We start from the raw sequence: 279197 nt of genomic DNA, 5'->3' as shown, positions 1-279197 counted from the left end.
GCTTCAAAAGGGGATCTGATAGGGTCATGGAGGTTGAGTCGATCAGTGGCTACCAGCCATCATACCTGAGGGCGATCCCAGAGTCAGGAAGCAACATCAGAGGAAGGCCTTGGACTCTGTGCTCTGTTGTGGCCTGTCTGGACGAACGGATTGGCCACCATGTGGAGCAGAATGCTGGAATTGATGGGCCCTCCCTGGTCTGACCCAGCAGGGCTGAGGTTCTTAGGAAGGTCTCGGCCTCTCTGCCTTATGGTTGGTCCTTCAGAGGAACTGGTTGGACCTTGGGTGAAACGGGAGGCTGGGCTAGATAGATCCTCCCTGATCTGATCCAACAGGGCTCTTTTGACGTTCTCAGGAAGGGCTCAGCCTTCCTGCCCTGTTGTTGGCTCTTCAGAAGAATAGGTTGGCCGTTGTGTGAGATGGGAGGCTGGACTAGATGGACCACTGGTCTGGTCCTGCAGGGCTCTTCTGAGGTTCTTATGCAGGCCTCGGCCTCTCTGCCTTGTGGTTGGCTCTCCAGAAGAACTGGTTGGCCCTTGGGTGAGATGGGAGGCTGGACTGGAGGGACCCTCCCTGGTCAAACCAGCAGGGCTCTTCTGAAGTCATGATTATATCTGACAGAGTTCATATTGAGATCCGTGTTCTGAGGCTTCAGGGCTGGGGTCTCTAACCTTCTTGATCCTGCGGGCACATTTGGGATTCTGACGCCGCACGGCGGGCCCATCGCAAAACATCCGCTGCAGGAGGCAGAGCCCACCAGAGACGATTGCCAGGGTCTAGCCCCAGCGACATGCTGCAGATCTGTGTGTTGTGCCGGCAGCTGCTGCCAAAGCAGCATTTAAAAAGATCTGCACAGCCAGTCAAATCTCCAACAGTGAATACGAAATCTTGCTGGGCAGAAGCCCCGCCTGGCCCCAACACTTGGCCGGCTGAGTGGGGGTGCTGGTGCCCGTGGACACCGTGTTGGCGACCCTTGATTTAAGGTGCGACTTGATTTTGGGGGGTTTCATTTTTATGTGACAGATTAACAGAGACAGATCCACAAAGCTTCCCCTATTACACACCCTGCCTTTTAGTGATGCTCAGCAGGAAATTCATCAACAACATCATGTACTGCAAAGACGCAAGGCGCCTACCTACCCCTGTGCCCCCTTTTGCCACCTGTGTCCCCCAACCGCAAGCTTACCTGCCTGAAGGGAGGGGCCACCTGCCACAGGGGTCAGCTCTTTAATCAGGGGTCTTCCTCTCCTGTAAATTACTCTTTCCAGTCTTCCCCAGCAGGACTCCTTACTGAGCTGGATGGATGGGATTTGTAGTTTTCTCAGCCTTCTTCAGGAGCCTGAGAAAACTACACTTCCCATCAAGCTTAGCAACACAGTAAATTTTGAGCCAACGGCAAACCTATGCTCCATGCGAACGCATGGAGTGCTCAGTAGCCCCGTCCTTTTCCAAGCACACTATTTATAAAGGCTGGGCAGAAACCCACCTTGGGGGCAGTTTGACTTTCAGTAGGAATTTACTTCTTATGAGGAATCGAGGGAAGCCAAGGGGGTAACTCACAGGGGTGGCCAAACTGGCCGTCCAGATGTCTGTGGACTACAGTTCCCATGAGGCTGTACTTTATATGCTGGCAGGAGCTCATGGGAATTCGTAGTCCATGGAAATTTGGCGAGCCACAGTTTGGCCACCCCTGCTAAGGAAAGTAGATTATTTAGAATCATAGAGTTGGAAGGGTCCTCTTGAGTCATCTAGTCCAACCCCCTGCATTAAGCAGGGCCCTTTTACAACCCTGTCGCTCATCCACTGTAACCTGCCTCCCCCTTGAACCTTCACAGAATTTATTCATTTCATTTATGCCCTAAAACTGGCTGGTAACCTTCTTCTCTCCACCTTGCCCTCACAACAACCCTCTGAGGTAGGTTGTGCTGAAAGTTTCTGACTGGCCCAAGCTCACACAGCGAGTTTCCAGGGCACAGGTGGGAATCCGAAATTGAGTCTTCTTGATCCTAATCTGACACTATTCTGCTTTTAGGATTCTGGATAAACGACCAGAAAAAACTTCTCAGATAGATCTTCTACTAAACCACCCCCTTGAGCTGGCCACCTCCAGGTGATGGCTGAATATCTGGGCACAGAGCAGGGATCACTGCGGGAGTGCGGGGGGAGGTAGCTGTGGATTTCCTGCAGGGGGTGGGACTAGATGATCCTTGGGGGCCCTCCCAGCTCTACGGTTTCTTTGTGTGTTTTTGTCTCCTGGGAGTAAAACTTGTTTCTAAACAGCAGAGATCAGGCTTCTCTGGAGGTAATAGAAGCTGAATGTTTTGGAAGCTTGTCTGCACGGCACAGTACCCTGCTGAGCTCTGCACTCCCCAAATCCCCCCTCCCCAAATTCCACCCCCAGGCATCTCCAGGTATTTCCTAATCCCGGGCCGGCAACCCCTAAATGTCCTCTCTTCTTTTCATTCCTGCCTGTTTTGTTTCCGAGATGAACGCTCCATACAGGCCCCATGACGCGTTCTGTGGTCCGTACAGCTCTGAGCTCCCAGAGAGTAAAGAAATCTGGGGCTGTAGCGGAGGGGTCCTGCAGTGAGTAAATTGCTTGACAAGCCGGTCAGCTCCTCCCCCTTCGCAGCCCACCTCCCCCCCCCCCCTAGGGCTCTCCCAGCCAGCGCCCTGCCTGCCCTTTGGCTCTTCCGTCTTTTTCTCTGAAAAGGAAGTGGTCCTTCTGCCCAGCCCTCTGGCCGGATAAGACCCGTCCGTGGTCAGGCTCTGCTTCTGGAGACGCCGGCTTTCTTGTGTCGAGCAACAGAATGTGGACCTGGGGAGGCGCTGGGCCATTTAAATATTGCATGCTCAATTATTTTCACTAATTGCAAAAGGTGGCAGCCGGCGTGTTCGGAGCAGGCCTCTGGAAAACACGGACGAGAGGGAGGAGGAGAGCACAATCGCTTGCCCTCCCCCCCCCCCATTCCGCCCCCATGGCGTGTGCAGCTCTGGCCACCGCGTCTCAAAAAAGGGCATCCAGACGGTCAAGGGCTTGGACTGTGTTTCTTTATTCTGCAAGGAAAGGCTGGAGAGTCTGGGCCTTCTCAGTTTAAGAAGGAGATGACTTGCTTGTGGGGTGGGGAGCGTGGACAGAGAGAGGCCCCCTTCCGGTAACACTTGACAGACAGTCGCTTCAGGCCTGACGCTGTTGGGGGTCGTTCGGGTCTGTTGGGTTTTCAAGGCAAGAGAAGAAGCAAAGGGGGGGGTTAGAATCCTAGAGTTGGAAGGGGCCTCCTGGGTCATCTAGTCCATCCCCTGCACTAGGCAGGACACTCCCAACCCTCTCGCTCATCCACTGTCACCTGCCACCCCCTTGAGCCTTTGCAGAATCAGCCTCTCCATCTGATGGCTCTCCAGCCTCTGTTTAAAAATCTCCAAAGAGGGAGAACCCACCACCTCCCGAGGAAGCCTGTTCCACTGAGAAACCGCTCTGAGAAAAGGAAATCAGAGTATGTGAAATCCCATGTGCAACTCCCATCAAAAACACTGTAATCTTACAAAGCCATTCCTGTATTGTATAGAATCATAGAATCCTAGAATTGGAAGGGACCTCCTGGGTCATCTAGTCCAACCCCCTGCACCATGCAGGACACTCACAACACTCTCACTCATCCACTGTCACCTGCCAACCCTACTTGAAGATGGTTATCAGATCCCCTCTCAGTCGTCTACTCTCTAGGCTAAACAGACCAAGCTGCCCCAACCTTTCTTCCTATGTCTTGGTCTCCAGGCCCCTCACCTTCTTCGTTGCTCTCCTCTGGACACGTTTCAGTTTGTCTCCATCCCTCTTCAACTGGGATGCCCAAAACTGAACACAGGACTGAACACAGGCCTAAGGAGGTGGTGAGCTCCCCCTCACTGGCAGTCTTCAAGCAAAGGTTGGATGCACACTTTTCTTGGATGCTTTAGGATGCTTAGGGCTGATCCTGCGTTGAGCAGGGGGTTGGACTAGATGGCCTGCATGGCCCCTTCCAACTCTATGTTTCTATGATTCTATGACTCCAAGGGAGGCTGAACCAGAGCATTTTCTGACTCCGTGTAGCAACTTGGACTTCCTTGGTGCTCTCTCACCCAAGGGCCAACCAGGGCTGCCCTGGTTGTTGATTTATTGTATTGATTTGATGAGATCAGGCTAGCCTGGGCCATCCAGGTCAGGACAGGCAAGCAGAGGTGGTTTCCCCTCGCCTGACTCTTCAGAGCGACCCTGGACATCCCTGGTGGTCTCCCATTCAAATAGTCACCAATCTTGCTTAGCTCCAGCCAGGGCAGGGTCAAACAGAGTTGGTTTTCTGTTGTTTGTCTCTGGGTAGCAACCTCGGATTCCTTTGGTGGTCTCCCAGCATGGTGTTGTGTTAAAGAGCGGCAGAACCAGATCTGATGCCCCCCCTCCTCCACATGCAGCCAGCTGGGGGACCTTGGGCTTGTCACAGCCCTGATAGTGCTGTTCTCCCAGAGCAGTCCTGGCAGAGATCTCTGAGCCCCACCCCCCTCACAAGGTGTCTGTTGTGGGGAGAAGAAGGGGAAGGAGATTGGAAGCAGGGTACAGCAACCATCCAAGTTCCAACCCGGGCAAGCCCTGCTTAGCTTCCAGCCGCTGATGAGATTGGGCAAGGGCAAGCCAGCTTTACTCACCACTCATGAGATTATGTTCTTTGTGGCTCGTGGGTGCCGATGCGGCCCCAAGCAGAGGTGGAGGATAGAGTCACGGGGCGGGCGTCCCATCTGTGGTTCCTGGCCTTGGCGAATGAGGAGAACGTCTGTCTTCTGAGACGGCAGCCCTTGGAACGATGCAAGACCGAACTGCTCAGGGGGGCTTTTGCAAACAGGCAAGAGACTTGCGCTTGACTACATGATCCACAGAGTCAGCTGAGAAAAAGCCACCTCGTCCAGTTCGTAGGATTTGGCATCTTTCAATGGGCCATGTTTTGTCTCAGTTCCGTTTTGTCAGTTTCTGTTTGGTTCTACAACTCACAGCCTGTGGTGTTGCTCCTTGAACGCTGGCAGGGGCTCATGGGAATTGTAGTCCATGGACATCTGGAGGGCTGCAGATTGAGTACCCCTGCTCTAGATGAAGTGCTGATTCTGGGCAGGTGGTGAGTGGGTGGGCAGAAGGGTCTGTGTCGGTGCTTGGCCCTTGTGGCCCTTCCTTGCAGGCCCAGGGAAATGCTGATCAGCCCTTTGGGGTCGGGAGGTGATGTTCCTCCAGGCCAGACTGGTCAGGGATCCTGAGGGGTTTATTTTTGGGGGGGGGGATCATCTGGGCATGCAGTTGGGGTCACTGTGGGTGGGCGGGTCATTGTGAATTTCCTCCATTCTGCAGGGATTAGAGAATCCTGGAGGTCCCTCCCGACTCTATGATTCTAGGACCTAAATAGAAAATAGTAATAATAATAGATTGGACCCCAGTGGCAGGAGGCAGCACCAAGGGAAGGCCTTGGCCTCTGTCCCCTGTTTGCTTGTCCCCTTGAGCAAATGGCAATAATTATTATTTTATTTTTCTAGCCCGTCCTTCCTGGTTAGCTTAGGGTGGGAAACCGCTGGCATGGACAGGCCATGAAGTTACGTTGCTAACAGTCGATAACAATTTAACTTTCCAAATCAAATTATTAATTAAATTATATTAAGTTACGTTACTGACTTATTAGGCCACCTCTGTGAGGGTCTTGTGAAAGGGGAGAGCTCCAGTTCTGCTGGATGGTTAGTTTGAGGAGGGTGTCTTTTGAGAAAGGAGGGCAGCGCTCCCTCAGGGCTGTTCCCACTGGCTGCAGAGGAGAGGACACGCAGTAATGGGTTTAAACTTCAAGTACAACGATAGAGGCTAGAGATCAGGAAAAAAATGTTCACAGTCAGGGTAGTTCAGCAGTGGAATAGGCTGCCTAAGGAGGTGGTGAGCTCCCCCTCACTGGCAGTCTTCAAGCAAAGGCTGGATACACACTTTTCTTGGATGCTTTAGGATGCTCTGGGCTGATCCTGCGTTGAGCAGGGGGTTGGACTAGATGGCCTCTATGGCCCCTTCCAACTCTATGATTCTGTGATTCTATGATTCTTTCCTGGCCTGGCGGAACCACTCCGTCTTGCAGGCCCTCCGGAACTGCAGGGAGAGCGCTCCACTGGGCTGGGGCCAGGACCGAAAAGGCCCTGCCTGTGGGTGAGGCCAGCCTTCATCTCTTTGGGGCTGGGGATCGTGAGCAAGTGTTGGTTGCTGGATCTTGGTGCTCTTTGGGGGGCGTAGCAGAAGAGGCAGTCCCGGAGGTGCACGGGTCCCCGACTGCTAGGAAGTGATGTTTGCAATAGATGGGCTGCTGATCGGATCCAGCAGGGCTGTCCTTACGTTCCGACGGCCTCCCCTCAGGGCCTGGATCCAAAGGAGGACCACAGCAGCATGGCACAACGTGCCTGTGGCACTGTGTACAGATACATCACAGCTTACGGGACGCGTCCCATTTCCTCTCGGGGCTATGAACGCCGATATGGTGCGGGGCAACCCAGGAACGTCCTCGGTCTTGGAATTTGGCCTGGGGGCCCTTGGGAACCCGGCAAGACTCCTCCGTGAGGGGCGGCCTCTGCAGGGCCAGGATGAGCCTGGATGGAGAGGCGGGAGATGGGCTGGATGGGCTTGGTGCTTTGGAGCCTTTGGGTGTAGCAGCTGCAGATCAAAACACAGAGATGAGCCGATCCTTTCGGAGTCCAGGATCTCTCCTTCCAGGACTCGTGGATCCAAATCTCTCCCAAGAGCTGCTTAAAAAAAAAATAGAAGTCATCTGGAGATGGATTCTGCTGACTGGAGTATGACCTAAAACCAGACACGCACCCTCCCCCCTCCCCCCGCCCCACCACCCCGGTGGCTTCCTTTGTCTCGCCTCCTTCCTCCTTGCAGAGCATTTCTGCTCTGCCTTTGTTGCCAAGATGCCCAGAACGGCAGCAGTGCCACCCTGCATCCATGCGCAGCTGCTTCTTCCCAGCGAGGCCGGCAACCAACCCCCCCCCCTCCACCTTCCCCTTGTGCAGAAAAGAGCCCCGCTCCCTTTCTCCGCTGCCTCCCTGCACACAGGCGCACAGAGCATCTGCTGGGACCAGAGGTGTGCGCATGGCATGGTCGCCTCGCGGGGGAAACCTCTCTGGCTTTTCCCTTCACCTGCCTGCGACACTCTCCCCCCCCCGCCCCCCCCCTGCCGCCTCCCGGCTCCTGCAAAAAGCTTTTGAGCCGGTGGCCGTGGCAAAGGTCAGCGTGGGCTGGGAAGCACAGCCTTGTCTCTTAGCAACCGGATCCTGCCAGGGAGCCTCTTGCGGGACACAGAGAGCATCGGCCACAGCCGCTGCCGTACCAGGAGGGGGTGCGCGGAGGGATCAGGCCAGCGCCTCCCCTGCGCCCCCCTCCCCGCCTCCCGAGCACTTAAAGAAGCTCAGGCGTTTCTAATGCCGGCCCAGTCGTCTGCCGCGTCCTAATCAAAGCTGCCGTTTAATTGCCTCCCTCTTGCCCGGCCGCGGCAAGGTAAACAGGCCGGCGGCGATTGGCTGGCAGCGAGGGGGGCCTGGGGCCAGCCACCTGGAGAGGCACTGGCTTGCATTATGGATGCTGCTGGCCCCGGAGGCAAGAGGGCTTTGGCCTGCCTCCCTTCCCCGCAGGGTCAGCCTCCTCCTTCCCCCTCCTCTCTTCTGGCCCCAGGAGTGGATCGGGCCGGGCAGCAAAACCCGTTTGTTTATTTCTCTCGCCCTTGCGGTCCCTGCGGGGCTGGGCTTGGACGCTGGCCAGGGTGTTGCTAGCGGCGTGGATAGGCTCCAGGGAACCCGCCAGGCCACCCGTGGCCCTCCGCAGCGGCACCCCCTGCCCCTCTCCCCAATTTTCCCGGGAGTTGGGGGGTCGGCCCCTCTTTGCCTCGCAGCCCTTCCAGGGACAGGGTTAGGACCAGCGCTTTGTTTTGGTCAAAACGATAGAATTGCTGGGACTGATCTGTAGGGGCGTTTGGATGTCCACAGGTGTGCCCCCCTCAAGATATGGGAGAGTCCTCCCACCCCCGTAGTGGGGCTTGAAAGGGCCATCAGCTCGCAGCTGACCAAGGGGCTTAGTTTTTGCCTCGGCGTAGAGCCCCTGAGCCCCCTTGGAGCTCTCCCATGCAGGGACCAACCAGGGCCAGTTCTGCTCAGCTTCCAAGATCCGATGAGATCCGGCTAGCCTGGCCCATCCTGGCCAAGACAAGAGCTCCACAGAGGTGGCGTTGCCATTCGCCTACCTCCGTTTAGAGAGCTGGTGCTTCCTCAGGGGTCTCCCCCCACCCAAGCACTAACTGGGCCGACCCTGCTTAGCCCCTGGGCTGTGCAGAGGTTGGGCTAGTTGCTCCCCCCCTCCCCCCAGTCGAATGAACCCTGCGGTGCCAAGCCCTGTTTTGGAGGTGAGGCCCTTGCCTTCTGCAAAGGAGGCTCTGGCTACGTTCTAATTTTTCACCTCCCTTGCTGCAGTCTTCTAATTAACATCCCAGCAATTTGTTCCCCTACAGGGGGGGGGGGCTGCTGTTTGTCCCTGCCAGATCCCCTCCCCCCTGGGGGTGTGGAAGACGGTGGATCCATTTCCTCCTCTCTTGTTCAGCAGGCCTTTGCCCAAACCGGTCCCTGCCAGACGTCTCAGGTGGGCAAAATCCAAACTTAGCGACAGGACCAAAACAGGGAGGGCGGCCCGGCACCCAAGCAGAAGTGTGAGGTCCATCTTTAGCCCAATTCCAGCTGGCTCCAGATGGTAAAAGACGAGGCCGGCAAAAAGGGTTTTTTGTTAGAGCTGTTTCAAGATGCATGGTAGGCAGAAGTTCAACTGGAGCAGTTTTGCTGCATGTAGAGCAGGCTTTCTCAACTTAGGGTTTCTTGACGGCTCTGAGGGGTTTGGAGACCAAGATGGTTCTGAGTGGGGGGTGGGAGGGGCTTAATTGATGTTTCATATATTTTTTAGATTTGCAAAACATCTGTTGGGTGACGTCCTTGTCAGAAACCCCCCCCCCCCGTTAAATGATAACCGCCTGCTATTCATATTTCCCATCTAAGAAACAAATAACCAAGTTTCATTGTGTTGCAACGCTGGCTTTATTATAAATAACGTTATCTCTCAAGAATGTTGTCGCCAAGGAAGATTCACTTGGGTAGCCTTGTTGTTCTCAAGTAGCACAACAAAAATTGAGTACAGTGGCACCTTTAAGGCCAACCAAGATTTATTTGAGGTGTGAGCTTTTCTGTGCAGGCACCCTTCCTCAGACAATGGAGCAGGGGTCATGAGAGTACAGAGATAAGGAGAAAGTAAATTAGTAGCAAATCAGTAAGCAGCATCACAACATCCAAAATATGCAGAATGATGATTTCTTGCTAGAAAAGCAAATCAGTCCTTTGGGTTCCATTGTCATTCACAAAAACAAAGGGGGAATAAGAATGTTAAGGTCAGTGATTAATGACAAACTCTTTCCCAGTTGTGAGAAGAAGTAATTAACATAGACTAGTTGCTAGCCCCATCCATCTCCGCCCAAGCCTGGAGGAATTCCTACAAGTGACAAGCCACGCTGAGTCTGTTCTCCTGTCCCAAGATCAGAGAATCATAGAATCATAGAGTTGGAAGAGACCTCTTGGGTCATCTAGTCCAACCCCCCGCATTATGCAGGACACTCACAACTTCCTCGCTCACCCACTGTCACCTGCCACCCCCTTGAGCCTTCACAGAATCAGCCTCTCCATGTGTTTGATTCTAAATTACAGTAGATTTACATTAGAGAGTTTGAGTCTGAATTACATTACATACTTATTTACATCCCATTACAGTCTCATTGTTCCAAATAAAATAAAAAGAAGAGGAGATTGTAAGGAATGTAGATATACGAGTTGAATGAGGTTAGCATATGTAGTGAGCTAAGAAACCAATATCTGTGTTGAGTCCTGGGGGTCCCATTATTTTGAGTGTTGTGATAACTTGCATCTCTACAGTCTCCCTTTCCAGTCAGTTGTTGAAGTTCCTTTGCAATAAAACAGCTACTTGGAAGGCCCTCTTTGAATGACCTGGAATGTGGAAACCTATAGGTTTCTCAGTCCTGTGATTTTTGATGACTTGTGTCCATTAATTCTTTGGCGGAGGGTTTGACCTGTTTGCCCTATGTAGAGAACAGAGGGGCATAGTTGGCATTTAATGGCATATACAGTGTTAGAAGATCAGCAAGTGGATAAGCCTTTGATGGTGTAGGTGATGTTGCTAGGTACAGTTATTGTGTTACTGGAATGTACGTGGCAGCAAAATTGGCATCTGGGTTTGTTGCAAGCTCTGGTACTAGTGTCTGTGTTCAAATTAGATGTTGCATTGTTGTGGGTGAGGAGTTGTTTGAGATTGGGGGTTTTTCTGGGCGCAAGAAAAGGATTGGCACCCAGTACTTGGGAAAGAGAACTGTCATGATACAGTAGAGGTTGTAAGTCACTGATGATGCGCTGTACTGTCCTGAGTTGAGAACTGTATGTAACCGCTAGTGGTGTTCTGTTATTGTCTCTTTGGGGCCTGTCTTTCTCTGGGTACCCTTCTGGCTTTGTTGATCTGTTTCTTGACCTCATTGGGTGGGTACTTAAGTTCCAAGGAGGCTTGTAATGGGCACTTGCATGGAGTTTAAAGTTTGGTGTAAGAACAGGATCGTGTCCTTTTCTGCACGCAAACATATTTTGTCTTTAAAATATATGGTTAAAAAATTTAAAAATATGGTTAAAAAATTAACCAGCTTCATAGCCAATTTCTAAGAATGGGCCTTTAAAGGGCCCCTCCCCTGGCCCCCAGGCAGGAAGCTTACGGTGGCTTTGGGCTGCAGCTCACAGCTGGATCAAGTGGGGCAGGGGGGGGGGCTGGCCAGCTCGTTTGCAGGGCTGGGACAGAGCTGCTTAGCAGGCAGTCAGCAGGCCGGGAGGCCCTCGTTAGCAAGCCCTGCTTAGCAGGCCAAGAGGTCCTCGTTATCAGGCCTTATGTTCTGCTGGCTCCAGGCACTGAGGTGTGTCTAAGAACAAAGAGGCTAGAGTCCAGGGATGGAGGGCGGGAACTGCAGGGGCAGGGCCAATCAGGGTGCAGACAGCTTTGTACCCTGATTGGCCCTATTCCAACTTGGACAGCTGGACATGTCCCACCCCCCCAGGCTGTTTCACAAATATATAGAGGAACCATGGATGGATGGATGGATAAGGATAGATAAATTGCACTCTTTTCCTTGTTTATACTTAAGCAATGTTTTAAAGCAGCTGCAAAACAGTAATATCATTGCCTTTCCGTCTCCTCTGTTGGAGTGTCCCTCCAGTTAAATATTTTGCCTTTCCCAAACTTTTTACCCTGGAGAAATCCTTGAAAGATCCTTCAGGCTTCGAGAAACCCCAGAATTGGACCTTAAGAACAAGGGACTGACCTGGTAGACTTATCTAGCAATAGCTGCAGTCTGGCTCGAATCATCCCCCCCCCCCTCCATCCAAAAAAAAAAAAAGAATCACCAAAAGTTGGGTTAATCTTCTCTTAGCCAAGTGGTTTTGTGTTAAGGTTCTGCTAATAATCAGAGCCGTGACCCAATTAAAGACTTTTTAAAATCAATTAGCTCTTGGGCTTTCCAGCGATTAACTGAATTTAAATTTTGGAGAAGGTCACGGCGGCATGGAAGCACCTTTGATTTTGGAGATTCACGCTGAATTTTTGCTGATGAACAAGACTCCTCTTTAGGGATAGATTGGATTACCCCTGGTTTTCTGGCCCCACAAGCACCTGAGTCCATCTGCACTCAAAACATTTTTGGGAGGGGCAGGGAACCCCCAGAACTGCCAGTCAAGGTTTAACTCCTGCTGCAGGGGTCGCTCTGTCCTGCGGGAAATTATGCTTCCAGAGAATGTTGGTGGATGGATGGATTGAGTCATGTAGACTCAAGGGGGACCGTCTAGCACAGGGGTAGTCAAACTGCGGCCCTCCAGATGTCCATGGACTACAATTCCCAGGAGCCCCTGCCAGCGAAAGCTGGCAGGGGCTCATGAGAATTGTAGTCCATGGACATCTGGAGGGCCGCAATTTGACTACTCCTGAGTCAGTTGGCAGGATGGAGAATCAATCCACTAAGCAATGCATTAACAGTAAGCTTGTAGAACCCACTGGAAACGGAACCTGAGCAAAGCATTAAGCCTCTACTGCTGTACCGCCCCAAACAAGACTCACAATCCACTGATCAACACTTGCTCAGGGTCCCCAGCCAGAAAGAAGTAAAGCTGCCCTCGGCCAGGGCCCAGCCTGGTGGAATGCTTTCCCTGGGGAGTCCAGGGCCCTCCGAGGCCTTCAGCAGAATTGTTAAATATTTATCGGGTGCTATGACCATATAAGAGCCTCTTGTGGCGCAGAGTGGTAAGGCAGCAGACATGCAGTATGAAGCTCTGCCCATGAGGCTGGGAGTTCAGTCCCAGCAGCCGGCTCAAGGTTGACTCAGCCTTTCATCCTTCCGAGGTCGGTAAAATGAGTCCCCAGCTTGCTGGGGGGTAAATGGTAATGACTGGGGAAGGCACTGGCAAACCACCCCGTATTGAGTCTGCCATGAAAACGCTAGAGGGCGTCACCCCAAGGGTCAGACATGACTCAGTGCTTGCACAGGGGATACCTTTACCTTTACCTTTATGACCGTGTATGGTCATACTGATCTGCCCTCCCTTCCCAAAACGGCCCATGAGGGGCCTGGAGGAGGTGGGGAGGGGAGGGGTCACCACCACTGGGTCAGCCTGAGCTGTGTAGGCAGTGAATTTCTAGTAGTCACCACTGGAACAATCCCTAATGTAAGTGTGGCCAAACTGGCTCTCCAGATGCCAAGCATGGCAGGGGCTCTTGGGAATTGTAGTCCATGGACATCTGGAGAGACATAGTTTGGCCGCCCCCTCGTTGAAATCCCTCTCCACTAGTGGACATGACAGTGGAATGGGATCCAGAAATGTTTTGGCCTCCCAATCCAATGTATTCTCCCCCTCCTCCACACACCATGGCCTGACTTTACTGAAACCAAGGCTTGAAGGCTTGGCAGTATTGCTGCCTAGCAACCGCCCACAGTCATTGAGAGTTCATTGGGCATTCTTTTCTTAAAGCTTCCCGAGTTGTTCTTTGGGAAGTTTTAAGCCCCAACTCTGTGTGTGTGCTTTGAGATTCCCAATTTTTCTGCCGCTCTAGGATTTCCTCTGATTTGCCGTGAAATCCCCCTCCAGTCTGTCTCTGGCTTCATTTTGTGGGTCTTCCATCAATCATACCTTCTGTGGCACGGTTCAGAAATAGATATATGGATTACTCTGCCGTGCCAACAGTGTGTGAGGAGCTTTGTAGCGTAAGAGAAAACTGTATCCCCCAGCCCCAATCCTCAAAGGAGCTTACAACCTAAAGTCTGACGGGGAGGGGGGAGGGCAGAACGAGGAATGAGGGATGAATGGGAGCAACTGCAGCAGCTTTGACTGTGGAGAGGATCAAACTGGGCTTGACTTGAACCGGAATGAAGAGGAGGCCGTTTCCCCTGGCCCTTGAGGTGCAGGCACAAGCCTAGAGAGGGCTTGCCCTGTAGCTTCGGGCCTCAAATCTGTTGATATCTGCAAAGCAGGCTGTCCTGGAGGCCGAGTGAAAGAAAAAGCCTTGAAATGGGGCCCCATAAGAACCAGCGGTCACTGGGGCTCAGCCCTGGAGCTGCTGCAGGATAAAGGCAGGCCATCTCTGAGCATATACAGAGTGCTTCTATGAACTTAGGCAGATGGTGAGTGGGTGGGCGGAAGGGAAGGTGTTGGTGTTTGGCTCTTGTGGCCCTTTCTGGCATGTCCAGGGAAATGCTTATTGCCACTTTGGGATTAGAAGGCAAATATTTTTGGGGGGGGAGGGGTTATCATCTGGGCATGGAATTGGGGCACTGTAGGTGGGCAGGTAGTTGTGAATTTCCTGCATTCTGCAAGGGTAGACTAGATGACCTTGGAGACCCCTTCCAACTCCATGATTCTAGGATCCCCCCCCCCGAGGGGCTACCCACGGATCTCCTTCAGTAGAAGATCTATGATTGCTTTTTCAGAACATGCCCCAACTGGTTTGCTCTGTTGTCTCCCCTGGGGGCTGCTGGGCTTTCAACAGTGGTGCAGAAAGCTGAAATCCAACAGGAGCAGCTCTCTCTGTGCCATAAGATGGTAGCAGGAGGTCTCCTAAGATTCCAACTACTCTCAGACGATGAAGATCAGTTCTTTTGGGGGGAATGGCCCCTTTGGAAGGCCAACTCTACAGCACTCTACCCCACTGAAGAAGCCCCTCCCCAAGCCCCACTCTCGTCAGCTCCACCCCCAAACGCCCCAGATATTTCCTAAGCCAGAGCTGGCTGCCCTGCTATGCCGAGGAGAAGGCTCACCTGTTTTCCTCCGGCCTGCCGGGCAGCTATTAAAGGCACAGAGGCAGTGCCAGGAAGAAAGAGAGACCCCGGAAGGGTAGCCTTTATGGCCATGAGGCTAATCAAGAATCAGGGCTTTGAGGTGGCAGATCTCTCCTGGCTCCTGGGTTTAAGAACAGCGGCCTGCCTCCTGTTGGGTGCTGCCTCGATTAATCAGTTAATACCTTGAGCTCCATCCTGCTTCCTCAGGTCAGCGTCTTTCTCTCACTGCTCCGTGGAAATGTCTTGCACGGCATCTGAGTGATTGGGAATTTTGGGGGGAGGGGGGGAGATATGCATGGTAGGAAACAGTGTCAAGCCACAGCTGACCCGCGGAAACCCCAAAGGGTTTTGGAAACATGAGACATTCAGACATGGTTCTCCCTTGCCTGCCTCTGCATAGTAACCCTGGGCGACCTTGGTGGTCTCCCATCCAACTGCTAAGCAGGGCTGACTTGGCTTGGCTTCTGAGATCTTGCAGCATAAGGCCAGGCTGGGCTTTCTGGGGCAGCTCAGGGGACAGAGACAGACAACGGCACCAGGCCAACGACCTAAAAGTGGGAAGTAAATGCAAAACCAGTATAACTGTTCCACAGCCAAATGCTTTTAAAACTGAGGTGAGAAGCGCTGGGCCCCTTTGCCTTTTAGACACATCTTTAGAGCTGTCTTGGGAAGCTTTCCCAATGACCCTGTATCCTTATTGATCAGTGATTTGCAGATATGGAATCATAGACTCCTAGAGGGGGAAGGGGCCATGCAGGCCATCTAGTCCACCCCCTGCTCAGTGCAGGATCAGCCTCAAGCATCCAGGAGAAGGATCTGTCCAGCCGCTGCTTGAAGACGGCCAGTGAGGGGGAGCTCCCCACCTCCTTAGGCAGCCCATTCCCCTGCTGAACTAGACTCCTAGAATACTAGAGTGGGAAGGGGCCATGCAGGCCATCCAGTCCCACCCCCAGCTCAGTGCAGGGTCAGCCTCAAGCATCCAGGAGAAGGATCTGTCCAGCCGCTGCTTGAAGACGGCCAGTGAGGGGGAGCTCCCCACCTCCTTAGGCAGCCCATTCCCCTGCTGAACTGGACTCCTAGAATCCTAGAGTGGGAAGGGGCCACCCAGGCCATCTAGTCCCACCCCCTGCTCAGTACAGGATCAGCCTCAAGCATCCAGGAGAAGGATCTGTCCAGCCGCTGCTTGAAGACGGCCAGTGAGGGGGAGCTCCCCACCTCCTTAGGCAGCCCCTCCCACTGCAGAACTAGACTCCTAGAATCCTAGAGTGGGAAGGGGCCATGCAGGCCATCTAGTCCACCCCCTGCTCAGTGCAGGATCAGCCTCAAGCATCCAGGAGAAGGGTCTGTCCAGCTGCTGCTTGAAGACGGCCAGTGAGGGGGAGCTCCCCACCTCCTTAGGCAGCCCCTTCCACTGCTGAACTAGACTCCTAGAATCCTAGAGTGGGAAGGGGCCATGAGGACATCTAGTCCCACCCCCTGCTCAATGCAGGATCAGCCTCAAGCATCCAGGAGAAGGACCTGTCCAGCCACTGCTTGAAGATGGCAAGTGAGGGGGAGCTCCCCACCTCCTTAGGCAGCCCCTTCCACTGCTGAACTAGACTCCTAAAAGCCTAGAGAGGGAAGGGGCCATGCAGGCCATCTAGTCCAACCCCTGCTCAGTGCAGGATCAGCCTCCAGCATCCAGGAGAAGGATCTGTCCAGCCGCTGCTTGAAGACCACCAGTGAGGGGGAGCTCCCCACCTCCTTAGGCAGCCCATTCCCCTGCTGAACTAGACTCCTAAAAGCCTAGAGAGGGAAGGGGCCATGCAGGCCATCTAGTCCCACCCCCTGCTCAATGCAGGATCAGCCTCAAGCATCCAGGAGAAGGATCTGTCCAGCCGCTGCTTGAAGACGGCCAGTGAGGGGGAGCTCCCCACCTCCTGAGGCAGCCCATCCCACTGCTGAACTAGACTCCTAGAATCCTAGAGTTGGAAGGGGCCATACAGGCCATCTAGTCCAACCCCCTGTTCAACGCAGGATCTGTCCAGCCGCTGTTTGAAGACGGCCAGTGAGGGGGAGCTCCCCACCTCCTTAGGCAGCCCCTTCTACGGCTGAACTGGACTCCTAGAATCCTAGAGTGGGAAGGGCCTTATACTCTTAGAGAGAAGTATAAGGAGATGGGTCAGGCAGGGCCCAGTAGCGGAGGCCGTCTTCTGCAAGCAACTGGTCCCAGCATCTCCAGCTAAGAAGGCTTGGGTAGGAGAGGTGATAGGAAAGACCTTTCACTCCCAAGACCCTGGATAGCAGCTGCCAGTCTGAGCAGGCACTACTGACCTGGAAGGAGCCAGGGTCTAAATTTCAAGAAGGCAGCTCCATAAGTTCATTTATTAAAATGGAAATGGTTGGGGCAGGGCAGGGCTAGAGCGTCTGCTTGGCAGGCAAAAGGTCCCAGGTTCAATCTTTCGGTCCGATTAAAAGGAGCAGCCAGGAGATGCGAAAGATCTCAGCTTGAGACCCTGGAGATACCAACCTTGATGGGCCACAGGGCTGACTCTGCATAAGGCAGCTTCAAATCTCTGATTGGCCTGTGGCTCAGGGGCAGGGCATTTGCTCGGCATGCAGAAGGTCCCAGGTTCAATCCCCGGCACCTCCAGTTTAAAAGGACCAGACTGCAGGTGATGCAGAAGACCCTTTCCTGAGCCCTGGCAGAGCCTCTGCTTGGTGTGCAGAAAGACGGTCGCCCAGGTTCCATCCCCAGCATCTTCAGGCAGAAGGACCAGTGGGGGGTGATGGGAAATACCTTTCTCTGCTTGAGCGCCTGCCAGTCCAGGTAGACATGACCGACCTTGACGGGGTGGCGGTCTGACTCGATGTAAGACAGCTTCGTAAGCCAGAGACAGGCGGAGAATTCCAGAGGAGGGGCCAAGCTAAGCCCTGCCGAAAGCAAAGCAAGCGGGAGTCCAGGGGCACCTTCCTGGCTGACAGCAGACGCTTCCGTGAGTCAGCGCTCCCTTCTCCAGAGGCTGCAATGGATGCTGCCGTCCCGGCTTCCGAAAACAGGCGCTTTGACTCACAGAAGTTTACGTTGCTGGAAAGCCCTCGGTTGTTCTCCGGGGAGCCTCTGGACTCCTTTTTCCATCTCGTGCTGAGAAGCTCAGGGGAGCGTGTGGGAGGGCACGGGGGTGGGTGGGTGGGAGGGGATGGGTGCAGACCGAGCTTGCATCTCAAGGCTCCTTCTCAGCCGGGGCTGGAAACAAAACCACGGGGAAACGGACGGAGCTTTCCAAACAGGAGCCTTCCCGGTTCGGAGCAGGGTGGCGGCGCAGCGGCTTCGTAATGGCTGCAAACAGTTCTCTGCTGCATGCAATTCAAAATGGCATCAGCCACGCGCTCTCCTGCTCTCCCGTGGCAAGCTGCCGTGCTTGGCGGCTGCAAGGGAAAAGCGAGAGGGAGGTCCCAGGGTGCTCGTTCGGTCTGGCCTCCCACGAGAGGCGCGGAGGAGGCCGCCAGCCCACTGGGGTTCCCGCAGATCCCTTGGCTGACACCTGCTCCCATCTCAAACCTTAGCAGGGGAGGAGTGAATTTCCAGCAGCCTCAGAGGGGGTTCCATGTTGTGGCTAATTGAGGCACAGTAGAAGAGTCACCTCTCGCTCCAGACCCTCGGGCCTGGTCTCGTCCTTTTCACCTGGAGGAAGGCCAAATGGAAAATATGCATCCCCCTCCCCCTTTTCTTATAAGGGCCACCAAGGTGGGCAGCAATTCAGAACAGAAAGCCACATTTTAAAACCATTATATTCCATGCACCGTCCCCCTCCCCAAAGACACTGTATCTTTAAAACATTTAATGTGTCAGGTTTTGCATTGTTTCATGTGTTTGTAAGCTGCTTGGGCACTCTTCTGTGTAGTAAAAAGCAGGGTACAACTCCCCCCCCCCCATCACTCTTCTTCTTTTATCCTCATGCTGTATATCCCACACGGGGGAGGTAGTCTTTCAAGGTCTGCAAAACTCTCCCCCAGGGGAGGCGTCCCAAACAGTTTAGGTGACCCACCTCCGTGGGGCAGCTTGTGATCTTTCTGGATTACAAGTGACCTCCAGGGGGCAGAGAGAAAAAGCCCACTTAGGAGGGTGGACTGTATGCATGTGGGGCTACCAGCTCTGGGTTGGGAGATTTTTGGGATGGCAAATGCAGGGGAGGTTGCCTGGTCCCGATCCATGTAGGGCTTTCAAGGTCAAGATGAACCCTAGAATTGGGCTTAGGAGTAACCAGTCTCATCACTGCAACATTGGTTTCCCGTGCGTAATGAGGCGCCTTGGAGCACGGCAGAAAAGAATATGCAAGTTTTTGTCGTTTTATTCTCCAGGCGTCTGGGGGTGGGGTGCTGGGGTGAACCTTGGGTCCGCGTGGGCTTAAAAACCGGCTAATTAGCGGTGCCAAAACAAAAACCGGCTTGGGTTGCGTCAGTCTTGTAGGGCCTCAAAACGCTACTGATGAGACCGGTCACCAGATTGCATCGAAGCAGAGATTTGGCTCGTGTGTTGCTACGCTCGGATTGTGTCGTCGGCAGCTCTGGATGTATTTGCCTCCATAGAGAGCCAATAACGGAGGGAGGGCCTGGGAGGAAGTGCAGATCAGCTTCTTTCCCACCCCGCTTGGGTCACTGATTAACCTGGGCTTCGGAGGTCTGTTTATTTTACTTCGCTCCACCCCACCCCCCATGGGCCCAAAGGGGTTCACATCATTCCTCCATTTCCCTCTCACAACAACCCTGCAAGGTAGGGTAGGCAGAAAGTATGTGGCTGGACCAGGGTCACCCCGTGAGCTTCCGTGGCAGAGTCGGGATTTGAACAGGGATCTCCCCGGTCCTGGTCTGATCCTCTCACCGTTCCACTGCACAGCTCTCCCTAGATTACGGTTGCCAGCTCTGGGTTGGGATGTAGCTGGAGATTTTGGGGGTGGGACCTCAATGCCTTCAAAGCAGCCTTCTTTCACCAGGGGAACCTGGCCTTCAACATCTGGCGATCACTTGTAATACTGGGAGATCTCCAGGTAGCACCTGGAGGTTGGCAACCCAAGGGATGAAGGCGTACCCGTGAATGCTGGAATCTTTTTTGCCCGTTTGTGAAAGGCCAACACTGCCAGGGTGAGAGTCCCCTTTGCCTCTGGCCCCTGCAGGTTAGAGCAGAAAGAAAGCGGAAGGCCCCACCCCCTTCCCTCCTGGCCCGGAAGCAGGTTTGGGAGTTGACATCTGGTATCAGCCTGCAGCCTGGGCCTCCGGCAGAGGGGCCATCAGGAATCCCGCAGAGCGTGTTGTGCCTGAACACAGCCCTGCTCCCATCGGCCCTTTGCGGGCCGCTCTCCCCACACCTTTGGGTCGGCTAATGGGGTGTGGAGAGCGGCCTGCCCTGGCCACTGTCTGTGCCCTCAACGCAGGCTGGGCTCTCTTGGTGTTGAGCCCTCCTGGGTTTCCAAAGGCACGGCCAGCACGAGCCTCCATGGGGAAAGGTATGAATAGAAGAGATGGAAGGGACCTCCTGGGTCATCTAGTCCAACCCCCTGCAGTATGCAGGACACTCTCAGCCCTCTTGCTCCTCCACTGTCACCTGCCACCCCCTTGAACCCTCACAGAATCAGCCTCTCTGTCAGATGGCTCTCCAGACTCTGCTTAAAAATCTCCAAAGATGGAGAACCCACCACCTCCCGAGGAGGCCTGTTCCACTGAGGAACCGCTCTAACTGTCAGGAACTTCTTCCGGAGGTTTAGACGGAATTTCTTTTCAACGAATGTGTGCTCATGTGATAAGTGAGAGCCGCCGTGGTATAACGGTTAGAGCAGGGGTAGTCAAACTGCGGCCCCCCAGATGTCCATGGACTACAATTCCCAGGAGCCCCCTGCCAGCGCATGCTCATGGGAATTGTAGTCCACGGACATGTGGAGGGCTGCAGTTTGATTGCCCCTGGGTGAGAGGGTCACATGGCTTTCTGGGAGAACCTGGCTTCGAATCTCCACTTGTGCCACGGAGGTTTGCCCGGTGACCTTGGGCCAGTCATGCTCTCTCGGCCTGGCCTACCTCATGGGGCTGTGGTGAGGGTAAGGACGGAGGAGAGGGGAATGATGTCAGCCGCTTTGGGTCCCTGCTGGGGAGAAAGGTGTGGCAGAAACGAAGTCAACAGCTAAACATTAATTGGCGTGCCGTGGGAGGGATGGGCGGGGGACTCTCCAGCCAGCCGGGAGTGGTGAATTGGAGGCTGCCAAGAGATGCTCGGAGCCTGGGGGGGGGGGGGGTTGTGTGTGCATGCGTGTGCGCGCTCCTCCTTGCGCCTCCAGAGGGTGGTAATCTGTCCAGGGTCAGGGGAGAGGTTACTAGCCGAGCCGCCAACCCATCAGAGGGCAGCTGCCTGCCCTGTTCGTGGGGAAAACAAGGTCTCCTTTTTTCGGCCTCCGAAGTGCAGAATCCAAACAAAGGGAGCCCCCCCCCCCCCCGAGGAGACTTCTGCAGGCCCTAATCCTGTTACGCAGAGCATGTGTGAACGGGTCCCAGAGGGATATGGCCACAGAGGAACTTTGGCTTTTAGGCAGGAGGAGGTGTCCAGGGGGAGGGGGGGGGGGACAAAGACCCGGCTCCGAGGCTGAGCCCCTTCCCAGGGAGTCCGGGCCTTTCCCACTTAGAGAAGAGACTAGAGCAGGGGAGATGATAAAAGAGGTTTCTGAAATGATGCCTGGGGGGAGAGAGCGGACAGAGGCCTTTCTCTCCCTCTCCCAGTGGAGCTGATGGGCAGTAGGCCCAGGGTGGATAAAAGGAAATACCTCTTTACACAGAGAGGGATTAAAAGGTGGGATTTGCTGCCTAGATTTGTGTGTGTGTGTGTGTGTGTGTGTGTGTGTGTGTGTGTGTGATTGTGTGTGGCATGGGGGAGGAGGGGAAGGAGTTGCATTTTTTCAGTGGCGAGGGGAAAGCAGTCTGCAGATGCTCAGAGGCACTCCTGTTTCAAATACTCCATAACTGACAGTTGGCCACTAAAATGGATGAGAAGAGATGCTTGGAAGAAATTGGTAGGGTGGGGTGGGGGGGTGTATGTGGGGTGGGGGTGGGGGCTTCACCATTTACCCGGCACGCAAGGACACAGGGAGCTCAGGCAGGGAGAAAAAGCAGGGAGCTGTTTGAGTCACTGAGGGGCAGGAAAGGCTCTCTGCACGTCCTCAGAGGTGGGCTTTGCACTTTCATCGGGGAGACCTGGCAGAGAAAAGGGCCCCAGAAAAGTGAAGGCTGCAGTTACCAACTCCAGAATGGAGATTTTTTTGGTGATTTGGGGTGGAGACCGGAGAGGACAGGGTTTCGGGAGGGGTGGGGCCCTGAGCAGGGCATCAAGACTGGGAATGAAGATTCCCTGTCCTCCCAGGGAACTAATCTTTGCAGTATGGAGATCCCGTTGGACTCCAGGCCCCATCTGGAGGTTGGCAAGCTTGTGCACGGAGCTTGGGCTTCCTTTGCATGCCTCCCTGCACACGGGATTGCTGCAGCCCCTGCTGAGTTTGCTTTCCTGGCTCAGGTGCCGGCCCGCCCCGCTGGGCTCCGGGACGCCTCCCCGGGGGGCTGCGCTGGGGGCAGCCGCACCTGCAGGGCCATTCAGGGGGCGGCACGGCGAGGGCAGGTGGCAGGCGCGGCAGGGCGTAATTGGAGCTGCCAGCTGGCCCCTGCTCTGCCGGGGAGGGGGCCGGCTCACCCACACCCCCCTTGGTTCCCATGGCGACCCTCATTTTGGGCTGGGGGGGATTGGCTGGGCAGGGTGCCTGCTTGCCTGCCAGGGTTCCTGGACCCTGCCCAGTAGAGGGAATGGGGGGACACTGAGCTTGCCAACCTCCAGGTGTGGCCTGGAAACAGGGACGGGGTCTGGCCAAGAGATCCCTGTGGTACAGCCGTGGCACCCCTCAGCAGACTCCGTACGTGCTGTTTAGGGACTCAGTTTTCTCCCTGGGTAGATTCCACAACTATTTATTGGTATAGATTCAAATGGGTAGCCGTGTTGGTCTGAAGGAGCACAATAAAATCAGAGTCCAGGGGCACCTTTAAGACCCACAAAGATTTGTTCAGGGCATGAGCTTTCGAGTGCAAGCACTCTTCCTCAGACTAAGAACGGACCATCCTGACAGTAGGAATATATAAGCAAAAGGTAACAAGATTAACTTTTGCTTATGTATTCCTACTTTTATGATGGTCCATTCTTAGTCTGACAAAGAGTGCTTGCACTTGAAAGCTCACGCCCTGAATACATCTTGGTTGGTCTTAAGGGCGCCACTGGAACAGCTTAGAGCAGGGGTAGTCAAACTGCGGCCCTCCAGATGTCCATGGACTACAATTCCCAGGAGCCCCTGCCAGCAAATGCTGGCAGGGGCTCCTGGGAATTGTAGTCCATGGACATCTGGAGGGCCGCAGTTTGACTACCCCTGGCTTAGAGACAAACAACATGTGTGACAGGGTCAGAGTTTCCGTGAGTCGCTCTGAAGAAGTGAGTGGTGGCTCACGAAAGCTCCTCTCCTGTCGCAGACTGGTGTGCTTTTCAACCGTGGCATTGATCATAGCTAGGATTTTGCGGTTCGGTGCTGTTTGGCGCGGTTCGGCCACCAAGGCCAGCCTGAAGCGGTGCATAGGAGGCCGGTGCCATGGCGCGGAGAGGAGGGGTGGTGGTGGTGCACCAGTGTGGCCGCCGGCTGGTGCACTGCCACCAGCCCTCCTCTCCGTGCTCAACCTCTAGGGTTCCCAACCTCCAGGAGGGTCCTGGCAGCCTCCCAGAATTACAGCCAATCTCTGACCATAGAGATCCGCTCCCCTGCTTGGAAGGGTGGGCTCCATAGCATTATACCCCGCGGAAGTCCCTTCCCGGGTTCTGAATCTTGGTCCATCAAGGTCAGCATTGCCTGCTGTGGCTGGCAGCTGCTCTCCAGGGTCTCAGGAGTCTTTCCCATCACCCACTGCCTGGTCGTCTTCAACTGGGGACTGAACCTGGCACCTTCTGCAGGCCAAGCAGAGGCCCATCTACCGAGCCACGGCCCTGCCCCCTCCGTGTTCATCTGGATTCGGGAGGAGGGGGGGGTCTGCCTAAGGGGAGATGCACCCCTCCCAGCTCACCCTCCCACCATGCTGCTGGTTTGCAAATCACAAGCTGCTGCTCGTGGCCAAGGTCAGGCGGAGCAGCTGCACTCCCCGGTCCCCCCAGTCCAAAAGGGAGGTCGGTGGGGTCAGGGTTGTGCCCTTGGCGATGCTTCCTGCCCCCTGCCTTGGATTTGCAGCTCCCGTTACTTTTTTAAGGAGCCTGTTTCCGTCAGACAGAAGTGCCTGTGCTGTTCCCCCGGGTTGCTTAGCACCAAGGAAACGGAGCTGCCTCGCAGCTTTCTGGGCTGCTCAGTTCTCCAGGGGAGCCGGGTTAGTCTGCGGTGGCAAAGAGAGCGTGGAGGCTGCTCTGGCAATCTCTCAGGTGCTGCAGGACTCCAGGCCAGGTTTTCTGGGTTGGGAATACCTGGAGATTTGGGGGGAGGGGGCCTGAGGAGGGCAGCGTTTGGGGAGGGGAGGGACTTCAGTTTGGTTATAAAGCATGCAGCAGGGATGGCCAAACTGGGCCTCTCCAGATGCCCGTGGACTACAATTCCCACGAGCCCCTGTGATCCGGCAGAGCCTGATGGGAACTGTAGTCCATGGACATCTGGCGAACCCCAGTTTGGCCACCCCTTCCGCAGAGTCCATCTCCTCCAGGGGAACTGGTCCCAATCGTCGGGAGATCATCGGTAACCCGAGGAGATCTCCAGCCACTGCAGGGAGGTTGGCATGCCTGCTTGGCATGCTTAGATGGGGAGGGGGCAGGTTGTCATTATTGTCACGCATAACAGCAACTTCCGTGGGCTGAGCTTCTGTTCGGCCTGCAGAAGGTCCCCAGTTCAATCCCCAGCGTCTCCTATTAAAAGGGCCAGGGAGGAGGAGGGGGGGATGTGCAAGACGTCCACTGAGACCGTTCAGAGCTGCTGCCTGCCAGAGTAGACGATACTGACCCTGAGGAACTCCTAGGAATCCGTTGATAGTATTTGTGTTCGGAGGAGAAATAATTGGCCTGTGTCATTTCTCTGTCTCCTGCACCTGGCATGACAATGATTAGAGTGCCTGGCCCAGCCCAGCAGATGGACGTTTATGTCAGATCGAGCCCCTGTAATAAATGAGTCCCCCTCTTCCGTTCTGGGCCGTGAGAGGCATGTATGTACCCATAGGTACCCCAGCAACAGGGCACCTGTGGTTAGTTTAATTTGTTTCCTTTGCTTCATAGAATCACAGAGTTGGAAGGGGCCTCCAGGGTCATCTAGTCCAACCCCCTGCAGAATGCAGGACACTCACAAATACCTGCCCACCCACAGTGACCCCAATTCCATGCCCAGATGATGCCCCCTCCCCACCAAAAATACAGAACCCCTGACCAGTCTGGCCTGGAAGAAATTCCCAATGTGGCAAACGACCGCGCAGGAAAGGTCAACAAGTGACAACCCAGTCCCTTCCGCCCACTCACCAGCTACCTAAATTCACAAAATCCCAACACATTTTCATGCTGTAAGTTCACACAATCAGCATTTCTGTCAGATGGCTCTCCAGCCTCTGTTTAAAAATCTCCAAAGATGGAGAACCCACCACCTCCCGAGGAAGCCTGTTCCACTGAGGAACCGCTCTGACTGTCAGGAACTTCTTCCGGATGTTCAACCGAAAATTCTTTTGAATTGTTGATACTTTCTCCCCATGGGGTACCCAGTGCGACTCCTGTCCTTGCCCTTTCCTCCATTTCGTCTTCTCTACAGCCCTGTGCGGTGGCTCCGTCTGGGAATCTGTGACTGGCCCCAGGTCACCCAGCAAGCTTCTGTGTCGTTTAGTGCTAACTTGGCCACTTAAATATTCGTCTCACCGGTAGATTAACCAAGGCAAGCTTCAGTGGCTTAATCGCCAGGTGCAATTTTGAATTTCCGGGAGGAGTTTTTTTTTAAGTTAGCAAGGCGGTGGACTGGGTTTTTCGCCTTTGTTTGGGCTGTGGGGTGTGGCTTGTAGTGGGGGCTGAAATATGAACAGTCCCTGTGGGTGGGAGATGCTCTTGTGGGGAATTGGGGGGGGGGCTATGTCTGGGCATGAAATAGGGGACAATGTAGGTGGGCAGGTACTTGTGAGGGGGTTGGACTAGGTGACCCCAGAGGTCCCTTCCAACTCTATGATTCTGTCATTCAAAAAGCAAGGTTGGGGCAACATGACATGGAAATATTTTTGAACGGAGGGAAGAGGCAGTCAAAAGGGCAAGGGCGTACTGCATGATGCAGGGGGTTGGACTAGATGACCCATGAGGTCCCTTCCAACTCTATGATTCTAAGATTCTATGGCAGGAAATGCCTTCCAGGAAATCTCTCCAAGCTGCAAATGAGGTTTCTGTGCATGTTACAAGTGCCACATCTGGGTTGATTGTGCTTCTTTGCTGATCCCTCCCCCTTTGACTTTGGTTTTTGCCATTTGGGAGGAACTGTGGCTCAGTGGTAGAAAGCCCCAGGTTCAATCCCCAACATCATCTCCTGTTAAAAGGACCAGGCAGCAGGTGACACAAAAGACCTTGGCCTGAGATCCTGGAGAACTGCTCCCAGGCAGAATAGACAATACAGACTTTGCTGGACTAAGGCAGCTCCATGTATTCCATCCTCTCCAAATGGGATGCCCTCTGTTTAGGGGAATGGGCGTGGCTCAGTGGCAGAGGATCTGCTTGGCGTGCAGAAGGTCCCGGGTTCAATCCCTGGTGGAACGCACTGCCAGGAAAGATCGGGGCCTCTGGGGTCTTAACCAGGCCCATGATTGGGGCCCAGATGGGCCACCAAGAATTACTGGCCTCACCACTGGAAACTGAGGAAAGAGCCATCCTTCAAGGAGCCACCCCCCCCCCCCAAATTTAGAACATACAATTTTAGACTAGTTGGGGGCAAATTGAATTGTAAAAGGTTTTACGGTGATATTGTGTGATTTTATATTTTTATTTTGTTCTCCTGTGTCGTTACCTGCCCTGAGCGCCTAGGAAGGGCAGCCTATAAGAATATTTTATTTATTAGCGTATGCCGTTCTTAACCACTCTGGCTCTCTCCGATGAGTACCTCCTCCTGAGACACTAGAGAGCTGCTGCCAACCTGAGTTGTAGGATCAACGATCTGGCAGTATCCTCACTGGCACGTCTTGGAGGGCCCGTATCCAGCCAGTGTTACGCCATCTGCACTGGTTACCAGTCTGTTTCTGGATCAAGTTCCAGATCAAGGACATTCACCTGGCCTCAACCAGGGCCAGGGCTTTTTCGGTCCTGGCCCCAACCTGGTGGAAGGAGCTCCCGGAGGAGCTACAGGCCCTGTCGTATTTGTCAGCTTTCTGCAGGGCCAGCAAGATGGAGCTCTTCCGCCAGGCGTTTGGTTGAGGCCAGGCTGAGGTCCTGGAACTACTGTCAGGGGATCCCCTAAAGCCAGTGAGATCAGGACCCTCGCTCCTAGGAAAGAGCTCCAGACTGCGAGCTGGATTGAGGTGGGGGAGTAAGAAAAGGGGAGTTAACTCCAACAAATAGCCATCTTTTAATATGTTATGGATTTTAACTGTCGTACGTTTTTATTATTTTATTGTAAACCGCCGTGAGTCTTTGAGAGTGGTGGTATATAAATTAAATAATGAATAAATAGTATCAGTCCCGCACTCTTGGTCGTAACACCAGCGGCAACCGTCGGCCTTATAGACATCTCCCCAAACAGCAACCGGGCCAGGATGCTGACCCCCCTTTCCCTTCCCTCCTACCCCATTGCCTTCTCCCCCGCCCTGGTCTTCCTGCCCCCCCCTCCCCGGATCGCTGGACTAACCCGCCTTGCCTGTGTCCTTGCAGGGGGCCGATGGCCTGTCAGAGCCCGAAGGGGTCACCCTCAAGCGGGTGGCCGTGGTGGAAGATTTCTTCGACATCATCTACTCCATGCACGTGGAGAGCTCTGCGGAACCTGGGAAGGCGCCCAAGCACGCTGGGCAGAAGAAGACCTACCGCGCGGTAAGGCTGCGCCTTAATCCCACCCGGAGGCTGGAGGAACAAAACCATCCCTGCATGGTGGGACGGGCATGAGGGGAAGGTCGGGGGGCCACAGCAGACGGGCTCTGGGGAGGGAGAAGTGTCAGGATTTAGAAGCAGTGATATGTGCCAAGGCCAACACAAGCGGAAATGCTTCCTTTGCAAGGAGGACCTCCTCTAGACGATGAAACAGAACAGAGCTTGAGTCCGGTGGCTCCTTTTAAGACCCACCGAGTTTTATTTGAGGGATAAGCTTGGCGTGCAGGCTCTCTTCTTCAGAATTAAGCCCGGAATTAAACGGGGCTGGTCTTAAAGGTGCCACTAGACATGGCTCTGCTGCTTCAGACCCAGCAGGCACCCACCTGAATCTACCTTTCGACCATGCACCTGTCACCCATGAACAGTGCTTGTGGTTCAGACTGCATTTTGGAGCCTTCAGGTGATAACTTGCCACCATGGATTGTACCTGGGTGGCAGGCCAGTGTCACAATTATCCCCATTTTGGAGGGGGAGGGGGGGAACCAACTGAGGCCCCAAAGGTCAGTGACAAGGTGTGTATTCCACTGGTACAATTTGAACTGGAAAGGGGATAGAACTTCTGCTTGACCTGCAGAAGACCCCAGGTTCAATCCCCAGCATCTCCAGTTAAAAGGGCCAGGAGGTAAGGGATGGGAAAGACCCCCTGTCTGCCTGAGACCCTGGAGAGCTACAAGGAGAAGAATAAGAGTTGGTGTTTATACCCTGCATTTCACTGCCCGAAGGAGTCCCAAAGCGGTTTCCAATTGCCTTCCCTTTCCTCTCCCCATAAGAAGAAGAAGAAGAGTTGGTTCTTATATGCCGCTTTTCCCTACCCGAAGGAGGCTCAAAGCGGCTCACAGTCGCCTTCCCATTCCTCTCCCCACAACAGACACCCTGTGAGGTGGGTGGGGCTGAGAGAGCCCTGATATCACTGCCCTGTCAGAACAGTTTTATCAGTGCCGTGGCGAGCCCAAGGTCACCCAGCTGGTTGCATGTGGGGGAGCGCAGAATCGAACCCGGCTCGCCAGATTAGAAGTCCGCACTCCTCACCACTACACCAAACTGGCTAAAAAGCATCCTGTGAGGGAAGTGGGGCTGAGAGAGCTCTGGCAGAACGATTCTGTGAGAACAGAACTATCAGGGCTATGACTAGCTCAAGGCCATGCCTGGTTGCATGTGGAGGAGCAGGAAATCAAACCCGGCTCACCAGATTAGAAGTTGCTGCTCTTAACCACTGCGCCATCTGGGTAGTAGAGGAGGGGGGAGGATCTGTGGCTCAGGGGCAGGGCCGCTGCCTGGAATGCAGAAGGTCCTGGGTTCAATCCCCAGCGTCTCCAGGGAAAAGGACCAGGCAGGAGGTAAAATGAAGACTGTGGCCCTGGAGAGCCGCTGCTAGTCTTGGATGGGTCAAGACATCTCCGGGCGTTCCTGTGGCTTGTGCGTGCTCTGTCACTAAACTCCCTTTGGTGGCATGGGGTTTGTGTCAGCCATCGGCATGGAGGCAGGGCAGCACGTGGGTGGGGGTCATGCCGACTGCCATGCTCTGAAATAGGGATCATCTGACTTCAGGGAGACAAAGGTGGAGTATCATTTGTGATGCAGAAATATGAGTTTGGGGCTTGGGTGCAGGACCTGAGATTTCAGGTACGTAAGAAAGGAAGGAAGAAGCAGCTTTGCTCTCGCCCTCAAACGCGTGAAGAGCGGATGGAAAGTACCCAGAGCAATGTCATCTCAGGAGCCCAAAGCAGCCTTTAAGCGGCTGGGCCCCCCTGCCCCGTCCTCCTCACAAGCAGGGCACGTTCTGCACAATAAGCAAATGAGGACAAATTGGCATTAATTATGCAAGTTGCAGATTTCTGTTGTTCCCGCTGCAGAACTCGTGTGGCTTCCCAGCGGCCTCTTGGTCTGGCAAAACGGGTCACTGCAACCGAGCTGCAAGCAAAATAATAATTATATTTTTATTGATTGATTATTGCATTTTTATACCACCGCTCCCAGAAAGTGGCTCATGGGAGTTCACAAAACAAGAAAACCGCCCTGAGCCCCCGGGGAGGGCGGTATATAAATATAATAAATAAATAAATAAAAGTACAGCAATATCAGTTTAAAAGATCCCATTAAAACGACTCCAACGCATACAAGTACAAAATGACGGTATACTAACCATCCTAAAAAGATCTTACCCCATACTTGGGCCATCGGCCTCAATATAGATCAGGGGTAGTCAAACTGCGGCCCTCCAGATGTCCATGGACTACAATTCCCAGGAGCCCCCTGCCAGCAAATGCTGACAGGGGCTCATGGGAATCGTAGTCCATGGACATCTGGAGGACCACAGGTTGACTACCCCTGGTCTAGAGATCACCCATACTAGCGACCAATCTCCAGGTGCCACCTAGAAGTTGGCAACCCAACCCAGAGGTCACAGTTTGGCTGCTAGAAGTGCAGACCAAGGGAAGGCCTCAGGTAGGTTGCTGCTGCCAGTTGGGTTCACCCCTGACCTCCTGGTTGACTGTGTTGCCCCATGGAAACAGCCGTCTAGGGCAGACCCAAGAAAGGAGGTAGCCAAGCATCTCCCATGCACTGGCCTCCTCTCCCTCCTCATGATTCCCCAAGCAGCGACTGGCAGGACTTGTTTGGAGAGACAGCCCTGGCAGCATCTAGGGTTGCCAATCTCCAGGCGTAAGCTGGAGGTCTTCCGGAAGTCCCTTTTGTTCTCCGGATGAGCAAGATCAATTCCCCTGTAGGAAATGGGTACCTAGGAGGGTGGACCCCATGCCGTCCCACTCTAGCGAAGATACCCTCCCCACACCCAAATCTCCAGGAGCACTCCCAATTTTTATTTATTCATCTACTGTGCAACTTGTGCGTAGTGTACCTGGGAAATCCTACAATTGTAGGATTTTCCGGCCTCCGAGCAGTAAGCATTTGGAGGTAGCTTGCCACTGCCTTCCTCGACGTCACGACCCTCATGTTCCTTGGAGGTCTCCCATCCAAGGCTGACCCTGATTACCTTCCGGGATCTGACAAGATTGGGCTTCCTTGGCTTATCCAGGCTAGGGTGGTCTGCGGTAATCACAACAGACCCTCAAAGAAAATGGCTGCTTCAGAAGGTAGACTGTGTAGCATTGTACTCTCTGAAGCCCCTCCCCTCAAAACGCCCCAAATTTCCCATGGCTCCACCCCCCCGAGCCCAGAGTTGGCATCCCTGGATTCTGGAGTTTGTGGCCTCAAGGACTGTGGATCTGCCTGGCAGGGGACAAATTGCAGGCAGCAGGTGTGTGGGCCAGGTAGTTCTCCAGGTATTTCCCACTTGCATCTTTACAGTGTCCCAAAATTCACAGCTACGTAGGCAGGGTGGGCAAATCTGGGTTCAGAAATACCTGGAGCTGGAGAAGGCGGGCTTTACGGAAGTGGGGGCCCTCAGGAGGGTATAATGCCTTCGTTTACTTATTTGCTTATTTACTTATTTGCTTATTTTCATATGTCTTCGCCTCCCTTCTCCGAGGGCTCTGGGTGGCAAGGGAGTGGCGGGCTATAAATCTAATAATAATAATAATAATAATAATAATAATAATAATAATAATAATAATAATATTGTATCACAAAACAATAATAAGAATATTTTAACTAATCAGGTTTACTTTTAAAAAGAGTCAGAGCCCGTCATCTTCCCTCTGACAAGGAGGAATGGAGTGTTGGGGGGGGGGGAGGAGGAGGCTTGTTGTTAACTGTGTATTGTACAACTTGTGCATTGTGTAGCTGAGCATGGTGTGGCCGGGAGGCTGGGTCATTGGCAAAATGGCAGGCACTCCAGCTTCCAAAAGCAGCCCTTTTCTCTAGGGCAGAAATGTTTCAGATGATCAATCAGTAGCAAATCAGTAGCTGTGTGGCCTGGAGCCCTATGAAGATAGGTTGAGGGACTTGGGAATGTTCAGCCTGGAGAAAAGGAGGTTGAGAGGGGACATGATAGCCCTCTTTAAGTATTTGAAAGGTTGTCACTTGGAGGAGGGCAGGATGCTGTTTCTGCTGGCTGCAGAGGAGAGGACACGCAGTAATGGGTTTAAACCTCAAGTACAACGATATAGGCCAGATATCAGGAAAAAGTTTTTCTCAGTCAGAGTAGTTCAGCAGTGGAATAGGCTGCCTAAGGAGGTGGTGAGCTCCCCCTCACTGGCAGTCTTCAAGCAAAGGTTGGATACACACTTTTCTTGGATGCTTTAGGATGCTTAGGGCTAATCCTGTGTTGAGCAGGGGGTTGGACTAGATGGCCTGTGTGGCCCTTCCAACTCTATGATTCTATGATTCTATGGCCTGTCTGCCCCTTCCAACTCTATGATTCTATGATTCTATGAGATCAGATGCAATTCTGGGGTCTCCAATCCCCACCTGGAGGTTGGCAACCAGACTTACCTGCTCCAAGCCCTGGAGTCACAAGCTGCTATTGAAACGGACATGTTCCTGATGATAACAAGTCCTCTCTGGCCCCCCTGTATCTCCCCTGCCTCTCTTCAGCTGTCATTTCAGTGACATTCGAGGGGCCGGAGACAGATCACCCCCAAGGGCTGGCCGGCAGGAGGAGAAGTGCGTTGCCTCAGCCACAGTGCTGGCCTCATTCCATGCTGCAAACACAGCGGGAGTCACAGTGTGAAAATCTCAGGGCCTAGAATGGCTTCTCTGGCTCTGTCTCTTCCTGTGACTCCAAGAAGCTGGATGAAGAGGAAGGAGAAGAATCTTAGAGTGGGAAGGGGCCATAGAGGCCATCTAGTCCCACCCCCTGCTCAGTGCAGGATCAGCCACAAGCAGCCAGGAGAAGGATCTGTCCAGCCGCTGCTTGAAGACGGCCAGTGAGGGGGAGCTCCCCACCTCCTTAGGCAGCCCCTTCCACGGCTGAACTAGACTCCTAGAATCCTAGAGTGGGAAGGGGCCATGCAGGCCATCTAGTCAAACCCCCTGCTCAGTGCAGGATCAGCCTCCAGCATCCAGGAGAAGGATCTGTCCAGCCGCTGCTTGAAGATGGCCAGTTAGGGGAACTCCCCACCTTCTTAGGCAGCCCATCCCACTCTGACTGAAAAATCTTTTCCTGATATTTAGCTGATATCATTCTATGCTTAATTTAAATCCATTGCTGTGGGTTCAGCCCTCAAAAGAAGAAGTTTTTTATATCCTGCTTTTGACTACCTGAAGGTGTTCCAAAGCAGCATACAAACACTTTTTCCTTCATCTCCCCACAACAGACATCCTGTGAGGTGGGTGTGGCTGAGAGAGCTCTAATAGAACTGCTCTGCAAGAACAATTATTAGTAGAATTATGATTGGCCCGTGGTCTCCTAGCTTGCTGCATGTGTGGAATTGAGGAATAAAACCCACTTCTCCAAATTAAAGACCACCATGCTGGCTTATCCAGTCCAACATACCGTGTCACGCAGTGGCCAAAATCCAGGTGCCAGCAGGTTGTACACGAGTGAGGCCAGATCTCCAGAAGCCCTCCCAGTGTTGCCCCCCAAGTACCAGGAACATGGAGCATCCTCTATCCCTTGTGGCCAGTAGCCACTCCGGGTCATCTGCCTCGTATAAGAGCACAAGAAGAGGAGCTGTTTTTTAGAGGACCTGTTTTTAATACCCTGTTTTTCACTGCCTGAAGTAGTCCCTAATCAGTCTGCAAACCCCCTTCCCTTCCTCTCACCACAACAGACACCCTGTGAGTTAGGTGGGGCTGAGAGAGCACTGAGAGAACTGCTCTGTGAGAACAGCTCTAAGAGAACTGTGACTGGCCCAAGGTTGCCCAGCTGGCAAGAATGGGGAATCTAATCCAGCTCTCCGGGCTAGAGGCCGCCGCTTTTAGCCACTGCACCGGGCTGGCTCTCTCCCGTGCTGGCTGGCGGGGGGGGGGGGGGGGGGAAGCTGGGCTCCTTCCTTGGCCTGGTCAGCGTTCTGCTTTTGTGCTCTTTCCTGTATCTGCTTGCAAAACCGCAGCGGTTCTCCCCGTCAGCAACCTGGCTGCTGCTGCTGCTGGAGCTCCAGCGGGGCAGGGGGGGGGGTGCTGCCTGTGTGCAGCTGCAGCCCTGGCCTGGCAGGGGGTGGGGGGAGGGCGGCATCTCTGCCCCGGAGCCCCTGGGCTGCATTGCTGGCCGGCCGGCCCGTCCCTTCCCCAGCTGGGCTCTGTTTGCCGCTGGCATCCTTCCCAGGGAGCTGCGGAGAGCTCCCTGGTCCCTCCCTGCAGCAGCGGAAGCAGGTTGGGCCGTGTCAGGATGGCTGCTCTGCCCGGCCCTCCACGCGGGGTGGGGGGAGCCATTGTGTGTGCCGCTGCTGCCTCTCCGTCTGGGGGGTGGGGGGGGGGGTTGCATGTCGCCGGGTCGCTTTTGGAAAGCGGAAGGGAAGGCAATTGTACGCTGCTTTGAGACTCCTTCGGGCAGTGGGAAGCTGGGTGCTAAAAATCAACGCCTCTTCTTCTTAGACTTAAGGTTGCCAGCTCTGGGTTGGAAAATACCTGGAGATTTGTGGGGAGGGGCCATAGGCTCTACCCCCCCCCCTGCCCCCTAGGTAGCAGTTTTCTCCAGGAGAACTGATCTCGGGTGCCCGGAGATTCATGGGGAAAGCAGATTCCCAGGTTCCAGCTGGAGGATGGCAACCTACTTATTCCCCAAATAATGTGTTGGTCCCTGAGGGGGTATCAGAGGAGAATCCAGCCGTTCTCCTGCAGATCCAACATGGCTTCCCTCCGAAACGGTGGCCGAATCGGTCATCCCAAGTAATGCAGCCTGCTGCAGGGAGGTGGAATCCCTACGATGATTCACTGCACAGGGAAGACTAGGTGGTGGCAGAGAGGAGGGCCTTGGGCTCTTGTCTTTCTCTCTGCGAGGCCCCCTTTTGTGTGGCCTGGAGAGTTCTCGCCCAACTTCAGCCTCTTGGGAACCGGGCCCAATTGGGTCAGAGAGCCTGTCCTCCTCTTTCCCCTCAAGGCCATCCGATAGGCAACGGGGAGTGGAGGAGAATTCACCACCTGCTCTGCAGAGCCATCAATAACGATTTTGCTGAGCTTTTGCAAAGAAGTATCTTGGCAGGGTGAGGGAGGAGTAGGGTTGGTTTGGGGGTATAATGCCCCAAAGTCCCCCTTCCAAAGCAGCCCTTTCCTCCAGGGGAACTGAGCTCTGTAGTCTGGAGATGAGCTGGAATTCCAGGGGATCCCCAGGCCCCACCTGGAGGCTGGCATCCCTCCGTCCCCCTCCCAAGCAGCCCTTTCCTCCAGGGGAACTGAGCTCTGTAGTCTGGAGATGAGCTCTATTTCCAGGGGCTCCCCAAATCCTACCTGGGGGCTGGAATTGACGGCATAGCATACCTGGAGTATGCCTGCTTCAGATCTGCTGCAGAGACCAAGGGGGACCCCCCCACACACACACACAGTGGGAGCACCTGGCAGGTGGGAGGAGAGGAGTGCACACCGACTGGACTCCAGCAGTTTCCAGCTGTGTGCCTGTGGGAAAGATAGGAAGGGGGTTGGGACCCCTTGAGGAAACGCCACTGATTCCAGCGCAGGCAGATCTGGGTCAGGTGGACCGGCGGCCGGCTCTGCATGAGGCAGTTTCAGGTGAGAAGACGGCTGCCCTGATTTCTCGCCGAAGAGGGGCTGGAGCAAAAAGTTTCCCCGGAGGCACTGCGCTCAATCCAGAAGCTCAGACAGGGAGGGTGGGGCTTTGGAATGGTCACTGTGCTGGACTTTGGCCCAGAAAGACCAGCCGTGAAGCTCAGTGTGGGACCAGCTGTTCATTCCTCATCCAGACAACCTCACCGTTCCACTAGCAAATATTGCAGCCAAGTCGATGGCCTTCAGCAAGGGTAGTCAAAGTTCGGCCCTCCAGATGTCCATGGACTACAATTCCCATGAGCCCCTGCCAGCGTTCGCTGGCAGGGGCTCATGGGAATTGTAGTCCATGGGCATCTGGAGGGCCGCACTTTGACTACCCCTGGCCTCCAGTATAGTTGTGCAAAGAGACACTCAGCTCTAGAACGCCGCTCTCCCCTCAGAGACTTGTCGTAAGGTTGAAGATCTGCCATTTCAGGGATCAACTCCCTTTTTATTGTATGTATGTATGCATATTTATATTTATTACTTATGCATTAGGTTTCTAATCTGCCCTGTCTCCGATGACTCGGGGCAGATTACAACATATTTAAAATTACAAAAAAAAAAAGCATAAAATACGAAAGTACAACCTAAAACCAAACATCAAGTGAAATTTCAAATAAGTTGCATTCTGATATTGCCCCTAAAAAGTCCCAGTCTGGAGGGCAGGATGTGATATCTCCAAAGAGCCAATTGGCAGATGCAAATACAGGCGAGGAGGTCTAGGACAGTGGTTCTCAACCTGGGGGTCGGGACCCCTTTGGGGGTCGAACGACCCTTTCACAGGGATCGCGGCAGGGAGAGCAACTTGGCTGGGTGGGGGGACGGGGCTATCACCATTGTTGCTGCTCCTCCTGAAGGCGCCCGCCCATTTATATACAATTCATAACCCATTTATATACAATCATGAACAATGGATCTTCATGCCATTGGTCAGTTTCGGTTTAATTTCTTTGAAAGAACCCTGGCCTAATTTTATGGTTGGGGGTCACCACAACATGAGGAACTGTATTAAAGGGTCGCGGCATTCGGAAGGTGGAGAACTACTGATCTAGGAGATCTGATGTTTGCTCTTGTTAGACCTGAAATCATAGGCCTGGTGGATTTTATTTTCCATTTTCCCCATCCCAGTTGTTGATACAGGGACAACTCCAGCACAATGGTGGAGTAGGGCTGCATTTGACAGCATAGAGCAGGAGTGGCCAAATTGTGGCTCTCCAGATGTTTATGGACCGTAAAGAGCTGTTCTTCAGACTCTGTTCCAGTGAGAGACTCACCCCACTGGTGTGTGTTTGTGTGTTTGTGTGTGTGTGTTTGTGTGTGTGTATTTATATTTATATTTATATTTATATTTATATTTATATTTATATTTATATTTATATTTATATTTATATTTATATTTATATTTATATTTATATTTATATTTATATTTATATTTATATTTATATTTATATTTATATACCTCCCTCCCCCGAGACTCCTGAAGACAGGAGATGAAAACTGAGTTGAACTTACTTGTAACTGTTGTTCATCAATGTATTCTGTGCAGGTACACATTCTCTCCCTCCTGGCCCGTGATGAGATCTCACAGGGCCTGTTTTGCCACAAATGGGCTCGTGGTGGCTTAGTGCAAACTGAGGAAAGGGATATGCCTGCCATGGAAGCACATGATGCATTAAGCGGAAATCCTGCACATGTGCTGGCGTGGAATGCTCCCTCTGCAGAGTTTTTAATCTAGGTAGAAAATTATGCAGCCAGCCTGTGCAAGGGCAGTGCCAACGTGTGTCTGCACAGAATACGTTGATGAACAAAAATTACAGGAAAGTGCAACTATTTTATGAGCTTAAAGGACTGGACTCAACCTGGTGGAATGAGCACAAAGAAGAACCGTGGGCCCTACAGGAACTGCCCCAGTTCTGGAGGGCCTGCAAAACAGAGCAGTTCTACCAGCTATTTGGTTGAGGCCAACAAGTCAACCGGAGACCATCAACAGGGCCCTCCTGGCCCAGCCTGGACTGAGAAGGGAGCAGAGGTGTTAATTCGGCAGTCCTGGCAGCCACAGTGTTCTGCCTCGTTTTATTGGTTTTAACTGCTACTGAATTGTTTTATGACTGTTTATTGTTTATGCTATAAACCACCCTGAGACAGCTGGGCTGAGTTGGTGCGGCATAGAAATGGAATAATAGACAAATAAATTAATTAATATTCTGGTTCCCCCACCAGATGGGTCCTGGGGGGTGGGGGGAGTCTGTTCTTGGAGCTTAATTCTCGGATGTGGCATGGGCCTGATTCAGACCATGACAGTTCTGGGGGGCGGGGGGATCAGCCGTCCATGTTTAGCCAGTTGGGCTTAGTGGTTTAGAGTGGTCACCTCGAATCACAGGTTTAATTCTCCGCTCCTCCACACGCAGCCAGTTGGGTGACCTTGGGCTAGTCACAGTCCTGTTAGTTCTCCCAGAGCAGTTCTCTCGGAGCTCTCTCAGCCCCACCTCCCTCCCAGGGTATCTGTTGTGGAGAAAGGAAACGAAGACGATTGGAAGCCGCTTTGACTCTTTCGGGTAGAGAAAAGCGGCATATAAGAACCAATTCTTCTAGTTGCCTTCCTCCAGGTGGGGATGACTTTCTCATAGAATCACAAATCTGCAGACTACAAAGATCAATTCCCCTTTTCAAAATGGCAGCTTTGGGGAGTGGCCTCTAGGCATCCCTTCCCTATTGAACATTCCTCCCCTTCCAAACCCTGTTCTTTCCAGCTTCCACCCCCCAAATCTCCAGGAATTTCCCAGCTTGAAATTAGCAACCTTGTGACCCCCCCCCCTTTGTTGTCTATGTAGAAATTTCCCCAGAGGAGCAAACGGTGTCCCCTGAGGGCCTTGCAGCTGGAAAAATGGTATCAGGGTGGGGATTTCACCTCCGATCCAAATCGGGCCCACCCGAACCGTAGAATGACCTTCCGAGGACAGAACGTAACTCCCAGGGAACATCTGCCAACAGAACTGTGGCACAGGTGGGCTATTGTTATGTGCTCCAGCCTGGGTCACCCCCCCCCCCATGCCGCCTGGAGGGTGTTTTAGGGCTCTCACAAATGTGGCCTTTTGCTCATGGGCCAAAACCACTTCTGGGTTCTCCCCTATCCTGCCTCCCCCCCCAGGCATTTGCAGGTTCTTCCATTCTGTCTAGGTTTGGTCCCAGAACTTGGACCAAGGAGATCAGGTTGGGCCAGTCACTCTCGGTTTAGCCTGCCTCACAGGACTGTTGTGTAGCAAACAGGCCTTTATAAGCTGCTTTGACTTGGACAGGCCGAGGGAGAAACAGGGCACCCCCCATGAGAGATACAGTCCTGAGAGCTCGTGGGGAGGAGGACACAATTCTCTGGAAGGGAATCCAGGCTTCAGGACCCATCCATGCACTGAGCAGGGATGCCACCTCTGGGCTGGGATATTCCTGGATATTTGGGAAAGGAGCCTGAGCAAGGGGGAATTTGGGGAGGGGCATCTCCTCCCTCTCAAGGTACCAATTTCTCCCTGGCTAACGTAGTTCTTCTTGTGGCGCAGAGTGGTAAGGCAGCTGTCTGACAGCTTTGCCCATGAGGCTGGGAGTTCAATCCCAGCAGCCGGCTCAAGGTTGACTCAGCCTTCCATCCTTCCGAGGTCGGTAAAATGAGTACCCAGCTTGCTGCTGGGGGGTAAACGGTAATGACTGGGGAAGGCCCTGGCAAACCACCCCGTATTGAGTCTGCCATGAAAACGCTGGAGGGCGTCACCCCAAGGGTCAGACATGACTCGGTGCTTGCACAGGGGATACCTTTACCTTTACCTTTAACGTAGTTCCAGGAGGACTCCAGGCCCTGCCTGGAGGATGGCAACCCTAAGCCCTGGCTCTGCCGTTCTTCTCTCAGGCAAGGGTCTAATCACAGCTAGGACAGCCCACAAGAGACTCAGGAACCGAATAAAACTGATTCTAGTCGCCGCTTCTTTTGTGTCCGGTGCCTAGAGAAACCCGCCAGCGACCGTTCTGGTGACACGAGGAGGCCAGGAAGGGTTCCCAGGTGCCCCCTGGCCACCGGCAGACGATGGGGGAGAGGGCTGCCAGCACCCGGTTGGGGAACTCCTGCAGATTAAGAGATGGCGCTCGGGTGGGGGGGGGGCAAGGCCACAGAGCCCCCCCCCCCCTTTGAAGCAGCCATTTTTCTTCAGGGGAGCTGACCTCTAGTCGGGAGATGAGCTGTAATCCAAGGGGATTCCCCGCTTTCACCTGGAGGCTGGCATTCCTCAAAAAGAGGGCACAAACCCCAGACCGCACCTGGGTCTGGGACCAAGAGGGATTCAGGTTCCAGACGGCTTCTGTGGCACGTGAGGCACAGCCGCCTGGGACGGCCCCAAGCTGCCAAGTGGGGAGTGGCGTGATGAGGCCGGCCGGCCCTGGATGCCGCCTTCAGCTCCTTCTCTGGCCCGCCAAGCTGCCTCTCCGGCCCCTCCTAGGAGGCATCTCTTGTGGCAAGAAGGCCGCTGGGGCAGCCCGGAGCGGCGTGTGGAGCTCCAGCAGGCCTTGAGCCTTTTGTGTGTGTGTCGGGGGGGGGGGGGCGGGGGGGGCGGGCAGAGGCAGTTCCCGGGGAACCATCTTGGCATCTTCCAGGGCGTGGAGCGTTTTCGGCCCTCCGTGCCGTTCTCCCATGTGCACTCGGCTGGCTGGCAAAAAACTGGATTCTGCTGCCCCTTAGTGGAGAAACGCTTCTTCTTGGAAAATTCAGGCTCTGTGCGTTTTGCTTGCAGAAGCTCTCTGCAAAATCTACTCTGGCCCTGCTGCTAGCCGGCCTGATCAAACCAGGGTTTTGTTCCCTACACGGCACAGAGTGTTGGTCTGGAGGGGCCACTGGTCTGATAGAATCATAGAATCATAGAGTTGGAAGGGGCCACACAGGCCATCTAGTCCAACCCCCTGCTCAACGCAGGATCAGCCCTAAGCATCCTAAAGCATCCAAGAAAAGTGTGTATCCAACCTTGGCTTGAAGACTGCCAGTGAGGGGGAGCTCACCACCTCCTTGGGCAGCCCCTTCCCCTGCTGAACTAGAATCCTAGAGTGGGAAGGGGTCATACAGGCCATCTAGTCCAACCCCCTGCTCAACGCAGGATCAGCCCAGAGCATCCTAAAGCATCCAAGAAAAGTGTGTATCCAACCTTTGCTTGAAGACTGCCAGTGAGGGGGAGCTCACCACCTCCTTAGGCAGCCTATTCCACTGCTGAACGACTCTGACTGAGAAAAACTTTTTCCTGATATCTAGCCTATATCGTTGTACTTGTAGTTTAAACCCATTACTGCGTGTCCTCTCCTCTGCAGCCAGCAGAAACAGCATCCTGCCCTCCTCCAAGTGACAACCTTTCAAATACTTAAAGAGGGCTATCATGTCCCCTCTCAGCCTCCTTTTCTCCAGGCTGAACATTCCCAAGTCCCTCAACCTATCTTCATAGGGCTTGGTCCCTATGAGGATAGGACAAGGCTTTTCTTATGTTCTTATACGGAGCAGAAGTCCATGTATGGCTACGAGCCACAAGGCATAGGTGGAACTGGTGCAGGGAGGCTGTCTTCGTGGGGCTTGGGAGGGCTACAGTGGGGGGGGGGCTTCTGGAGTTCTGGCCCTGCTCATGGAATTCCTGTGGCCCCCTGAGCTTTGGCCCCTGAGTGACACAGTGTTGGACTGGATGGGCCAGTGGTCAGATGGCTTCCCTTATGTTCTTTTGTCTGGGGCAGGGGTGCTCTGTCTTCTTGGGGCTTGGGAGGGCTCCTGGAGTTCTGGCCCTGCTGGTGGACCTCCTGGTGGCCCTTGGGCTTTGGCCCCTGCGTGACACAAGAGTGCTGGACTGGATGGGCTGTTGGCCTGATCCAACATGGCTTCTCTCTGGAGCAGGGGTGCTCTGTCTTCTCGGTCCTAGGGGGGCTTCAGCAAATTTCTTCTCTCCCCCCTTTTTATTGACCCTCGACATTCCCTCTCGTCTGGGGCCTTTTGAGTCCTCAACAGAATGGGGGGGGGTCATTTCTCTTTCCCGGTGCATTTACAAGGTCATGCTTTGGTGCATGGGAGGGAGGGCAGCCCCATCAGCGCTCAGGAGCGAAACAGGATCAATGCTTGGTTTGGAGACCACCCGGGCGGGCAAGTTCGGGGCACACCGACTCTGCTTCTCACATCTCAAAAGTCCTGTTCTAGGAATGCCTAAGTTGTCACTTCACAGAGACATGCGAACATGTTTTCCTGCATATATTGCTGGCACCTACCTTGGCTGTAGCAGGGCCTGATTCTATTTCATGCTTCATCCCCACAGGAGCCAGCCCAGGGCCAGATCCATGCTTTCAGGGGCCTAGTCAGACAGTGCCCTTCTGCTCCCCCAGACCCCCTCTTGACTGCCTCCCCCCCCCCGCGTGACTCCTCCCCCTTCTCACCAGCCCTCCTGTCTTTTGTTCCTCCCCCAGATTGCGGAAACCTACGCCTTCCTCCCAAGAGAAGCCGTGACCAGGTTCCTGATGAGTTGCACGGAGTGCCAGAAAAGGATGCATTTTAACTCCAACGGCCTGGAGCCCAAAGGTGAGCGTTTAGCCAGCAGGTGGCAGGCGTTTGTGTGCCCACGCAGTGCCATCATGATGCTCCGGGCATATTCTCACCATGATTTCTGGAACTGAGGGCAGAGAGGCCGAGGCCTTCAAAAGATCCTCAGAAGAGCCCTGCTGGATCACACCAGGGGTCATAGAATCATAGCGTTGGGAGGGACCTCCAGGGTCATTTTGGGTGTAATGGCCGAGGCCTTCCTAAGGACATCAGGAGAGCGCTGCTGAGTCAGACCAGGGAGGGTCCCTCCAGTCCAGCATCCTGTCCTACACAGAGGCCAGCCAGTTCCTCTGCAGGGCCAGCCACAGGGCAGAGAGTCCGAGGCCTTCATAAGAACACCAGAAGCGCCCTGCTGGATCAGGCCAGGGAGGGTCCCTCTAGTCCAGCACCCTGTCTTTGGAGGTCCAGTTCCAGGGCATAGAGGCCAAGGCCTTTACCTGATGTTGCTTCCTGAAACTGGGATTCAAAGGTTTACTGTTTCTGAATGTGACTTTCCTCTTGGTCCCCATGTCTAGTGGTCACAGACAGACATGAATCTGTGTAATGCCTCTCTGAAGCTGTTTATTCCTGTACCCATCGCTACATCCTCTGGCAGCAAATTCCACCTTTCAGTTCCATTCTGTTTAAAGGGGCATTTCCTTTTGTGCGTAATGAAAGCTGAATGCACCCATAAGTTGCCTTCTGCTGAATCAGGCCCTTGGTCCATCAGGATTGTCTACCCAAACCGGCAGCCTGGCTGAGGGCTTTCCCATCCCTGCTGCCAGATCCTTTAACTGAACTTTGGTCCTTCTGCATTCCGAACAGGAAGCCACACCCTCCGGCAACACCTGAGAGACCAACATGATTATCAAGGGGAAAGCTTCTTTGGTTCTTGAAATCCTAGACCCTGAAATTTTGTATTGGTATCTAAGGTGCTATTGGATTCAAATCTAAAAGCCTCATATGCCGCTTTTATATGAGGCTGTGAGAACCTTGAGATTACTGAAGAAAAGTTGGTTCTTATATGCCGTTTTTCTCTCCCCGAAAGAGTCTCAAAGCGGCTTCCAGTCACATTACCTTTCCTCTCCCCACAACAGACATCCTGTGAGGGAGGTGAGGCTGAGAGAGCCCTGATATTACTGAAGAAGAAGAAGAAGAGTTGGTTCTTATATGCCGTTTTTCTCTACCCAAAGGAGTCTCTAAGCGGCTTCCAGTCGCCTTCCCTTTCCTCTCCCCACAACAGACACCCTGTGGGGTGGGTGAGGCTGAGAGAGCCCTGAGATTACTGAAGAAGAAGAAGAAGAGTTGGTTCTTAGACGCCCCTTTTCTCTCCCCGAAGGAGGCTCAAAGGGGATCAGTCATAAGATTTGGAATGGACCTCCAGGGTCATCTAGTCCAACCCCCTTCAGAATGCAAGAAATTCACAACGACCTGCCCACGCACCATGACCCTAAGTCCATGCTTCTCCTCCAAACCAGAAAAGTCTGGGATTTTTAAATTGAGGAAAGAAATCTCCAAGCGAGGTCATGTCCTTAGGAAGGCCTCGGCCTCTCTGCCCTGTTATTGACCATCCAGACTGGGGTAGTCAAACTGCGGCCCTCCAGATGTCCATGGACTACAATTCCCATGAGCAAATGCTGGCAGGGGCTCATGGGAATTGTAGTCCATGGGCATCTGAAGGGCCACTGTTTGGCTACCCCTGATGCAGGGGAACTAATGGGTATTCTTACACACCATTCTGCTGGTCAAAGCTGGACTACCCTACACTGGCTTGGAACCCACTTTGCCGAGATTTTAAAGACAGGTGAAGGTTCCTGATCTCCATTCTGTTTTGTTTTTGTTTTTTTAACATTTTTATTGAAAGTTTTACACAACCACAAAAAAGAGACAAAACCTATAAAACATTACCACCAACACCACTTAACCCCCGATAACAAATAATAATAAAGACACCTCCCCCAAAAACCAAAAACATACAATAACAACAACAAAAAAGTATTTAGAAAAGACCTCCGACCATCTACAAATGAGGCTCTTTAGTTTTCAAATGCCACATGCACAAAAAATATTATTGGAAATCAAAATTTCACAATTAAATCATTCATTAACCATTCATAATTATAATATATATCCTTAGTTAAGAATAATATGATGAAATACATATTTACAACTAATATTTACTTTAGAATACACTTCATACTTGTCTTAACTAATTTATTCAACATAACCAATAATACTCTCATTTACCTTATTACTTTTTAAAGATAATTTACAAATGGCTCCCAGTTTGTTATAAAACTATCTCCATTCTGTTTTGCTTGACGCCAAAGATGGACTGTTTGGAGCGTAAATGTTTCATGTTCGAATCCTGTTCCTTCCTATGCCACCTGGGAAATTGTGATACTGCAAAACTGCTCCTCAGCTTTCAGGTAACATTTCTCCCCCTCATTTACCTCCAGAAAGTGACCCTCCTTCTTCTTTGGTCTCTGGAATCATAGACTACAACATGCCTCTCACCTCTACCTACCTGAAACAGATGAAACTCCGAGTCCTGAACTCCCAGGAACAGGTAAGCCTTCGTCCCACAACTTGTGCGTGCAGCATGTACAGCTACAGGGAAAGAATTCATTGCATGGGGGGGGGGCTATCCGTGTTCACAAATCCACGCACAGTTCTTTGCGTTGTACACCCCTCTTCTCAGATGCATTGGACCCATTCGAAATTTCTGCGTAAAATTGTGTTGTTCGGCACCATTTGCTGTGAAGTAGCTACATTGGAAGGTGTGCGGAATAATTTTCGTGTTTACTGTGGAAGAATGAAGAAATCCATTCCGGATAGGGCGTTCCCAAGGGTATAGTGCTGGCTGTTGGATAAAAACCTGCATCTTGTCACCAGAAATGTACAAGAAAATGGTACAGACAAAACTACACAGTCTGTTTTCTCAGGAGTCGGGTCTGGGCGATGTGCCCCAATGGGGAGTTCTCAGAAGGGAGGGAAGGAAGCGGAGAGTCTCCTGCGGACCCCCGTCTTGGAACTGGTGTGAGGGGCTCTTCATAACAGATTAGGAAGCAGGGGTGGTCAAACGGTGGCCCTCCAGATGCCCATGGACTACAATTCCCATGAGCCCCTGCCAGCTGGCAGGGGCTCATGGGAATTGTAGTCCATGGACATCTGGAGGGCCACCGTTTGACCACCCCTGAGCTAGAGGGAGCCAGTGTGGCAGTGAAGTCTGATGTTGCTGAGGACACAGATTGTGAAGTGCTCCCGAAGAATCTTTCTAGTTTGGGGGAGTGACGTCCACTCAACAGCAACGAGATCTCGAGGTCATGGCGGACAACCCAATGAAAAATTCGATGTGCCGGCCGTGTGGTGAAAATGGATTTGCCCTCGTGTTGTACGGTTGGAAGGAGGTTGCAAATGAATTGCTCAGAATGATAATGCTTCTCCAGGAATCCGCGGCCATCGCTGGGATCCTGCAGGTGCTTTTGGTCTCCACCTCTCAAAAAGGATATCGTAGGATTAGAAAAGGGACAGGGGGAGAAAGGCAACCAAAGCGGTAGGAGAGACAGGTTGGGCAGCCAAGTTGACCTGAAGTAGCAGAACAAAATTTCGAGTCCAGCGGCACCTTTAAGACCAACAAAAGTTTTATTCAAGGAATCTCCTTTCGTAGGCAGGCAAAGTTCTTCAGGTGCGAAAGCACTTTGGTGGGCAGGGGCTACAGCGTTCGGGTCTTTTTCAAGGCAACTGAGAAGTGGAGGTGGTTTGCCATGACTCAGTGGTAGAACATCTGGTGGGCAGGCAAAAGGGCCCGGGTCCAATCCCTGGAAGCATCTCCGTTTAAAAGGACCAGGCAGGAGGGGACGTGAACAGACCTCTGGGCAGAGACTTTGCAGAGCAGCTGCCAGTCTGAGTAGGCAATGCTGACTTTGAGGGACCCAAGTTCTAATTCAGCAGAAGGAAGCTTCATGCGTGTGTGTCCATCTGTACCTTCCTTGAAGTCTTCCTGGCAGATCAGGTGGGTGACATGATAGAGGTCAGTAGGGATTAAGAGCGGCAGCCTCTAATCTGGAGAACTGGGTTTGATGATCCCCTCTTCCTTCCCATGCAGGGAGCTGGTTGACCTTGGGCCAGTCGCAGTTCTCACAGAGCTCTCTCAGCCCCACCCAGCTCACAAGGCAGAAAAAAGCAGGACAGAAAATTCTTTCCTTCTTAAAAGGTAGAGGAAAGGCATGGATGAAGCAGTCAGAGAGAGGGGAGGTCTTTTGCACTGAATCCCTGCTGGTGGACTACTCAAAATTGTTTTGCATTGGCCACTGCTAGAAGCCTCTGGGGACCAGCATAGCTTTTCTGCTTTTCGGGATTTTCCTCTTGGGCAGTTATTCCCCTGGGTGGATCCTTGCAAGTTGCTCCATTTCATGAGCCAGGGAATATTGTTCCTTTCTTGGTCTGTTTCCGTGATGTCTATGGCTTTGCAATGAGCTTTCCCAAATGTGGTTCGACACAGAAAGACTGCTGGCAAAGCACATTCAGAGGCTACATGGATGTTGGCACCATTTCCCTTACTTTAGTTCCACCTCCCCCCCCCCCAAAGGCTCTTTTAAAATAAATCAATAATTGGCACATCGCCAGAGCATTATAACATTAGAATGATCTATTGCCACAATCTACTTTCCCCCAGCTTTCCTTTGAAACAAAAAGTAAGTCTCTCGATCTTTTCATCATGGAGTTATAAGGGGAAAGGTGCAGGCATTTCCCCTTATTAATACTCAGTGATTTTTAAAAACATGGAAGGGGGAACTCACCAATCGTGGGATGAGATGATTATAACACTATAATGCTATAGTCCTCTGTTCATTATTGATTATTTTTAAAGAGCCCCCCCCCTCTCCCAATGGCCTATAGTGTTCGGGGGAAATGGCAGCCTATAGAGACTGTTCTTACATTCTTATGTAGACCTCGGCCTCTATACCCTGATATTGGCTGTCCAAAGGACCTGGCTGTCCTTTCTGTGAGACGGGAGGCTGGACTAGGTGGACCCTCTTTGGTCTGATCCAGCAGGCCTCTTGTGATGTTCTTAGGAAGGCCTCGGCCTCTCTGCCCTGTTGCTGGCCCTCCAGAGGAACTGATTGTCCCCCGTGTGAGTCAGGATGCTGGAGTGGATAGACCTTCTCGTGGGTCTGATCCAGCAGGGCTCTCCTGATGGTCTTAGGAAGGCCTCGGCCTCTCTGCCCTGTTGCTGGCCCTGCAGAGGAACTGGTTGGGTCCTATATGAGACGGGAGGCTGGACTAGATGGACTACAGGAAGGCTCTTCTTACGTGCTTTTGCTCACCCACCAGCTTCTGGGCCTGTAGCACTGCTGGCTGGGTCCAAGGCGAGCCCTTGCTGCCAGGTGTGCACCTATAAGATGGACCCACCCTCCTTCCGTGCTGCCTCTGCAGACAGGTGAATCCCTGTGGCCAGTCCACACCTTCCCCATTGAGCTGGAAATCCACTAGAGCCGTCCTCTTCTTTGGGGTTTCGGGAAGACTCTGGCGGTTGTCCGTACCGCTGAGGAAAACTTTCACCTTTTTTCTTTCTTTCCGAGCACTAAATAAACCCCGCCAGGCTGAGAGAGGATCATTATGCTTACGGTGCAGGGCAAGGGTCAGCAGGGTAATCTGTTAAAATGGACTAATCCCTCTCAATCGCTTTGGCCTCAGATTCACCCAAATGTTTGTAATTTGGGGTTTTTAAATCTCCAGTTGGCCACCCGGCCCCAGCAGAGACTGAATTTCAGGCCTTGAGGGCTGTTTTTTATTCTGGAGAGATTGGGAAGCTCAAGAGCAGGCAGGGGTAGTCAAACTGCAGCCCTCCTGCATTCGCTGGCAGGGGCTCCTGGGAATTGTAGTCCATGGACATCTGGAGGGCCGCAGTTTGACTACCCTTGCTCAAGACGCTGTACATCTGTTGCGGCAACAGATTCTGGAGCTCGGACCCCCTTTTTGGCATTCAGGAGAAAGGCTGTGGGTCAGTGGTAGACCCTCTGCTTGGCATGCAGAAAGCCGCAGGTTTAGTCCCCGGCATCTCCAGGTAAAAGGGACCAGGCAGGAGGTGATGGGAAAGACCGCTGGCCTGACACCTGGAGGGCTGCTACTTCTCTGAGTAGACAGTACTGAATTTGAAGGACCATTGTTGTGGCTCATGATAAGGACCTTTCGTGTGTCCATAGAAGTGGGGGACAAGATGTCATCATCCCGCTGTATACGGCACTGGTCAGACCACACCTGGAGTACTGTGTGCAGTTCTGGAAGCCTCACTTCAAGAAGGACGTCGATAAAATTGAAAGGGTACAGAGGAGAACGACGAGGATGATCTGGGGCCAAGGGACCAAGCCCTATGAAGATAGGTTGAGGGACTTGGGAATGTTCAGCCTGGAGAAAAGGAGGTTGAGAGGGGACATGATAGCCCTATTTAAGGATTTGAAAGGTTGTCACTTGGAGGAGGGTGTGCAAACGTAATGAATGGGGGCTATTCAAAGGGCTGGTTTTGGTACATCTCACAGACCCTGTTTAGCTGCACAGAACATGCTACTGCTAGCAGAGCGCCCACGTCCAGCCCACACCCCTGACACGGACGTAATATTAAACGTAATATTGGGGCACTTCAATAAAGAATGGTTAACATTTTAGATTGTTTTATAGCTCCCCTTTTGAGTCCCCTAATTTTGCAGGAGAACGTTAGCAAAGCGTTTTGATCAGTTCTGTGCATACGTCTGTCGTTGGCCTCCCCTGCCAGGAGGGCGTTCTAGAGAATTCCACCTTGGGTGCCAGGAAGTGGATGGTCCATCTGGCCTTCATGTTTTCCTTCCAGGCCTGTCCAGATATTTACCTCCTCCCCCTCCCAGGCGCAAGGACAGCAAGAGACTGGCCTGTATTCCTCCCCTGGGACCCTGGCATGTCTGGGCCCCCCCCCCCCCCCAAGTAGCCACCGGGCCTTTCTTACATTGCAGCCGCAGGAGGCAGCTGAGCTACGCCTGCGTGTGCCGTTCCTTCTTTCTCTCGCTTCCCTTTTCTCTTGGTCAACTTCTTGCACAACTGTAGCAACAGGGAACGCATGGCTGGGGGGGGGGGCGGGATGTGAACACGCCGGTCTATATATAGCCAGCCACACTGACGGTCGATGTTTTGCGGCAAACTTCCTGAAGATGCCAGAGGAAGAGCAACGGTGGGGGCTCCTTGCCCTCATTGGAGGGACGGTGGGGCTGCTCTCCTCTGTGGGTCGACCTCTGAAGGTCTGTGGGAGGGTGGGGGGGGGAGAGGGTTGCTGGGGATGGGCCAGAACTGCCCCACTCAACTGACGCCTTGCAGGCCAGGCTACCCATAACGTTGATGTCCTTCCCCCTCTGGTGTCTCTGCTGCTCCATGCAGGGGACAGACCAAAGGCCAGCGTCCCAATGACCTTCGCCACAGTTTCTCCGCCATCCATGATGGATACTTTGGCCCTGAATGGTCCCTTTGTTTCCTGCTTTTCGTGTATTCTGGAAATTTTGCATTGCTTCATGCCAAGTTGTTCCTCAAACTTCTTTCTGTTTGTAATTGTCCGTTTGCATCTCTAACCCTGATCCCCACCCCCTGATTTTCTCCGTTTGGGCAAGACTTTCACTGTTTAAAGGAGCACAACAAAACGAAGCCAGAGTCCAGCAGGGGCACCTTTAAGACCAGCAAAGATTTATTCAAGACGTGAGCTTTCGAGTGCAAGCACTCTGACCATCATGAACTGACCATCATGACAGTGGGAATATATAAGCTAATCCTGTTAAATTAGTAGACTGTGTCACAATTTAACAGGATTCACTTTTGCTTATATATTCGCATTGTCATGATGGTCAGAGTGCTTGCACTCGAAAACTCACACCAAGAATAAATCTTTGTTGGTCTTAAAGGTGCCCCTGGACTCTGATTTTGTTTTGTTGTGCTGCTTCAGACCAACACGGCGACCCACTTGAATCATTGTTTAAACGAAACCTCCTTCCTTCTGAACATCTAGAGCGGCCTTATATCATAAAGCGGCTGCTGGAATATGATCTGCTCATGTTGACAGAGGCTCCTCGGGGGTTCAGGCACCAAATGGCCTTCTCCCAGGAGCAGCTACCCTTTCTAATTGGCAGTGCCAAGGACTGAACCCGGGGCCTTCTACCTGTAAGGCAGGTGCATTTCTACAGACCATGGAGGTCCCCCTCCCTTGATTCACTGTTCAGCCATGCTGGCATCCTTGTTTGAACCTTTTAAAATCACACTTCCTCTTAGCCAAAAGGCCAAGAAGCTTTTAAAATCTATGATATGCATTCTCGGATCAAGCTGGGTAGCTGTGTTAGTAGTCTATCTGTTGTTGTTGTTAGGTGCGAAGTTGTGCCCGACCCATCGTGACCCCATGGACAATGATCCTCCAGGCCTTCCTGTCCTCTACCATTCCCCGGAGTCCATTTAAGTTTGCACCTACTGCTTCAGGGACTCCGTCCAGCCACCTCATTCTCTGTTGTCCCCTTCTTCTTTTGCCCTCGATCGCTCCCAGCATCAGGCTCTTCTCCAGGGAGTCCTTCCTTCTCATGAGCTGGCCAGACAGACTTCTCATGAGTCTATCTGTAGCAAGAGAAAAGAGCTCCTTGCAGACTAACAAAATCTGGGGGCAGGGCAAGAGCTTTTGAGACTCCCTGTTCAGTTCTTTGAAGAAAGAGCAAGATGAGCAGCCATTTCAGTCTGTCTGTACAGCCCTAGAAAAGAGCCAGAGTCCAGGAGCCCCTTCAAGACCAAGCGAAATCTGGAGCAGGGGAGGCGCTTTTGAGAAGTCACTGAAGAAGGGAGTGTCTGCAAAGTGAGCCGTGACTCACGAAAACGCCTCCCCTGCCACAACTTTAGCCTTCAGGGTGCTCCAGGACTCCGGCTCTTTTCCGCTGTTTGAGCTCTTGTTGTCGCAAAAGATCCTTCTGATAGGATTCGACAGGGAAGGACCTCACGGAGGGGCCTTACCCTGAGTCAGTCTCTCAAGAGCAGACTGCTCTCCTCTCGCTGACTCCTGCTCTCCAGGGCAGGGGTAATCAAACTGCGGCCCTCCAGATGTCCATGGACTACAATTCCCATGAGCCCCTGCCAGCGTTTGCTGGCAGGGGCTCATGGGAATTGTAGTCCATGGACATCTGGAGGGCCGCAGTTTGCCCACCCCTGCTCTCCAGGGCCTCAAAGCAGCCCTGCAACGGCTGGGGATTGGACCTGGGACCTTCTGCATGTCAGGCAGATTCTCTCCTGCTGAGCCACACACCCCCCCCTTTTGCCTGCCTCCTGGGAATTAGAAACCACATCTCTGCTTCAGCATTGTGAGCGGTACCCTACAAATTGATGCCTACTCCAGAACCATGGGTGTTTGGGCTGGAGTTTGTAGTGGTTACGAACGGTGGCTTCTGATCTGATTCCTTCACCTTCTCCACGTGCAGCCAGCTGGGTGACCTTTGGCTAGTCACAGTCCTGGTAGAGCTATTCTCACAGAGCAGTGCTCTCCGAGCTCTCTCAGCCCCCCCTTGCTTCAACAGGCTCTCTGCTGTGGGGAGAGGAAGGGAAAGCGATTGGAAGCTCCTCGGAGACCCCTTTGGGCAGTGAAAAGCCGGGTATAAAAAACAACTCTTCTTCTTTCTCAACACAGGGTGTTCCCAGGAACCCGTTGTTCATGTCTGACCCCTCCAGGGGGTGAGGACAAATGGTTCTGGGGTCCCCTGCTTCAGGACCCCAAAGAGGGCAGTTCCCAGTTGCATGCTGCTTTGTACAGCCGGTCAGAGAACTGAAAGCCCTCAGACCTTAGAGGTGCCAGGAAAGTTGACTTTCTCTTGGAAATTGGAGCTGGAAAGCCAGAGGTGTTGATGCACAGGGGTGTCCCCCCAGTATTGCCCTAAAGGGCTTGGTGATCTGCTGGGCAGCATTGTCTGTTAGGCAGAACTGGCTCCTGTGCCAGCGCTCCCCAAACATTTGTGCCGTGGGTGGCTCCCCCCCCCCTTCCATGCACCCAACTCCCCCGGGAGGTGCTGCTCTTGTTTCAGAGCAGCCTTGGCCTCTCCTGGCTTGCTAATCCAGCCTTTTTCAACCTTTTGACCATGGCGGTACCACTGAAATTGAGGGCAAAAGAAGAAGGGGATGACAGAGAACGAGGTGGCTGGATGGAGTCACTGAAGCAGTCGGTGCAAACTTAAATGGACTCCGGGGAATGGTAGAGGGCAGGAAGGCCTGGGGGATCATTGTCCATGGGGTCGCGATGGGTCGGACATGACTTTGCAACTAACAACAACACCACCACAAATATTTTTTCAGGCTTCAAGGAACCAGGAAGTGATATCAGCCAGCTATGCCTTCCTGCCATGTCCCTGCCCCCAGAAATTAGAGGAGCCGTGGGTGGGAAGGGTTTAGATGGCTGGAGCCCCTCCCCTTCCCACCCCCTCCAAGTCCATCACTGCCCACTTTGGGAGGGGGGCGGTCAACCTGCCCAAATAAGGGTAGATTGTTTTTTATTGAAGAAAATTCTTCCCTCTTCATTCGGGGCCAGAAATGGCAGGCACACGGTGGGAGGGCTGCCCCCAGCCGCCGTTTTGAAACCCCAGGCCTGCCTCCCCCCCCCCCCCCCCGGCCTGGCTGTTCCCACACGCTGAAGAACTGAACTGTCCAGCCCGAAGTTGCATGGACCTTAAGCAGCGAAGACACCTTTCTTCTGAGAGGTCCCGACACCTCTGCCCTCCATCGTAGAGCAATGATAAAAATATGTAGTGGAAATCCACCTTTTTTTCTATATGGGATCAAAGGCTGGGATCATGGGACTGGAACACCCCACCTCTCCCCCAGGATAGCTGCAAGTCTTTCCCAGTGAGGTTTGAGCCTACTAGTGATTTGGCAGAGGTGGAAACGTGGGCAGGTCACAACTGGCTTATGGCGATCCAAAGGACAGGGGTGGCCAAGCTGTGTCCCCCCGGGGGCTCATGGTAATTGTAGTCCAGGAGCATCCGGCCTTACGCTCTGCGAGGGAAAATGTATTGGTCGTTCCCGGCCCCAGGGAAGTGTGCCTAGCCTCAACCAGGGCCAGGGCCTTCTCGGTCCTGGCCCCTACCTGGTGGAAGGAGCTCCCAGAAGAGCAGGAACTTTCAGCCTCCCGCGGGGCCTGTAAAACGGATCTCTTCCGCCAGGTCTACGGTTGAGGCTGGGGTCGGCGAGGTAGATCTATGCCCCCCCCTCCGGGTGTGAGTAGTACCTTGCTTTGACTTCTTTCTCCATCCCTCTAGTAGTGGGGGCTGGGAGTGGGTTTTTCTGCCATGTTGGGCTTTTTACGTCTTTTAATGGGGGTTTTATTGGGGATTTTATAAGACTCTAATCCGCCACGATCTGGTTTCAGAAGTGGTGGGGAATAAATTGAAATAATAATGATGATGATGATGATGATGATGATGATGATGATGATGATGATGATGATGATGATGATATGGAGGGTTACGGTTTAGCCACTCTTGCCATAGGATTCTCAGGGCAAGAGGCATTTGGAGGGGGGTGTCCATTGCCTGCCTCTGCGTGGCAGCCCTGCCGGTGGTCTCCCATCCTTGGTGGTCTCCCAACCAGGGCGGACCCCGCATAGCTGACGAGGTTGGATTACCCGGAGCCACTCAGATCAGCCTTTGAGTAACGCAAGAATTTTGGGCAAAAACTTCCAAGAGCCAAAACGCCTTGGCATCTGACAAATGGCGTGCTGATGTTCAAAAGGTCACACCCTGGAAATCCAGTTGGTCTATCGGGCAGGACTTGAATCTAGTCTAGCTCCTGCGGGGGAACTCTGCTCCCTGGGGATGCTGTCATTTCTGCAGCCCATGCCCTGCAACTGGGTTTGGCTCAGGATTCAGGGCTTTCCGCTTGCCTGACATTTCCCCTCTGCTTCCCTCATTCCACGCTTCTCCCCGGTGCTCGCAGGGAATTCAAAGAGGTTCCAGGGGGCTCTCCAGGCCCCCCCCCCCACTCCTAGACTTGTAGCTCCATCAAGAGGCTTCAGGACAGCCAATGAATGGGCAGCAATCTGAGATTTTGCTGGAGAGGCAGCGCAGTGTAGTGCTTAAGAGCATTCAGCTAGGATCTGGGAGACCCGAGTTCAAATCTCCCATCTGCCCTGGATGCTTGCCGGGCGACCTCGGACTGGTGACAACCGCTTGGCCTGGCCTTCCTCACAGGGCTGTTGTGAGGATAAAGTGGAGGAGGGAGGGGAGTGAAGTCAAAGTCTTGAATCCTCCTCCTCCATATCTGAAATCCTTTAGTTGACAGTAACTTTGGGTAACTGCAGGGAATGTAAACAGGAAGAAGAAGAAGAAGAAGAAGAGACCAGTCTCCCCCTCCCGAATATTTCCCAGAAAGGGAGGAGGGAAAGCGTGTTCCTTCCCATCCCGGTCCCCCTTCGGTCTCGCTGGCCCCAGCGCGGTGAGATTTGGGGGCCTTCTGGTGCTGGGGCGGCGCTTCCCTTTGGGGACCCGGGGGGCTGGGGGGGGGGCGGGGGAGCCTTGCGCCGGGCCTCGGGCATGCCGCGCACAGGGGCCGGGCAAGGGGCCCCGAGCCTCAGGCGCGCAGTCCGCTCTCCTCCCCGCGGCTCCCGACCTGCCCGCCCGACCGCCTGCCTCTCCGGGGCGCGGGGAGCTCCGTCCTCCTCCTCCGCCTCCTCCTCCTCCTGCGCCGCCGTGCGCGCGGCCGACGACGGGGGTCCCCTGCCCCCCCGCGCCCCCCCGCCGCGCGCCCTCCTCCCCCCTCTCCCGCCCCCTCCCTCCCTCCCTCCCTCCCTCTTCATCCTCCCCCGCCCCCGCCCGGCTCCGCTCGGGGAGTGACGCGCTGCGCAGCGCCGGCCCTCCGCGCTCGGCCGCCGCCGCCTCCTCCTCCGCCTCCCTCCGTCCGTCCCTCGCTCGCTCGCTCGCTCGCCTGCCTCTCCGGCGCCGCCAGCGGCGGGGCGCTCCTCCTCGGGCCGCGGCCGGCTGTCAGCCGCTGCCGCCCCCGCTGCCGCTGCCGCTGCGCCGCTTCCCCGGCCGGGGCCAGCCAGGCAGCCAGGCAGGCAGGCAGGTAGGCGAGGCGCCCGGGGGGAGGGAGGGAGGCAGGGAGGGAGGGGGGGGGGCGCTGGGCCCGGGCGGGGGGCGTGGATCCGGGGGGCGGGGGGGGGGCCCGGCGCGGCCTTTTGTCTGCGGGGGGGGGGTCTCGGCGGGGGGGGGGCGGGAGTTGGCCAACGGGCCGCCCGGAATGCGCCTGGCAACGGTCGCTCCCTGCTCGCTCCTCCGGCGGGGGGGGGGGGTCGCTTGACAGGTGGCCCCGGCGGGGGGAGGGAGGGAGGGAGGGAGGGCGGGGGGGGCGCGGAAGTTGCGCGGACTTTCTTTCTTGCGGGGCGTGCAGACGTGCCTTGAGACGCGCGCCGCCAGTGGCGGGCCCCGCTGCGCTGCCCCATCCCCATCCCCATCCCCATCCCGGCCCCGGCCGCTCCGCGGGGGTCGGGCCGGGGGGGCTCTGCGGCCGGGGATCGGGCCCTCTCTCCCCCCCCCGGTCCGGCCGACCGCCCGCCCCCCCCTGCCTCCCCCCCCGCCTCCCCCCCCCGGGGAGCGTCTTCTCATTAGCGGCTCTAATGAGCGCGGCGGCGGCGGCGGCGGAGCGAGGCGGAGGTTAGCGCGTCCTTCTCTCGCCCCCTCCCCGGAAGACGCGCACAAAAGCGGCGGAGAAGCAAGTGGGGAGGGGGCGCCGCCACGAGCAGCCGGCCCTCCCCTCCCCTCCCCTCCCCTCCTCTCCTCCTCCCCCACCTGGAGAGGCAGAGGTGGGGGTTCCCTTCCTCCCTCCCTCCCCCTCCCCCCGGCTCCCTCCCCCCCCTCCCCTCCTCCTCCTGCTGCTGCTCCCTTTGGGTGGGCGTGGAAGGCTCCGGGCTGGAAATAGATTTCTCCCCGAGGTAAAGCCGGGCTTTATGGGTCAATCCCTGCTTCAGGCGCTCTCCCTGCGGGCACGCCAGCTCGGCTAACGTGGCCCTGACCGGACGGGGAGGGGGCAGGGGGGGAGGGGGCTGGGAGGGATCCTGCACTCCCTCCCCAAGACAAGAGCTGGCATCTGGGTGGGCCTCCTGAAACACCAGACTTGACCTTGCCTTGGGGGGGGGGGGGCTCCACTGTCTTGTCCCTGGCCGGGCTGTTTACTTCTGCTTTTCTTTGGGGGGGGGGCTCAAACAATGGAGCCACAGCGTCACTGGCTGGGAGGCCCCGAGCACGGTCACTTCCCTGAATGGTGGACGGAGGCCGGGTGTGGCCGAGGGGACCGGGACGGGAAGGGCCGGGCCTCGGTTGGCAGAGTCTCCGCTGGGTCCCTGGTTCAATGCCCAGCAGCTCCAGGCAAAAGGACCTGGCAGGAGGGAACGGGAAATGCTTCCGCTTGAGACTGGGGAGCAGCTGCCAGTCCGAGTAGGTGATCCGGACTTTGATGGCACTTTCGTCTGCCTCAGATCCAATCCCTGGCATCTCCAGTTAAAATTCGCCAGGTACGAGGCTGACAAAACGGAGAGGGGCAGAGGAGAGGGACAGGAATAATCTGGGGCCTGGGGACCAAACCACATGAGGAAAGGCTGAGGGACTTGGGAACGTTCAGCCTGGAAAAGAGGAGGCTGAGAGAGGACAGGATAGCTCCCTTGAAGGATCGGAAAGGTCCCTCAGAGGAGGGCAGGGAAAGGTTCTTGTGGGCAGCAGAGGAGAGGACCCGCAGTCATGGCTTTAAACTACACAAAGAACAATTTTGGCTACATGTCAGGACAGAATTTTTCAGCAGTGGGATGGCCTGCCTAAGGAGGTGGTGAGCTCCCCCTCACTGGCCATCTTCAAGCAGCGGCTGGACAGATCCTTCTCCCGGATGCTTGAGGCTGATCCTGCACTGAGCAGGGGGTGCGACTAGATGACCTCAATGGCCCCTTCCCACTCTAAGATTCTAGGAGTCTAGTTCAGCAGTGGAAGAGGCTGCCTGAGGAGGTGGGGAGCTCCCCCTCACTGGCCGTCTTCAAGCAGCGGCTGGACAGATCCTTCTCCTGGATGCTTGAGGCTGATCCTGCACTGAGCAGGGGGTGGGACTAGATGGCCTGCATGGCCCCTTCCCACTCTAGGATTCTAGGAGTCTAGTTCAGCAGTGGAAGGGGCTGCCTGAGGAGGTGGGGAGCTCCCCCTCACTGGCCATCTTCAGGCACCAGCTGGAAAGATACTTCTCCTGGGTGCTTGAGGCTGATCCTGCACTGAGCAGGGGGTGGGACTAGATGGCCTCTGTGGACCCTTCCCACTCTAGGATTCTAGGAGTCTAGTTCAGCAGTGGAAGGGGCTGCCTGAGGAGGTGGGGAGCTCCCCCTCACTGGCCGTCTTCAAGCAGCGGCTGGACAGATCCTTCTCCTGGATGCTTGAGGCTGATCCGGCACTGAGCAGGGGGTGGGACTAGATGGCCTGCATGGCCCCTTCCCACTCTAGGATTCTGTGATGGTGAATCCCTTCCTTAGCCTGAGACCATGGAGAGCGACTGTCAGCCTGAGTAGACAATGCTGACTTTGGAGGACCAAAGCTATAAGGCAGTTTCCTTGCAGGGAGCATTTTGACTGGCTAGGAGTGCAAGCAGGGAGCTCCCTGACTAGCTGCTTCCCCCCTGACATCCCAGGTTAGGGAGAACTCTGCAGGCAAATCCCATCCTATTGACGCCAGACCCTTCCTTGATTCCTGGTTCCTTCTGCCCATCATGCAGCTGGTGTGCTGGCCTTGTTCAGATGGGCCCCCTTGTAGCTTTGCTTTGGAGCCCTTAGAATCATAGAATCACAGAATCCTAGAGTTGGAAGGGACCACACAGGCCATCTAGTCCAACCCCCTGCTCAACGCAGGATCAGCCCTAAGCATCCTAAAGCATCCAAGAAAAGTGAGTATCCAACCTTTGCTTGAAGACTTCCAGTGAGGGGGAGCTCACCACCTCCTTAGGCAGCCTATTCCACTGCTGAACTACTCTGACTGTGAAAAATTTCCCCCCTGATATCTTGCCTATATCGTTGTACTTGAAGTTTAAACCCATTACTGCGTGTCCTCTCCTCTGCAGCCAGCAGAAACAGCATCCTGCCCTCCTTCACGCCAACCCTGCTACGCACCCATTTTCCCCGTGGGTAAGGGAGGCCAGGGGGGAGTGAGCAACCGGAGGCCGTTGGGCCTGTCCGTGTCAAGGGTGTGGGCTGGACGTGGGCTCTCTGCCAGCAGTAGCATGTTCTGTGCAGCTAAACAGGGTCTGTGAGATGTACCAAAACCAGCCCTTTGAATAGCTCCCATTCACTAGGTTTGCACACCTAAGGAGAGCTTTTCATGGAAGTGCCCCCTGGAAACGCACCAGATGAGAACCGGCATGGGGCAGTGGTTAAAGGGCAGTGGAGTCTAATCTGGGGAACCCGGTTTGGTTCCCCAGTCTTCCTTCACACGCAGCCAGCTGGGTGGCCTTGGGCTAGTCACAGCTCTCGTAGAGCAGTTCTCGCAGAGCAGTTCCCTCGGAGCTCTCTCAACCTCACTGAGTGTCTCTTGTGGGCAGAGGAAAGGAAAGATGTGCGTAAGCATTTTGCGTAAATCGCGTAAAGCATTACCTTGGGGTAATGAAACGCAGGGTATAAAACAGTTCCCACTCTACTTCTTCAGAGTCTGCAGAACTTTGGGGCACAATATCCCTGTTTCATGCACAGGACATGTTAGAGCTGCCTTTTGTTGCCTACGCCAGGGCTAGTCAACCTGTGGTCCTCCAGATGTCCATGGACTACAATCCCCATGAGCCCCTGCCAGCTAACGCTGGCAGGGGCTCATGGGGATTGTAGTCCATGGACATCTGGAGGACCACAGGTTGACTACCCCTGCCCTACGCATTAAAAACTTTAACCCACCGGGAGCCCAAGAGGTGCGGAAGGCTGTGACCGGAAGAACACCTGCACGAAGCTTCCTCTTCCTTACTCAGATCCATCCTCTGACCGGCAGCTGCTCTCCGGGGTCTCCTCCGGGGTCTCCTGCCTCCTCCTTTAAACTAGAGATGCCTTCTGCACGCCAAGCAGACGGGCAGTGCCCTGAGTCCCGGCCCTTCCGGGAACACGTCCTCCCCCGTCGGTTCCAACGGACTTTGGAACCGCCTGCCCGTTTCTTGGAAGCCCTGCCAACTGCAGGAAAGGTGCTCTTCAAGCCCTCCCTGCCAGCCGCTTGCAAGGGCTTGGCGTGGCCGGGTTTCCCCTCCCGCCACGTCCTCTTCAAACGGGCCCGAAGGCGGAAATTGGGAAAGCCTTTGTTGGTGGCCCGTGCTGCGCTCCTTGCCTTCAGCGGGGACACATGGAAGACGTTCCCCGTCGTTCAACGGCAGCCCTCCCTTTTGGAGCCTGGAAGCGGAGAAGGGAAGAATTTTGGGTGATGGAGACTCTGGCAGGCCATCAGCGGCTTTCACGTGCTGTGCCAAGTGCAGCCGTTCAGGAGTTTGTGTGTATCGTGTGTTTGTGTGTGTGTCTTAGTGGAGGCCACTAAGCCGGTTGGAGAATTCAGAAGCCTTTGGGCTCTCGGGGCTGCCCCCTTTACAAACATCACCCTCCCACCCCAAGGAAGGTTTTATCTAGAAATCAGTTGAGTAGCTACAAACAGGGTCTCCTTCCCTCGTGACCCATAAGTTATCCGGAGATACCTCCCCCCTCCCCGGAAGCTCCGTTCCTGCGTGTATCCAATGCTCTGTGCTCCAGAAGGCTTGCACCCTGGAGAGCCTCTGAGGGGGTGTGGGACTGGGACCTAGATGGAGGGGTGTCAGCCAAGGGGCAGCGCTGACTTTTCAGCAACGAAAGGACATGTTGATTTCTGGCTCCTTTGGACAAGGGCTTCTGTATCCCCTTGCCGGTGGGATTTCGATGGTACCGTTGAACAAAAGAGACGGTTTCTCAATGACGGCAGGGCTTATTAGATATTGTCCTCATCAGCTTTACGCGCATGGTGTGAACGTGCAGGCAGGTCCTCCACCCCGCCCCACAGGCATGGAAATTCTTTGAGGGCCGACCGCGGGGATTGGATTGCATTTGCAACTAATGGCATGGATGGATCCGGGGCGCTCCCATTTTCCGTTTCTTCCCTTTGCCCGCCCTGCTGGGCACCTGGCAGGCCTCTCCCCTGCGATACCCAAGAGGGGCTTTGCCGGGCAGAGCCTGTCGGGATGGCCTTCGGTTGTCGGCCCTGAATACATCTTGGTTGGTCTTAAGCAGGGGTAGTCAAACTGCGGCCCTCCAGATGTCCATGGACTGCAATTCCCATGAGCCCCTGCCAGCGAACGCTGGCAGGGGGCTCCTGGGAATTGCAGTCCATGGACATCTGGAGGGGCCGCAGTTTGACTACCCCCGGTTTAACCGTTAGAGTGCTTACTGTGTCAGGTGAGGATTTGGGAAGACCCGAGTTCGAATCCCTCCTTGTGCCGTGGCGGTTGTGGATCAGTCTTGTGCTCTGAGTGCTGTTGTCATCGCGGGTCTGGTGCGAAGATGAAGGGAAAGAAAGGAGAACTGCGTGGGCCGCTTCGGGTCCTGATGGGCAGGGCACGAGGGGAGTAAATGAATACGTAGAATCATCATCATCGTCATCATCATCAAAATCAAAACTAACACTCATGTGTCGGGTATACACAAAGTCTGTGCCGAAGCAACGCAGGGGTCTTCCACTGTGCCTTCTCCACTGGTTTCAGAATGCCAGTTTCCGGCTACACAAGCTTTTTCACAAGCCCCCAGTTCTGTTTGTGAGGCTTACAACCCCCCCCCCCCCCCGCCTGAAATGGATTTCAATCTGAGGCGTTCCTCCGTGGCCTGTCTCTGTGTTGCAATCCAAACCCTCCCTACGGCCGTCCCTGTTTCGCTGCTGAGCCTGCCCTGTCCAGGTGAGGGTGGGCAAGGAGGGGTGGTCAGCTATGACCCGCCTCTGCAGAGGGATCCTGGACTTCTTTGGAGCCCCCCCCCACCCTTTATCCAAGTGTTCTCTGAAGCTGGCCTTGCTTAGCCTGGGAGATGTGGCCTGTGCAGGTCAGGGTCAGGCTCCTGGCTACAGAGAGGCATTGGTGGCTTGAATTTGGCACTTTTAAGTGCTGCCTATGGCCATGGGCTTGTGTAAACAGAGGCTGGAGAGCCATCCGACGGAGAGGCTGATTCTGTGAAGGCTCAAGGGGGTGGCAGGTGACAGTGGGTGAGCGAGAGGGTTGTGAGTGTCCTGCACAGTGCGGGGGGGTTGGACTAGATGACCCCCGAGGACCCTTCCAACTCTATGATTCTATGATTCTATACCATACAGAGGATGGAGCAGAGTTGTTCTCTCTTGCCCTGGAGGGACAGACCAGAACCAGTAGGGTGAAATTAATTCAAAAGAAATTCCGTCTAAACATCCGGAGGAAGTTCCTGACAGTTAGAGTGGTTTTTCAATGGAACAGGCTTCCTCGGGAGGTGATTTTTAGACAGAGGCTGGAGAGCCATCTGACGGAGAGGCTGATTCTGTGAAGGCTCAAGGGGGTGGCAGGTGACAGGGGATGAGCGATTGGGATGTGAGTGTCCTGCGTAGTGCAGGGGGTTGGACTAGATGACCCAGGAGGCCCCTTCCAAATCTAGGATTCTATGATTCTAAATTCCATCTAAACCTCCGGAAGAAGTTCCTGACAGTGAGAGTGGTTCCTCAGTGGAACAGGCTTCCTCGGGAGGTGATTTTTAGACAGAGGCTGAAGAGCCATCTGACGGAGAGGCTGATTCTGTGAAGGCTCAAGGGGGTGGCAGGTGACAGTGGAGGAACGAGAGGGCTGTGGGTGTCCTGCATCGTGCAGGGGGCTAGACTAGATGGCCCAGGAGGTCCCTTCCAACTCTAGGATTCTTACTGTTCTATCTCATCCTTGAGTGACAGAGACCTCAATGGTGTTGGGCAGGAAAGACCTGGCCTTTATGAGTGCATCTGCCTGCCAAGAGGGTCAAGAGCCAGCTTAGCCGCACGGTCTCCCCCCTGTGAGTGGAAAAGAAGTCCTGGGCTGGCCGTCTTCAAGCAAAGGTTGGATACACACTTTTCTTGGATGCTTTAGGGTGCTCTGGGCTGATCCTGCGTTGAGCAGGGGGTTGGACCAAATGGCCTTTGTGGCCCCTTCCAACTCTAGGATTCTGTGATTCTATTCCCAAGAATGGCGAGCGGCACCACATAGAAGAGGGAGGAGAGCTCTGTGCCCCTTTCCCCCTTCTGGATGGACTTCCAGGGTTGGGAAGGAGGATCCCTTCTCCCGGATTCCCTCCCTCTTTCATGACCATCCCCAGTAAGTTCAGAAGGTACAAGGAGGGAAGTGAAAGGAGGGCGTGGCATCCCTCAAGTCTTTGGGGGTTGGCAGCTACCACTGGTTACGTTGCCTGGGTATGCGCTGCTGCCAGACGGGTCACAGAGTTTGGTTCATACCTTCTGGGGGTGACGGGGGAGAGGTGTCATAGTATCATAGAGTTGGAAAGGACCTCAAGGGTCATCTAGTCCAACCCCCAGCAGAATGCAGGAAACTCACAGCTTTGAGTCTCCTTTGTATCAGGCCACACCTGGAGTCTCATGTGCAGTTCTAGAGGCCTCACTTCAAAGGGGATGTGGGTGGAAAATAGAAGAAGAAAGCCCTTTGAGGAAGGAAGACCGGGTTCAGCCTGGAGAAGAGGAGGCTGAGAGGGGACAGGATGCCTCCATTGAAGTATCTGAAAGGTGGTCCTTGGAGGAGGGCAGGGAGCAGTTCCTGTGGGCAGCAGAGGAGAGGACCCACACTTTAAACTACTTAAAAGGTACTGGCTAGATACTAGGGAAATAATTTCAAAGTCAGAGGAGTTCAGTGGTGGAAGGGGCTGCCTGAGGAGGTGGGGAGCTCCCCTCACTGGGGGTCTTCAAGCAGTGGCTGGACAGATCCTTCTCCTGGATGCTTGAGGCTGATCCTGCCCTGAGCAGGGGGTGGGACTAGATGGCCTGCATGGCCCCTTCCCACTCTAGGATTCTAGGAGTCTAGTTCAGCAGTGGAAGGGGCTGCCTGAGGAGGTGGGGAGCTCCCCTCACTGGGGGTCTTCAAGCAGCGGCTGGACAGACCCTTCTCCTGGATGCTTGAGGCTGATCCTGCACTGAGCAGGGGGTGGGACTAGATGGCCTGCATGGCCCCTTCCCACTCTAGGATTCTAGGAGTCTTGTTCAGCAGGGGAAGGGGCTGCCTCAGGAGGTGGGGAGCTCCCCCTCACTGGCCGTCTTCAAGCAGCGGCTGGACAGATCCTTCTCCTGGATGCTTGAGGCTGATCCTGCCCTGAGCAGGGGGTGGGACTAGATGGCCTGCATGGCCCCTTCCCACTCTAGGATTCTAGGAGTCTTGTTCAGCAGGGGAAGGGGCTGCCTCAGGAGGTGGGGAGCTCCCCCTCACTGGCCGTCTTCAAGCAGCGGCTGGACAGATCCTTCTCCTGGATGCTTGAGGCTGATCCTGCCCTGAGCAGGGGGTGGGACTAGATGGCCTGCATGGCCCCTTCCCACTCTAGGATTCTAGGAGTCTTGTTCAGCAGGGGAAGGGGCTGCCTCAGGAGGTGGGGAGCTCCCCCTCACTGGCCGTCTTCAAGCAGCGGCTGGACAGACCCTTCTCCTGGATGCTTGAGGCTGATCCTGCACTGAGCAGGGGGTGGGACTAGATGGCCTGCATGGCCCCTTCCCACTCTAGGATTCTAGGAGTCTTGTTCAGCAGGGGAAGGGGCTGCCTCAGGAGGTGGGGAGCTCCCCCTCACTGGCCGTCTTCAAGCAGCGGCTGGACAGATCCTTCTCCTGGATGCTTGAGGCTGATCCTGCCCTGAGCAGGGGGTGGGACTAGATGGCCTGCATGGCCCCTTCCCACTCTAGGATTCTAGGAGTCTTGTTCAGCAGGGGAAGGGGCTGCCTCAGGAGGTGGGGAGCTCCCCCTCACTGGCCGTCTTCAAGCAGCGGCTGGACAGACCCTTCTCCTGGATGCTTGAGGCTGATCCTGCACTGAGCAGGGGGTGGGACTAGATGGCCTGCATGGCCCCTTCCCACTCTAGGATTCTAGGAGTCTAGTTCAGCAGTGGAAGGGGCTGCCTGAGGAGGTGGGGAGCTCCCCCTCACTGTCCGTCTCCAAGCAGCGGCTGGACAGATCCTTCTCCTGGATGCTGGAGGCTGACCCTGCACTGAGCAGGGGGTGGGACTGGATGCCTGCATGGCCCCTTCCCACTCTAAGATTCTAGGAATCCTTTGACCCTGCTGGACCCTGCTCTAAAAAAATAGGCCCCTCTCCTCACGTTTGATCACTAAATCACACGTGCCTCAGTATTGAATGGGTATTTTGCTGGGAGGGAGCAGAGCGAATCTTGCGATGGGGGGAAGGCCCGGGAGGCTCTGGTGCTGACCGTAAACGGAGATGTCTGCAGGGTGGCAAATGCCTTAAAAGCCAAGGCTGGGGGCCCGAGAGCTCGTCCTGCAGGCCCCGGAGGGTGCTGTATTCGCTGGTCTCCAGCCACATCTCCTGTTTCCCCAGCTGGGAAGTAGGAAATTGCTCTTGCGATTGAGATGTGGGGAAGGTCCTTGAGATCTAGCTTCGCCGTCCGTGCGTGTGTGCGCTGTTCAGTGCCAGAAAGCCGAAATCCCACCAGGCCCGACTGGGCCCCTGGGCGTACCTAAAGTAGCTGTCTGGATCCAGGCCAGGAGCTTTCCCTAATGGAGGTGTGCCGGCACAGACTCCGCCAGAGCGCAGCCTTTGAGAGGGACGGGGGGAGCCACCTGCTTGACAGGTAGAGCCCCGCAAAAGGAACGAGAGCGGCTGGAATGACTTCCCCCGGCCTTTTCGGAAACTCTTCAGGTGGTGGCCGGGTTCCCCCTGCCCAGGAGCCTTCCCTGACTCGGCCTCTTGACTGAGGAGGATGAGGGGAGTTCTCGTTGGCAATCAAAGGAGGCTGCCGTCCGAAATGAGGGAGGCAGGTTGTTGCCGGGCAGAACCCAGAGGGGAGCGACGGGTAGAGTGTCGGTAACTTTGGAGCCAGGAGTCAGCTGGGCTCCGGAGAAACTGACCCTGCCTGGGAAAGAGCCGGGTTACTGATAGCCTCCCCTCCCCGGGCAAGGTGACAGCGAGGGCTACCTGACCTGGCAGGGAAAGCCACAGGAGGTGGGGGCTATTTGGGAGGGGGGGAGGCCTGTCTTCCGGAGAAAGGTGCTCAGAAAAGCAGGCGGGCGGGTCCTGGCTGCCAGGTAATGTCGGGCTGGCCGTTTCCTTGCCAAGAGTGCCCGTTTTCGAAGAATTTTGCTTTCTGCTCCTGGGGGGAACCAGAGGGCATGTTTATAAAGAGGTGTTGGCAGAACGGGGAGCCAGCCTTCTCCTGGGTGCAGGGGGGGTTGGGTGAGGCACCCGGAAGTGCTGGAGCAGGTGCAGGGGAAAGGGGGCTCTGCAGAGGCCGGAGTGCACTTGGGTGTTGCCTGCCAAACGTACCTGGGCAGGTGTTTGGTGGCTCTTTTGGAAAGGGAGCTGGGTAAATATTCGGCGTCCCTTCTAGCTCCCCGGCCCTGCCTGCAGTGGAACTTTATTGCAGGGTGAAAAGATCTCTCCTGAGAGCTGGGGAGGAGGGGGGAGAGGGAGTGCCAGGAGGGGGGGGGAGAGGGAGGGAGGAGGAAGGTTTTGGCTGCCAGCAATTGTGCCTTCCCTCCGTGTCATCTCTGGCACAGTGCGGTAGCCGCGGAGGCCCTCCGGGAAGCAGACCGGCGGACGGTGGTAATGGATTCCTGTTCTCTTTTTCCAAAGAAACTTTCATTTGCCGCTTGTTTACAGGAAAGGAGACATTAGCAGACTCCCAAGAACCAGGGGAAGGAGGACGGCTGGGCTCTCGGGCTGGAAGGAAGCGGAGGGGGCAGATCCCTTGGTCCCGCCGTGGGGGCTGGGGGAGGCTGGTGGGCGAGGCGGCTGGCGGTGCATTACGGAGGAGCACAGAACACCCAACTCCTCGGTCATGTGTAATTCTGGGCACCCACCAGCTCAGACAGAAGACAGAGAGATTAAAAAAATCCGAAGCACGCACGCACGCAGGCAGGCACAGCCGCCGTAGCAATGTGGTGGGGAAATAGATTTTGTCTTTGGGGGGGGGGCCGGCAAAGGCAGCATATTTGGAATTGCTGTTTTGCATTGAAGTGGTTGTGTGGGAGACACACGGGCAGCTTTCAGCTATTAAAAAGGATCTCAGGGTGGGAGTGGGGAGGCAGATGTTTGCTTATCTCCCGAGGATAAGATAAGGCGCAAAAGGTTTTAAACAGGCTTCAGAGCAGCGGTGGGCAGGCGTGCGCCTGTGTTTCTGGTTACCTAGGGTGAAAAGGCGTGTTCTCCAGGCGACCGGGCAGGGACAGCAGGAAGAAGGCCGGTCTCCTTGGGTGTCTTTCGAGCCCCGAGAGAGAGGCTGAGCCCTCTGGGGAATTTCTCTGCAGGGGTTTCTGAAGCTTCCTGGATGCGTTCAGCTGGGGCCCTTCCAGTCTAGTCCCAGTTCAGGAGCTGAGCCAGACATCACCCTTCTGCAGAAGGTTGTGATGGATGCCTGCCTGGTGTAGCCCCCCGTGGCAGGAAGGAGCGTGGCCGGGCTTTGTGGCAGACTCAGGAAGGACTTCCTAGGATATTCTCTCCGCCGTCGGATCTTGCTTTCTGTGCCCGGACTGCCCATGGTGGCACTGCAGCGGAGGTGGCGGAGGGGGTGTCATCGGGAAAGCAGCAAGGGAGCTCTCGGAGGTCAGGCCTGGAGGCTCCCCTCGACCATGGCACCTTCCGGGGGCATTGCGTGTCCTTGTTGCTTGAGCACCTGCCTCTGGGCTGGTGGCGAGGGGCTGTAACCCAGTGGCAGAGCCTCTGCTTGGCCTGCCGAAGGTCTCCGGTTGGATCCCAGGCAGCATCTCCAGTCAGAAGGACCAGGCAGGAGGAAGTGGGAAAGACGTCCATCGGAGGCCCTGGAGAGCGGCTGCCGGTCTGAGCAGGCAATTCTGGCCCTGATGGACCAAAAGATCTGATTCCATTTCAGGCAGCTGTAAGGATCCTTGTGGTTTTTGAATTAAAGCCAAAGGGAGTCAATTTAGCCAAGGGTTGGATAGGAGCAGTTGTTCTGTCGTCGGTCCCCGTCCCCCCCCCCCCCATTGCATTTGGGGTTTTTACTTCCATACTCATCTTAGACAATGGGTGGCCAAACTGCGGGACTCCAGATGTCCGTGGACTACAATCCCCATGAGCCCCTGGCAGTATGTGCTGGCAGGGTGGGAATTGTAGTCCACGGACATCTGGAGTCCCGCAGTTTGGCCACCCCTGCCTGAGATGGATTCAGAAAACCTGGAGTGAACTAGCATGCTCAGGAAGGCGGGAAGGCATTTCCACGCCCAGGGGGCTTTTGCGGATGAGAACCAGGTTGGGGGGGACTCGGTTGTCGGGGGATGCTCAGGATCCTTGGCTGGAGCCTCTGATAGCCTTGTTTATTCTTGAGGCCATCCCTACACCCTCTGGCAGGGAATGCCACATTTTTATCTCTCTCTGCATAAAGCAATATTTCCTTCTGTCGATCCTGAACCTATTGCCCGTCACAGAGGTGTCTTCCCTGGGGCATTTTGTTGCTCTCCTACTGCACAACCGGACTTGAATTTTCAGCTCCGTTGTATTTCCGGGTGATCTCTGCTGGGAAGGACTTTGCTCTCGACCACGTTCTCTGCACGAAGCATTCCATGTTTGGATTTCTGCCTCCTTCTGAGGAGATCGCAGTCCCCTCCCCTGTGTTTAGATTTTCAGAGTAGAGTCTGGGAGATTCTCACTCTGCCACAGGTGCTTGCTGGGTAGCCTTCCTCACAGGGTCGTTGGGTGGAAGAAGAATTGCTGGTCCAGGGCAGATCCTTTCCCCAGCAGGTCCTGAGTCCCTCGTGCTGCTGAGGGGGCAAGGGCCACCTGGCCTCTTCTGTACTTCTTGCCGTCTTCTTCGTTTCTCTCCACGGGGGGTTAGTCGGCTCCCTCGTTCCCCCCAAAGCCTCCTCCCTGGGTGGGGCGGGAGATGAGAGGCCTCAGTTTTGCTGCTGTTTCAGTGGCTCTTCCCCTTCCAGTTGGATGGGACCATTGGTGGGGGGGGGATAAGCTGTGGGAGGCGTGGGGGGCTTGCCCTACAGACATTGGGGAAGACAGGCCTGCCTCTCAGGCGGAACCTTTGAAGGGGAGGTGGGGCTGGGTCCAAATTCTGTGCTCAGCTGGAAGTTGTCATGTGAGAAGGAGGCATTCTGCAGCTTGTATTTATTTATTTATTTATATGTCTGTTTGTTTGCTTGTTTTCGAATTTGTATACCGCCGCTCTAAATTTGAATCACTGCAGTTCACGGTAAAACAATAAAAACCAGGACAACCCCTAAAATCCCCTTAAACAACAGAAAATTAAAGGTTAAAAACATTTTAAGGATGGCGATACAAAGAGTTCTGTCTCCCGCCCCCTGTCCAAGTTACAGTCAGAAGCTCTCTCTCATCGGGAGCGGGGGTCCTGGGTTAAACAAAGCTAAGGGATCCCCCGTTGGTAACTCCGGGACCCAGCCCTGGCCTCAGCCATACGCCTGGCGGAAGAGCTCCGTCTTGCAGGCCCTGCGGAAAGCTGACGATTCCGACAGGGCCTGTAGCTCTGCCCGGAGCTCCTTCCACCAGGTTGGGGCCAAGACTGAAAAAGCCCTAGAATCAGGTCGAGGCCAGGCAAATGTCCACCAGCACATTCATACCCGCAGAGCACAGGGCCCTGTGTGTGTGGGGGGGGGGCAGGGGCGCATAGGCAGATAAGTGGCCCCACAGATAAGTAGGGCTTTGGGGAGCATCTACCCGGCACGGGCGTTCCCCCACGGCATGAGCAGCACTTCTAGGTTCGAGTTCAGAAGCCCGGTCTTCCAGGCAGAGGTTTTTGAGAGCCAGAGTTGCCTTGGTCACACATCTGAGGCAGGGAGCTTCGGGTCTCAGATAACAACAATAACAAATAATATTTTGATTTATAGGCTCCCCCTCCCAGCGAGCAACCTCGGGGCAGCTTATAGTAAGATTTTATTAACAAAAAAATCCTTTGAAAGCATTACAGTTATGACATTTGGGGTCACCGTGGGTGGACAGGTAGCTGTGAGCTTCCTGCATTGTGCCGGTGGGGGGGTTGGACTAGATGACCCATGAGGTCCCTTCCCACTCCATGGCCCTATGAGCTGCTGTTATTCCCTTGCTGTAGCTCCCTTGGCATTTCATCATTTTTTTCTAGGCCTATAGTGGGGGAAGACTAGTCCCCCAGGACTGGCCAAACTGTGGTTCTTGAGATGTCCACGGACTACAATGCCGCTGGCAGGGGCTCATGGGAATTGTTGTTCGTGGACATCTCGAGAGCCAATTCGGCAGCTCCTGGCCTGGGACTTGGCTCCAGATCCCACTTTTCCATGAAGGCTCACGAGGTGACTTTGGGGGAGCCACCCTCTTTCTGGCTTGCTCAGGAGGGTAAACAGTGGCAGCAATTCAGATTTAACAGAGCGTGGCACGGAGGGCGATGCCCAGATGTGCCGTTGGGACGTTCCTCGTCTCTTGGGACCGGGGCTGGGGGCGGGGGGAGGCGGAGTCCAGAGGGAGATCCGGGTGGGGCGTCTTGGTGGGTCTGAGCAGAACAAAGTCTGAGTCCAGGCGTTCTGTTAAGACCAGCCGAGCTTCCTTCCGGGAGCCAGAAGTGTGTGCGCACACACAAGCCTCTATCCAAAAGAAAACTTTGTGGTGGAGGTGGATCGCTCTAGAGTCGGCCCTGCAAAGCAGCCCTGTCCCCCGGGGGAGTTGACCTCTGCCCTTCGGAGTTCAGGTAGCCTTCCAGATCTTCTGGTCCCTCCTGGAGGTTGGGAACGCCAGCTGTACACCCAGGATGGGATTCATGGGCCAAAGGCTCTCAGGAGGCGGGTCGGTGGCATTGGGTGCCTTCCGCTTCCATGGAAGCACGTAAATGGGCCCATTTGCATATCTCCCCCTTTGGGCCTGGTAGTCACGAGCAGGGAGAGCACAGGAGACCTTCCGCCCTTCCTTTCTGGCTTCTGAGAACTGCTGGAATCTCGTCCCCCCCCCCTTCCCCAACCTCGTTTAGGTATGAAGCCGTGATATCCGCATGGTGAGCTGTACGAGGCTGCTGTTGTTTCGAAGGAGGACGAATTGTGTGCCGTAATTTTTGCTTCCCCCCTTTGCCCACTGTGGGATTACAGCATATTCTCAGCCCCGATGGCCTCTTTCCACGTGTGCAAAGGAGAAAATGAGGCTGAGGGGTGTTTGTTTCTGTCTTTTTGCCTCCTGGACCCCGTCACCCAAGGAAGGCTCCGGACATCTTCCGCTGGGCACCTTTCTCTTCACCTCTGTCCGCTTCATGTTTGCGCAAGTGAGCACGTGCATTTGTCACAGGGCCGGCAGGTCCAGCTGGGAAGACCCCTGGAGCTTTGGGGATCCCCCCTCCCCAGGGAAGGCAGAGCTTTGGGAGAAGAGGGAGCTCAGCCGGAACGTGATGTCACTCTAGGATGTCTGCTTCGCCTAGACTCTATGGTATACCATAGAGCTGGCCGTTTGGCCTGGGGGAGCTGACCCCTGAAGTCTGGAGATCACTGGCAATTCCTGAAGGGCTTCAGGCCACGCCTGGGTGTTGGTGGTCCGCAGACCAGTTCTTTGGTGGAAATCCACATGGGTCAGGGCTGGAGAGTCACCCTGATGCCTGTCTTGAGCTTTTGAGGCCGCCGTGCTCCGGAGCCAGGCCTCTTTAATCAAGGGAGTCTGGAGGTTGTGCCGGCGCCGTAAATTCCAGGAAACTCCCTTTGTGGCCCATCTCGGTGGGGACTTGGGGGGAGGAGGGGGGGCAGGATGAAGCCAGGACTTCCTGCTCTGCGTGAGCAGATCCCTCTGCAGCCGGCAATACAGGAAGAGCGCTCGGGGAGGGGGGGGGCCCTGTGCTGAAGATGTTTGTCTCCAATAAAAAATACATGGGGGGGGGGGCGGTTGGGGGGTTGGGCCTTTACAGGAAAGCTTTCACAAGGCCAAGGCCTGCCTTGGGGACGGCGCAGGATGGCGAAGGAGCCTCCTGAGAACGGTCCAGGCGGTGAAAGCCGATCCGCATCTGGGTGCCGACCATTGTCTGCGGTTCCCCTCGGCCTCCGAGCGCGCAGCCGGCCCCACGAGGCACCGGAAAGGGCGGAGAAGGCGCCCGTGCGCACACACACACATAGGATTCCCATTGTTCCAGCAGGCCGAAAGCCAGAATCCCCCGCTTAAGTGGGGGATTAATTGGAGTGGTGGGCTGGCGGAGGCTTATAAAGTCAGGGGGGGGGGGGTGAAGAGAGCAAACAGGAGGGGGGGGGAGGTCAGGGCCGTGCCTTGAAAGGGCCCAGACAGAACAACCCCGGTTTGCAAATTGTCCAGCCTTGTTGTAGTAGTTGCAGGGGTGGCCAAACGGCGGCTCTCCAGAGGTCCGTGGACTACAATTCCCATGAGCCCCTGCCAGCCGGCAGGGGCTCATGGGAATTGTAGTCCACGGACCTCTGGAGAGCCGCCGTTTGGCCACCCCTGGGTTCGAATGTCCCACTGGCATCTGGGAGACACAGATTCGGATCCTTGCTTGGCCCACAGAAGCCAGCTGGGTAACCTTGGGCCAGAGGTGGAGAGGGAGGGGTGCTTCTGCCTTGCCCCAAATTCTGTTAGTCTTTCAGGCGCAGTTGGGCTTTGGCTCGTTTCTCCTGCTGCAGACGACTCACACTGCCGCCCACCTCGGTCTCCCTTCAAAGAAGTCAGCGGGGACCCAGGAAAGCCCCTCCCTTGCCCCCAATGTTGTGCGTCTTTGGGGTGCCCCCCGGACTCTGGCTCTTTTCCACTTCTGTTTTTAAGATTAACGGAGCATCGGTTTGTCCATGGGTTCTGGCAGCCAGGCCTCAGAGAGAGAACTCTGCCGTTGCCAAAACACTGAGGACTAGCGTCAGGGACTGCCTGGCTCGAGGCCTTGCTGTGTTGAAGTGACCAGCCGTCGCCATGAGCCCTGGAATTCCTCTTCAAGGATCAGCCCAGGACTCTTCACCAAAAACTGAAGAGAGCGGTGGGAGGCAGATTGGGGTCATGTTGTTAAGAGGTAGGCTTGCCATCCTCCAGGTGGGGCCTGGAGGTCTTGCAGAATGGCAGCTGGCCTCCGGAGGGCAGAGATCAGTTCCTGGGGAGGGTGGGCTCTGTGCTGGCGTACCCTGTTTGGGCCCCTGTCCCCCAAATGCTGACTTTCCCCCTAATCGCAAGGAGTTTCCCAGCCTGGAGTTGGCGCCCCTGTTAAGGAGGCCCAGGAAATGGTCAGCAGATTTTGCATCCATGGTATTTCAGCTGTTTTTTAACTGCCCTTCTGAATCAAAGCCAAGGCCCCGTCGGATTGCATATTTGGGGGCTCCAACCGACTATTTGGGGTGTGGTCTGCCTGCCATTGTGGGGGGAGGGGGAGACAGAAAGCGTGCCGGAGGGGATGTCTCAGTGCAAGGGTTTGCATCAAGCCCTCCTCTGCCAGCCCTTCATGGGGTGTGTGTGTGTGTGTGTGTGTGCATATGTGCCTTTTTGGGGGCGGTGACCCTCCCCCCCTCTTTATGCCTGCCGTGCTGACAGTCTGGAGATCTCGTGGCTGACCTTTGTGGGGCTGGGAGGGTCCGTCCGAGGCCTGCGTCTTAAAGCCCAGGGGAGGCTGGGCGGGGTGGGTGTGGGAGTGGGCAGGGGGAGCGAAAGGAGGCCCTGAGACACGTCCTCTGGGCCGCCGGAGTGGGAGCCAGGAATGCAATCGAAGGCTCAGGAAGGGCCACCGAGATGCCAGCCGAGCTGCTGCACAACCTTTGAGAGGGCGGGCCTGTGGGCTTTCCAGCAAAATGGGACCGCGCCAAGGGAATGAGACGGGGCTGACAGAGCTGGGGGCAGGCGGGGGGGGGGGCTCCCTTCCCAAGCAGCCTCCTGGTTGCCCTGCCCAAGGGTCCTTGAAATCAATGTGCCTCTTGTTCATGCCGGGGAAGGGGGGGGCAGTGGTTGCACCCCAGACCGGGCTGGGGGGGGGGGTTGTATCCTGGCTGAAAAGCGCTGAGAAATTTCTGGAGATTTGCAACCTGGTTTGGGGAGGGTTTGAGGTGGGGAGTGGCCCCTGGTGGGGTGCAGTGCCTTAGGGTCCTGCCTCTATAGCAGCTGCTTCCTTGTTCTTAGCCTCTGCCCATGTTAAGATCAAAAAATATGTCCCAGTGAGAACGGCTGAGCCCGCCCCCTTGCAGTGGGATGGCTTTGGCCACAATCCGAATATTCTGGACTTGACTGACAGGGTGGGGGTTGACTTTGTGTCAGCTTCTGTCCAGGAGCTGCGTTTTGTTATTAGCCATCGCTCCCCCCGCCCCCCCCCTCCAAGTGGCATGAGGGTCGGCAGGTCAGCCGTGGGCTCTGAATGGGGGCAGAGACGCTCTTAAAACACCCGTCCTTGCCGCCTTTCAGTTGATTCTCATTCCGACGTCACACACAGGCCCAGGCTGCTTTCCGCCTTTGTGGGATTGCCGGGTTGTGCAGTAAGAGGAACAGGAACTAGCCTTAAAAAAACTGGTATCAGTACCAAAGGGCCCCTGATGGCACCTATTTAATTGAACTTTAGTAGCATTTTAACCACCGAATTGATTGAGGAACATTAGTTTCCCAGTTGTATCTCAGCTGGTTTCTACCTGGGGTTTTCCTCTTACACCTTGGGGGGTGGGCGAGTCTCCAATCTTCTCCTGGTGGGGGGGGGCTTCCAATGACGGGAAGATGCGTTTGATTTCAGGCTGCATGGGAGGCGGCCGTCCCGCAGCGTTGGCTGTGCGGGGGGCTGCGCAGGTGTCGCCTTCCGGACCCCCCGCCCTCCCTGTTCACCCTTTCCCGCTTGCCTCCTAGGATGAGACGTCCGTGAGCAGCGAGGACTTTGACATGAACGACTCCACATGGATGTCAGCTGACCAGCACCTCAACGCCAGCCTGAGCCCCAGCCAGGAGGAAGGCATGCGGAGCCCCCAGAACCTCCACAGCCAAGAGGATGGTGAGTGGCCCCCGGGGGACCCGCAGGGCCCCGCCCCTCACCAAACGCAAACCTCTAGGGACACTCCCCCACATAATAAAATCGGAGTCCAGGAGCACCTTTAAGAGCAACAAAGATTTATTCAAGGCGGGAGCTTTTGAGTGCAAGCATCTTTGCTGATCTTAAAGGTGCTCCTGGACTCTGATTTTATTGTCCCAATTCAGACCAACACGGCTACCCACTTGAAACTCCCCCCCCCCCATAATACTCTAGACAAGATGAGTATTTTTGATTGGGCCTGGGAGAAAAGCATGCCGACTGCTGCTCATTGGTGGATTTTAAGTGACATTTCTGTCCGTCTGCCTGCCTGTCTGTCTGTCTGTCTGTCTGTCTCTCTCTCTGTCCTGTGTTCAAATCTGTCCACCTACCTACCTACCTATTGTTCCTCATGTGTTATTGGTTTTAAAGTGCTGCAGACTGCCCCGAGACTGCTGGGCCGTGAGGGGCGGTTTTATAAGTCTAATCAATCCGTCAATCAATCAAGCCGCTGCCCATCTGCCCAGAGCCGCATCTCACGTGAGCCCCAGAGAGGCATGAAGCGGCTTCCTGCTGATTCAGCCCCTCGGTCCATCCAGGTCAGTCTTGTCTGCTCAGACCTGCTCTCCAGGGTGTCTGGCGGAGGTCATTTAGCTGGAAGTGAACCCGGGACCTTCTGCCTGCCAAGGAAAGCCTCCTTCAGGAATACCTGCAGCTGCCCTGTGCTCAATCAGCCCCTTGGTCCCTCAAGGTCGGCCTGACCTTCTCAGACCGGCTTGTATCGGAAGAAGCGGGCAGTGACTCAGAAAAGCTGAGATCTGAGTTCAGGTGCACCTTAAAGACCAACAGGATTTCCTGGGCTGGAGCTATTGAGAGTTGCGGCTCTGAAAAATGAAAAAGCAACACCTCAGGGAGCGGCAGAGTGGTGGAGCCTCTGCTTGGCACGGAGAAGGCCCCAGGTTCTAATCCCCGGCACCTCCCGTTGAAAGGCCCAGGTAGGGGGTGATGTGGAAGACCTCCTCCTGAGACCCTGGAGAGCCGCTGCCAGTCCGAGCAGACAATACCGGCCTTGATGGATCGCGGGTTTGATTCTGTATAAGGCAGCTTCAGGGGAAGGGCTGAGGCTCAGTGGTAGAGCCTCAGCTTTGCACGCAGGACGTCCCAGGTTCGATCCCCGGCATCTCCGGCTCAAAGGATTGGGAAAGAGGTGATATGAAATACCTCTGCCAGAGGCCCTGGAAAAGGCTGGTATGAAAGGACACAATGCTGACCTGGGAGGACCGATGGCTCGATGCAGCAGAACACAGTTTTGTGTGTTTTGTGTCTCTGCTGGATGGAGGGAGCTGCTCAAGAAGGAAGGGGGAACAGGCCTGTGAGTGTCCCCGAGCACTCCTCAAAGAACATGGGCTGCCCCCCTCCAACCTCGTCAACGGTGCATGCTGGTGGCTGTGACCTCCCGGCAGCCACAATCTCTGGCTTTTTGACTGGGTCAGGCCCTCCCTCCGCCTCATGGGAACGATGGTGCTCCTGGTGGGAGCGTCACATTGTGAATTATGCCATTGGGTGACCAGGACGCCGGAGGCGGGATGTCCGGCAGTTCTGAGGGTTCTGCAGGCTCTGAGATGCATCACAATCATGGCTTGCTAGCCACAGTGCATGGCGCATCAAAGCACACACGATGTGCAGCACCAGGAAGGGGGAAAGGCCACAAGGCGAGGCAGTGGGGTTGTGTCTCTTGTTGCAGTGTTGTTCCTCGGTGGGCTGCTTTCTGGTTATCCTTCTGGGATCCCCAGAATCGGACACAAGGCCTGCCCTCACATTTGCACTCTAAGGCAGTGGTCCACAACCTTTTTTAGGCTGCGGACCGGTGGGGGGAGGGCGATCCTGGCGCCATGCATATGCAGCCGCGCATGGCGCAAACGCGCACGAGTGGCAGGTCCGTGCATGCGCATTTGCACAATGCGCTAATGCAAATGCACACGTGCGGCAATTTCACGCATGCATGCATGTGCGGCAGGTCCGCGCATGTGCGTTTGCACCATGTGTGGACCTGCCGTGCCTGCACGTTTGCGCCAGCGGCCGCACTTCCCTCTCCCCCCCCCCTCCCACAAAAAGAAGCTTGCCGGCCCGCAAGCTAATCGGCCGCTTTGGCAGCCGCTTTGCTTGCGGCCTGGGAAGTTTCTCACTGCGGGGGGGGGGGTTGGGGAGGCGGGGAGAGGGAGACGCGGCCCGGTGCCAGGGGTTGGGGACCACAGCTCTAAGGGAACCGCGGACAGGAGTCGGGCAGGATCCCAATAGCTGCCTGACTAGGAGACTTTCATGATATTCAGGAAGACAACTAAGAGGTCATGGGGTGGCCATCTTCAGGGACTTGAAGGGCTGCCATGGAGAGGATGGAGCAGAGTTGTGCTGTCAGAACCAATGGGATGAAATTAATTCAAAAGTAATTCCTTCTAAACCTCCGGAAGAAGTTCCTGACAGTCAGAGCGGTTTCTCAGTGGAACAGGCTTCCTCGGGAGGTGGTGGGTTCTCCATCTTTGGAAGTTAAGCAGAGAGGCTGCTTTTATGAGCTTAGGCAGATGACGAGTGGGTGGGCAGGAAGGGATGTGCCAGTGTTGGTCTCTTGTGGCCCTTCCTTGCAGACCCAAGTAAAACGTTTATTTTAAAAAGGAGCTTCCCCCCACCTGTTCGGTTTCCGAGTAGGGTTTGTAGTCATGTGTCCTTCCAGATGTCAGGAGGACTAGAAACTTAATGTTCCCCAGTTGTCCTGCCAGGAGCCGAAAAGGAGGAGGCCTGGACGCTCACTCCTGCCAGGGGGTGGCCGGCCGCCCCAGCAGGATCCTCTGCAGCAGTCAGGACAAATGGGCCCGTGAGAGGTCTGGAACTTAAGGGGACTCAGCACTTCCTCTGGATAGGTCCTGTGCGGATCGGCTGAGTTCCGGAGGAACGCCTCGACTTCCCTACTGGGGGTGGCTTGCAGGAGAGGAGGGTGGTGCTAACGGGATGTGTGTGTGTGTGTGTGTGTGTGGGGGTGCAGGTAATTAAGGAGGGGTCAAAGGTGAGCCGTGGGTGGGGCATGTGGGCAAGGGAGGCGTCGCCTTGAACTCTGCGGGCTTGGGAGAGTAAATAAGGCGGGTGCAGCGGAGCAGTTTGGGTCAAAGTTCATCTCCATGGCATTTGGGCAGAGCCCGCAAATTGACTCTTGTTCTGGTTTCCCAGCAAGGCCTGAATCCCTCATTGTCCCCAGAGGCCTCCGTGCAGAGGCGGTGGGGGGGGGGCGGAGGGGAGGGGAGGGGGGTGAGCCCGGGACAAAATGCCTGGGCCCAGGGAGTGCCGGGCAGGCGGGCGGGAACCAGCAGGAGGGAGAAAAACACGCTCTGCCTAAACCAAGAAAAGGCCATTGTCCCTGCATGGGTTCCCCAGCAGGGTGCCCGGGAGGGGGGTCTCAAGGGGGCCACTGCCCCTCCTGCCTTGGCATGCCCTGGGGCTGGTTGCAAAGCACACCTTCCCCCCAAGGTGGGCCTTCATACCCCCCCTCCAGTGGAGGAAAAGTGGTGGAGAGCTGCTGAGGTCTGTCCAGGCTGCGCCCTCCCAGCTGGGCCTAGTGTCAGCCACCTTCCGTCTCCATTGGGGAGAAAAGTATTTGCAGGAGTGTGAATGAAGTCAGTAGCAGAAATAAATAATGACATTGTCAAATTTTTCGTGTCTTCTGCAAAACCTTTCTGGCACCCCGTTGGCTCTGAGGAACGGCCACCCAGGACGTCTTCCTTTCACTGTCGGTCCCTGCATGGCAGGCTGTATCCGACAATGTTCTGGTTCCCCTGCCGGCCAGGTCCGCCTAGAAAGCTGTGGCCCAGCCTTTCCCATCCTTTTGACCGTGGAGAAACCCCTGAAACATATTTTCAGGCTTCGAGGAGCCCTGGAACTGGGCCGGAAGTTTGGCTGAGTCCGTTAAGGCAGGATTTAGGGGAAAGGCCGGAGAGGCCCGGAGAGCAGGATTGCGCTGTTCAGCACGGTTCGGTCTTCTTGGCAATCACCAAAGCCAGAAGCGGCACATAGGAGGCCAGCACCGCAGCACGGAGAGGGGGGGCGGTGCGCCAGGTGGCACACTGCCAGTGCCGTCCCTCCTATCTGTGCCACAGTGCTGGCCGCCTCAGGCTTTGGTGATCACTAAGGCATCCGAACCGCACTGAAGCGCACCACCCTCCCGGAGAGCTCTCACAGAGCTCCACAGATCCCTGGTTGGGAATCCCTGTTGTCTTGTCAGTATAGCTGTAATGTTGCCTTTCTGGCCAGCCGGCCGGCCAAAGATAAGAACATCTCATCTGCCGCTCCGTTCATCACATGTCCTTTGTGTGGAAAGTTGACGGAGTGGAGGGGCGTGTGTGGCTTTCCTTGACCTCACATTCTTTCTCCGCCTCTTCCCTTTGCCTCAGTCCAGGGGCACCCTTAGGATAAGCAAAGTTTAATTTTGGGTATAAGCTTTCGTGTGTATGTGTGCATGCACATGAATGCTCATCCCCAGAATTAAACTTGGTTGGTCTTAAAAGTGCCTACTGGCCTCAAGCTTTGTGGTGCTGCTGCAGACCAACCTGCCAACCCCCCTGATTCTGTCTGAAGAAGTGTACCTGCATGCACATGAATGCTCATCCCCAGAATGAAACCTGGCTGGTCTTCAAGGTGCCCCTGGACTCTGACTAGGTTCTGTAGCTTCAGATCTGCTCACGTGAATCTTTCTCTCTGCCTGTCTTGCCTACCTTCTGTGTGTTGTGTTGCATAAATGGTTCATTAGCTAATTCTGTTCTGTAGCCTGACATTAAAACAACCCTACTATATATTTTGAGCAGGTCCTAAAAGTATATTGCTTTCATTTCTTTTATGCAAGTGACTGTTGTGGGTTTCTGGACTGTGTGGTCAGTGTGATCTGGTAGTTTTGGTCCCTGATGTTTCACCAGGAACTCTGGCTGGCGTCTTCAGGGGCAGCACACAGCAAGATGGGAATCTCTCTCTGTGTGCGTATCAAATAAAAAACATCAGATTGTACAGTTTGATGTATTCGGGGTGGATGAAGAGGTCCTGTGTATGACATAAAACCACACGTGCTTCACGTGCTTCAGCCTTCCTCGGTGATTACAAATGCATTCAATTTACATAACACACATTCAGAGAGTATTTTATATAGAGAGAGGAGAACAACACCTGGATGTGAAAAAATATATATTAAAATATTATATAAGGCCCTGGGTGCTTCCTCAACTTTTGGTATAACAAACATCCAATCGCACCTTTAAGACCAACCAAGATTTATTCAAGGTGGATGCACTCGAAAGCTCCCACCTTGAATAAAACTTGGTTGGTCTTAAAGGTGCACTCTGTGCATGCACTCAGATGCTCCCACCTTGAATAAATCTTGGTTGGTCTTTAAGGTGCACTCTGTGCATGCACTCGAAAGCTCCCACCTTGAATAAATCTTGGTTGGTCTTTAAGGTGCACTCTGTGCATGCACTCGAAAGCTCCCACCTTGAATAAATCCTGGTTGGTCTTAAAGGTGCACTCTGTGCATGCACTCAGATGCTCCCACCTTGAATAAATCTTGGTTGGTCTTAAAGGTGCACTCTGTGCATGCACTCGAAAGCTCCCACCTTGAATAAATCTTGGTTGGTCTTAAAGGTGCACTCTGTGCATGCACTCAGATGCTCCCACCTTGAATAAATCTTGGTTGGTCTTAAAGGTGCACTCTGTGCATGCACTCGAAAGCTCCCACCTTGAATAAATCCTGGTTGGTCTTAAAGGTGCCCTCTGTGCATGCACTCGAAAGCTCCCACCTTGAATAAATCTTGGTTGGTCTTTAAGGTGCACTCTGTGCATCCACTCAGATGCTCCCACCTTGAATAAATCTTGGTTGGTCTTAAAGGTGCGATGGGACTCTGTTTTTGTTGTGCTACTTCAGACCAACACGGCGACCCACTTCATTGTCCTGTTATGGAATTTCCAGCAGCTCTGGATGTGTGTAACAGCAGCCCCCAGTCTGCCGGAGTTTGCAGACCCAGAATCCCTACCTTAAGGACTAACATGTATTCCAGAGCTTGAGTCCAGGGGCACCTTTACGACCAGCAAAGTTTTATTCAAGGTATAAGCTTTCGTGTGCATGCACACTTCCCCAAATACATGCACATGAAAGTATCTTCCCAGAATTAAATTTTTTTGGTCTTCCTGGTGCCTCTGGACTCCCGACCTTGTTCTGCTAATTCAGTCCAACGCAGTGACCCACTGGAACATTTATCCCATCCCCTTGGTGATTCAGGGCTCACTTCCTTAGATACAATGGACATAACGAAAATCGTGTCCCTTGTTTTTGCGGAAAACCGCAGAAGGGGAGAGGGAAGAAAGGAGGCATTGAGCAGGGAGAGGCCTATTTCAGTAAAGCAGGTGCAATTCTCTCCACGGGGAGGGGAGCACCCTGCCTGGTGCAAAGGCCACCCAACACTCAGCTCTGCCCTGTGGGACCCACATCCCACACAGTGTGTCTCCCGGCGTGACCTCTACTTGCCCTGCTGACTCTGCCGATGGCTTCCTTCCCTGCCAAGCCCATTAACACTAATTGGCTCCCCTGAGCCATGCCAAAGACTTACAAATGTGAGCTTGGAGGATAACGCTCAGACAGGAGATCCCCAGCAGTGGCACACTAAGGTGGCATGGGGGGGAGGTCTTAGTCTGGGCACTAATGCGGTGATCTGAGGACAGCTTTTCAGAGGACCGGTATTGGTCCTGAAAGGCTCTCCCTGGCATGTATCTCCCTTCCTGCCCTGCCCTGCCCAGCCGTGATTCAATCAGAACCTCCATGTTTAGAGGCAGTATACCTCTGAGTGACACGTGATCGCTTGATTGCACCCAACAGGAGATATTTTGGAAAGCTCCAAGAGACTTTAAACTGGAAGACGGATTCCTACCCTGAGGGGTTAACAGTCTAAAACTTGACAGACAAGGAAGCCACAGAAAGATGGGGAGAACGTGGAGGGGGAGGGTAATGGGGGGGGGAAGATTTCAGAAGAGCCCTGCTGGATCATCCCAGGGGTCCCTCCAGTCCAGCCTCCCGTCTCCCCCAGGGGCCAGCCAGTTCCTCTGCAGGGCCAGCCACAGGGCAGAGAGGCCGAGGCCTTCCCCTGAGAAGACCCTCAGAAGAGCCCTGCTGGGTCAGACCAGGGAGGGTCCCTCCAGTCCAGCCTCCCGTCTCCCCCAGGGGCCAGCCAGTTCCTCTGCAGGGCCAGCCACAGGGCAGAGAGGCCGAGGCCTTCCCCTGAGAAGACCCTCAGAAGAGCCCTGCTGGGTCAGGCCAGGGAGGGACCCTCCAGTCCAGCCTCCCGTCTCACCCAGGGGCCAGCCAGTTCCTCTGCAGGGCCAGCCAGAGGGCAGGGAGGCCGACGCCTTCCCCTGAGAAGACCCTCAGAAGAGCCCTGCTGGGTCAGGCCAGGGAGGGTCCCTCCAGTCCAGCCTCCCGTCTCACCCAGGGGCCAGCCAGTTCCTCCGCAAGGCCAGCCACAGGGCAGGGAGGCCGAGGCCTTCCCCTGAGAAGACCCTCAGAAGAGCCCTGCTGGGTCAGGCCAGGGAGGGTCCCTCCAGTCCAGCCTCCCGTCTCCCCCAGGGGCCAGCCAGTTCCTCTGCAGGGCCAGCCACAGGGCAGAGAGGCCGAGGCCTTCCCCTGAGAAGACCCTCAGAAGAGCCCTGCTGGGTCAGGCCAGGGAGGGACCCTCCAGTCCAGCCTCCCGTCTCACCCAGGGGCCAGCCAGTTCCTCTGCAGGGCCAGCCAGAGGGCAGGGAGGCCGACGCCTTCCCCTGAGAAGACCCTCAGAAGAGCCCTGCTGGGTCAGGCCAGGGAGGGTCCCTCCAGTCCAGCCTCCCGTCTCACCCAGGGGCCAGCCAGTTCCTCCGCAAGGCCAGCCACAGGGCAGGGAGGCCGAGGCCTTCCCCTGAGAAGACCCACAGAAGAGCCCTGCTGGGTCAGGCCAGGGAGGGTCCCTCCAGTCCAGCCTCCCGTCTCACCCAGGGGCCAGCCAGTTCCTCTGCAGGGCCAGCCACAGGGCAGAGAGGCCGACGCCTTCCCCTGAGAAGACCCTCAGAAGAGCCCTGCTGGGTCAGACCAGTGGTCTATCTAGTCCAGCATCCTGTCTCACCCAGGGGCCAGCCACTTCCTCTGGGGGATCAACAACAGGGCAGAGCGGCTGAGACCTTCCTCTGTTGCCAGCTCCTATCCCTTAAATTCAGAGGTTCAGTGCCTCTGAATATGGAGGTTCCCCTCAATCACTGTGACCCGTGGCCATTACCACATCGTCTGGCAGTAACCTCCACGTTTTAATTTTTCTCCGTGTAAAGAAGTACTGTCCTTTTGTCCGTCCTGCCCCCCCTGCCCCTCGGGATGCCCTCAAGCTGCCTCCTGTCTCTGTCCGCTCTCAGCCCCCCTCGTCCGCCGCTTTGTTTAGAGGCAGGACAAGGCCACCCTTTCGAATCTCCACTGCAGAGCACCAGTGCCATGCCGTCCTCAGGCACTCTCCCGTCGTGCGCAGATGCAGCTGTCGTTTCCGCGAGGTTGGGAACTCTGAGCTGCCTCTGGGACACGTGAAGCTGCCTCATGCTGAGTCAGGCCCTCACTCCATAGAGGTCAGCCTTGTCCACTCCGGCGGGCAGCCGCTCTCCACGGCCTCTCAGGCAGAGGCCTTCCCCATCCTGGCTGGTCCTTTGAACTGGAGATGCTGCCGGGGATTGAACCGGGGACCTTCAACATGCCAAGCGCTGGCTCTGCCACTGAGCCACGGCCCTTCCCAGCATGCACACACAGCTGCCTTCTCCTGGATCAGGCTCTTGGTCCATCAAGGTTCCTTTTAACTGGGGACGCCGGAGATTGATCCTGAGGGCTTTTGCTTGCCAAGCAGATGCTCTCCCCCTGAGCCACAGCTCCTGCCAGGGCCTCAGGCAGAGAAAGGTCCTTCCCATCCCCTCCGGCCTGCTCCTTTTGACTGGAGATGCCAGGCATCGAACCTGAGACCTTCAGCATGCCACGTGGAGGCTCTTTCACGGAGCCACGGTCTTTCCCCCCTGCCCTATGGTCACAAGTGGTTTGCTTTTTCCACCAAGGGCTCTCCCCGGTGCAGGGAGGCGGTGGCTCCCTCCCAGTCCTCGGTGCTCCACTTTGGTTGCAGGGGTTTCCGGGGCTGGAAAGCGAGCCCCAGCCAGCAGCCCCCTTGGGCATTTTGTCTCCGGACAAGCGGATCCTGCTGCCCTCCCCCCCCACCGTGAACCCTGGGTGGGCCCTGCGGCAAATCTCCCCCGACAGAAGGGGTCTCTGGACAAGCACCCTTGAGTCAAGTCGCCCTCCCTCTGGCTGCAGCCTCCTGAAAGGAGGTTCCCAGGGGAGCTGGACATGAGCAGAGGGGAGGGGGCGGGTGGGCAAAAGCTCCTTGTCAGGAACTTCCTGCAGGATGCAGCCCCCTTCCCCCCCCTCCCCCCTGCCCATTCCGCATTCAGACAGAATTGCGCTTGAACATGGTGCCAGTGGGTGTCAGCAAAAGAAACCCTGCAGGGTTGTGCTTTGGGGGGGGGGGCACTGAGAGGGTCCTGAGCGCTGCTAGTGAGTGCAGGATCAGTCCCGTGACCTTGAGTCTGGAAAGGACCGGCACCTTCGGTTCCTCTGGGACAAGCAGGTTGACGGAGGAGAGGTCTTGGGCTCCTGGGACGTTTGAAAAGGTCTTGGCTTTGCTCTTTTCATGCTGTTCTGTTGTTTGACTTCATGTCTATCCTGCCTTCCTCCCAGTTCTTGACTCCAGTTTTATCCCCACAACAACCCTGCGGGGGCGGTTGAGGCTGAGAGGGAGTGCCTGGTCCTGGGTCACCCAGCACGCTTCCACGGCAAAGGAGGGGTTCAAACCCGGGTCTCGCATATCCTGGGCCGACCCCATACTGGTTTTATGCCATCTTTCTGAAGCAGTGACCAGACCCCCCAAATCAGTCGTTCCTGCCAGTTTTCTAAATGGAGCCTCCATGTGCGGGGGCAGTGTACCTCTGGATGCCAGCTTTTTTGGGGGGCAGCGGTGGGAGAGGCCTGTTGCTTCCTCATCCCGGAGCCTCTGGCCGGAAGCAGAGGGCTGGCTCTCGTTGGGTTCGCAAGGGCTTAAAACGGCAGGAGACAAACCCTTTGCCCCTCCCTGCCTTTGCCCCCGATCAAAGGGTACGGCGCTGCCAGAACTGGCGCAACCTGTTTTTGGCCAGAGAGTGCCACGAGAAGTGGGTGTGGGACTTGGGCAGCGGTGGCAGTTTCGGTTCTCGGGGGCGGGGGGGGGGGAGCTGGCACGGGCTGGGTCCAACCTTTGCTCACGGTGCCAGGAGGGAAGCCCTGGAGGCCTCAGGGGTGCAGCAGAGAAGCCAGGCCCAGAGGGAGCCGGCAAGGGGGAGCGGCTGGACTAGAGCAGGGGTCCACCAACCCCCGGGGGTCCGTGCCTAAGACGGAGCCACCACAGTCCTAGTAAATACGGGCCTGAAAGGAAAGGGGGGCAAAGGGTGCGGCTGGATGTGCCACTTCTGGGGGGGGGGGAGGTGGCAGAGAGGTGCGACCAGGTGGCATAACATCCGGGGGTCCTTGGATAGGTATATTAGGGGCTCTGCCACTGTCAAACGGTTGCCAGAGTCTTGGATTCGGATCTGGTTGAGCTTGCTGGAGAGGAGGAGGGCAGAAGCCGCCTTGAGCGAGAGAGGCGGGATGTGAAGAAATTGTCGGGCCGTCTGAATGGCCCTTGAGCCTGTCGCTAGCACCTCTGAGCCAGTGCAGAGTTCCCTCGTCCCTGCAGAGTAGCTGCACACTGCTCCGCACGAAGATGCTCCAGGCCCAGGAGCTGGCCTCGTGGCCCTGCGGCTGTGCGGGTGTTGGAGGCAAAGAGGGCTGTGGAGGGAGACAAAGGGACCCAGGGCTCTGGGTGCGAGTCTCCGCTCGGTCTGCCGTTCGTTCTCCGAGCAGGTGCCCCAGCGCAGGCTTCGACCGGGCCGGCAGCCGCGGGGCAGGGCCAGTGGGCGACGGGCACAGAGAGACACCTTTCAGCTCCTCGACAGTGGCCCTTTGTCAAGGGGGCCAGCCGGACTCTGAGTGGCTGACGGCCCCCTCCAAGGCAGCCCGGGGGTGGGGAGCACGGCTGACGCTGGCAAAGGACTCCTGGAAGATGCGGTCATTTGCCCCGTGGGGGTCTTCCTCCTGGCCCTTGGGCACCTTGGTGCTTTTTTTGATTCTGTTTTTACTTGACTTAACTCGGCCCCCCATTCCTGTTTCTCCCCCAGTGGGGTCCCGCATTCTCCTCCTTGCCTCGTATTCTCCTCACAGCACCCCTGCGAGGTTGGCTAGGCTGAGTGCATGTGACCGGTCACCCAGGAATCTTCCATGGTGCCAATGGGGATTCGAACCTGGATCTCCCAACTCCTGATCCCACTCTCTCTCCACCACACCACTCTGGCTCATGATTCTCCCCCCCCCCCCGTGTTTGGGTCCCCAGACCCCCTCTCCCTGTCCTGGCCCCGGCCGCCCCCCCCCCTGCTCTGCTCTCTTCTGCCCGTGAATAATTGATGCGTTTGGAGCCTCTGGCCGGCTGCTGTTTCTCCGGGGTCCTCGGAAGGGCTCTCCATGTCCCAGCCACGATGGCAAAGTTGCAAAGCGCTCTGCGCAAGGGGGGGTGGGGGGTGGGGGGTGGGGGGTGGGGGGGGTGGAGGAGGGGACCGGGGACAGGTCATTTCTCCCCTGCAACGGCCACTTCCTTCTTCTTCTGGATGGGGGGATTCTTGAAGGGGGTGTCTGAGCCACACAGGGTGACTCATCCCTGCCCAGGGCTCCTTCCCTCTGGCCCAGACAGCACCAACCCTGCGGCCCTTGAGGGCCCCCTGCATTGGGGGGGGGCATCAGGAATAATTCCCTCCCACCCCCAGGATGCTGCCAGGGGCAATTGGTGGATCATTCTAGAGCCCTTCCTGGGCCTGGGTGGCGATTGGTGGGGCAGTCCCCATGGAGGGGAGGGCCTCCTGTGCCCCCCCCCCCACTGCCTGGTTTTCCGTGGGCCTTCCATGCAGTCATTGTTCTCTGGCCTCACAAGAGGGTTTTGTCTGCATGCTGGTGACGGGACAGGAGGTGGAGACTGGTCCCCCCCCCTCTTTAATGCATGCCCCCCCCTCCGGCCCGGCCTGTTCCAGGAGCAGCTTCTGGAGATGGCTGTTGCGGCCCCGATCCTGCCCTGTGGAAGCCAGGCCAAGCCAGAGGCCTCCTCCCGAGGAGGAGCTGTGATCTGTTTGCAAAATTCATGGCTGCTTCCAGGAGCCGTTTGGCCGGCCTCCGCGAGGTTTGCCTGTCATGTCTCTGCCCGCTCCCTCGCTCGCTCTCCGCCCCGCCCACAGCCCAGCGCAGGCCCTCGGCCAAGGCGACTCACCCTTGGCAGCCGTGTGCGCTCAAACAAAAGAGGGATGCGCCCGCCCTCCAGCGCCAAAGGCCCCCTTCCCCCCCCACACACCTGGCCAGGGATGCACAGGTGCCGCCACTGGCGTGCAGGGGGGAGCCGGCCCTGCAGCCCCGAGAGGAGTTGGGGTCAGAGCCCCTTCCCTAGGGGGGGGAAAGGGGATTTTTAGTTTAGAAAAGGAACAACGAGAGGGACAGGGACACAACGAGGACATGACCGAGGTCTCTAAGCTGGGAACGGGGGTCGAGAGGGGGGGGCCAAGGGAACTTGCTCTCTCCCACTGACGTCGATGGGCAGTAGGTTCAGGACATACAAAAGCAAACGGGGGAGGGATTCAGATCTGGAATTTACGGCCTGAGAATGTAGTGATGGCCAAGAGAATAAACCTCTTTCAAAGGGGATTAGGTAGATTCCTGGAGTAACCTCCACAGACAGAGCAGCTGGTCCTGTGAACCTCAGAGCCAGAAGGTGGCCTCAGTCCCTCTGCCCCTGGGTGGGATGGGAGGCTGGACTAGATGGACCACTCATCTGACCCAGCAGGGCTCTTCAGAGGGGCTTCTCAGGGGAAGGCCTGGCCTGACCCAGCATGTTCCTATGGTCTTTTATTTATTTTTTAAAACATTTTAATGCTGCCTTTCCACCTGGTCAGGGTCCCCAAAGCAGCATCCTTTACAAAAGAAAAAAACATTGAACCATTTGAACAACTGAATAACATTTAAAATTGTAGCATATTTCACATTACAACACAGGAGAAGAGGAGGGCCAGTATCCTTTACCAGAGGTCTGTCAAATGAAACAAAGGTGTTTTCACCTGTCCGGAGAGGACTGGAGAGGGGGAGACAGAGGACTCCCCAGTTTTGGGGCCACAATGGAGGGTCACAAGCAGGCCCTCCAAAGATGACGGAAGGCAGAGCACAAGGCCATGAAGGGGACGGGGATCCAGGCCCCGAACCATGTTTAAATCGGACCTGAGTACCCCCCCCACACACACACACTCACGCACATACCCTGGTTAGCTTTATCGTCTGCTTGGGATGGGTTTGGGTGTGTGACTGGGTTGGTCTGAAGCAACAGAACCGAGTTTTGAGTCCAGCCCAACTGAGCTTTATTTCTTGTGCAGGCGCCTTCTTTCGATACAATGAGATCTGAAGCCGTCTACCTGCACACAAAAGTTTACACCTTGAATAGAACTTTGTTAGTATTAAAGATGGCGCTGGCCTCAGGTATCCTGCTTGACGTGCAGGAGGTCCATGGTTCCATCCCCCTCTTCGCCAGGTCCAAGGATAGGGCAGGAGGTGACTCAAAAGAACTTTTCCTGCCTGTGGCTGACCTCGATGGAGCAAAGGGCAGATTCCGAAGAAGGACCTGAAACTGATTCGGGGCTCATGGGAATTGTAGTCTATGGACATCTGTGGACATCTGCAGAGCCAGTTTGGCCACCCCTGGTTTAGAGGGGGGAAACCATCAAGAACTCAGGCTGTAGCTTTTAAAACTCTGAAGACGAACTGATCATCTTCCTAGTTCGTAGGGACTAGGAAGAAGGGATGGGGCAGTGTTGTCCTACCGATAGCTAGGTTGCCAGATCGGTGGGACGGGGTCTTCTGTCACCCGTGCTTTGTAGAGCCACACCAGCCCACACTGGGACTGCGGGGAGGGCCGGAGTGAAAGAGGACTCTCTCGGGTTTCAATCGTTGGCCAACCAGCGGTCCGGAGCAAAACTCAGCCCAGTTCAGTGTTCCTAGGAAAGGGTTGTAAGATGCCGGGTACCGACTTTGGAGGGGAGGGGGTTTGTGGGTGGGGGGCCATTTGCAGGGCCCCATACCCTTGTTGCCTTCCTTAATGGACACCTGGCCCGCCCACCCAAATTCGGGCCGGTGCCCCTGGGCAGGGCTCCGTGCCGCGGAGCTCAAAGCCGCAGCCGGGCTGTCTCTGCCACGAGCACCAGTTGCTGTGCGCTGCACACTCCGGCGGCTAATCCACGGCGGAGCCAAGGAGCCGGGAACGGTCCCAAGGCAGCCCACGCGCCCTCCCATTGGCCCACAGGGAGCCGCGCCATTGGCCGCACGCAGACGAGCAGCTCTGTTGCTGTGGCGATGTCTGGGCTCAGCGCACCACGCCTGGCGTGCCGTGAGTCCGCCGCCTGGAGTAATTCTCCTTAATCCTTCGGAGAGGCATCTCTGGATGGGGCCGGGAGCCTCCCTCGGGGAAGGAGAGGGACCACTGGAGGGGGAGCCGCTCAGGATGTCAGCCCCCCTCCTCTGCTGCCCGCTGATCCTCTCCCACCCCAGGGAGGGAGGGGGGGCCCAATGTCCAGCGCATGCAAGACCCCCAAGAGCACTTGCCCAAGTTTGCAGGTCGAGGATGAGGAGGGCCCGCCGGGTCCCCCTCTGTCTTCTGCTGTCGTACACCCAGTGAGGCATCATGCATCCCATCTCCTGGCTGAGGAGGGAGCCAAGGGCGGGCTCCCCACATCGCGGCAAACACTTCTGTTGCCCCGGCTCTCTTGCACTTTCCCACGCCCCACCCCTAGAGCTGAAGCATGGAGCTGGGGCCACAAAGACCCTTATCTGTGCAGGCTGCGTCATTCCCTGACGCAAAAGGATTCATGGAGACTGAGGCAGATGCATGGAGGACAAGCCTCTCTATGGCTGCTAACCATGGCAACTGAGGAATATTCAGAGGCATAAACCTCTGAACCTAAGAGCCCAGAGGCAGCCTCAGGGGAAGGCCTCAGCCTCTCTGCCCTGTGGCTGGCCCTGCAGAGGAACTGGCTGGCCCCTGGGGGAGACGGGAGGCTGGACTGGAGGGACCCTCCCTGGCCTGACCCAGCAGGGCTCTTCTGAGGGTCTTCTCTGGGGAAAGCCTCGGCCTCTCTGCCCTGTGGCTGGCCCTGCAGAGGAACTGGCTGGCCCCTGGGTGAGAAGGGAGGCTGGACTGGAGGGACCCTCCCTGGCCTGACCCAGCAGGGCTCTTCTGAGGGTCTTCTCAGGGGAAGGCCTCGGCCTCTCTGCCCTGTGGCTGGCCCTGCAGAGGAACTGGCTGGCCCCTGGGGGAGACGGGAGGCTGGACTGGAGGGACCCTCCCTGGCCTGACCCAGCAGGGCTCTTCTGAGGGTCTTATCAACTGCATTTCTGTGATGTCAGAAATGGAGATTCTTCCCCCTGAGAGATGGGCATCAGGACATCCAGGAGCAGAAGCTTGCTGTCTCGGGCAAGGGTGGGGCTTCGGGCCCCCTGTGCCAAAGGGCCCTGTGGGCGGGGGCCCCTGGGTGGGCACCAGGGGGAGGTGGCTGCTGCTGCTGCTCTGCCTGGGGAGGGTGGGGTTGACAGATGGGAGCTGCCCTGCTGTCTGCAGCGGCAGGAAGAGGGCTGCTTATTGAAGGGGTGAGGGAGGCCTTGGCTACTGGCTAGCATCGCCAGCTCCAGTTTGGGAAAGTCCTGGAGATGCGGGGCAGCAGGGACCACAGCAGGATGTAATGGCGTAAAGTCCCCCTTGCAAGGTAGCCCTTTCCTCCGGGGGAGCTGAGCTTGGCATTCCGGAGACCAGCTGCAGCCTGAAGGTTGGCAAGCCGAGGCCTTGCTTCCCTCCCAAAGTGCCGCAGTGTCTTCTCCCTCCTCTCCTCCCCACCCGCCCCCTCCTCTGCGGCTGTGGTGAGGCCGGGTGACCCCGATTGTCCTGCCTCCTGGGTGAGGAAGCCGAGAGCAGGAAGCGGGGGGGGGGCACCATGTGCAGCTCCTTTGTTTGGCACCCAGCTCCCGTCCGAGCAGGAAGCAGCTTTCGGAGAGCCCCTTGCCCTCCTCCCCCTCCCCAGCATGGCCCCCTCAGGAAGCCAAAGGATGGGGGGGGGCAGAGGCGCCCCTGGAAGGAGTGCGTCAAAATGTCTCGCTCCTGCGCTGCGGCTCCGTGCCGACTTCAGGCACGTGGGACGGGCCGACCGACTGGCTGATGCACCCTGGGCTTGGGTTCTCAGAGCAGACCCCCGCAGGGCGAGGAGCACGTCTCCTCCGCAGGCTGGAAGGCCAGGGAGGCACCACACGCCCCAGAAGCCCCCCCAAAGGGCCGGGGAAGAGGGTCCCTGGGGGCCGGCTGCGGGCCAAGAGAGTCGGTCAGCGCCCCGGGTGCTGTGGCCCTCAGAGCCCGCCGCCTGTGAGGGGAGGCTTGTGAGTGGGGCAGGCCTGCTCCGCATGATGGATGCCCGGGCCGGAAGGAGCGTGCCTGAGACGGGGAGCTGAGGCACGTGGGCCGTCTCCATGGCAACCAGGAGAGCAGCAGAGCCCAGCCGTGGTGGGGAGAGGCAGGAGGCGATGGGGCATCTTCGGGCGGCTGGCCGGGGGGTGGGGGGTGGGGGGGGAGGAGCCGATGTTGGGTGCCGCGTGCCACCTCCTGGCTCTTGGGGAGAGCAGCCAGAGACCACGCCGCCCCGTCCTCATTGGGAATTAGGTGCCCGCCAGGTCCCCCGAGGGAAGGGCGGAAGAGCCGGGGAGTGAGGGGGAGACCTTGGGGGAGAAGCGTGGCCTGCAGCCCGCCTTCCGAGGCAGCCATTTTCTCCAGGAGAAGCGGAATCGCCGTAGTCAATTGATACTTGATTAAACCAACAATGAGTTTTTGCCGCCTGGCATTCAGCAGCGATGCCAGGCGATCTCCAGCCCTCACCTGGAGGTTGGAAACCCTCTGCCACACATCACTTGCTGCACTGCACCCGTTCAGGGGTCCTGTCTGAGCCCCCCTGAGTCCCTGGGCTCAACACCCCCACACTCCCGAGCGGGGAGGGGCTCCCTTCCAGCGCCTAACCTTCTTCCCTTGGAAGGGCAGCAGTTATGGATTCGGGGTCCTGACCCTGAAGAGAGTGGGGGAGGTCAAAGAGAAGGGTGGGGGCAGGGAGGGCGGTTGTGGACATCTGCCTGGCCAGAGCAAAGGCCAAAGATAGCCCTGTAGATGACCTCTGGGTGCCTCTACATCTGATGAGGGGCTTGCTTCATGCTTGTCATGCTGTCATCTGTGGCCAAGCAGGGGGTGGGTGGGTTGCACGGGGAGGGGGAAAATACTGCAGACCCTCTTGACCCCACCCTCACCCCCACCGGTTCATCATTGGTCGGATTTTTTCCCTTGCCATCTTTTACCTCAAAATATTTCTGTGTGCTTCAGCTTTTTGCAGAGCTTAAAGCTGGTGGAGAATCGCCCCCATGCCCTGTCTGAGCCCTCGGCTTATGTCCTTCCAGGAAAAAGGGCTCTTAGAGGGCCCTGGAGGACGGCTGGGGAGGCGGGTGGCCATGGGGTGCAATCCTGCATTGCCCTGTACCTCCCGAGGAAGGATTGATGTGTGTGTGAGTCCTTCCCTTGGGCAGAGGGAAACTGCTTAAGCCAGGGGTAGTCAAACTGCGGCCCTCCAGATGTCCATGGACTACAATTCCCATGAGCCCCTGCCAGCGAATGCTGGCAGGGGCTCCTGGGAATTGTAGTCCATGGACATCTGGAGGGCCACAGTTTGACTACCCCTGGCTTAAGCTATCTATGGTGCAAAGGCATCGGCAAGGAAAAGGGGGAGATGTGGATCCTTGGGGCGTTTCCGTGTCTGCTGACCTAAGGCCTCCCTCCCCCCATTGGAAGTTGCCCGCGTTCTCTGGGCACCTGCAGAGGCCCTGCTTTAGTTGCCGCATCTGCCTGAGTCTAGGCGGGGGGGGGCCTCGAGAAAAGCCCTTCTCCGTTGTGGCACCAAAACCTTGGGACACCCTCCCCAGGGAGGTCTGTCTGTCTTCTGCCAGAGAGTGAAGACCCTTCCATCAATGGACAACCGTTGACTGTATGCAGCACATCCAGATATCACTGGAATTCTAAGGGGGGGTCAGTCTGTTAAAGACATCAGAAGAGCCCTGCTGGATCAGACCAGGGAGGGTCCCGCTAGTCCAGTCTCCTGTCTCACAAAGAGGCCGGTTCCTCTGGAGGGCCAGCAACGGGGCAGAGAGGCCAAGGCCTTCATAAGAAGGAGGTTGAGAGGGGACATGATAGCCCTCTTTAAGTATTTGAAAGGTTGTCACTTGGAGGAGGGCAGGATGCTGTTTCTGCTGGCTGCAGAGGAGAGGACACGCAGTAATGGGTTTAAACTTCAAGTACAACGATATAGGCTAGATATCAGGAAAAAGTTTTTCACAGTCAGAGTAGTTCAGCAGTGGAATAGGCTGCCTAAGGAGGTGGTGAGCTCCCCCTCACTGGCAGTCTTCAAGCAAAGGTTGGACACACACTTTTCTTGGATGCTTTAGGATGCTCTGTGCTGATCCTGCGTAGACTAGATGGGTTGGACTAGATGGCCTGTATGGCCCCTTCCAACTCTTATGATTCTGTGTCTTTCTGTGAAGATAAGAGCCCTGCTGGGTCAGACCAGGAAGGGGAGGGCCCACCCAGTCCAGTCTCCAGTCCCACACAGGGGCCAGCCAGTTCCCCTCTTTTCTTAACTGAAACATCTCAGACTCCTAATGTGGGAAAGAAAGAAAGAAAGAGAGCAGTGACATCATAGTAAGGAGGGTTTCTCTCTCTCTCTCCCCCCCCCCCCCAGATGATTCCTCTTCGGAGAGCTGCAGTGGGAACGGCTCCTCCACCCTGAACCCGTCCACCTCGAGCAGCACCCAGGGGGACGCCACCTACCCGGAGATGAACGGGAATGGAGCCGCGGCCCCCATGGACTTCAGCGCCTCTTCCGAGGACCAGCCCATCAACCTGTGCGACAAGCTGGCCCCCGTCCACGTCACCCCCTCCTACCCGTCGGACGGCTGCAGCGCTGACGGCCTGCGGAGCCGTGCAAAGTATGCAGCCAAAAGTACGGCCGAGGTACGTGCTGGGGGGAGATGGGGGGTCAGGCTCATGTCCCGGGTGGGGCTCCCTTGGCCTCCGTCGGCTGCGGGGGCAGTGCCCATGAGCCATTGGGCGACAGGAGTCCTCAGAGCCTGGCTTGGCAAGCAACCCTGGGCTCTGTGCCTGCCAGGGAGACTTAGTTCATCTGCATCCTTGCAGGAAACTAGTAGGATTTGCTGAGTGTTAAAATATAGTCTAGCACAGGGGTAGTCAAACTGCAGCCCTCCAGATGTCCATGGACGCCCCCTTTCCATCCCCCTCAGTCACCCCCATACAGCTCCGGCAGCTACGACTCCGTCAAGACCGAGGTCAGCGGCTGTCCTGAAGACCTGACGGTCGGCCGTGCCCCTGCTGCGGATGACGATGACGACGACCACGATGACCACGAGGACAACGACAAGATGAACGACTCGGAAGGGATGGACCCGGAACGGCTGAAGGCCTTCAATGTACGGGGGGGAGGCACACGCCTCTTTGAGGGGGGCGGGACGCTCTGGGGCAGCTCGTTAGGGTCCCAGAGCCCCTGCTTGGCAGGCGGAAGGTCCCAGGTTCAATCCCTGGCATCTCCAGTTAAAAGGACCAGGCAGGAGGGGATGGGGAAGACCTTGATCTGGCTCAGTGGCAGAGCCTCTGCTTGGCAGGCAGAAGGTCCCAGGTTCAATCCCTGGCATCTCCAGTTAAAAGGACCAGGCAGGAGGGGATGGGGAAGACCTTGATCTGGCTCAGTGGCAGAGCCTCTGCTTGGCAGACAGAAGGTCCCAGGTTCAATCCCTGGCATCTCCAGTCAAGAGGGCCAGGCATGAGGGGATGGGAAAGACCTTGATCTGGCTCAGTGGCAGAGCCTCTGCTTGGCAGACAGAAGGTCCCAGGTTCAATCCCTGGCATCTCCAGTTAAAAGGACCAGGCAGGAGGGGATGGGGAAGACCTTGATCTGGCTCAGTGGCAGAGCCTCTGCTTGGCAGGCAGAAGGTCCCAGGTTCAATCCCTGGCATCTCCAGTTAAAAGGACCAGGCAGGAGGGGATGGGGAAGACCTTGATCTGGCTCAGTAGCAGAGCCTCTGCTTGGCAGGCAGAAGGTCCCAGGTTCAATCCCCGGCATCTCCAGTTAAAAGGACCAGGCAGGAGGGGATGGGGAAGACCTTGACCTGGCTCAGTGGCAGAGCCTCTGCTTGGCAGGCAGAAGGTCCCAGGTTCAATCCCCGGCATCTCCAGTTAAAAGGACCAGGCAGGAGGGGAGGGGAAAGACCTTGACCTGGCTCAGTGGCAGAGCCTCTGCTTGGCAGGCAGAAGGTCCCAGGTTCAATCCCCGGCATCTCCAGTTAAAAGGACCAGGCAGGAGGGGATGGGGAAGACCTTGACCTGGCTCAGTGGCAGAGCCTCTGCTTGGCAGGCAGAAGGTCCCAGGTTCAATCCCTGGCATCTCCAGTTAAAAGGACCAGGCAGGAGGGGATGGGGAAGACCTTGACCTGGCTCAGTGGCAGAGCCTCTGCTTGGCAGGCAGAAGGTCCCAGGTTCAATCCCTGGCATCTCCAGTCAAGAGGACCAGGCAGGAGGGGATGGGGAAGACCTTTCTCTGCCTGAGACCCTGGAGTCTGAGTAGACAATGCCGACCTTGAGGGAATGATTCAGTAGAAGACCACTTTGTGCCTCTCCCTTCACCTCTCCCTCCCCCCTGCTCTGTCGGCAGATGTTTGTCCGTCTCTTTGTGGACGAGAACCTGGACCGCATGGTCCCCATCTCCAAGCAGCCCAAGGAGAAGATCCAGGCCATCATCGAGTCCTGCAGCAGGCAGTTCCCCGAGTTCCAGGAACGCGCTCGCAAACGCATCCGCACTTACCTCAAGTCCTGCCGCCGCATGAAGAAGAACGGCATGGAAATGGTGAGCGTCCCTGGGGGGGGAGGGGGAGGGGGCCTCGTTTCCAGCCCTGGTTCCCTTTCGGAAGCCCACCCTGGCCTGGCTCCAGCCACGTCCTAGAGGGACCTGCCTCCGTTGGCCTGTCCGGACCAGGATGTCCTAGAACAGCCCAGTCTGACCAGCTCTCTGAAGCTACGGGGGGCTGGCCCCGGTTAGACCTTGGACGGGAGACCACCAAATCCCACCAAGGGTTGCAAAACAGAGGCCGGTCGTGTCTGCCCTGAGCTGGGTGGTCCAGGCTAGTGTCATCTTGTCAGGTCTCAGAAGCTAAGCGGGGTGGGCCCTGTTTCGTACTTGGATGGGAGACCCCCAGGAATGTTGAGAGTCTTGGAAGGCTCAAGGGGGTGGCAGGTGACAGTGGATGAGCGAGAGGGTTGTGAGTGTCCTGCATAGTGCACGGGGTTGGACTAGATGGCCCAGGAGGTCCCTTCCCACTCTGTTCTGTCTGCTCAGAGGCAGGCAGTGGCCAACCACACAGGGTCGTCTTTGCATGGGAGGCAACCGAGGGTCGCTGTGCAGAGGCAAGTGATGGTCTCCTGTCTTGACCCTCCAGGGTCACCGTGGGCCTGCTGTGGCTTGACGGCATTTCCCACCACATTAATGCCGACCTCCCTATCTTTGGTCATCTTTGGAGGAGGAGGGACGGACCAGATTTTTGTGGCATGAGCTTTTGAGTCAGGAGCACCCTGCGTCAGATGCACATGGCCAAAGGAGGGCTGACTCGAAAATTCACGCCACCCAAAGCATTTGGGTCTCAATAAGCGCTCCGGGCCTCAGCTCAAGGTGTTCCACTGCAGGCCGACACAGGCAGAGACTCCAGGGCAGAGGGGGAATTTCACCCGGTATCTGCCAAGCATCCAAGGCCATTTCAAGCCCCCTCCAGTAAAGCCCCCATCCTCAGGGTTCCCCCTACGGCTCTTGGGGTGCACACGGTGTGCTGAGCATCATTGGCACACCCCCGGCCTGTTCCGATCCCTCCCTGCTGCCGCTCTGCCGGTGGGTGGGGTTTCTCCACGCAGGCCCCGCTGCCCCTTCTCTCCCGCCGTCTGACCGTCCTGCTGCTGTGTGTGTGTCCCTCTCCAGACCAGGCCCACCCCGCCACACCTGACCTCAGCCATGGCCGAGAACATCCTGGCCGCCGCCTGCGAAAGCGAGACGCGGAAGGCAGCCAAGAGGATGCGGCTGGAGATCTACCAGACATCCCAGGTACGGAGCCCCAAGCCGGCAGGACCTTTTGGGCGGAGGGGGGGAAAAGCAGCAAATACTCCAGGAGCAGCAAAACAGAACTCTTTAGGGCAGGGGTAGTCAAACTGCGGCCCTCCTGATGCCCATGGACTACAATTCCCATGAGCCCCTGCCAGCGTTTGCTGGCAGGGGCTCATGGAAATTGTAGTCCATGGTCATCTGGAGGGCCGCAGTTTGACTACCTCTGCTTAGGGCATCTAAAATGACCGAGGGGATGAATTGCCTTCCCTGTGAAGATCGGTTGAAGAGCCTTGAGCAGGGGTAGTCAACCTGTGGTCCTCCAGATGTCCATGGACTACCATTCCCATGAGCCCCTGCCAGCAAACGCTGGCAGGGGCTCATGGGAATGGTAGCCCATGGACATCTGGAGGACCACAGATTGACTACCTCTGGCCTAGGGCTTCCTGGCCTGGAGGAGCAACCCCCGAGGGGTGACATGAGAGAGGTTGCCAAAATGATGCCTGGGAGAGAGAAGGGAGAGGAAGAAGTCCTGCCCAACTGCTGGGCAATCAGTGAAACGGATGGGCAGTGCACTTAGAAGAGATTAAAGGGAATTCTTCACCGGGGTGGGATGCCCTGCTGCAGGAAGTGGCGGTGGCTACTGGAGAAACATCTGGACAGAGATGATTCTGGCTGGGGCAGGGATGCTGCAGGTCTGGCCCTTGCTGGTGGACCTCCTAATGGCCTCTGGGTTGGGGCCATTGTGAGACACAGAGTGCTGGACTGGGGGGGGGGGCACTGGCCAGATCCAACCTGGCTGTTCTCTTCTTAGATGGAGCAGGGGCCCGTCAGTGGCTCTTAGCCACAAGATATAGATGGAACTCCCTGTCTGAGGCAGGGGTGTTAGACTGGGGGGGGGTCTGTTACCCTGACCCAACAAGGCTTCTCTTATGCTCTCAGTTGAGGCAAAGACAAGCAGGGTCAGCAATGGCATGGAGGCCGAGGCCTTCCCCTGATATTACCTCTTGGCCCTGGGATTTAGAGGTTTGCTGCTTCTGAACATGGAGGTTCCATTTAGCTGGCCTCTGTGAACCCGGCCAAGGATGCGGGGAAGCGTGTTTTTTTTTGTCGGTGACCCCACCTCCCTCCCAGGGTGTCTGTTGTGGGGAGAGGAAGGGAAGGCGATTGAAATCTGCTTTGAGACTCCTTTGGTAAGTGAAAAGCAGACCCGACGGGCTAAAGGGATGTTATCGTAAGGCCTGCCAAGCGGAGTTGCCAACTCCAGGTTCAGGAACTCCTGGAGACTCAAGGATGGCTGGTGGGGGGGAGGGACACAGGCAGGGCCTTATGACCTGCAGCCGTCCTTCCAAAGCGGGTCATATTTCTCCGGAAGAAGCGGAATAAACGTTTTCACTGAGTCAACCGGCAGCCTGCAGCTTCCCCTGGGAGGGACCGGCGGGTTCTCCCAGGGCTGCCGCCTCCTGTGCCGCCCGGCCTTGGCGTGACGCTCTGTGCTCCTCTCCTGCTGCAGGAAGAGCCGGTGGCCCTGGACAAGCAGCACTCCCGGGACGCAGCGGCCGTCACCCACACGTCCTACTCCTTGCCGGCCTCCTCCTTCTCCCAGGAGCCGGTCTACATCAACGGCAGCCTGAACTACAGTTACCGCAGCTACGGGAGCCTGGGAGGAAGCCTGCAGCCGGCCTCTGCGCTCCAGACAGGGAACCACAGTAACGGTGAGCAGGGGCTGGAGGGGAGGGGGGGCCGGAGGGGAGGGGGGGCAGAGGGGGGCGGAGGGGGGGCAGGCTGGCTGGCCAGCCGACCCCTCCTGTCACCTAGCTCAGGGGTAGTCAAACTGCGGCCCTCCAGATGTCCATGGACTACAATTCCCAGGAGCCCCTGCCAGCATAGCGCACCCCTGCTATAGTATCAGGGATTGGCTCTGTCTCCCCATTTTGTTTCCCTTGTGAATCCATGAAGCTGCCTTCTGCTGAATCCGCCCGTCAAGGTCAGGATTGCCTACTCAGGCCGGCAGCCGCTCTCCAGGGCCTCAGGCCCTGCCCGAAAGCAGAAGGCAGAATACAGGGTGTGGCCCCGGAGAGACAGGCTTGCCTTCTCAAACCGGCAGCAGAGTCTCAGGCCTCAGCCTGCCTTTCCCTTCACTCACCGCCTGGTCCTTCTAACTGGAGATGCTGCCCGGGATGGAACCGGGGACCTCCTGCCTGCCAAGCAGAGGCTCTTCCCACTGAGCCAGGGTCTCAGGCCAAGGTCTTTCCCATCCCCTCTTGCCTGGTCCTCTTAACTGGAGATGCCAGGGATTGAACCTGGGACCTTCTTCCTGCCAAGGAGAGGCTCTGCCACTGAGCCAGGGTCTCAGGCCAAGGTCTCTCCCATCCCCTCCTGCCTGGTCCTTTTTAACTGGAGATGCCGGGGATTGAACCGGGGACCTTCTGCCTGCCAAGCAGGGGCTCTGCCACTGAGCCAGGGTCTCAGGCCAAGGACTTCCCCATCCCCTCCTGCCTGGTCCTTTCAACTGGAGATGCCGGGGATTGAACCGGGGACCTCCTGCCTGCCAAGCAGAGGCTCTGCCACTGAGCCAGGGTCTCAGGCCAAGGTCTTTCCCATCCCCTCCTGCCTGGTCCTTTTTAACTGGAGATGCCGGGGATTGAACCGGGGACCTTCTGCCTGCCAAGCAGGGGCTCTGCCACTGAGCCAGGGTCTCAGGCCAAGGACTTCCCCATCCTCTCCTGCCTGGTCCTTTCAACTGGAGATGCCGGGGATTGAACCGGGGACCTTCTGCCTGCCAAGCAGAGGCTCTGCCCCTGAGCCACGGACACCGCCTCACATGGCTCTCTTGCAGAGCGACGCCTGTCCAGGCATCCCAGGCTGCCCCCCACATCGGAAAGATGTCATTTCAGGAGCAATCTGGGACCAACCCTTCTCATCCCCAATTCCTCTTTGCCCTGGACAATGGGAGCCCCTCCCTCAAGCTCCAGCCACTTGAAGCCTAATCTCAGCGTGTGCGTGTGTGTGGGGGGGATACCTTGTCTGTCCAGAGACTACAGGCCCCTCCAGTGGCCCTGTGCTGTCCTGCTGGGCCTTCCTCTGCAGCAGCGGCCTTCCTGGAGGTGAGGGGGAGGGATCTCTCCCACCTTGCCTTCCACCTTCTGCGCCTTCTGCAGCGTAGACTCCCCTGCCCTCGCCCCTCCCCGCCCCGCCCCATCCCTTCCGCAGCTGCTTTTATAAGCTGAGCATTCGCTGCCATTTAGGAGCCCGCTGGAAACAGCAGGAAAGAACCTTAACAGGTTGCGGCCTGGTGATGGAGTCACAGGGGGGCAGCTAGCAGGGCCCTCCCTCTCCCCTCAGCCAGGTGGGACACCTGGAGGCAAAGCCCAGGCCTGACCACTGAGCCGTGGCCACTAGGCAAGCCACGAACTGCCTGACATCCACGTGAGCGTAGGGCACGAAAGGGAGACCGTCTTCCCATTCCCCCTCTTCCTGACCTCCGGGCGTGGCCTTGGTGGGTTCGAAGGGGGCTCAGTGAGAGGGCGGAGGGGAAAGGCCCCCTTCTGTGAAGACAGCACATGCAGGCCGCAGCAGAGGGGTCGAGGGGCACGGCTGAGAAAACCTGTGGCCTGTGGCAGGGCAGCCCCCCTGCGCTGGACCCCACCGTTCCCCGACTCACCTCTGGCCCTTTGCCCGCAGGCCCCACTGACCTCAGCATGAAGAGCACCGCCTCCAGCACCACCACGCCCCCGGCCAACAGCACGAACCGGGGGGTGCCGGCCGCCCAGCTCAGCCCGACGGAGATCAGCGCGGTGCGGCAGCTGATTGCCGGCTACCGGGAATCCGCCGCCTTCCTCCTCCGCTCGGCGGACGAACTGGAGAACCTCATTTTGCAGCAGAACTGACTGTTCGCCTCCGTGCGGCTCCCGGGGCAGGGGACCCCCGTCCTCCTCCGGCACGAGGCCCCCTCGGATGATCTGCTCAGGACTGGCCCTCCCCCACCCCCCTCCAGCCCAGCCCAGGGGGTCGCTTCTCCCGGGGCGGGAGCCGAAGAGAGCCGGGCCTCTCCGCCCACCGGGGGCTTGCCTTTGGAACCGGCCTGTGCTGCGGGACCCCACCCTCGGGAAGGAGCCGACGTAGGACTGCCAGGGAGGGGAGGGGAGGGGGGCCCTCAGGCATATTTGGGATTTGCTCGGTTGAGTCCAGCGAGGATAGGAACCTTTTGCGACACCCTTTCTCCCCCCCCCACGCCCCACTCTTCTTTCAAGTCTTAGGCATTGCATATTTATTGAGAAATGGACCCTCCCTTCTCCTGACCTTTCTCTCTCCGCCCTCCCCCTCCCATAATTTATTTTTCTGAAAACAAATTCTTGAGTTTGTACAGATCTACCACTTTTGTGTCTGTCTATCTGTCTGTCGGAGGAGGCTGATGTTCGGAAAGCCGCACATTCCAGCTGCCCCCCACCCCCACCCCCACCCCGCTCGCAGAGGGCCCAGCCTGGGGAAGCGGGTTTATCCGGGCCAGAATGGGACCGCTGTTTATTTCACCCTCCTGCCCGGTCAGAGAGGAGCCCCACCTGGACCTGGGCCGGAGGACTTGCTGCGGTCCCTCCCCCAGAAAAGGGGGGGGAGACCCTGCCTGCCTTCCTCAGCCACACTCTACCTCACCCTGCACGGTGGGCCTCCCCCCCCCCCACTGGCGCTCTCTGGGGCAGCTGCAGGGGAGAGTCCGGTCTGCATCCCACTGGAGGCTGCGTGGGGCCAACAGCTCCGCCGTGCTCCTTACCCCAGAGCCGCCTGGGAGTCTGCACGAGGCAGGGACGCGACAGGGAGAGCAAAGTAGGAGGAGGTTTTTAAAAACAGCCTCAATCTTCAGGTCATTCCAGTCCACGCTGTTTCAACGAGGATTTTTGGAGGTCCAGCGGAGCAAAGCAGCCCTCCGTGGCACCCTCCCGCCCCCCCTCCCCACCTAATGCACTTGCCTTGCTTGGTGCAATATTGACCTGTGCTGCTAAATCTGGGTGCTGCGGATTGGGGCCACCAAGTCGGGAAGCAGAGCCAGGCCAGCCCCAAGGACGGGCCAGCCGGGGCCTTCCCCTACTCTGCCCTCCACTCTCGATCCCAAGTGGGACCTGGGGCATCCAGAGCCAATCCTGCAGGCTCCCCTCCAGCTCGACTTGGACCGCCTGGCCCAGCCCCTCCTCCTCCTCCAGGGGAAGGACCGTAGCACTGCTCCCTTGGAAGGGTTATGGGGGGGGGGGTTGCCCAGGCCTGCAGAATTTCCTCTCCGGCCCGCCTGCCTCTGCTTTGGAGCACCCCTGGTTGGCTGCCTTATTGCAAGGCAAGGAAGTGCCCCAGTCCTGAGACCCGTTGACTTGGGGGCGGGGGGGAGAGTCTCCTGCCCTGTGCAAACCCTGCGGGGGGTGAAGCCGCCCAAGAAGTTCTCAGGAAGCATCTCCTGCCAGGCGTCCGGATTCTCTGTCTTTGCTGCTGTCCCCTTCCCTCTGAGAACCTAGCTGATAGACAGATGTATATTTTGGAGGGGGGTCGGATTCCGCTTCCCCTCCCCTGGTGTTTTCCCATTGTGAGTGACCAATGGAGGGCTCCAGGCAGCTGGGGACGGGGGGGGGGATCTGCCCTTTTGGCCTGGGGGTCTTCACTTCCTCAGTTTCCTTCCCAGCAGTGCAGAAGGCAGGATGTTCGGGGCTGGCGCTTCCCCCACCCAGCTTTGATTTTTGTGTAAATATTTCTTGTTGTGTGTGCAGCCGGACCTGGTGCAAGCCCTTAACCACACACACACACACACACACACACAGCCATCATCGTGAAAAGTGGCAGAGACAATCGCTGTCTTGATTCCCGTGACGTTGGACTCCCGGTCGGGGTGTCCCAGGTGCCTCCCTCCCCCCCACCCCTAGGAGTGCAGAGCCATTGAGGGGGGGGGCGCGCTGCTTAACCAAGGGTCTTGGGGCAGAGGTGAGAGCTGCCACCATGTTTCCAGCTGCGGTTTCTAAAAGTCTTCTTGGCTCGATCGCTTTGGAACCCGGCCTCAGGAGGGCCAGTTGCTGCTAGAGAGATCGCGGGGGGGGGGGGGGGCCTGCAGCCCCGAGTTGGGTCCCACAAGCCATTTTGTTTGGTGCACTGTCGCTCTGGATCTGCGGAGGCCGTTGCTGTGGTCTGGCCACGACCTCGGGGTCCGGCACCCCTTTGGTGGGCATCTGGCCCTGACTGGCAAGGGAGGGGGAGCTCTTGGGGACTCCAGCAGAGGAGGAACGGGGTCCTTGGGCTGCCAGCAGACCCCCACCCCCAGGATCCCAAGCGCAGCCTGCTGCCCCCCCTCCCTTCACCCAAGGGCCATTTTTCCTCCGGGGGGGGGGGGCATACCATTTAGTACCAATTCATTTACAAAAAGACATAATAATTAAAAAAAGAAAGAAATGCTGCTTTGAACTCAGAGGGTTAAAATATTAATTTTGATTTGTAAGAACTTTTTGTAAGAACTTTTTACAAGGTAGCCTAGCGGATTTCACCAGAACACCCACTCGCAATCTCGGTCCGGGTCTGATTTTTTATATCTCCTTTGTAGTGGTGCTTTTTAGGACGTTTGGTTTGGTGGCCGTTCCGGAGCCGCGCGAGGCGGTCCGAGCCCTCCCTCGCCTGTCCTCCACCTAAGACCAATGTGAACCTTCGTACTTTTTCCCTCCGGACTTTGGACTCAGTGAAAGTGTACTGTTTACATGTACAGAACTCCCAGCGCCGCCGCTCCCCCCTCCCCCCTGCCCCATTCTGCGAGACCCAGCCCCCTCACCCCACGCCCGGCTCATCTGCTTAGCAAAGCCACAGAGACTCGAACTCGGATCTCCTCCCCCTGCCTACGCCCGGGGGGCACTCACTGCCAGAGACTGCGGATTGCACAAAAGGCCCCACCCTGCGTTTCCTTCCAGGGAGTGGACCAGTCCACAGGAGTCGCCCTCCTAGGACGGGGCTAAGGGGGAGGTGGGCAGCCAGCCCCCCCTCCCCAGTCCAACCACACAATGGCACCCCCTGGTCCCCAAAGACCCACAGCCCAAGAGAGAGAGGGAAGCAATTCAGAAGGGGGCCGGGGAACTGGCGGGTCAAGGATCCAGGTCAGCCAGCCCGGCTGGACAAGCGAGGCCGGTGTATGTATCCAAACTGCCCCCAAGGCCCACGTCCTTTCCCTGCGACCCTAGACAGGAAGCCGATGGCACTTAGACCCGTTTGAGGGGGGTGACACTTTATTGTTGAGAAAGAAAGAAAAGACCTTCCTGTCAGGCACCTATGCAACTCCCCCCCCCCCACCCCAACGTGGCTCTGTTAAGCAGATGGCCCACCCCCCTCCGCCCCCCACCCCCCACGGCAACTCTCGTGACCTAATACAGTGGACCCTCCCTCCCCCCCCCCAGTAAACGTGGCTTAATATTTTTAATTCTTAGAACGTGTGTTTGTTCTATGTGATGCAACTTAATTCTGTTCTGTTTGTGGAATGAGTAGCACAGGCCAACCTCCCCCCCCCGCGCCCCCCCCCAGTTCACTTACTTAAAAGACCAACGAACTGTTGGGAAGCCAGTGGTTCTTTCCATCCATGGTATTACTTGCTAAATGCACTGATTTCATAAGTACGTGGAAAAAAAACATTTTTTTTGAGTCTGTATATCATATTATAAGACTGAATCTACTTAATAAACACTGTATAACAAGCAGGCCTCTTCCGTCACCACTGCAGGGGGGGGGAGGACACAGGGGGAGGGAGCACACCTGTGTGCCAGTGACAGGGGCCCGGCGTAGAGGCGAAAGAGGAAAGAACTGGGTTTTATACCCCGCTTTTCCCTACCCAAAGGAGGCTCAAAGCAGCTGACAAGCGCCTTCCCTTCCTCTCTCCATAACAGACATCCTATGAGGTAGGTCAGGCTGAGAGCCCAAGGTCACCCAGACAAGCCCAAGGTCACCCAGATGGCTGCATGTAGAGGAGCAGGGCATCAAAGCTGGCTCGCCAGGTTAGAAGCCGCCGCTCTTAACCACTGACCCATGCTGGCTGAGAGGCGGGCCAGAGAGAGAACTCTGACAGAACTTCTCTGAGAGACCACAGCTGTAACAAAGCTGTGACCAGTCCAAGCTCCCCCGGCTGGCTGCGTGTGAAGGAGTGGGGAATCAAACCCGGCTCTCCAGGTTAGAGGCTGCTGCTCTTAACCACGACACCAAACACAGGAACTGTCAGGCGGAAGAGACACATCAGGGAAGCTGTCCTCAAGGGCTCTCAAATCTTTGGCCCCATCGTCTCTGTGCCCCTGTGCACGGGGGGGCCTCAGCTCTACCCCAGGCATCCAGCCGATCCCAGGGAGGCCGGGGAAACCCTGGAGCCAGTCTGGGAGTGGAGGAGCACCAACCAGGTGGACCTTAATCCTGACCAAACAGGGGCTGCTGGGGCATCGGGCAGTTCCCGCCCTGGGCAAGACTGCTCCTCCTGTCCCATCACCCAGGGGCAGAGGTGCTGGAGCCCTTCTGAGGTGGGAAAGATGCTGCTGCTGTGGGGCATGCAATGGGCAGCATCTTCGGGCTGCAGTTACTGCAATGGGCTTCTTGATTGCGGGGCTGTCCTTGGGGCTGTCCTCAACCACGGCCAGGGCTTTCTGTCCTGGCCCCGACCTGGTGGGTGAGCTACTCTGCATGTTTTTTTAACTGCCCAAACGTTTTAATGCCTTTTAGGTTTGCTGTCTTGTGGACTCCAGAAAAATATTTTAAATCAACGCTATGCAACCACCAACTAAAAAACCAACCAGTTTCATCCTAAATCGTTCCCTGACAGTCATAAGGAACAGGCCAAAATAAGGAACTCTGAACGGGAAATGATCTGATCTTCGGTACAGTCACACACACACACACAAACACACCCCTGCCCCACCCCGGAGCTCTTAGTGGCCAAAGGAAACAGGAGAAGGGAACTCATTTTTCACCAAAGATGGGGAGGGCACTTTGTACCTAAAAGAAGCCCAAAGGAAAGGCATCGCCTGCTGGAGGTGAGAAGAGGAGCCATGTCTACTCTCATGCGTGCCACCAGAGCAGCTGCGTAAGGATTATGCGTGCTGAATGAAGCATGGGGAAAACGGAGAACAGCACAGGAAACTTAACATCCAGGAGCCCTGTGGGATCAGACTGTTATTCTACCGAGTCCAGCCTCCTGTCTCACCCAGGGGCCAGCCAGTTCCTCTGCAGGGCCAGCCACAGGGCAGAGAGGCCGAGGCCTTCCTAAGAGCATCAGGAGAGCCCTGCTGGGTCAGACCAGGGAGGGTCCATCCAGTCCAGCCTCCTGTCTCACATAGGGGCCAGCCAGTTCCTTTGGAGGGCCAACAGCAGGGCAGAGAGCCCGAGGCCTTCCTAAGGACATCAGAAGAGCCCCGTTGGATCAGACCAATGAGGGTCCATCTAGTCCAGCCTCCCGTCTCACATAGGGGCCAGCCAGTTCCTTTGCAGGGCCAACAGCAGTGCAGAGAGGCCGAGGCCTTCCTAAGGACATCAGAAGAGCCCCGTTGGATCAGACCAATGAGGGTCCATCTAGTCCAGCCTCCCGTCTCACATAGGGGCCAGCCAGTTCCTCTGGAGGGCCAACAACAGGGCAGAGAGGCCGAGGCCTTCCTAAGAGCATCAGGAGAGCCCTGCTGGGTCAGACCAGGGGTCCATCCAGTCCAGACTCCTGTCTCATACAGGGGCCAGCCAGTTCCTCTGCAGGGCCAGCCACAGGGCAGAGAGGCCAAGGCCTTCCTAAGGACATCAGGAGAGCCCTGCTGGGTCAGACCACGGGTCCATCCGGTCCAGCCTCCTGTCCCACACAGGGGCCAGCCAGTTCCTCTGGAGGGCCAGCAACAGGGCAGAGAGGCCGAGGCCTTCCTAAGGACGTCCGGAGAGCCCTGCTGGGTCAGGCCAGGGAGGGTCCCTCCAGGGTAGCTGTCTGTACCACCAGGATTCAGAGATTGACTGTCTATGAACACAGAGGCTTATTTTAGTTCCTTATTCTTTAGATTGTTATGCTGTTTCAGGACAGTGTACACAGAACCAGTAAAGTGAAAACGTACATCAAACTATCTTCTAACAGTGCAAAAAGAGATCAAACCAAACATAACAGTCATGATATCAACATCCAAAATGTAATTTGGAAACACTGAAGAACTACGGCAATTTGGAGGCAACTACAGCTACTCTCCGTGTTGAAAGAGTTGCCTGACAGAGACAGATCTGGCTGCAGGGGGGGGGGGTCTCCCGCTGTGGCGTTCAGCTCAAGGCCTGGCGGAAGGGCCCCATTTTGCTGGCCCTACCAAAGGGCTCCAGTTCTGTAAGGAGCTCATTCCACGAGGTTGGGGCCACCGTCAAGAAGGCCCTGGCTCTTGTCTTTGGGGCCAGGGATCACCAATCTCAACTTGTCACTGCCAGCAGCCATGGATGAACCTCTCCTGTATTAATCTGTCTAGCCCCTTTTTAAAGCTCACCTTTTGTCCTTTGGCAGCTAATTCCACATTTTAGCCACTCACTGTGTAAAGAAACATTTTTTTTTTTGGTCTGTCCCGAATCTACTGCCCATTTTTGGAGCTGGCGGAGTTTCTCAGGGCCTGCAAGGCAGAGCTCTTCCACGGAGCATTTGGTGGGGGCCGATGACTTAATAACATCTGTGACCCTCCCCTCCAAAACACCCCTACTATGTGACACCCGGTTTGGAGACTTAAAATTCCTGTCTCCTATTGCACGATGCTGCTGACATTTCCTCTTAGCTGCATTTTTTCTCAGCTGGAAAGTTCCAGACTCTACCCCAGGGGTAGTCAAACTGCGGCCCTCCAGATGTCCATGGACTACAATTCCCAGGAGCCCCTGCCAGCATTCGCTGGCAGGGGGCTCCTGGGAATTGTAGTCCATGGACATCTGGAGGGCCGCAGTTTGACTACCCCTGCTCTACAGCCTACAAGTTACACCCTGGAAAAGGTGGACAGGAGGTGGGAGCAGGGACTTATGAGTGGTGTGACCCGGGCAAACCAACGAGTCAGGCTCCTGCTGCACCTGCCCCCTTTTCATGCACTTATGAAATGCCCCCTGCAACCATCCATGGCTGGGGGGGGGGCATCATCTCGCCCAACAGGCCAAGAAACACTTTGGTCAAGGAACCTTCCTCCCCCCCCCCCCACCTCGGCTGATGGCTTAGCCCAATTTCTGATGGCTTGTCAAGAGCAGCACATTCCAATTTAGCTGCCTCGGTTCCCCACCCACCCACTCTTCCACTAGGGAATCGAAGAGCAAGTTTCGGAAGGAAGATTCAACCCACGGCTGAGATTCTCAAAATGTTTATTTCTTCCAATACCACAAGGGACATACAACAGCAGGGGTCAGCAGGGGTCAGCAGAGGGTCGCCCTCCACTCCCCGCCAGACCGGCAGGAGTCTGTACACAAGAGTGGCCCTGGAGGGCGCAGACAGAGCAAGGAGACCCTCCCCCCAGAAAACGTTTGGCCCCCGTCTTTGGTAAGCAGGTTTGAGACCAGCGGCTGGGTCGCCTTTAATACCACAATTCCCTCTGCTTTCAACCTCGCTCTCCCCCCTCCCACCCCGCATCTCCGACTAAAAAAACTGCTGCGGAGATGTTGTAGCCCCCCCATTTAACACTTCCATATGGCTCGGAAGCAGGGAGGTCTGCAGTTAAAAGAAAAAGAGGAGCCCGGCCAGGGAAAGAGGTAGGTGAGGTGCAGGGGCTGGGAGGACAAGCCCTCACAATGGTGAGAGCAGAAGGTTGGCTTCCTTCTCCCGCCCCACGTCCAGAGAAGCCTGCCAGCTTGTAGGCACGACCCACCACAGGACGAGCAGAGCGGCCGGCCGGCCAGCCGGGGACAGCCCCCAGAGGTGGTCTCCTTCGCAGGACACTTCCGGGGGGAAGCGAGAGGCAAAGGGGGTTGGGGTTCCCACGGGCCTGTTCTGCCGGTGGCGGCACCAAAGAGCTTTCCGCGCCAGCCTCTCGCTCCCTGGCTCTAGGCAAGAAAGTCCCGCCACCCACAGGACGGGTCCAGCCCGGCGGGGCCAAGCCGAGGCGTGGGGCAGCTCTCCTTCGGACCCAGGCAAGGCCCTCCCCCCCTGAGCGAGTCCGACGTGGGACTGGCAGCAAGGAGGAGCCGACAGCAACCCTGGAAGCGACGCTGCCGCAGCCGGGGAAAGGGGGGAATCGTTAAAAACACTTTATGTACAGAACATCCATCGACAGGAATGGGCCGGCACTGTGTACAATGTTATAAATACATGATCCAGCAGATGCATAGAGGGTTCAGAGGAGCCAGACATTTCACTTTTTACATCCAAGAACAAAAGTTTCTAAAATTATATATATATTTATATATATATATATTTTAAAATGACACTGCTTAGAAAGTAAAAAAAAAAAAAGAGTTGTACACAGCCTGACAGACAGCCTGGGCCTCCCGGCAGAGAGGCTGCCTGCTAGAGCCAAGACCCCAACCCCCACCCCCCCACCCCATGCCCCGGCCCACCAACCGAGAGACCCACAGCCCGTCCTCCTGTGGTCCGGCTACCCCTGCTTCCTGCTCCTTGCGCAAGAGGGGCAGCTCAGATAGGGGGCTCCTCGACCCGAAAGCGGGGGGCAAAGAGGGGGCGGAAGGGGAGGACGGAAGACGAGGCGATTCTGCTCGGCTGGAGCAAAGTTGGGCCTGCTCTAAGTTTCTTCAGGGGGGGGGGGGACAAAACAAACCAACAAAAGGTGCTCCCGTTTCTTCAGGAGACAAATCCTCCTCTCTCCCTCCTCAAGGGGCTCGTGGGATGTGGGGGGAAAACCCTCAAGACACCAGAGGGCCCCGGGGACCCCCCGTCGGCCCCCACGGGCGAGCCAAGACGTGCGGCACTCAACGCGGCCTGTCGCTGGACCCACAGGGTGTGGGGTGCGCACCGGCCTTCCGGGCCCCTTGCTGGCAAGCAGCCCCCTGGCCGCTCCGGGGCCTCTGCTCCTCATCTCACCACAAGGCACAAGACGCACAGCTTGGAGGGGCCGATGCAGTCGTCGTGGCAGAAGGCCCCGCAGCCCTTGCACAGGATCATGGCTTTCAGGCGGCACGAGCACTTGAGCGAGATCTCCTCCACGCCGCCGCCGGCGAACATCTGCGCCGAGAGGGAGACGCCGTGGGAGGCGGCAAAGTTCGCCTTGTGGCTCAGCTGCATCACGCTCTCCGCCAGGCTCTGGGGGGAAACGGGCCCGAGGGAGGGGTGGCCGAAGGCGGACGAGTGGAGCTGCAGCCTGGACAGCTTCCCGTAGAAGGCCTGCTTGATGTTCAGCTGCGAGGGGAGGGAGGAAGGCTCCAGGGGCTGGGCCAGCCCCTTGCCCGGCTCTCGCGGCAGCCTGAAGAGAGGCAGGTCCCGCACCAAGGGGATGCTGTGCAGGTGCTCCATCAGCTCCAGGGGGCTGGGCAGCGCCTCCTTCCTCTTCTCCACGCCCCGCTTGGGGGGACCACAGCAGGCCGGCACATGCTGGTTCTCCACCCCTCCGCCATCAGCATGCATGCGCAACTTAGGGGGCCAGTCTTCCCGCGTGGCTTGCACACCTCCTCCAGGGGCAGCAGTCTTGGGCGGAGGCGCTGGGGCCCGCTTCAGAGGACAGGGCTCCGGCCCTTTGGAAGGCTGCTGCGCGCGAGAAGCCGTGTTGCAGGGGAAGCCGGAACCAAAGACCTTCTTCCCTTGGACTCCCTGGTTCTGGCGGACAGAAGCGTCCCGGAACTGATTGGGGCCAGGAAGGGAAAGCTGAGCTGGCTTCAGGTTCTCTCGCGGACCCTTGCCGAGGACAGACTGGGCTCTCTGCGGTAAGTCCGGGGCAGTGGAGGGGCCCCTTGGCCCTTGACCAATGCGTGGAGAGTACGGTGGCCCCCTTGGGCCCAGCTTCATGGGCTGCTGTGGGATCTGCACCGCTTGGTCCGCGGAGCCCGAGCCAGGCCTGGCCTTGAGCCTCTCAGTCTTAGCCCGGCCATCTGGAGGGAAGGCTGAGGGACCGGGAATGTAGCACCTCAACTGAGGGTCCCGCAGACCCCTTGGAGCAGGGCGGCTGGTGGGAGCTGCACCGCTTGTGTCCAGCCCCTTGGTCTGAGGAGGCCCCTGCACTGGACCTCCGGCACGCTTGTTCCCGAGCAGGGCGTGGCTGTGTCCTGCGGGAGGCCGCTCTGCCACGCCCACCTGGGTGCTGCTGAGGGCCCCCGGGAGAACCGTGCTGAGCGGCAGCTGGGCCTTGAGCAACTGCACCACGAGGGGATTGCTGGCTTCGACGGACAGCGGCTTGCAAGTCCTGACGGGCAACGGCTGGCCATGGCATTCCAGGTCCACACGGAGAGGGGCCTCGGCTGCTTTCGGGGCAAGAGAGGACTGCGGCCGCTGCTCTTCCCCCCAACAGACATCGGCCGGCCACGTTGCTGAAGACGAGACTCGCCTGGGCGGGGGGAAGTCAGTTCTCGTGGAGCGTTCGGATGGGATCCCCTCACGTTCCCCCAGGCCCCTCCTGCTGGGGGCGGCCCTTTCCTCTCGCGCCACCTCCTGTTCCGCGCTGTCGTCTGTCAGCTGCGCCTCCGCATCGGACGCCGTCTCCGTGGTCTCGCTTAGCAGGCTCCTCGCGTCCTCGTCACTGGAGGGCTTGGGGCTGGGCACCGCTCCGGGCTCCTCCCTGCCCACCTCGATTCCCATCTCCCACGCAGGAGGGCTGATCTGGGGGGTCTCCACACCAGGAGGGGTGCTGAAGCCCTCCAACGGCAAAACGGACTTGGTCTCACCAGCCCCGTCCTTGCCACTTCCCCGTGGCTTCTCTTCCCCATTCCAATGCTGGGCCGTCTGAGGCGAGGACACCTCGAACTGCAGAGCCAAATTCTCCCTTCCAGCAGTATCGAAATATCTGGGATGCGGGAGACTCTCCCCTACTTGCGGCCCAGTTGCAGGTCTGTCCTCCACTTCTGTCCCGCTGTGCTCTGGGCTTGCGTGGGCTGAATCTGTCACCGGGCTGACATGACCGGCAGAGCGGTCTTCTGCGTGGGCCGGAAGGAGGGACTGGCCACCCACACCAGGCCTGTCTGCTCCGTGGGCATCTCCAGGGAGACGAACTGGAGAGTCCTCTGGGCAAGAATAGCTGTTGCAGCCCCCTGAAGGAAGCTTCGTCTCCTCCTGCTGATCGCGAGCCCCCTGAGCAGTGCCCGGAGAGCGCCCGCACCTCGCCTCCCTCACAAGAGGTCCAGAGGGGCCATCCTGCGCCATCGGGGCTTGGCAATCCAGGGGCAGTTGGGCTGCAGTGCTGTCCCGGTGGCTGCTTCCAGAAGCCTCTACCACACCCACGACACCTTCGAGGGAAAGCAAACCCATGCCAGCGGCCTGCCCCAGCGTCACGGTGCCCTCGGCCCTGGCAGGGGAAGCCGCTTCCCTGTAAGCGGGAGAGTTCCTCTCAGTCGACTCGGAGTCGGGCTGTTCTAGGTGGGAAGGCGGCAATAGCTGTGTTCGTTGTAAATTTGACAGGCACTTCCTGTGAGCTCTCTTGGACCTCCAGCGCTTTGGGCGGCCGCTGGATTGCCTGCCTCTGCTGCGGGTGCAGCGGCCGCCGCCGCCACCACCACCACGGCCGCCGCCGCCGCCTTCGTCCGGGCCGCCGCCTCCCCCTCCCCCCGGCCCACCCCCACCTCCAATGGGGGAGGCAGGAGCAGCAGTCTCTCGCTGGATCCCGCCTTGCAGAGCACAGGCCTCAAAGTGAGCAGGGGCTGGGGCCCCACTTCGGTCCTGGCCGGCGGGCTCTGGATGGGGGATAATCCGAGGACATATCTGGTAGGCTGGCTGACCTTTAACCACCCAGGGGGGTTTGATACGGGAAAGTTGAATCTGAAAGACAAGCAGGCAAGAAGAAGTCCCGTCACTCGAGGGGGTCACACAACCAGAAGCCCATCTGAAGGCTGTATCTTTCAAAATGTATCACCCCCCCCCCACCCCTGAATATCTTGTCTTCATACCTGCCAAGGAAAGCTTCAACTTTTGAGAGCTTCTACCCCCCCCAAAACATCTCGCTGGTTTCTCCAGGGTTGGAATCTCACTGTTATCCCACTTAAATTGCCTACTGGGGCAGTGTCCCGGCCCAGCCCCAGCAGAGCTCTTAAGCTAAGCAGGGCCACCCCTGGCCAGTCCTCAGATGAGAATCTGCTGAGGGAGCCTGGAGCTGGGGGGAGGGGCAGGTCATGGCCACTGTGTTGCCTGCCACGGACACCCCCGGGAGTTGGCTCTGGCCTGACAGTGCCCACGTGCCATCGTGTCTAGGAAAGGTCTGTGGCTCCTCCCTCACACACCTCCAGCCCCTACAGAGCGCCAGGAAGAACAGCCGACCCAGCTCCCCCGTGCACCGCACTGTACAGTAGCCTTGCCAACTCCCTCAGACTTTGGAGAGGAACCTACAGATCGCTTTGACATTGAGTGCACTGGTACACTCAGAATCTCAGGTCCTTCCTATCACCTCCCGCCTGATCTTGCTAATGGAAGATGCTGCCAGGGATTGAACCTGGGACCTTCTGCGTGCCAAGCAGAAGCTCCGCCATTGAGCCATGGCCGCACCTCTAAACACTGTAACAAGCACAGCGCAGCTGTGCCAGTTGGAGGCCCTACTCCAAGGGTAGTCAAACTGCGGCCCTCCAGATGTCCATGGACTACAATTCCCAGGAGCCCTTGCTAGCATTCGCTGGCGAATGCTGGCAGGGGCTCCTGGGAATTGTAGTCCATGGACATCTGGAGGGCCGCAGTTTGACTAACCCTGCCCTACTCAGACGCTCTTCCAGCAGCCAGAAGAGGCAAGCCACCCACGCTCTTGTGGGACCCAGGGGCCACAGGCATCCCCAGCGTCTGCCGGAGGGCTCCGGCACCAACCCCCCAAGCCCAGGCCTCTCCCCTACCCGGATGGGTGGGACTTTAGGCTCCTCTTTGGTGGGCTGTGGCTTTTCTGGGTGAACACTTTCAATTGTGTTACGAAAGGACTGACGGTCTTCGAGCCGGGGCTTCTTCTCGGGGAAGGATCCGGAGGCGGCCTGCTCAAAGCACTTCCTCTTCTGCTCCTTGGACTCCTGGTCAGGCGACTCCTGGGGCGAGCTGGGCACTCTGCTAGCGGCCCCCACCACTGGGGCCACGGCGTCTCCCTCGCCCGGGAGCCTGGCAGCCTTGGGCGGGCTCTCTGGTGCCGGAGAGGCCTGGCTCCCCTTGGGCAAGTTGACCTCCGGTTCCCCCTCCGGACAGCCAGGGGGCTCCTGCTCCGCGGGGACCGCCTCCTTGCCGCTCTCTGCCTGCTCTGGCTCAGCGGGCTTATGGAGGTTCTGGCGGGTTCTGCAGCGGAGGGAGCGCTTCTTGAAATGCCCGTCACGCTGGCGGGTGACCGGACCGGGCTGAGTCCTCGCAGGTTCCCCAGAGGAAGGCTGGGCAGGACCGTTTTTGGGGTCGTCTTGGACTGAGTTTTGTTCCGGCAGCTCCTCTCGGGTCAGGCCCAACCTGTAGAACAGGGACAGGATGAGTTAGGGTACCATGCCCAGAGGAAGGATAACAACCTAAAAGAAGCCAAGTTGGATCAGGCTAACAGGCCATCCAGTCCAACTTTGTCACACAGAGGCCAAGATCCAGGGGTCTACAGGAGGCCCGCCAGCAGGGCCAGAACTCCAGAATTCCTCCCACTGTGGCCCCCCAAGCATCAACAGAGCATCCCTGCCCCAGAGAGGGTGTTCCATCTATCCTTTGGGGCCAAGAGTCGCTGATAGACCTCTGCTCCATAGGTGACTGACAGAACTGCTCTGTAGGACTGCTCTGTAGGCCACCGAGCTGGCTGCATGTGGAGGAGGAGGAGGAGGGAATCCGACCTGGCTCTTAACCACGACCCCAGGCTGGCTCTGCAGAGGAGGCTGGAAACAGGGAGCCTGGACTGATCCTGGCAAGGGATACCTGGACTGCACAGACATATCCATGCCACGTACTTTTGCCCGTAGTAGTCCTCAAAGAATCTCTCCTTCCACTGCTCCGTTTTCTTCTCCTTCTCCATTTCCTGTCTGATGCGGACTTGCATTTCATGAGTGAATTCACCTGGGGGGGATGGGGGGGGGGGAGAGAACCACAAAACCAACACATTGAAACGTGCAGCTAACACAAGAGGAGTTCCAAAAAACAAAACCAGGACAAAGAGGTCTAGAAGAAGAAGAAGAAAGAAGAAGGAAGAAGAACAAGAACAAGAATGCATACAGAGCGGCCTCCTACTGACTCAGACCACCAGTCCGCTGCAGTCAGGGTTGCCATCTCAGCCTGCCAATGGCTCCCAAGGGTTGCAGGCTGTGTTCTCAGTCATCCTTGTGGGTAGAGATGCCCAGGATTGAACTAGGGACCTTTTGCATGCCTAACTGAGGGTTTCCTAATGAGCCACAGCCCCTCTTTTTCTAGGCATGTGCACAGGAAAAAAATTCAGAGTTTTGGATTCAGTCAGAATCAATTTGGTTGAATCCAAATCACCCTGAACCACCATTAACTGGTTTGGATTCAGCTGAATTGAAAGTAGCCCAAATTTTTTCCCCTCCACTGCCTGAGAAAGTGTGGAGGGGGGGGGAGGCATTTAAAGGAGCCGCCAAGGAGCTGTTGATGGCACTTCAGCTGCTGGGTGGACTCTCTGGGCAGAGATGGTTTGCCACTGCCTGCCTTGGTGATACGTGTCTGGTTCACTCTCCAAATAGTTCTATACCATCCAATATACAGAGGTCTACAAGTATCAGCATCCCAAAATGTAAATGCTCTTTAGTAGTGACCCCTATATCACTGACCAAGATACCAAAAACGAAAAAATACCTAGGAGTTCATTTTGATGTTTTGGAATTTTGAGAAATTGTTTTACAGTGGAATAAATTGTTCTTTGCCATCGCCAGCTTGAAAAATCATTATTTAGCTAGTTTTGGAGATCTGACAAGATTGAGCTAGCCGGGACCGTCCAGTGACTTCCTAGCAGGGGCAGTGTGCTTCCGCTTGAGGCGTTCCGAAGCTGCCACAGCTTAGCACAATGACAGCCCCAAGCCAATTCGGCTATCGAGGCGGAACGCTGAGGCATGTCCGAGCAGCCCGCTCTGCTCCAGAAATGAAGGCAACCCCTCCGAGGCTTGTCCCCAAAGAAGAAATTGCGTGCTTACCATCAGCCAGCCGCTCCCGCCAGCTCTGGGCAGCATGGGTGAAGAACTCATTGTTCAGAGCACTCCCACTGAGACGCGTCAGTCCGTCCGCCCCAGCCTGAAACAAACAAAGGGCAGGAAACAGATAGCGTGAGCGGCCGCTTGGGAAGAGCTCGATTTAAGGCCAGCAGCGTCTCAGGGAGAGAGTCCATCCGGGTGACCATGTGGCTCTCGTGAGTCTTTGGTTCCCAAGACCATGAATGAAAGCATGGGAATATTTTGTCACTACACTCAGGGAGGTCAGACCAGAACAAAGAGGTGATGTTACGTGCAGATAGAGATAAATGCCTAATGCTACAATTGGCAAGTTTCAGGGAATGAATACTGGTTATTGTGGCACCTTTAAAACTAACAAAGTTTCATTAAAGGTATAAGCTTTCTTCTGCACACACAATAAAAACTTGGGAGGACTTCAAGGTGCCTTTGGACTCACATTTTGTTTTGCTTCGCTGTTTCAGACCACCACAGCAATCCACCTGGATCTACTGGATGACTCGTAAGCTCTTGGTAATTTCTTTTAGCTATAAAGGTTATGCTGCAAAGGCTTACACTGCATTATAGTCTTCTAATAATGGGTATTTTATGGATTTTACACGATACTGCAATGACCTTATTTTTTGTGCGTTTATGGTTTCGTTATGGTTTTGAGCTAATGTCATAAAACTGATGGACTGATCTTAAGAGACCAACAAGATTTTTGGAGCAGACGTTTCTGAGAGTCAAAGCCCCCTCTGTCAAATATCTGGAGGCTCGTGCCCTGAAAACCTTCGTGGTCTACAAAGTGCTACCGGACTTGAAGCGAGGCGTTCTGCTGCAGACTGTCCCCCCACACGATCACCCCGGAAGAGAGGCTGGATGCCAGGAGCCCTACCTGCCTGTCCACTTCAGGGAGGAGGAGCAGGAGCTGCTGCTGGAAGGGCAGGGGCAGCGCGTTGAAGGTCCTGGAATTTATCAGGGCTCGCAGGTTCGTGTTCACCAGGATGGAGCCCGGCGTCTCAAAGTCTATATCATCGCCCCGGTTCCTCTTCATTTGTCCTGCAGTTTCCAGAGAGCCCCACAAAACCAGAAACATTTACACCACCAGCAGCCAAGAAGCACCCCCACTCTTAAACACACAGCAGCAGTGGATTATTGGAAGGATAAAAAGTTCTTATTGGAAGTTCTAAAAAGAACGCGGCCCATCTAGACCAGCCTGAGGAGGAGGAGCCTACTGGCAAAGCAGACGGAGAGACAGAGACCCACTGAGCCAACCTGGCGGCAGTCCCTTGGGCGCAAAGTGTGGGGCCACCACCACATGAGACCCCCACCCCACCCAAAGCCTCTACAGCCCAACATGGAGACATCTATACACAAAATCACTGCCACCGACACAGCTGCTAGCCGGCATAGTTTTGACAGAAATTTATTTAATTTTAAATGTATGGCAAAAACTTTCCTATAGAATCGCCAAGGGTCGGACACGACGGAACGGATAACATCATCGTCATTTTATTATATTTATATACCACCCTCCTTTGCGGCTGAGGGTGGCTTACGGTTAAATTTTCATAATACGGTACAATATAGTAAATATCATGATGTGGACAAGTAACGTTTTGAATGGTAGGAACTTGTACCAAAACAGAAGTTGACAGGTTAACGTTTAACAATAGGACATTATAATTTTGACTCTACAGATGGACAGCAGTACAGTTCCTTTGACAGTGGGAGGGGCCTCTGGGCTCTGGTTGGTTCGCTTGTCTCGACAACCAAAGGCCTGGCGGAAGAGCTCCAGTTTTCAGGCCCTGCGGAATTGCTTTAGCTCTGGCAGGGTGCTGATGTCATCTGAGAGCTCGTTCCACCAGGTGGAGGCCAGGACTGAAATAGCCCTGGGCCTGGTCAAGCTTAGAGAAGCTTCCCTGGGGCCAGGGACCACCAGCTTGTTGGTGTTAGTGGAGCGTAGTGGGATGTAGGTAGAGAGGTGGTTTCTCAGGTACTCAAGTCCCAGACCGTGTATGGCCTTGAAGGTGATTACCAGAATCCTAAACTTGCTCCAGTAGTCAACTAGCAGCCAGTGAAGCTGTTAGAGTAAGGGCTAGATATGGGCCCTCCAAGGTGATCCTGTAAGAACCCTGGATGCTGCATTGTGCACCAGTTCAAATTTCTGAATCACAGACCAGGTCTGGCACTGCTGGTCGACCTCCTGATAGCATGACACAGGGCGCTGGACTGCGTGGACCACTGGCCTGATCCAACATATCTTCTCTTAGGTTTTTATATGGAGCAGAGGTCCATGTAGCCCAAGGTATAGATGGAACACTCTTTTCAGGGGCAGTGTGGTTCAGTCTTCTAGGTGCTTGGGGGGGGGGGGGCGTAGAGTAGGAGGACTTCTAGAGTGCTGGCCCCTGGGTTTTGGCTACTGTGTGACACAGAGTGTTTGAAGGGATGGGTCCCTTGTCTGATCCAACATGGCTGCTCTTACGTTCTTATGACCGCTTTCTCTAACCAGGACTGACGCAGCTGTGCGCTGGATGCACCTACCGCCTCCAGGCTTTCGGAACCCTCGGAGAAGCTGGGAAGGGTCCCTTGCGAGGTCAGTCCTGCTGCGTGCCGTGGTGCTGGACAGGGCCGAGGAGCTGCTGCTGCTGCTGCTGCTCTCACCGCCTGCTTGTCTTCCTGCAAAGCCTAAAAGAAACACACTGGGCTGAGCTGTGGAAACCACACCAGCCATGCTCTGCAGCTGCACATGAAGAGAAGGGGGAAGTGCTCCGGAGCATATGCGTAGGGCACTGCAGCTTTGTCAGCTGCTCTTCGTCTCCCCCAATGCAAGGACCAGGAATACCGGGGAGGAGAGGGGACACAGAATCCGGAGCAAACCGGAAAGGAGCAGTCTACTGCACAGATCAAAGCAAGCTAGCTGAGTTTCCTCTGGTTTCAAAGCTCCCCTGTCCTTTCCCTTCCACCTGGTCTCTTTGTCCCTTCCCTTTTGCACAAAGCCTAGATGGAACCCCTGCGTACATAATAAAACACACACAAAGGTGGCAGTACTATTTCAGCATATAGATGGTCTGAGAGTCGTCTTCTCTTCTCCTTTCAACAATGACAGAAAGCACGTGACAGATAGATTTTAAGCTGCTTAGGATCGTCTTGAAAATGCACCACGGCTAGGGACCCCAACATAAGCCTCCTGTGTGAAGATCCCGCAGATATGTACAGTTTTGATATGTAATCAAAATGGAATCCCCCTACCCACCCTTGCTGTTGTTGAGTCAGGAGTGGGAATTTCTATGCCTGCTTAAGAGATCCCCCCTTTCCATTTTACAGCACATGCAGGACCACCTTTTCCACTACTTCCGCCCCCCCAAGAAGTCTATGATTGAGCACACAAAACCTGCTCAAGAGAAATCAAATTGGCCTCCACCAGAGTCTGAGGTTTTTTGGCCCTGGCGCAGGCCTGGTGGAGCACCGTTCTGAGTAAGATCAAGGCCCTGCAGGACCTAAAACAGCTCCACAGGGCCTGTAAGACACAGCTGACCCTTTGGGCTCCCTACCCAAAGTGAGAAACACCAGTACGTCATTCAGTGGTGAATAACAATGCACTTTACCTCCCCCTCCCTACTACTGGAGAGAAGGCGGTGAGTTTTCTGATTGTTTTAATGTTTAATGTGTTTTAATCGCTGTTTTCTCTTGAAATGTTGTAAGCCACCTTGAGCCCTCAGGGAAGAGCCGCGCATAAATTTGAAAATAAAAATAAATTAAATAAATTTAAAATGTCGCAGGGAGCCACATTTTGGATACGTTTCTGGCTACAGTCAGCCAGATCCAGCCACGGTGATCCATGCCTTAATTACATCAATATTGGGCTACTGCAATACACCCTACTTGGGGATACCCTTGAAGACTGTTCAAAAGCTGCAGTTAAGGCAGAATCCTGCGGTTAGACTGTGGGTCGGGGCCAGCATTTGTGAGGCTGTAGCCCCAGCTTCACAGCAATTAATGACTAAGTTCCACAGTCCTGTAGGACTGGCTGCCCAGGAAGGCATGAAGCTCCACCGATCCGGGGGGTGAGAACAAATCTGTCCTGCTCACCTGATGAACTTTCCATGTGAGCTCCGTTGACTTTCAGGGGCGTCAGAACCACACGAGGAAGCATCACGCCAGCCTTTTTCTTCTGTTTGCTTGCCTATATGGCAGGGGAGACCAAGAGACAGACAGGGTTGGTGGGAAACTATCCGTACAGCGGAAGGAGGCAGCAGGCTCTCCAGGTCAAGTGCAAGAGTAACGGGAGAGGCCAACAGCAGTTCAACTGCGGACCTTCAAAGTAGCAAGCACTCTGCTCCGAAAGCACCAGGCCAATTCCAGGGTTCTGAGGTTAGGATTTGGGCCACTTTCTCGTGCCTTGCTTTGCGCTCCACTCACCAGCCTGTCCCTGACCTTCCACCTCACATTTCCACCTCGGCCATCCCAAATGGGTTTTACAAGACTGGAGCCAGTAAAATGCCAAGAGAAGAGAGGGGGCGGGGAACAGCGGCACACACAATACACAGACGACGGAAGTTGTGTCAGACCGCCTGGAAATTAAGATCTCAGGGAAACGCCTTCCAGTCTGCCCCACTAATCCAAGAAGCTAGTCTGGTGGGAACACAAGAGAGCCTTTTTGGTGGCAGCCCCAACCTAGAGAGTCCTGGCTGTAGGATGAAGATTATTGCCATAGGAGTGGCCAAATCTTGGAGGTGTTCAAGTATGAAAAACAATGCATTTTTTAAAAAGTTTTCTGCATACCTAAGGGTTCCTCTAAGTTTATGGACCATATCCCTCTTTAGTTAATGTAGGCTCTAATCTAGGGATTTAAGTATCCACATGTTCCCCATGACCATTAGACAGGCAAGCCCGATCCTATCAGATCTCGGAAGTTAAGCAGACGATACGCTCATGAGGGGTGGGTTGTAAATGGAAGCATAAATAAATAAAAAATTAGGAAGGGGTTGGCCCCAGTGAGTACTTGGATGGAAGCCCTCCAGTAAACTCTAGGGTCATGAGGTGGCAGCAGGCAACGGCAAACCATTGTTTGTATGTATGTTTTTCCTGGCTACATTACACACAGAGACGACAGACGGGGGGCATGGAATGTAGCAAGCAAGCACCAAATGAATGCAGCAGGCTCAATACACCGGCATGGAGAACACAGAGTGTTTGCCATTCTATCTCATTTTTGTCCACCGATTGTTACATTGTATGCTGATGAAGTTTACTGAAAAAAGGGTAATTCACCAGGACTTGTTAGTTGTTCTGTTGGAAATAGTCACACTCCTGTTAGGGGGTTCCCACCTTAAACGGTTTATTGAGCCTGCACGGATTCCTTTGCGGTTTTCCTTGTGCCATAAGATAAACAAACAGACCAGTAGAAAACAAGATGCCTGGAGCAGACCTTATGGGGCAAGTGTAGCTGATGTGCTCATCTTGACCCTTGTTGATTCCACAGTTGGTAGGGAAGACAGATCTCACAAGGATCCACTGCCCTGAGCTCTACCTGGTACCCACATTAAGGGGCCTGCTCTCTCTTGCCTAGTCACTCAGGAGCTTGCAATGGAGGGCGCCCATGGGGTGGTGGGCCTCATCTCCCCTTCCAGCACTTGTGAGGCTCCTACCTGTGAAGCTGCTCTGTGGCTCTCCCGTAAAGCAGGCATGCTTTTGCTCTGAGGCTCTGTGGAACAAGAGGCGTTGGAAGAGGTTTCATCTAGAGATACTGGAAAAGGCAAAAAACCACCCATCAACATCCACGGAAAACAGAAGCGGTCCACATTGGGGCAGGTGGACACTCACCGTCATGGTCGCCGCTCACGGTGCTGGCTTCATTGGAGCCGCTGCTCTCCGCATCGACGGCATCGTCCAGCTCTTCTCCTTCGGGGGCAGCCAGGCTGCGGGACCACTGCACAGCATCCTTCTGGGGGGGGGGGCAAGCAGAGCCTTTTCTCACGCAAAGCAGAGGACTGAAGAACCAGAGGGAGCCCACAAGGCCCAGTAAATGCCCCAGGCAAGGATCTCCAGGGACTCACGTGGCCCACCAACACCAGCACCCACCAAGTGTTTTTGCTACCAGGGATTTGACTGGCTATGCAGATTTTAAAAAAATTGAAAGTGGAGGTCGTATTTTCATCGGTTCTTCCTGTTAATGGCCAAGGCTTAGGGAGGGAAGGAAAAATACTGCAGATAAACTGGCAGTCTTCAAAGGCTGGATACACACTTTTCTTGGATGCTTTAGGATGCTTAGGGCTGACCCTGCGTTGAGCAGGGGGGGTTGGACTAGATGGCCTGTGTGGTCCCTTCCAACTCTATGATTCTATGACTGGCTACGTCATTGGTGTCATCGGGAAAGGTTTAGGTTTTTGGACCATGGATGATGTGATGGGGCTCTTCTACTGGGAGATGGTTTGCGCCTCACGAGGGTGGAAAAAAATGTCTTTGCGAAGAGTCTTGCAGACCTGCAAAGGAGGTCCAATGGGGGAGCGAGATGTACATTCAAAGCCTAGTTCAATGACGATAACTGTAGATGGGAACACTGCAGATTTAAAGGGAATGGCATATAAGGAGGGAACTATTAACATACAGGAAAGTTCAAGGCACAGAGTATGGGAAACAAGCAGGAAGAACTAGAAGTCCTAATAAAGGAAAGGGACTATAATAGGCGTTACAGAAACCTGGTGGGAGAACTCTCACAACTGGAATAATAGGACTGAGGGATACAACTTATTTAAAAGGGACAGACAATTAAAGAAGGGGGAGGAATAGCACTATATGTTCAGAAAGTAGATACTTGTGAGGAGATATGTGTCTGAGCCTGAGAGTTCAGCTGAGAGTCTTTGGGTAAAAATAAAAGGAGTAGGAAATCATAGGGATGTTATGGTGGGGGTCTGCTATAGACCACCAGGCCAGGCAGAGGACTTGGATGAGATGCTCCTAGACCAGATTGCAAAATTCTCAGAGAGACAGGACCGAGTGGTCATGGGAGATTTCAATTACCCAGATATCTGTTGGAAGACCAGCTCTGCTAAAAATGAAAAGTCCAATCAATTCATGACTTGTCTTGCTGACAACTTCATTTCCCAGAAAGTGGAAGGGGCAACCAGGGGGTCTGCTGTTTTAGACTTGATTCTCACCAACAGGGAGGAACAGGTGATGCTACCACTGTACTCTGATTAGACCTCAATTAGAGTACTGTGTTCAGTTTTGGGCACCACAGTTGAAGAGGGATGTAGACCAACTGGAGCGTGTCCAGAGGAGGGCAACAAAGAAGGCGAGGGGTTTGGAGACCAAGTAGTATCAGCAAAAGTTGGGGGAGCTTGTTGTGCTTAGCCTGAAGAGATGGCGACTAAGAGGTGGTATGATAAACAACTTCAAATACTTGAGGGGCTGTCACATAGAAGATAGAACAGAGTGGTTTTCTGTTGCCCCAGAGAGTCAGACCAGAACCAATGGGTTGAAATTAATTCAAAAGAATTTTCAGCTAAACATCCGGAAGAAGTTCCTGACAGTGAGAACAGTTCCTCAGTGGAATAGGCTTCCTTGGGAGGTGGTGGGTTCTCCATCTTTGGAAGTTTTTCAGCAGAGGTGCTGATTTTATGTACTTGGGCAGATGGTGAGTGGATGGGCAGGAAGGGATGTGCCAATGTTTGTCTCTTGTGGACCTTCTTTGCATACCCAGAGAATTGCTAATTGCTGCTGTGGGATGGTAGGTCAATTTCCTTCAGGCCAGGCTAGATTCTGGAGATTTTTGGTGGAGCGGGATCATTTGGGCATGAAATTGGGGTCACTGTCGGTGGGCAGGTAGTTGTGAGTTCCTGCATTGTGCAGAGGGTTGGAATAGATTACCCTGAAGTTCCCTTCCAACTCTATGATTCTATGAAATTGTTCATCAACTGGTCCAGAATGCAGCTGCAAGGGTCCTCAAGGGAACTCCTTGGAGAGCACATATGCAGCAAGTGCTTTGGCAGACTGCACTGACTTCCAGTTGAATTCTGAACCAGGTTTAAGGTTTTGGTACTTACGTTCACGGCCATTTGTGGTCTGGGCCTAGTGCACCTGAGGGACTGCCTTACTGCCTGTATCCCCCGAAGAGCATCACACTCAGCCCATACCAACCAGCTAGTGGTCCCTGGCCCTAAGGAAGTACGTCTGGCCTCAACCAGGGCCAGGGCGTTTTCTGTCCTGGCCCCTACTTGGTGGAACGAGCTTCTAGAGGAGATCTGGGCCCTGCCAGAGTTGGCACAGCTCTGAAGGGCTGTAAACCGGAGCTCTTCTGCCAAGTATTTGTTCGGGGCCAATGAACAAATAGCATCTATTGAGCCCCAGATCAGAACACCCCTTGAGAATTGCCCAAGGGGAACTTCTGGGAAGAGATGTACTAGATGATCAGACAACTGCTTAAATCTGATGGTTTTAAATGTTTTTATTAATTTTTAAAGAGTTAAATGGAAGTTCCTAAGAATCACTCTTACTGACCATGTACTGTATCACAGCAGATGTTGCTCACTGCCCTGGCCCGGCCTCAGGAGGGCAGCATACAAATCTAATAAAGGCCTCCTGTTAAGCATAACTTCTGCCTGAAATGCTTCCCCCTTGACATTTGAATCTGGCTCCGCCTTCTGTGGCCGCCATTTTGTGTCTGTGCCCACCACCTTGTGTCAGGATTCCAAACATGCCTCAAGGCTGAAAAAGGTTTGGGACCTCTGCACTAGGGCTAGGGAGGCCTTTAGCTACTCCAGTGAGCTGGGAGCAAAATCCAGAAGCGCTCTCTTCAGCAGACTGCCTGTCAGACTGGCTGGTCTTCTGGCTCTGAGGCTTGGAACAATGAAGTACAAGAGAAAGGAACACTTAGCTGGATAAACAAGAAATTAGGCGTCCTAGCTGCACTGAGCTCCTGGACCCAAAGACGGGCGCAAATGAAATTCTAGAGCGATGAGAGGGGTATATGACCCCTCTCGCATGCTGCATGCTGCGCTCATGCAATATTCACCACCAGCTGAACCTTCATACAGTGCTTGAACTGAAAGGGAAAGTGGGCCTCACCTTCAAGCTGAACAGGCTGATGCGTCCGGGGAGCTTGTAGAAAAGTCCATCACAGCTCCTGGAGTTTGAGTGGAGCATCGCATTCAAGCAGGCCAGTGGGGAGGTGCCACTAAAGAGAAAGGAAATGCAGCTCAGACATGGATGGCAGTGAATTATGGCGAGTTTTGGTGTTTCAGTTGTGCCAACCCAGCACAGCACTTGTGAAAACAACAATATTGCCAAGATGTTTTCAGGCCTCTTTGATGATGCAAACACCGTGCCCTTTCATCAACTTCACAAGTGATAATAACTACTGCCAATCCAAACTTACCCCCTGATCCAGAGACAGTGGCCTCTGCTACTTGCCTTACCTGGATTCCACTCCAATTAACAAGCACTGAACCTCCCTGGGGAGGGGGTACCTGGCTTGCTCACTTCCAGTCTTCAGGAAGACAGTTTCCTTCAGGGATGCATTACACCAATTTATTTATTTTATTTATTGGCACTCCTAATTAGACTTTGACTTGTTGTCTTCTATGTGTGTTTTCGTAATATATCTTTGTTTTATTTATTTTGTTAATCTGATTTATGTATGATTTATATAGATATATATATATATAGATATATATACGTATAAAGCTGGCTTGAGTTCTGCAAGGCAGAAAGGCAGCTAATAAATGCCTTTATTAAGTAGTTTTTACTAGTATGAAGGCTGCTTTTTCAAGTAGTACATTAGGGATAGACACGAACTGATTCACGAGCCAGTTGTAGTCCGGTTCAGAGCCCCTGAAACAATGTCCTCAGTCATGCAAGTTTCTGACCTGCCTGGCTGATCCTCAGTCATGCAAGTTTCTGACCTGCCTGGCTGACAATTTCATTTATCAAATGGTAGATGAACCCACAAGAGGTTCAGCCATACTGGACTTAATACTGACCAACAGGCAAGAGTTGGTGGATGAGGTGAAGGAGGTGGGGACCCTAGGGGGAAGTGACCATGTCCTCATAGAATTCCTTTTGAGATGGGGAGCCAAGGAAGCTTGTAGCCAGACGCGGATGTTGGATTTTCGTAGGGCAAACTTTAATAAACTCAGAGACATGATGAGTGTCATACCATGGACGAGAATGCTGGAAGGGAAGGGAGCATGTGAAGGGTGGGCGCTACTCAAACAAGAGCTATTGCATGCTCAATCAATGACTATTCCAGAAAGACGAAAACACTGCAGGAGCTCTAAGAAGCCTATTTGGATGAACAGAGAACTTCAAGAGGAACTAAGAAAGAAAAGGAAAATGTTCAGGAAATGGAGGGAAGGACAGAGCTCTAAAGAAGAGTACCTACAGGTTACTAGGCACTGTAGATCAATCATCAGAAAGGCCAAAGCTGAGAGTGAGCTAAGATTGGCCAGGGAAGCCCATTGTAACAAGAAAAGATTTTTCAGTTACGTGAGGAGCAAACGTAAAGTAAAGGAGGCAATAGGCCCGCTGTTGGGTGCGGATGGACAAACTCTAACGAAAGATGCAGAGAAAGCAGAAAGGCTTAGTGCCTATTTTACATCTGTTTTTTCCCACAGGTCTAAGTGTTTAGGCACATCTAGAGATGGCCGTAGCCAAAGGATAGTGTCTGGGTGGCAGGTTAACATGGATAGAGAGGTGGTCGAGAGGCATTTAGCTGCACTGGATGAGTTCAAATCCCCTGGTCCAGATGAAATGCACCCGAGAGTACTCAAAGAACTTTCCAGAGAACTTGCACAGCCCTTGTCCATCATCTTCGGAACCTCTTTAAGGACTGGAGATGTCCCGGAGGACTGGAAAAGAGCAAACGTTATTCCGATCTTCAAAAAAGGGAGGAAGGATGACCCGGGAAACTACAGACCAGTGAGTCTGACCTCTGTTGTGGGGAAGATAATGGAGCAGATATTAAAGGGAGCGATCTGCAAACATCTGGAGGACAATTTGGTGATCCAAGGAAGTCAGCATGGATTTGTCTCCAACAGGTCCTGCCAGACCAACCTAGTTTCCTTTTTTGACCAAGTAACAGGTTTGCTGGATCGGGGAAATTTGGTTGATGTCATTTACTTGGATTTTAGTAAAGCTTTTGACAAGGTTCCCCATGATGTTCTGATGGATAAGTTGAAGGACTGCAATCTGGATTTTCAGATCGTTAGGTGGATAGGGAATTGGTTAGAGAACCGCACTCAAAGAGTTGTTGTCAATGGTGTTTCATCAGACTGGAGAGAGGTGAGTAGCGGGGTACCTCAGGGTTCGGTGCTCGGCCCGGTACTTTTTAACATATTTATTAATGATCTAGATGAGGGGGTGGAGGGACTACTCATCAAGTTTGCAGATGACACCAAATTGGGAGGACTGGCAAATACTCCGGAAGATAGAGACAGAGTTCAACGAGATCTGAACACAATGGAAAAATGGGCAAATGAGAACATGTAAAGTTCTGCATCTGGGTCAGAAAAATGAAAAGCATGCCTACTGGATGGGGGATACGCTTCTAGGTAGCACTGTGTGTGAACGAGACCTTGGGGTACTTGTGGATTGTAAACTAAACATGAGCAGGCAGTGTGATGCAGCGGTAAAAAAGGCAAATGCCATTTTGGGCTGTATCAACAGAGGCATCACATCAAAATCACAAGATGTCATAGTCCCATTGTATACGGCACTGGTCAGACCACACCTGGAGTACTGTGTGCAGTTCTGGAGGCCTCACTTCAAGAAGGACATCGATAAAATTGAAAGGGTACAGAGGAGAGCGACGAAGATGATCTGGGGCCAAGGGACCAAGCCCTATGAAGATAGGTTGAGGGACTTGGGAATGTTCAGCCTGGAGAAAAGGAGGTTGAGAGGGGACATGATAGCCCTCTTTAAGTATTTGAAAGGTTGTCACTTGGAGGAGGGCAGGATGCTGTTTCTGCTGGCTGCAGAGGAAAGGACACGCAGTAATGGGTTTAAACTTCAAGTACAACGATATAGGCTAGATATCAGGAAAAAGTTTTTCTCAGTCAGAGTCGTTCAGCAGTGGAATAGGCTGCCTAAGGAGGTGGTGAGTGCCCCCTCACTGGAAGTCTTCAAGCAAAGGTTGGATACACACTTTTCTTGGATGCTTTAGGATGCTTAGGGCTAATCCTGCGTTGAGCAGGGGGTTGGACTAGATGGCCTGTATGGCCCCTTCCAACTCTATGATTCTATGATTCTATGATTCTATGATTCTATGATTCTATGTTTGGAAAGGGTGCCCTTCCCTGAACATTTACCAACCTTTGGTCTGATTTGCCTGTTCAGAACATTTAAACATAACAGTTGAGCAGTGTGGGTCTGAAGTTAAGTTTAACGGGCCACAGGCCATTTAATTGGTCGGCTTTGCTTCCCCCCACTTCCAAGCAGGGGGAATGCGGAACAGTCTGGTGAAAGGACTGTCAGCCATTTCAGTCTGACAATTGACAGATGCACTTGCTCCACTGTAAGGTTTAAATGGTTGCCAGCCATTTCACCACTTGATTTTGCTTTTCCCTGCTTCCAAGCAACCAGGAGAAAGATGATTCCGAACCGGCTAGCTTGGGACATTTTTGTTTGTTTCCCAAATCCCAAACCGGAATTTTCAGGTTCATGCCCATTCCTGATGTTATTGTCATTTTAGAAGGTTTCACATACAGTAGCATGGCCATATTAACTAACTGTGCCATGTGAATGGAATGCTTTTTTTTCCCGGGGGGGGTTTGAAGGTGATATTAACTGGGATTATCAAATGGATTTCAAAAATACACAGGATGTATATTTTTGTGCCTGGGCCTTGAATGGCAAGTTAACTGTACGGTTCCAGACACACTCATTCTGGCATCTGTCTTTCTTCCCTTTTTTGGGTGTTTTTTTACAAAACTGCAGAAGCCGTTACAAGAGTACGCGATTAATAAAAACAGAACTGAAAGCTGTTCTCAGAGCAGATTTTCATTCTCGGAAATAAAACGGTCAAGATTTTTTGAGACTCAGCTTGGCCCAAAAGGAGGCAGACATGGAATGACTCCTGCTTTCTCCTCCAAGACCATTTGCGTGCTAGAGCTGTTTTGTAAAATTCCTTCAGCTGCCTCTGAGGTAACCCAACACATTCTTTGGACATGGAGGGAAAATCCCCAGCCACCTCTTCTGCTAGTCACGGGACACTCCCCGCCTTCCCCTCGAAGACTCAATGGAATGTGGAGAGGAGACGGCAAGGTACAGATGTCTCCCAGAGAAGTCTCTTGCGGAAACCTCTCCCTCGTGTTTCAGGAGGTATAGTCAACATTCATGCTGATTGGCACGCCTCAAATCTCTCAGTCTGAAAACTATTCAGCCCGGAAGAATTCAGGCACACCACCATTAAGGGCTAACGAACAACCAGCAAAGTATATCACTACACCGTTTCCTTACTTTGGTAACTGGAGCTCTGCAAATAACTATCTGGGAGCAATCCTACAATCCTGTCTCGCCAGCAGCAGCAGCTCTGGACGCCGGAAGAAAAGTCACAAGAAACGCCCCAGTAACACGCAGCAAGATCAATTTGCAAGGCTGAACTTCTTGAACAAAAGACTGGTCAGCGCTTTTCTTTCTTTTCTTTTTTTTTTTGCATTCAACATAGTGTACATAGTGCATTCAACCTAGTCCCCCTGCACTGTATTACCAAGTGCTCTTCACAGATGACAGAAACTAGGAGTGGAAAATGCCATTCGTGCAAGCCCTCCCCCTTCCTTCCTTCCTTCCTCCGCTTCTAGACAGCATTGAGAGAAAGACGGCCATCAGCTGCTCTCTTGCACCGTCCTGGACTTAGCTAATAGGTAGACCCGTGTCTGGAGTCCATTGCACCAGACTGCTGGCAGGGCTTTGCACAACAGAATTCTCCTCTGTACAAAACAACATTCCTTCCGTGGGATGATAGCGGATCGGGAAGAAACGTTTTTGCACAGTCCTCTCCCCAAGTAGCCAACTTTCCAAGCACAGGATTTATTTATTCATTAGTCTCTAGAAACATTTGTTTGAAAAATATTTTAGTATGCTTTTCACTCAAATAAAATAGGGGTCCAAAGTAGGATATAACAAAACTAGAACCAAATACATGGATGCTTTAGGCCAGCAGTTCGCAATGTGGGGGTCATGTCCCCTCGAGGGGTCGCTCGGCCCTTTCCCGGGGATTGCTGGCGGCCGCATGGCACTGGCCTCCTCTGCGCCGCCTTGGAGCTCATGGAAACTGCGTAGGCCAGTGGCATGGCCAGCGCTGCAGGCGCATTTGTGCCTGCCCGCACGTCCACCGGCATGCACACACATGTGCCATTGCTGCCCCTGCTACAGGGGTCGCGGCATTAGGGTGATTGAGAACCACTGCTTTAGGCTGAACCTGCGTTGAGAAGGGGGTTGGGACTAGGTGGCCTGTTTGGCTCCTTTCAGCTCTATGATTCTATGAAAGAGAGAGAGACAGAGAGAGAGAAAGAGAGACAGAGAGACAGAGACAGAGACAGAAAGAGACAGACAGAGAATCAACACATATGAAAGGTAAATCCAGGCAACATGGTACCATAAAAAGCACTCGCTTATGGCAGATCTCCTTATTCAAGTCTGCGAGTCCCAGACAGTGAATGGCTTTACAGATAACAGCCAGAGCTTTGAACTGAGCCTGGAAACAAACTGGCAGTCCACTGAGGTGATGCTATGATGGCCAGACTGTGTATGAACCAATATGAACCGGGTCAGTTTGTGAACCAGCCTCCCAGTTGTTATGGGTTTGCAGTTCAGTCGGGAACGGAAGCACAAAAACGATATTTTTGTCCACTCCTACTCAGTATATATGCCTTCTAAATAAGGCTATCTGGTCAAATTTATTTTCCAAAATGGATGAAAAAAAGAGATGTATCAATCAATCCCTTTAATGGCATATACAAAGAGATCAACTGGTCGCCCTTCTCCAGACAGGTAAACAAGGAAGCACCTTTTTACAAATGGGATGTAAAGTGATGGAAACTTTATTATAGTATTCATTTCACAATGCTGAAGGAAAAGGGGTAAAACCCAGGCCAGCCCCTCTTGAATACGGGCCAGAACAAAATGAGATTTGGTAAAAAGAACCCAGCAACAATGACAGCAACAACAGTGAATCTCAGCCTAAGTTTACTGCTTTGCCTTCATGAATTTCGAGTCCGTGCAGAGAATGTAATCTTCGGGAGCACACTTTTGCAGAAAAAAGCATAGCACAGCAAAAGGAACTTTCTCTCGTTAAGCTATTTAATTTGGAGAGATACTTGTGGTGGTGAAAAGTAACCCAGTGATAAAGCTGGTTCACTACTTTCCCCAAAGACTTTACTGGACACTGAGTACACATGAGTGCTTAATCTGCACAGATACCACCCCTGCTCAGAAATCATATACCTTCCCACAGGTATACAGCAATCCGACATTGATGCGGTGACACGGGGAGAGAAGTCCATGGAAAGAAATGGGAGGGAACAGATTGGAATTCACACAAAGCATTAACATAAAAGCATTCATACCTCAGATGGCAGCAGAGAAGCTGGTTGAGACAAAGACATGATGAAGGAGAGCAATGGGGGAGACAGCTGATCACAGGGACGCTGCTGCCTTTCAAGCACAAATTAAGCTACCCTGTGTGACCTGTGAAAAAACCTCTCTACTAAATTAAAAGACCTATTCAGATCTTCTACACTTCTGTTCCCCACATTCAGGTACCTGCCTCAGTTACAGATGGAGGGATGAGGAGGAACTTTTATTTTTTTGCAAAGTATTAATATAGGAATTTTAAGTCAGTGCTCTCCAGCCCTTGACAGAAGATGTAAGGAAGGGAGAGAATCGGCTGATCCTGCATTGGGTTGGACGAGATGATTCTGTTTCTGCGTCAAACGTGTCTTCCTTAAGACACAAAGATGGGTACTTCCATCAAGCCTTATTAAATAAGTCAAGAATTTGTGGGGAGGGGAAGCAATATCACAAAGACAGGTTTGTATAAAACAAGATCCAATCAAAAGAGACATAAGCTGTTTAGCTACTCTAGGTAACTGATGTCACTTGACTGGATTGTTTTAAACCAGCCTGTCTCCATAATATCTCTCCTGCCCACATTCTTCTGAGTATTTGACCAAGCTGGGTGGATGTACACCCATACGCATCAGAGGAAATGAGCTCTGACTGGCTAAATCTCAAGGTGCAATAAATTTGGTTCATCTTTCAAGGTGCTACTGAGCTTCAGTGTAATTTTGCTACAATCGATCAACCCATCAAGAACTTTCGGCAAAGTCGGTTTATCTTTAATCCTCTCAAAGATCCTAAATAGAACAAGACTCCTTGTCACTACAAGCCTCTACCATGTTTTGGCTTGGCTTAGACACCATCAGTTCTGCCACTCCCTGGGGTCCTCTAGTTTGGCCAAAGAACTCAGGGGTCACCTCATGCAAGGCTTTGAAGAAATCATCATCGTAACCCTCTCCTGATGATTCTGACACCTTCCCTCCCCCAATTTTTTTTGGCAGAAAGAAATGAACACCTACTAGAACAGGGGTAGTCAAACTGCGGCCCTCCAGATGTCCATGGACTACAATTCCCAGGAGCCCCTGCCAGCATTTGCTGGCAGGGGCTCCTGGGAATTGTAGTCCATGGACGGCCGCAGTTTGACTACCCCTGTACTAGAAGGTGTGGGAACAACAGAAGCAAGAGACACTTGAGCTGCTTCTTCCAAAGGGTGGGGCACAACTTGATATAAAAACCTGCTCCTTCCCCTGGTTCTCTGCATGTGCCAGAGAAGGTGGATGAAGTGAAGGCTTGGAGTCTTGCATCTCATCCCATGTGGGAGACCCCTTGAAAGAACATAAGGGAGAGGAGAAGGGCTGGATGCCCACCAGAGGTATTTCCAAACAATATTTCCTGTTCCAAAACCAGAGCGCCAGCGTGCCCCAGCACCCTGGTGAAACTAATGAGGTAACAGCCTTGTCCAAACTTGGCTCCAGGGATACTTTTTAACACTGGCCTGACTAATAAGGGCACAATGTATGAACTTTCCATAAACAAAGAAACATGCCTATCATTACCAGCCAAAAGATATAACAGGCGAAAGTCACGTGAACAGTGAGGAAACCTGCTCAATAAAGGCAAGATAAATCTCTTACAAAGGAATACAAATAACAACTCAATAGAAAGTGGGGTACAGTCCCACCTACAAGGGCAGAGTATCTGGGGACAGCTAATGTCCTATCTGTGGCCTGCAGTAACTTCCATCTTCCTAAGCCGAATGGTCTTCACCAGCCAATTGCATTCTATGCAGATGCTGCTGTGTTGTTTATCTTGAATCAGAGCAGGGCTGACCCATTATACTTTGTGCTTTGGAGAATTTGCCAGGATAACCAAGGCCAGGAAGGGAACTCACTGGCAGAGGCAGCTCTCACAGGGCAGTGATCTGCAGCCTCTGAGCCTCAGAGGGAAATCGAAGGGGGGGGGTCAGAATTGGGGGACGGACGGTGATTGGCTGGCCGCTGGACAAACAGGCAAGCCAGTTGGAGGAAGAGGCACTTAGGGGTGGGGCAGCCGCCCTGAGTGGGTGTTAAGTGCTGAGTGGCACTTAAGCCATGAGACAAGCTCCTCCTCGAAGCCCTTAACAGAAATATTTTATGTGGGACAGATGTCTGTTTTAATTTATATCCCACCACTCCCACACAGTGGCTCATGGCAAGTAACAATAATAAACCTGACATAAAGTCCCCTAAAACAATATATAAACCATAATACTACATGTTCAAAGTAAACTGAACAGCAGAGGGGAGGAGAGTGCTCATAGAGAAAGTTTCAACCCACCTCCCCGCCCCCCACATATGCTTTGATTCAGACAGGAAGATCGACACCAACCTCATTTCCTTCAGGCCCTCAGACTCTATGACCTGCAGGATCTGTTTCGGGGTCATGGGTCCGTCTGAGTAGTTTTCAAGCACCTGAAAAAAAAGGGGAGAATATTCCAGGTTTAGTCTTTTAAAAATTATTATCACATAGTGATTTGCTTCCTGCCTTTCTGACATTACAAGGCAGCCACCGAGGTAGCGAGCAATATAAAATACACATGATACAATCTCATTTAAAACCATTACGATCAAGCCCCTTCTCAAACACACAGTATTAAAACAACTGGCACATTTTTTAAAAAAAACCCTTTCTAACACGGGCATGCCTGGCAGGTTACTGATGCTTTTTAGGAATCTCTCTTCTGAAAATATCCTTCGGATTGCTCGACCCGCTTGAACCTAATCAGGGCAAGAAAAGGTATTAGACAGGCCTCTATCTCGGCCCCACATTTATTTAAATTTTCCATAAATGCTTTTCATCCTAGCCAGGACTGTATATCTTTCTCCCCCTCAGCTAAGAGGTCAGTCTGTACCTTATTTCGTACATGTGGGCTACATGTTTTATCAGCCTGTGCTCTCTCAGGTTTAATGAAAACATTAAATGAGTTTTAAGATTTTCTGTTTGTAAGCCACTGCAGGCCAGCTGGACTAGGAGCGGCGGCATAAAAGTGAAATCAATAAATAATAAATAGAAATATTCATAAACTAACTTTGTTTTGTCAAAGATAAACACATTTTGGCCGTTTGGTTTTAGCTGGCTCTTTAAAAAAAAACCCGGTGAGCTCTTTCATACTAATTTTCACTATATTCAAACCTAAAGGGATATGTTCTTTGTCCCTGCAGGGAAACACTTTAAAACCATTAAAATCAAACCCCTGAAATGGACATCATTAAAAGAATTCAAAACAGAGTTAAAATGCAAACAACATTTTTAAAACAGCATTTTAAAACATTGGTTTGGAAGGAAGGGTCATCGGGGGGGGGGGGATGCCAATCAAAAAGTGTCTTGACCTGCTGGCAAGAGACGGCAACAGGAGTGGATATATAAATCTCCCTGGGGACAGAGCTGCAGAACTTTGGTGCCATCACCAAGAAGGCCCTTCTCCCAAATTGCCTCCTGCTTCATCTCAGAAGGCGTAATCTACCCTATAAGCCTAAACCTACAAAATAGAACAATAAACTAAAAGACAACAGCCTGGCTGCAGAGCTGCAGTCCCAAATACATGCCTGTTCCTATCTGAAATTATGCGGGCAGACTGCCTTGTCCTTTTATTTATAGCTTAACTAAAACTACGTCTGATTGCACGTTTGGAAAAAGAGTGTCCTGGAAAATGGCCTTTGAGCAGACCACTGCCAACATCTCCCACTGGAACCAAAAAAGCATAAAACAGTTTTAAAAAACCAAAAGAACAGTCCTGTTTTGCAGCAGTGGTCTCGTCTTCACATTAGGTCCAAAGCACCGAACACCACTGGCACAATAGTCCCTTGTCCTCAGTATAGGATTGGGGGTCTTGGTCAGGTGGTATGAGGCAATCCACCCCAGTCTTGTTGAAGCTTCTGCCCTATTTATGTAAATGGAGAGCAGGGAAGGCCAACAGGGAGCCAACAGGGCTTCCTTTCCCCCAAAAGATCTCTCCCCTTTTTTGAGGAGACAGCTAAAACCAAAGAACCAAAATGTGTTTGTTTTCATCCCCATAAGCTCTCTTTTAGAACAACTATTTTCTACTCTTATTGTGCCGCTCCAAATCTAGACCTTGAAGATAGACAATAAACAGAGCCAGATGTTACTCCCAACTTCCATGCCAGGCCAAGGAAGCATGAGATTTCTCTGTCAAAAGTTCAAGAACATGCTTGTCGAGTCAAGGAAGAGGTACAGAATATGGCTGATCTGCCAGGCTTACTGGCATGGAGACCGTGTGCAGCCTAGCCAGACAGGATCACAGGGGAGAAAAGAAAAGAAGAAGAATATGCATTGCTGGCAAATTTCTACCAATATTCTTTTCCTTCTCTTTGTTGTATTATTTACATTATTTCCCACCTTTCTCCCCAACAGAGACCCAAAGCACCTTACATCATTCTCCCCTCTTCTGTTTTACCTTCACAACCTCCCCGTGACGTACCTTAGGCTGAGGGCATGCAACTGACCCAAGGCTACCTAGCCAGCTTCCACGGCCACGTGGAGATTCAAGCCCGAGCACCAACACATACCACACTGCCTTTGTTACTATTTCCAGCCCCAAGGTTAGACCAACCCTTTTCAACCTTCTGACCATGGAGGAACCCCTGAAATCTTTTTCAGGCTTCAGGGAACCCCGGAAGTGGTGACCTGCCCCTTCACTAAGTGGGCGTGGAAGTAAAACATAAGAGACGGGCAATAAATCAACCGATCATTCATCCTTTCCATTATGGAGAAAAGAGACTAGGCCCACAGAGCATCCAGGGAAATGGGCTTCAGTAACATCTAGTAATGTCAGCAGACATCCACACTTCTGGGAAAGTCCGCCTAACCTCGCGGGAGCTTTCCTGGAACTCTGGATAGGAATCCTTGGGATAACAAACCTCTGACTTGTTCTTCAACCCCTAGGTTGAGTTGCAGTTCCAGATGCCGAGTCAGTTACATCAGGGGTAGTCAACCTGTGGTCCTCCAGAGGTTCATGGACTACATTTCCCATGAGCCCCTGCCAGCATGGGAATTGTAGTCCACGAACCTCTGGAGGACCACAGGTTGACTACCCCTGAATTACATTACACTACTACTTCTGTTCCTAAAAGAACACCTTGTAATTCTGCCTGAACAAAAGGTGGAAAATATTACCCTTTGGGGTATTTGGTGAGTAAATGTTTATTTATTTAAATGCACAACACTATTTAATTTATTATTAAATGTATATACTACCGCTCCCAGCAAGTTAGCCTCCTGTACTCCATATACTGGATCCGAAATCCTTATTTGAGTACGATCAAAACTTTCTACAACTTTGTCCTGCATCAGAGTAGAAGAACCAAAACATATTGTGTGCGTCAAATGTGCAACTTAGATACACTAACACAATGGAAAACAGAGCTGCCCTATAGAAGGTTCCAGGAGCACAGGCTGCAAGCCCCTTCATGGGAAGTCCGGCAGGATCAAGGCTGATCCTCTGCTATAAAAGCTTACCCATCATTCTCTTTCACCACCCCAACTGAATGACAAATCTTCCCGTCACGCTGCAGTTGAGAACCTGCCTACACTTCCCGGAAAAAAAAAATAAGCACAAGCAATTTATATCCACGCTGCAATACGACAAGTCTTAGGAAAGGATAACACCCAGAGCTGTGAATTTAGCTTGGCTAGAGGAATGAGAAAATCATGAAGCACACACAGCTAATTGTAATGGAAGCTCTCAGGGAAATCTAAAAAAAAAAAGTGTCAAGCCGCATGGTGTGGTAGCACGTTATTCAAATTCTGTGAAAGAGTGATACAGTTTCCCAGAGGAATGCAGAATGGGTCCAGGAGGAACAGAAACCAAATGGCTGAGACCCCGGTGACCAGCAACATCTACAGGGTCCCTGCTCCCTCCCTCCCTCCCTCCCAGAGAAACACGCATGTGCTCTGCTCTGGACCTGTTGCATCGTTATACTCTGTGACCTCTGTTATAGTTTAATGTTAATGTTATTGATATTGTGAGAAGCTGAGTTTCGTGTACGGTTTTCTGAATGTTATGCAAATCGCCCTGAGCCTCAGGGGACGGCGGTAAATAAATACAATAAATAAATAAATCCTGATGCCCAGGGAGGCAAGCTGTAGTTTGTGCCTGAGAAACAACAAACCACTGCTTGGTCACTATCCAAAACCTGAACCGGAAAGCAGGCCCAAGGATGGCATAGATCAGAAAGCTGCGTGCCACCTTAACTGAAACAAACCCCTGCGGTCAGACAGCATTACATGCACCAAAATAAAATGAACACCTAGCGCAGGGGTAGTCAAAGTGCAGCCCTCCAGATGTCCATGGACTACAATTCCCAGAAGCCCCTGCCAGCAAATTCTGGGAATTGTAGTCCATGGACATCTGGAGGGCCGCACTTTGACTACCCCTGACCTAGCGCCTTTAAGACTAACAAAGTATAAGCTTGAACAACCTTGTAAGGTTTAAGCTTTCAGACACTGCAAAAGCTTTTACCTTGAATAAAACCTGGTGGGTCTTAAAGGAGTCCCTGGATTCAAACTCTGTTCTGCTGCTTCAGACCAACGTGGCTACACTCCTGAGCCGAAATAAATGAAATCACACTTGGTGTCACAGATGCATGAGTCTGCAGGGCACTCTTTTTGCAGGCAGGGAGCTTGATCGCATCTAACCACAAGCTACAGCAATTGCTACTTTCAGCAGAACTGCAAGTACTGCATGCTATACATTCAAATATGTGAACAAAGCTGGGTATTAAAAAAAATCATCTGAAGCAATTTGCAAAGGTCACGTGAACATCAAATGGGGGGTGGGGAACGGATTAGCTGGAGGCTTTACGATAGTTTGCTTCAGCTCACAAAGTGAACACAGATTTCCTCCTGAAAAGAGAAGAGCCAGCAGACAGCTCCACTCAATTATCCTTAGAAATTAATAATGGAAACAAAAGTAAATTTTTCATGGCATTCCTGCTCCTTGTGACACTCAAATCAAGAAATAATGGGTGCACCTGATCATAAGGAATTGTTGCTGAATTTCTCAGCACTGCACGAGGGACATAATTCAGAGGAGAGCAACGAACTGGACAAACTGGTCCAGTAGAAGAGCTGAGTTTTATACCCCGTTTTCTACGGCCTGAAGGAGTCACAAAGCGGCTTCAGGTAGAGGAGGTCAAAAGCGTAAGAATGGCCCAGCAGGCTTCCACGGCAGAGCAGGGACTCGAACCTGGGCCTCCCAGACCCCAGTCCAACTGCTGCTGCACCATGCTGGCTCTGAGTATCATCCGATTGCGTTTAACTGCAAAGTATCTGAGATGCTGGGGATCCAAAAGGCCTGAATGCCTTAAAAAGAATTGTTAAGGAAAGCTTTCCAATGGGTTTACCTTCGGCCAGAGGAACAACTTACAAACCAGGTGTAACTCTTAAGGTGATCATGCTGCCCAGGTCTGATGCTAGAAATAGATTAACAACACTGGCCAGTAAAGACTTCAAGTGCATAACGCAGACTCCAGACAGGAGGGAGTCCTGGGAAAACCAGGTGCCCAAGAACAATCTATCAGCTGAGATTAACAAGAGCACCAAAAAAGGCAAAAGAAGCCCAGTGATTTTTGAGAGGCACGCAGGGTGACTGAACCATCACTCGGAGCTTTCAACAGCCCAGAAGAAGAGGGAAAAGGGAGAGAAAACAGCACACTGCCTACAACTCTCTCCTTTGGATACTGCTTGAAAATTCTATGCACACAACCACCAGCCCAGAAAGTTCAGCCGCCAAGCACGCCAGGTGTCTCTGCAAAGTGCTTGACCCACAAAGATTAGCCCGCCTGGGTATCTCCCCGCACCTGAAGGCAGAAGGGAAGCCAGAGACTCTGCCCAAGCAGGCTACTAGTAGGCCGGCAGCCTAACTCTGCCAAATCCCCCTGTCTAGTAACATCAGTACCTCCTAGCCAAGATGAAACTTTGAAGAAATGTTGTTTGAATTTTGAAGACACTGTGTCCACAGAGCTCAGAACGTCACCCATCAAATTTTTTTATTAATTTCCTTTAGGTTGTTTATAGTCTGTCGTTCCTGCTGAAATCCACAGTGGATTACACAGTGTAAATCAAGTCTGATCAATGGGGTGGGACATCCAAACGGTACAGTAGGGTTTGGACTCCAGAAATCTGAAAACAAGCAAGAGCTGAAACATGAGCTTTCAAACACGATACCTTAAATGGCATAGAAACTACTGAGTTTGGAGCACACTTACAGGAATAGGCAGCAATGCTTCTGTACAGGCCACAGTCCCTAGCCTACATCCAAAGCTACTTTCGGACCACTTCGTGACAGGACAGTTCATTCTGACAGGCAAGCAGAGTGACTGATCCAACCCAGAAGGGCAAAGGGAGAGGCCACTCTCCTTTGGATGAGGCCTGAAAACTCCTTGCAAATACCCACTGAGGGACTTGGGAATGTTCAGCTTGGAGAAGAGGAAGCTGAGAGGGGACACGATTTCTGTCTTTAAGTATTTGATAGGTTGTCACTTGAAGGAGGACACTGAGCTGTTCCTGTTGGCAGCAAAGGACCCACAGTCATGGGTTTAAAGTACGTGAAGAATGATATTGGCTAAATATCAGGGACAATATTTTCATGGTCCGAATAGTTCAGCAGGGAAGTGGGTTGCCTACAGAGGTGGGGAGCTCCCCCTCCCTGGCCGTCTTCAAGCGGCGGCTGGACAGATCCTTCTCCTGGATGCTTGAGGCTGATCCTGCCTTGAGCAGGGGTTGGACTAGATGGCCTGCAGGGCCCCTTCCCACTCTAGGATTCTAGGAGTCTAGTTCAGCAGGGGAATGGGCTGCCTAAGGAGGTGGGGAGCTCCCCCTCACTGGCCGTCTTCAAGCAGCGTCTGGACAGATCCTTCTCCTGGATGCTGGAGGCTGATCCTGCCTTGAGCAGGGGTTGGACTAGATGGCCTGCATGGCCCCTTCCCACTCTAGGATTCTGTGGTTCTATGCCTGTGCAAAACCTCCTCCTGAATAATCCTGTCTGGCATCATTTGGGGAAAATCAGTAGAGCAGGAGCCTTCCTTGCCTCGTCAGGAAGGCTGTTCCAGAAGTAGTAGAAGCACATCGTGCAGGAGTATGGGTGGTTCTCAACTCTGCCCTTTAGCAGGATGGTACCTGCAGAAGGTGCTCCTGGGATGAGTGAAGCTGGCACAGCAGAGCACAGAGAGAGAGATGGTCCAGTGGGTAGAGAGACCGTGGCCGCAAAGGGCCTTGTGTGTGACGGTATTTCAAGCTGAGCCTGGTTATGGATGGCCAGCTGATGAAGTGACTGCTGAAGGGAACAGAAATGCATGTCCTACCGAAGTCCTGAGAACAACCTAACTGCAGCCTTTTGAACTAACGGGAGCCTCCAAATGAGCCCTGGGGGGAGACCGAGGCAGAGCATAACTTACTGTTACTCAATGTTACTGTGGCGCTGATCCAGGTTGCCAGACTGGCCAAGTCGAGGTAGAGGGCTACCTCATCGGCTAGACCAGGTTGAAGGAAAGTGCGGTGTATTCTTCCTGTGGCTGCATTCCCTTGCTTCGGCTCCAGTTTACCGGATTTCAGCCATCTGATCACAACAGCCGGGCAGCGGCTTGGGACCTCTACTGCATCATCAGAGGAGATGTAAAACTGGGCGTCACCCACTCCAAAGCTCTCAATGACTGCGCCTAAAGGCTTTACATAGAGGCTGAATCATGCGGGGGATGCTATACAAAAGCAGGAACCAATGATGTTTTGCCTCTTGAAAGCTTGTTGTTGTTGCTGTTGTTGTTAGTTGCAAAGTTGTATCCGACCCATTGCGACCCCATGGACAATGATCCTCCAGGCCTTCCTGTCCTCTACCATTCCCCGTAGTCCATTTAAGTTCGCACCGACTGCTTCAGGGACTCCATCCAGCCACCTCATTCTCTGTCGTCCCCTTCTTCTTTTGCCCTTGATCGCTCCCAGCATCAGGCTCTTCTCCAGGGAGTCCTTCCTTCTCGTGAGGTGGCCAAAGTATTTCAGTTTCATCTTCAGGATCTGGCCTTCTTGAAAGCGTATACTCGGGAAATCTGGTTGTTCTCTACTGGACTTCGACCGACATGGCCACCACATACCGGAAACTATACAAGTCCAGTTTACAGACCACTTCGGTATGATGTTCAACTTAAACGCAGGCTCCAGACAGACAGGCGAGGCAGCCAGGAAGCCACTATGGATCCAGGCAGCCAGAATGGCAGCTTAATGCTGCTGACAGGGATGAAAAGCAGAAGAGTGCAGGAGTTTTTGGTTTAGAAAAGAGATGGCGGAAAAGGAGACATGATACAGGTTTGCAAAATTACGCATGAATCACAGAGTTGGGAAGGACCTTCAGGGTCATCTAGCCCAACCCCCTGAACGATGCTTGCCCACAGGGACCCCAATTCTATGCCCAGAGGATGAAGTAGAGTTACTGGACAAAGACTCTCTCGCACACAAAACACTAGAACTCCTTACGATGATGGGCAGCAGACTGTCAAAAAAGACTTCTGGCTGCCAGAAGATGTAGTGATGGTCACAGTAAGCTTCAAAAAGAAGTCACAGTGGACAGGCCTACCGGCCAGCACTAACCACAGAAACTAAATCGAACCTCCATGTTCAGAGGCAGTCAAACTCTTGAATCCCAGGGCCAGGAGGCAGCATTAAGAGAAGACCCCAACCTCTGTGGCCTGGTGCCAACCTGGAGGCACTACTTGGTCAATGAGTGAGACAATATATTGGACCAGATGGACCACCGGTCTGATCCAGCATCATTAACACAAGGTACAGGAATGTGAACTTGTGTTTTGTAGTACGCCAGAACCTGGGAGTTACAAGTTCAGATCTGTACTCAGCCCTCAAGCTTGCTGAATGATTTAAGGGCCAATTACTCACACTCTCTCTCTCGTTCTAACCTACCCCACAGGGCTGTTGCCGAAGCAGGGACAACCACGTACGCTGCTCAGAGGTTCTCAGGAGGAGAGTGGGATAAAAAGATGACAATAAGGCATATCTTGCTCATGCACAGTCTTAGTGAGCCAGTTTGGTGTAGTGGTTAGGAGTGTGGACTTCTAATCTGGCATACCGGGTTCAATTCCGCACTCCCGCACATGCAACCAGTTGGGTGACCTTGGTCTCGCCATGGCACTGATAAAGCTGTTCTGACTTAGCAGGAATCTCAGGGCTCTCTCAGCCTCACCCACCCCACAGGGTGTCGGTTGTGGGGAGAGGAAAGGGAAGGCGACTGTAAGCTGCTTTGAGGCTCCTTTGGGTAGAGAAAAGCAGCATATAAGAACCAACTCTTATTCTTCTTCTAAAGACCGTGAAGACACATATTCAGAATTTATCTCACATTTGCATCCCAACCTTCCTTCAAATAACCCAAGGCAGAACAAATGGGATTGCCCCAATATCCTCAAAAGAATGCCAGGTGGAGGTACGTCGGTGCGAGGAAGTGAAACAACCAGCATACTTCATGGGTGAGTGGAAATTTGAACCCCGGCCTCTCCATCTAGCTATATGATCCACGACACCACATTGCTTCCCATACACTGCAAAGAGAAAGAGCTCATTGCAAACACCCAACGCGCAATTCTATGTATTCCCTGCTTCTATAATCAAACTGTGGTACTTATGCAAGCAGATCCAATAAATGTCCCATTTTTATTTGACCACGGGAGCAAATAAATTATTTGTAGCTGCCACTGTGCCATCCTCCAGCTCAGGCTGAGAGCTTGGGGAAGGGTGGAGGCTCATCTCGCATTTCCACCACTTCTCAAAAAGCAACATGAGAATCTCTTCTTGCTTTCGGCTTCCCTGACGCTTGGCACAAAGCCAGAATCACTTTGAACCAGCAAGAGGAAAGACTGGAAGCCATGAGGTGGAGCCAAGCTGTTTCCAACTTTCTGCAAAGGCAGAAGAAATGACGTGTGTCCTCCGCCATTCTTTGTGTAACCAGAGGACAGGGATGGGGAGGAAGTCTCTTGGACCTGACAATGAGACACCCCCCCCCCTCCCGCTGTTCCCAGAAAAAAATTGAGGGAGATCCCTCACTTCACTGCGGATATCTGTGGAGGGAGAGTTAGTGGCTGAACTGCATATATTCTTCTTGGCAGGGTGGTCACCTGGTGTATGGGCCAGGGTAGACCAGAAAAAACAACCTATATTGCGATATGCAGACTAAATGAGTACATACCCCCACGTTAGCTGGTGAATCTATGCACACACAGTTCAGAAAGAAAGAGATCCGCTTAAAAAATTCCATACAAACATAGAGGTGGAGGGGAAGTATCCAGTTAAAATTGATATGCAATCTGCAAGGCCCCCAGGGAATTTTTTTTAAAAAATGGAAGAGTAATATTACTTCCTGAACCCAACGTCTGGAAGAAGCAGTAACAGCATACAGCTGTAGAACCCAACACCTGCAAGAAGCTGAAACCACAATCTGTAACAGCTCTACTCTGCATGAGCTGGGAAACGTTAAAAGTTTGGCAGAAAGGGATGAGCTCACCCAGTTGGGGAATATATCCCCCAAGTCAACCTAGACACTTCTCGTCTCTCCATATTCCTCCTCGTACTTATTTTTAAAACATCGCAGGAACATGTGGGAGAGCAGGGTTAGCTTCTGCTGTTTGAAAGAGACCTGCAGTCCAAAAAGACAGGCCTCCTGTTCAGCTTACAGGATTCACATCACAGGGTGAACCCTCCTGCAAGTTTCACAGCAAACGGTTTTCAGAGTAGGAAACCTCAAGCAGTGATAAATAAAAACAGAGAATCTTCAGATTCTTAGTACATTTCAATAGATGGCTTTTTCCTTGGGAGTGAAAGGCTATTACACCACTTTGCACAGCCCACAAAACTAATCCCCAAGCCTCTGACAAAGTAGGTAAATTCCATCAGTACCTTGAGGGGAGATATTTTAAGAACAGATATTGAGAAATCTAATCAACGCCTACCAACTGTTGGCAGCTTATTCAGGGAGAACGCCTTCTCACTCACCACCGCAAATGGAAACATACATTTGTACACATGCATCCTAATAAACAGAGGGCACGCCTCTCTCTCTTTGTTGTTGCTTTACAATCTGTTTATCTTCACCTCACAGCTGCCTGGTTTGAGGCACAAGAATGCAGAACTCACTTCCTGCTTCCTTTCAAAATACTTCTTCCACCTTAAAAAAGACGTTAATTCCTTATACGCGCTAGAATGGATAAGCCACCCTGAATAAACTGTCAATAATGAGTAATCCTCATTTGTATTCATTTATATTCCACTTTTCTCCCAAAGAAGTCTACACTGTTCCCCTCACGTCCACTTTGTCCTCACAACAACCCTTGAGGTAGGTTAAGCTCAGAATATATGATTGGCCCCAAATCACCCAGCGAGTTTCCCTGACAGAATGGAGACAGAGACTTAACCACTGTACCACACTGGCTCTAATGTATGAACTGAATCTGAACAAAGGGCTTGACAAATCCCAGGTCACTATGGCATCTTGAAATTTCACTATATTGCTGAGCATTTCTAAGCAATTATTTTATTGCCGTCTCTTTCAATGAAAAATGCAAAACTTATTTATCGTTTCTCATCAGAACAGGTTTTGGCACAAACATATATGTGCATGAAGTTCTTGTCGCTGTTTACTTTACACCATCCAGGGGCAGTGGATGAAATAATTTCTTAAAACATTTGCTTTCTATACAGGCACCAGCATTCAATCCAATGGTGCTTTTAAAGCGATACAAGAATGATTAGAAATAGGGGAGACATTAGGCTAGGGTTAGTGGCCTGGGATTGTGGAAATTTACTTGGTGACATAGAAAGGACTCCCATTTCCACAAATCTCCAAAGATGCAGAGAACTCCCTTTTCCAACATGGGAAATGAAGCCTTCAGTGTGAAGAATACTAAATCTGTCCAGCGCCACAGATAGCTGCAGCTCTGGAATTCCCTCTGTCTGACAGTCTCAAGTACAGAGAAGTTGATTAGAAGTCTTCCTTGTAATTTCTCTGGGAAACAAATGTCCTTCCACAACTGGTGTCTTAACAGGCCTTTCCAAGTTTTGCTCTACCAATTCAAGAATTTTGCTGAAGACACTTTGAGTTTATTCTGCAAAAGCATCCCTCTTTCCCTCCCACATCAGAGAAATGCCTAGCAGCTCCTAGCAAAAAACCAACACACACACGCAAAAGACTGAGGGCCTAAGCATGAGAACCAGTATGGCACTGTGGTTAAAGTGCCTTCCTGGTGGCATTTTAGTCTAGTTTCTGTGCACGTGGAGCCGCCTTCTGCTGAATCACTCCTGCAGAACCACTCCTGAGAATCCCACACTATCCCTGGAAGCAGACATCATGCCTTCTCTGTGTACCTCAACGGACTGTTGTGCAGCCTAAATGGGATAAAGTTACTACATCCTTCCCTTGGGGAAAGGATAGGAGGTAAACTAGCCAGACACACCGATGTTGGTTTGTTTCCAAAAGTTAAAAGTTTAAAAAAGCCACCTTTACCACAAAGAAAAGCAGCGGATAAAGGTTTTAACAAATAAATGTATGAATCCTCTGCACTGTGCTCCTACTAACGGGTTGTACAAGACACCCATTCTGGTTCCCTGCTGGGGGAGGCCAGTCAAGCAATACCTCCCCACTTTGCCCAGAAAGGACCTTCTGTTGCCTCATCTCCACACTTCCATAGAAGAGGGCAGCTGCGTTGATCTGCAGCAGAAAAGCTAGATTTGACTCCAGTAGTACCTTAGTGATTTTCAGGGTATAAGAATCAAAGCTCTGGTTGACAAATACAAGTCACAACAAGAGAGAGCCAGGAGTCCTTATGTACAAGTCAGAAGGTGGAAAGGGTGCTGCAAAGAAGGAACTCAGGTAACAGAGGTACAAGGCAATACATAGATTCAGGTGAGTAGCCATGTTGGTCTGGAGCAGGAGAACAAAGTTTTAGTCCAGTGGCAACCCTTTAATTCTGGGTATAAGCTTTCATGTGCATGCACACTTCTGAAAGGTTATACCCAGAATAAACTTGGTTGGTCTTAAAGGTGCCACGGGACTAAAACTTAATTCTAATACAAAATATAATCAGGTTAAGAAATACTTAAGGGCAAAAAAATAGCATCTATAATGAGATAATTTCAGCGGGTTGGTCTGCAGTAGAACAGAGTCCAGCAATACCTGAGGGGCCAACAAGGTTTTTTGAGGTATGGGTTTTCGAGAATCAAAATGAGATTTCTGACAAAGAGAGCTTTGACTCTCAAAAGCAGAGGAAGTGAAGGACCTCCACCTGAGACCATGGAGAACCACTGCCAGTCTGAATGGGCAGCACTGACTTTGGTGGACTGAGGGTCTGATTCAGCAGTATGTGCATTTTGTGAAAATTAGCACAGCCTCTGCTTGACAAACAGAAGGTCCTGAGTTCAATCCTCGGCATCTCCAGTTAGAGCCATCTTGGTGAAGTGGTTAAAAGTAGTGTTCTTTAATCTGGAGAACCGAGTTTGATTTCTCACTCCTCCACATACAGCCAGCTGGATGACCCTTGACTAGTCAGTCCTGTTTGAGCTGTTCTCACAGCGCAGTTCTAGCAGAGCTCTCTCAGCCTTACCTACTCCACGGGGTGTCTGTTGCGGGAAGAGGAAGGGAAGGTGATTGTAAATTGCTTTGAGACTCCTTTGGGTAGTAAAAAAGCAGGATACAAAACAAAACCCAGTTTTTCTTCAGACAAAAAGACCAGGCAGCAGGTGAGGTAGAGGCCCTTCTCCTGAGACCTGGGACGGCCACTGACAGCCTGATTAGATAGGGGGGTCAGAAGGCGGCTTCACGTGCATGGAACCCAGACTCCCAGAACGGGAAGGGGCCCTCGAGGCCATCTAGCCCACCCCCTGCTCCATGCAGGGCCAGCCTAAGTCTGTGTCCAGCCAGTGCCTTTGGGGGGCGAGGCTGTCCGCCAGAGGGGATGCGAAGGACCCCTGCCTCCCCTGTGCTAGCCCCCTCCCCTCCGCTCCCCGGGCTCACCAGGCGGGCGGCCTCGGCCCACGTGCGCTCCTTCTTCCTCCGCTGCTTCATCTCCTTCATGGGCGGGCGGGCGACGAACGGCTCTCTCCGGAGGGGGGGGGAGGGGGAGCCGGGGGCGCGCGGCAGGCAGGCGGGCGGGCGGCGGAGGCGCGCGCGGGCGACCGTTACTGGGCGGGCGTGGGCGCGCGCCTGAGGCAAGGCCGGTGCGGGCTGGCGGGGGGGAGGGTCTGGAAGCGCGCGACGAGAAGAAAGCGGGGGGGGGAGGGCGGCGGAGGGCGCACGCGCGCTAAGGAATGCGGCGGCGGCGGTTGAGGGCCGACATAACAACGGGGGTCAAAGGTCCGCGAAGGGGTGGGCGGGAAAGAGGAGGAGGAGGGGGGAGCGCGAGGAAGGGCGGGGGGGGGGCGGCGCGAGCGAGGCGGGCGGCGAGAGAGAGAGACGGAGGAAGGCCGGGACGGAGGCGCGCGCGCGCTGGGGTGTGTGTGTGTGTGAGTGTGTATGAGGGAGAGTGTGAGTGTGTGTGTGTGTGTTTCCCCCCCTCCCGACGGTGGCTGCCGAGGGACAATCCCTGACGAACACAACAGGCCGACGGGGGGAAGGGAGGGAGCGCCTGCCCTCGCGTGCGCTCGCACGAAAACAAACCGCGGGGCGCCGACGGGAGTTGTAGTCTGCGCGAGGGAGGAGAGCCGCCCGCGCCGAGGCAGAGGTCGAAGGCCGGCACCACAACTCCCAGAATGCCGCGGGCGCTGCGAGAGCGGGCCTCCCAGGCGGGCGAGCGCTGGCGGTCGGCTGCGAGGGGAGGGCGCCGCGGTGCATGATGGGCCGCGCCGCGTCGCTTCCAGCGCTGCGCTCGGCCGTGGCGGGGTGGGGAGCTGCCTCATCCGGGTCCTGCCGCCGCCGCGTCGCCATTGGCCGGGAGGCTTCTGACGTCTCTGCCTCGCAGGGGTGGGGGGAGTTCCGCGGGCCCTTTGAGGCGCCTTCCGGCAGCGCCAGGAAAAAGGGCGAGGGATTCCAGAGAGGAAGAAAATCAGAGCCCAGGAGCCCCTTTAAGGCCGAGACTTATTCGAGGCGGGAGCTTTTCAGTGCATGCACAGAGTGCACCTTAAAAACCAACCAAGGTTTATTCCAGGTGGGAGATGTCGAGTGCATGCACTCTAATCTGGAGAGCTGGGATTGAGTCCCTCCTCCTCCATAGGCAACCAGCTGGGTGACAGTAACAGTCCTGTTAGAGCTGGTCTCGGAGCAGTTCTCTCAGAGCTCTCTCAGCCCTACCTACCTCACAGGGCATCTGTTGTGAGGAGAGGAAGGGAAGGCAACTGTGAGCTGCTTTGAGACTCCTCAGGGGTGGAGAAAAGTGGAGTATAAAAACCAACTCCTCGGTGCTGGAGAGGTTTCCAAAACAATCCCTATACTATGTTTTCAAAAGGAAGGCAAGCCAGGGTGTTGTTTCTCCTCCCACGTCCTGCCTCAAGCCACTTTCTAATTGGGAGAAGGATGTGCCACTCAAGTGTGAATTGGGCCTGGAGAAAAATGGGGGGGGGGGGGCAGGACACAGTGCTAGAAACTCAGACTGGGCCTGGCTCGTCTTGAGGCCAACAATGCTGCCCACCATTTCAAGAAACAGAATAGTCCTCAATACCTCTCCCCATCCAAAAAACAACACCCCCCCCCACAACAACACAAAATACAGAAGCTGATTTCCTTTTGATTCGTCTGTGCATTTTTAATACCCTGGTTAAAAGCCAGGAGGTAAAAGGGGCCGACAGGAAGCCAGTCGGCAAACCATCAAGAACTCAGGGCAGATTAGAAAAACGGACCGAGATAAAATCTAGCAGCAAATACATGGCTCCTCTAAACACCCGTGAATCTGAATTGCCCTTTGCAGAAACGGAAGTAAACACAAAGGGAAAAGAGAGGCTTTATTCTTCGTAATAGTAGTAGTAGTATTTTAGATACAATAAACCCGACTGCTTTTATTACACATCTTTAGGAGCACTTTTATATTCCTAGAGAGAGATGATAACAGAACCATGCTGTAAAATCTACGGAGAGAAATGACCGAGGGTCATGAGAAAGTCAGTGGTGGCTGAGATCCTCCTGCAAACCTGTGGGACCAGTCTGAAGACTGATACCCACTGGATGTCACTTGCCAGGTATGTCCCCACTGTGCACTGCCTATCAGGTACCCCCCCCCCCCCTCCAGCATGTACTACTTCCATTACTGTGCTTCTGCACAGCTCTTATCCATCGCGATGAGGCCTGCAGGTGAGGCCTGAGAGATGTAGCACCAAGCGACAGACAGCTGGCCACCCAGTCTTTAGAAATGGAGCAAATGGGAAACAGCTCAAAGCAGCCGAGTACCACACATTGGACCAGTACTTTGCAAAGCCACGGCTGTGGCTTTCACATTTCTTTTTCTTCTACGTCTGCCTTCAGGGGGAGGAACACAGCCATGAGATTTGCAGGCCCTTTCTAAAGTCTAGGATAAAACATTTAGCCCACAGAGAAGGAAAAACTTGCAGAGATTTAAGAAAAAAAAACCAATGGCTTTTCTGAGCACACCTATGTCCACTGAGGACCAGCTCAAAATGCAGAAGCTGCTCTCTGTATCATTCCGCTGCCCTGTAAAGGTTGGCAGGGAGAGGTACAGGATGCGATCATGGCCAGAACAGAGTTCCACCCAAAAGTCCGTCAGGCTTTTGAAAGAAAGTGCTTGTGTTGCCGATTGGATCAGTGGCATTTTGGTCCTGAATCTCAGAATGGATCTTGGGAGATCCAGTCATGAAGACGCAAAGGGTGATTGGCTCGTCTGCACACGGTCCTTCGTAGGCCTCAGTCAAGCTATCTGCCCTGTCCCAGACCTCAGAGCGGGCGTGGCCAAGCTGTGGCTCTCCAGATGTCCACAGACTACAAATTTTGTGGACGTCTGGAGAGCCACAGTTTGGCCACCATGGCCTTAGGGGAACTGCGTAAATCTGGATTTATCACCCTGTTGGCATAAATCTGCAGGCATGGCAGCTTTTACAGGAAGCTCCTTAATACGAGTTCCTGCACCTCCTACGGTGAAGTAGTGTAAATCTAGCCACACCTCGCTTTGACCCGCCCCTTCAAATGATAGACACAGCATTGAAGAAACCATGAGCTATCATCGCCTCTCCTGCTTCCTCATGGAGCAGCCATTCCTAGCAGACTTGCAGGTGTCCACAAAGGACCCATCTGCCTTCCCTCTGCATACCAATAAGCATCTCCCAAGGAATTCCAGGGATGGTTCTAAGCACATATGTCCAAGGCGGCCGACGGCCACAGATACACAGCTGCACCTTGTCAACAAAGCCACCTTTGGGTTCACAACCACAACAGCAGAATACTCCAGCTGTACAATGCTTTTCTTTTGAAAAGTCAAGGGGGTTAAAGACTGGGGGGGAAGGACCGAAAGGATGTGGGCAGGACTGACAGGCTCACAGCTAGGGAAAGAGCGCACGACAAAGGCCGGCAGAGCAGCAGAGAGTCCCTTCCTCCACCAGAGGAGTGGGAAGCCGGTCCCAGTTCCAGGACTCCACTCTGGAGGCCAAAAGCTGCCGTGCCTTATCAGCACTCATGAAGCCATAGCCTTTCCTCACTGGTTTGGCCACGGAGATCTGCTTACCCCGGCAGGCGGGTTGCTCAAGGGTCCTCTCAATGAGAACCCAAGTCAAGGGCCGTACACTTTGCAGAGGATTCCTGAAAGCCCAAAGTCACGTTCCGCCCCGTGCACACGCTCACCCTGCCACAGAGCCTGGGGAGAGGCGAATTAAAACATTCAGAGAGGAGGCTGGGGACGATATTCACAGTACAAACCGTAAAGGTCAAGAAACGAATCCCCTTTAGAAAAGGAAAGAAAAATATTAACAACGGAATCCTCAATATACATCGGTTTTAAAACTTACAAACTGAACCGCGAAATGACACGCAGAGGAAGGGGCGTCTCCCGGGTCCTTCGGACCCCTGCCCACTTCAGCAGCATTGCTTCCCATGCACTGCTCAGTAGCTTGCTCTACTCTCAGGGCACCTTTTTGGGGGGGGGGGGGAAGCAAGCAACAGAGAATCTCCCTGCAGCTCTTAATAAAAGCTTCACAGCTGGACCTGGCCAACCCTTTCCCCTCGGGTTCTGCTAAAATCCCAGCCTCTTGGGGGGGGGGGAGCTTGGGACCAGGAAACAGGAAGCTGAGGAGGAGGAGGAGGAGGGACTCTGGCCTCCTTGTTTTACTCTGATCCCCGAGGGACATTCTGGGCTTTGCAGGGCATAGCACCACCAGGTAAGACTTGGACTTCTGTCCTTGGGGTGCAGGAGAGCAGAACCAGAAGTCACGCGGGGAATGGAAGACAGAGAGAGTAATGGGCATGCTATGCCCAAAGGGTAAGGTCTACGGAGGAAGGGGGACGGGGTTTAGGGAGGGAGCTAGCACAGAGCTGGCAGCATGGAACAAGGACAGAGCTGAAGTCGGCAGGAGCCCTGCCGAGAAGAACTTTTCCCCAATCCTTGTAAACAGGCAAAGGATTCGTCAAATATCTATTGCTTCTGTTGCACAGGAGGGCCAGGGAGGCTTTCAAACCTCCTTTGGTCTGCATTTCTAAAGAAGGAAACACGTCTAACTAAGTTGCAGGATACATGTGGATTTGGCCTCTCCCTCCCCCGCCCCCCCCCCCCCACCCGCCCCGAATGAAAAGATGCCAGTCTTCCAAACCAGAGAAAGGAAAGGCACCGTTCGCCGTGGCTGAAGAAGCCCTCCGTCATTCCTCAGCCTTCCTCGATGTCTGGCGTCATGAAGTCCCGGAGAGTTTGGTTCTTCTGAGATGACTTTTGACTCCACCTCCCCCGCCCCTTCGCCCCAAGGGGCCGGAGAGCCAAAGGAGAGGTGGGAACACGGCAAGGGCTTCTTCCTTGCTTCCTGCTGCTTCTAACACACACTAATGGACGTCATGCATTTCTGATTTCCTAACTACAGTCTCTTTCCCCTTATGGAGCCACCAGCAATCAGACTCCGTCGCGCGGGGAAGGTCAGTCCACCGGCCGGACACAAATCAGTCCTGCTGCCCCGGGACGGCCGCTGCTGCTTCTCGAGAGGCACAAGGGGTCACCGGTCCCCTCCGCGGGCTTGCTCTTGCCCCGAGCTCTCAAAGGGCAAGCCGACCAGGCACGGCTGGTTTTACTTGGGGACCAACCCCCGAGACTGCGGGTACAGCTGCGACCCAGGGGAGGTGGAGGAGGAAGAGCTGCCGGACTTCCTTCCTGTTTTAGGCCTGGAAAGACAAAAGGAGATGTATCATTCACAGGAAGCAGAACGGTTAGGAAAACTTCACAGGGTTGTTGGGAGGGCGAACAAAGAGGCTACACAGCGCTCTGCACAACGAAATGAGACGTAACAATCTGCTCGGCTTTGAGGAGACAGGCCTCATCCCCGGGGAGCCACGTGTGGAGGAGGAATGTACACTAACAGCAAATGCAGGCAGCCACATTTATCCTGCCCGAGTCTAGCCCAGTCTAGTTTTAAAACCTGTGTGAATTTTCACAACAAAGTGCAGGTGCCATCGAGGGAGACCAAACCCTCTCCGATATTTCAAGTGCTTTTATCTTGGCAGGCAGGAGGTCCCCAGTTCAATCCCCGGCAGCACCTCCAGTTAAAAGAACTCAAGAAGAGGTGTGGTGAAGAAACTCTGCCTGAGACCCTGGAGACCAGTGGCCTCGTTCAGTATAAGGCAGCCTCATGTATAGTAGGTGGACTTTGGCTATCCTGGCTGGAGAGGCTGATTCTGTGAAGGCTCAAGGGGGTGGCAGGTGACAGTGCAGGAGCGAGAGGGTTGTGAGTGTCCTGCATAGTGCAGGGGGTTGGACTGGATGACCCAGGGGGTCCCTTCCAACTCTAGGATTCTATAATTCTAAAAGAGAGCAATGGAAAAGGGAAGGGCAGCCATCCTTCTCCCCAAAATTTTCACCCCTTTTGGCTTCCATCAGCTCCGCTGCTGAAGGGACTTTGGATCCTAATTCTGTCGGGTGGATCGGTAACTGGTTAACAGATCGTACCCAGAGGGTACTTGTTAATGGTTCAGCATCTTCTTAGAGAAGAGTGACAAGTGGAGTTCCCCAGGGATCTGTCCTGGGGCCTGTGTTGTTCAGCATATTTATAAATGATTCAGATGAGGAATTAGAGGGGGTACTTATTAAATTTGCAGACGATACTAAACTGGGAGGGGTAGCAAACACAACCAGAGACAGAATCAGAATACAGGATGTTCTTGATAGGCTGGAGAAGTGGGCTAAACTTAATAAAATGATATTCAATAGGGACAAATCTAAAGTTCTGCAATTAGGTAGAAAAAAACAGTTTCTCAGTGGAACATGCTTCCTCGGGAGGTGGTGGGTTCCCCATCTTTGGAGATTTCAAAACAGAGGCTGGGTAGCCGGAGAGGCTGATTTTGTGAAGGTTCAAGGGGGTGGCAGGTGACAGTGGATGAGTGAGAGGGTGGTGAGTGTCCTGCACAGTGCAGGGGGTTGGACTAGATGACTCAAGAGGTCCCTTCCAACTCTCAGATTCTGTGATTCTAACCACTGCCAAGCCTCCCATATTTTCTACCGTGTCCTCAGGGCTTCAGGAAAGGATGCAGTTCCACCAGACAACAGCTTCTCTGTGGAGACAACCTCCCAATTTCAGTGGTTCAGATCTGGGCTGTACAGCTGAACATGACTGGGGAGATCTTGGTCTCCCAAAGAGCCTCCTCCCCCCCAGATCAGAGCTCACCTGGATTTGGACTTCTTGTTCGAGGTGCTCTCAAACGTGGAGGCGTCCACTTGAATCTCGTCTTCGTCTTGCAAGGCTGCTTCCAGAGCCGCCTGGACCTTGGGGGCAATCGTGGGGCCTTCGTAGTCCCTCGTCGTCCGGCTGGGCATATCCAGCTCCAGGAGGACAATGTTTTCTGCCTAAGGAAGAGCAGCCAGACAGACGTGCGAGTTTATTACCTGCCACAGTATTGTTACACAGAGCAAACATATATATCATAATATAAAGGACGTAGCGAAGTAGGTGTAACTGTTCTGCAGGCCGACTGGGCAATCTGCCTAAATACTCGCATCTACATTTTCAATCCATTCAACTGCAGCCGGGGAGAGTACAAAGAGTTCTTCCACATCTCTCTGGAAAGCACGACGCTCACATTCCTGGGACAGGTGGAAGATAGTTGGGTGAGTTGCATGACAGTAACATTTGAGACTTGATATTCTGCCCCATTTAAAACAGCAGGTCTGCATGACTGCCAAAGCCTGTTCATATTCTACTAGCCAGCTTGGTGTAGTGGTTAGGAAGAAGAAGAAGAGTTGGTTCTTATATGCCACTTTTCCCTGCCCGAAGGAGGCTCAAAGCAGCTTACAGTCGCCTTCCCATTCCTCTCCCCACAACAGACACCCTGTGAGGTGGGTGAGGCTGAGAGAGCCCTGATATCACTGCTCGGTCAGAACAGTTTTCTCAGTGCCGTGGCAAGCCCAAGGTCACCCAGCTGGTTGCATGTGGGGGAGCGCAGAATTGAACCCAGCATGCCAGATTAGAAGTCCGCACTCCTAACCACTACACCAAACTGGAGTGCGGACTTCTAATCTGGCCAGCTGAGTGACCGTGGGCTTGCCACGGCATTGATAAAACCATTCTGACCGAGCAGTGATATCAGGGCTCTCTCAGCCTCACCCACTTCACAGGGTGTCTGTTTTGGGAGACGAAAGGGAAGGTGACTGGAAGCCACTTTGGTACTCCTTCAGGGAGAGAAAAGTGGCATATAAGAACCAACTCTTCTTCAGTAATCTCAGGGCCCTCGCAGCCTCACCTCCCATAGGGTGGGGAGAGGAAAGGGAAGGTGAATGTAAGCTGCTTTGAGACTCCTTCGGGTAGAGAAAAGCGGCATATAAGAACCAACTTTTTCTTAATATCTGGCCTCTCTCGGCCCGAATCTTTTTACATAAACAGTAGTGACACACTCTTCTCCCATTTCTTTAGCCTTGAGAAGGACTCTCCCAGCTATAGCATAAATGTTGGTCTTGTGAGAGAGCTTATTGGTAACAGGCCGTTTTCTCTGCCTGGTCAGAACCAAAGACTTGAATCAGGACAGGATGTACAATTATAGCCCATCCCTAACATCTATATCAGTGGTCCCCAACCTGCGGGCCGCAGCCCGGCGCCGGCCCGCAAAGGCCATGGCGCCGGGCCACGGCTCCCTCTCCCCCCCCCCCCCGCAGTAAAAAACTTCCCAGGCCGCAAGCTTGCGGCCCGGGAAGCTACTTACTGTGGGAGGGCGGGGAGAGGGAATCAGGGCCGGGCCGCACCCGTGCAGGCCGTGCCCGCGCGGCCCGATCCGCGGGTGCGGCTCGCGGGCGTGGCCCGAAACGTGGGCGCGGTCCCCGCGGGCGCGGCCCGATGCCCTGCCGGTCCCCAGCCTAATAAAGGTTGGGGACCACTGATCTATATGATCAATCAGAAGGTTGCCATCTTTTTCTTTCCCACCAGGCCATCAGTAAGAATGCCCTGAGGAACCAGTGGCTTGAAAGTACTGTGTGCTTCTCAGTCCTTTTGAGATCCCAGTTCAGTACAAAAAACTAAAAACAGGGCAGAGCAGATTGTTACAGGGACCAGTTTCACCATTCCTATAAGGAGTGTACGCACCCATCAGATGACACAGGAATATGCTACTGTCTAGCTGACCTAGTATACCAGATCCGGAATATGAGTGTGGTGCAGCCCACCCAACTATTTTCTATTTGTCCCAGGAATATGAATGTCGTGCTTTCCGGGCAGATGTGATAGAGCTCGTCGTACCCTCCCAGGCTGCAATTGAGTGAACTAAAATTTCAGATAGGGCTATTTAGGGGAACTGCCCGGTCAGTCTGCATAACCGTTGCGTTCGCTGCTTCCTGCATGTAACTCTACCATGCGATAAGTAATAAATAATATTGTTTGCGTTTCTGACTGTAAGTGGCTCTTCTTTCCTCAGAGGCTCTTTCTTTGTCCCCCTATAAAATAAAAAGTGGTTAGAGCAATTAATCCCTACCTTGAGGCAGGAGCTTATGTGTGACCTTGGGCTAATCGCACACTGTCAGCCTAACCTACCTTCCAAGGCCGTTGCGAAGAGAAAGACAGAAGAGAGAGGAACGTTGTAAGCTACTCTGGGTCCCCACTGAACAGAAAGGTAGGAAACGAATTAACAAAATACATGAAAATCCGTTTAGACACTCTCAAAATGCTTCTGAGCTGGACCTTACCCTGTAGCGGGCCTCTGGGCGGACCATCATGAACATCCTCGCGTGCTGGCTGAGAGGTCTCTTGTACCCCACTGCTGACACTGGCCTCTTCATCATTTGTTGATTCCTGGCAGGAGAGAGACCACGTCAAGCCCACGGTGCCCTGCCTCCCCAGCTTTCTGGAGCTCTCTGAGCAAGTGAACAAGCAGGTAGACAACAGTGACCCCCCAGAAGGGATCATATACCTGGGGATACCTCTCCAAGGCTAGTCCCGAGGAAACTTAGCCATCGTGGCTCTTGTGGATTAAAAACTGGTTGAAAGGAAGGGAGCAAAAAGTAGGAATCAACAGACAGTTCTCCCAACGGAGGGAAGGAAGGAAGGAGGGAAGGAGAGGGAGGGAGGGAGGGAGGGAGGGAGGGAGGGACGGAGGGAGGAAGGAGGGAGGAAGGAGGGAGGGAGGGAGGAAGGGAGGGAGGGGAGGGAGGAAGAAAGGAAGGGAGGGAGGGAGGAAGGAAGGAAGGAAGGAAGGAAGGAAGGAAGGAAGGAAGGAAGGAAGGAAGGAAGGAAGGAAGGAAGGAAGGAAGGAAGGAAGGAAGGAAGGAAGGAAGGAAGGAAGGAAGGAAGGAGAAACAGGCACAGGGAGAAGGAAGAAGGAAGGAGGGAGGGAGGGAGGGAGGGAGGGAGGAAGGAAGGAAGGAAGGAAGGAAGGAGAAACAGGCACAGGGAGAAGGAAGGAAGAAGGAAGGAAGGAAGGAAGGAAGGAAGGAAGGAAGGAAGGAAGGAGTGGGGTCCCACAAGGATCGGTATGGGGGCTGGAGCTATTTAATTTATTCATAAATGTACACTGGCCAAGTTTGCGGATGACACCAAATTATTCAGGATGGTGTTGGCTGGAGTTGGCTGTGAAAAGTTCAGTGCTGTTAAATGTAAATGTAACGTATCTGCTCTTTTTTTCTAATGTCAATTCCTTCACTTAGGAAGGAAAGACCTGGCATCAGAGCATTTCTACAATCAGTTAGCAGGCAACACAAGTGTGAGTGGAGGCACATAATCCAACTGGACTCCAAAGCCCAAACAGGTAATGTCAGGCTCACCTTCCGAGGCAGCAGTTCCATGGCTCAGAGTGTTCCTTCTATGCCTCGTGGCTAAGAGCCACTCATGGGCCTCTGCTCCATATAACAACATGAGAAGCCCTGTTCGATCAAGCTGATGGCCCATCCAGTCTGACACTCAGGGGCCAAAATCCAGGGGCCATCGTGAGTGAGGCCAGAACTCCAGAAGCCCCTCAAGTACCAGGAAAGAGCATCCCTGCCCCAGTCACAGTCTTCCCTCTATCCCTGGTGGCTAAGAGCCACTCATGTTCCCCCAATCCCCTCTGGAAGCTATGCTTGTAGCCGCCACCACTTCCTGCGGCTGTGAATTCCACATGTTAATTACAGAGGGCCAGTGCGGGTTTAGTGTGCTGATTGCAGTAAATCCCATCTGTCAATTACAGAGAGCCAATGGGATGGAGCAGTCAAGAGCGTCAGGGAGACCCACATTCAAATCCCCATTTCGGCAATGGAAGCCTGCTAGGGACCTTGAGCCAGTCACACACTCTCGGCCTTCCCTGCCTCACAGGGCTGTTGTAAGGGAAAAAGGAAAGAAAAGTAGAAGGAGGTCTGCCACTTTGGGTCCCCCTTGGAGAGAATGCTGGGACCATGAATAAAATGAAACCCCAAGTGAGACCCCTCGGGAGTGAACAGATGCCGAGCCTTTGCGGGGTGGGCTGGGCTGAAAAGCCAAACCAATTCCACTTCTTAGTCCAACTCACTCCAACCGGGTGATGGGATGCAATTTCCACTGGTCCTCCTCCTCGTCAAAGAACGATCTGTTTGTGATCTTGTTCTTCTCCTCCAGGGGAATAAAGTTCTCGATGATCAGGTGCCTGCGAGAAGGCGAGAGAAGGCAAGAGAGTGAGCACGGTGGCTCTTTGCCTGGATCCTCGCTGAGAGGAGGGAGCTGAAGGCTTTCGTGGGACCAGCGCAGCCACTGGAGACCTACTTCAGCTTCAGCTCCCGCGTCAGCTCATTCTGCGTTTGCTCCAGTTCTTGCCGCTCTTTGATGTGCTCTTCTTGCAGGTCGTGGATCTCAGCCTTCACGGCCTGGAGCTTAGAAAACAGCTGGGGGGAAACGGGCAAAGGATGAGCGACATTCGCAGGGAAGCTTGACAGGAAGGCAAATTCACATAATGGCTGGCCCAGAGGTGACCACCCACCCCTACCAAACCCTGTCCCTTCCCAATGCAAAACTGAAACTCTGCAGGATCCCGGTTTGCTGATGGCCTGAGAGAATCCTATTGGTTGTGCAACACAATCTTGGTGGCCTTATTCTGCACAACTTTGACCTACACCATTCCACACAAGGCGGCAGAAAACCCTGCCGGTCCCATCTGCAAATGGGCAAAGAAAAGGACTGTTTTGTAATGTTCATGGAGTTTTAATGGCTCTTCTGCCAGGTAGACCTGGCTCTTCTGCCAGGTCTACAGTTGAGGCTGTGGGGGGAAGATCGATGGGCCCCCCCGGTGCCTAGCTACAACTTTAGAGTATCTTGTCTCTCCTGCCTTCTCCCTCTGGAGGAGTAGTAGGAATTGGGGATGGGGGGGGTTCCACAATGTTGCTAGGTTGTTGGTATCAGTATTCTTGTCGGTTTTAATGGGAGTTTTAACTGGACATCTGTAACCCACGAGCCTGCTTGGAAGTCGTGGGTAACAAATTAAACAACAACAGCAACAATAATACAGGTGCATGCTCTGTTGTGGCTCCCACTTTGTGGAACAGCCTGTCCAAGGGGGACAGGAACGCCCTCAATTTCCTGGCTTTCCACAAACTATGCAAGATGGAACTATACAAGAGGCCTTTTCTGCACAAGGAATAGGTCTGCACGGTTAAAGGATTGGGACGAGGTCTCTGCTGCTGCTTATAGCTTATTGCACCAGACCTGGATAGCCCAGGCAAACCTGCCCCGGTCAGATCTCGGGAGCTAAGCAGGGTCGGCCTTGCCAGCCCTTGGAAGGGGGACCTCCCAGGAATTCCAGGGTCATGGCGCAGAGACAGGCAACGGCAAAGCACCTCCCACCATCTCTTCCCTGCCAGCCCAACAATTTCAGGATCTCCTGGCTAATTTAGTTGACAGAGCTTAAACATGGTAAGATCAAATGAAGGGTAGCGCCTGTTATACAAAGATTTATGGAAATTTTAAGATTTTCAAGTTTTAACGTAAGCTGACCTGAGCGCTTTTTGGAGAGAGACGGCCTAGAAATTGTTGAAATAAATAAATATCTGGTGAGGGTCTTGGGCAATATATGGTTGATAATTATGTGTATTGTAAGTGAATTTTAAGCAGATTTATGATTTGTTGTAGTGTCTGAAGAAGAATTATCGAAACAAGCTAAATTTGCTTGCCACTGCACTACAACTGGAGAGTGTAATGGAAGTTAATATTAAAACTGAGTCCATTGGAATAAAGAATATCTAAGCTGACAAGTCACAGAATCATGGAGTTGGAGGGGACCTCCTGGGTCCTCTAGTCCAACCCCCTGCACTATGCAGGACACTCCCCACCCTATCGCTCATCCACTGTCTTTCCCATCCTATATGTTTTTTTCTATCAAATGCAGAACTTTATTTGAATTTTATTTTATTCCGTTTAGCCCACTTCTCGAGCCTATCAAGATCATCCTGTATTCTGATTCTGTCTTCTGTTGTGTTTGCTACCTGTCCCAGTTTAGGATCATCTGCAAATTTAATAGGTATCCCCTCTAGTCCCTCATCCAAATCATTTATAAATATGTTGAACAACACAGGCCCCAGGACAGATCCCTGGGGAACTCCAGTTGTCACTCTTCTCCAAGAGGATACTGAACCATTTACAGGCACCCTTTGGGTACGAGCTGTCAACCAATTCTTGAACCACCTAACAGTAATAGGATCCATACCGCATTATACCAAATGTATGAAGAACTTTTATTTGACTTTATATTATTGTGTATAGACAGTAATACACATATTATGTCTTTTTCTATTGTTGGATTCTGTGTATCCTTTTTTGTATATTACTTTACACAATAAATAAATAATAAAGATGCTTACTCCAAGTGGTCTCCTATTATGTAACTTCTGTACCACTTACTATGTCATCTGAATACTTATGCTCTTGTTCAGTTCTTTCTGTTGGTTCAGGACTCCTAATCACAGAGTCAGAGGTACCCATAGAGGCCATCTAGTCCAACCCCCTGCTCAATGCAGGACCAGCCTAAAGTCCTAGAGCACTGGCTACTAATTATCCCATTGTGTTGACTGCACTGATATGCTGTGTCATCCACCCTGAGTCCAGGTGAGAAAGGGGGACTATGAATAAAGTTAATAAATCAAACTAAGTAAACACGGACTGACCCCAGCCATACCATGGAAGCTCTTGGGACAAAGATCTATAACGAAATGCCTGTGAGATGCTGAAGACTGCCGCCCATAGAGCAAATTTAGAGTCCGGTGGCACCTTTAAGACCAACAAAGTTCTATTCAAGGTACGGACTCTAAATTTGCCCTGCTGCTTCAGACCAACATGGCTCCCCACTTGGAAGGGCCGCCTGTGGTCCAGCAGGCTGTGCTTTGTAGAACATCCTTAGGGGAAGAGCCTCGGGCAACCGTGTGGCCCTTACCTTCTTCAGTTTTTTGGTTTTGATGTCCACTTCTTGCTGCAGAGAGCTGTACGTCTCCTTGAGCTCTAATGTCTCTTCATCCCGACTTTCCATCTGTTGCTGAATTTCTCGCTCCCGCCGTTTCTGAAGGAAATCACAGAGAAGGTTACTGCACCCCAGCGACTCCGAACACCCGGGAATTATGGCTTTAGGGCGCTTTGGCCTGCAGCCCAGCTCTGTTGGGATACCCTCCCTTTAATTTACGGGGGGGAAAGCTAAGTGTTAAGCAAGTTTTTCACATTTTTTAAAGGTATGAATCTGAAAAGTGTTTTTGCGCTATTTTCTTATTGGCAGCATTCTGATCATTCCCGGGCTCTGGCAAATGTCATGATACTAAGAGAAAACCGACAACTTGACCCCGGCCATCTCGCCTCGATGGCCCAGGCTAGCCTGATCTCATCGGATCTCAGAAGCTAAGCAGGGTTGGCCCCGGTCTAGACTTGGATGGGAGACCACCAAGAAAGCCCTGAAGAGGCAGACAAGGGCACACCACCTCTGTTCGTCTTTTGCCATGTCCACCAGGACTTCACAGTACTTTCCACTGCCAAGTCCTGAACAATTCAGTACCGATCTGATTTGCAACCTCCTCGCACAGTCCTCAAACAGAGATTTCCTTTTCCTGAATTGCAAATTAGCCAAAAAGATTTTTAAAAAATCAGATGCCATTCAGTGAAAAGGCCTTGCCCACGTTTAAGCACTTGGTGCTTCCTTGAAGACTCAGTAAGATTTTTACTGGACTAGTTCTCACAAGGTATCCGAGCAATAAATTTCACAGATCTCACATGTAAACAAGCGAACGAAGAAAGCAAAAAACAACAGCTGCAGAGAATTTCTGAGGCGATCGTCACTAAAATGATACGGCCCAACACTGTCGGCCTAGCTAAACAAAACCTTATCTGCCTGGAGTCTCTATAAGAATTGTGGAGTACAAATGAAGGGGGGGAGGGAATGCTCAACATAATAACATGTGTGGGAAAACCAAGTAGATCGTCTGATCTCAAGCCCTGCATGTGGTCCTCTCAGAAGGATCTGCATGATCGAAGTCAGACAAAGAATTTTTTTTTTACTTTGATCATGCAGATCCTTCATCCACTCCACCATCCACTCCGCCATCTTCGCTCACACAGTGGCCAAGCAGTTCTTCTGGAGGGCCAACAACAGGGTAAGAAGGCCAAGCGCTTCATAGGAACATCAAAAGAGCCCTGTTGGGTCAGACCAGGGAGGGTCCATCCAGTCTAGCTTCCCATCTCACACAGGGGCCAGCCAGTTCCTCTGCAGGGCCAGCCACAGGGCAGAGAGGCCAAGACCTTCCCCTGAGAAGACCCTCAGAAGAGCCCTGCTGGGTCAGGAGGGTCCCTCCAGTCCAGCCTCCCGTCTCACCCAGGGGCCAACCAGTTCCTCTGCAGGGCCAGCCACAGGGCAGAGAGGCCAAGGCCTTTCCCTGAGAAGACCCTCAGAAGAGCCCTGCTGGGTCAGACCAGGGAGGGTCCCTCCAGTCCAGCCTCCTGTCTCACCCAGGGGCCAACCAGTTCCTCTGCAGGGCCAGCCACAGGGCAGAGAGACCGAGGCCTTCATAAGAACATTAGGAGAGCCCTGCTGGATCAGACCAATGAAGGTCCATCTAGTCCAACATCCTGACTCTCAGAGGAGCCAGCCAATTTTTCTGGAGAGCCACCAACAGGGCAGAAAGGCAGAAGCCTTCCTCCACGTGCTCCAACAGCACTGACACCACCTTCTACCACCTCTCACCTGCTCAGCAATCTCCTGACGTTTCTGCTCCAAAATTTTCTGCTGCTCGTTTGTGTGGTCAACAATATTCTTCCCACCAACAAGGAGCTTGCTTTCCATGGCCTGGAAGAGGGAGAAGGTTGGGGGAAGTGAATTACAGAAATCAGCAACTTGTTTCTTGTTTAAGCATTATTCATTTTTCTTCACATGGCTCTCATTTCCCTCCACATTAAATACAGAGTTAGGAGAAGACACTATGGGGGGGGCGCATCTGAAGTGTCTTGCCTTGAAAACCCTAAGTCAGGGGTGGCCAAACTGCGGCCCTCCAGATGTCCATGGACTACAATTCCCAGGAGCCCCTGCCAGCATTTGCTGGCAGGGGCTCCTGGGAATTGTAGTCCATGGACATCTGGAGGGCCGCAGTTTGGCCGTCTCTGCCCAATGGGGTCACCATAAGTGGGCTATTACTTGACAAATGTCACGGGAACTCATAGTCTGCTCAAGAACTATTAGGAAAGAAAAACCTCTGAAACATAATGACAGATTCCAAGCAGATTTTTGGGAGCCTCTTTAATCTATCATTTATGCCTTGTGCTCTTAGTCTTTTGTTGCCTGCAATATCATCACACTTTTATGTACCTAGAAACAGTACAAACCTAATGAATCACACAGAATAATTTACCACTAAAAGCTGGATTACAACACACCTGTTCTGCAGTCACTACATCGGTAGCCACAAGTTTCCAGGTTGAATTCAAGGCATTTTCCATTCAAGAGGGCTCTTTTATGCAGCCAATAGGCTTGTACTGCAGTTAATATTTCACACAGTTCTATGGCCTGACCCTCGTGGGAATGCACTCTGGATTTAGAGCTGGGCAGAAGCTGAGAGTGGTGGTCTCAGAAAGCAGAGAGTTTAGAAGGTGGGATCCAAATCAGCCCCCTTAGAAGACGAGTGGGAGCAGCACCTAATGGATTTTGCTTTGCCACCCAGCCAACCCATGGATTTTATGCCTGAGTGCATTCCTCACAATAATTTGACCCCTGAGGAAGACCCCACGGGGTCAAAATAAGTTTGGTCCATTCTGTGCTGGTCTACTCCATGTGCACAATAAAATCAGAGTCCAGTAGCCCCTTTAAGACCAACAAAGATTTATTCAAGGTGGGTGCTTTCGAGTGCTTGCTCACCTTGAATAAATCTTTGTTGGTCTTAAAGGGGCTACTGGACTCTGATTTTATTGTGCTACTTCAGACCAACACAGCTACCAATTTGAATCTATTCCATGGGCAGTTAGAAATGTGTTGTTTTTAAATCATCATGACTGTGTTTTTAATATATTGAACTGGAGCACTTTGATAAATATTTGTAAAAAAAAGTCAAAAATAATTTCCGCATCTCAGCCTTTGGGCTCCTAACTGTGACCTGTACTACCGTGCACAGCTTCCTGAAACTAGGATCCTACTATGGAATTTCTGCATCATTCAATGGGTCATGTTAATAATTATGCTTTGCTTCAGTTTTGGCTTTCTGAGGCATCAACTGATGCAAAGAATGGCCATGAGAGGAACCAGCAGCCACGCTGGCTGCTGTGTTCATGCCTCCAACCAATATATAGAATCATAGAATCCTAGAGTTGGAAGGGGCCACACAGGCCATCTAGTCCAACCCCCTGCTCAACGCAGGAAAGAATATGGCTCATTCTTTCCAGCCAGCCAAGTTCTCGATTAATTTGGCAAAGTTGGCAGGGTGACTTTTGCCCCTCCCTCCACTCCGAAACGAAGGCTGCCCCTTACCCTGATTTTGGCGCTGAGCTTTTCCGCAGCCTCCTTCTCCCTCTTGAGGTCTTCCATCTTCTTCTCCTTCTCCTTCAGCAGCCTCATCTTCTCCTCGGCCACCAGGCTGTGATCCTCCAGGATGGCCTTCTTCTCGATCTCCAGCTTCTCCTGCTGCTCCCTCCAGTAGTCGTCCTTGTCACCCCCTTCCTCCTCGCCGTCTTCGCCCTCCTCCTCCTCCTCTTCCTCCTCCCCACTGACGCCACCCGCTCCGTCCCTCCTCCTCTCCTTCTTCTTCCTCTTGCCCACCGACCGCTTTTCCAGCTGCGCCTTGAGCCGAGCGATCTCCTCCTGGAACTCCCGCAGCAGGGCGTCCTTGGGGTCTTCGTTCACTCGGGGCTTGTTCTTGATGTTCTTGGCGCGGTTGGCGTACCGCAGGGTGGTGAGGGTCTCCTCGACGTTATACGAGGCCGGGCCGATGTTGGCCACCATCACCGTCTTGGCGTTACCGCCTAAGGAGTCCTGGAGCAGCCGGGTGAGCTTTGAGTCCCGATAGGGAATGTGCGTGCTTTTGCCGTCCACGAGGGCGGAGATGACGTTGCCCAGGGCCGAGAGGGAAAGGTTGATCTTGGTGGCTTCCTTCAGCCTCTCCCCCTGGGCTCCCGTCTTTGCCTGGCGCTCGCTTCCAGCCAGATCCACGAGGTTCAGCTTCCCCACACGGATGTGGTTCTCTCCGTCGAGGCCGACCTCGCTGCACTCGATGGTAATCACGAAAATGGCATGGGAGCGGGAGCTGTGCTCGTTCATGTTGGTCGCCCCCACGGAACGATTCTGGTTCCCCACGTTCATGACGTGTTCTATTTCTTTGACGCTCTTTGTGACGAATGACGACAGGTCCTTGACGTACACGCCCGTGTCCGGCCTCTCCTTCAGCTCCAGCCTCTTGGACTGGTCCTTGGATAACAAGTCTCTGATTTCCTCTTGGTAGATCTCTAAATAAGACGCCCGCACCAGGTACTGCTGGTTCTGAGACCGGGAGATGTGCGTGAAGATGTGGTCGAAGGAGTTGGGGATCACCCCTCTTTTCTCGGGATCGCCGCGCACGCCTTCCATGGTGTACGTCTTCCCCGTCCCCGTCTGCCCGTAGGCAAAGATGGTCCCGTTGAAGCCCTGCAGCACCGAGTCCACCAGAGGCCGGAAGGTTTCGTCGTACAGCTCGAACTGCTTGGAGCTCCAGTCGTAAACGGCGTCAAAGGTGAACATCTTGGGCTGCTCGTGGGAGGTCCCCTTTGGGTTCTTCACCGACACCTGCCCCAGCTTGACGTCCACCTCGACGACTTGTTCGTAGGAAGCGGCTTTCTCTTTGCTGTTCATGGGCCGGCATCGCACCACCACCCGGACGGACTCGGAGCTCTTGAGCTTTGACATGATGGCGGCCAGGAGCTAGACGCGATTCCACAGCCGGCAAAACTGAGAAGGCCAGGGGTGCTTCCACACCTAGAAAGAAACAAAGGCAAGCGTTGAACACGTTGGTAAGAATCAAACTAGTACAGCCCGCTGGATGGAACATCCGGCTACACCCCGAAGACAAAAACTCAGATTCCAGCTAAGATGAGAAAAGCAACAAGCTTGGCATTATAATCAGGTACAACTGCAATACGAGACAACAGAAATATATGCTTTGTCTTCAGGACACAATATTTAACGGTCCCTATTCTCTGGGATCCATACTTGGCAACATGGGAGACAGTCCGTGGCTACTGCCCTGTGGCTGGCCCTGCAGAGGAACTGGCTGGCCCCTGGGTGAGACGGGAGGCTGGACTGGAGGGACCCTCCCTGGCCTGACCCAGCAGGGCTCTTCTGAGGGTCTTCTCAGGGGAAGGCCTCGGCCTCTCTGCCCTGTGGCTGGCCCTGCAGAGGAACTGGCTGGCCCCTGGGTGAGACGGGAGGCGGGACTGGAGGGACCCTCCCTGGCCTGACCCAGCAGGGCTCTTCTGAGGGTCTTCTCAGGGGAAGGCCTCGGCCTCTCTGCCCTGTGGCTGGCCCTGCAGAGGAACTGGCTGGCCCCTGGGTGAGACGGGAGGCTGGACTGGAGGGACCCTCCCTGGCCTGACCCAGCACGGCTCTTCTGAGGGTCTTCTCAGGGGAAGGCCTCGGCCTCTCTGCCCTGTGGCTGGCCCTGCAGAGGAACTGGCTGGCCCCTGGGTGAGACGGGAGGCTGGACTGGAGGGACCCTCCCTGGCCTGACCCAGCAGGGCTCTTCTGAGGGTCTTCTCAGGGGAAGGCCTCGGCCTCTCTGCCCTGTGGCTGGCCCTGCAGAGGAACTGGCTGGCCCCTGGGTGAGACGGGAGGCTGGACTGGAGGGACCCTCCCTGGCCTGACCCAGCAGGGCTCTTCTGAGGGTCTTCTCAGGGGAAGGCCTCGGCCTCTCTGCCCTGTGGCTGGCCCTGCAGAGGAACTGGCTGGCCCCTGGGTGAGACGGGAGGCTGGACTGGAGGGACCCTCCCTGGCCTGACCCAGCAGGGCTCTTCTGAGGGTCTTCTCAGGGGAAGGCCTCGGCCTCTCTGCCCTGTGGCTGGCCCTGCAGAGGAACTGGCTGGCCCCTGGGTGAGACGGGAGGCTGGACTGGAGGGACCCTCCCTGGCCTGACCCAGCAGGGCTCTTCTGAGGGTCTTCTCAGGGGAAGGCCTCGGCCTCTCTGCCCTGTGGCTGGCCCTGCAGAGGAACTGGCTGGCCCCTGGGTGAGACGGGAGGCTGGACTGGAGGGACCCTCCCTGGCCTGACCCAGCAGGGCTCTTCTGAGGGTCTTCTCAGGGGAAGGCCTCGGCCTCTCTGCCCTGTGGCTGGCCCTGCAGAGGAACTGGCTGGCCCCTGGGTGAGACGGGAGGCTGGACTGGAGGGACCCTCCCTGGCCTGACCCAGCAGGGCTCTTATGAGAGTCTTCTCAGGGGAAGGGCTTGGCCTCTCTGCCCTGTGGCTGGCCCTGCAGAGGAACTGGCCGGCCCCTGGGTGAGACGGGAGGCTGGACTGGAGGGACCCTCCCTGGCCTGACCCAGCAGGGCTCTTCTGAGGGTCTTCTCAGGGGAAGGCCTCGGCCTCTCTGCCCTGTGGCTGGCCCTGCAGAGGAACTGGCAGGCCCCTGGGGGAGACGGGAGTCTGGACAAGATGGACCCTCCCTGGTCTGACCCAGCAGGGCTCTTCTGAGGGTCTTCTCAGGGGAAGGCCTCGGCCTCTCTGCCCTGTGGCTGGCCCTGCAGAGGAACTGGCAGGCCCCTGGGGGAGACGGGAGTCTGGACAAGATGGACCCTCCCTGGTCTGACCCAGCAGGGCTCTTCTGAGGGTCTTCTGAAGGCCTCAGCCTCTCTGCCCTCTTGTGGGACCAGACTGAGAAACTACCCAAATATGCAGGGGTTGGGTGTTGTTGTGGAGAGGTGAGCCTTGGTCAGGTCTTGCAAACTAAGCATTAAAACATGCAGGATGACTCATTGTTACTAGGAAACCAAAGAAACTCTAGCCAGAACTGCATGCCGCAGAAAGCCCTGGCTATCTTTTGTGCAATGCTGCAGAATACAGAACGAGGCATCGGTGTGCGTTGAATTTTCTGAACCCCTTTGACTGATGCTTGGGGGAGAGTCAGAGTCAGAATGGACTACAGATGGGCAACTATAACACGAGAAAAGCTACTGGGCAGTAGTTTAGGACAGAGAAAAGGAAATACTGAAATGTGGAATTCATTGCCGGAGCATGTAGTGATGGCCACAGGATAGATTCATGGAGGAGAAGTCTCAGTGGCTACTAGCCCTGGCGGCTGAGGGGAACCTCCATGTTCAGAGGCACTAATCCCCTGAATCCCAGAGACAGGAGACAACATCCTCTGTTTCGGTTGGCTGCAGAGGAGAGGACACGCAGTAATGGATTTAAACTTCAAGTACAATGATATAGGCTAGATATCAGGAAAAAGTTTTTCACAGTCAGAGTAGTTCAGCAGTGGAATAGGCTGCCTAAGGAGGTGGTGAGCTCCCCCTCACTGGCAGTCTTCAAGCAAAGGCTGGATACACACTTTTCTTGGATGCTTTAGGATGCTTAGGGCTGATCCTGCATTGAGCAGGGGGTTGGACTAGATGGCCTGTATGGCCCCTTCCAACACTATGATTCTGTGATTCTGTGATTCAAATGGGTTTAAACTTCAAGTACAACGATATAGGCTAGATATCAGGAAAAGAATTTTCACAGTCAGAGTAGTTCAGCAGTGGAATAGGCTGCCTAAGGAGGTGGTGAGCTCCCCCTCACTGGCAGTCTTCAAGCAAAGGTTGGATACACACTTTTCTTGGATGCTTTAGGATGCTTAGGGCTGATCCTGCGTTGAGCAGGGGGTTGGACTAGATGGCCTGTATGGCCCCTTCCAACTCTATGATTCTATGATTCTATGATTCTATCCAAGGAATGACTCAGCCTCTGTGCTCTGCTGCTGGCCCTCCAGAGGAACTGCTTGGCCACTGTGCAAGATGGGAAGCTGAAAGGATCCAGCAGGGCTTTTACGTTCTTAATAGCGAGCTCCAACACCAGAGAGCCGCAGTGGAGGAGGCCAAGGCCGCCAAAATGTACCCCTGTGCTCAGGACCCAAAAGCGAGTGTGGCTCCTTTCGATATCCTGCAGCTGTATGGGAGGGTCACGTGTAAAGCACACAAAGCAGCCTTGTATTGAAGGGGACCGTCATGGTCAGCATCGCCTATTCAGACTGGCAGCAGCTCTCCAGGGTCTCAAGCAGAGGTCTTCCACAGCTCCTGCCTCCAGTTCCTTTTAAACTGGAGGTGCTGGGGATTGAACCGGGGACCCTTCCCTCCTCGTTCTTTTCAACTGGAGATGTTGGGGATTGAACTTGGGACTTTCTGCATGCCAAGAAGTGTGCCTCTGAGCCACAGTCCATCCCTAGGGTTAGAGCTCTGGGAGTCACTGGGTGCTACCTGAACCAGTAATTGTTCCACTACTCCTAGAATCCTAGAAGGGACCTCCTGGGTCATCTAGTCCAACCCCTGCACTATGCAGGACACTCACAACCCTCTCGCTCATCCACTGTCACCTGCCAACCCCCTTGAGCCTCCACAGAATCAGCCTCTCTGTCAGATGGCTCTCCAGCCTCTGCTTAAAAATCTCCAAAGACGGAGAAGCCACCACCTCCTGTCCAATCAATGTTCCCTGGGGGTCTTCCTAGTTCACACCTGTATTTCTTCACCTGGGACCTGCGGGTCCAGAGCCTCGCCAGAAGAGGACAAGCCAACAGACAAAGGCCGCTACTGCCTGAAGGGGAGCCCGGCTCCGTCCTGCTCAACCGCAGCAATGTCCTCAGCTGACTCGCAAGACCGGGAGTGAAGCAATGCTGGGAAAGCAGTCCCCGCAGCCCCTCTTAAAAATTTATTTGCGACCCCGTTTTAGGACACAATCAGGCCACGTGAGCAGCTTTATTCTGTGTGGAAGTCTACATGAAGGGATGTACCACTGAGAAAGAACAGACTGCCCTTCCCTTAGCAATGCATGCCTATGGAGAGCTCTCGTGGAGGTGGGGAAGAGTCAAGGAACACAAGAAGAGTTGGTTTTCATGCCCCACTTCTCACTGCCCAAAGGAATCTCAAAGTGGCTTCCGACCGCCTTCCCTTCCTCTCCCCACAACAGACACCCTGTGAGGGAGGGTGAGGGAGGCTACCCTGATGTCACTGCTGGTCAGAGCAGCTAAGAGGACTGTGACAGACCCAAGGCTGTTCTACCTCTGCCAAATGAATCCAGCCTCTGGTGAAAACAAGGATCTTGGGCTTGTTTCTCTGCACTTGGAAGGTGCAGGTAAGGCAGTCCCTGCTCCAGACAAAAAGAAGCAACCATCCCCTTCTACTGTTCTCGCCAAGGAAACCCCAAAACACTCCATGTCTGGGAGGGCTGCCTACAATTCCAGCAGGACACTGAATCCTGCCCACCTGTCTCACCTTGGGGTAGTCAAACTGCGGCCCTCCAGATGTCCATGGACTGCAATTCCCATGAGCCCCTGCCAGCGAACGCTGGCAGGGGCTCATGGGAATTGTAGTCCATGGACATCTGGAGGGCCGCAGTTTGACTACCCTGAATCTAGCACAACATGCCCCAGCTTGTATCCTTATGCCTGAATCTTTAGTGTTCCAGCACATGGAGCTCTTGTCAGGCATGCCACGCCCCAAATGTATTAGCTAATGCTTCTTTAGAATCAGAGAATCCTAGAATCCTAGAGTTGGAAGGGACCTCCTGGGTCACCTAGTCCAACCCCCTGCACTACACAGGACACCCACAACCCTACCGCTCCTCCATTGTCACTTTGGAGAGTTTGGGGAATAAATTCAGGAGTACACGAAGCAAAAGAGACAAGGATGCCGGAGGCGACCGCAGCTTCCTGTCACTGTGGGTGGTATCTTCTAGGATCATATCAGTTCTCTATCCTTAGAGGTAGCACATAATTTGAAGAGTGCGCACGTATGAGTCATTAATGATGAAAGCAGGATCCACCCAACCTCCCTCAACTAAGACACACACAGAGAAACATTTAACGTGCGCAAATTTCTCCAAGCATCTCAGCCTTGCTGTCAAACAGACAATAACAAAGGTCAGACTCTGAGAAGACGAGAGTCACTGGAAAAGAGAATAACACCAGGGGAAAGTGGAAGGCAGCAGGAAAGAAAGAAGAGCTAAGATGAGATGGATTGACTCCACCAAGGGAACCATGTGCCCTCAGTTTGCAAGGCCAAAGCAAGGTGGTTAATGAGGGGACATTTGGGAGGTCATTCACTCATAGGGTCACCATAAGTCAGAAGTTGGAAGGGGCCATAGAGGCCATCTAGTCCAACCCCCTGTTCAACGCAGGATCAGCCCTAAGAATCCTAAAGCATCCAAGAAAAGTGTGTATCCAGCCTTTGCTTGAAGACTGCCAGTGAGGGGGCAGAAGCCCTCCCATGGTTGCCCCCCAAACACCATGTGTAGATCCTTTCAATACACATTTTTGGCAGGGCAGCTGAAGTCAGAGGGCTGGGGGAGCTGCAGCCTAATGCAACAGAAGCCCAGCAGCACCTTGAAGACTAATTAACATTTATTTCAATGCAAGATTTTGTGAGTCACAGACACCTCTGGGGATCAAACTGAGAATCCTTATTTGGCACCTTTCAAGGAGAGAGAGAGAGGTTAGAGCAGAGGGTCTTTCAAGCACAGAATCACTAAGTGGGAAAAGGAGGGATAGAGAGGCTCTATGACACCCACAGGAAACTTCAAAGTGTGATCTCTCAGTGTGCCATAAACAGAATTAGCAACTACCAATAACGAGTGACAAACGCGCAAAGTGCAAAGTATCATCTGGGCTAAACACACAAAGAGTGGCCAACCCAAGTTTCTGTCAGGTGGATCTGTTAGAGTTGTTAGAGATTGCAGCAAATAAGGAAACCTAGGTTTCTGTTTAAGCCAGGAGGACATAGTGGTTAATTACTTGAAGAATTTGAATTCAGCATTTTTGCCTTTGAAGTTATTGTGGGTATTTGGAGGTGGGGATAGGATAGTGACTTTCGTGTCAGTAATAATATTTTAAGATTCAAATGTTCTCCTACTGGTTTCTTGATGTTGTGGTTTGGTGTAGTGCTTAGGAGTGCAGGCTTCTAATCTGGTGAGCCGGGTTTGACTCCACACTCCCCCACATGCAACCAGCTGGGCTCACCACGGCACTGATAAACCTGTTCTGACCGAGCAGTAATCTCAGGGCTCTCTGAGCCTCCCCTCCCTCACAGGGTGTCTGTTGTGGGGAGAGGAAAGGGAAGGCAAATGTAAGCCATTTTGAGATTCCATCGGGTAGAGAAAAGAGGCATATAAGAACCAGCTTCTTCCTCTTCCTCTTATGTCCCAGCAATGTTCATTGATTTTCTCATGCAGAGACAGACCTGTTTGTCCAGTGCTGAAAGGAGAAGGACATTGTTGGCACGTTGAGGCATAGATTCAACTGGATGATGGGTGAGTTGCAAGCCCAGCCTTGCACCACAACGACAACAACAGGTTTTGCAAGCAGCAGCTCAGCCTCTCTGGCAAAACGGTTTTTGGATATGGGGCTGGGAAAGATTGTGGCTCAGTGGTAGAGCATCTGCTCGGCAGGCAGAAGGTCCTGGCCTCTCCAGTCAAAAAGACTGGTTTAGAATCACAGAATCATAGAGTTGGAAGGGGCCATACAGGCCATCTAATCCAACCCCCTGCTCAACGCAGGATCAGCCCAAAGCATCCTAAAGCATCCAAGAAAAGTGTGCATCCAACCTTTGCTTGAAGACTTCCAGTGAGGGGGAGCTCACCACCTCCTTAGGCAGCCCATTCCACTGCTGAACTACTCTGACTGAAAAACTTTTTTCTGATATCTAGCCTATATCGTTGTACTTGAAGTTTAAACCCATTACTGCGTGTCCTCTCCTCTGCAGTCAACGGAAACAACATCCTGCCCTCCTCCAAGTGACAACCTTTCAAATACTTAAAGATGGCTATCATGTCCCCTCTCAACCTCCTCTTCTCCAGGCTGAACATTCCCAAGTCCCTCAACCTTTCTTCATAGGGTTGTGGGTGATGCGAAAGGCCTCCACCTAAGATCATAGAATCATAGAGTTGGAAGGGGCCATACAGGCCATCTAGTCTAACCCCCTGCTCAACACAGGATCAGCCCAAAGCATCCTAAGGCATCCAAGATCCCGGAGAGCCGCTGCTAATCCAAGTAGGCAAAATTGACTTTGATGGACCGAGGGTCTGAATCAGTAGAAGGCAGCTTCCTGGGTCCAAACCAAGACAGCCTATGCAAGAATGGGATGTCTAAATCTGCTTTAGAGAATCTGAGAACAAGATAATGGGATAATTACTTTGGGTTGCCCAACAGAGAGCATGGCTGTCCAGAGGAGCTACCACTGTGTAGACTAGATGGACCCTCACTGGTCAGATTCTGAGGCTGGACTAGATGGATCCTCACTGGTTTGATCCTGAGGCTGGACTAGATGGATCCTCACTGGTTTGATCCATCTGGTTTGGACCCAGGTTCTTAGGAAGGCCGCAGCCTCTGTGCCCCATTGTTGGCCCGCCAGAGGAACTGGTTGACCTCCGAGTGAGGCAGGATACTGGAGCAGATGGACCACTGGCCTGATCCACCAGGGCTCTCCTGATGTTCTTAGGAAGCCTCTCTGCCTTGCTGTTGGCCCTCCAGAGAAGGCCACTGTGAGAGAGAAGATGCTGGACTGGATGGCCTTACACTGCTCTGATCCTGCAGGGCTCTTTTTATAAAGTCCTTGACCTTCATGCCCTGTTCTTGCCCCTCCAGAGAAACTGGTTGTCTAGTGAGTGAGGCTCTTCTGATGTTCTAAAGAAGGCCTCGGCCTCTCTGCCCTTTTGTCGGTCCTCCAGAGGAACTGTCCGGCTACTATGAGACAGGATGCTGGACTAGATACACTATTGGTCTGATCCAGCAGGGTTCTTCTTGTGTCCTTGTTCTTAAATTACAAAAATAAGCAGGCAACTGAAAAGGACGTTGGATGGGGGTAGGGGAGGACTGCCATCTCCGGCTACATGCCTTCCCAAAGCCTCTAGTCTAGCACACACATCGCTAGAGACCAAAAGGGAGCTGCATGATGGGATTGGTCCCCAAATTAGCCACTTGGCCTCCATTATGATGCCTGCCAAAGGAAGCTGTGAGGAAAGATGCCGGTGGGAAGCAGAAACATCAAAAGGTGTCAACGGCAGACAACAACTGCAGCAGAACGTCCTAAAGCAGAAGTCCTGACCTGAGTTTGGAACATTCACTCATTCACTCAGAAGGCATTCTGACTTTGCATTTTACTCCAATGGTCTGAGGAAGGGGGCCTGCACACGAAAGCTCACGCCTTGAATCGGTCTTGGTTGGTCTTAAAGGGCCTGATTGGACTCAAATTCTGTTGTGCTACTTCAGACCCACACGGCTGCCCCCTTGAGCCTTTTGACACAAAAGAGAACATTTCTGTGAAGTAGGGTCCAGCTTACATGTGTGACAGCACAGCAAATGCAAGTACTTAAATATGTAAATCATCTGCAGCTGAAGGGATGCAGCTGAATATGCCCCCCCCTCCCGCCCCCCTCCTTTATGCAACCCTTTATGTTGCGGCTCCGTCCAGCAACGGCTCTAGCCCCTCATGAAAGTCAAAGCAGCCTGGCCTGATCCCAAATTGACTCTCATCCATGACTCTCCAAGATTCAGATGGCATTTGCAATTGGCTCCAGCGCAGGATACGGGAAGCAATTCAAGCCGTGTTTTCCTGGAGTACAGGATGAAGTCATGCCTGAAATAAGGGTTGAAATTAAGTTAATGTGGCAGCTCCATCACCGGAGAATTTCAGACGTTCGGAACGGAGGAGACCAATTAATTTGATCAGGCTGCGCTTCTGGAGCCAACGCAATGCATATCTTCCAGGACTGTCTTCGGTTTCATTTCTAGAGGGCCGAAATAAAGAACCCCCATCCTCCCGAGCAAGGCTGAGCAGACCCTGGAAAGCACAAATCTACTCAAAACTTCCAGGTATTTTCACATGGAATTACATTCTTTCATTAGCATCACTTGACTACTTCTGTGATTTCACCCAACAAGCAGGAAATCTGTTCCTTTCTTTTTTTCTCGCCAGATTTCCATCTTGGTAACATAAAAGGGGGACCAGCCAGCCCCTTTCTCCTGGACCAGCTATCTTGTGGCAGTCAACAGCATCAATACATTAAAAATACAACAGTCTAAAACAGGGGTAGTCAAACTGCGGCCCTCCAGATGTCCATGGACTACAATTCCCAGGAGCCCCCTGCCAGCATTTGCTGGCAGGGGGCTCCTGGGAATTGTAGTCCATGGACATCTGGAGGGCCGCAGTTTGACTACCCCTGGTCTAAAACCATCTTTAAAAAATTCCATCTCCCAGAAACCTCAAAAAAGCCCCACTCAGGATTGGTGCACAGAGGAAGGGCCCAAGGGTTCCCTTTGCCCTGGCCTCAACCAAACGCCTGGTGGAAAAGCTCCATCTGGCAGGCCCTGCGGAACCTAGGTAGCTCCATCAGGGCCCTCAGCTCTTCCAGGAGCTCATTCCACCAGGCAGGGGCCAGGGCTGAAAAGGTCAAGACCAGGCACACTTCATGTGGGCCAGGGATCACCAGTGTGTTAGAACTTGCAGAGCACAAGTTAAGTTCTTTTATCCCATTTTTCTCCATGAGGACTCGGACAGATAAGCCTTAGATAAATGCTACTCGTGTCACAATTCCCTTTCCAAAAGGAATGAAACATGAGGCAGGGCCCATCTGTCCTGAGCAGAATCAAATGAAGCTTGGCTCATCCAACGCTGTGTGCCTCTGCATTGCCACTAACTGAAGTCTTGAGCTTTGTGTCTCAGAAGCTTATGCCAGTGTGATGCCCACAGGTGCCTCAGGACATACTGGCACCTTTCCTAGGGCCCACCAGGTGCTTTTAGAAAGTGGGAGGGGCACGGTCTGGGCCCAGTGTACCTGAGGGATCGCATCTCTAACTACATCCCCCCACAAAGAGCCTTATGCTCCACTACTTCCAACTTCTTGGTGGTCCCTGGCCCCAAGGAAGCCCACTTGACCTCAACCAGGGGCAGAGCCTTCTCCATCCTGGCCCCCAACCAGGTGGAATGAGCTCCTAGAGGAGATCAGGGCCCTGACGGAACTCAAACAGTTCCACAGGGCCTGCAGAAGGAAGCGCCTCCGCCAATTATTTGGTTCAGGTCGTTCCGAACCACCACTTCCAATCGGTCCCCCTCAGCCTCCCTCGTACAACCATCACTGCAGACTCACCCACCCACTGGGCCATCAGTAAGCGCTGACTTATTGTTCTCCCCAATGTTTTATTGTTCATACTGTTGTTATTTTTATTACTATATTAATATAAACTGAGTTATTTGTACTGTTCCTGTTTGATGTGAATCGCCCTGAGCCTTCGGGGAGTGCAGGATATAAATATAATTAATTTATCTGCCAAGCAGGGCTTCTGATTGCCTGGGCAGGTATCCTGTTAACCAAACCTTCAGCTAGAGTTATTATCAGAGTTATAGGTCACCTTGCTCCATGACACTGGGACTGGCTCTCCTGGGTCATCTAGTCCAACCCCCTGCACTATGCAGGACACTCACATCCCAATCGTTCCTCCACTGTCACCTGCCACCCCCTTGAGCCTTCCCAGAATCAGCCTCTCCATCAGATGGCTCTCCAGCCTCTGCTTAAAAACCTCCAAGGATGGAGAACCCACCACCTGCACGGAACTGCAAGACCAGCCGCCAGATCTGAGGTCGTGGAGGTGCTCCTGGATTCAAATCCAGCGGTTCTCCTTCAGACCAACAGAGCTACCCTCGGAAACATTAAGCACTGATTGCTCACCAGAGAATCTCACATTCCAACATTCCCAGCCACCTCGCCTTTATTCCAAGCCATAGCCAGCTGGACAAAACCTCATGTCAGTTTTACGATTATTGGAGTTTTAACATTTTTATCCCTGCAGAATCGACAATCAACCAATGAATACAATGGCACCCTTCATCAAGGCTCCAACGTCAGCTGCCTAGCCAAATAATTAAAAAAAAGAAAGAGCTCTTCATCAGGCAAGATGCAAAAGCAGCTAATTCTCAAGTCTGTCCTGCAGGGCGAGGCTGGTGATAAAGGCATTTGAAATCATGCCAATTCCTACATTAGCCCAATGCTGCCCCACCCCTGGCCCTCTCCGAAAGGCGTCTTCTCAGCCTCTTTTGTGCTGCTCGCTGCCTGAAACAGCACGCCAAGGACCCATCTGTGACACAGACTTGCAAAGACAAGAGCTAGTGGCGCATCAGATAAAACCAGTCATTCATTTTATCTCCAGGATTACATGTTCTGCAAAAGATTATAGCGGATGATAAAGGCAAGCGTGCATCACCGGATGCTTCATTGCACAGTCAAGGAACAAACATGGAGTAAGGGGGGGGGGATGCAGGCTCTTCTTGGAACACAAACACAGAACTGGAAACTGGCAACAAACTTTATTTCCCAGCCAGAGAATCAGATTCCTTCCTCTGCTCAAATATAGGGTGCAATCGCCTCTCTTTCTGTTGCAGTCCCAAAGGACCAGGTTTTAGGGCTCCTTCCCCAGCGGTTATCCAAAGAGGAGGGCAAGCACACTCAACAACGCATGTCAACTCTTGTGCGCAGGAGCCACAAAAGTCACAAAGCCACAGAGACGGACATCCACCTATATGGCAAGGAGGTTTCCTCTTGGACGCACAATCCTATGTCTGAGAGGCTAGGGCAGGGTCTCTCTGATCCTTTCCATGCGCCAACCTGATGCACGTCTTCTTGAACAAAAGATACAGAGGATGCAGAGGGACGAGCCCTGATCTGGGTAGCCCCATCTCCTCAGATCCAAAAAGCGAATCAGGGTTGATCAGGGTTATGTGTAGAATGATATTGGCTAGATATCAGGGGGGAAATTTTCACAATCAGAGAAGTTCTGCAGAAGGATGGGCTGCCTAAGGAGGTGGTGAGCTAGACAGAGATTTCTCCTGGATGCTTGAGGCTGATCCTGCCTTGAGCGGGTGGGACTGGATGGCCTCTGTGGCCCCTTCTCACTCTAAGGTTATATGGATCTAGTTCAGCAGTGACAGTTCAGTGACAGTGTGCTTCCCCTCACTGGCTGTCTTCAAGCCGCAGCTGGACAGGTCCTTCTCCTGGATGCTTGAGGCTGATCCTGCACTGAGCAGAGGGTGGGACTAGATGGCCTTCATGGCCCCTTCCCACTCTAGGATTCTAGGAGTCTAGTTCAGCAGTGGGATGGGCGGCCTAAGGAGGTGGGGAGCTCCCCCTCACTGGCCGTCTTCAAGCAGCGGCTGGACATATCCTTCTCCTGGATGCTGGAGGCTGATCCTGCACTGAGCAGGGGGTGGGACTAGATGGCCTGCATGGCCCCTTCCCACTCTAGGATTCTAGGAGTCTAGTTCAGCAGTGGGATGGGCGGCCTAAGGAGGTGGGGAGCTCCCGCTCACTGGCCGTCTTCAAGCAGCAGCTGGACAGATCCTTCTCCTGGATGCTGGAGGCTGATCCTGCACTGAGCAGGGGGTGGGACTAGATGGCCTGTGTGGCCCCTTCCCACTCTAGGATTCTATGATACAGTATTTGGATGGTAGACCACCAGATACCAGGGTCATCATGCAGAGGCAGGCAATGGCAAACCAAGCTCTGAAAACCCTTTGGGTTTGCCATTAATTGGCTGCAACTTGACAGCAAAAACAAACCAGCCTTTTTAGCTCAGTGCAGTATAGTGGTTGAAGTACGGGGCTAGGATCTGGGAAACCTCAGTCCAAATCCACACTATGAAATGGAAGCTTCCTAGGTGACATTGTCTGACCTACCTCACAGGGTTGTTATGAGGGTAAAGAGGACAGGAAAAGGAGAATGCAGTGAGGCACGTTGGGTTCCCATTGGCGAAAAAGGTGGGAAACACATAAAGTAAATAAATAGGATGGGGGGTGGGTACAAATCACACACACACAGGGCTCCACTTTTGCATTTTGATTACAACATGAACATGTAGGAGACAAAGTGCTGTGAACACCAAATATGAGCTGTCTTTATATGAAAGATCGAAGCACATCCGAAAGAAGATCATGCCCTAAGAGCAGCCCTGCTCTACCAGACTAGGGGACCATTTTCAAGAGCGGCCTGTCAGACGCCACACAGGAAGTCCCACAACAACCCTCCCCTTGTTGACTGCTCAGCAGCACCGCCAGCAGGGCCATTTTGCCTCTGAACCACAGGCCTGCTTGGGCCACCATGGCTAATCTGGAGGGGGAAACCCAAAGGGTGCCAACTCCTTTAAACACAACTAGGCCAATGGCCATCCTTGTGGCTTTGAATCCCACAAGGCAAATGCCTATTCAGAGCATTTCCTTTCTCCTCAGGTGGGGATGCCAGCCTCCAGGTGGGGCCTGGGGATCCTCTGGAATTGCAGCTTATGTCCAGACTTCAGAGGTCAGTTCCTCAGGAGAAAACGGCTTGGTGGTGTTGCATCCCTCTGAGGTCCCTGTCCTCCCCAGGCTTCCTCCCCAAATCTCCCAAGTGTTTGCAACCTGGATCTGGCCACCCTACCCTTCCATCTGGGCATGGGGACTTACAACCCACATCACCAGTCTTGACTCTATGGCAGGGATAGTCAAACTGCGGCCCTCCAGAAGTCCATGGACTACAATTCCCATGAGGCTCATGGGAATTGTAGTCCATGGACATCTGGAGGGTCGCAGTTTGACCACCCCTGCTCTATGGTTTCTAGGATTTCCAGCTCTTTTTTCAGTCCATCCAATTAGTGTTGCCAACCTCTGCAGGGCAGATTCCAGGGCATTACACCCCACTGAGGACCCTCCCCTCCCCACCCCCAAATCTCCAGGAATGCCTCACCTGGAGGTGGCAACCCTACCCCCAAGCCAGTGGGTGCTCCCAACCTCTTCTTCGTGGCAGATGGAGAGCTGGCACGGCGCAGCCCTGCGAGGGAGGCCAGTCCCCTTCCTCCTCCCCTCCCTGCAGAGGAGGCCACCTGGGGCGTCCAAGGGTGTGGCCCGCCCGCCCTCCCCAACTCCTGGCCTCGCTTCCGACTGACACGGGTCTCGACTCGGCCTGCCGAAGCATCCTCACGTGCCCCCCGCCCCGTGCACACCCCCTTGCACACGCGCGCGTGGGGAGGCGCCTTGCACGCCCGGGGGGGGGGAGGGAGGGAGGGAGGGGGACTCACCTGCGCCGTCACCATGGAGCCCCCCTCCCGCGCCTGCAGCCGCAGCGCCGGATACGGGAGGGGAGGGAGGGAGGGAGGGAGGCCCAGCCGCCGTTGCCGCCGCTCACTTCCTTGGCGACGCAGCCGCCCGCCCCCACGCCATCACTTCCTTAGCAACGGCCTTGTCTTAGCAACCGGCCCGGCTTCCCACGCGCCCCGCCCCAAGCCAGGCACAGGCGGCAACATCCGGGGAATAGCGGGCGGGCGGGCGCGCTGGTGGGCGGGGCTTCGTGGCTCGCGCCTCTCACCGTGTTGCCAACCTCCAGGGGGCGGAGGGCGATCTCCCGGAATTCTAACTCCAAGCCGTGGGCACGTCCCAGCGCCGTTGCCAACCTCCCGATGGTGGATGGAGATCACCCAGAATTCTGTCCCAGGGCTGTTGCCAACCTCCAGGTGGCAGATGGAGATCTCCCGGAATTCTGTCCCAAGGCTGTTGCCAACCTCCAGGTGACGGATAGAGATCTCCCGGAATTCTGTCCCAGGGCTGTTGCCAACCTCCAGGTGGCAGATGGAGATCTCCCGGAATTCTGTCGCAAGGCTGTTGCCAACCTCCAGGTGGCAGATGGAGATCGGCCGGAATTCTGTCCCAAGGCTGTTGCCAACCTCCAGGTGGCAGATGGAGATCTCTTCAGAATTCTGCCCCAGGGCTGTTGCCAACCTCCAGGTGGTGGGTGGAGATCTCCTGGAATTCTAATTCCAACTTGTGGCCACGTGCCAAGGCTGTTGCCATCCTCCTGGTGGCAGCTGGAGATCTCCCAGACTTCTGCCTAGATCAGCTTCCCTGGAGGGTGGGCACAGCAGTTTCATAAGGTGGACTCTATGGCCTCACATCCCTGTGGAGTTTCCTCCTCAGGCTCCACCCATGAAACTACCAAGCATTTCCCAACCTGGAGCTGGCAACCACAGGTCCCACTTTTGAAAAATGAAATGGCGAAATCCCACTTGGCGTGGTGCCAAATATATGTCTTTTGAATAATAAGGATTAATGGGCGGGGGGGGGGGAGAATAATAGTGGCCTACTTAGAATCATAGAGTGAGAAGGGACCCCCAACCTGGTTTAAACCAATTTGGAACGATAATAGTAAGGACTTGCTTTTTTTTGAATAAAAAGAAATAATCCTAATGCTCCACGTTTGAGTAACAGCAATGCCTGGCATAAAAACATCCCGCATTTGAATAAAAATGACTGTTTGTTTCTTTATTTACCACAACTGGGCTCGGGACAGTTCAGGACTGTAAACATGAAAAACACAACACAATAAAAACTTAATAAGAAAATTATACGGGGCTCTGCCAACTGCCACTGCAACAACTTTCACAGCGTTGCATTGGTGGAATATCCGGGGGGGGGGTTACAGAAGAGAAGGGAGACACTCATACGCATGCTTCTGAACTGCCCCAGCTTCTCCCATAAGCCTGGTGGAAGAGTGCCCTTTTAGACCTTTTGGGAGGGATGGGACAAAGATAGCTTGGTGACACAGAGCCTCAGAATGGCGAGCCAAAGGTCCCGGGTTCAATCCCCAGCATCTCTGGTTCAAAGGACCAGGCAAGAGGTGATGGGGACAACTTCTCTCTGCCTGGGACGTTGAGCAGACAAGAGTGACCTGGATGGACCAAGGCCCTGATTCCATATAAGGCAGCCTCATGTGAATCAATATTCTTATGTTGATGTGGCTATGTTTGGATGCTGCCACACAGTTTACTCATGAAACTTTTGCTTCTATATTCCTACTGTCATGATGGCCAGTTCTTAGTCTGAGGAAGAGTGCTTGCACTCGAAAGCTCACGCCTTGAATAAATCTTTGTTGGTCTTAAAGGTGCCCCTGCTGGACTCTGATCTTATTTTGAACAATAATCGGACTTTTGAAATGGAGGAGAGAACAATATGAGCTGCTTCGGGTCCACCCTTTGTATAGAAAGCTGGGATGGAAACAAAGCAATTAAATAAAAATGAAATAATAAACAATAGTAATAAGGTTACCTGTCCGAATAATAGTAACAACACGAGTAGAAGCACCCCACCTTTGAATTATAATAATAGAACAAAGCTTGAGTCCAGAGGGACTTTTACAACCAACAAAAGCTTTGTTCAAGATATATGTTTCCATGTCCACGCCCACTTCCTCGGATACTTTCGTGCAGTCCCATGTACATTACTTTTACTTATGAGATTATAAATATATATATATATACCCAGTTAAATAGATGCACAGGGTATTCATTATTCTAAAAGCTTTTGCATCTTGATGCACCTTCTCTGCAATCCTGTGTCATCACCATTCTTGTTTTATAAATGCATAGCTCATGGGGTTTACCTCTGACCAATGCTCTTCTCTGGGAGGCCAGCCTGCTGGATTCTGCACATTCTCACTCCCGTGGGCCTGCTACGTGGTCACTTAAGAGAGACACCGCCTGCATCCACGTGATCCCCATCCTTACAAAGTCAGCAAAAGCCTTCTAGGAATTTAGATCCCGCCTCACGGCTTCATTTCGGTGGCATGATTGTGGGAGAAATTTAAGACCTGGCTGAGAAAAGGGGAGAAATCGATGGAAGGATAAAAGCCCAAGAGGGGTGAAACATTTTTATTGTGATGAATGGATTTTATGGGACCCTTTGGAAGACAGCGAGCAAATTGAATCTGAGGGCTGAAGGCCTCCGGTAGCAGAGCTAGGCCAGCTGCCCACTGCCTTTTGCAGATTCTGTTTCCACTTGATTAAAACAGGGGTAGTCAAACTGCAGCCCTCCAGATGTCCATGGACTACAATTCCCATGAGCCCCTGCCAGCAAATGCCAGCAAATTGTAGTCCATGGACATCTGGAGGGCCGCAGTTTGACTACCCCTGGATTAAAGGGACCTCACAGCACCCAATTAGAATGCTGAGGGGAGGATTCCTCAGTGGCCCCTAAGGAAAAAGGGGACGCTTTAGCTGAAGGAAAAACAGGAGGGGAGAGCACAGAGCAGAAAAGCACAGAAGAAGCATGCCAGCGTATCTGTAATAATTCTTCTCCAACATGACTTTAATTAACTGAGAGCTTAATGCAATAAAATATTGTTGAAAAACTATGGAGTTTTAATCAAAGAATTATAGAGTGGGCAGGGACCACCAGGGTCATCTAGTCCAACCCCCTGCAGAAGGTGGGGAATTCGCAACTACCCGCCCAGCCGCTGTGACCCCAATTCCATGCCCGGATAGAATCACAGAATCAGAGTTGGAAGGTCATCTAGTCCAACCCCCTGCACAATGCAGGAACTTCCATCTACCCGTTTGATGTTTTCACATACATCTTAGGTGACATTCCGATTCTTGGAATTTTTTTTTCTTTTAGGGGGAAGCCACCCCAGTGAAGAATGCTGGTGAAATCAAAAGTTTGCTTGGTTAGGTCTCCACAGAATCACATGGCTTCCCCACCCTTACATTTCGTGGCCCAGCGGCAACTCTCCATGATCCTGTGGCTGGAAATAGCAGATGGAACCCGAGACCTTCAGCATGCAAACGGGGGCTATAGCACTATGCTATACCCAGTACTAGGGAAGGCACTGGCAAGGCCACCCTGTATTGAGTCTGCCATGAAAGCACTGGAGGGCATCACCCCAAGGGTCAGACATACTGAACCAGAACAGCTTATAACAGGATTGTGAGAAGCCCACCTTCATGCTTGTTCTTAAGAGCAGGAAATTGTCATCACGCATGGCTCACCTGCTGCAAGTCAACCCAAGGAGAAACACTTCCAGGCATGGAAAAGATTCAAGGCAAGAACTAATGGTTTTATTGTGAAAAATACAAGTTATTCACTGTATAGTTTTTAAAAAGTTAAAATATGGCTTTTATCAAACAGACTGCCCCTATCATTCTAAAAACATCAGAAGAGTCTTGCTGGATTAACCCAGTGGTCTATCTAGTCCAGCCTCCCTTCTCACACAGGGGCCAACCAGTTCCTCTGGAGGACCAATAACAGGGCACAGAGGCCGAGGCCTTCCTAAGGACATCAGGAGAGCCCTGCTAGATCAGACCAGTAGTCCATCTAGTCCAGCATCCCATCTCACACAGTGGCCAACCAGTTCCTCTGGAGGGCCAACAACAGGGCAGGGAGGCTGAGGCCTTCCTAAGACCCTCAGAAGAACCCTGCTGGGTCAGACCAGGGAGGGCCCATCTAGTCCAGCATCCTGCCTCACAGTGGCCAACTAGTTCCTCTGGAGAGCCAGCAAGAAGGGATAGAGGCCAAGGCCTTCCCTGATATTGCCTCCTAACACTGGGTTTTCAGTGGGTTGCAGATAGTAGCTGCTGACAGACCTTCACCCTGAATCAGACACCTAAAGGGAAGTTGCACAAACGCTCATGGAAACATGACCCACAATTTCAGCAGACCCGATATATGAAACATGGATGTACCACCGCAAACAACGTAGGATGAGCATACCAGGAGCTCTGTGAAGTGTTTACAGACACTGGGCTTCTCTTCCCACCTGCCAAATCAGGTTGATCCTTAGAAGAACTCAGGTTGGGAACTAAACGATCCTCTCAGATACCAGAGCCTTCCTCACCGGAGTCTTTGACAGGACAGGAAACTGAAAAGAAGCCAGAAAGGTGGAACATTTTAATCTGAGATCATCTCTTCTTCCTAGCACAAGAAGGGCAGCAATCCGGGCACAAAATGACTCTGATCAGCCGCTCAAGACAGTTGGAAGCACAGTAAAGAACTGCTCAAAGTTAATGTTTTTTCTTTAAGGGAAGTTAGCTTCTTCAGGCACTCAAAATTTCTGGGGAAGGCATCTAGAGATGCGACTTTACCCTGAATAGGACAGAAGGTGGAAGGTTCTTCACGGCTGAGCATTCGGATGCTCTACTAGGCAGAGCAAACAGGAGAGTCATCAGAAAACATACCAGGCTTTTTTTTTTGGGGGGGGGGGAGTCAGATAGGGTCAACTGGCTATTAAAGAGAAGAGAAGGTTAGCAGAAAAGGTAGCGGACGGCCCTCTCTTCTTCTCTACATGTTGCACAAAGAGCTCCAGAACTGTTAGATCAGGCTGCCTTACAAGGCTGCCTTCTGGATTTGGAAGGGGGGGGATCACTGGGACATGGAATTGGGGTCACTCTGGGTGGGCAGGTAGTTGTGAGTCCCTGCATAGTGCAGGGGGTTGGACCAGACGACCCTGGAGGTCCCTTCCAGCTCTGATTCTATGAAGTGTAACATGTAAGCCAGGCATGAAGGATATTGCTGGCTGCTGTTTCCACACACCATTGTCATTTAGTTCTCCATTTCCTAATCTGTAAACTGGGTCTGTGAAAATGGGTCCCGAGCTTTGCAGTTTTATTGATTCAGGGAGGAGCCATGGCTCAGTGGCAGAGCCTCTGCTTGGCACACAGAAGGTCCCAGGTTCAATCCCCGGCATCTGCAGCTAAAAGGACCAGGCAGCGGCTAAACCTGAAACCCAGTGAGCAGAGCAGACAATAACTGTGAGCAGACAATAACTGGCCTTGATTGGGCCAATGGTCTGATTTAGTAGACGGCAGCTCTGTGCGTGTTCCTTTTGTCTTTCCTTTTTTAGCGGGTCTTCATGTCAAATTTGAACGTGTGGCTGGGAACCACTGCTCCCGTCTGCAGCCACAAGCTTTTTACTGTGGGAACCAGACGGCCAAAGTCGGAACGAGCAGAAGCATTTGGCGCACCGTGCAGAATCCCACAGAAGCAACCCGGATGGGTGGCGGAATTCAAACTGTGTTGTGCCTGCAGCTACCTGAAGGGGGAAGCCTGTTTTGGCAGCACCATCCCTAGACATGTGAAGCACAGGTTATGGCCCCCATGTCCCCTCGTAGCTAAGCAAGTCCTGAATGCAAAGGTCCTCTTCTGAGCTTCAGATCTTTCACCCAGGCTGAACAATGCTGCTGCAGCCAGTGACTGTTTGCAAGTGGAGTTTCCCATTTCACAGAGTCAACTTGCAGAGCATGCCACGAGGTCCCGCGGCACGAGGAATTTACAAACACTGTCGTTACAAGGCAAAACCATGGAGGCTGAAGAGTGAGTCTAGCACCAAGATTTCGAGGCTGGCTCCTCAAGCCCGAGGAAATCAGCGACAGCCTGAAACTACCCTGATATTTTTTATCTCACTGTTCTAGAGATAAAAATAGATAAAAATTCCCCTTGCTTGGCTCTTGTGGCCATTTCCTGCATTCTGCAAGGGGTCGGATTAGGTGATCCTGGTTCTCTGATCCCCTCCGCTTTATCCTCACAATAACCCTGCGAGGTAGGTTAGGAGACAAGACAACCGTTCCAAAGACACCTAAGAAGATCCCATGACTGAGTAGGGATTTTAACCTGGGTGTCTCCAACCTTCAGCCAATACTCTCTCCGCTAAGCCACACTGGCTTTCTTCAAGTCCAGTAAGACAAACGGACTTAAAAAAGCACCCATCTCTGCAGCGAGTTAGTCATCGGCAGCCTTTTCCACGGAGGCTTTTAAACAAGGAGGAATACTTTGTGCGAACGTTCGGCAGTCAAGATAAACTATTCATTTTGAGAGCAAGCGGCTTGTCACCTGGGAAGCTGGGTTTGATTCCCCGCTCCTCCACATGCAGCCAGCTGGGTGACGTCAAGCTAGCCACAGTCCTGATAGTGTTGCTGTTACATAGCAGTTCTGTCAGAGCTCTCTCAGCCCCACCTACCTCACAGGGTGTTTGATGTGGGGGTAGAGAAGGGAAGGCAATTGTAAACCACTTTCGACTCCTTTGGGTAGTGAATATTGTGGTATAAAAACCTACTCTTCTTTTTCTTTATTTATTTACAATCTGCCTATCTCCCCCCCCCCAATAGGCACCCAAAGTGGTTGACAATGTTCTCCTCTCCTCTGCTTTATCCCCACAACTACCCTGTGAGGTAGGTCAGGCTGAGAGCACACAAGTGGCCTGAGGTTACTCAGAAAGCTTCCATGGCAGGAGTGAGGATTTGAACCTGGGTTTCCTCCATCCTAATCTAAGGTGTGAATCACCAAGCCACATCGGCAGGGTTAGAACATCTGCGGCTGTGCAGGTTATTACCAATTGTTTCTGATGGGGGGGGGGGGAAGTAAAAAGAAGAGACCATCTTGCAGTCAGCAAGTCTATCACAATAACCCGGGAAGCCATTTTAACAAACTGAGGAAGGAAGCCTAGTCCAGGCAATGAGGAAGTGACCAGAGACTCACAAAAGCTCCTCCCCTGCCACAAATTTTGTTAAGTCTTGAAGGTCCTCCTGGACTCTGGCTCTTTTCTACAGCTACAGACAAAGGTGGTGAACCATCCTGATCTGTCACCACGGAAGTTGCCACAATGAGCCGTTCAGAATGGAAAGGCATCAACCTCGTGAAGAAACTTGCACAGGTAAAAACAGGCACCTATCTCGACAAATGCAGAAGACTTGGCATGATACCAAAGGGACAAAATAGAAGAGCTGTTTTTTAATGCCCCACTTTTCACTACCCAAAGTGGCTTACAAACACCTGTCCCCTCCTCTCCCCACCACAGACACCCTGTGAGGTAGGTGCAGCTCAGAGAGCTCTCACAGAACTGCTCTGAGAGAACAGCTGTGAGCACTGTGACTAATTCAAGGGTATTCAGCTAGCCCTATGAGTAGAAACCCAGCTCTCCAGATTAGAGGCTGCTACTCTTAAGCATAGCACCGTGATGTGTAAGGTATCTGAAGAAGTGAGCAGTAACTCCCAAGAGCTTCTCCTCTGCCACAATGCTTGATAGTCTTTTAAGGCACTCTTTTTCTCCTCCCAATCAAGAAATACAAAAAAGGAGCTTGGTCTTTTAGCCCCATTTCTTTAATTCCTTCAAGGAGCCAAGTTTTAGGCAGAAGTGAGGCTGCGTTTCCTGGGGGGCTCCCACAGAACAGACAGCAGAGAATAGCAGCAACGGATTCCCTGGAATCAGCTGCACTCCGACAAAAGTGCGCCACTGGGAGAGTGGAGGCAAAAGTTCCATCCTGCTAGTCGCAGAGTCTTCCACCAGTGGAAATCTCCACCATCAGCAAAGCAGAGCCTGTGGACGCAATGCAAGCATTGTGACATTTTTAAATGATGCTTTGGGGCTTAGATCAAGATGGGGAGCCATGAAGGAGTAGTCTGCCTGAAGGAGTAGAGAAGAGCAAGAGTCCAGGAGCACCTGAAAGACTAACCACATTTGGGGCTGGGTGAGCCAACCTGTGGGTCTCTGCTCTTTTGCGAAGAAAGATCAGGATGGGTCACTGTATTAGTCTGTCGTCAGCTGTAGAAAAGAGCAAGAGTCCAGTAGCACCTTAAAGATCAACACTTGTGACAACGGAGGAAATTTTGGGAGTCCAAACTCATGCCCTACCTAAGATGTTTCTGGATTCTTGGCCTTTTCTAAAGTTTCTGAGCTGCAATTTTAACCTCCATTTTTCTTTTACTGCATAGAGTGTTCGGACCGCAGCTGATGCAAAATACGACAAAGCGCCTTTAAAAAGAGCGCTCATCATCTGAAACATCCAAAAAATACTACTCCCCCTCAATGCATTCAGCCTTCTGCCATCCTGTTCCCTGGGCACAGCAGACCCCATTGTGGCTCCAGCAGGTCCGTGTGTGACCAGGACTAACACTCCTTTTCTGCTGGACATTTCTGAAGACTCTGAATGATTTCGCCCTCCAAGGTTTCTCACGGTCAGTGAAGGATACGGAGACAACAATCCATTCTTTCCAGCTTGGCAAGCGGAGACATAGGAGGTATTTTTGGTCGGTCAAGCTGTAGACTTTGGAATGAATCTGACCTCGACAATAGGCCTTGTCACAGGACCAAGCTGTTTGGTGGAAATGCTGTTTGGTAAGAAAACACCAAAAGGGGAAACCAGTCCCAGAAGGAGGAGCAAAGCAGCACAGAATAAAGGAGGGGGCTCAACTGGAAAGCTGAGCAGATTGGGTGATTTCCCTCCAGCAGCAAGAGGAGACTCCTCCTCCTCCTCCTCCTCCTCCTGGTTTCAGCTGCCGGCCTTGAGCAGTGATTCACTGTCCAACTTGTCCAGATGTGCCGAGAAGTTGCTTTCCACAAAGCCTGGTGTCGATCTCGGTTGTGCACCACGGGAGGAGCGAAGAGAGGAAGCGGTTTGACCCCGGCAGGCTACAACTCGTCTCGCAGCTTGGGGGGGTGGTCCATGCCAAAAAAGGAGGACGGTCTCCCATGCACGTCGCGCTCCCGTTTCACAAAGGCGGTGAAGGAGGACACGCAATTGCCGATGAAATGGTCAGACTGGCCGAGGATGTACAAGTCGATCTGGGCCACTTCAGGCTGCAAGTACACCACCTTGACCTGGGGAAGAGAAAGGGAGACGGGCACATGGATTCACATGGGGCCACCAGGGGACTCCGCCATTGCCGGTTTCCATCTGACCTGGTTCCAATGTGCTTCCCCATCCACAGATCGTTTGGGAGCTCAGAACGCCCTGGAAAGGCTTCTGAGCTAGAGGGTCAATCAATTTAGCCTGTCTTTGCAACTTTGTGGAACCCCCAAACCAATGGAGAACACACACAAGCAAAAGTGACAGGGAAGCTGCCCTTTTCCTGAATCACAGGGGTCTATCACCCAAGTAGCGACAAGTATTTAGTGCCTACCGGGTATTTTTCTGTCTTGTTTTTCATTCCTCATTTACATTTCAAGATCACCCTGCAAGACCTTTCACGTCACCCAAGACTTGACCCTTTTAAACTGGAGATGCCAGGGACTGAATCTGGGACGTCCTGCATGACAAGCAGATGCTGTATAACCACTTGGCCAGAGGTTCCACTTGTGGTGCTCCTAGAGCATCTTCTCAATCATGGTGTCAAAGCTATGGAACTCCCCCTTCCCTGGATATTTGCAAGCCTCCCTCTGCCTCTGTCCCTGATCCGGAAACTGTAGCTGGTGCAAAATGCAGCTGCTAGTTTCCTCACAGATACATCTTGAGGGCCCATATTCAGTCAGTGCTGTGGCAGCTGCATTGGTTGCTAGTTGCAGCCCGGATCAGGTTCAAGGTTTTGGTATTAACCGTTAAGGCTATATGTGGCCTGGGTCCCACATACCTGAGAAACCGCTTGCATTGTGCTGTGCGGGGGCAAATTTGCTGGAATTCCCCACCCCAAGAGAAGTGCACCTGGCTTCAACCAGCCCTGGCCCTGACCTGGTGGAATGAGCTCCCAGGAGAGCTGCAGGTCCTGACTAAGATTTTGCAGTTCCGCAGGGCCTGTAAAATGGAGCTCTTCTACCGGATCTTCGGTTGAGGCGGGGGCCTGGAAAATCTTGAGGCCCCTTCTCCCAGGCCGATCTTTTAACATCTGACCTGCCCCTATATCCCTGAGGCATTAATAATTTGGGGCTGGGTAGAGGGTGGAGAAAGAGGTTTTTATTGCCGCTGTTGGGTTATGATTTGGCTATACTGGGTTGTAATGATGGGCTTTACTGGGGATTATATTATATTATATTATCTATATTGTGACCTGCCATGAGCTGTTGGGGAGTGGCGGAATATAAATCCCAAGGTAAATAAAAAAAAATAAAAATAGTCCATGGACATCTGGAGAGCCACAGTCTGACCACCCCTGGCCTAGTGGGGCTGCCCCCATGGAAACCACTTGGCTTACCTGGAAAACATATTACCTTTCCATTGAAGAGCTGCTGGATCTCACTGGAGTAGGGTTCAGAATCGCTGGCAATGAACACGGCATTTGCTTTGACCGCCTCCACCCAGAGCTTGAGAGCACGCTGGATTTCCTTCAGGTCGGGCAGACACATGTCCATGGCGAGAGGTGCTGCGGTGCTGCGGTCATAGCCCACACACTGAGGCGAAGCCATTAGGTGAGACCCAGCTGTGCCGTCCGTCAACATGTTGCATGCATTTTTCTAACGGAGGAGTAAATAAAAGACAAGAAGGAGAGAGAATGTGATATATGATCACGCTTGAACCCCCTCTGGCCCCGAAAACACCTAGCCACAGCGATCCATGTGACGGTCACCTCTAGATTAGACTTCTGCAACTTGCTCGATGCGGGCCTGCCCTTATCCTTGACCCGGAAACTGCAACTGGTTCAGAATGCCATGGCCAGGATGTGGAGAGCCCACATCCGGCCTGTACTTCAACAACTCAGCTGGCTCCCAGTTGAATTCTGGATCAGGTTTAAGGTTTTGTTCTTACCTTCAAGGCCATAGGCTGTCTGGACCCAGTGAACCTAACAGTCCGTCTCTCTGCCTATACCACCAAAAGAGCTCTATGCTCTGCCACCGCCAACTGGCTGGTGATCCCTGGCCCCAAAGAAGCACATCAGTTCTCAACAAGGGCTTTACCCAGTCTGAGCCCAGTCGGAGATGGATTCCCACGTAGGGTCTGACCAGGAAGGAATTAATGTAGTACTCTCCCTTGTCCACCAGGTCATCGGACCACACCATAAACCGATGTAGAGGCCGGTACTCCTCCAGAACTGGAAACTGGGCTGGCGCACCCGGGAGGGCCACAACAGGAAATTCAGAGGGTGGAAACCTAGCAGGATGAAAAAGGAAGGAAGGCCATTTTTTCAGCTGTTTCTGCAAATGAGAGGGAAGACTCGGAGGTCCCATCTGAATGCCTGAGCCAAGCAGAAAAGCCGAACTTTTCTCTACCCCAGGAATTAAGCGAGCCAAGCAGACGCCCATGCACTGCCAAAAGCAGGGACCAGTTACAAACCATGGTAACAAAAGTTGGGCCATGAGAGTTGTATGAATTCCTGCATGGTATGTGTTACAAATGAATTACAAAAGATAATGGATTTTGATCCTTTGCCTGCAGAACATTCCTAGGGGAAAACACTCTTGATCCAGACACAATTGACCCTGTGGGCACCTTTGGAATTCTGGAACAAAGTAGTGGACCCAGCCACAAAATGGCTGCTGGCCACAGAGGGTGGACCCAGCCACAAAATGCCTACCCACAGCTGACCTTCAGCTACACAGTGAAGCACTGCAGTGGCAGCTGCTGCCAAAGCAACATTTTTAAGAGCCTGCATAGCCAATCAGAAGCACTTGTGGGCAAAAGCTCTGCCTGGCCCAGTACACTGTCTGAAAACACTTGGCCGGTGCCAAGAAAAATCCTGGAGGGCACCGTGACATCCATGGGTGCCATGTTGAGGACCTTTGCTCTACAGAAAGTGCACGTGCTGGCTGAGGCTCATGGGAATTGTAGTCGATGGACATCTGGAGAGCCACAATGTGGCTACTCCTGGTCTTTAAGGCTTTGGGCTTTTCTCTGGTGGGCAAGTAAGCAGTCACCTTAAGACAGAGGTAAAGGGAATGTTCCCAGAGCAGCTAAAAGAGATCTCAACTGCTAGCCTAACCCCCGACCTTGATCACAAAGATCTGTACCCCCACAGGTATCTTGGCTGCTGCCCCAGAGCTAGCCCATGAGCCACCCAGGAAGGATGGGGTCCATTATTATTACATAATTACAGGCCCTCCTCCCCACAGTTTGAGAGAGCCAGTTTGGTGTAGTGGTTAGGATTGCGGACTTCTAATCTGGCATGCCAGGTTAGATTCTGCGCTCCCCCACATGCAGCCAGCTGGGTGACCTTGGGCTCGCCACGGCACTGATAAAACTGTTCTGACCGGGCAGTGATATCAGCGTTCTCTCAGCCTCACCCACCCCACAGGGTGTCTGTTGCGGGGAGAGGAAAGGGAAGGCGAATGTAAGCCACTTTGAGCTTCCTTCAGGTAGGGAAAAGCGGCATATAAGAACCAACTCTTCTTCTTCTTCTGTCTTAACCGGGAAGTCAGGAACTGAACTGGGGGCAGCCTGCCCAATTCTGAGCTATGCCTCCAGCCCCATGGTGGGGCTATTTTAAATGGTGGGTGAAAATTCTAAATTGTTTTGTTTTGGGGTACTTTGCTTCCAAGATGTTACCATAAAAGGAGATTCTGAGGGGGGGGGAAGCCAGTTAAAAGCTAAAATTTAACAAGGAGTGGTACCCTTTTATCATTAAGACACCTGTACTAATGTTTCGGTAATGCAGTGCTTATTTAAATGTTATCAGTAGTGCAAAGGAGTAACTACATAAACCCACTTAGCGCCCTCTCACTTTCAGCAGAAAACGTAAATACTTGAGCATGTTCATTTTATGAAGAAAGGGACACAGAGGAGTTGTCATCCCCTCCCCATCCTCACCCCCCACCCCCCCGCCATCCAGGAGGCACTTGCTACCTTTGGATCCAGCGGTCCTTGTAAGAGGCACCGAAGGAGATGCCTCCAAACAGCTCCGACCTATCGAAATCCACATCAAACTGATCCCAAAAGGGCCCAAAGGGATTTCCGTCCTGCAAAAGCAAAGGCAGCTGGCTCATTCACTGCAGGGCGAGGCGGCCCAGAGGAGCAAGTGATTCTGAGACTGCTGTGGGAAACCGCAAGCTCCTTCCTGACGCATCCCGCTGTCCCCTAAGAAAACGACAAACCCACACTCTAAGAAAGAAGGCGGGGGTAGTGAAGTTGGAGAGAAAGAGACGAGCTGAGAAAGAACCACCCACAGAGCGCGTTATCTAGAGCGAAGCATACCAAGGAGTGGTAGCAGCGGCCATAGTGGAGGTTTCAGAGCAACAAGTTTTCCACAGCCCCACAGGATAGAAGTAGGGCGCCTACCTTCATGGGGCACGACCTTTTATCAGCGCTTCTCTGGGCCGCTGCTTCAAAGCAGAATGCCACCCTTTTGCCAGGAGGCCAGTGGACAGGAGCCAGCTTCTCCATGAACTCTTCCAAGGCGATAACCCGGTGATATTCCAGGAGAGGGGCTAGCTTGAAATATTCTTGATACGGGACATGCAGCTACAGTGAAAAGCAAACCAAGTTTAAGTCACGCCTCCAGACAGATAACCCAAACCGATAATTTAACCACAGGCAATCCAGAAGCCAGCCTCAAGGATAGATTGGCAATCTTCTGACTTCAGAACGACAGGTGGGAACGGAAGTTTGCAGTGCTCTCAGTCGGGCAGTAGGACGATGCTACGGAAGATAGATAACGGAGAGAGCCAAAGCACAATCACATATCAATAAAGCTACTCACATTTGTGTACGGAGGCTTGTGATGCCGGTATTCAATCCAGGGGGGCACAGCGAGGGTCCGATTTATCATCTTGGCAAAGGCCAAGGTGCCCAGAAAGTGGTCTGCCTGGTTCCCAAATCTCCCTTGAAATGAAAAAAGTACAGTGTCACAGTCATGAGATTGGAGTCCTAAGGATACATTTAAAAGAGGGGAAGCATTTAGGTTTTGGCGTGCATCTTCCTTCACTAGGCTGAATCCTACACAAAGGCAATGAATGAGGTACAGCCACTAGATTCTAAAAATATTTCAGTCCTTCAGAAGCTTCTGAAAGAAGAATCAAGGTCTCAAACAACCTCTGTGCGAGGCCCATGCCTTCCACAACACAAATGTCAAACGGAAGGACATTTCAGCAGGCAGTCAAATGAGAATGAACTGGAAGCTAATAATGCCTTATTTGTAAAGTCAGCAGAAAAAAGACTGGGATTTGGGAGAGAGGGCTGTAAACCACAATTTGAAATCTAGTTGCCAGTCTCATTTGCCTGTGGTGAGTTGCTGTTTATAAACCTGTGACAAAATGACTGTTTCTTTCTTATTATTCATATAAAAGTTCTCAATTTCATGATCACAACATGGCGACTGAGAACACTGTTTTCTCAATGTTCTCCTGGCTTTCTGTTTTGGGACTATTACTGGTCAGACAGGGGGAGGAGATTCAAGCCCCCCTCTAGGATCTCCTGTATTTTGTTTGTTTCCCGAGCAGGGAAAAGCAAAGTGAGAAATTGCTAACGGCATCTGCAGAAGCCAACTCAAATCTATGAAAACTGCTCTGTGAGAACAGCTCTGAGAGAACTGTGTTTGGCACAAGGTCACCCAGCTGGATGCATGGGGAAGAGGAGTGTGGGGCAGAATCCAGCTTTCCCTGTTCGCCACTCTTAGCCCCTGCCCCACGCTACCTCTGCAAGAAATTACCTGCAAATCAAGAAACATCAGAGTAAAAGTATTTACTATCTTCCTGTAAACATGCAGACCAGCCTGGGTTTTTTTTTTTGGGGGGGGGATAATTATAAAAATACATTCTGGAAAGAAACTGTTGCTGGTAATTTCGGTCTTGAATTTTAAAACGCTTGTTACCTTAAATCACCTTTTAATCCAATTTTTTATTGTACTTGGTGTATTTTAATTCACAACTTTGTACACCACCCTAGACCCTAACGCACCTAAAATCAAACCAAATCAATCAATCAATGAACGGACATTATTCCTCAGCAATGCTCCTTGGGGCCAGCGATGCCAGGTGGGGCACGGGCCCAAGGTCGTTACCACCCTCCAGGTGGGGCCTGGAGTCCTCCAGACTAGAGAAGCCCTACGGGAAACCAGTGCTTTGGGGGAGGGAGGTACTACCCTCGGCCCCCTCCCCCCAAACTCCAGGAATTTCCCGGCCCGGAGTTGGCAACGCGCCTCACCCATGCAGGGGCAATACAGCAGATACCCCGCCGGGTCCCAGCCGCCGTCGGCGCCGCTCAGCCGCAGCAGGGCGAGCAGAGGCAGGAGGCGCAGCCGGGAGGAGGCCTGGCCGCTCGGGCCCGCCATGCTCGCGCGAGGGAAGCGGCCGGCTAGGCCCCGTTTCCCTGACAACCGGCCGTCCTCCCGGCGTGCCTCGCGCTCGGGCGCCCAGGCGGGGCCGGCGCGCGGCGGCGGGTAGGTCGAGGCGACTTCCGGCGCAGACCGGATGTGGCGCCATGGAGGCCTGGCGGGGCGCGAGCTAAACAGGGGCGGCTGAGGGGACGCCGCTTCTGCCGCCGCCGCCTCTCCCCGCGCGGCTCTCCTCCGCCATGGGCCGCCCGCCGCCCTCGTCCCCTCCGCCGCGAGGCCCAGCGGGGCTTCCTCCGCCTCCTTTCGCGTCTGAGGGCGCCGGGACGAGCCCTCGCCGGGGAGCCACTCGTGAGGCGGCGGTGAGAGAGGCGGGAGTGCGCATGCGCGGGGGTGGGAAAGGGGGGGCAAGGGGCCCCGAATGAGCGGAGGCCCCAAGGGGCAGCAATGGCGTCACTGGGCGGCGTTGCCAGCTCCCGCCCGGGAGATTCCTGGAGACGGGGCGGGTGGCAGGACGAGCGCTCTGTCCTGCCAGGGAAGGCGCCCAATAAAGCGGCCACTTCATCCAGAAGGGCTGGTGGCTGCAGTGAAGGGGTCAGTGATAATTCTGGGAGGAGTCCAGCCCCCACCTGGAGGTTGGTAGCTATGCTGGCTGGGACATATGCGTAGCCATCTGCAAGAGGAAGAGCTGGTTTTATACCCCACTTTTCACTACTCAAAGCGGCTTACAGTTGCCTTCCTTTTCTCTCCCCACCACAGACTCTGCGTTGAGCAGGGGGTTGGACTAGATGGCCTGTATGGCCCCTTCCAAGGGGATTGGAAACCTGATTGAGACTGTGACTCCCTGGTTCAACTCCCAGCATCTCCAGTTAAAAGAAGAGTTGGTTTTTGTACCCCACTTTTTACTACCCGAAGGAGTCTCAAAGCGGCTCACAAACGTTTTCTCTTCCTCTCCTCACAACAGACACCCTGTGAGGGAGGGGAGGCTGAGATAGCTCTGACAGAACTGCTCTGCAAGAGCAGCTCTAACAGAACTGTGGCAAGCCCAAGGTCTCCCAGCTGGCTGCATGGGGGTGAGGAGTGGGCAGTCAAACCCAGCTCTCCAAATTAGAGGATGCTGCTCAACCATTACATCAAGCTGGCAAGTGGGGCCCCTCCTCATCTGCAGCTTGCCCTTTATTTCCCTTGCTCCAGTTCATGCTGTATGACAGTGACATACTGTATGTTTTTAACGATGTTTCATGTATTGTTGACTAGTTTTAATGTAAACCGCCCTGAGCCTTCGGGGAGGGCGGTATATAAATCTAAATAAATAAAATAAAATAAATGCTGAGGTTGGAGCCGTATAATCTGAACTAACCGATGCAGCCAAATGAGGTCATGGGATCAGGGAGGAGGTAGAATGGAGAGCACCACTGACTTCCTGTAAACAAACAAACAAATCTTTGTGGCTGCTTGCCAGGTGAATTTGATCCTCTCCCCTGTGCTTAGCCTAGCTACTCCCACGGGGTTGTTGTTAGGATAAAATGGAGGAGAGTCGATTGGTATAAAACAGCTTTGGTCCTCATTGGGGAAATAAAGTTAATAAACACAGAAGCAGCTCCAACTTAGTCTTGTTAATTGAGAAAATTGGGAGGGAGAGGACCACCCACCCCTGCAATCTGAATCGGCTCAGCCTGTCCTGCCCTCTGTTTCCTCATTGCCACCTCATTCAGCTTCATGTCTCTATCAGAACCGAGAGACTGAACCAAAAGATCCCCCCCCCCGTGTTTGTATTTGTAGCTGCGGGAAGCTGTCAGAGCAACAAATTGGCTGTAAATATCTAGGGGTAGCCATTGTTGTGGGAGAGAGCTCCAGGCATGAAGGATAGCAGGCCGGGAGTGTTGAGTGGCTGCAAAATTGCCTTCTTATTGTCAAGTAGGTATTACCCCCCCCCCAAAAAAAAGCCCAGAAGCTTGTCCCATGGTTCATCCTGAAATAGGCAATTGGAAGGTGGCAGCTGTGGCATGTACCTAGTGTCCTCCCTTCTTCTCTTTCTCAAGCAAAGGTTGGATACACACTTTTCTTGGATGCTTAGGGCTGATCCTGCGTTGAGCAGGGGGTTGGACTAGATGGCCTGTATGGACCCTTCCAACTCTAGGATTCTGTGATTCTTTATTTCTATCTGGCAGAGTGACATAGAACTGCATACCTAGTGCTTTTCTTTAAAAAAAAACAAATGTTATGGGCTTGAGATGGAACATGTGGGGGTGGGTGCCCAGCAGCTCTTTATGCTTGCTGTCTGTCAGGTGACAAAACGGAACGAGAGAAGGATTGGCGCTGTGGCTGTGTGCCCAGTGTCCCCTTGAACTACTTGGATGAAACGCTTGGCCCAGCTGGGTGGCAGCTTGCCCTGTCTGTTTGCCAAGTTGCTGGGCAGATGTCCTAGAAGGAGGGGGAACTATAGGCATCCCTTTAACAGATGATGCAAAAAAGGAATTCCTCTTGAACTGGGATCAAATGCAAACTATATGAATTGGAACAGTAGGGGTGGGGTCTCCATCAGAGTGCAGCCAGCCTCTTATCCTACAGGAAGCGCTCTTGTTCCAGGGTATTTATTCCAGATTAAACTGCTTGTGCAAGGATAATTTTGCTTGTAACAAACAGTTCCAGCATGCCTGTCTTTTGAAAATGACAGCTGCTACAAGGACAGAGTCCTTCAGTTACCCGTCTGTGAAGTGAGAACAACAATCGCATAATGCACAGGTTGATTAGGAAGAGAATGGGATTTTCAAGGTTTGGTACTTCAAGGGTCTGTGTGATTGTCACTGTTGTTTCAACTACAGAAAACTGGTTTTGGAGGTAGGGGCCATGGAAGTAATCCCCACCATATGTTGAGAAGCTCACAGGACTGTTTGTTTAAATAAGTAGAACTGTTTTTTATACCCCACTTTTCACTACCCAAAGCAGTTTATAAAACACCTCTCCCTTCCTTTTCCTGGAACAGACACTCAGTGAGATAGGTGGGGCTGCAAGAGTTCTATGAGAACTGTGACTGGCCCAAGGTCACCCAGCTGGCTGCGGGTAGAGGAAAGGGAGTGAGGACTCAAACCCGGTTCTCCAGATTAGATTCCTTCTGCTCTTAACCACCATACCATGCTAGATCTCAAAGGAAACAAACAGACATACAATAGATGAGAAGTTGCTAAATTTACTAAATTACTGGAATTTAAGTTTTTTTAAAAAATATCAGTGTAAAACTTAATTGGGGGTTCCATTGTGAGTTTTTTCCACGGCTGTCTGATAATTTGTATCCCTTTTTTGCCCTTCAGATAGAGACCACTTGCTGTTGAAGCTCTTGGAAGGGACTGCTGGAGATGACTGTACCCGTGAGATGTCCACAGGCAGGTGTTCTACTTCGAATGGCCCTCCTCCACTAGGCCTGCCATGACAGCGTTCTTCACCAGCGTCCCCAACTGGATTCAAGATGCAAAGCAGGAGGAGGAGGAGACGGGCTGGAAACTAGTGCCCAGACCCAAGGGCCGGGAGAGCGAGAGCCAAGGGAAATGTCAGTATGAGCTGTCAGGAGTCCCCTTCCCCAGCGTGGAGAAGCTGAGAGCAAACTCAGAGCAGAGGCCCTATTGCTGCCCACAGCTGCACTGTGGCAAGGCCTTTGCTTCCAAATACAAGCTCTACAGGTAGGCTGGGGTTCTGGGTGCTCCCTCTTACTGGGGGACTGAAATGGCTTTTTGAGTCTCTTCCGTCCCACCCTCTGAAATGTCTCAGCCTGCGGTGGAGTAGGAACTGCTTGGCTGAGCCGAACCTACCCCGCTTGGTGTAGTGGTTATGAGCGGTAGTTTGTAATCTGGAGAGCTGGGTTGGATTCCTCCCTCCTCCCCCACATGTAGCCAGCTGGGTGACGCTGGGCTCATCACAGCCCTGATAGTGCTGTTCTCACAGAGCAGTCCTCAGAGCTCTTTCAGTCCCACCTACTTCCCAGGGTGTCTGTTGTGGAGAGAGGAAGGGAAGGTGATTGGAAACTTGATTGAGACTCCCTTGGGCAATGAAAAGCAGGGTACAAAAAACTCTTCTTCTTTATCCAGCTTTAGGGTGTGGACTTTGAGGGCCTGCCAAGCCTTTTGCCATCTCTGCCTTTCCTTCTTTCCCTGCCAGGCACCTAGCTACCCACTCTGCCCAGAAGCCCCACCAGTGCATGTACTGTGAGAAGATGTTCCACCGCAAGGACCACCTCCGCAACCACCTCCAGACGCACGACCCAAACAAAGAGGCCCTTCACTGCCCAGAGTGTGGCAAGAACTACAACACCAAGCTGGGCTACCGGCGGCACCTGGCCATGCACGCAGCAGCCAGCGGCGACCTCAGCTGCAAAGTGTGCCTGCAGATGTTCGAGAGCACCCAAGTCCTGCTAGAGCACCTGAAGGCCCACTCCCGGAGGCCGTCGGGCAGCGTGAAGGAGAAGAAACACCCCTGTGACCACTGCGACCGGCGCTTCTACACGCGCAAGGACGTGCGTAGGCACCTGGTGGTCCACACCGGCCGGAAGGACTTCCTGTGCCAGTACTGTGCTCAGCGCTTTGGCCGGAAAGACCACCTCACCAGACACATGAAGAAGAGCCACTCCCAAGAACTGCTGAAGATCAAGACGGAGCCGGTGGACATGCTGGGCCTGCTCAGCTGCAATTCGGCTGTGTCGGTGAAGGAGGAGCTGAGCCCTGTCTTGTGCATGGCCTCCCGGGATGTCATGAACAGCAAGAGCTTCCCCGGGATGCTGCCCATGGGCATGTATGGGGCACACGTCCCTGCCATGCCCGGCTCAGGGATGCCCCATTCTTTGGTCCCCAACTCTTTGCCGATGGGGATGAGCTACCCCCTGGAATCGTCGTCTTCCCCTCCGCAGCCACCTCCCAAATACCAGCTTGGATCTACCTCATACTTGCCTGACAAGCTCCCCAAAGCAGAGGTGGACAGCTGTTTGGCAGAGCTCCCCATAGGCCTGCCTCTTGGCTCTGGGGAGCCGCCGTCGTCTTCTCCGCAGCCGGGCCTCCTGGAGGACGCTTTGCTCTCCAAGAGCCCAGCCCTGCTTTCCGAGGCCCTCTGTGCTGCTAACATGGACTTCTCTCACCTCCTGGGCTTCCTCCCCTTGAACCTTCCGTCATGCACCCCACCGGTGTCCTCAGGGGGCCTGGTCATGGGTTACTCGCAAGGAGACACCCAGTCGCTCCTCACTACTTTGCCTCCGCAGGAATCGCCAGGAGCCACAGCCTCCCTTGGTTTCGGGGCCCTTCACTCGTTGCCCTCCATGTTCTCGCCTGGCTTGGGCACAACCACCTTGCCCCGTTTCCACCAAGCCTTCCAGTGAGAGGGGGCATAGCTTCCCTGGGCAAGTGGACAGGCTATTGCCAAAGTGCCCGGATGTTTTTCCTACCTCAGGCTGGGAAAAGCTGGAGGCAGGAGTGCCGGCGGACTGGAACTGTAGCACGACCCTCTGGTGTGTGTGCCCCAGTCCTGGACAGAGAGTAGATTGGAGCAATTAGAATTTCAGGTATTTTTCTAATGTGTTCTTTGGGGAATCAGGAACCACAAGTCATGCTGACCTTCACGGGGGCTCTCCGGCTGTCAGGAGAGACTGAATCCAAATCTATCCCTCGTCTACACCCAACATTTGTCCTGCGCCTGTGTCTCAGTTCCCCAGGGAGAGTCCCTCTGGCCCTGCTGACTCCCGTCGTCCTTTCTGCTGACTGTAGGCAAGTTGCTGGCTCCCCGCATGCAGCTCCATTCTCCCCCCCCCCTTTATTTTGCAGAGTCACTTCATTAAGCCTCCTTCCAGTAGGATCTCATTTCTGCCAAACCCCGGCCCTTTTTCCGCCACCAATACCAGTTAAGAACCACCAGGAACAAGAAGCCGCCTTCGTCTCCGGTGTACCTGAATGCTGTTTACACAATGAAGTCGGGTGATGGCAATTTCACTTCACTGCTACTTCCATTTCTTCCCCCATGGGGAAATAAACTGATTTTGGATTGCTTCAGACTTCGCCAGTTCAGCTGGCCGCCCCCTGAATGTTTCCCTTTTCATCTCAGTGCAGGCCAGAAGGGCCCTGCTACTTACCAGTTGCTTTTGTGAGCGCAAGTACAATGTTTCCCAAAATATTTGGGGTCGGAAGTGCCAGCCGGCCAAGGGATGCTCTGCTCTTACAACATCCCCGTGGGTTGGCTGTTTGGGGACGTGGCTCCATTTCTCACGGAGGGGTATGATCTGCCGTATGCTGTAGCAGGGCTCAGTAAGAGGGAAGTTCCAGCTCCAAAGCCAGCTGGGCCCAAGTCCCATGGAGGAAGTGGCTTTGTCCTAGCTTCCGTGTGTCTGCAAGGCACGGTTGGCTGGAGTAAACCACTAGGCCGTGCTGTAGAATAACCTCGCCCACTAGAATAAGCCCTGCTCTCAGCACATGGCGCGAGTAGACCTGTGGCTGGTGCGAGGCAGCTTCGGTGATCCCTAACCCTCCCGGGTGCGTGCCACTCAGTCCCAAAGGAGACTCGGGAAGTATTATTGGATGGCAGATCTAGCCCGGGATAGTCACGTCTGCAGTCTGTGGGTAGGCTCTTCCGCGTTGTGAAACTCCCGTGCCCCTAAATGTTTTTCTAAGCAATTGTAGCTTCTTTTTCTTTTCTGCAGCTCTCCTCCCGTGACCAGTTCCCAGGGTTTTCCTTGCTGTGCCCTAGTAGGATGCAGGCTGCACCTTTGGGTCCTGAAAACTAGGTTTGGCATCAGCACTGGACACTGGAGCATGGGGCAGAGCAAAGGCATCGGGGCTGACTGGCGCTCCTCTTCGGAGAGGCTGCTTTGGCTAGAGCAGGAGCCGGCTCTTTTGTGCTTGTTTGGTCTTCCTAGGCGGGTTTTGCTGTCAGGACCCGAGAGCGAACCGACGATGTGTGGGAGTCGCCTCTTATTGCTACCGTTCTGCTGCTTCTGACTCTGCTTCCCCAGCTTGAATTTGCAGGGTGTTTGTTTGTTTTTTAAACCACTTCCTTGCCCTCTGTGTTTTGCATACAATCCTCACCTCTTTCCCTGCCAGAGTCGGCCGCCCCTTCCTCAGCCTCGTGCCGGAATGCTTCTGCCTGCACGCGTCACTACAAATACCTCACGACGTAGGTTCTGTGCTCTCTCGTCCCTACGGGAATCGTACTTTGTGGTCTCTGCTCGGGCCCACTGTACCTGTGTGGCATTTCAGGGTCTCCCTGCAAGCCCCCTCGGACTTGCACCTCATCATACCTCACTGCGCAGGATGGGCAGAGCCAGAGCGGTCTTTGGCAGCCCTCCTCTGCCCCTCCAAGACCGGAAGCCTACCTCTGCAACAGGACTTCAGATCAATTCCTCTGGAGCCTGTTCTCTTTGGGCAAACCCACAGAAAGCTTTGCATAGTCATTCAGGCTAATTCCAGTTTGCTTTGAGCTGCAATGCCCCCCCTCCCCATATCCCCCAGGTTTCAGTATTCTGATTGCTTCGGTCCTGGACTCTCCACTGGACGGACAGGCCTTGTAGTCCCTGTTTAGCTCGCCGCCTTCTAGCTCTTTGTTGTTGCATATCAGAACAATAATTTACCTCAACAGTTGCCTGTGGCCGTGTGTTCCACAAGCTGCCTTTCTGACTTCAGTATGTGCCTTGTGCTGGGTAGAGAGGAGGGCTGTCCGGCTTCTCCTCCTCCTCCTTCAGTATTTTCAGATACCTCAGCCGCATCTCCCATGGCTCTCCCTCTCCAGAAATCATTGCACCGTTCTTTCTCTTACGCTATCTGCCTCACAGCCCTACCTCAACACATGATCAATTTCCACGTTTTTTCCTTCCTCAGAAACAGTGTTCGATATTTTTTGTTTGTTTGTTAACGTAGCTGATTCCAGAAACTGCCCAGGTATAGCTCTGCTTAGCTTGTATCACTTGTCCAGATTAAGCAATCCGTTGCCTGCTTGTGGCTTCCGGTGCTGAAAGAGCTTGAGCCCAGGAGCCATTTTCAGGCTGGGGTCAATGCTGCTCTTTCACTGTTGTTTGTGTCTGCCTCATTCTATAACAGGTGAACTAAACCCGCCCCCTTTTACCTCCAGACTTGGTTTCCATCTTGATAACTGTTGGTCTGCTAGACTTAGGTGCAGGTCCAGGAGCACTTTGGAGGCTCGTGCGCTTTCGACGTAGGCTTATGCGCTTCGGCAGCCATTCACGCCTGACGCAGCCAGCGCCGCTTGGGGCATGAATGGCCGCCAAAGCGCACAAGCCTACTTTTGAGCCTCAGAACCCCTGAAGCGTTAGACCAGGGGTAGTCAAACTGCAGCCCTCCAGATGTCCATGGACTACAATTCCCAGGAGCCCCTGCCAGCGAATGCTGGCAGGGGCTTCTGGGAATTGTAGTCCATGGACATCTGGAGGGCCGCAGTTTGACTACCCCTGGGTTAGACCCTGCAAATCTTATTGGCCTCTCGGGTGCCACCAGATTTATCTGGCTCTTCTACTGCAGCCCGGCCTGGCTAGTCACTGGAGAATAGTCACAACGGAGTCCTTTAAAGCAGGGATGGCCAAACTGTGGCTCATGGGAATTGTAGTCCATGGACATCTGGAGAGCCACTGCTTGGCCACCCCTGCTTTGAACTCTAGGTACCAAATGGGTTAAGACACAAGTGCTGGGTCCAGTCGTCGGCGCAAGCAGTCTGGTCCATCTTTGCCAGCGATCCAGTTCTGCTATCTCTGAAAGCTCCCAGCAGTGAAACAGTTTTAATTTCAGCCAAGTGGGTTGGCTACGTCTGTGCAAACTGATTGCCCCAGGGTGGCACTTGTGCCCAGAACAGAGCCCCAGGATCCAACCTGGAGCGGCCGCTGTGCTAAAGGAAAACCGCAAAGAAGAGACACAGCCGTTTTGGAAAACTCCCACTTAAGAATGCTGCGGGGAACCAGCTGTGATAGTGCTATTCTCTCAACACAGAGAGCGGGGTGGAAAAGAGACTTTACAAACTTGGGAGACTTCTTTGTTTCCTCTCACGCCATGTGCAGCAATTCTGTTAGTGTCAAAACAGGCTGCTTGCAAGGTGGAGGTGGGGAGAGAGGTCAAAGTCATTGTCAGGTGGAAGAACCTCCTGCTGCACGCCCTGTGCCGATGGCGTGCGTGTCAATAAGCCAGCATTCAGCCAAAGAAAGTACCAAGTACAACCCTGTGCCCTCTGGTGTTTTTTGCTTACCAGGTTCTCCAACTCGTCTGCCAAGTTCACCCTGTTCCAGTGACCTTCAGCCAAGGTATGAGGGCAGGTGAGGCGTAGAGGAACACAGGCTATTGGGAATGGAAACATGGAATGATGCCGTTTTCTCCCCCAAAGGCAGCCTTCCCTAGTCCTAATGTGAGGGTGTGCTTTCAGCCTCTAACCAAAGCTTACAAAAATCTGTTGTGCTTTTTAGTTTTGCTCCCCGAGGGATGAAATTAGCCAGATGTGAATCTTCTTGCTGACTGGTGCCATCAGTTTTACAGCTGGGAAGAGGGGTTTTGCTGTTCTCCAGAAACTAAGATTTATGGCCGCTTGAAGCTTCAGGTCGGGTATCTTGAAGATCTTGCCAAGTAGCTGTTAGTTCTCCTGTTTCCACGGATCTCTATTGTGTTTTATGCTCACATTTCTAGGGACAGAAAAATTCCAGAATCCAAAAGGGTGCTCCTGATACAATGTGTGTGTTTGCAGAGGGGGTAGAATGCAGCCTTTGTTTTTAAGTACTGCACAGTAACTTCTTTGAGTTGTTGGCTTAGTGAATTGCTCTTATATTTGCCATTCCCTGGCATTTTAGTGTTTCACAAGGATGCTTGGAAGGTTTTCTCTGTGGCCTGTGTGTTTTGCCATAGCTGTATCATCACAGCATCTGTGTGTCCTTCCGTGGCGATTGCTGGCAAACGCAAGCTCACTCCTGATTTCAGGCACTTCTCATCCAAGCGGTTTTCCTCCGTTCTGTCAGCCAGAACGCCAACAATCCTCTTTTGGGGCAGTCTTCTGATTGTAAATAGTCGACCCGCCCAGCGATTGGTACCATTTCTTCCTTCGACTGGCACCTCTTAAGCTCTTTGCCTTTTTGTGTTTGTTTTCTCTTTAGTACTAGTAAGTTGCTTGAAAGGTGGGGATTACAGTCTGACAAAGGGATTCATTCGCTGATCCCTCCCCCCGGGTGTTCAGGACACGCCGTTCGTGGAGTGTATTTCAGAGATGGATCCCCTTCCCCATAATCGGTAGAGTTCAGTTTTAAAAGACCAGGATTCTAGACTTAGCCACTGGAAAGGGGGCAAGCCTGTGGCGCCTCCCAGGAGTAAGGGAAAATGCTAAGTTACCAAAATGAAAAGGTGGCTGGTCTTTCGGGGCTAGCGTACCACAGATAACACAGGAGCCAAGCTGACCATGCACAATTTGAGCTTGTCATATTTTGGCTGGGCATGTTCTCTAGGCTTGCTGCTCCCCTGGACAGCCCTAGGAAAGGTGGCAGTCAGATTCCCCTTGCCCCCCTCTCCCCCGGAGATTTGAACAGCCCATGGCATGTCATTGGTAAGGTGGGAATTTTGAGGAGAGAGGGAGGGAGGGCTGTATCCCAGGGTCCACTTCAGATTTGCTTTTGTGACTCTTCGATAGCAACAGCTGGTTCTTGAGACTGCCCAGAGATGGGGGTCTCCTTCTCTGTTCAAGAAATGAAAGGTCTGCCTTTTGTGCCTGTAACTTCAGCCTCCCTCGGTGACTGCCGGCCCCCAGGTGCTTGTCCCCTTCAGGGCAGGAGGAGCACAGCCTTGGGGGAAAGGGGCTCTTGCCCCAACTACAGCATGTTGGGATCCTGGGTCTTCATCTCCCAATTTGAGGAGGAGTCCTCAGCCTCCAATTGGAGTCTAATTAATTTTCTGGGTAGTGTTTTGGGTTGTTTTCTTTTCTTTTGTTTTTTTGGGGGGGCGAATTGTCTTAATCTCTAGGGGGGCGGGTTAAGGAATGTTATGTGCTGTTTTAACCAAGACTTTACTGCTCGGCTGAATGAAGCTTTGCCTTAGAGTGGGGGTGGGCAGACGCCCCCTCAGAGCCACCCCTGTCCCCTCTTCCTTAAGCCTGCAGCTTTTCGGGGCTGTCGTGTTTCGTCAGAGATATTGCACCTGTACGTGCAAGCAAAGGATCATAAGGGAACAGAGTAAGTCGGGCACCAGGAGGCAAGAGAAGGGGCCGGGATGGGGATGGAGCCCAGCGGCCTGCAGGCCCTCCTAGCCAGGTCTGAGCGTAGAGGGCCTTGGGAGACGGCCGGGGCTGCTGGGGAAGAACGGCAGCTGCCTTCCTTGGGCAGGAGTCTGGGGTTGGAGCCGACTTCAGTGGGGTTCTGTCCTTCAAGAGAGGTTGCCGGAGGTGGCTGCCTGGTCCTCCACAGCGGAAGAAAAAGCACTCAATTGGGCAGCTTGTTCTGTCTCCCTCTTTGGCCCAACAGCAGTGGGACCTTAGCTGAAACTCTGGCCTCCTGCCCTGATTTTACCAGAAGGGGGGGGCTTCTTTGGCCCAGGGGAGCCCCCTCCCCCCCAGCCTCGTCTTCCTTTCCTCCGCCGGCGCTGCCGTGTTCCCTCTCGGCCCAAAGCAGGACTCTTCTAACACATCTAGCACTTTTTTATAAACACAGCGGATAACCTCCTTTTTATCAGAGTATTTTGGGACTTCTTACAAGTCAAGGTTTTAAAACTGTAAACGTTGAAGTGCCATTAGGAAATGTACAGTTCATCACTGTTCAGTTAGCTTGTTTTTTTTCTTACAGAACTAAATCAAAAATAAAAGTGTGTGTATGTTTTTTTAAAGGAAATTGCTTATTAAAAATGTTTGAAGTATGAACGCTTCTGTTTCTTTGGAGAACGGGAGCCTGCTGCTGCTGCCGCCGCCCTTCAGGGCACGTGCCAAAGGGCTCCCCTTTCATTCTGCACCAGCAAATCCTATTGCCACTTACAGACCTCAGGTCACCAGGGGGGGCCTGAACTCTTGTAGCCCTTCTGCTCTTGCCACACACACAACAGCATCACTTCCCATGCTGTGCTCTGTGGCCAACAGCCAGAGATGGGCCTCTGGTCCACATAAGAAGCCATGTTGGGTCAAGCCAATAGTCAAAACTTTCCTGGCTCTTAGACTGGGGACTGGAACCTCCACCGGGCAAGGCAGAAGTTCCATGCACCTCAAAACAAGGCAGTATTCAAAGAGGTTCCGGAAAAGGCAAGTAAAAGGATTCATGGATGGAGCACCTTTCTTCCGGAGAAAGGCAAAGGAGACTAGGGGACGTTAGATTGGAGGAACAGTGACTGAGGGGTGACAGGAGCAAGGTTTATGAAATGATGCATGGGAAGCAGAAAGTAGCGAAAAAAGTCCTTTTCTCCCTTTCCCACAACATGGGAACACATGGGAAATCAACAAAATTGATGAGCAGCAGGCTTCGGACAGAGAAAGGTGCTTCTTGACCCAGGGAGGAATTATCTTGTGGAATTCCCTGCCACAGGAAGTGGCAGCAGCTACAAGAATAGACAGTTTCGACAGAGAGATCAGAGGCTTATGAGTGGCTCTTGGCCACAAGGGATAGCTGGAACACTCTGGGGCAGTGATGCTCTTCCTGGTGCTTGGGAGACCAGAGTGGGAGGGCTTCTGGCCCTGCTGGTGGACCTCCTGATGGCCCTTGGGTCTTGGCCACTGTGTGACCCAGAGCATTGGAATGGAGGGCTCGCTGGCCTGATCCAACATGGCTTCTCTTATGCTTCTGTTCCTGAACCGCAGCCTAGAGCAAGATGGGGAAATGAAGTGCTGCTTTTGCCCACTGCCCCCAGGTGCCAATGCCTCCCTTCCCCCCAAATGAGAGCCAGTTTGGTGTAGTGGTTAGGAGTGCGGACTTGTAATCTGGCATGCCGGGTTCGATTCTGCGCTCCCCCACATGCAACCAGCTGGGTGACCTTGGGCTCGCCATGGTACTGATAAAACTGTTCTGACCGGGCAGTGATATCAGGGCTCTCTCAGCCTCACCCACCCCACAGGGTGTCTGTTGTGGGGAGAGGAAAGGGAAGGCGACTGTAAGCCGCTTTGAGCCTCCTTCGGGTAGGGAAAAGCGGCATATAAGAACCAACTCTTCTTCTTTTTCTTCTTCAAATCCAGCACTTGCCAGATGCTGCTGCCGGGGGGGGGGGTGCTCACCCCTTGACACCAGGACGGGCTCCTCCTGGCTGCTTCAGGGACAACAGCAACGAGGCCAACAACCAGGCGATATTGTATTTATTTACAGTTGGGCTCGACAAATACATTAAAAAATACTAAGGGATACAGTGCAAAGGGGGGGGGGAGAGCAGACCCAGCTTTGGGGGGGGGGGTAATCACTGTTGAGGGGAAATTATCTGCATGATCCTAAAAGTTCATTCAAAGCACTCAGGGCTCCACTGCAAAAGTAACAAACCCCACAACCTCCCATATCAAACCCTAATTCCTGACTGGGGGGGGGGGCAGGGTTTTTTGAATGATGATGGGTAAACACAGTGACCGAAAATGGGGCAGGCAACAGCAAAGAGACCGGCTCATTCTCTTGGGTCGTGAAGAGCAACATCCCTATCGGTACTGGGGGGAAAGAAGGCCCAGGCTTCTCTGCAGTCAACTTAGGGCAGGTGGTTTTTCTTAGACATGTACTGGAAAAAAAATCCCCCAATGGGAATCTCTCCCTGTGATCAGAAATGCCTGTCTTCTTCAGCGTGCTCTCGGTCAAAGAGATCCTGACAGGGATTTCTTCTGAATGTGTCCCCCCACCCCAGTTGATACTCCTTTCACCCAAAAGTAGTATTTGTAAGGCGGAAGAATTCCTTACTAAGCAAAGGTTTTTCACCAGTGAGTAAGGCGCGAGCTGCCTTTTAGGGGAACCCGGTTAGAGTTCTGTCGCAGCTTCAGAGCTAGACTGCCCCTCAATCCAATTCGGATCTGGCTTTGAAAAGAATAAAATCAAATGCAACCTGGATCGACTGTTTCCAAGGTTCGTTCTTACTGGGGAAGATGCTTTAAACTCACCTCCCAGTTGAAGTAAGGTCCGGTTGGCTGGTGGCTTATGACATCAACCCCAAGGGAAGGAGGCGAGAGGTCCATTTGTGCTTGAGGAACTGCTACTTTGCAGGTCATCATCTCTATAAAGGCAGCAACCGCCCCCCCTCCCCACTGAACAAGATCCTCTCTCCAGAAAGAGGAAAAGGTGCATTTCATTTGCACAGAAATTAAAGGTAAACCCACGGCTAATGTGCCAATTTCCAGAGGGATGGGCCTGGACCGAGCTGGGGTGGTGCTTATGGGGTCAGCCAAGACCGTGGGGCAGAGGAGGCTGGAGAACAAGATGGGTGGGGACCAAGGAGGGGGGGGGAGTCCTCAGAACAAGTCTCACAAGCAAGAGCAGCAGATCCCAGCGTCTGAACTGGGAGGGGGTTCTTGGCACTTCAGCAGTGGGGCTTGTCTCACCAGGAGCCCTCGACCTCACCCCCATCCAGGAGGGCCTTGAGTTCCAAGCTGCCTTTCGAAAAGACTCAACAAAGGGCTCCTCTTCTGTTTCCAACACGTTGAGATCTCCCCATTTCCCCTTCCGTCGTTAACGTGATCACGTTTGCCAGCCGGTAGCCGTCTCCGCTGAACTCTCCAACGCATCTGGGGCCCGCCTTCAAGGGAGCCGGGAGAGGCTTGCTGTGGGGAAGCCCCCCCCCCCGTAAGGAACGGCACTCAACCGAGTTCTGAAATCGCGCCTTTGAAAAACCGTCACAGAGGCCCCCCCGCCTGGGTCAAACAAGAGTCCTTTCCAAATGCCTCGTCTCTTGCCTTTTTCAGCGCATGGATCCTGCCCTGTGCCACGGCCGAAGGATGATGCGCCCCGAAGGCAATGCCCGTTTCTCAAGCCTGTCTCCCCCGCAGTCTCGAGTCGTTTTTGTTTCACATAGAAAAATGAATTAGACAAAGGAAAAAAGAAAAACCCACCAGTGATTCATTCAGAGGGATGCTTCTCAGCTTTAAAAAAAAAAAAAAAATTATCCCTTATAACCGGAACAGGCTAAAGTTAAAATGCAAAGTATCTACATACCCTTCCCCATGAGGAGACGCCCAGATTCCGTGGACGTGGTGCCAAGATTACATTCCAAAAAATGGCAACTTCTTTTTTTTTTTAATTTCTGGTGTGCGCCCAACCCCCCCCCCCCCCCGGCGGGATCTTATTTCCTCAGGGGAAGCGGGCGAGAGAGTTCCGTGCTTCCTTCGTAGGAGGAAGAGGAGAGGGCCGTCGCCTTAGTTCACTGCGCTGCCATCGGAGGGGCCTTCAGTCGATTTTGACGGCGGCGTAGATCTTGCGGACGAACATGTAGGCTGCATAGAAGCCAATGGTCCCCGTCAGGAGCCAGAAGGAGAGCACCATGAGGGCGGTGTAGCCGAAGTAGAGCAAGGAGGGGATGAACTCCACAATGTCCAGCTGCAAGGAGCAGGAGAGAAAGCCAGGGTGAGGCCCGGCTGGGCAAAAAGCTGCGCCTGGTGGGAGCGCCGGAGCTCTCAAGCAGGGAGCCGAGCGGGACCTCCCCCTTGCCCTCCCCACCCCTGCAAAACGGATGCCAAAAGCTGGCCCACAAACCCCAGGAGGAAGGGAACCCCTGGAGAGCACCGGTACCTTGTTCACAAAGTAGAATACTGCGTAAATCAGCACGTAGAAGGCGGATCCGCCAGAGACCAGGAACGTCCTCCACCACCAGCGATAATCCTGCCAAAGAGAGAGGAATAGAATCCTAGAGTTGGAAGGGGCCTCCTGGGTCATCTAGTCCAAGCCCCTGCACTGGGCAGGACACCCAAAACCCTCTCGCTCATCCACTGTCACCTGCCACCCCCTTGAACCTTCACTGAATCAGCCTCTCCGTCAGATGGCTCTCCAGACTCTGCTTTAAAAATCTCCAGAGAGGGAGAACCTACCACCTCCCAAGGAAGCCTGTTCCACTGAGGAACTGCTCTAACTGTCAGGAACTTCTTCCGGAAGCCCCTGCCCCTGTACTCCCAAGGCCCTCTGAAGCCCAACCCCGTAGCAGGGCTGGCCACACCAGCTGAGTCCCAACTGGACTCAGACACATTCTGGGACATCTGCTGAAAAGCAGGCAGCCGACTTCCCTCCTCCCATCCCTCTGTCTCCTTACTTCAGCACACAGCTGGAAGTACACCATGACGATGCTGATCTGGGAACAGGAGACCACGAGGATGATGAAGACCAAGAAGAGGAACCCGAAGAGGTAGTAGAACTGGTTCTCCCAAATGGCCTGAGGCAGAAACACAAGAAGAGGACGAGGTTTGGAAAACAGGTGCTTAAAAGGGGCAGAAAGGACAAGGGGGAAACACAGGCTGCAATCTTGCATCTGGGTTTGAGCCCAGCAGAGATTTTCAGGGCTTAAGGCTTCTGAGACCCAAAACACCCTTTTCCAGACAGGTTACCTGACGAGGGGAGTCTGACTCTCAAAAGCTCAGACCCTGAAAATCTTGTTGCCCTCTAAGGAGCCACTGCACTCAAGGAAGAGTTGGTTTTTACACCCTGCTTTTCCCTACCCGAAGGAGTCTCAATGTGGCTCACAAGGAACATGAGAGAAGCCATGCGAAATCAGGCCAATGGCCCATCCAGTCCAACACTCTGTGCCCCACAGAGCCCCTAAACGTCAGGAGGCCCAGCCAGGAACCTTCCCACTGTTGCCCCCTAAGCACCAAGAAGACAGAGCGTCACTGCCCCAGGCAGACTGCTCCATCTACCCCGGTGGCTAAAAGCCACAGATGGACCTTTGTCCTTTCTCCAGTCCCTTCCTGAATTTGTCTGTGCTTGTAGCTGCCGCCACCACTTCCTGCAGCAGGGAATTCCGTGCGTTGATTACTGTGTGGGTAGAGAAGGATTTCCTCTGATCTGTTCTAAGCCTACTGCTCATTAATTTCATTAAGTGCCCGTGAGTTCTTGCATTGTGGGAAAAGGAGAAAAGGAGTTCTTTGTTTGCCTTCGAGACGACCAGAACTGTACCCAGCTTTCGCTTGACAGCAGCACGAGGATCTTGGCTGAGTGACTGAAGGCAAGAGGTGGCAACCATTTTGTGGCTGGCTCCTCCTCTTGTGGAAGCCATTTTGCAGCTGAGCCGGGTATGCTACCTCCGAATTCCCAAGGGGCCCACAGGCTCAAGAAAGTCAGGGACTCGGGAGGTACATGGTGAGTTCTCTGAGAAAAAGGAGAGAGTGATGCTTACGCTGAAGATGAAGAACAGTTCGATGAACATGGCCCCGAAGGGCAGGATCCCAGCCATGAGAATCCTGGAGAGCAGAGACAGAAAGGGCAACATTACTCAAACTGGAGGGCATTTGTGAACCAAGGAGATTGGGCTGGCTCCATCACGAGGCAAGGTCCAAGTCTGAATAACGGAAAATAACTCACGCACCCTAATTTCCAGTAAGAAATGTTATTCCCAATGCAGGCCGGAAACAGCAAACAGGAAAACAAAAACCCAACCCGGCAAGTTGGGAATGCTAAAGGTTGAGCTGCAGATTTTTGTTTACAGTGTAAAGTCCAAACATTTATTACAATTATGTGCACCTAATAAAAATTAGAAACAGTAATGACTGGGGAAGGCACTGGCAAACCACCCCGTGTTGAGTCTGCCATGAAAACGCTGGAGGGTGTCACCCCAAGGGTCAGACATGACTCGGTGCTTGCACAGGGGATACCTTTACCTTTTAAATAAAAATTAAGAGCACCAATGAAATCTCACTTTTATCTACTGTGTAGTACAACAAGGGAGGAATCAACATAAACCCATAAAACATAAGAGGACCAAAAGCCAGAATCGTTCTGAGCCCTAAGGGGGTCTTCCTCAGCGGTTGAAACACACTCGTGCAATTTTGAAATATATAATATTTGGGCTCGCAAGGTGGTAAATAAATCTAGAAAGTGACGCTCCAACGGACAGTGTCTGACACAGAGCCCAGACCGTGAGATGTCGTTCAAAAGGCAAGACTCTGAGCGTTGCCCAAATGTCCTTCAACGTGCCTGCTCACATGCTAAGCAGAAGAACCGCAGATCGGCCGCCAAAGGACTCCCCAGCCTGGGCACGTTCCCCCGGCCACTCACCCGACGAATCTGTTCATGTACCACCTCTGCTCCGGGATCTGCCTCGGGATCTGATTGGTCCGGACGGGATTGTCATAGGGCTGCTTGCGGAACCCGAAGTAGTAACCGAGGTAGACGAGGGGCAAGGAGATGCCAAACCACATGCACAGCAGGGCCACCATGGTGGGGAAAGGGACCTGCAAAGACAGCCCGGATCTCAGCCAAACGTTATTAAAGCTGCTTGGGGCACCCACTGGAGCACCCCCTGCCCCATACGCCCCCCAGCGTCTCCACCCACCCCTGAATCTCAAAGTCTCTGCTGTTCTGTTAGAATCATAGAGTTGGAAGAGACCTCCAGGGTCACCTAATCCAACCCCCTGTGCAATGCAGGAACTAGTAGTTCTAGTAGTGTACTGTCCTAGTAGTACTGTTCTAGTAGGGCTTTCCATCAGAAACAGATGAGGTGGAAGGGGTGGGGCCACCAAGGCCCCTCCTTCTGCACACTGCCCCATTCATGTCCGGAGCCAAAAAAACAGTTTCACAGTCGCCCAGCCCCAAACCTCAGCAGCCACTATCATGAGGCAACTGGACTAGAGGGACTAGTTACTTAATTCCCAAATTAGCTTCATTTGTACCCCACTTTCCTTTTGGGGAGCCGAAGCAGCTTCCCACTCCTCCTGCTTTTACCCTCACAACAACCCTGCGAGGAAGGTTAGGTTGAGGGTGTGTGAGTGGCCCAAAGTCACAAAGGCACCCAGCCAGCTTCCATGGCAGAATGGAGATTTGAACCTAGACCTCACGGATCCTGATTCTGATGCTCTCACCACACCACCACAGAGGCTCTTGACCAGGGGTAGTCAAACTGCGGCCCTCCAGATGTCCATGGACTACAATTCCCAGAAGCCCCTGCCAGCATTTGCTGGCAGGGGCTCTGGGAATTGTAGTCCATGGACATCTGGAGGACCAAAGTTTGACTATCTCTGCTCTTGACGAATAAGTCAGTTGCCCCTGAGACTTCGCGCTTGTGCTGGGGAGGGTCCTCAATTATTTTATGCCCCCCCCCCGAAGGACTCCTCCTTCTCTTCCAAGCAAGATAAACCCCCGAGGCTGGAGAAAAGGAGGCCGGGCGTCAGACTTGTGCAGAGCAGAGCCAGGCCGTGGCAAGAGAGTACCCACCGCTCCGGAAGAGTGCTTGCCCCAGATGAAGCAGTTCAGGATGAAGCAAAGGCCGAAGACGACTCCGGGGTACAGCGTGGCAGTCTGCGAGAGAGGAGAGACACACGGGACTGAAGCCCTCATTCAGCACAGCCCGGCCGCCCGGGACCGGAGGACCAGGCAAGGTCAAAGGGATCCTGCAGCATGGGTGGCGCACAAACCACTCGCCCAAGAATCTCACCGAAACACGCCCCAGGCCCTTCAGCCACGGGAACGGGGGACCCCTCCGAAGGCACAACTCAAGAGGATGCCTCAGAATTCCCTTAAACTTGCCCATAGAACACCGCAAACTCTCAGAAGTCAGAAACAGTCTAAGGAAACGGTTCGGGGGAATGGCAGGACTTTGATGCATCCCTCCCCAGGATGAGGAGAATCAGCCAGGCAATGGGGCAAAACCGCTCAAGTCATTTACTGAGAGGACAGCATTTGTTTCTTAAGGATCCTCACCCTCCCTCTAGGGCAGGGAGTACGCTGGAAGAGTTAGCAGGGGCTTCTTTCATAAGTGCCACGGCTCTGACCTCTGGATATTGGCAAAGACTTTGAGCCCACAGCGTCTCTGAGCGTACTGCTTCTGCTTGCCCATGAGGGCATTTGCAATTTATTAGAATCATAGAATCCTAGAGTTGGAAGGGGCCATAGAGGCCATCTAGTCCAACCCCCTGCTCAATGCAGGATCAGCCCTAAGCATCCTAAAGCATCCAAGAAAAGTGTGCATCCAACCTTTGCTTGAAGACTGCCAGTGAGGGGGAGCTCACCACCTCCTTAGGCAGCCTATTCCACTGCTGAACTACTCTGACTGTGAAAAACCTTTTCCTGATATCTAGCCTATATCGTTGTACTTGAAGTTTAAACCCATTACTGCGTGTCCTTTCCTCTGCAGCCAACAGAAACAGCATCCTGCCCTCCTCCAAGTGACAACCTTTCAAATACTTAAAGAGGGCTATCATGTCCCCTCTAGGATGCCTTTTGGCTTGAATGGAGCAAGGAAGCCCCTTCCAGAGACTGATGGATCAAACCCTTCAAGGCCTCAGTGGGATAATTTAACTCTTCGCGCCTGTCCCGATCCAGTTCAGCGGATATCCATCATGGCAAAGGGTCATCTTAACTGTCCTTCCGGTCACTTCAATAGGCTGTCGAATTAGTGAAGCTGAAACTCTGAGACTATAATAGCCCGGGGTTTTAGGTCCCAGGTGCCTCAGTTGTGCATGGGGGGGATCACCATGTCACTCAGGCTGCTGAAACGCACAGAAGCTCCTGGGGTAAGTAGTCTTATCTTAGCTAGTTTTAGATCTTCCCTGTGACGTTAGATGATGGGTAGTCAAACTGCGGCCTTCCAGATGTCCAGGGACTACAATTCCCAGGAGCCCCTGCCAGCAAATGCTGGCAGGGGCTTCTGGGAATTGTAGTCCATGGACATCTGGAGGGCCGCAGTTTGACTAACCCTGTGTTAGATCCACCGGCCGTATTTGATGTGGTCGACCATGAATTGTTGGCCTGCTGCCTTGCCGGAGATGGGCTATGTGGGACAGCCCTTCGGTGTCTGCTTCCCTTTCTACAGAACCAGACACTGAGGGTTGTGATGGGGGAGAAAACATCTCGTTCCTTCCGGAAATTGCAGCTGGTGCAGAATAAAGCTGCCAGGGTCTTCACTGGAACACCTTGGAGGGCCCATATTCAGCTGACGCTGAAGCAGCTACACTGGCTACCGACTGCATTCTGGATCTGGTTGGTGTTGACCTTTAAGGCCCTTCGCAGTTTGGGGACCATATATTTGAGGGCCCGTCTCTTGCCCTATGCCCCTTGCAGAGCAATGTGCTCAGCTGGTACCCATCTGCTGGTTATTCCCGGCCCCAGGGATGCTCGCCTGGCCTCAACCCGGGCCAGGTCCCTTTTGGTCCTGGTCCCAAACTGGTGGAATGAGCTTCCTGGAAGAACTGAGGGCCCTGACAGAGCTTGTGCAGTTCCACAGGGCCTGCAAGAGGGAACTCTTCCACCGGGCATTTGGTTGAGGCCGGGTGACAAGAAGACGAAGCCCTCAGTTCGGCCGGGACCTCAGGCTGTCCTCCCACGGCATCTTTTCCCCTGAGGCATCGGACAGAGGGGTGGGCAGAGAGTTAACTGGCCGTCGGACTTAGATTGGCTTTAGTCAGGGATGGTTGTATTTTATTGTGAGTATTTTAATGTTGAAACCCGCTGTGAACCAGCTAGTTGGGAGCAGCGGATAAAAAAATCCAATAATAACAACTACAACAATAACAGTAATAATAATGATAATGATAATCATCATCATCATCATCTTGTGGGCCTGTCAGCTCTAGGGATGGTCCCTGCCTAGTGAGAAGTTACTTTACTCTAGAGCCACTACTGTTTGCATGCTTTGTAAGAAGCCTTAAAACGTCTTTTATCTAAAACAACTTTTATACTTGACCTGCCCTCAGCGTGAATTTGTTCCAGCTTTCCTTATCCCGTGGAACCCTGGAGGGGCTGGGCAGCTTGCCCTCCACCGAGGGTGAGACTTCTTACACCCACCCAAGTCCTAACCAGGGCCTACCTTGCTTAGCTTCCCAGACCCACCGTCTGACCATCCAGGACATGGCGATGCAGAGTGCAGGACTGCAACCCCATGCCGAGAGACCCCCTGGTCTCCAGCAACAGCTCTCCATCCCCTGAATCACACCAGGAGCCCTTCTTGCATCCATGCTACTCCCTGCCACCAAATTCACTGCAAAGGCACCTGCCAAACCCCTGGGACCACAGTCTGGCTCTGATGAGGATCCCCCTCCCTTCCCTGCTGGGCCCCCACACCCTTCTAAGTGCCCCAGCCCCCTTGGCAGGCCACAGGATCACTTACGCAGAAAGCCCCTTTCTTCCACCGGTGGCCTTTCAGGGTCCTGTAGAGCCTGCCAGCAGAGAAGCCGCCAAAAACCCTAGAGTGGGAGAGAACAAAGAGCAAGAGGTTAGACCCCTGACCTGCTGCTGGGCACGGCCACGAGGGGCACGGGCCAGGGGACACGCTTACCCCATGAACATGAAGAGGAAGCAGGCGGTGGTCATCAGGGCTCCGCGGCTCGAGGGAGACAGCATCCCCAGCATGGCCACAACTGCAAGGCAAAGCGGGGGGGGGGGGGGGGAATAAAATCAAGCCAAAGGCCTCCCAGGGCTCCCCCTGATGTAGCTACTCAAGGCAGAGGCTGCAGATTGTCACCTGTGCAGGTAGACTCGTAGAAACAGTGGATGACCAGCTCTGGCTGGCCCCTGGGTGAGACGGGAGGCTGGACTGGAGGGACCCTCCCTGGCCTGACCCAGCAGGGCTCTTCTGAGGGTCTTCTCAGGGGAAGGCCTCTGCCTCCCTGCCCTGTGGCTGGCCCTGCAGAGGAACTGGCTGGCCCCTGGGTGAGACGGGAGGCTGGACTGGAGGGACCCTCCCTGGCCTGACCCAGCAGGGCTCTTCTGAGGGTCTTCTCAGGGGAAGGCCTCGGCCTCTCTGCCCTGTGGCTGGCCCTGCAGAGGAACTGGCTGGCCCCTGGGTGAGACGGGAGGCTGGACTGGAGGGACCCTCCCTGGCCTGACCCAGCAGGGCTCTTCTGAGGGTCTTCTCAGGGGAAGGCCTCAGGCTCTCTGCCCTGTGGCTGGCCCTGCAGAGGAACTGGCTGGCCCCTGGGTGAGACGGGAGGCTGGACTGGAGGGACCCTCCCTGGCCTGACCCAGCAGGGCTCTTCTGAGGGTCTTCTCAGGGGAAGGCCTCGGCCTCTCTGCCCTGTGGCTGGCCCTGCAGAGGAACTGGCTGGCCCCTGGGTGAGACGGGAGGCTGGACTGGAGGGACCCTCCCTGGCCTGACCCAGCAGGGCTCTTCTGAGGGTCTTCTCAGGGGAAGGCCTCGGCCTCCCTGCCCTGTGGCTGGCCCTGCAGAGGAACTGGCTGGCCCCTGGGTGAGACGGGAGGCTGGACTGGAGGGACCCTCCCTGGCCTGACCCAGCAGGGCTCTTCTGAGGGTTTTCTCAGGGGAAGGCCTCAGCCTCTCTGCCCTGTTGTTGGCCCTTCCAGAGGAACTGATTGGTCAGGATGCTGGACTGGATGGTCCCTCTCTGATCCAGCAGGGCTCTTCTTATGTTCTTATGGGTGTTGTGCAGCTGCCTCCAAACCCAGAGGCCGGAAGTCCCCAATTCCTTTTCACTGAGGGCGGCAGGAGAGTCAGTCTGTTTAGCTTTTGCTAGGGCTGAGCCAATCAGTCACGGTGGTATGGCAAATGGCCAGCAAGCCATAGATCCCCTGGTACCATCTATCTCCCTCACCTGGCAGGCACTAAGCCAGGGAGAGCCCTAGCACAGGTAGCCCATGCCAAAGGCACCTCTCCAGCTGCCAAAGCTTTGTCCTCCCCGAAGCTGCTGGGGAGGCAAGGAGATGCACACAGATGAACACAATGGAAAAATGGGCAAATGAGAACAAGATGCAATTTAATAAATATAAGTGTAAAGTTCTGCATCTGGGTCAGAAAAATGAAAAGCATGCCTACTGGATGGGGGATACGCTTCTAGGTAGCACTGTGTGTGAACGAGACCTTGGGGTACTTGTGGATTGTAAACTAAACATGAGCAGGCAGTGTGATGCAGCGGTAAAAAAGGCAAATGCCATTTTGGGCTGTATCAACAGAGGCATCACATCAAAATCACAAGATGTCATAGTCCCATTGTATACGGCACTGGTCAGACCACACCTGGAGTACTGTGTGCAGTTCTGGAGGCCTCACTTCAAGAAGGACATCGATAAAATTGAAAGGGTACAGAGGAGAGCGACGAGGATGATCTGGGGCCAAGGGACCAAGCCCTATGAAGATAGGTTGAGGGACTTGGGAATGTTCAGCCTGGAGAAAAGGAGGCTGAGAGGGGACATGATAGCCCTCTTTAAGTATTTGAAAGGTTGTCACTTGGAGGAGGGCAGGATGCTGTTTCTGCTGGCTGCAGAGGAGAGGACACGCAGTAATGGGTTTAAACTACAAGTACAACGATATAGGCTAGATATCAGGAAAAAATTTTTCACAGTCAGAGTAGTTCAGCAGTGGAATAGGCTGCCTAAGGAGGTGGTGAGCTCCCCCTCACTGGCAGTCTTCGAGCAAAGGTTGGATACACACTTTTCTTGGATGCTTTAGGATGCTTAGGGCTAATCCTGCGTTGAGCAGGGGGTTGGACTAGATGGCCTGTATGGCCCCTTCCAACTCTATGATTCTATGATTCTATGATTCTATGCAAAAGGCCTCCTGAAACGGATGTCCCCAGAGGGGCATGACCATCCATCCCCCAGAAGGTGTGTCCCCTTTGCCCACATACAACCCCCCCCTTCTCCGGGTGCGACTTACAGATCACAATCAGGATCATGCAGAACAGCTGGATGCCAGAGCCCAACAGAGAGCTGAGGATCATGGGATACTGCGGAGGCCTGAAGACGTCACCGTGGACCAGCTTCCACCCGGACTCCTCCATAGTATCTTCCTGCAGGGAAATCAGATGGGAGCCAAGACTGAGAGGGAATCCGGAAAGGCAGAGGGAGCAAGGGGGAAGAGAAACCATTTGATCCTCAGCCGCATCTTCCTTCTGGATCCCCCCATCCCGCTTAGAGAGAAGCCAGCCCAATTCTTGGCAGCCTCAGTCGCTTCTGAGAACTGACCCTCAAAGGCGGTTGTGCTACTGGTTGAAATGGGAGGACAGGCCTCACTGGTGATAACCTTTCCATGCCCAGGCTGGCTTCGAATGACAAGGGATCCTTTTTAACCTTAACAGAAGCCAAGTCCCATGTGAAAGGAAATCAGGCAGCATCAAAATATAATTTATTTCAGCTCTGCATCAATGAAGATTTTAAGGCCACGAGGTTAAGTCCTCTGTTTTGATTTCTTATTACAGGTTCTTCATGCCAAGAGGATATAGTTCTCCAAAACAGACAACGAAAGTCTCCAAACAAAACTTGGATTGCATATTTTTACACAAAGGCTAGCCTGGGAGCTGGCAGGTTAGTACCGGGAGAGGTAGCCATGTAAGTCTGTAACAGTAGGAACGAGCAAGAATCCAGGAGCACCTTAGAGGCTGACAAAATTTGTGGCAGAGGAGGAACCTTTGGGAGTTGCTGCTCACTTCTTTGAAGAAAGACCAAGATGGGGGGCCATGTTAGTCTGTCTGCCAGGAGCGCCTTAAAAAGGCAGGGGATGAGCAGGAAAGGAGCTTTCCTGAGTCACACAGTGGCTGACAAAAGCTCCGCCTCTGCTCTAAATTCTGTTAGTCTTTCAGGGGCTCCTGGACTCTTGCCCAGGCTAACGCCAGGTCTGCCAAGAAGCTTCTGAAAGATTAGAATTCTGCTTCGGGTGATTTCCTCTGCTCCCCATTTTCGTTAAGAGGCTGCCTTCTCTTGACCATCTCTTCCAAAAGGAGATTGAGATTGCTGTCAGAAATAACCCCCCCCCACACTCACACACACAATACTTACAATGTCATCCTCCTTGTTGTAGTTGGCAATATCCTTCCGAAGTGTCCGGATGATGATCATGCTAAGGATACCTGACACAGACAAAGCCCAGAATGAGCCCAGGTGCTTCTCACCTGTCCTCCTGGACCTTATCAGGATCTACGCATAACAAGGTGTGTGTCAATTAACATCCCACCCTGCACTTCACCCCCATCAGATCTGTGGGACCGCCTATCTTCTTATGCCTCCCACAGGACGCTCTGCTCTGCGGGTGGTAATCTGTTGGAGGTTCCCAGCCTGAGGGAAGCATGCCTGACCTCAACCAGCGCAAGGACCTTTTCGGTTCTGGCCCTGACTGGGCAGAATGAGCTCCCAGGAGAGCTGCGGGCCCTGACAAACTTGCCCAGTTCTGCAGGGCCTACAGGACGGAGCTCTTCTGCCAGGTCTTTCGCTGAAGGAAGAAGGTGAATGATTCCAGAAATACAACAAAGGAAAGAAAGTATCTGTCCAGATCAAAAGTTAAATTGTCTCTGTTATCTCTTTTATTCATACTTGGACTCTGCCAGAACGGTCTCTGTAAGCTTACAGCCTTGACTCTCCACACTAGAAGAGCGTTAGCCTAAGTATATTTTCCAGTGATCAACAAGAATGGATTTGTTTTGCCACTGAAGAAAGCACTGAAAACGGAAAACAATTCAGAGACCGTTCTCGCAGAGTCCAAGAGTAAATAAAAGAGAGAACAGAGACTCTTTCGATCTCTAATAAAGTCACTGGGCAGATTCTTTCTTTCCTTTGAGGTCTTGGGCTGAGGCTGGGGCAATTAAGATCTGGGCCCCTCCCTGAGCAAGCCAGGTCATCAGGCTACCCTGGTTATATCCCCCGCCCCCCGAGGCACTTCTAGGAAGCCTGAAGGGTGGTGGGGGGGAGGGTTTTATTTATCCCAGCTAAGGGTGGGATTTCACTGGGTTTTATGGTCTTGAGGGGATTTCACTGGGGTCTGTGTTGTTACCTGCCACAAATGACTGTGTGAGAGTGGCTGGATATAAATTATAATGCAATCAATTAATTAATTAATTGCATTATAATTAATTAATGTGGCCAGGATGTTTGTTTGCAGTGGCCTGATCCACAGAGCTCTGCATCGTAGCCTCCCCCCCCCCCTTTGCAATATCATCAACAAATTTGTTTCCTCACCTTTGGGGAAATTACCCCTGTTGAAGCAGCTCCCCCCCCCCCCAAATGAATGGTTTATTCCTGGGTCCAGCAAGAAGGAGAGGCTTTGCCCCTGTGCTGCACTCCGAGGACTTCTGGGCCGAGCACGGAGCAAAGTGAGATGCTAGCCTAGAGAGGCCCTCCTTGGACTGCCCCAACATGGCTGCTCTCAAGAGATGGAGAGACCTGCCCAAACCACGCAAGGCCCTGTGAACTCAGGCCCACCAAACCACAATCCAACTAGTACTTTATCCACTCATGTATGATGCTCAGAAAGGCCCGTTCTGGACATGTGACCACCTAGCGTGCCATGGAGTAACGAGTCCATCGCCCCACCCACCCACGCACTCCAGCCTCCCTCCCCCTCTTCCCCCTGCAGCCCCCTCACCGGAAAGGAAGAAGACGACCACCACGGAGTTGATGATGGAGAACCAGTGGATCTGCACGTCGCTCATGGTGAGGTAGGTGTCCCACCGGGAGGCCCACTTGATGTCGCTTTCCTGCCGGAGAAGGAGAGCCGGTTCAGACCGCCTGGCGTGACGTGGGGTGGGTGGGGGGCCGTCACTCCCAGGCCAGCAACTGGCACCAAGGCTAGACGGGAAGCAGTTTTACCCAGCAAAGTGGTTTTGCTTCAAAACCACCTTTCAGAGCAGTGACGGAGGGAACTGAGCCTGGACAAAGGGCCGTGAAAGAGTTGTGGAAAAGGAGAGCCAGCATCTAAGCAGCAGGTGATTCTCAGGAGCCCGGGAAACCGTCAGAACCTGCCTGATCCAGAGTCTGTTGCTTGAGCCCGTCGGCCACTCTGAAAGGCACCATCCAGCCAGGTTCTCTGGCCGCCTAAGATTCGGTCCATGTCCAGGACCCAAATTTGGCAGTGCTTGTTGATACAGGCCATGGCTCCTTTCCTCCCGCTGGGAGGAAAATATCTCCTAAAAACCACAATGGCATGGCCCTGGAGAGCGACCCTGCAGAAGGGTTTCCTGACACCAGGTTCAGGGGGATGCTAATTTCCCTTCAGATCGGGGTGGCCACAGTGCGGCCCTCCAGATGTCCACAGACTACTATTCCCATGAGCCATGCTGGCAGGGACTTGTGGGAATTGTAGTCCATGGACATCCAGGGAACCACGGTTTGCCCCCCTCTGCTTTAGATAGAGGCAGGATCCAGGCAACGTTCTTGATGCCTGCACCTGAAAAAGGCACTCCCCAGATCTGGTAGACTCAGCCCCATGTCGCAAGCCCCAAGCCCCACACTGGCTCTGCTCTTTCCCTTCCCAGCCTCCCCCCTGCATGGTGGCCCTTCTGAGCCAGGCCATCTGAGCACGAAGGTCAGTCAGACTGGCAGCCGCTCTCCAGGGTCTCAGGCAGGTCTCCCACACCGCCCAAATCCCCTTAGTGGAGGTGCCGGGGACTGAACCTGGGAGCTCCCGCATGTCGAGCAGATGCTCTACTGCTGAGCCGTCACCTTCCCCTCAAGCTCTCCGGCCGGCCTCTGCCTGCTGCTGTCCCTTACCTCCCAGCGCACGGAGTAGGTGAAGAGCAGCTTGTTCTCCTTCGTGGGATCGATCTCCTGAGGAGCCAAGTTGGTGGCTTCCGGCAGGGTGCATGCCCCCTTCTCCTCCGCCTTCAGGTCTAGAGAGCAAAGTTTCACGTCAAGAGGCCTCTACAGTCACCGCCCTTCCCACTGCCCACGCCGGAAGCCCCAGGCCCTGTGGAAGCATCGTGCAGCCACACTCCAACTGGCATGCCATCTCCTCGGACCCCGTCCTCTAAAACAGGGATCCTCAACCTGTGGTCCTCCAGATGTTCATGGACTACAATTCCCATGAGCCCCTGCCAGCAAATGCTGGCAGGGGCTCATGGGAATTGTAGTCCATGAACATCTGGAGGACCACAGGTTGAGGATCCCCGCTCTAAAAGAGGCCCCGGACACACGGCCTCGGCCCACTCCAGACGTCACCTGAAGCTGCCTTCCACGGAATCAGGCCTTTTGGTCTCTCAAGGTCAGTCTCGCCTACTCAAACTTGCAGTAACTCTCCAGGGTCTCAGGTGGAAGTCTTTCCCCCCACCTCCTGCCTGGCCCTTTCAACGGGGATTGGACGTGGGACACACGAAGCTGCCTTCTACTGAATCAGACCCTCAGTCCGTCAAAGTCTGTACTGCCTCCAGGGACTCTGGTAGAGAAAGGTCTTTCCCATCCCCTCATGCCTGGCCCTCTTGACTGGAGATGCCAGGGATTGAACCTGGGACCTTCTGCCTGCCAAGCAGAGGCTCTGCCACTGAGCCAGATCAAGGTCTTTCCCATCCCCTCCTGCCTGGCCCTCTTGACTGGAGATGCCAGGGATTGAACCTGGGACCTTCTGCCTGCCAAGCAGAGGCTCTGCCACTGAGCCAGATCAAGGTCTTTCCCATCCCCTCCTGCCTGGCCCTCTTGACTGGAGATGCCAGGGATTGAACCTGGGACCTTCTGCCTGCCAAGCAGAGGCTCTGCCACTGAGCCAGATCAAGGTCTTCCCCATCCCCTCCTGCCTGGCCCTCTTGACTGGAGATGCCAGGGATTGAACCTGGGACCTTCTGCCTGCCAAGCAGAGGCTCTGCCACTGAGCCAGATCAAGGTCTTCCCCATCCTCTCCTGCCTGGTTCCTTCAACTGGAGATGCTGGGGATTGCCCTTGGGCCTGTCTGCATGCCAGAGCCTACATTTGAACATGCATGAAGCTGTCTTATGCTGAATCAGTCCCACTGCCAGACAAGGTCAATATGCCCCAGGGGCACAGGCGGAGGTCTTTCCCATCCCCTGCCTGGTCCTTTGAACTGGAGAGGCCAGGGATTGAACCAGGGACCTTCTGCAGGCCAAGCAGAGGCACTTCCACGGACCACTAATCCTCCCCACACTGGTGCGTGATGTAGCTTACCAGACAGTTTAATGCTCTGAGGAATGACTTCAAAGCGAACCACCCTGTAGTTTGGCTCCTTATTCTCCTCCACATCCTCTCTGTGGTAGTAAAGGATGAAGGACAGGTGGTTGTGCAGGTAGAACTACAACAGACAGACATTAAAGCGCAGGTTAGTGGCTTTGGAGCAACACAGGGAGCCCATGGGCAAGGCTGAAGACCGCCTATCCCACCCCTGAGGTCTCCAGGAGGACGAAGAAGCTATATGCCTCCCTGTTCTCGGCCAGCTGCAGGACAAGCGTGGCATGCCGGCTGAGAAAAGAGCTGCTGGAAGGGGTCCCCAAATGAAGGGAAGTTTGCAACCATCCAAGTCTTGCCTATGTGAATGAGATGAAGATGCTGAAGAGAAAGAGGAGGAAAGGGAGAAGGAAAAGAACTATTTCTTGTACCCTGCTTTTTACTAGTTGGGGGTGGACGGGTTGGGAGGCGGGAAGCGCCTCCCGAATCGTCAGTCCAGGGGCAAGGGGCCAAGCCGCACTGAATAGGGACAGGTGTCTTCACCTCACTCAGGCTTTCTCAACCAGGGTTTCATGAAACCATGGCATTTCTTGATGGCCCTGGAAGCGTTTCTCTATATAAAAATTAATTTTAAAAATATATGTTAAACATTTATTGGGTGATCTGACCATATATGTCAACCCTTCAAATAAATGGCCAGTGATGGGCCTGAAGGGGGTGGGGAGGGGAGGGGCCCCAGGTGGGCGTGTCCACAGCTCTGCTTCCCAACCGTATTCTGCACGAATGCGCCACTTCTGGGGGTTTCTCAAAGCCTGGAGGACGTTTCAGGGGTTCCTCAAGGGCAAAGGAAGCTGAGGAAGGCTGACCTTGCCGTTGTCCATGAAGCCCAGTCGATAGCCATGTTCGAACTGGATGTCCTTCTCCTTGTTCTTCTCTTCCTCTCGGCTCAAGTAGAACTCCAGCCGTGTCGCCACGGGAAGGTTGTCGGCTATGCTGCAGCAACAAAGGCCCCGGCGTCAGACTCTCCTGCCTGCTGCCACCCAAAGCCTCCTGCCTGGCCCCGCAAGCAAGGAGGGCCCCCGCTGGGCTGAAGAACTCACAGGTGGATGTAGTAGTCTTCCTGGATCCGCTCGGCGATCAGCTTGCTCTGCTCCTCGCTCAGGACGAGCGGCTCTTTCACGCTGTTACACAGGATCTCGCACTTCTTCTCGATGGTCATGAAAACCTGAAACGGGGTGTTGACGATCCGGTCGCCCCGGAGGACCTCGCCTGCGGGAAAGAGAGGAGCTTATGGCATTGTCTCTCAGGATGGCGAGATCTCTCTTGAACTCGGCACGACAAGTGAACAAAAAGGGGGAGGGGGGGAAGAGACCTTGTCTGCCCTCCAAAACAAACAGAAGCTTCCCACCCCCACCCCCCGGGAAGAAAAATATAAAAACAGTAACCAGCTCAGCGTCAACTGATCCCAAGGAACTCCAGGTGGAAAAAACAGGCAAAAGGAAAATGGAAACAAAACCAGACATTTGTTCCGTGTTTCCCTCTTTAGCCTGTGTCAAAGCAACCCGAGGCGTGGTAGACACACATCTACCAGGAAGGCCAAAAGCTATGGTAGTTTCCCAACATTTTGGGAGAGGCCCCCTGAATCCCCTTTAGGAAGACTTGTCCCCCAGGATTAGGGGGTGGAGCGAGAGTGTCCAGCCCCAATGGAGGGCTACCCAACCCAATGCTGGTTGTGCCCACACTTGATTACAGGGAGTCATGGGATGTGCAGGGTTACCAGGCCTCCACTCCCCAGCCACTGCCCATCAGCTGTCTTGTGGGGGAACTTCCTGGTCTAGGCCAGCATCACAGTAAAGCTGCCAGCACTGCCACTCCCAGGACAAACAGGAAGTGATGTCATTGTATCACAGGATACGCTGGAATTTGGGTAAAGCCTGGGGGTAACATAAGAGTTTTACCACCTCTATAAGGGCCTGCCTCTTCCCTTATAATCCCCCAAGAGCGTTACAATCTTGAGATCAGGGTCCCTGGCTCAAGAGAGGTGAAATTCTCAGACTGATTCTGTGAAGGTTCAAGGAGGTGGCAGGTGACAGCGGGTGAGCTGTGATAGTGTTGTGGGTGTCCTGCATAGTGCAGGGGGCTGGACTAGATGACCCAGGAGGTCTCTTCCAACTCTAGGATTCTATGACTATGAAATTGGGTGTGAACATGGCTAGGGCCTTTTCTGTAAGACGGAGCTGTTTCACCAACCTATAATTGTTGTTGTTGTTATGTGCGAAGTCGTGTCCGACCCATCGCGACCCCACGGACAATGATCCTCCAGGCCTTCCTGTCCTCTACCATTCCCCGGAGTCCACCCAAGTCTGCACCCACTGCTTCAGTGACTCCATCCAGCCACCTCATTCTCTGTCGTCCCCTTCTTCTTTTGCCCTCGATCGCTCCCAGCATTAGGCTCCTCTCCAGGGAGTCCTTCCTTCTCATGAGGTGGCCAAAATATTTGAGTTTCATCTTCAGGATCTGGCCTTCTAAAGAGCAGTCAGGGCTGATCTCCTCTAGGACTGACCGGTTTGTTCGCCTTGCAGTCCAAGGGACTCGCAAGAGTCTTCTCCAGTACCAGAGTTCAAAAGCCTCAATTCTTTGACGCTCGGCCTTCCTTATGGTCCAACTTTCGCAGCCATACATTGCAACTGGGAAGACCATAGCCTTGACTAAACGCACTTTTGTTGGCAGGGTGATGTCTCTGCTTTTTAGGATGCTGTCTAGATTTGCCATAGCTTTCCTCCCCAGGAGCAAGCGTCTTTTAATTTCTTTGCTGCAGTCCCCATCTGCAGTGATCTTGGAGCCCAGGAAAATAAAATCTGTCACTATCTCCATTTCTTCCCCTTCTATTTGCCAGGAATTGAGAGGGCCGGATGCCATGATCTTTGTTTTCTTGATGTTGAGTTTCAAGCCAACTTTTGCACTCTCCTCCTTCACCCGCATCAACAGGCTCTTTAGTTCCTCTTCACTTTCTGCCATTAGAGTGGTATCATCTGCATATCTGAGGTTGTTGATATTTCTCCCTGCAATCTTGATCCCAATTTGTGACTCCTCTAATCCCGCATTTCTCATGATGTGCTCCGCATACAAGTTAAATAGGCAAGGCGACAGTATACAGCCTTGCCGAACTCCTTTCTCAATTTTGAACCAGTCAGTGATTCCATGTTCAGTTCTCACTGTTGCTTCTTGACCTGCATATAAATTTCTCAAGAGACAAATAAGATGCTCTGGTATTCCCATCTCTTTAAGAACTTGCCACAATTTGTTGTGCTCCACACAATCAAAGGCTTTTGCATAGTCAATGAAGCAGAAGTAGACGTTCTTCTGGTACTCCCTAGCTTTCTCCATGATCCAGCGTATGTTGGCAATTTGATCTCTAGTTCCTCTGCCTCTTCGAAATCCTGCCTGTACTTCTGGAAGTCCAACCTATAATAACCCCCAACAAAATAGCCAGCCTCACCACTAGAATAAGGAGGAGGAACCGGAAGACTGGCTCTCTACTCAAGGACTCCCCTGTCGGGGAATTTTAGAGGAGGTATATTTGTGTATAGTAACTGTTTTAAGGTTTTTAATTGTATATTGGTTTAACTGACGTTACCCGCCCTGAGCGCTTGGAATTACAAAACTATGTTTTTAATTATTATTGGCATTCAATGTTTTTATGTTTTATGTTTTTAATTATTATTGGCCCAATGCCAGAGTGCCCCACACAGCCAGCAATACCACTGGGACATCACCCTAGGCCTTCCCACCGCTGGTGGTATATCCCGCCCCCAGCCCCCATCCTACCACTAAGGTCCAGGCCACAGTAGGCATGTTCAACACAATGGGACCAAAGCCTGCAGCTTAAGCGGCGGATGCTGGAATCAAGACGAGCCACAAAGCCCCGGTGCCTCACCCAAATTCTCAGCTTTATACGTGATCTCTTTCGGCCGGCAGAAGGGCAACGAGTAATATTCGTAAGGCAGCTGGGTCCGTGAACTGGTGAGCTTCACAGCCTGGAAAACAAAAGGGGGAGCCATCAGGGGAAGTTCCCTCGAGCCTCCTCCCCAGTGAGGGAGGGCAGCCTTCTTATTCCCCTTCTGTAAAGGGAGATCATGTGCTGTGCGCTTTGCCTGCCCTCCCTCCCTTGGGAAGCTTGGTCCAGGCCTGGAGATCAGATCTCATGTGGTGGGAGCAGACTGCCCCGCTTCCATGTCTCCCCGCAGGAGACAAACCCCACAGCCTGTGAAAACACCACACACACCTCAGGAGCTGTGAACGCTGCCTGGCGCCTGAGGCCCACCCACCCCAAGGAGGCTGCCAACGACTCCAGAGCCGTGAATTAGAGGTCTGGGAGAACCCGACGACCCGTCCCTGCCCTGCCTGAGACCCCACAGTGGTTTTTGGGGCAGTGGCCATTACAAAAACAGCCCGGGAAGAGAACAGATTGGGTTTTTTTTTTAAGAAAAAGAAACCCAATCCCTAGCTCTGCACCCTGTGTAGCTCTGCACGCACAATTCTTTAAAAATCTGTTTTGTAAACTCTGTACTATTGCCACCAAACTAGCAAGAATCTAGCTCCACCTTAAATACAAACAGCATTTCATTCCAGCGTGAGCTTCTATGGGCACTCGGCCACACAAACCTGTGCTGGAATAAAAAATTGTCCGGGTTTCCGGTCTGTTTATTTGGGCTGCCAGCAGGCTAACAGGGCTACGCTCCTGGAACTTGCTCCAAAATTCCAGCCAGTGGCAGGATATCAATCCCAGAAGTCAACCGCGAACCAAATGGGAAGAAATGGTGGTTGCTGGCAGAGACCAAGGAAGGCTAAAGGCTAAAGGTTCAGCCAGGAGATGAGGAGGTGGAGGGGGGGGAGCACGGTTACTCGAAGTATCTGAAAAGGCCGTCCCTTAGAGGAGGGCAGGTGTCAAGATCCTGTGTTCACATGCGCTTGCCGTGACGTTCCAGTTCCTGTATTCACATTTCTTGCCAGGATGCTTTATCATGTTGTGCAGTTAATCTACTTATGGTACTTGGGATTCTCTGCTGCGTTGCGTTTCACTCACTCATTCATTCTTTGAAACTCCGGGGGTTATCTCACTGGCTGTGCAGTCTCGGAGACCTCAGCCCTGCTGTGTCTAGAAGCATATTTTAGAACTTTCATTTGGTGATTCTCATGGGATGGGAAGAGAGCAATCTGGTGCCTATTTGCCCACCAAAAAGATGCTCTGGGGACGGGGGAGGGATCTTCAGGGGTCCTCATATAGGGGTCCTAAAAAACAATCCCACCCACCTTGTTTATTTATTTTATTTATTATTATTATATTTATATACCGCCCTCCCCGAGGGCTCAGGGAGGTTTACAGAAAACAGGGAAGGATACAATTAACACATGGTAACACCTTAAGCCTGATCCGGAATTCAACCGGGATCCAGCGCAGCTGCTGGAGGATGGGCTGGATGTGGGGCCTCCGAGGAGTTACTGTGAGGACCCTGGCAGCCGCGTTCTGTACTAGTTGCAGTTTCCGGATCAAGGATAAGGGTAGGCCAGCGTAGAGTGAGTTACAGGAACTTGTGTAGTGGGCACACAAGGCAGGGCCTTTTCAGTGGCAGCCCCATGGTTATGCAAAAACCTCTCCAAAGAGTTGGTTCTAGCTCCTTCACGCTCCATTTTTAGCAGAACTGAAGACAGCTTTATTCAGGACGGAATTTGGTTAGTTGTGCTGCCTAGCAGCAGTTTTAAATTATTGATCTGAACTAGTGGCTTTGATGTATTTTATTATTTATTACACTGTAAGTTCCCTTGAGTTCATATAAGGCAGAAAGGCCACTGATGAATGCTTTAAAGAAGTTAATAAGAACAGCTCAAGGGAAATGTTCAGTTGTGGTATCCACAAAGTAGAAGATTAGTCAACTCACAGGTTTGTAAAAACGGGATGCTGACAGAACAACACCGGATAGGAACTCGGCCAAAGACAAGGCCTGGGCTGAAATCCAAAGGAGCAAAAGGGCCCCCACTCTGCCCTCTAACAGCCCCAGCCGAGCCAAGGATCTGACATGGCTTCCGGAGGTGTCCCACCCCGCTCCAGGACGGGTCCCTGCCCACCTTGATTTCGACGAAAGCCTCTTTCTCGAAGTTCCTGGGAGCAACACCCGGCACGTAGAAACAGCTGGCCGCTGGGCACCACAGCAGCAACGCCAGCGCACACGTCAGCCTGCCCTACAAGGGGAAGAGTTTGGGTCAGTGAAAACGTCAGCAAGAAGAGGCCATAGCAGGCAACCAACACCCAACACTGCAAACACCATCCCCCCTCCCCCAAAGGCTTGAACAAGGAACTGAGCCATAAAGCCGGCTCTGTAATGTCAAGCAAATATATACAAGTGGGACGGTTTGTAGTGAATACAAAGAGAGAAAGAAAAAAACCTATCTCAATGCTACTATAAATGTTACTAAAATCATTACAAAATAAATGAAGTAAAGGGTTTTTTGTTCTTCTTAAATGTACAATATTGAACATTTTATGATTTTAGGGTTATATCTTTTTTAGGTTGAATTTCAAAATTTGGATAATCATGATATTTATATTCAAAGGTGAGGTAGAGGATGGGTTTACTTGTACGTGTATAATTGCTTTAAGTTTCGTAAGATATTAATTTTGAGCATTTAGGTTTAGGACAACCATTGAGGAAAATGTCCATTTGAAAACAGGACATATCTAGAAGCCGTTCTAGTTGGATCCTATACGAGAACAAACAAACAAGAACGAGGAACCCTTTACTTCATTTATTTTGTAATAATTATAATAACATTAGAATGCTTTAGGATGCTTTGGGCTGATCCTGCGTTGAGCAGGGGGTTGGATTAGATGGCCTGTATGGCCCCTTCCAACTCTATGATTCTATGATTCTATGATTCTAGGAATCTAGTTCAGCAGTGGAAAGGGATGCCTAAGGAGGTGGTGAGCTCCCCCTCACTGGCCGTCTTCAAGCGGCGGCTGGACAGATCCTTCTCCTGGATGCTGGAGGCTGACCCTGCCTTGAGCAGGGGTTGGACTAGATGGCCTGCATGGCCCCTTCCCACTCTAGGATTCTAGGAGTCTAGTTCAACAGGAGAATGGGCTGCCTAAGGAGGTGGGGAGCTCCCCCTCACTGGCCGTCTTCAAGCAGTGGCTGGACAGATCCTTCTCCTGGATGCTTGAGGCTGATCCTGCATTGAGCAGGGGGTGGGACTAGATGGCCTGCATGGCCCCTTCCCACTCTAGGATTCTAGGAGTCTAGTTCAGCAGTGGAATGGGCTGCCTCAGGAGGTGGTGAGCTCCCCCTCACTGGCCGTCTTCAAGCAGTGGCTGGACAGATCCTTCTCCTGGATGCATTGAGCAGGGGGTTGGACTAGATGGCCTGTATGGCCCCTTCCAACTCTATGATTCTGTGATTCTATGATTAATAGTAGCCTTGGGGTAGGCTCTGTAGTGTCAGCCTAGGCTCCAAGAACTACAGGAGACTCGGAAAAAGCAAAACCAAGAGCGAGCAGGCAGGTGGCCAGCTTACGGCCATGAGATGCACACTAGAGGCCAAAGTCCAGAACATGTGCCTGCTTGCAATGGGAAGACGAAACACAGAGAGTGTCAAAGGGAAGCTCTCCTTGCCCCCACTCCACAGTCACAAGAAGAGCCTAACAAGGACTTCAGTGCTACCCTGGCTGTGGCTCAGTCGCAGAGCACCAGCTTTGAATGCAGAAGGTCCTGGGTTCAAACCCCAGCCTCTCCAGTTAAAAGGACTAGGCAGCGAATTGTATTGGAAGACCTCTGCCTGGGAACTTTCGAGAGCCCTAGCTAGTTGGAGCAGACAGAACTGACCTTGATGGGCCAATGACCGGATTCATCAGATGGCAGCTACATGTGTCCATCATTGACTAAATCAGGCTTTCTCAACCAGAGTTTTGTGAAAACAGAGTTTCTCAATGGCCCTGGAAGGGTTTCCTGAACAGGTGGGAGTTAATTCTTTTTTAAAACCAGAGTTTTAAAAAAGCACTCCCTCAGACTCGAAAGCTTCCGCCTTGAATAAATCTTTGTTGGTCTTAAAGGTGCTACTGGACTTTGATTTTATTGTGCTACTTCGGACAAACACGACTACCCATTTGAATCTCTCTTTTAAAAAAAATGTGTTGAGAAAAAGAGTTGGTTCTTATATGACGCTTTTCTCCACCCAAAGGAGTCTCCAAGCGGCTTCCAATCGCTTTACCTTTCCTCTCCCCACAACAGACACCCTGTGAGGTGGGTGAGGCTGAGAGAGCCCTGAGATTCCTGCTCGGTCAGAGCAGCTTTATCAGTGCCGTGGGGAGCCCAACGTCACCCAGCTGGCTGCATGAGAAGGAGCGGGGAATCAAACCTGGCTCGCCACATTGGAAGTCTGCACTCCTAACCACGACACTGAGCTGGCTCCATTTATTGGGCCATAAGACCGTATAGGGTCATGTTGATCCCCCTCCCAAAATGACCAATGATGGGGGTCGGGAGGGGCTTTGCTTCTGAATCATGTCCTGTCTGATTGCACCACTTCCAGGGTTTCTTGAAGGCTGAAGAATGTTTCAGGGGTTTCTCGACGGGATAAAAAGTTGAGAGAGGCTGTTCTGAGCAGTCTCAGCCTTCCTAAACCTCTTACCTGAACTGTTCTCTGTGTCGCACATACAGATTCTCTAAGAGTGACTGCAGACCAGTGTGTGTGTGGGAGAGAGAGAGAGAGAGAGAGAGAAGCCAAGAGAAATTCAGAGGTGGTTTGCCACCGGGAGTCTCTGCCTTGGACACAGGACTTTGCTGGTGGTCACCCTTCCAAGTCCCAACTAGGGTCAACCCTCCTTAGCCTCTGGTGAGATCAGGCTGCCTATGTGGAGCAGCCCTGAGCTTCCTCTGTGGGTTCCCAACCAAGCAATAGCCGGGGCTGGCCCTGCTCCGCTTCTGAGATCTGACCAGACCTGGCCCATCCAGGCCAGGGCTTACAGGGATAGAAGAAAATGATTTCAGAAGAAGTTTCAGTGGAGAGAAAAGGACTGTGGGATATACGGATGATACAGGATATTTTCTTCTTGTTCCCAATACAATTTCTTGCATTAAAAGGGGCGGCTGTTTTAGTCTGTAGTGGTAGAAAACAGCAGGAGTCCTCGAGTACAGGGGTAGTCAACCTGTGGTCCTCCAGATGTTCATGGACTACAATTCCCATGAGCCCCTGCCAGCTGGGAATTGTAGTCCATAGTCCATGAACATCTGGAGGACCACAGGTTGACTACCCCTTAGAGCAGGGGTAGTCAAACTGCGGCCCTCCAGATGTCCTCGCTGGCAGGGGCTTCTGGGAATTGTAGTCCATGGACATCTGGAGGGCCACAGTTTGACTACCCCTGCCTTAGACCAACAAAATTTGTGGCAGGGGAGGAGCTTTTGGGAGTCAGTGCTTGCTTCTTCAGATACTCAGAGAAGGGAGCAGTGACTCACGAAAGCTCGTCCCCTGCCACAAATTTCCTTATTTTTAATGCGTTCCTGGACTTTGTACATTTCTTGCACCACTGAACATGTCGGGTTTAACACTTATGTTTCAGATTTCTGCAATCCAAGCCCTCGTCACACTGTTCATGAAGCATCACCTCAGCCTATTGATTCTTTATACTAATCCGCCTTGAGTCTCTGTGAGGAGGACAGGCTAGAAAGAAGATCAATAGACACACTGCCTCTTGAGTTCCGCTCACGCCAGCTTGCAAAGAAACATGGTCCCAAAATCATAACGGCATCACTAGCCATTGATTTAAACCCAAGCCACAGGGATATAAACAGGACGGCACAATCTGCGAGCTCCGTAAAAATATCCATAAAACAGACTTTGATCCAGAAGCAGACTATAGAGAAGAAGTTGGGTTTTATATCCTGCTTTTCCCTCCCCAAAGGAGTCTCAAAGTGGCTTACAATCACCTTCCCTTCCTCTCCTCCTAACAAGTGTAGGTAGATGGGACTGTTAGGTAGGTGGGGCTGAGAGAGCTCTGAAAGAACTGTTCTGTGAAAACCACTCTAACAGGACTGTGACTAGTCCAAGGTCACCCAGCTGGCTGCGTGTGGAGGAATGGGAAATCAAACCCGGCTTGCCATATTAGAAGCTGCTCTTAGCCACAACACCATGCTGGCTCTCCACCACTAAATTAAACAACTCAAAAGACAAAACTCCTTACTTAAAAAATAAACATTTTGGCCAGGCACCTAGAAAACAGTATGGTAGGTACCAGGCAAGCCTCGAGGGAAAGAAAAATGGTTGGTTTTTAATCCCCATTTTTCACTATCCAAAGGAGTCTCAAAGCAGCTTCCAATCGCCTTCCCTTCCTCTCTCTACAACAAACACCCTGTGAGGGAGGTGAGGCTGAGAGAGCTCTGAGAGAAACTGCTCTGTGAGAACAGCTCGAACAGGACTGTGACAAGCCCAAGGTTATGCAGCTGGCTGCATGTGGAGAAACAGGGTATCAAACATGGCTTCCCAGATAAGAAACCGCTGCTCTTAACCACTACACCACTGAGAAGCCCCAGTCTCTAGTCACACCCACGGCACTTCTGAAGGCAAGGGGCCCAAATATCAGGGCTTAGAAGGCAGATCTTAACTGGTGGATTGTACAATCAAAATGCCAATTCCCTACCACCCTCTCTGCATCCACGGGAAGCTTTGCTCAGTATGGAAAGGTGCACTATTTCAACTTCTCTGCAACTTCTCCAAGGTCAAGGAACCAGGGAAGGAATTTCTCAAGGGGACAGATCAATTAGGAAGGGTCCAAGTCAGCTATATATTTTGTCAGAACTGCAATCTTTACAGCTTCTAGGATGTTCAGGGAGAAGACATGCACATGCAAAGAGAAGAAACACCTTATCGGGCGGACAGAGTTCTCACACACCTGCACAGGCAAGAGCCGGCACAGGTCTCATCTGTCTTAAAAGAGCCTGAAATTCCTCATGTCACTGACTGTGGCCAGTATAAATCCGAAGGCTCGAGAATCAGATTTCTAAAAACCAGCTGCATTAGGAAAAAATAGGAGGGTGTATCAACTTGGGGGGGCGGGGGGTTGAAGATAAGACAGACAGCCACATGGGAAAGCCAGCCACTAACCATAACAGCTTCAGGGAGCCTCAATATACTGTCCCCAGTATACCTGTTCCCTTTGTTCCCTGTGCATAAACGCCTTGTGGAGCAAAGATGTCACATGGGACAGACCTCTGGCCTCATCCAGACCCACTTCTCTGCAGTCTCATCCTTTCTCTCAGCCACGTGATGGGGAAGAGAGGTGTGCTACTCTTCCTCGGGCCACTGCGCAAGGACCACAGAGGCGGGGAGGTAGTTGTGAATTCCCTGCACTGTGCAGAGGGCCGGACGAAAAGCCCCTTGAGGATCCCTTCCAGCTCTTTGTTTCTACGCAGTGGCCCTGAAGCAGGCCCTCCTGGGCAAAGAATAGTCCCACCCCATCAAACATGGCCAGAATAAAATGTTTTCCATCCCTTCTCAAAGCAAAAGTTACACTCCCTCCAGCGGCGGCCTCAGTGACCCAAAGGGGGTCACGGCATTAGGAAGGTTGAGGACCAGTGTTCTAAGGGCAGTGGGTAGGGTTTATTTCTATGGAGGGTGCAGGCATGGGGAGCGTCTTCCTTGGATAAACCTCTCACATGGAGAGAATACAGAGAGGCAAGGGAGTGGGGGGGGGTAAGCACTACCTTCATGGCACAGTCCATTTTGATTGTCTATAACCTTTTTGGTGATAGAATCATAGAGTTGGAAGGAACCTCCAGGGTCATCTAGTCCAACGCCCTGCACAATGCAGAGGTCTCCCTCTAAAGAACGTACAGGGCCATTTACAAGGCTCTCCCTTCTTCCATTTATGCTCATAACAATCCTGTGAGGTAGGCTATGCTTGGAGAGAGCGAGAGAGAAAGAGGCAGAGTCTCTCCCAATTAAGCTGAGTGGGGGATGTGACCTTAGGTGTCCCCAGTCCCAATATCACACTCTAACTCAGGAATTCCCAACGAGGGTTCCAGGAAAACCCTAGGCTTATGTGAGCACTTCCCAGGAATTTCGTGGTCTTTCCTGGAACTTCAGACATCATCTCCCCTGCTGCTCTACAGGCCTAGCCTCTGTCTCTCCAAGGGCCAGACTCCACTTCTAGGGCTCCTTGAAGCCTGAGAAATACTTCATGGGTTCCGCCATGATCCAAAGATTGAAAAGGCTGCCTAACCACGGCACCACCCTGACTCTCAAAAAACGACTCCCCAACTGATGTGTTCTAAGAATAAATGAGGGGGAGGAAACATTTGTTTAAATACCCATGGATCCTCCCCCCTCCCCCCCCCTGCATGCAGTCTAACCTTCTTCCAGACTCACTGAACAGCAGAGAAGCAAGCAGTCTGCACTAGAGCAACGGTTCCCCAAAGAGTTTGAATTTCTCCCTGCAGACGCTGCCTTGAAAGCAGCCAAGTTCCCACAAAGTGCCCTGCCCTGCCCGCCACAAAAATTTCTAGCCATGACTCAAGGCATTCCACTTCAAATCGGTCAATTCTTAATCCGACTTCAACAATGCAGAAATGCTCAGCCAATCTGGATGTGCCTCACACCCAAGCTGATGCCGGGTGTGAGGCAGATCCAGGTTGGTTGAGCATTTCTGAATTGTTTGCATCCAGAAGATAAAGGAAGATGGAGACCGCAGCATTAACAAATCCTACGTAACACTCAGTATGCAAAGCACAAGAAACAGTGCCCCCCTCCCCAGGGGGGGGTGGTCAGGTATATGCTGCAGAGGACCAAGATGAACCCAGAGGAGAGGTCCAGCTTCAGGCCGGGGTCACAAGTGGCTCTCCTCAATCTCACCAGAGTCAAACACGATGTGGCCAAACAGAGAATCAATAACCTGCCACATACAAATATACATAAAAATGTGTGTACCTGTTAAAGAGCAATAGAGGTAAGATAACACAGCAGTGGAAAGATGATACAGCCACCCCTAAACATGTTCTCACACCTACCTGTCAGCTAAACAGAACGGGGGGTGGGAAAAACACCACTTTCCAGATATTGTCTAAATACTCCCCTATCTGCCCTATATAGCTCAGATGACCCTCATCCTTGACAGGTTTAGAAGCCATGCAACAGGCTAAGAGGCTGCAGATAAGCCCCCAGTGAGACAGATAATGTGACTCTGGAGATCTCAGAGGAAAATGGCCATGGTAGCACACTTCTATTCCATGCAGCAGGTCCCAGGTTACATCCCCGTATTCTGAGGTTCTGCTGCCAGTCAGAGCCTTGAGAGACCAAGTCAATAAGAGGCAGCGTTATTTAGAGCTCATCTGCTTTTCATGCAGAATGGCCAGTCTTCTTCCAAAAGAACAGGAAGCAGGGAACATGAAAGAATTCAGCCTGAGACCCTGGAGAGCCAAAGCCATTTGGAGTAATCAAGACTGACCCACAGAGGTCCTGACTCAATATAAGCCAACTCTGGGTGCTGAGGGCAAGCCCCATGGGGTCAGGATGGTAGCAGGCTCCAAGGGAGAAAGAGGCAACCCCGACAGGTCAGGAACTAAACTGCCGATCCTTCAAGGCAGCCTGTGAACTGGATCCAAAGCTTGGTTTGTCCTTCCTTATCTGTCTGTATCCGCAAATCCTGGGCCCATCACTCACTCACTTACTCATTCAATTGTGAAAGCTGAGCAGTGAAGAAAGCCAAGAGGAAAAAAATTGGATTCAGGTGGGTAACTATTAGTCTGAAGCAGCAGAACAAAGTTTGAATCCAGTGGCCCACTTGGTGTAAGGATTAGGAGTGGTGGTTTGTAATCTGGTGAGCCGGGCTGGATAACCCATTCTTCTTCCATATGCAGCCAGCTGAGTGAATTTGGGCTAGTCAGAGTCCTGTTAGAGCTGTTCTCATAAAGGAGCCTTGTCAGAATTCTCTCCACCCCACTTACCTGACAGTGTGACTGCTATGGGGATAGGAAGGAAAGGTGATTGGAAGCCGTTTTGAGACTCTTTCTGGTAGTGAAAAGTAGAATATAAAAACCAATTCTTCTTCTTGACCAACAAAGATTTATTCTACCCAAAAGCTTTTATGTGCATGCCCGCTTCTTCAGATATGTTGAAACAGAAGCTACCAACGTGGAGGAGGTGTTGCCAGGAAAGGCTAATAAGAGTCCAAGATGAATAAGTAAGTGAGCAATAAATATATCTAATAAATATAGCTAAGATTGGACTAAGGAATAGCAGCAAATGGACCCAAAGCAGAACAGAAGTTCACAAACAGATGTGAGAACTGAATGCCGTTTGCACGTGTCGTGAGATCCACTTGAAATGTGATGCCGGAGGAGAGGTTGACAAATACCCCAAAAATACATCAGTGGGTCCAAGACCAAATCAAGCCTGAGCTGCCCTAGAAGTTAAAAGGGCTCAAGCTGAGAAGCCCAGACTGTGACGCTAGGAAAAGCGGAAGGAAACGAGGAAGACCCCACCTGAGAGAGAGACCTGAGCAAGGCAGCCGAGGAGGACCGGCCTTCCTTCCTGGGCTGGCCATAAGTGGGACGCAGCTTGACTGCACTTGACAGCCCCCCCCCAACCGATCCAGCGAGGGGAACTTGGCGTCTCGAGGCCAGGGGCAGCTGGAGAGCCCCCGTGGGGGCAGCACTCCGCAGGCACTCCTGCCCATCCTGCTCCAAACGCCCCCCCCCCGTGGCATACCCCCCCCTCACCCTCCCTGCCTATCTCGAGCTGTTGCCCGGGGCCCTTCCTGGACTGGGGCTGCCTGAGCTTCCCGCTCTGCCCCGGGTCCCACCTCCCGGCCGGGGCACTGCCTAGAGGTGGGCGGGAGGGCGGGCGGGGGGACCCAGCGGGAGCCCCCACCCCTGCCCAGGCCTGGGCGCCGGCGAGCGGGGGGAGGGGCAGGGCACGCGCGCCCCCGGGAAGGAGGGGAGGGGCCCCGGCCGCCCCACTCACCCGCACCCCCGACGCCGCCATCTTGGATCCACGTGTCGGCGATGACGTCGGCGGAAGTGGCTCGCGGTTGGCCGAGGCGGCGGGCTCCATGGAAACGGCGGACGGCGGCCGAGAGGCGCCGGGATGAGGGGCAAAAAAAAACCCCTCCGCCTTCCCCCCGCCTCTCCTCTCCGCTTTCGCCTCAGGAAGGGGCAGCGGCCCCGTCACGGGCCCCTCCGGCGAGCAGTTCGGGCGGGAGAGGGGAGAAGCGGGCCGCTCCACGCGCCTCCATCTTAGCTACTGGCAGGGCGGCTGCTCCGTCACTATTGCGTCCGGCTCAGCGGGATGACGTAGTAGGGCTCGGGAGGCGGTGCCTTCCCCGGGCCTGTTGCTTAGCTACGCGGCTCGGGCGACCCCTTTAGGCCCGGCAGGGGAGCGCCCGAGGAGGCCTGTGGGCGCCATCTTTGGAGAGGGAGCCGCGGCGGTCCTTGAGGCGGGCGTGTCTCCGGGCGCCATCTTTGGTGAGGGCACGGGACTAAAACTGGGCCCAGTTTCCATTCTAGGATTCTGTCGCGCAATTCCACACGCAGGCAGCCTTTTTAGAGGGGGGGGGGGTCACTATTTGTGCCTCGATGTTATCCTTTTCCATGCATCTTTGTCAGTTCAAAATGCCAGCCTGTTGATGATGATGATGATTGATCAATGGACATCAGGTGTCCTGCATAGTGCAGGGGGTTGGATCAGGGGCAGTCAAACTGCGGCCCTCCAGATGTCCATGGACCACAATTCCCAGAAGCCCCTGCCAGCAAATGCTCGCAGGGGCTTCTGGGAATTGTGGTCCATGGACATCTGGAGGGTCGCAGTTTGACTACCCCTGGATGATCCATGAGGTCCCTTGCAACTCTACGAATCTAGGTGGAAAGTAGTGCATCAGCATCACAGGTGCAACTGGTCCCTTTGAATCCCCCCCAGCCTTGCATGTTCAAGAACCGTCACTTATCCCGCCTCTGCCCTGATCCCATTGCATTTAAGGCTGCTTTGGGGGCAGTGGCCCCTTGAGGCCAGCCCTGCTGTCGTGTGCAGAACAAGTTTGGGGCACCTTGATGACCAAGAGAGTGGGGAGAAGATTTCCAGGGCATGCTATCCCAGGGTCTTCTAACTCAGCTGCTCTCAGATTTTCTACCCTTGAGAAACCCCTGAAAAATTTCCCAGCTTTCCCAAGAAATCCTGGAAGAGCCGCGATTGTGCAGAATAGAATTGTTGTTGTTATTGTTATTGCATTTATTCCCTGCCACTCCATAGACCGGCTCGTGGCAGGTTACAGACATCCAATTTTTAAAAAATCCCATTAAAAACCCATTAAAATGGACAACAGCTCACAAACAGGGAAGTATGGCTGTGGACACGCCCACCTGAGGCCCCGCCCCCTCCAGGCCCTTTATTGGCCATGTGGGGAGGGGGAAACATGACCATATATGTAGATTCAAGTAGGAAGCAGAGTTGGTCTGAATTAGCTCAACAAAATTTGAGTCCAATGGCAGCTTAAAGACCAACCGAGATTTATTCAAGGCGGGCGCTTTCGAAAGCGCCCGCCTTGAATAAATCTCGGTTGGTCTTTAAGCCGCCATTGGACTCTTTTTTGTTATGACCGTATATAGTCATATCACCCGATAAATGTTTAACACGTTTAAAACCCATATCAAAAAATTAATGCACTCCCATCCCCTCAGGAAACCCTTCCAGGGCCTTCAATAGACTGCAGGGTACCCTGGCTGAAAAGACCTATGCTGAAGTTGTCTCCTGCATTCTGGCGCACATCAGATCTTCCAAACTGTTCAGTGACTGACTGTCCAAAAAGGATTTTCTATCCTACTTGTAAGCTGCTTTGAGTCCCAATGACAAAAGCAGCCATCTACAAATGAATAATAAGGACATGTGTTGTACAAACAAGATTAGCAAGCCTTTTTTAAATTAAAAAATATCTGAAATACGCAAATGCCACCTTGCAGATATGTGTTTTTTTGGGGGGGGGGCGGATCACCTGGGCAGGAGATTGGGTTCATCGTGTGTGGGAAGGCAATTGTAAATTTCCTGCATTCTGCAGGGGGTTGGACTAGATCAGGGGTAGTCAAACTGCGGCCTTCCAGATGTCCATGAACTACAATTCCCAGAAGCCCCTGCCAGTGAATGCTGGCAGGAGCTTCTGGGAATTGTAGTCCATGGACATCTGGAGGGCCACAGTTTGACTACCCCTGGACTAGATGATCCTGGAGGTCCCTTCCCACTCTATGACTCAATTCTGTGACGAGACAGTGCTGGCCTGTGCTGTTTGGGGAACATTTTAACATCGCTCGTAAATATATAATGGTGTGTCAGTCATGTTCATGTTACAGCTCCTTATGCAATGAATTTGGATTTTGCCTGACTCAGTGCTGCAATTTGCTTTTGTGCCTGACATACATTGCGCTGTGCATCTCCCTTGTTTGTGAAAAAAAAGAGTATTCTCGTAAAGTCATGCAAAAGCCACAACAAAACGCCCTTACAAGAAATCATCAGAAGTGTGCACTTGGGGTAGCCTTCAGAGGAGATCGAGCCCCATCGGATGCTTCTGTGGAAAGGCCAACCCAGTACATGCCTGTCATATTTCGGGAACTGCATTTCACTTGCCTAATACACTATGCAAAACACTTTTTGTATTGAGGATTTCCCCCTCCTCCCCTTGCCAGCGTAGCCCTCGGCCAAGAGACATTCAGGGGGAAGGGGGTTGTTTTCCAAGCAGGGACAGCTGCTCTGAGACAGGGTGGCAAGGATATTGCCAGAAAAGGCGGAACAAAAAGATGATTTGAGGCAGGACAGCTTCTCAAGCTCTTTATAAATATACACATGAAGAAAGACACATCAGTCAGCGGACTGGTCAAATTGTCCAGGGGCCATCCTCTCTTTGACTCCCCTCACTGAATGACAATGCTGGTCACCCCTCTCTCTTTTGAATTACAGCATGTTGCTGCTGGAACCAGTGTGCATGATTGAGTGGAATATAAAGAGTGTCCTGCAGGGGGCCCCAGAGGAGATGTGTATTTTGCATAGGTAGGACAGGAACTTCCTGATGATTTTCAGATGATCTCCTACAGTCTCCGGATTGGCTCACCAGAAGACTGCCTGCTTTTTGAACGCACTTCCTCCCTGTAGATCATTGAACAAAAGAACGATGGCAGGTAACAGTTAGCCAGGTGGTTCGGTCTCCATCTCTCTCTTTCTATACAGCCTTGTTTTTCTTCCAAATAAAACTATTTTATTGTTTTGAGCATCCGGGTGCTCTGCTCCCTCTGCACATTCAAACGCTGCCAACAGTTGGCACATAAAGAGAGGGAATAAATGTGCTTCTCAGCCCTGAAGTCCGGACGGACGGACACCTGCATCATCGCTGCTACTACATTTCTAAAACGGGTTTTTGTAGTGGGAGTTGTATGTCACTTTGAGCAAAACTAGCCACTGAATTGTGGTCTGGTGTGGTTTGTTTGTTTTTTTAATCGGAGCTACCCCTGGGATTCTAAGTGAAAACCAAGATGGGCTCACTTGATTGCTGGCAGGCAGCTCTATCTGAATTAGTGGATTGTAACGGTTCAGAGCAGGGGACTGCAGCCGATTGGAGCCAGCAAGTCCCTTTGGAATTCTGACACGGTTGTGTATGCAACTACAAAATGGCAGCTGCAGGAGGCGGAGTCAATTTCAGGGAACAAACTTAAGCATAAAATAACTCCTCAGCATTTCAGGCAGAAGTTCTGGTGGGCAGAGCACCCTTGTAAGCGAACACAGAGTTTAGAGACATTTTCTTGCTGACAAAATGGTTACCTTCAGTGGCACAGTGATTTAGTGGCTGCTGCCGCTGCCAAAACAAATGCTTTAAAAAAATGTGCACAAACAATACCCTACTGGACAAAATTCCCACTTAGCCCTGCTCACTTTCTTAAAAACAGTGGGCAAGCACCTGGTCAGGTGGCAGCAGGTACCGTGACATCCCTCGGCACCATGCTGGGGATCCGTGGTTTAGAACTCAGCAACGCTTGTACAGTCCTGGGCTCACTTTCCAGAGAGTCAAGCTCTTCTGAGCGCTGCAGGACAGAGTAGGCAGGCGATCCGACCGCGCTGACTCCCAACGAGTTAACCAACTCAGTCGCATCCCTGTGTCGCAGTGCTGGTATGTTAATGTTTTTAATACACCCTTCATATATACATGCATCCCCCCCCGCCGCCAATAATCTTATCGTACCAGGCACAGATTAAAAGGCCTTTAGGAACATAAACCAGCGGCTCTCCAGCGAGCTCCTGAAACAAAGAATAAAGTGTACACAGTGTTCCATTTAGAGGGGGATCTGCTCACTCCAGTTTGGACAGGCTAGATCAGGGATTCCCAATCAGGAGAGTCCACAGCCTTTCCCATCCTAAATGGACTTGACCACAAGTTAAGAGAACTAGCTACCTCCGCCTGCGTGGCTTGGTGGATCTCCATTGGTGTAAATATCAAAGATGGGGGAATTGGTTATGGGGTGGTATAAAGGAAAGGTTTCTATGCTAGAATCATAGAATCCTAGAATCCTAGAGTTGGAAGGGGCCATACAGGCCATCTAGTCCAACCCCCTGCTCAACGCAGGATCAGCCCAAAGCATCCTAAAGCATCCAAGAAAAGTGTGTATCCAACCTTTGCTTGAAGACGGCCAGTGAGGGGGAGCTCACCACCTCCTTAGGCAGCCTATTCCACTGCTGAACTACTCTGACTGTGAAAATTTTTTTCCTGATATCTAGCCTATATCGTTGTACTTGAAGTTTAAACCCATTACTGCGTGTCCTCTCCTCTGCAGCCAATGGGAATAGCATCCTGCCCTCCTCCAAGTGTAAAGGTAAAGGTAAAGGTATCCCCTGTGCAAGCACTGGGTCATGTCTGACCCTTGGGGTGACGCCCTCTAGCGTTTTCATGGCAGACTCAATACGGGGTGGTTTGCCAGTGCCTTCCCCAGTCATTACCGTTTAACCCCCAGCAAGCTGGGTAATCATTTTACTGACCTCGGAAGGATGGAAGGCTGAGTCAACCTTGAGCCGGCTGCTGGGATTGAACTCCCAGCCTCATGGGCAAAGCTTTCAGACAGCTGCCTTACCACTCTGCGCCACAAGAGGCTCCCTTCCTCCAGGTGACAACCCTTCAAATACTTAAAGAGGGCTATCATGCTGTCTCCTCAGCTCCTGCCCTTCTTTCCAGCCACTTGAGGTGAAGCCACCATTGTAGTAGCAGTAAAGGTGGGAGGAGGAGCAAAAAACGGTGAATGGTGTAGATGGTTAGGCCACTTTTGGGGGGCGTGGCATGGAGGCGTGGCCAGCTGACATCACTTCCGGGACACTTGAAGCCTGAAATTTTATCTCAGGGGTTCCACCAGGATCCATAGGTTGAAAAGGGCTGAGCTAGGTGAACAGACAAGAGGTTTCTCTGGTGGTCGAAGGTTCCTCTTGGCTACTGGGCTACCTCCAGCTGTGGTCAGGAAGATCCCCATGGGAAGTCCGCGAGACAAAGGAAATTTGCCCCAGCCGCTGAGGGATCTCAAAGCCGCCACGCGGCCTTTTGGCAGGACATCTTGTCTTGCCGTTCCACCATCACATCCTCCTCCGTCTTAAGGCTGCTGCTGGTATTGACTCTCCGTGGCCGTGAAGAAATCCTCCAGGACGCTCTGGTTGTACTCGAACGTGGGCCGGTCCTCCGGCTTGCTCTTCCAGCAGCGCATCATGATCTCGTAGAGCTCGTCGGGGCAGCCTTCCGTCTGCGGCATCCGATAGCCCCGCTCGATGGCACGCATCACTTCCTGTGTCGACATGCCTGAATTGAACGGAAGGGAAGGAAGGAAAGGCGAGGGAAAGAGGCTTGAGCAATTCAGCCGTTTACCGAGTTGAAACGGAAAAGGAAATGACAAGGGTCAAGAAAGGCAGCGAGCGGGAAGAGCCAGTGTGGTGGTTGGGGGGGGGGGGTCAGAGCCACAGTCCCTTTGGGGGAATTTGGGAAGAACCATATTCAGGATCACCGTCAGCCCAAAGAAACACATGATTATGTATACCCTGTGAATCACCCCAAGCACAAACATGCAATCCTACTCGGATCCTACCATGTAATTTTGGCTTCATGAGAATGTAAGAGAAGCCATGCTGGATCAGGCCAGTGGCCCATCCAGTCCAATATTCCGTGTCATATAGAGGCCAAGACCCAGGGGTCACCAGGAGGTCCAACAGAAGGGCCAAAACTCCAGACGTCAGAACATAAGAGGAGCCATGCTGGATCAGGACAGTGACCCATCCAGTTTTGCTGAGAGTGGCGGGTAATAAATCCAAATAATAATAATAATAATAATAATAATAATAATAATAATAATAATAATAGATTCCTGGAAAGGTCCCCTCCCAGTTCTGTCTTTTCCTCCAGTTCCTCCTTCCTCCTTCCAGTCCCTGGTTTTCTCCATGGTTTTAAATCCTGCTCACTACGGGTCCTGCGTCATTTTCATCTTGCCCACCTCTATTTCTGGATGCACCACTGGACTTGCAGCAGAACCCAAATATGGAAGAGCCACAAATGGACCGTGAGCTGGTTAGCGAGATGGGCTTGTTTGCTGGGGGTGCCTCTGCCCAGCATCAGACACACCAGGGAGATACCAGAAGTAGATGGAGGTTAGTGCAATAAGGGGGGGTCTGGGTGCAGGATCTTGACAGGAGCAAAGGCCCAAGAATTCCATTAGTAAAACATTAGCAGCCACAGCCAGCATGGTGCAGTTGTTAACAGCCCGGAATCTAACCTGGGCTGAATCTGCATGGAGCTTTTATTCCAATCCCAGGTTGATTCAATCCCTGCCATCCACACTGAATGCGATTTCCGTTTTGATTTTGGGTGGCTTAAATTTTCCCTCTGCAACAAGCATGATTAATCCGGAGTGACCTGACCATTTCCCCATAGATCCTGGAGTGGATATAACCCTTGATATTTGAAAAATCGGCATGAGAAAGCATGCAGCTGTCTGCTTTCCCCGAAATAACTTGCTAAGCTTCCTTAATCACGTGCAGAACACTTTTCTGTTTCAATGGGGAGGGGGTGGGATAGAGGAAGACCCGAGTTCAAATCGATCTGAATTCAGCAGGATCCACAACGGAATAAACAACATAAGTGCAGAATCAGCCCTGGAGAACTGGGTTTGATTCCCCCCTCCCCAGGCAGCCAGCTGGGTGACCTTGGTCCAGTCACAGTTCTCTCACTCAGCCCCACCTGCCCCACAGGGTGTCTATTGTGGGGAGAGGAAAGGAAAAGTGTTTGTAAACAGCTTTGGGACTCCTTCCACAAATGAAAAGCGGGGTATAAAAAAAACAGCCCTTCTATTTTACACATTGTGATGAACAACTTTTTAGACGTTCACAGATATCTTTCGATTATCACGTATGGACGTTCTCACATCTGTATAAGCACACTTTGTTGAATGTCGAGAATAAATATATCTTGCCCTCCTGGGACAAGGGCATGGTTTTCTGTAGACTTAGCAAAACAACCAGCTTTGCAAAAATAGTTCCCCCTCTGTTCCCACATCCTACTTTGTATAATAACTTATTTGCCCATTTGCTGAAGTCAGTCAAAACTGAAGTGAGCCTATAAGCTCAAGAGAAGCACTCCCAAAATGGCAAGTTTACTAGCGGGCCTATCAGGGTTCAGAACAAACAACTCTGAGGTTATGGCCCCGACTGAGGCATCTGTCTCCGGTCAGCCACAAAACTCCCTGGGGTGACCGTGGGCCAGTTTTTCTCTTTTGCAGAGAGCAAATTGGGGGGGGGCAGGGCTGTAGGACAGCCTGTGGTCCTCAGAGCCAGCTTGGTGGTTAAGAGCTTCTAATCTCACAAGCCGGATTTGATTCTCAGCACCCACACATGCAGCCAGTTGGGTGACCTTGGGACAGTCACAGTCCTGATCACGGCATTTTCACAGATCAGTTCTACATAGAGCTCTCTCAGCCCCACTTACCTCACAGGTTGTCTGTGGTGGGGAAGGAATTGTAAGCCGGTTGAGACTCCTTTGGTCAGTGAAAAGCAGGGTGAAAAACTCTTCTTCTCCAGAGGGAGGCTGTGAAAAAGCAGTTAGCTCTGCAGGAGGAGCCTTCTTGAGAGCTGCAGTGGCTCTTTCTTACACCACTTTGAGGTCATTAAGGATTTTTCCTCCACGCAAGGGTTTGTTTTGCCTTCCTCTGGGCACAGAGCAGGGGTTGCTGGGGGAGGGAGAGCTGGGTTTTCTCTACTCGAAGGAGTCTCAAAGCGGCTTCCAAATGCCTTCCCTTCCTCTTCCCGCAACAGACAAGTGGGTGAGACTGAGAGAACTGGGACTGGCCCCAGGTCACCAGCAGGTGGAGGAGGAGGAGGAGGGGGGGGAATCAAACCCAGTTCTCCAGAGTAGAGGCTGCCGCTCTTAACCCCTGCATCAAGCGGGCTCTCAGGGAGTCATGGAGGGGGAGGTAGTCGTGAATTTCCTGCACTGTGCAGGGGGTTGGACTAGATGACCCCCAGGGATACCGTCCAGCTCTATGATTCTATATCTTGTGCTGCCTCTGCAGAAGGTCTGCTTGCTTCCCCAGGCTTCAGCTTTCTTTCCATCCACCAGCGTAACCAGGCTTGTGTTGCAGAACAGTGAGTCGGCCGAGGCGGCCTTAAACCAGAAACTTACAATCTACAGTCTGGCAGTTTCCGCCACCTGGATGGACAACGGTTTACGCCTCACCTGTTTGATTCGCTCTGCCCCCCCCCCTTCTTTGCGAGAGGCCAAGACATGGGACACCCACAGAGAGCCAGCAAGGAAATCTTGACCCACCTGGATACGGGGTCCGTCCGTACGTAATGATCTCCATCAGCAGGACCCCGAAGGACCAGACGTCAGACTTTATGGAGAAGCAGCCATAGTTGATGGCTTCGGGCGCCGTCCACTTAATGGGAAACTTGGCCCCTGCAGGAAGACAAACAGGCAGAACCCTCAAGAGGCAGCGGGGCGGAGAAGCATGCTGGGTTTGCCCCCCCCCCCCCGGGGCTGCCTGGAGGTGAACAGCAGGGCTCTTCTGAGGGTCTTCTCAGGGGAAGGCCTCGGCCTCTCTGCCCTGTGGCTGGCCCTGCAGAGGAACTGGCTGGCCCCTGGGTGAGACGGGAGGCTGGACTGGAGGGGCCCTCCCTGGCCTGACCCAGCAGGGCTCTTCTGAGGGTCTTCTCAGGGGAAGGCCTCGGCCTCTCTGCCCTGTGGCTGGCCCTGCAGAGGAACTGGCTGGCCCCTGGGTGAGACGGGAGGCTGGACTGGAGGGACCCTCCCTGGCCTGACCCAGCAGGGCTCTTCTGAGGGTCTTCTCAGGGGAAGGCCTCGGCCTCTCTGCCCTGTGGCTGGCCCTGCAGAGGAACTGGCTGGCCCCTGGGTGAGACGGGAGGCTGGACTGAAGGGATCATCCCTGGCCTGACCCAGCAGGGCTCTTCTGAGGGTCTTCTCAGGGGAAGGCCTTGGCCTCTCTGCCCTGTGGCTGGCCCTGCAGAGGAACTGGCTGGCCCCTGGGTGAGACGGGAGGCTGGACTGGATGATCCTCCCTGGTCTGACCCAGCAGGGCTCTTCTGAGGGTCTTCTCAGGGGAAGGCCTCGGCCTCTCTGCCCTGTGGCTGGCCCTGCAGAGGAACTGGCTGGCCCCTGGGTGAGACGGGAGGCTGGACTGGAGGGGCCCTCCCTGGCCTGACCCAGCAGGGCTCTTCTGAGGGTCTTCTCAGGGGAAGGCCTCGGCCTCTCTGCCCTGTGGCTGGCCCTGCAGAGGAACTGGCTGGCCCCTGGGTGAGACGGGAGGCTGGACTGGAGGGACCCTCCCTGGCCTGACCCAGCAGGGCTCTTCTGAGGGTCTTCTCAGGGGAAGGCCTCGGCCTCTCTGCCCTGTGGCTGGCCCTGCAGAGGAACTGGCTGGCCCCTGGGTGAGACGGGAGGCTGGACTGAAGGGATCATCCCTGGCCTGACCCAGCAGGGCTCTTCTGAGGGTCTTCTCAGGGGAAGGCCTTGGCCTCTCTGCCCTGTGGCTGGCCCTGCAGAGGAACTGGCTGGCCCCTGGGTGAGACGGGAGGCTGGACTGGATGATCCTCCCTGGTCTGACCCAGCAGGGCTCTTCTGAGGGTCTTCTCAGGGGAAGGCCTCGGCCTCTCTGCCCTGTGGCTGGCCCTGCAGAGGAACTGGCTGGCCCCTGGGTGAGACGGGAGGCTGGACTGGAGGGACCCTCCCTGGCCTGACCCAGCAGGGCTCTTCTGAGTGTCTTCTCAGGGGAAGGCCTCGGCCTCTCTGCCCTGTGGCTGGCCCTGCAGAGGAACTGGCTGGCCCCTGGGTGAGACGGGAGGCTGGACTGAAGGGATCCTCCCTGGCCTGACCCAGCAGGGCTCTTCTGAGGGTCTTCTCAGGGGAAGGCCTCGGCCTCTCTGCCCTGTGGCTGGCCCTGCAGAGGAACTGGCTGGCCCCTGGGTGAGACGGGAGGCTGGACTGGAGGGACCCTCCCTGGCCTGACCCAGCAGGGCACTTCTGAGGGTCTTCTCAGGGGAAGGCCCCGGCCTCTCTGCCCTGTTGCTGGCCCTGCAGAGGAACTGGCTGGCCCCTTGGTGAGACGGGAGGCTGGACTGGAGGGACCCTCCCTGGCCTGACCCAGCAGGGCTCTTCTGAGGGTCTTCTCAGGGGAAGGCCTCGGCCTCTCTGCCCTGTGGCTGGCCCTGCAGAGGAACTGGCTGGCCCCTGGGTGAGACGGGAGGCTGGACTGAAGGGATCATCCCTGGCCTGACCCAGCAGGGCTCTTCTGAGGGTCTTCTCAGGGGAAGGCCTTGGCCTCTCTGCCCTGTGGCTGGCCCTGCAGAGGAACTGGCTGGCCCCTGGGTGAGACGGGAGGCTGGACTGGATGATCCTCCCTGGTCTGACCCAGCAGGGCTCTTCTGAGGGTCTTCTCAGGGGAAGGCCTCGGCCTCTCTGCCCTGTGGCTGGCCCTGCAGAGGAACTGGCTGGCCCCTGGGTGAGACGGGAGGCTGGACTGGAGGGACCCTCCCTGGCCTGACCCAGCAGGGCTCTTCTGAGTGTCTTCTCAGGGGAAGGCCTCGGCCTCTCTGCCCTGTGGCTGGCCCTGCAGAGGAACTGGCTGGCCCCTGGGTGAGACGGGAGGCTGGACTGAAGGGATCCTCCCTGGCCTGACCCAGCAGGGCTCTTCTGAGGGTCTTCTCAGGGGAAGGCCTCGGCCTCTCTGCCCTGTGGCTGGCCCTGCAGAGGAACTGGCTGGCCCCTGGGTGAGACGGGAGGCTGGACTGGAGGGACCCTCCCTGGCCTGACCCAGCAGGGCACTTCTGAGGGTCTTCTCAGGGGAAGGCCCCGGCCTCTCTGCCCTGTTGCTGGCCCTGCAGAGGAACTGGCTGGCCCCTTGGTGAGACGGGAGGCTGGACTGGAGGGACCCTCCCTGGCCTGACCCAGCAGGGCTCTTCTGAGTGTCTTCTCAGGGGAAGGCCTCGGCCTCTCTGCCCTGTGGCTGGCCCTGCAGAGGAACTGGCTGGCCCCTGGGTGAGACGGGACTGAAGGGATCATCCCTGGCCTGACCCAGCAGGGCTCTTCTGAGGGTCTTCTCAGGGGAAGGCCTCGGCCTCTCTGCCCTGTGGCTGGCCCTGCAGAGGAACTGGCTGGCCCCTGGGTGAAACGGGAGGCTGGACTGGAGGGACCCTCCCTGGCCTGACCCAGCAGGGCTCTTCTGAGGGTCTTCTCAGCGGAAGGCCTCGGCCTCTCTGCCCTGTGGCTGGCCCTGCAGAGGGACTGGCTGGCCCCTGGGTGAGACGGGAGGCTGGACTGGAGGGACCCTCCCTGGCCTGACCCAGCAGGGCTCTTCTGAGGGTCTTCTCAGGGGAAGGCCTCGGCCCCTCTGCCCTGTGGCTGGCCCTGCAGAGGAACTGGCTGGCCCCTGGGTGAGACGGGAGGCTGGACTGGAGGGACCCTCCCTGGCCTGACCCAGCAGGGCTCTTCTGAGGGTCTTCTCAGGGGAAGGCCTCGGCCTCTCTGCCCTGTGGCTGGCCCTGCAGAGGAACTGGCTGGCCCCTGGGTGAGACGGGAGGCTGGACTGGAGGGGCCCTCCCTGGCCTGACCCAGCAGGGCTCTTCTGAGGGTCTTCTCAGGGGAAGGCCTTGGCCTCTCTGCCCTGTGGCTGGCCCTGCAGAGGAACTGGCTGGCCCCTGGGTGAGACGGGAGGCTGGACTGGAGGGGCCCTCCCTGGCCTGACCCAGCAGGGCTCTTCTGAGGGTCTTCTCAGGGGAAGGCCTCGGCCTCTCTGCCCTGTGGCTGGCCCTGCAGAGGAACTGGCTGGCCCCTGGGTGAGACGGGAGGCTGGACTGGAGGGACCCTCCCTGGCCTGACCCAGCAGGGCTCTTCTGAGGTTCCCACAGCCCCGCCACCTACCTTCCCGGGCAGTGTATTCGTTATCTTCAATCACTCTGGCCAAGCCAAAGTCGGCAATCTTGCACACCAGCATTCCCGACACCAGGATATTGGCAGCTCTCAGATCCCGGTGGATGTAGTTTCTCTGCTCAATGTAAGCCATGCCTTCCGCTATCTGCAGCAAGGAGAGACCAAGATGTCTGGGGTAAGAGGGGAGTTTTGCACAGAAATCAGAGCTGTGCTATTGCAAAACACCGGATGGAATTTGTCAGCATAAAGAGAACACAGCTTCCAGTGGTCAAAATAGCTCCCTCCAACACCCTCCAGGATGGCAATAATGGCAAAACAGTCATTACAGGAACTGGGCAAACCTTGAAGGCCTACTGGGGACACCTAAGCATTGTAGTGGTCAGCACTGCTTCTACGTGGAAGTGTAAACCCAGGGAAATCAAGGGCCACGAGAAGAGCTGTTTCTCTCAGGCCACCTTTAGTGGGCTGTGCTTGGCCACAGGGAGACTCAAACGGGATGCTTAACCTAAGAACATCAGAAGAGCCCTGCTGGGTCAGACCAGTGGTCCATCCAGACCAGCATCCTGTCTAAACAGGGACCAACCAGTTCCTCTGGAAAGTCAACAACAGGGCAGAGAGGCCGAGGCCTTCCTAAGAACCATCAAATCAGGGAGGGTCCATCTACACTGTCTCCCACAGGGGCCAGCCAGTTCCCCTGAAGGGTCAGCAACAGGACAGAGAGGTGGAGGCCTTTGTAAGAAAATAAAAAGAGCTATGCTGGATCAGACCGGGGAGGGTCCATCCATTCTAGCATCCCATCTCACATGGTCACCAACCAGTTCCTCTGGAGGGCCAATAGCAGGATTGCCTCTGGATGTGGAGGTTCCCCTTAGCTGCCATAGTTTGTGTCCACCAATAGACTTACCCTCCATGAATCCGTCTACTGCCCTTTGGAGGGTATTTATTCCTGTGCCCATCCCTACATCCTCCGGCAGTGAATCCCACCTAGCAATCACCTCTGTGTGAAGAAGCACTTCCTTTTGTCCCCCCTGTGCCTCCTGCCCCTGAGATTCATGGGATGCCTGCACAGACTCCAAGGACCAGCGCCTGAAGCTCAGGGGTTAAGGATCAACCTGCACACACCTGCTCCTTTGACTGGCTGAGGTGGGAGGGGCTGCAGAGGCTCTCCCTGACAAAGGAGGGCTTGTTTTCCAGCAGGGCAGGGAGAACAAACCTTCCTCAGTGAAGCCCAGAGCAGGTTCTGCCCCAGGCCTGTTATCAGCTGGCTGCTTCCTCCCGGGACAAAGGAAGTCCCCTGCCAGCAATTCCCCCTGGTGTCCAATTGATTTGCAAATTCAAACCAGCCCCTTGACAGAACCTTCTTTATTTGTATTTGCTTATTATTCGATTTATACACCACCCGCCGGACAAGCTGGCTGAAGCCAGTGTACATCATACAGGGAAATAGAGGTTACCACTTTGGGGTTGGGAGGTGAATTTCCTCCAGGCAAGCCTGCCCGGGGATTCTGGCTTTTTTTGGGGGGAGGGAATCATCTGGGCATGGAATTGGGGTCACTGTGTGTGGGCAGGTAGTTGTGAATTTCCTGCATTGTACAGGGGGTTGGACTAGATGACCCTGAAAGGTCCCTTCCATCTGTGATTCTAATAAAATGGTTAATAACACAGTGAAAGCCTTTACTCTGCTCTGGTTCGGCCTCACTTGGAGTCCTGTGTCCAGTTTTGGGCACCGCAGTGGAAGAGGGATGTTGACAAACTGGAGCGTGTCCAGAGGAGGGCAACAAAGATGGTGAGGGGTTTGGAGACCAAGACCAAGAAGAAAGGTTGGGGGAGTTTGGTCTGTTTAACCTAGAGAGGAGACGACTGAGAGGGGATCTGATAGCCATCAAGTATTTAAAAGGGTGCCATAGAGAGGATGGAGCAGAATTGTTCTCTCTTGTCCCAGGGGGACCGACCAAATCCAATGGTATAAAATTATGTCTAAACATCCGGAAGAAGTTCCTGACAGTCAGAGTGGTTCCTCAGTGGAACAGGCCTCCTCGGGAGGTGGTGGCTTCTCCATCTTTGGAGATTTTTAAACAGAGGCTGGAGAGCCATCCGACGGAGAGGCTGATTCTGTGAAGGCTCAAGGGGGTGGCAGGTGACAGTGGATGAGCGAGAGGGTTGTGAGTGTCCTGCATAGGGCAGGGGGTTGGACTAGATGACCCAGGAGGTCCCTTCCAACCCTAGGATTCTAGGATTCAAGGAAGCCACACCTTGTGTTACTCTTGGAGCTGCTCCTTCTCTTTTCTCCTGCTACAAACAGACTAAATCGGCTGCACGATCTTGATCTTTTTTCAAAGACTCCAGGGTCGCTAGGCAACACATCCCTAGCAGCATAAATATCACTCTGAACATGCTCAGAAACACACATTCACAGCATATTACAGGGCTGGACCCCAGGATGGACTTCAGAACATCTCCTAGGGAACAGAAATCTCTCCCCATGGAAGAGCTGGATCTGGCTTACCTGGGCAGAGAAGTCTATCAGTTTTGGGAGCGGCTGACTGTGCCCTTCATCGCTCTTCAGGAAATCCAGCAAGCTGCCTGTGGAGAGGAAAGAAAGTCCAGCCAATATGTGAAGCTGCCTTAGACTGCATCTGACAGTCCATTAAGGTCACTACTGGCTAGCCAGACCAGCCATAACTCTCCAGGGTCTTGGGCAGAGGTCTTTCCCATCACCTGCACCGCCTCGTCCTTTCACCTGGAGATGTTGGGGATTAGAGCTGAGGATCAGAAAAGCCCTGCTGGATCAACGGTCCCTCCAGTCCAGCCTCCTCTCTCACCCAGGGGCCAGCCAGTTCCTCTGCAGGGCCAGCCACAGGGCAGAGAGGCCGAGGCCTTCCCCTGAGAAGACCCCCAGAAGAGCCCTGCTGGGTCAGGCCAGGGAGGGTCCCTCCAGTACAGCCTCCCGTCTCACCCAGGGGTCAGCCAGTTCCTCTGCAGGGCCAGCCACAGGGCAGAGAGGCCGAGGCCTTCATAAGAACTTGAGAAGAGCCCTACTGGGTCAGACCAGGGAGGGTCCGTCTAGTCCAGCCTCCCGTCTCTCACAGGGGCCAGCCAATTCCTCTGCAGGGCCAGCCACAGGGCAGAGGGGCCAAGGCCTTCATAAGACCCTCAGAAGAGCCATGCTGGGTCAGATCAGGGGTCCATCCAGTCCAGCCACCCATCTCCCACAGGGGCCAGCCTGTTCCTCTGCAGGGCCAGCCACAGGGCACAGAGACTGAGGCCTTCCCTGATAAGTACCTCAGAGGAGCCCTGCTGGGTCAGGATCCACCTAGCCCACCCTCCTGTTTCACAGAGTAACCAACCAGTTGCTTCCGATGGCCAACAATAGGGCAGAGAGGACACAGCCTTCTACTGACATTGCCTCTTGGCTCTGGGATTCAGAGGTTTATTGCATCTGAATGTGTCACTATGACACAGGGTGTTGGACTGGAGGGGCCATTGGCCTGGCCCAACATGGCTTTTCTTATGTCTGGGGCAGGGATGCTCTGTCCTTTCGGCCACTTCTTGGCTTCTCTTATGTTCTAAACCCACAAATATCACTCAAAGGGTGCTGTTGCCCCCAAGCAAGTGGCCTTCGGTTTCCCCGTTTCCAGCTGCTACCACAAAGTTACTAGTTGCCAGACACACACACACACACAAACCTGCCACAGATGCAACGGGGTTCTGGAAGCAAGATTGTGAGGTGTGGACAAGGACAGCCAGGAGAGAAACCATGCAAGGTTGGAAAACACCGCCTTAGAGAGCCCCACTTCCCAAGGCAGGAAAACAAACGCAGATCTCAGAAGGTGTTTTTTTAAAATAATTGACGTTCATGGGAGGGGGGTGGCCGATCTCCTCTGTTAGATCTCCTATCCCCACCCCCTGCTCTGTATCTTACAACTTCAGCTTCCTGTCAGGAAACAACTCTCTTTTCTCCTGGCAACACATTGTACATTCTGCAATTTCCCTATCATGTGGCAATTGTGTACTCTGTGCGTGGGGTGTGGGGTGGGGGTGTGGGGCAGTACCAGGATGCATAGGGCTTCAGACAAGGCTTGCAAACGGGAACAAAAAAGAGGACAGCTTCTGAATTCCAGATTTTGTCCCAAACCAAGAATGTTGTTTTTTTTTGTGGGGGGGAGGTACACAGTTCTGTGTGAAATCTCCTCTAGGAACCTCCCCAATCACTGAGCTGTCTTAAAGTATAGATGTATTCAAACGGTGGCGTCCTATCAGCGGCTGCTAGCCACACTAGTTAAACAGAACCTCCATGTACTGAGGCAGTATACCTTTGAAAGGCAAATGCTGGGAACAAACCATATGGGAAGGCCTTAACTTTGTGAGCTTTCTGGGCCCTTCTGGGGGAAAGAGAATGCTGGACATTTCAGAGTGCCTTCCCTTACTTGAGAGAGTCTGCAAAGCGTGAAGACACGAAGCCACCTTATGCTAAGCCGGACTCTTGGTTCAACAAGGTCAGTATTACCAACTCAGGCTGGTAGCAGCTCTCCAAGGCAGGGGTAGTCAACCTGTGGTCCTCCAGATGTTCATGGACTACAATTCCCATGAGCCCCTGCCAGGGGCTCATGGGAATTGTAGTCCATTAACATCTGGAGGACCACAGGTTGACTACCCCTGCTCCAAGGTTTCAAACAGGAGTCTTTCACATCAGCTACTGCCTGGCTCTTTTTTGACTGGAGAAGTTAGGGATTGAACTTGTGACCTTTTGCTTGCTAAGTGATGCTCTGTCATGGAGCCATGGCCCTTCCCCTACAAACTTACAAATCTTGCAGCCATGAATGCCACAACAATCAATCACATCAAATAATGAGAACACAAATGGAATTGCTGTTTAAAACCTGGGAAAGGTAGATGGATGATCTAGGCAAGGGATGCTTAAAACGGCTGGATCAAAATAGGCCCTCCCCGTGTAGCTTCCCTATTCGCTCTTGGAATATGTAAGATCTGTAGTGTGCATGATTCAAAAAAAATATGAAGAATATCCTGCAGGGGGCATTGGAGGAGAGATTTATTTAGCATATTTAGAGTAGGAACCTGACATTTTTCCTGTGTCCTGATTGGCTCATTTGGAGACTTCCTGTCCCTTTGAGCCCACTTCCTCCCTGCTTGCCTCCAACATGAGTCTAGAACAGCAGACAGGCTGTAGAAATCTCTTGCCTTTCCTTCTCACAGTTTGTTTCTCTTCTCAATAAAACTATTTTATTCCTTTGCTGAGCCTGGTGTTCTGCCCTCTTTCATATTTAAACTCTGCCAACATTCCCAAGGGGTACAGAGCAGTCCCTCTTTTGGGGATATTTGAGGGGCTCCTACAAACTTATCCATAACAGAGAACAAGCCCCCCACTGCAGGGTCACACTCATTTTCTTTTCTAGCCGCCAGCTTGCTGGGAGCAGCGGTATATAAATTCATTCATTCATTCATTCATTCATTCATTCATTCATTCATTCATTCATTCATTCATTCCTTCATTCCTTCATTCCTTCATTCCTTCATTCCTTCAAGTTCCCAAAATCTCCAGGTGTTTCCCAGCCCGCAGCTGGGGGCGGAGGCTACCCCCGAGAGCGTAGGCTACCCCAAAGCGCTCTTTTCAGCCTGACAAAGGTCTCCCGTCCCCTAATTCTGACCTTTCTCCATGAATTCGGTGATGATGTAAATCGGCTCCTCCTTGGTCACGACGGCGTTCAGTTTCACCAGCTTGTCGTGCTGCAGGGTCTTCATGATGTTGGCCTCTTCCAGGAACGCTTCCACGGACATGCTGCCGGGCTTCATGGTCTTCACGGCGACTTTGGTGTGTTTGTTGTAGACGGCTGGACGGGAGGGGAAGGGAGGCGTCGGAGACACGGAAGCACAGCCAGAAAGTACCCTCTCCTATCCCTCCTAGTGTTTATCTTGCCACACTCTGGCCAGATCATGGAGACAGATTGAATGGGCAGCCATGCTAGTCTGCCTGTCGTGTTGCAGGAGAAGACAGCCAGAGCCCGCGAGCACCTTAAAGACTAACATAACTTGTAGCTGAAATGTTGAAGAGTTACTCTTGGAGCTGTGACCTCACTCCCTGAAATTTGGTGTTTGGCTCCGCCTCTTTTGGCAGCCCTTTTGTGATTGGCCCTGCCGCTTGTGGCAGCCATTCTGTGGTTGGCTCCGCCCCTTGTGGCAGCCATTTTGTGGCTGTGGCCACCACCCACCGTCAGAATTCAAAAGGTGCCTGCAGGCTCAAAAAGCTCTTGAGCTCTGTGTCTGTGTTTTCCTGCAACCCTCCCTGCAAGTTGTTTTACACCTGCTCAGTTGGGATTGGGCCTCCTGCTGTCCCTGAGCGATTTTACTGTTTGCTTTGGTGCCTCTGACGCTTCGGGGTTCCTCTTGTGCTCTTACCCAGCCAGACTTCTCCAAACTGCCCGGCTCCCAACTTCTTCTCCAGCTTCAACGAGGTCCGGGGGATCTCCCAGGCATCTTTCTCCCAAGGTTTCTGGGGTTTCGGCACAACGCAGGGGTTAGACAGTTTTTGGCACAGCCCGTCGCTCTGTCCTGAAAGAGAGGCAAGAGGGACATCCCCCATCAGGCTTTCTTCACAGGTTGCCAGGCCACTAGATAGGCTCCGAAGGGATCCCAGGACACCCCAAAACGAGAGCCCCAGGACACCAGGCCACTCAGGTCCTCTTCTCAGCCAACCAGAGGGCCAAGCATGGCTGGCCAAACAGCGCAGCAGCCGGGCCGTTGGCTGAGGTCCTCAGAGATGCCCAGAAGGCTGCATCTTCCTACTCTGTCGCCTCACTCTGGATGGGCCCCTAATTCCAGATGGAGGGTGGGGGCTGGAATGGAACATGAGGACATTAGCAAAGCCCTGCTGGGTCAGACCAGTGGGAACGGTTTGTAGTGTTAGACAAGAAGAGAAAAAAAACCTATCCCAAGGCCACTAACAGCATTAACAAAACTAATACAGGATAAATCACTGGCAGTCTTCAAGCAAAGGTTGGATACACACTTTTCTTGGATGCTTTAGGATGCTTAGGGCTGATCCTGTGTTGAGCAGGGGGTTGGACTAGATGGCCTCTGTGGCCCCTTCCAACTCTATGATTCTATGATTCTATAAAGAAAAGTAAAAAGTCTCTTCTTATTATGTAGGTTTATTGTAGCATCCAACCAGAACGGGTTCCTGATATCTCCTGTTTTCAAAGGGGATTTTCCTCAGTGGCTGTTCCTCTCACTTGTGTGAAAGTTGGTACTTCAATACCTCCATTCAATCTCAAAATATTACGAATATACTCCGGCCTTTGGCTCTATGCTGTAGGGATGCTAGTAATCCAACTGCTCCCCGCAGTGAGAGGAACAGCCACTGAGGAAAATTCCCTTTGAAAACGGGAGATATCTGGAGCCCATTCTGGTTGGATGCTGCAATAAACCTACATAATAATAAGAGTCCTAGAGGAGATCAACCCTGACTGCTCTTTAGAAGGCCAGATCCTGAAGATGAAACTCAAATACTTTGGCCACCTCACGAGAAGGAAGGACTCCCTGGAGAAGAGCCTAATGCTGGGAGTGATCGAGGGCAAAAGAAGAAGGGGACGACAGAGAATGAGGTGGCTGGATGGAGTCACTGAAGCAGTCGGTGCAAACTTAAATGGACTCCGGGGAATGGTAGAGGACAGGAAGGCCTGGAGGATCATTGTCCATGGGGTCGCGATGGGTCGGACACGACTTCGCACATAACAACAAATAATAAGAGTCTTTTAAACTTTTCTTTATCCTGTATTAGTTTTGTTAACGCTGTTCGTAGCCTTGGGATAGGTTTTTTTCTCTTTTTGGGTCAGACCAGTGGACAAGACTGGCGGATGGGCCAGAAGGTCTGATTCAGTTCTGGACTGCTTCATTTGACCCTGGTTTTCTATAAGTACGATCAAGCTTCCCTGTTTCTTCAATTGGTGCGTTTCGTCAGTGGGGGACAGTGTTTGGTGTTGCACAATATTCTGCACCCGAAACAGATGTGGACCCTGGTTCCCGCCCCTTGGTTGTGTGAATGCAGCAGCCCTGCAACTAAGAGGTCCCCCTTCTGCATCACACAGGAAACAACGCACACCTACCCTTATAGTGGCCGACCAGTTCCTGAAGAGTACCGAAACTGTTGCGAGGGGAGATGTAAAAGCCGCCACTGTCCATCGTCCGGATCTTGTAATGTTTCACCACGTCCTGCTTGTTCTGGTTGTCGAAATCTCTCACAGACAGAGAGTAGCTCCCTGAGCAAAGGGGGTAGAGAGAGCGGAATGAAGAAACACAGCGGTGGGGTCAGAGACAGCCTGGAAAAGTGGCTAACAAAGTGGCTAACAGCAAAGTGGCTAACAGCAGCGGACTCTAATCCGGCAAATTGGGCTTGGTTCTTGCAGCACCTGTTTGATCGGAGGTGCCGTGCGAGAGAAGCCAGCGGAGGTGGGTGACCCTGGCAGGCGGGAGACCTGGAGCCCTGACTTTGCACCCCTGGGGAGCTCAGAAGCTCACGTGAGAGAAAGCGAATTTGTGCCCCCCCACAGTCTGTGCAGGTGGGGTGGGTGGTAGGTACCTTTGTTGGTCTCGCTGTCTCTGATCATGAAGGAGCCAATCACGTTCCCGGGAGCCAGCAGCTGCCGCTCGGCGTCTTTCCGGCTGACCCCTCTGAAAAACCACCTAGGAGGGAGACATGGCAAAACAGCTGGACGAGCAAGCCTTCTGTGGAAACCCCCCCACCCACCCAAAACCATATTGTGGTTAACCCCAAAACGAAGAACAGTCTTTCCCCCTCTCCCCGCTCCACCTTAAAACCACAAGGGGACCCTCGCTTCAATAAGTACAGCTAAGCAAGGAGGGTGAGACCCTCTCCTCCGTTCCCGGAGGGCCGTGATGCAAACTCTGCCTGCCAAGCTGCCCAACCTCCTTTTTACAGGTGGGACGAAGCCCATTTGGCCCGCGGAGAAGCCGGCCCTCCGGACAGAGACATTCCGCTCCCCGTTTTGCGGCCGTGAGCCGGACTCACTCCTCGGTCTCCAGCGAGTTGACCCGGGCGACGTAGTTGCTAGGGATGTAGCCTTCCCTTCCCGTGGCCAGGGCCTTCGCGCGCCACCATTCCCCTGACCTGCAGCAAGCGGGGAAGAGACAGAAGAGTGAATGGCACCGGGAGCTGAAAACTGGCAGCAGGTCTCCCCTTGCCCCCATCCAGCCGACCAACGTGCGCTGAGTTTCCATGTCTAGACAGCCGCCTGAACCAACCCAAATCCCGTCTCGACATGACTTAAACTAGTTTCCCACTTATTCCGTTCTCATAGGCAAGGGGTGGCCAACTGTGGCTCTCCAGATGTCCATGGACTACCTTTCCCATGAGCCCCTGCTGGTACGGAGATATTCCCATGTTGCCATGTCCTACCTCTGAAGATGCCAGCCACAATGAAGAAGAAGAAGAAGAAGAAGAGTTGGATCTTATATGCTGCTTTTCCCTACCCGAAGGAGGCTCAAAGCGGCTTACAGTCACCTTCCCTTTCCTCTCCCCACAACAGACACCCTGTGAGGTGGGTGAGGCTGAGAGAGCCCTGAGATTACTGCTCAGTCAGAACAGTTTTATCAGTGCCGTGGTGAGCCCAAGGTCACCCAGCTGGTTGCATGTGGGGGAGCGGGGAGTCGAACCTGGCATGCCAGATTAGAAGTCTGCACTCCTAACCACTACACCAAACTGGCAAAACATCATGGACCAGAGCACGGCCTCACAACCCGGGAAACCCACAGCAGCCCGCTGGTACTCACTCCTCGAGGACTTTGAGGTGCTCCCCCTTCTGGAAGCTGAGGTCCTCCTCGTGGATGGCTTCATAGTCGTACAGGGCCAGGACGATGAAGTCCTCTGAGCCTGCAGAAGAGACAAAGGCTTGCATTCCCACCCTTTGGCACCAAGCTGGGCCCAGGGGGTCGAGGGGCCTTTGCTGAGAGCTACAGAGGCAGCACTGAGGTCGTTAAAAGATGCGATCCCTCTGGTCTCTGTTTTGGGAAAGGTGCCCAGGATGGCGGTTGGGGAGAGGAACCCTCTGCTGGCCTAATCTCAGGAGTCCTTTCCCCATCACAAATGGCCAGCTTGTTCGGCATCGTATATATAGGAGCTTGAGGGCCCTCTCTCCAAAGGAGGGACCTGCATAGATGTGTGTCTCCATGGAAGGCCATGTGCAGAGAGGAAGGGAGAAGGGGTAGGAGGGCATCTCCCAGGTTAAGACCAAGAGAGGCATCCCATTCAAGGAGATAACACATTTAGAGTGATGTAGCTCCCCCCTCCCCTCAATGCAGTCTCTGGCTCCCCCACATGCATACCATCAGGTTCCAGAGGCTGCGTCAGGCTGGGTGGCTTGTAGCCCTGGGAGGCAACAGAAAGAAAAAACCCTTTCATTACAACCAGCGTTTATTCACATACCTAGCATTTTCAATTTGCGAAGTGCTTGAGTCTCGGTGACCTTTGCCTTGGCCCCAACCCCGCGGATCGGGAGGCGCTTTGCGTCAAGTCCGGCGGCTCGCGATTGGTCACTTGCAACTCTATGATTCTAGGATTCCCCTGTGACTCCTTGAAACCCCTCCTGGCGTTCCCCCTCGATCCCAGCCTGGAATCTGCCGGCCATCAGACTTACCTGGCATACCCCAGTGGTAGGGTCTTTCACATAAGGATGCTGGAGGCTGGAGCTAGAAGTGGCCTTCCAGATCTTGCCAGGCAGGGCAAACTCCTTGGACTTCACACAGCCCATCCTGCAAGGGAAGAGAAAGGAAAGGAGGAGAAATTTCCTAAATTTAGGTGGGAAGGAGGATGCTGGTCTGCATGCCAGATTCCTTGAATACCCCTACCCTGCTCATTCTCATTCTGTGCAGATTGAACTGTCCGCATGAACCTGTATATCCCCCCTCGTGATTTAACAATGAAAAATTAGAACAAAGTTGGGGTCCGGGGGCACCTTGAAGACCAACTAAGTTTTATTCAAGATATAAGCTTTTCTGTACATGCACACTTCTTTTTGCTCTGTTGGTCTTCAAGGTGCCCCTGGACTCAGACTGTTCTATTGCTTCCAACCATCACAACTACCCACCTGAATCTATCTGAAGAAGCTTGTGTGAACATAAAAGCTTATATACCTTGAATAAAACCTTGTTGTTCTTCAAGGTACCCCTGGACTCAAACTTTGTTCTGCTGCTTCGGAACAACACGGCATGAGGTAGTGCAGGTGCCATTTGGAGGCTCCCAAGTGGGGCCAGAACTCCAGAAGCCCTCCCACTATGGCCCCCCAAGCACCAAGAAGACAGAGCATCCCTGCCCCAGACATAAGAACATAAGAGAAGCCATGTTGGATCAGGCCAATGGCCCATCCGGTCCAACCCTCTGTGTCACACAGTGCCCAAAACCTAGGGGCCATCCAGAGGTCTCCCAGCAGGGCCAGAACTCCAGAAGCCCTCCCACTGTGCCCCCCCCCCCATAGCACCAAGAAAGCAGAACATCACTTCTTCATATATATAAGTACATAAGACACCCCATGTTGGATCAGGCCAATGGGCCACCCAGGCGAACCCTGAATGTCACTCAGGAGCCCAAACCGAATTGCCATCGAGAGAGACAGCAGAAGGCCAGGACCCCAGAGGCCCTCCCAAGTCCCAGAAGGAATGTCCCTACACCGGGCACTTCCACGCACACTCAGTAATGCATTTTCAATTCACTTTGCAACTGGACTGCGCTGTGCGGAATTTCAAAATCCCCTTGCAAACGGTTGCAGAAGTGGATGGAAATGGCCTCATTTAAGCATGTGCGAAAGCGCACAGCCACGCATGCTCTGGGCCACCTCCACTTCCAGAATCTCTCCGCATCTTCGGTCTTTGGGTCCCATCGCTCTCAGCAGAGCCTGCAGCGTGTGTCTCCCCAACGCCAACTGGCGGATGAACTTTTCAGCCTCGTCAGCCCCCAGAGAGGAAGCCGAGGGCTGCCCAGAGACACTTGCGGGACCCTGATTAAGCGGCCCAATCGCTCCCTCTTTAAATAGACGCAGGGCGTGAGTTGCAGCTTCTGATCTGCGGCCGCAGCTCTGCAGCATGAGGATTTGGTTGTGGGAGAGGGGAGCGTCTCTCATTTGCAATCCAAACAAAGGCCTTTTCTTATGTCCTACGGACCAGAAGAACCATTTGAAGGGTTCAACCGCACACCCCAGCCCATGTTGTTAGCGCAGGCAAAGCAGTCTCTAAAGGTCCCACGAGAAACACAACAGCCTGTGTTGTGGGCTCGGACTAAGACCAGCGGTAGATCTGGCTTGGAGAAGGACCTCTGTTCTGCAGGCAGAAGGACACAAGAAGCACCTGCTGGATCAGACCACTGGACCATGTTGTACAGTCCCCTGTCTCACTCAGGGGCCAACCAGTCCCTCTGGAGGTCCAACAGCAGGGCAGAGAGGCTGATGTTGTCTTCTGGTACTAGGATTCAGAGGCTGAATGCCTCTGAATGTGGCGGTTCCCCTTGGAAGGAAGGAAGGAAGGAAGGAAGGAAGGAAGGAAGGAAGGAAGGAAGGAAGGAAGGAAGGAAGGAAGGAAGGAAGGAAGGAAGGAAGGAAGGAAGGAAGGAGGGGGGGAGGGAGGGGGGGGAGGGAGGGAGGGAGGGAGGGAGATTCAGGCTTGGCTCTTCAGGGTCTCAGGTAGAGAAAGGTATTTTGTACCACCTGCTTCCTTTCAACTGGAGATGCTGGGGATTGAACCTGGGAGCTTATGCAGACCAAGGAACCACAGAGACACAACCTCCCCTCCCCCAAATCAGTTTAATCTGACTGACAGTGGCTCTCCCAGGATCTCAGACAAAGGTCTTCCACACCACCTCCTACTTGATCCTTTTAACTGGAGATACCTGGGACCGAGCCTGGGAGCTTCTGCAGGCCAAGCAGCTGAGAGCCAGAGCTCAGAGAGAGCCCAGAGCTGGTGATCTTCAGGACCCCCATTCGGAAGTCAGACCCACTGAAATGGCAAGCTTTGGGAGAGACAGCTGACCCTTCCCATGCCGTGTGTGGGAGGGGGAGATCCGCCTCTCTGATTTCCTCAGGAAACCTGGCAGGGGAAGTGCAGCCAGGAAAGGAGGCTAAGGAGAAGTTGTCGTTTCCTTCCACCTTGAGGAGATCCCCTCCAGAGCAAAGAAAAAGCGGAAGGAACGGAGGGGCATTGTCACCTTGAGACACTGGGGTGAAAAGGAGGGGAAGTAGGAATTTCCCCCGGGGAAACACAACCCCGCCTTTTCATGAGAGCCGGCGTGCAGGGCGCTGGGTCTGAAGGCCAGCTCCAGAGGCTGCTTGGAAGGAAGGCTGCAATACAGTTATTGAACTAGAGGCCCGTTGGCCGCCTTTGGAGGTAGCGTTTGATGGCTTCAGGCGGCTCTCTTTATCCGAAGTGGACGGGTTGCAGGGGAGGATGAGGGCAACCACCTGCCCCCTTGATCCCTGTCCGTCTTGGGGGGTTGGACTAGATGGCCTGTGTGGCCCCTTCCAACTCTATGATTCTATGATTTTCTATGATTCTGTGATTCTACTTCTGCATGCTGCCTGTTGCTGCAAGGATGCCCCTCCTAGATGCATCAGGTTTAAACTTTAAACCACCCCACCCTGCACCAACTGGGAAAGTGAGGGACAGCCACGGTTAGGGAACCAGGCAGGGGAACGGTGGGGAAACGGCCCAGCAGAAGCCTCACGGCTTTTGAGCCGACAGCTGTCCTAGCAATGGGGAAATGGTAGTAGCTGGTCCCTGGGAGGAAAACCTCAACGTCAGATGTGTCCAGGAAGTGGGTGGGAGTAGGAAGCCCATTCTGTCTGGCCACGCTGATCAAAGGAGGAGGGGAGGTCTTCTCTGTTGCTGCAGCCGAGTTGCTGGTCTCCAGGCAGCACCTGGAGATCTCCTGGTATTATAACCAGTTCCCAGGCAACAGAGGTCAGTACCCCTGGAGGAATGTCTGCAGTGGATGGTGGACTTTATGGCCCCTCCTCACCCCAAACCTCACCCTCCCCAGGCTGATCTCCAGAAATGTCCTCAGATGCCTTCAGGCGGTCCACCAGCGGGGCCAGAAGCCCTCCCACTGTGCTCTCCCCGCAAGCACCAAGAAGACAGAGCACCCCTGCCCCAGACATGTAAAAATTAAAACATTACAATTACAATTAAGAGAATCAGCCAACAGAAATGTTTATGTGTCTTATGTCTAGTCCGCCTTTGGAACTGGGATGCAAAGCGGGTTGCAATCAACATGATGGGCTGTCCAGTAAGGAATGCAATAGGATCTGGGTCACAGAACCCAAACCTGGGCATGGAATTGGGGTCCCTGTGGGTGGGCAGGCAGTTGTGAGCTTCCTGCATTCTGCAGGGGGTTGGAATCAACCTGTGGTCCTCCAGATGTTCATGGACTACCATCCCCATGAGCCCCTGCCAGCAAATGACTACCCCTGGACTAGAGGTCCCTTCCAACTGATTCTATGAAACCAGCTTGGAACAGAAGAGCTTTTGATTTGATCCGAGTCAACCCTCCCCTGGCCGCCAGTTCAACACAGCGCTTTCTCCCTGCTAAGTACGTCCGGTAAAGTCTTTGGGCTCAAGAAAAGAATGTGACCCCAATACTATGGGCCAGTATCTAAACCACATCTGCGCTCATGAGGAGGCCAGCGTCAAACGGCGAAGGGAGAATGATGTGAAACAAGAACCACAGGAGGCCAGCTGTCCCCTCAGACACGGTTGCAAGAAGGCAATGCGCCTCTCTTAGAAGCGGCAGAAACCTCGCCTGCAGCGTCCGAGGAGCCTGCGGCCTGCATGGGGGCTCATTCAGCACAACGCTGCCTTCTCAGATGGGAAAGGGCTCTGCAAAATTTGAGGAGGGGGGGGACTCCCCATGCTGGAGTTGCCAAGAGGTGGGCCTGGGGACATGTGAAGCATTGCCCAACACCTCCAGCCTACACAGGGTTGCCACCTCTGGGTTTGGAAGGGTGAAAGCTGGAGAGAGAAGGGAAGGGGCTTCAGCTGGGGGTACAACGCCCTAGAGCCAACCCTCCAGAGCTGGGTTTGGAGATGGGTTGCAATTCCTGGAGATCTCCAGCCAGCGCCTGGATATCGGCATCCCTAAACCTGTGGCCCCCATCCTGCTGAGCTCATACATCTGAGGCCTTGCTTGGTTGCTCCTTGTACATGGTTTTCTCATAATGTTGTATGCCGCCCCAAGATGGGCAGACTATAAATGGATGGGTGCATGGGTGCATGGGTGCATGCATGAATATCCCCATCTGACCCTTCTCACCCCCTCCCTGACTTGCTCCACCGAAGGTCTCCAGGATGTCAAAAAGTTCCTCGCTCAGCACTGTGAACTCGTCGTATCTACAACTGTGCGGAATAGATAAGAACCAAAATACCTTCTCGCTGATCAGTCCAGTTCCTTCTCTAGAAGCCGCAAGTCGAAGGCTGGCTCCAAGCTGCAGTAAGGGGGGGGGGGAGAGAGAGAGAGAGAGAGAGGGAAGTTTGTGAGAGGTTCCTTTTGGGGCTCCACAGCTCACAAATAAAGCAGGTCCCTCCCGCGCAGTTTTCCTAAGGAACCAAAGCCCCAGAGCACACTAAGAAAGAAGAAAATACCCCAAATGAAGTGGGGGCCAGGGGGTGCATACTGCAAAGATGCCACCTGTCAGGGACACCTGGGAGAACAGGAGTCCTTCCTCTCTCCTGCACCATTAGCTGCTGCTCTCCCAGGTGTCTCTGACCAGTAATATCATTGGGCTGGTTGCCCCCTGCCCTCCCAGCCCCCTCCTTTTTTCTCGTTTGGGAGGTTTGAAAAGAGCTGGTTTTGTCCCAGTAGAGGGTCAAAGGCAGGGGTAGTCAAACTGCGGCCCTCCAGATGTCCATGGACTACAATTCCCAGGAGCCCCTGCCAGCGAATGCAGTTTGACTACCCCTGGTCAAAGGGCTCATAGTGCAAGCAGGTCTCAGACAGGTCATAGAAGGGCCATGGCTCAGTGGTGCAGCATAGAATCCTAGAATCATAGAGTTGGAAGAATCCTAGAAGGGGTTGGAAGGGGCCAATAGAGTTGGAAGGGGCCATACAGGCCATCTAGTCCAACCCCCTGCTCAACGCAGGATCAGCCCAAAGCATCCTAAAGCATCTGCTTGACAAGCAGAAGTTTCCAAATTCAATCCCTGGAATCTCCAGCGGAAAGGACCAGGTAGGAGGTGACGTGAAAGACCCTTCTCTGCCTGAGATCCTGGAGGGCAGCCAGTCTGCGTAGACAATGCTAAGAGAAGGCAGCTAAGAGGTGATGGGGTCACCTTCTTCAAATACTCGAGGGGGTGTCCTAGTATAGAAGATGGAGCAGAGTTGTTCTCTGTTGCCCTGGAGGGATGGACCAGATCCAATGGGATGAAAATAATTTTTAAAAACCAGCTTTCTCAGTGCTGTGGGGAGCCCAAGGTCACCCCGCTGGCTGCACGTGGAGGAGCAGGGAATCAATCCCAGCTCGCCAGATTAGAAGTCGGCGCTCCCAACCACGACACCCAGCTGGCTCTCTCTGAATCTCCAGGGTTTTGCACCATCTCCTCCTGCCTGGGCCTTTCTCCTGGAGAAGCTGGGGATCGGCCCGAGGCCTTCTGTTGGCCAAGCAGATGCTCGGGTTGTCAGGTCCTTCCCGGCCACCAGAAGTGGACGGGCTGTAGGGTTGCCAGATCCAGGCTGGGAAAATCCTACAGATTTAGAGCTGGAGCCTGGGGAGGGCAGGGATCTCAGTGAGGCCCTAGGCCATGGAGACCATTCTCCAAAGCATCGGTTTTCTCTGGGAGAACTGATCTCGTAGACTGTAATTCCAGGGGATCCCCAGGTCCCACCTGGAGGCTGGCATCCCTAAAGATGCAGCCCATGACTATGGTGCCCCTCACCATGATCCAGACATCCATGTTGCTGGGCAGGTAAGGAGCCCCATGGCTGCCACCAGCTGGACAGTGCAAAACTGGCAGCCACCTGTCGTTGCCCCCTTCCTCGCCCCCTACCTGGGGGAGCAGGGCCAGGTGCAGACAGGTGGGACAAGCATGCTCTGGCCTCCAGCGCCACCATCTTGCTCTGGGCAGGACTTTCCTTGAGCCTCTTTTAGGGCACCCCCGCCCCCCCCCACGGCTCCCAAAGGAACTGCCTAGGCCCTCCGAATAGGGCCCAACCATCGTCCGATCCAGCAGAGCTGTTCTGACTTTCTTTTCTGGATCATTTAGTTCTGTCCATGACAGCCCAGCTGAAATCTTTCTTTCCATCATTGACTTTGGTGGCATTTTTCATACTTTGCCAGGCGGGTGACGCAGAGTGAGCCCGTCCCGTCAAAAGGACCATGGGAATTGTAAGACTCGCAGTAGGATGCGGGTCGTGGAACCAGCCAGGAATCTCAAACCATGACGGAAGCGAAGCATAAACACGGAACAAAGCAAAAAGGACCTCACCAGGAATGAGTAGAGTAGACGGTCCCCAGAGCCATTTCACACGCGGCCCAGAGGCAAAGAGAAGCAGCCACGTTCACTCACGGAAGCTAAGCAGGGACGGCCCTGGTCAGACCGGGGATGGGAGACCACCGCTACAGGGCCAAACACACCTGCGTGTCTCTTCCCTTGACAGGGTCAGTCATCGGATGGGAGACGAGGGTAGCTGTGCAGAGGCGGGCAATGGCCAAGCCGCTCCCTGTGGGAAGGGCTGCCAGCTGTGGGTTGGGAAACACCTGGATTTGGGGGGGGGGGATGGAGCCTGAGGACTGCTGGACATCAGTGGGGTACAATGCCATCACGTTCACTTTCCAAAGTGGCCAATTTCTCCCCGTGAATTTATCTGTCACCTGGAGATCCACTGCAATCTCAGGAGGTCTCCAGCCACCCCCTGGAAGTTGGCAGCCTTACTTACACGGTCCCCATCAGTCAGTTGGCCCTTGCATAGAATCGTAGAGAGGGAAGAGACCTAAAGGGTCATCTAGTCCAACCCCCTGCACAATGCAGGACACTCACAACGACCTGCCCACCCACAGCGGCCCCAGTTTCATGTAGCCCAAGTGATCCCTCCACCAAAATTTTCCAGAAGGCAGCCTGGCCTGACAGGGATTCAACTCCCCTCCCAGACATGCCCCTGCCCTGCCCCCAGGCTCCGGGCTGCTGCTGCTGGAAGTTCCGGGCATTTGCGGTTCACTTTCTACTTCCTGGTCCGGAAAACGCCAGCTGGACGCAGGAGGCTGCCTGAAAACGAACCCAGACCCCCGAGTCGGTGTCGTCTGCTCAGGCTGGCAGCGGCTCTCCGGGGTCTCCGGCGGGGGTCTCGCCCGTCCCCCTGAGCCTGTGCCCTGCAGAAGACGGGGCGCGGGAGATCAGCTGCGAGACCCCCAATGCCTCCCCCGGAGAAGGGCTGGCTGGACCCCGGCCGACCTTGCAGGGGGGGAAGCGGCTCTGAACCCCGCCGGGCCCCCGCTCAACTCACCTCCCCGGCCAGGGCGCCCCTCGACCGCTCAGTCGCTCCAGGCCGGCCCCGCCGCGCCCCGCCGCATCTCCCCGCAGGTCGAGCAAGACGCCGCCCGGGAAGCGCCGCTGCCGGCCGAGCCCAGCCGGGACGCCCGACGCCGCCCAGCGGCCGCCCCCTCCCGGAAGCCTCCCGCTCAGCCAGGGGGAACGGACGCGGGAGGAGGGCCTGGGGCCGCCCCCGGGATGCCAACTCTGGGCTGGAGCGTCCCTGGAGGGCTGGGGGTGCCAACTCCAGGTGTGCAAATACCAGGAGGGGCCTTGGCAGAAAGCTCACCTTCCAGGGCAGCTGTGCTGTCCGTCAGAAGGGGAAGAAAGGTTTTCAGTATTTGTTAAAAAGTGAATGTATTATTATTATTATTATTATTATTATTATTATTATTATTATTATTATTATTATTATTATTATTATTATTATTATTATTATTATTATTAAGATTTTGACCACCTTTCTCCCAACTTGGGATTGAGATAGTTTACAACCCAATAAAAGTACATTGAAACATGATTTATCAGATGAAACATTAATATTAAGATTGTTAAAAACAAACCATGTCGCCTGGGGAGCAGCTGCAACTCCAGGACAACTCCAGCCCCCACCTGGAGGTTGGCACGTCCCTTGGGCTTGGGAAGGGGCGTCATGTTGTAGACCCCCTTCTCCGCAGCTGCCGTCTTCCAGGGGTGGCTTTTCAGATGTCCGTGGACTACGGTTCCCATGAGCCCCTGCCAGCATGCACATCGGGAGAGCCACAGGTTGGCCACCCTTGGTGGAGAGCAATCATAATTCGGATCTCCAGGCCCCACCAGGAGAGTGGCAACCCCAAGGGGATCAGGCCCAACTGGCTTATCTTCATTTTGTAAAGAGGGCCTGGAACGTGGCTGTAGAAAAATCCTGGCCTTCTCCACACACACACACACACACACACAAACACACACACGGACACACACACACCACTGTCTGAGGATGAACAGGCTGCAAGGAAGTGGGGGTCTCACCTCTGCCTCCTGCGGGGCACAGAGGCCAGAGCACGGAAGTCTAGAGAGGGGCATCTCTCTGCCAAGGCAGCCTCAAAGAAGAACCCAGGCCTCTTTCAGAAGATGGATTTCTGTAGTCCAGTTGTCACTGTTGAAGCTCTAAGCGGCTTCCATTCGCCTTCCCTTTCCTCTCCCCACAACAGACACCCTGTGAGGGAGGGGAGGCTGAGAGAGCCCCGAGAGAACTGTGACTGGCCCATGGTCACACAGGAAGAGCAGCAGGGAGTTCTCCTTCAGTTCTCCAGATTAGAAGCTGAAGCTCTGAACTACGACCCCACGCTGGCTCAGACACCAGCCCTGCCGCTCCCTGGGCAAGAGGGGCCGGGAGGGCCGATCGGGTGTCCCCCTCCACCTCCTTGCCCGCTCCTCTCTTTCCAACCGCCTGCATCCCTCAGGAAAGCTCCTCTCTGTCCTCTCTGCACCGTGGGTGAGATAACCAGGGCCTACCTCGCAGGGGTGGTAAGCGTTGCTGCGGCTTCTGCCCTCGCTGCAAGGCCAGGCTCTTTGGGCCCGCTGCATTGCCCAGCTTTCGCTGTCTGCGGTTGATTTGGCTGATGGTTTTCGGTTTGTAAATGCTGATGGGAAAAGCCAGCACAGGCCCACGGTATGCAAATCAGGGAGCACTTTCACGGCCTTAGATGAAAGCCGGTTTGTGTAACTGGAAGGTAAGCAGCTGACACCCCCCTGGCGCCCCCCCGCCTCCCTTCTCCCCCCCCCCATCATCTCTCTCTCTCTCCCTCTCTCTCTCTCTCTGTTTTATGCTCAGATCTTTCAATTGATCAGTGGATCTCCCACCTTTGTCCCCTAATGTTGTTTTCCTCTTCTCTGTTTTATCCTCACGATAGACCTGCAAGGTAGGCTAGGCTGGGAGCATGTGACTGGCCCAAGGTCACCCAGCAAGGGCCCATGGCAGAGTGGGGGATTCGAACCCGGTTCTCCCAGTTCTCAGCCAGATGCTGTTAACTGCTGTACTGCAGCTGGTTCTCTTTATTAAGGGCTCACCAGGAACACCTGCCGGGAGGCTGAACAGAGCTGGAAAACATTTTGTGCCCCTGTTGAGGCAGGTGCGCCCCATTCACAGCATCTGCCCAGGGTGCCCCCCAGATGCCCAGAAGGTATTTCGCCCACCAGTTGCTGGGTGGGCTGGAGCAGGGAGGGGATTGTTGAATATTTCTGAACCACAAATGATCTCTGGGGAAAAGAAAAGAGGAAACACCTCCTGCACTTCCCTCTCTTGCTCGAAAAAGCATGACAGCTCTGGAGCCGCCACCCCCCCCCAGATAAATTTCGGCTTCTGGGGTCAGCCCCCTGCGTGGGGGAGGGGATGTTGCTGGCCCAGCTCTCCGTCTGCATTTTGAGAACAGGGGAAGCTGGTGAGGAGCTGGGCCTTGCGCTAAATCCCCATGTTTCTGTGTTTCTGGCACGCATAGCCCCCTTTCTCACAGGGACTCGAGGTGCATTACACAGAGCGACTCAGTACAGTCAACGAAATGGGACACTCCATAACCGATATGTTTGGATGTCTGGAACGGCCAGGAAGAAGAAGAAGAAGAAGAAGAAGAAGAAGAAGAAGAAGAAGAGTTGGTTCTTATATGCCGCTTTTCCCTACCCGAAGGAGGCTCAAAGCGGCTTACAGTCGCCTTCCCATTCCTCTCCCCACAACAGACACCCTGTGGGGTGGGTGAGGCTGACAGAGCCCTGAGATTCCTGCTCGGTCAGAACAGTTTTATCAGTGCCGTGGCGAGCCCAAGGTCACCCAGCTGGATGCATGTGGGGGAGCGCAGAATCGAACCCGGCTCGCCAGATTAGAAGTCCGCACTCCTAACCACTACACCAAACTGGAAGAAGCAGAAGCAGAGCAGAGGTATTCACGGGACACATTAAGCAGCACAGAAATGGCAGGACAGGAACCCCCTTGCAATGTTACTACAGCAGTAAAGGCCACTAGCAGTAAAGGCCACTAGTAAAGGCCATTTACCCAAGCAGGATTCGGGGGGGGGGGGTCACCATGTTGGTGGTGGAGCACAGTCAGTGTCCAGGGGCACCTTGAAGACCCACCAAGTTTTATTCACGGAGAAAGCTTCCGTTCTGGGGATAAGCGTCCTTGTGTAGATACCCTTCTTTGGATAAATCAGATGTTCTCCGCTTTTTTTACCACTGAGAAACCCCTGAAACACTTTCCTGGCTTCAAGAAACCACAGAAGTTTGTCAACTGTGCAGAAGATGGTTGGAGAGCAGAGCCATGGAAACGCCGACCAGGGGGCCCTTCCCTTCCCACCCCCTCCAGGCCCATCATTGGCTATTTGACAAATTTTTAAAAATATATATATATCATTAATGAACCCCCATCCAGTCAGGAAACCCTCCCAGGGCCCTCAAGATACTCCAGGCTTTCACAAAAGCGTGGTTGGGAAAGTCAGAGCTGGATTTGGGGTGGGGTGGGGGTAGGGGTTGCCATGTTGGTCGACCAACCAAGTTTTATTCCAGATGTAAGTTTTCGTGGGCAGGCACACTTCACACAAGCTGGTACTCAGAATAAACTTGGTTAGTCCTGGACTTAAATTGTATCCAAGTAATAAATTCAAATGAGTAGCCGTGCTGGTCTGAAGTAGCACAATAAAATCAGAGTCCAGTAGCACCTTTAAGACCAACAAAGATTTATTCAGGGGGTGAGCTTTCGAGTGCAAGCACTCGAAAGCTCACCCCCTGAATAAATCTTTGTTGGTCTTAAAGGTGCTACTGGACTCTGATTTTATTGTATCCGAGTAAGTTTGTAAAACTGTTTTGTGCTGTGAATATCTGTGTGGAAAAACCCTCCTGGGTACCTTGGTTTTGCATAGTTTGCAGAAAGCAAGGAGCAGGAGGGGGGGGGTTTCCTGGCCTTTTTGGGAAGAGAGGCTGCTGCTGTTTTGTAGAAACCCCTGTGTGAACCCCTTCACTGAACAGCGGGGCTTTCCACCTGCACAAGAACCCTTCCACTTTGCGGATGTCATCTTCTGGCGGAAAACCTTCCCGCTGATGGAAGAGATTGGCAAGATCCAACCCCGTTCTTGGGAAATTCACATCTTTCCGTTCTGCCCTGACCTGGATAGACCAGGCTAACTTGATCTCATCCAATCTCTGAAATTAAGCAGGGTTGGCCCTGGTTGGTATTTAGATGGGAGACTTCCAAGGAGAACCAGGGTCCTGATGCGGAAGCAGCCAACGGAACACCACCTCTGAACGTCTTCTGCTTGGGTATGAAGACTGGGGAGGGCAGGGACCTCAGTGGGGCACAACCCCGCAGAGTCCCCCCTCCCAAGCAAACATTTCCTCCAGGGGAACTGAGATCTGTAATCTGGAGATGGACTGTAAGACCCGGAGGCAGTGGGGATCCCCTGGTCCCACCTGGAGGCTGGCATCACCAGCGCTGCATCTCTGCAGAGCTCCCTCCCTGAACCCCCCTTCCCTGGACACTACCTCAAGGTCCCAAGGAATGTCTCAACCTGGACTTAGCACCCCTCGATCCCCTGCTCTTCCTGACCAGCAGGGGCACAGTGGAGTCCAGAGGGAGCCCTGCAAACTCTGCCCTCTCCTCTTAGCCTGTGGGCCGGACGATGCAAACATCTGGGGGGGGGGAAGGTTTGGTGTAAAGAAGGAACTAGCCAAGCCCTGCATGCAAAACTGAGCCCGGCAGCCTTTCAGTTCTGCAGAAATCGAGGCTGCAGATCTCTCCCCTCTCCTCATCCTGCCTCTCCTGGATCGCTTTTGTTCAGATTTTGGGAATGGGATGGTTTATTCCTGTGCAGCATCTGGCACCTTGGGGCTGCCAACTCCAGGTTAGGAAATTCCTGGAGATTTGGGGGTGCGGCCTGGGGAAGGTAGGGTTAGGGGGGCGATGGCAGGGTTTAAATACGCAAGAAGGCAGAGCACCAAGCTGCTTAAAAGAATAAAATAGTTTTATTCAGAAAGGAAACACGAAGAGGAGAGGAGAGAGGGACCTAGTCATCTGCTTAACTGTTCTTTATTCATGCAGTCTGTTCTGGAGGCAAGCGGGGAGGGAGTGATCTCAGAGGAGCAGGAGAAATGAGCCAATCAGGACACAGCAGGAGATTCTTTGAAAAATACCAGCAAGTTCCTAGTCTAACTATGCTAAATAAACATCTCCTCTGATGCCCCCTGCAGGACATTCTCCATACACTTTTGAATCATGCACACTGCAGGTCTTGCATATTCCAGCATGGGGACCTTAGCGGAGTCTAATGCTGTAGAATTCAAAATGCAAAGTAGCCATTTTCTTCTCGGGAGAAGGTCTCTCCGTAACCTAGACCCATTGTAATTTGGGGAGATCTCCAGGCCCCCAAGGGCAGTTTACTACGTCAAGGAGCAGTAGTAGCAACTAGGACAGCCCCGTGGTCAGCTGCCTGATACCAAGCGTGCTTTTCCCTGAGTGCCTCTCAAAACCAATGGCCTGCTGAGAGGCCGAGAGATTGGGCTGGACAGATCGGACAACAGTCCTGGAAGACCTGAGTTCAAATCCCTCACTTCTCTCAGCTTGGCTGGGTGATTGACAGGGTCTGGCTCAGCGGGAGAGCTCTGGCTTGGCAGGCAGAAAATGTTGCAGGTGAAGCATGAGGCTGCACCCTCAGTTGGTGATCACAAAAGCACCAGTCCTCGCACAAATGCAACCTTGCATGCCTATGCCATTATTGTTCACCATGCACACACCCATGCACAGCATGCATGGCCAATGACAAGTCTTCCGAGGCAGTGCGCCCTCCCTCTCCTGGGTCTGCAAAGGGGCTCTGGGCCTTTCTAGGTCACTGCCCCACAGCGAGGAGGACGAGCAGAAACAAGGGGAGTCAGGTGTCCCCTGCACGGCAGCCCGCACTGCAGGGGTCGCGCAGTGCGAACGATGCCAGCGGCTGACAGCTTGGCAGGAGAAGGCCTTGCTCAGCAGTTGTCCAAGGGCAGCGTCTATCGCTGCACAGTGACGTGTGCCAAATTTGGTAACTGAACTTCCAGAGCGGCTTTTGAGTGGGTGTGAATGTGGCCAGCCGGCTAGAGTCTCTGATGGCCGGAGTGGCTACTGTGGGATTGATTCTTATACCGTAAAAATGCTTTAAATTGCATTTATGATCCTGTTTGGAGTGGCCGTCACTTTGCTGGCTGCGCCCTGGTTGGGCTGAACACTCGCTGGGGCCCAGACACACTCCACCCCCTCGACAGTTTCTGAAATATTAAGAGAGGAAGCCATAGATAAGGAGTTCTTTCATTGCTTACATTTTTATATGGCCCTCCCTTGCGGCCCAGGGTGGTTCAGGGGGAACATGAAAACCAAACAGCAGATACAACCTAAGTTCCTAGAATCACAGAATCATAAGAGTTGGAAGGGACCTCCTGGGTCATCTAGTCCAACCCCTGACACTGTGCAGGACACTCACAACCCTCTAGCTCAGTGGCAGAGATCCTGTCCCCTCCCAGCCTCTTCTTCTCCAGGCTGAATGTTCCCAATTCCCTCAGAGGGCTTGGTCCCCAGGCCCCGGATCCTCCTCGTCACTCTCCTCGACACCCTCTCTGTTTTGTCCTTTTCAAAGTGAGGCCTCCAGAACTGCACCCAGGACTCCAGGAGGGGTCTGGTCAATGCAGCATACAGCACAGGGACTGTGACATCTTGTGGTTTTGATGAGAGGCTTTCCCCTCTCTCTCACCTCGAGGCATCATTAAGAACCTCCCTCTGTCTCCCCTCTTTCCTATCAAGTATGTTAGTTCCTACCTAAACCTTCACTGACTCTTTAATCAGGTCTTGCACCATTGTAGTGCTTGTTGTTCTGCCAGCAAGGGGAACCGTAGCCCTTCCTCCTCCCCAGCCCAGCCAGGCAGACGGGCTGAAGGTTGGTGCTCTTCTCAGAGGCGGAGGGGGGCAACTTCCTCTTGCCAATGCAAATTGCTCCATGTCTGTGGTCTTCCTGCAACCAGAGACTTTTGGCCTCTCACTTTTCAGAACTGATGCGGAGAAGAGGGGAAGGACGGTCCCAATGAGGCAACTTTTGCGGGCAGAGTTTAAATATGCAAAGGAGGGGAGTACCGGCTGCTTGAAGGATAAATAGCTTAAATAAGTAGAAGATGCCAGCCACAGTTACTGGCAATTCCCCACTGTGCCCCCCCCCAATTAAAATAGAGCATTTGTTATAACATGGTCAGAAAATGGGCAATGAAGTTTTGTGTAGTTT

General features: G+C 53.5%; 7 protein-coding genes across 15 annotated transcripts in view; 2 read left to right on the top strand and 5 right to left on the bottom strand.

The window, feature by feature from the left end:
* NOL4L (nucleolar protein 4 like) overlaps window positions 1-103990 on the top strand; it is a 121837-nt gene extending 17847 nt beyond the window's left edge. Inside the window, exons 2-11 of one of the 4 annotated variants that reach the window (XM_077336071.1) lie at window positions 27334-27489; window positions 41614-41725; window positions 44185-44294; window positions 73691-73832; window positions 92874-93145; window positions 93433-93618; window positions 94857-95048; window positions 96168-96290; window positions 97801-98002; window positions 99972-103990. In XM_077336071.1, coding sequence (XP_077192186.1) covers window positions 27334-27489; window positions 41614-41725; window positions 44185-44294; window positions 73691-73832; window positions 92874-93145; window positions 93433-93618; window positions 94857-95048; window positions 96168-96290; window positions 97801-98002; window positions 99972-100177 — 1701 coding nt within the window. In that variant the 3' untranslated portion in view covers window positions 100178-103990. Of the gene's footprint in view, window positions 1-27333; window positions 27490-41613; window positions 41726-44184; window positions 44295-54594; window positions 54818-55100; window positions 55405-65437; window positions 65510-73690; window positions 73833-92873; window positions 93146-93432; window positions 93619-94856; window positions 95049-96167; window positions 96291-97800; window positions 98003-99971 lie in introns of those variants that run through there. The other 3 variants (XM_077336072.1, XM_077336073.1, XM_077336074.1) reach the window with 3 other exon arrangements.
* Window positions 103991-107598: 3608 nt separating this feature from the next.
* On the bottom strand, window positions 107599-147823 carry ASXL1 (ASXL transcriptional regulator 1). 4 transcript variants are annotated; one of them, XM_077336068.1, is made up of 12 exons: window positions 147097-147823; window positions 133410-133492; window positions 124554-124662; window positions 121311-121428; window positions 121136-121233; window positions 119577-119670; window positions 118029-118172; window positions 116380-116543; window positions 115470-115566; window positions 114279-114384; window positions 113217-113802; window positions 107599-112161 (listed from the first exon to the last, which is right to left on the bottom strand). In XM_077336068.1, the coding sequence occupies exons 1-12, from the start codon at window positions 147154-147156 to the stop codon at window positions 109276-109278; spliced, it is 4545 nt and encodes a 1514-aa protein (XP_077192183.1). In that variant the 5' UTR covers window positions 147157-147823; the 3' UTR covers window positions 107599-109275. The 4 variants fall into 4 exon arrangements, with proteins under 4 accessions (XP_077192183.1, XP_077192185.1, XP_077192182.1 ...); XM_077336070.1 differs by having other exon boundaries at window positions 121136-121191; XM_077336067.1 differs by having other exon boundaries at window positions 121311-121431; window positions 147097-147821.
* Window positions 147824-151154: 3331 nt separating this feature from the next.
* On the bottom strand, window positions 151155-180536 carry KIF3B (kinesin family member 3B). Its single transcript, XM_077336065.1, has 9 exons — window positions 180383-180536; window positions 164611-166086; window positions 162841-162942; window positions 161053-161175; window positions 158397-158515; window positions 158167-158280; window positions 156374-156479; window positions 153873-154051; window positions 151155-152376 (listed from the first exon to the last, which is right to left on the bottom strand). Exons 2-9 carry the CDS (start codon window positions 166015-166017, stop codon window positions 152283-152285), a joined length of 2244 nt encoding a protein of 747 aa, XP_077192180.1. The 5' UTR covers window positions 166018-166086; window positions 180383-180536; the 3' UTR covers window positions 151155-152282.
* A 3626-nt stretch (window positions 180537-184162) lies between these two features.
* Window positions 184163-196174, bottom strand: POFUT1 (protein O-fucosyltransferase 1). Its single transcript, XM_077336077.1, has 7 exons — window positions 195905-196174; window positions 194463-194584; window positions 194042-194224; window positions 193610-193722; window positions 191728-191920; window positions 191044-191286; window positions 184163-189720 (listed from the first exon to the last, which is right to left on the bottom strand). Exons 1-7 carry the CDS (start codon window positions 196029-196031, stop codon window positions 189532-189534), a joined length of 1170 nt encoding a protein of 389 aa, XP_077192192.1. The 5' UTR covers window positions 196032-196174; the 3' UTR covers window positions 184163-189531.
* Window positions 196175-196224: 50 nt separating this feature from the next.
* PLAGL2 (PLAG1 like zinc finger 2) lies at window positions 196225-207880 on the top strand. 2 transcript variants are annotated; one of them, XM_077336075.1, is made up of 3 exons: window positions 196225-196393; window positions 199343-199708; window positions 200184-207880. In XM_077336075.1, the coding sequence occupies exons 2-3, from the start codon at window positions 199458-199460 to the stop codon at window positions 201388-201390; spliced, it is 1458 nt and encodes a 485-aa protein (XP_077192190.1). In that variant the 5' UTR covers window positions 196225-196393; window positions 199343-199457; the 3' UTR covers window positions 201391-207880. The 2 variants fall into 2 exon arrangements, with proteins under 2 accessions (XP_077192190.1, XP_077192191.1); XM_077336076.1 differs by lacking the exon at window positions 196225-196393 and having other exon boundaries at window positions 199592-199708; window positions 200114-207880.
* A 3149-nt stretch (window positions 207881-211029) lies between these two features.
* Window positions 211030-241198, bottom strand: TM9SF4 (transmembrane 9 superfamily member 4). Its single transcript, XM_077336064.1, has 18 exons — window positions 240939-241198; window positions 232060-232173; window positions 229871-229970; window positions 227034-227202; window positions 226800-226926; window positions 225937-226060; window positions 224536-224654; window positions 223412-223523; window positions 221833-221903; window positions 220715-220847; window positions 218381-218462; window positions 218213-218288; window positions 215323-215406; window positions 214168-214343; window positions 213290-213353; window positions 212210-212329; window positions 211696-211785; window positions 211030-211503 (listed from the first exon to the last, which is right to left on the bottom strand). Exons 1-18 carry the CDS (start codon window positions 241026-241028, stop codon window positions 211354-211356), a joined length of 2001 nt encoding a protein of 666 aa, XP_077192179.1. The 5' UTR covers window positions 241029-241198; the 3' UTR covers window positions 211030-211353.
* Window positions 241199-243770: 2572 nt separating this feature from the next.
* Window positions 243771-273528, bottom strand: HCK (HCK proto-oncogene, Src family tyrosine kinase). 2 transcript variants are annotated; one of them, XM_077336063.1, is made up of 14 exons: window positions 273433-273528; window positions 268842-268901; window positions 264075-264189; window positions 263764-263806; window positions 263212-263311; window positions 262451-262549; window positions 262001-262104; window positions 261528-261680; window positions 259822-259974; window positions 259074-259256; window positions 255914-255990; window positions 253399-253552; window positions 249790-249921; window positions 243771-246780 (listed from the first exon to the last, which is right to left on the bottom strand). In XM_077336063.1, exons 3-14 carry the CDS (start codon window positions 264186-264188, stop codon window positions 246578-246580), a joined length of 1515 nt encoding a protein of 504 aa, XP_077192178.1. In that variant the 5' UTR covers window position 264189; window positions 268842-268901; window positions 273433-273528; the 3' UTR covers window positions 243771-246577. The 2 variants fall into 2 exon arrangements, with proteins under 2 accessions (XP_077192178.1, XP_077192177.1); XM_077336062.1 differs by lacking the exon at window positions 273433-273528 and adding an exon at window positions 271913-272049.
* Window positions 273529-279197: the final 5669 nt, after the last annotated feature.

The sequence above is a fragment of the Paroedura picta genome, chromosome 4 (genome assembly GCF_049243985.1).
Source record: "Paroedura picta isolate Pp20150507F chromosome 4, Ppicta_v3.0, whole genome shotgun sequence".
NCBI lineage: Eukaryota > Metazoa > Chordata > Lepidosauria > Squamata > Gekkonidae > Paroedura > Paroedura picta.
Note: the sequence above shows the minus strand (reverse complement) of the source record. Positions and strands in the feature narration are given on the sequence as shown.

What these genes read in the sequence shown, in the direction of transcription:
- ASXL1 (XM_077336067.1), bottom strand. Translation starts at nt 147,156, where the DNA reads ATGAAGGAGATGAAGCAGCGGAGGAAGAAGGAGCGCACGTGGGCCGAG. An exon ending in TCAGCCTGTTCAGCTTGAAG is followed by an intron (nt 121,432 to 124,553) that starts GTGAGGCCCACT and finishes CCCCCCCCCCAG; the next exon opens with AAGGATGCTGTGCAGTGGTC. An exon ending in TCACATGGAAAGTTCATCAG is followed by an intron (nt 118,173 to 119,576) that starts GTGAGCAGGACA and finishes TGTTTCTTTTAG; the next exon opens with GCTTTGCAGGAAGACAAGCA.
- KIF3B (XM_077336065.1), bottom strand. Translation starts at nt 166,017, where the DNA reads ATGTCAAAGCTCAAGAGCTCCGAGTCCGTCCGGGTGGTGGTGCGATGC. An exon ending in GTCAGGAGATTGCTGAGCAG is followed by an intron (nt 161,176 to 162,840) that starts GTGAGAGGTGGT and finishes GATTTCCTTCAG; the next exon opens with AAACGGCGGGAGCGAGAAAT. An exon ending in ACGCGGGAGCTGAAGCTGAA is followed by an intron (nt 158,281 to 158,396) that starts GTAGGTCTCCAG and finishes GCCTTCTCGCAG; the next exon opens with GCACCTGATCATCGAGAACT.
- POFUT1 (XM_077336077.1), bottom strand. Translation starts at nt 196,031, where the DNA reads ATGGCGGGCCCGAGCGGCCAGGCCTCCTCCCGGCTGCGCCTCCTGCCT. An exon ending in GCTGTATTGCCCCTGCATGG is followed by an intron (nt 194,585 to 195,904) that starts GTGAGGCGCGTT and finishes TTTCATTTCAAG; the next exon opens with GGAGATTTGGGAACCAGGCA. An exon ending in ACAAGCCTCCGTACACAAAT is followed by an intron (nt 194,225 to 194,462) that starts GTGAGTAGCTTT and finishes TTTTCACTGTAG; the next exon opens with CTGCATGTCCCGTATCAAGA.
- PLAGL2 (XM_077336075.1), top strand. Translation starts at nt 199,458, where the DNA reads ATGACAGCGTTCTTCACCAGCGTCCCCAACTGGATTCAAGATGCAAAG. An exon ending in TCCAAATACAAGCTCTACAG is followed by an intron (nt 199,709 to 200,183) that starts GTAGGCTGGGGT and finishes TTTCCCTGCCAG; the next exon opens with GCACCTAGCTACCCACTCTG.
- TM9SF4 (XM_077336064.1), bottom strand. Translation starts at nt 241,028, where the DNA reads ATGGAGCCCGCCGCCTCGGCCAACCGCGAGCCACTTCCGCCGACGTCA. An exon ending in GTATAAAGCTGAGAATTTGG is followed by an intron (nt 227,203 to 229,870) that starts GTGAGGCACCGG and finishes TCTTTCCCGCAG; the next exon opens with GCGAGGTCCTCCGGGGCGAC. An exon ending in GGTCGTCTTCTTCCTTTCCG is followed by an intron (nt 221,904 to 223,411) that starts GTGAGGGGGCTG and finishes TGTCTGTGTCAG; the next exon opens with GTATCCTTAGCATGATCATC.
- HCK (XM_077336063.1), bottom strand. Translation starts at nt 264,188, where the DNA reads ATGGGCTGTGTGAAGTCCAAGGAGTTTGCCCTGCCTGGCAAGATCTGG. An exon ending in GTTTGGAGAAGTCTGGCTGG is followed by an intron (nt 259,257 to 259,821) that starts GTAAGAGCACAA and finishes CCTCCCGTCCAG; the next exon opens with CCGTCTACAACAAACACACC. An exon ending in CGAATACACTGCCCGGGAAG is followed by an intron (nt 249,922 to 253,398) that starts GTAGGTGGCGGG and finishes GTCTTCCTGCAG; the next exon opens with GGGCCAAGTTTCCCATTAAG.